The following is a 271661-nucleotide window of genomic DNA, read 5'->3' as shown; positions in this document are numbered from 1 at the left end:
CACAATTCGTCAATATAATTCACTGAAACAGCAACTCCGATTTACTATAAAGCACAAGTGTTCCTACTGAAAAAGGCATATTAAGTGATTTACAATTCGACGACAAGCGGCTAGAAGAATTTAAAAGAAAACTTCTAAAAAAAAACGTAACTACAAAAAGCTTTTGTGAAAGTGGTATATATGTAAGTGATTTTTAAGTTTTGAACATTTCAAATATGTACATATGTGTATATATTGTATACATATGTATGTGCATATGTGTTATAATTTATAGGGCCTTATAGCGTGTAAGTTGATCTGATTGTGAAGAAAAGTCGTATAAATCATATAAAACATTAATAGGAATGTTACAGACGGCAATGCTAGCTTATCTATTTAAACTTAAAACAAAGTTTGAACCGTTTGTGCAAATAACCAATTTGATGCCAGCATTAGCTATTTTTATACAAAAATTTGCACACACAAGATGTGCCCTAAAAATCACTAAACTTTATTTAAGTCATAAAACATGCAGCGTTATCTGTTGAAAAGTTGCAGCATTAAAAAAATGCATTCATTCTCTTTCAAACGCAGCTAACTTCATCCTCGAATGACAGACAGATGTTTAAGTTACAGCGTTTTCAATAAAAGATTGTTTCCTTTTTACAAAGAGCAAAAATACAATTTTATGTTAAACTTGAACAAAAATTCGTTGAGTCGTGAGGATTTTATTGACGACAAAAAAATTATAATATCTATGGTGGCATTGGTTAAATCATTGGTATCGATACAAATTTTACTATGAGAATGTTGGCAATTTTAACTGTAGATTTGTGTGAACGATTTTTGATGAAGAAATTATTCTCTCATCAGCCATCAGTATAGGACTGATCAATTACCATGTGACTATTATCTATTTCGAAAACTGAAAATGAACGTGAAAAGAGCATTTTATGATGATAACTCAGTCATTCAAGCCATAGAATTAGTGCATTCCCTAATTTTACTGTGAAGTATTAAAAAACCGATGTATAATTTTAAAAATTGCGTCGTTTCCACGACAATGGGGTCTACGGAACCGGAACAGACACGATTTTTTTCCATTAAATACTGTCGACTCGGCAGTATTTCTCCAAATTGCTTCAGGGTTGTTTTATGCCACTACAACAATAATAACAATAATATGAGCTGTGGTTTTTGTGCAATTACAACTTTGAATCCTTTAATTCTTTAGAAAGTGGTCATTTGATTTGTAATTGAGGCAAACTTAAAAATAGTTTTTAATAAATAACACATACAAATGCAATAATGCAAATGGAAAATTGAAAACGAGTCAACATTTTAAAATGATAGTGAAAGTTAGACATACATTTGCATAAAGCAGTATGATATATAATACAAAATAATATATATGTATACGTAAGTAAAGAAATTTGTTACACATATATATATATATATTTTTCTTTCTAAATATAAAAAAATCTATAAAGAGGAAATTATAAAAACATACATACGCAAGTATTAAAACAATACAAATAACTAATTTTAAGGCAGTATGAATACAAATATAAATATATAACTCGTCATGTAGTCAACGTAAAAATGTGTAAACGTGAAGCAGCCAATTTGGAACTAAATGTGACAAGCACAGAAACAAAAATTTAAAAAAATATCGTAAAATAGATACATGGAAAAATTTTAATCATTAACAATTAAGTGTATGTCATGACACACATAGTATGTATATACATATTATATACAAGTAAAGTTAGAAGTGGGATAAAAAGTAATGAAATGCATGTACGTTTGTAATAATTAAATCAATTTTATGTAAAATATCATAAATTTTGGATAATGGCATGGAAGGAAAGTAAAAATCAATCAACGGAATACTCATAAATGTGGCACAGTAGGTGGAACCACAACACATAGCATGTGCATAGAAATTTATATATGTATACCATATAAAATATATATAAATATATATAGTATATATGAATATGCATTTGCTAACCGAATGCCAACACATCTGCATCGAAAAACACATGAACATCAAAAAGAAGGGAGAACGATGAAATTATTCTAAAATAAAATTGCATTTACTAAGATAACAAAGCTACACATTAAACTTGAATTAAAACTGCTTACGCGCATATGTATTTATAAAATTTTAGTTGAGTGTATGTACATACATATGTATGTATGTGGGTAGTTGGGTAAATTGCTTTTCGAAACCTGTGTTAAAAATTATGCCATTCTAATATTTTCAAATGTGTAAGATAAGTAAATGAGGATTGCACCATGACCTAAGGTCTATTGTGCCCCAAATGTATGCATGGATATAATATATAACTCTATTCATATGTATATATGTATGTATGTATGTGAAAGCATTTACTTATTGATATGAAAGCTTCAAAAAGCGGTACAAAAAATCTTAAGCAGTACCTTAAAGTAAATAAACACTTTAGCTACAACGGCCGTACATACATACAAGGAAATAGTTAACTGAAACTTAAAGTTGAAATGCAATAATCCATAGAAAAAATGAAAGTCTACAAATCCTGCTCAAAAAAGGACATACTTAACAATATACTTCTGTAGAACAAATATAAAAAATTCACCTGTGTATATACATATGTACATACATGCTGTTGGTGCTTGCCAACAAGATCTACATACATATGTAGTTATAGTAACGGTTTACATATTATGCATTATAACCATGCATACAGGTCCGTTGAGAAGGAAGCAGGCCCCGGCAATGATTGTAGTGACTCGTTGGTGAAATAAATCTGCAAAAAATTGTTGCACAGCACCGGGCCCACTGAAAACTGTAGGCCCATAATGAATTTTCACCGAACGCTCCCACTCTCTCTTGTTCACTGCATATATACTTACAATAAATTAATGCATGAATATGTATTTTTGTATTAGAAAACAAGTACATATTAATATATATGCACATGCTCACATATGTACATACATACATACATACATTCGTAAATGGGCGTAAAATTTATGTATGAATATGTATTTTGTAACTTCAGCAGAATTCCAACCCAAACTCACTTGTAGTTTACATACTTACATACATATTTACGTATAAAAACGAAAAAACAATTAACCAACGGACTATGTGTACAAGAGGAAAACACTGTAACAATAAAAAGCATAGTTCTTCTCACGTCTTTCCTAAATAAAGTATGCCTTAAGTATATTTTTTAAATCACAAAGAACTACATATATGTATATAAAAAAAAAAAAACAAAACAAAACATATTTAAGCTTATCAAACTGAGCGCATACAAAATAATGAATAATGAACTTTGAAGACAATGTAGTATATGGTTAAAGGTATGTTGATAATGGAAAATAGTCATAATACATAACACAAGTACATACATAAATACATACAGTTATAATTTTCATAAATGATAGCAAGACACCTAAAAACAGTTACATATATGTATGTACGTACGTATATATCCCACCATTCCCAAAAAAATCTGACTAATTTAAAAAAAGCAACTAACACTAAAATGGATAAACAAAAAATCAAATTTCGTAAAATTATCCGCCCGAGTTTTTAAAGTGAAATTGTATGCATTTGCATAATAAATTCTTTGAGGAAAATGATTTTAACGAAGTTCTAAGCAAATTAAGAATTGAAATGGAAACAAAGTAATAAAAAAAAAAAAAAACAAAAAATTAACTTAAAGAATAAACCCTATAAATCCCTTCCTTGTCTTTTTCCACTTCCTTACCCCATCCGAGAGTTGCTAGCTGGAAATGCTCAGCAATCATTCCGATATCCTTCCCAAAATCCCCAAATATATAAACAAAGAGATTAAAAGTTTGGCCTAATAAAATAGGTGCACACAAAGCAGATATGAGATGAAGAGCAGAAAGAGAGATAAAACGCATTTTTTAATGCGATCGCGTACTATGAAGGACCCTTGGCCGTTTCTGCTGATTATCATTAAAGGATATGGAGTAATATTGAGCAGGTAAACATTTAATTTTTTAGCGAATATTTAGGATTGGAAATATTTTACATATTTAGTTATACACAAGATCAAAATTGAGCGCACAAGCTGAATCAGTAAAAATATTTTTTCTAGATTAGAAATTAGTAGAATCCTTTGGTGATGTTCGTGTATAGTTATAGTAGTAACAGCTACCACAACAGGGCACTGGCCATTTGGGGAACATGCGTCCAAAATGGGTATGCCCTACAACGACATCTGCCGAGGCTGCGGAGTAACAGTGAACAAGGAAACAATTCTCCACTTTCTCTGCGAATGTCCAGCTCTAGCACAGATCCGACACAAAACACTTGGAATCCATCAAGCACCAAATCTTGAATGCATTTCTACTAAAAGCATATCAGACACGTAGTAAGTAAGTAAGTAACGGGTGATTTTTTTGAGGTTAGGATTTTCATGCATTAGTATTTGACAGATCACGTGGGATTTCAGACATGGTGTCAAAGAGAAAGATGCTCAGTATGCTTTGACATTTCATCATGAATAGACTTACTAACGAGCAACGCTTGCAAATCATTGAATTTTATTACATACCAAAATCAGTGTTCGGTTCGAAATGTGTTTCGCGACAAATTTTGTTCAGCGATGAGGCTCATTTCTGGTTGAACGGCTACGTAAATAAGCAAAATTGCCGCATTTGGGGTGAAGAGCAACCAGAAGCCGTTCAAGAACTGCCCATGCATCCCGAAAAATGCACTGTTTGGTGTGGTTTGTACGCTGGTGGAATCATTGGACCGTATTTTTTCAAAGATGCTGTTGGACGCAACGTTACGGTGAATGGCGATCGCTATCGTTCGATGCTAACAAACTTTTTGTTGCCAAAAATGGAAGAACTGAACTTGGTTGACATGTGGTTTCAACAAGATGGCGCTACATGCCACACAGCTCGCGATTCTATGGCCATTTTGAGGGAAAACTTCGGACAACAATTCATCTCAAGAAATGGACCCGTAAGTTGGCCACCAAGATCATGCGATTTAACGCCTTTAGACTATTTTTTGTGGGGCTACGTCAAGTCTAAAGTCTACAGAAATAAGCCAGCAACTATTCCAGCTTTGGAAGACAACATTTCCGAAGAAATTCGGGCTATTCCGGCCGAAATGCTCGAAAAAGTTGCCCAAAATTGGACTTTCCGAATGGACCACCTAAGACGCAGCCGCGGTCAACATTTAAATGAAATTATCTTCAAAAAGTAAATGTCATGAACCAATCTAACGTTTCAAATAAAGAACCGATGAGATTTTGCAAATTTTATGCGTTTTTTTTTTAAAAAAAGTTATCAAGCTCTTAAAAAATCACCCTTTAGTTTCATCGACACCTCAAAATGGTTTGAAAGAGAAGGTGAAACGTAATAGCAAATACAGAAGGTTCTACGAATAGTGTATCAAAATGGCACATCAAGTGCTAATTGAGCCCGATAGACAGCAGGGCTGCAGTCCTACCTACATAACTACCTACCTTGATCTCTATATGTTGAACAAGGACTTGGCTTGGAATTTTGTGTTTCCTATAGCACTATGGCTACGGAATCGTGGAAAATGTTAGAGAAGTGTTGTGCAGAGTCTATTTTATCACGAACAAAAGCAATTAATTGGCACAAAGCATTCAGTGAAGTTCGAAAGCCATCGAAAACTTGCCTAAATCGAGTCGTTCATTCATCTCATTGAATGACGATAAAATTTGGTCAAAGTAACAGTGCTTTAACATCATCGTGGTGGTAACAGAGAAATAGCAGTGGATCTCAACATCTCACTCGCAAAAATTTTTTGTTAATATTTTGCTTATGGAGCGTGTCAATGTAAGACTCTTACCACTTCAATGCACCGTCACATTCTAACACGATTGTGACTGCCTTTTTGGCCAAACACGAAGCGAGAGTCATCGCTTGGGCAACACTTTTTTATGACAACGCCTCATGAAGTTTCAGGTTTTGCGCTAAAAAAGGAATAAGCTCTTTAGTTGCAATTTAAACCGTTTTTAAATTATTTTATCTTTCCTATACAAATGTATATATATTTATGAGATTTTTTTTAATAAACCTTTTATCTGCAAAACAAATGAAAATACCAAAAAAATTTAATTGAAATTAATAAATTCTAATACAAAATTTTCCGCTCTACAAAACAGGTAATGATCTTTTCATAAAAACAATCCTTTAAAAGTTAAACGCAGTTAAAGTTATACATCAAATATACCGAGTATTCGTGGGTTGCCATGTCGTATGAGTAACTTAGAATGTATGTAAGATATGCTATATAAAATATAAAAAAATAAGTTGAAATTTGATTAGAATTACGAAAAGACTTTTTCGACTACCCAATACATATGTACATACATATCTGCTTACATATTATTTTACGTTGATGTTAGCTATTGTGCTTTCTTTTTTGTTGGGTCTTATAATATCAATTCGGTTTTCTTTTTGTTATACTTTCCGTTTCGGTACTTATATGGACGTATTTGCACATCTGTATACATACATACATACGTACATACATTTATGCATATGAGTCTTGTATATGTTGACTTGTTTACGCTTTGTTTGCCTTAATGGGCCACAATAGACGACATTTTGAACCAAACCATACAAACTATTTGCACTTCATCCATGTGGTGACGAGGCATACGAATTATTGCCGTATGTTAATCCCATGAATAAACAATCTAGATACATACTAATGTCTGTATGTACATATGTGTATGAAAATGGTTGGCAATTTGATTGTTCCCAAAAATGTGTTCTTCTAAAAGGTGCTCGTGCGTTTCGTCTTTCAACTAGAGTCAGTTTTCTTTATTCCGTTTAAATTTATATTATTCAAAAAAGGCATGTCGAACGAGTGTTTTAGCTCGTTGGCCGGTATGGCCACCAGTACGCCGGTGCAAGGCTTTCGACTGGCCTTTACGTCTGCATAACACTTTGCGGAAAGGAAGAAGTCGGACGGTGCCATATCAGGTGAATACGGGGAGTGGTCAATGCTTAAAATGTGATTTTTGGTCAAATAATCGCGTTCGAATGTTGGTTTCTGAGCAATTTTTGGTCGTCAGTCGATTTGTGCGGAAAAAACCGTGCACACACCTTTCGTAAGTCCAAATGTTTGGTCAAAATGTGATAAATCGATGTTTTGGAGATGTGTAATTCCATTTCCATGAATTTCTATGACGATTTCGGCTGATTTTTGATGAATTCACGCATAGTTCCGATGGAATTTCCGGTGCAATTTAAAGGTTTTTTTTAGTAAAAAATTCGCTTTTTCGGTCATCTAACTGTATATAAAATTTTAAAGAGGCCTGGAATCAATTTTGTACAAATCCTATGGAAAGGTTTCAGATATGCACACATATGTATGTAAGTATGTATGTAAATGTAATCGACAATCTGATATGTGACCAACACCGTATGTATTATTGTATGTGTACCCTGCAAACCATCAGCGGGTAAAAAACTAGATAATTAGGGGGTAACATGGTGGTAAACGTGGTGGTAAACATATGGAGTGTATCTTAGACCGGGCGGATATTTTACCCACTCACGTACGTATACATGTGATCATACAACAAAAAATACCCCGAAAATGTGCGTTGGTGTTAGTGCATAGAGAAAAAATGTTAGTTGTATTGAAATATTTGTCACAAGCGGGTAGCCGTGGTTGGCTGGGTACATACATATGTACATATGTTTATGGATACATATGTATGTACACGTAGACTGTTTCCACCATCACACAAATAGCGATAAGTATGTATGTATATACATATGTATGTAGATACGTTGCATATATTCTTCATATACATATACGTATGTTCATATGTATGTATCTCTTAGTACTTAAACGGATAGTATTCACATAATGTTGTTAAGTCGAACGATTTACATGTAAGCATATGCATATGTATATGTATGTATACAAACATAAAAGGAATACATATAGACAGTTCAGTGTTATTCACTCCTTACCTCGTTGTTCATCGACCGTTTCTATTTACGCTTTCATGCAAAAGGTGCTGTGCTGTTAAATTTATGTGCATACTTATGTACATATGTATACTTAAATGTATGTATGTATTGTTAAAAAGAATTAAAATAGAGAAAACTGCAGACAAAACTAGATACTTATGTATGTATGTATATACTTAATTTTATGCATGAGTGGCAGCTGTCAATGCACGCACAACGTCGAACCGAATAGGCATTTTGTATGGGAAAGCCATTGTATGGAAGTCTCGTTGTTGCCAATATTGATTTTTTCGTAATAACGTATACATATGTACATAGTATGTACTTATACATAAATATGTGCATACTGTGTTCAAATACATACATATACATACATTGTATATATGTATGTATGTGAATATGTACTATATGCGAAATCATCAAAATTTCTGTGGTTGCTGATAATATTATTTTGAGCGTGGTGGTTTCACGGCTAATCTACATACATACGTATGTATATACCTAAGTAAATTTATTCGTGTATCTGATACTGTTACTACTGTGTTGTACATATGTACATAGATACATACTTATGTATGTACATATTTTTAGACATGAATGTTATGTTTAGGTTGGATGGTTTTGAGGCTTGTTTATGACTATCAAAAAATTGTCTTCAAGCTTACTATGTATGTATGTATGTCAATTGAAAAGTCTCTCTCTACCGTAGTAAAACACATTTTTTTTTGCAAAATTCATAAAATTCGTATTTTCTTATTCAACATACTACTTTCTTTCAAGAGTGATTCACTGCTTATAGCGATTTGTCATTTGCTTCAATATAAACCTCAGTTTCGGCGTTCACATCTTCATTCGACGAAAATTTCTTCTCAGCGAGCATTCTTTTGAGATTTGAGAACAGGAAATCTGAAGAATACGCTGGATGCGGACGCAATCCGAAGCCCAATTTACGGACTTTCACCATCGTTTTCACAGACTTGTGATACGGTGCATGGTAGTGGTGAAGCAACACTTTCTATTTCTTCAAATGCAGCCCTTTTTCAGCGAGTTCGTCTTTCAAACAGTCCAATAATATTATATAATGGTCGCCGTTGATGGTCCTTCCTTTTTTGTGGCAGTCAATAAAAAATATTACATATAACCTTCTCAGCCGACTGTTGCGTTTTGCCAAGTTTTGGAACGGGTACATAAGTATGTATGTATGTATGTACATATGTACATATGTATATGATATATGTATACAATATGCTAAACATTGTAATTTTCGAAATTCACGTGCGGATGTAACCCCTTGAGTTCTTGTACTTAGAACATTTCGTCGATTTATCGAAAAAATATTGGTGTTTAAGATCGAAGGCTCGAAAATACATACATACATATGTACATATAAAAATGACAAAACACGAATAGAAATTTTAAATAGTACATACATACACACGTATGTATGTACGTCCAGAAACTTTTGAACATACATACATACATATCGCTCATTTGCTGCAAGACCGGCATAAGTCAAAAAAATCGATTTTCCAGAAAACGCATTTAAAGTTTTCAGCCGACTACAACCTTACACGGTGACTCCAACCTTACACCTCTTCTCAAGCGGAGCATATAAGAGGTATTCATATGAATTTTTCACTCAACATGAAGTATGATATAACGAACAATTCTGCAGCATTAGCTCAAAAATCACGTTTTTTGATTTATGCCGGTCTTGCAGCAAATGAGCGATATGTACATTTGTGGGTATGTATCTATGTAGGTATGTACGTATGAAGATACTTACATACTGCTTACTTACATACATTACGTACTTAAACCGAAAAAAAGTGAAAATTGTCTGAAGATATCATATCAGTAGAATAAATTCGTACAGCGCTGTGACACTGCCAAATCTTCTGCAAACATACTTACATATGTACATACATACATATGCATATGTATATTAGTAACTATGGCTGTATACGAGTATAATATGTAAGTATGTGCAAATCTGTCGAACAACTTGCCAATTTGCTTTTGAGGTTACTACCTCAAACATTACAAATATATATAAATACATATGTACATATATTTACATTCATATATACATATATTATTTGTATAGTATACAAACATACATGCATATAGCCATACAAAACTTAGCGATGTAGAAGAGTGGATGGCACCACGTGGTTTCGTCTTTTTACCCTTATACAGTGCTGTGCATACGCTAAGCAACTCATCCCAACTTTCAAAAAATTGTCAAATTACTCTCAAATAAACAGTCATCAGGTAAACGTTATAATATTTATTGATAGCTTAGGTGAAAACAAAAAGAATACGTAACAACAAAACTTGTACTTTATTCTTTTACTGTTAAATAAAAAACAAAAACAAAATCAATCCAATAATAAGCTGTGCATAATCTAAGCAACTTTTTAGTATTTTGTATAAGAACCGTTATTTTTTATAACGGCAGCACATCTTTTGGGCATTGAGGCAATTAAATTTCTCAATGTAGTTTTTTCGATGCTTTTCCATTCTTTTTTAAATCCTTTAAACAAGTTGTCCTTGCTTGTAAATCGACTTGATCCCAAGCGCCGTTTGACAATTGCAAACAAATTCTCGATAGGATTCAAGTCGGGTGATTGTGCCGGCCAATCAAGGACTTGAATCCTTTTCGTCCTAAACCAATCTTTGACCAACTTCGAAGTGTGTTTCGGATCGTTATCCTGCTGAAACACCCAACGAAGTGGCATATGCCATTCTGCATAAGGGAGCATCCTTGTTTCTAAAATGTCCTTATACATAAAACGGTCCATTTTGTCCACTATTTTGTGTACAGGGCCAAGCCGATTTCCCGAGAAGCATGTCCACACCATGACATTTCCTCCACCATGCTTGACAGTCTGTTTACAGTAACGTCGATGTAGTCGATCACCTTTCTGGCGCCTTACTGTACACATGCTGTCTGAATTGAAAAGGTTGACTTTGACCTCATCGCTAAAAAGAACACTATTCCACTTTTCAACCGTCCAATCAATGTACTTCTTTGCGAATTCAAGACTAAAAAATACAAAAAGAATATTGCTGTTGTTGAAGATGTTACTTAAAAATAACATACCGTTTCTTCATGTGATTTTTCGTCAGCATTGGCTTTTTAATGGCCTGATAACTTTTTAAACCAAGCTTAATTGCATGTCTTCGTATGGTACTTGAATCGACATTCAAATTAAGAGTTTCTCTTATTTCTTTCGATGATATGAATGGGTTTTTCTTTATTAACCTCTTAATATTAATGTCATCACGATAAGAAATTTTTCGTGGTGACGCGCCTGTGTTTAGTGTTGTAACACTACCTGTTGTTTTAAATTTATTAATCCATCTTGAAACCATGGATTTATTAATATTTAATGACTTCGCTATAAGAGCTTGACCTTTTCCAGCCTGGTACAATGAAATAACGGAAGATTTGAATCTGTTATCGTACTGAACGCGCTGCATATTTAAACTTAATAATTTTAACTCAATTTAACCCTCGAGACGGCTAAACTGCACTGATCTTCTTAATGTGCGAAGCAAACAGCTTAAAAGCATTGGAAAATAACCGTTATCTAGTGTTAAAAGGGAATATTCAAATTCATTATAGTATAGTTGCTTAGATTATGCACAGCTTATTATTGGATTGATTTTGTTTTTGTTTTTTATTTAACAGTAAAAGAATAAAGTACAAGTTTTGTTGTTACGTATTCTTTTTGTTTTCACCTAAGCTATCAATAAATATTATAACGTTTACCTGATGACTGTTTATTTGAGAGTAATTTGACAATTTTTTGAAAGTTGGGATGAGTTGCTTAGCGTATGCACAGCACTGTATGTATGTATTTTGTATATATATTAGTATGTAAATACATGTGTGTATGTAAGTACATACATAAGTATAGCTGAGTCGTTGCCAAGAGAGATATGGTGCTGTTTATGAATGAAATACCCTGTTGGACATTATTGTTTACTAAATAGTCGTTTTATAAGTACGTTGTATACATACATATACATATATGTACATTGTATATAAAGCCTTTAGAGAATTTCAGAATATCCAAATAAGCACTGGATTGATTGGCGTCTGCCTCATGCTTCCATTCGGTATATGATAAAAAAACATATACATATGTACATACATATGTACATACATATGTACATACATACATATATGCATATAATATATAGTATGTATGTATATACAGTAGGTAGAACAAGTAAGTTAAGTACACTGAAATATAAAATAGCGAGGTGAATACAAGTTTAAGATTTATATTTTTTAACAACAATTTAAAGTATTTTTAAAGGGGGGATTACGGGTTTCAAAAATTTGCTTTTTTTCTTATTAAATTCTACAACACCTCTAGAATATTGTCCTAAATTTTCAAGTTGATGCGAGTAATAGAGTCGGAGATACAGCCTTGAGAACTTGTCCCCTTGCGTCCGACTCTTATTGTCACTCAAATTTTTAAACGCGTTTTTCTCGAAACTTTGATTTTTAAGTCGGTTGGCAAGATCTCTCGAGAATTACTTAACCGATCTTCATGAAATTTTACACAGGGCTTTGAGATACAATTCGTAAAGACGTGGATAGAGGATTTTTCCTATTTGAAAACAAAATGTCGCGCAAATTTCACTGATATTTTAATTTTTTGTCGGCAAATAATCCAATTTTCACCTTTTTTCCTTTGCTCTAGTGCTAAGTTATGGTTTAAACTAAAACATGCATTTTTTCACTTCAGATGATCCTGTAAGGAGTTGTCCTGCAAACGCGGGCACATATTTTTTCCGAGGGGTCACCGGAAACGGTGACGCAATGGCCGAGTTTAAAATATTTTTTTCCAAAAATTTCAGAATTTCTTTATTAATACGAGGGCTGCTCTATATATCCCTGGCCTAATAATGAAAATAGGAATATTTATCAACGAAAATGGTTTTATTATTTTTCAAAATATTCTCCATCAAGATTTATACACTTTTGTATGCGCTTAAACCAATTTTCAAAGCACTTTTCCACTCCGATTGAGACACCTCCAAAACATGGTTTTTGAATGCTTCAACAGCATCTTCTGGCGACGAAAATCGTTGACCACGCATTATTTTCTTGATGTGTGGGAATAAAAAGAAGTCATTGGGTGCCAAGTCAGGGCTGTACGGCGGATGACCCATCAATTCGACGTTTTGGCCGGTCAAAAAGGCGCTGGTTTGAGCCGATGGGTGAGAGCTCGCATTGTCATGGTGCACAATGATTCGTCTTTACTTGTTCGTTTTTCTCCGAAGACTTCAGGCAAACAAATGGTGGTGTACCACTCAGAATTGACCGTCCTACGTTGCTCAAGCGGAACAGTCGCTACATGACCAGTTTTGCCGAAGAAACAGGCGAACATTTACTTCGAAGTGCTTCTTCCACGAACACCTTTCGTTGGATTTGGCTCGTCTTGGAAGACCCACACGGTCGATTGCTGTTCTGTTTCGGGCTCATACGCATAGATCCATGATTCGTCACCTGTAACGATCTTATAAACGTCTTTTGAAGCACCGCGATCGTATTTTTTCAGCATTTCTTTACACCAATCCACACGAGCCTTTTTTTGAGCGATTGTCAAATTGTGCGGGATTCAACGAGAACAAACCTTTTTTACGGCCAGGTGTTCATGCAATATCGAATGTATGCTGGTGGGAGAAATGCATAGGCATGCCTCTATCTGAAGGTATGTTACATGACGGTCTTGCATTATCAGTTCACGTGCGGCATCGATGTTTTCTGGCACAACGGCTGTTTTTGGACGACCTTCACGGAATTCGTCTTTGAGCGAGCGTAGGCCACGATTGGATTCGTTGTACCAGTTTTTCACAGTGTTATAGGATGGTGCTTCATAGCCATACAAAGATTTTAGTTCATCGATGCACTCTTGTCGTGATAATCCACGTCAAATGTTGTGAAAAATGATCGCACGAAAATGTTCACGAGTTAATCCAAGTTTTGGCCGAGATGAATTTTTTAATTCCCTGTAAATAAAACCATTCACGATTAAATGACAAAACGTTCTGAGTGATGTTATGCTAAAAAATGTCAAACTTTCCAATGGAAATGTCAGATTGCACCTGGCAACACTTAAGGCCTAACTATAATATGCATAAGCTGCCGTATGTTACTGTCAAAAAATGAACGAAAAGCCTGTCAAATGCATAACGAATGGAGAGTAGACTTTTGAATGACTATAATGTGCTTAAATGCATAAGAAGAAAGTGTCAAAAACAACTTGTGTTTTGGTTTTGTTTAGTTTGCATTTTGCAAAAATGAACAGAATATTAAAATATTTAAAAAATATTAAAATGCTTACTTCTGTTTTAGAAGGAATACGCATATTGACAGAAATTAGTGAAATTAAAAAATAGAGTTCGGTCATGTTCAGTGAGGGAAATAAACAGGAAGAGAAAGTAGGATAGTTTTTTTGTACGATCCCTAGAAATGAAGAGGACTGATCATATAGATTTTTTATATACACCCGATTGAAAGAAAAGGCATATTGTTTGTCGTAAAAACATTTCCTTTTTCAATATTTTCCATTAAATTTTGTATAAAACATTCGTCGTTCTCCATCTTCAAATTCAAAACGATGTATCTGTTGACAAAAAGAGAAAACAGCTGATTCCGTACGGAACATGCGATCAGTTTCGCATTTTGCTTAAGCAAATGTCGTTTGACAAAACTTAACGAAACTTGATGTTAAGCACATTATAGTTGCAACATACAATTTGAGTGTATTCGGACAGTTGCTTACGCTGGCTTAAGCTAGCTTATTCACATTATAGTTAGGCCTTCAGTGTTGCCTAGGCCAGAAAATTATATAGCAGCCTACGTAGTGTATGTTTGGGACAATAAAAAATTCTAGTAAAAAATTTCATTTATGTAGCCACGTTTTGGAATATCTCTCTCTTTAGGATTGCTCAATCACTCTCAATTCGTGACAAGTCAGCGCTTTGACTCACATTTTAATTTTTTTGATATTCTGTAATGACGTTTGGAGTAAAAATGAGCGCGATGTCATTGACGGAAATCAGGTCCAATCAGTCGCAGACTCTCGGGGATGGCGTACTATTTTAAACTATTTAAATAAATTTCAGCAGTAATTTTGCCTTCTAATGTTTTAATCTTTGTTTTAAGTTCTCTGGTCTAATCGTCGACTCGTCAGTCCAAAGCACTTTATGTCAAACATTTGGAGCTTTTAATATAATACAGACTACATACTTACATATGTATGTATGTACTTATGTGCTATTCATGAAATGCTTGAACGGATTTGAAATTTACAAACACGTTGCTTAAAAACGAAAAATTGGCTATTCCACAATATTTTTCAAAAAATCGTTCGCATGGGTCTTTTGATAACACGGTCGTACATACATAAGTATGTAAGTATGTACATATGTAGTTATGCATTTGTTTATGGATCCGGGTTTCGAACTAAGTCAGTACTCTACAAAGTAGGCAATTGCTTGCTGCTAAGACTGCGATTTTTTGTATACAATATACATAAGTATGTATGTACTTAAGTATACGTACATATTTTCAAGTGTGTACCATAAATATGTATATACTTATGTACATATAAATATGTATGTATTTACGCACTATACTATACATATGTACATATATGCATTTTTATCTATAGTACTTTTGTATCTACCACACTTGTACTCGTTTTTATGAAGACGATCGTCAAATACTAAACACTTCATTCACTACTTTTACTCCAGACATGAAATGAATAAATGTACAATTGTATGTACATACATACATACTTAGGTACTTATAAATAGCAAATTCATGGATACATATGTATGTATGTGTTTATACTATGTATACTATAGACATACATACATATGTATGTATTTACTCAAATCAGATAATTTCTACTCATAAATAAACAAATGTTTCTTAGATAAGAAAGTATTTATTCTGTTCCTTTTATACTACTTGTTTACTATTGCGCAGTTAACAGTTGAGATAAGTATACTGTACTCTTAAACACTCATATACCTGCACACAAAAATTTCTATATACATATGTACATACTTATATGTATGTATGTATGTACTTCTGTACAGTTTCATATCAAATACGTATTTATTTACAGAAATATGAGTTGTATGTGTTCCAATTAACACTACGATACCCTAGAGTTGATATGTACGTATGTACATATACCCCAACCCTGTTAGGAATTGGAAATCTGGCAAATAGAGGGTGTTTTCAATAGGAACGCTACAAAAGTAGACCGATAGGGACAACAAACGACGCCAAATTTATTCCCGCTCTTTTGACATTTATATTCAGTAAGGTTTGCCATTTCATCATGGAAAGATGAACCATCCAACAACTAGTCGAAATGATTAAAATTTACTACCGAAGTTAGGAGTCAGTGGCATCAACTTTAAGAGCGGGATTTTAAAAACAAAAACGGTTTGGGATATCAATAAAATTCTTTATTCCTGTGAAAGGACACAGTACTTCATGAGTTGCCATTGAATCCCAAAAAATTACGGTTTGGTGCTGTTTATGAGCCAGCGGCGTCATTGATCCGTACTTTTTCGTCTTGATCAAGAACGGCACGTTACTGTTAATGGGAATCGCAACCACTCAATGATAACCCAATATTTTTGGCCTATATTGAATGATAAGGACTTGGACAATCTGTGGTTCCAACAGGACGGCGCCACAAGCCGTACAGTGAATGTCACAATGGATTTATTGAAAACCACGTTTGATGAATATGCTATCTCTCGAAATGGCCCAATCAATTGGCCGCCTCGATCGTGCGATTCGACGCCGTTAGACTATTTCCTGTGGACCTACATCAAGTCTATGGTCTATCAAGTCTATGGTCTATGCCAACAACCCCCGACGGGTACTGCGTCGAATACTTTCAGAGCTGGAGTGTTTTCATCCATTCGGACGACATGACTTAGCCAGTGTAGCCGCGGTCTCTTAATTCGCTGAAGCATGTCGTATATCTTGTACAACTCATCGTTCCATCGACTGCGGCATTCGTCGTTGCCAATACGCTAAGGACCATAAACCTTCTGCAGAAGCTTTCTCTGGAAAACTCATAACGCAAACTCATCAGATCATCTTGTCATCGTCCATGCCGCTGCACCATATAACTGGGTGGGGATAATGAGTGACTTATAAAGTTTGGTCTTTGTTCGTGGAGAGAGGACTTTACTTCTCAATTGCCTACTTAGTCCGAAGTAGCAACTGTTGGCCAGAGTTAGTCTGCCTTGGATTTCGAGGCCGTCGTTGTTGTTGGTGTTAATGCTGGCTCCAAGATAGTCGAGTATACATACATACATAAAGTATGTATTACCATAATGTCGATTTTTGGAGTCTAGAATCTTCCAGTCAGCTGTTTTGTCGATTATTTCAAAGAACTGAAAGTGACGCCTCACTTGCTGCAAAAGGCGATGTGCCGACATACTTACATACATACATATGTATGTACGTCTATGGCCACAAGTGGGCTCTCAAAGTACATACATACGTACATTTGTTCAAATAAACACAAATATACTTACATACATACATATGTCTAAAATAAGATACATGTTTACATACATATGTATGTATGATTCTTCATTCTTCATACGTAATACATTTTTTATGTGCATAACATAACTTATGTATGTATATATGTAGTATGTTTGTGCGTACGTTCGAAATTTTATTTACACGCGCAAGTAAAACCCACTGTGCCAACATGGAAACCAATATTATTGTATACTGAATAAAGAAAAAAATTGAAATCGCAAACAAAACGAGCACTGCGAAACAAAATAAAGGAACAAATATAAAAATAAAAAAAGATGTCAAAAAACGTGCCGTAGAAATTGCGCAGTGGGAAAATTTTGGTATGTTTACGTTTATTCTTGAATGGTAATAGACCCTGCAGGAAATTTTGAAACTTTGTGCAAGTACATACTGATAAATAATGAAATATGAAAATAGCTAAGAGTAAATATGGGAATTTATTAAGATTTATAGCATTGAAATTTGTTGTTGTAGCGGTAAAAACGTCCCTGTGGTAATTTGGAGGGTTATTCGACATTCCTTGGTCCAGATAAAAATCCGGCCCGTCCTGGTTGCGTAGACCTGACTGTGGTGTGAACGGTGTATTTGTTCCCTCCCCTATATTCGAGAAGAGAGAATTATATTTTACAGCTAAGTATTATTATATGTGCTTTATTTATTATGTATGTGCTTTTATATGAATGTCTTTTTAATGTTTTTGTTATATTATAGGTGATATATTGATATATTTTTGTAAACTTAAATAACCAATAATTGCAATTAATTTCGGTTCGCGATTCTCTCCGCTCGGTATACATTAAGTACCTATACCTTACATACATCCATACATACATATGTATGTTCATAAGTATAAGCAATATACATTTTTACATTACGTTATAAATTATTAAATATATACAATGTATGTATAAATATGTATGTATATGTACCTACACACACACATGTGTGTATGTGTTAAACTAATTTTGAAAAGAAAGACGGAAAAAGTTGTTTTGATTGCATGGAATCGTCTTTCAGCCCCTACGCAACGAATTGCCGACCAGTCTGCGGCGATAGCGATAAAATTATAATTTTTATAAACTTACTTACATACAAATGTATGTACATACATACATATGTATACAGACATTTGTGTCATTGGTAGTGGCAAACGAATGCTCTTAGTAAACGAAAATTTGTTATATGCTCAAAATATGAAAGCTTTAAATTTTGTTTACGTTTATTTTAATATAATTCTATGCCCTGTACAGTTCTAGTAGTGATTTCGGTTCCACAGTCTTTTATGATCTCCTTCCTGATGTTTTCAGCGGTTTTGAATCAATTAAGGCTAATGCATTCTTCTTGCTGATTCTATCTAGAATATGCTTTCCTTGCAACTCCTGAGTTTGGTTTTCTACTCGAAGACCTACTGTTTTGAATTTTTTTTTTAAATCCCCGACAGCAAACTTCCTGAATCCAACTATTTCACTGATCTTTCGTATGCTAAGATTTCCTTTTCGCAAAGTTAAAATCTTGCTTTTATCCACAGTAGTCATTTTTTTAGGTTTGCCATATTTTATATTTTTTTACTTTCTGAGCTGTATGTACTAAAAAACCGATCAATAATTATCAAAACAGCACATATTTCTTTAATTTATAAAAAAAAAATACATTGTCGCCATAACTGCTACCTGGCTACTTGTTCGGATTTCAATTTCTGCCACTGTAATTAAAAAAAAATGTACATACATATGTACATATGGACATACTTATGTATGTACATAGCTGTTATGTATGAATTATGTTTAGAAAACCAAAAATGTGTTTAGTACAGACTCTTCGTGTTTTTATATTCCGGGTTCCCAGCAAAATTTACTACGGTGATCAAATTGAAAGGTGAATTTTGTCCATTTCATCTCCTTCAAAGTAATCTCCTCCCGCTACAATATAGCTTTTATATCCTCAATTGAGTCAAAACGGTGTCCTCGGAGTGGTCATGCGAATTTGCTAAATAGCCAGAAGTTACTCGAATGTAAAGGCGAAGGCGAATGCGGTGGTTGCGGCACGATTTTAGTTAAAAATGTGGCGAAATGATCATGAATAACCAATGTGAGTATGAGATGGTGCATTATCGCACTTTTTTCTTCAATAAATTCAGACATACATACATATGTATGTACATAGTAGTAAAAAATTGGATAATTCACTTTTGGAGCCTCACAAAACGACGCGTATCTCAAATACTAATGAATATTTTGACGTGAAATTTAGCATAGATGTCACTAACAGTACTACCAACTTACAGAAAAAAAATTTACCGATTCGAAAAACACGCGAAGTATAAATTAAAAATTCACCTTTCAATCATAGTAGTACTACAGCAAAGTACACTTTATTTGGAATAATGCTCAGCTCATAATTAGTCTATTTAGTTAAGTCCTTCTGTCTGTCTGATTATACGCAAACTAGTCCCCTCCCTTTTGAGATATCAATCTGAAATTTTGCAAACATTCTTTTCTACCCTAGAAGCCGCTTATTTGTCGAAACCTCCGATTTCGGACCACTTTAACTTGTAGCTGCTATATAAACAGAACTTTGAATCGTGTTCTTGTAAGGGGAACTTTTTTTGGCATGGATTATTGTTGAAGGCAATGGTGCAGCCTTCGTTAAGATTGTTCAGATCTGTCCACTTTAACTTATAGCTGCCATGCAAACTGATCGATTAAAATTAATATACGGATAGTTTTATATTCTTTTTTGCTTTCTGAAATGTACCAGTGAAGGGTATTATAGTTTATATGTATGCAGTCAAAGTTAACAGATTTTCTCACTTTTTTATGTATGTATGCATTTCAACAAAAAATCATAATCTCACATACTTACATACATATGTATGTATGTATGTATGTACATAAGAATTTCACATAAATCGGCGGAAAATGCTAGAGCAAAAAAATTGCTCGAAGAATCAAGAAAGGATGTCAAATTGGTTGGCACAAAATATATGTACATACATATAAATACATACATATGTATGTATGTACTTATGTTCAGCGGTTTCAGACAAAGTAGGAAATAAACATGCATTATGTGTTATTCTCATTCAGATGGTGTCTTGGTACCAATAAGAAACTATCAATTGCTCCTAAAAATTCCATCAGCTATTTATAACAGGTTGATTAAACCTTATCCATAATTATCTAGTATTTCTTAGGAAAACAAATAACAACTGATGATTCATAAAGTTGCATATCTAGCAAGTCAGCGTATAACAATCACTTTTTTATATACATACATACATACCTGTATTTGTATGTATGTACATCATAAATGTACAATATTAGCGTAAGCATGAGTGGGGCATTCGTGTGCAATATTTATGTGTTTACGTACATATGTATGGACATACATACCCATGTATTTATATAAAAAATTGCGTGTTATTCGCCGATTACAGGGTGAAGCGACGTTTCCAATTTAAAGCCGTTAGAAGTAAAGCCTCAAAACAGACGAGAGTACAATCAGCACGACTAACACCGATTTTTAAAAGTGCGGGGAGAACATATGTATGTATGTATATCTCTAAAGTCCTTAGATTGAACAAAGGGTCTCATGGGGAATCATTATTAGTTAGCACCTTAAGTGGAAAAATGGGGTTGGTGATGCGAAACAATAGTCTATTCTTCCCAAACGTTAACCTCATTCCGCAGCTTATCCTGTTTACTAACAACTAGGCTCTGATAATTGAGCAATGACAGTATAACCAAGTCATTAGCGAAAAAGATGGACCCCCCTACCAGAGTAGAGGCAAAGCTGACAGCTACGGAAGCTGACTCGGATGCAGAGGGCCAATCACCTACTCAACTTTAACCCTTTTATTACGGAAAATAGAATAAACAGAGGTAGTCTGTCGCGAGCTTCAGTCCATATGTTTTACATATTTCAATGAATTTGCTTGTTTTGCAGCTTGGTTGTTTGCTGATCGTTGAATAGTAGAACGATCGCCGCCTCACCCTGTTTAAAATACAATTTTAAGTGTACACACAAGGTGTTTTTCACAACATTGCCGGACCGTAAAGTTAGCCAAACAAGTTTTCGTCACTCATGACGCGCTCAATGAACCAAATCAAAAGAGACAGACTGTTGCGTCCGTACTTACATACTTATAATATAAACAAACACACTTAAATGAAGGTGAAAAAATATTTATTGCGAGTGGCGACTAACTAGCCCAAACCTTTAAAATATTGTTCAGTAACGCTCAAATGGATCTAAACAAAAATAATTCGCTATTAATTCTTAAGGGGTCACATGGGTTTACGGGTTTCAAAAAATCGTTTTTTTATTGTGTTATTAAATTCTAAAGAACTTCTAGAGTATTGTCCTAAATTTTCTAGTAGATCCGAGTAATAGTTTCGGAGATACAGCTTTGAGAACTTGTGCGCTCGAGGCTAGCTGGGCTAAGTGCGCCGCCTTTAAACGCGTTTTTCTCCAAATTATATTTTTGAATACGTTTGGCAAGATTTCTCAAGAACTCACTCAACTGATCTTCATGAAATTTTACACAGATCTTTGAGATACAATTCTTAAAGACTTGGACGGATTGGATTTTTTTCGTTAACAACTATATGAAAAAAGTCAGTTTTTTACCCCTTAAAGGCGGAAGTATCCACAGAGACCAAAAGTGAACGGACTTTTGGTGAATCCCGTAAGTCGTGTTGCCTCTGAAATCGAAATTTCCTTAGATCACTGCCGATCGTTTAAGACAATAGATTTTTTGAAGCGTCTTCGGGTATTTCGATCTAATAGCTTGTTCTGTTGCACCGAAAATCTTTCAAGTGACATTTGTAAATATGGTCTCCTTATGTTGAGTGATTTTTTATGGTGGTTACTTGCAGCTGAATTTCTTCTCTAATTTCACTACTTCTTCCTGTTTATTATGTACATAAGTATGTACTTATATAAACAAAAAACTGCAACCAAAGTGCTCACAAATGTACTTACATACATACATAGTATGTCCATACATTCATGTATGTACATATGTACATATGTAAGTATGTCGTTGTGTGCAGGAAAACTTAGTATTTTTACTACCAAATTATTAATATCGCTTGCATTTACCTACATACATAAATACTTGTATGTACTTACATATACATACTTATGTATACTTAACCATTTTGTGCTGTCTCATTGTATATTGAGCGGTTCCGTGATGTGTTTTCCATTCGAATAATAATGTACATATGTATGTAAGTATATGCAAGTTGTTGCGAATCCGTTAAGCTGAAAAGCGCAGCATCTCGAATATGCTTGAATATACCATTTTGAGCTCTTTAAATTTGCTTTTATGAAATCTGAAATCCGGTTTTGCTACTTTGAAGCTACTTCATATACATATGTAAATATATTTAAAGTATACATATACAGGGCGCAGTTTGATTGCAACTTTTAACTATAAAATTTAAGCCGGACTGACCAAAAATACACTAATTTCCACATATTTTTATAAAAATCTGCATTATCGCCTTCAAAACGAACTCCCGAGTCTATGGACATAATCATGTCAACGCTTAACGCCAATTTCCATACACTTATTACAAGCCTCGACTGCGTATAGTCTTCGGTGCTTTCAGCACATTTTAGTTTTCTCAGTTTCGGCACCATTCAACAGTTTATACGTGATATTCATAAAACCACGTCTCGTCCCCATTAATGTTACGTTTGATGAATGTAGGGTTCTCAGCTACATTGTCAAGCATCTCTTTTGCGACCTCTAATCCACGTTGTTTTTGAGTCGATCTTTAAGGAGATGTTGAGATCCTCTGCTATCTCTTTGATCCGTCTGATGCCACACCATGACTTTTAAGCACTGTTTCTTTAACTTTTTTGATATACTGTACGTAAAGAGCCAAGCAGCAATCAATGCAGTAACCTCGTATCGCATGTCGTCTAGAAGGGTCTTGGGAAGCAGGGCAGCAGTGGAATGTATTGTCAGAAGTAAACTATTTCACTTCTACGCACCCGTCCTGAATTTTGAAGACTACGCTATAAACATCTGGGGTCCCCACAGTACGATACACTGGAGGAGGTATTGACAGTCAGACCGTTCTGTTAAAATTCGAGTCAAACGCCGGCTACTTCTTTTAGTCTTAGCAAGTGAACTCCATCCGGTATCGCAAAGGAAAGGTATCGTGGCTTATTGACCCATCAGATTAATATAACCTAACCGACATTTATTACCGCTTACTTTTAAAATATCATATTTTTTATAAAATGCGTAATTTGCTTTCACTAATATAATATGGTTGTATGGACATACATACATACATAAGTACATATGCATGTTCCTAAGTATGTGTCTGGAAGGTCAGGTAATTAGTCGAAAGAGCATGCGCAAAAGACAAGGTTAGAGCGCAATCAGACACTGCATACACTCAGCGCCAATTAGTAGGTGACTAACTGAGTTTACTGATTGGCGACCTGAATGTATTAAATCGCGATATTTCGTTAGCTGTTCATCAAAGGTATGTATCTAAGTACTAAATGATTGTGACACTATTATGCGGATTAACTTAAAAATCAAAATAAATTTCTCATGCTGTTCAGTCAGGTCGGTTCACCTTGTGTACTACGTTGAAGAGTGGTATTAAAATACACCAAAGCGTTTGACGACCCAACAGTTGAACGTGTCTGTCTGTCTGTTAACATTTTCAGTTACCAAGCGCAACTTTGGGCTTAAAGCGTTCAGTTTTGAATTTGTGTATGTATGTATGTATGAATGTATGAAAATTTCAGTTCGTATCTAATGTCCAATTATTCATAAGTTTTTTGTTTCGCTTTGAGTCAATGTCATGCAACGTCTACAACTACATAACAACAAAAGAACACGATTTTTTTTTAAATGTACAATAAAGATCAAAATTGTTTAAAGTTGAATTTGAGTCGGAAGCCTAAGGGTTTGTGGATTTAAAAAAAATATTTTTAATTTCATATACAAGGTGCGTTCCAAAGTAAACAGGACTTTTTGAATCTAGCGCCCCCTGGTGGCGTCATCTATAAATATGACGATGCGATGCGATGGTGCGTTAGAATCTGCTATCTTTATCGATTGTCCAGTGAGAATTTCATAACATTTCATAGATTGAAAGTGAAGTTATTGCGTTTTAAGTGTCAGTATGCTTGCGTTATCGGTGCGAAAATGAGCTTCGAACAAAGAGCCAACATTAAATTTAGTTTTAAAAATGGTAAAACTTTTACCGAAATGTTTCAATTGATGAAAAAAGTTTATGGCGATGATTTCCTATTCTGTAGCAGAGTGCACGAGTGGTTTCAATGTTTTCAAAGTGGTCGTGAGGACATAAATGACGATCAACATGTGGGTCAATCAAAATCTGTGATCACCGGAAATTCTATCGGAACTGTGCGTGAATTCATCAAAAATCAGCCGAAATCGTCATAGAAATTCATGGGAATGGAATTGCACATCTCCAAAACATCGATTTATCACATTTTGACCAAACATTTGGACTTACGAAAGGTGTGTGCACGGTTTGACTGACGGCCAAAAATTGGTCAGAATCCAACATTCGAAGGACGATTATTTGACCAAAAATCACATTTTAACCAATAACCACTCCCCGTATTCACCTGATTTGGCACCGTTCGATTTCTTCCCTTTCGAAAAATACATTTGTCCATGAAAGGAAAGCGTTATGTACACGTAGAGATCATTCAAAGGCTTGCACCGGCATACTGGCGGCCATATCGGCCAACGAGCTAAAATACTCGTTCGACATGCTTTTGGACCGTGCAAAAAGCTATATTGAAGCAGAAGGAGACTATTTTGAATAAAAAATTGATTTTGCCGAAAAACCCATTTTTCTGGTTTTTTTTTGTTTAAAGTCCTGTTTACTTTGGAACGCACCTTGTACTTGAAAACGGTCAAGCCGATTAGTCTCAAATTTTAACACGAGCGTTTTAAATATATTTTTTTATTAATTAATCGAAGATCTTTTTCTCACCGATAAAACAAAATTAATTTTTTTCCAGGACAAAAAATTCGATTTTATTTTAAAACCGCTATTTTGTCAAAGAAAAATATTTTGCCTATTCCTCGATTTGATTTACTAGATTTAGCATTACTTTAACGAAATCTTTTCCTTAAATAGAGAAAATCCAGTTCAGAGATATTGTACTCGTATTAACCGGAAAACGTCTTTTTTGAGAGGAGCTCCCGGAGATTAGCTGTAGTACCTTTCCAAATGAATAGTTTTACTAATACTGAGTCTTAAACTACAGTTGAAAGATACCATAATATGAGTATACATTTTTGGATCAATAAATTTAAAAGTTTTTTATGAAAAAAATCGGGTTTTCGGCCTTCTAACTGTATACTCGTATACATAATGCCTTAAAGTAAAATAGATTATGTTATTTTTCATAATGCATAATGCCTTAAAGTAAAATAGATTATGTTATTTTTCAATATTTATATGTACATATTTATTAAATAAAATGAATTTTCAAAAACAAAGCGCGCGGTCTTTCTGACTTTAAAATGGATATACTTATGTATGTACATACATACATACATATGTATGTATATAAAAAACATTAAATAGGCACAAGTGTATAAAAAGGCCTTTATTTTCAAAGTTTATGGCCGGTATCCGTTTGCATATACTTATGTATGTATGTATGTACATATTTACATATGTAAGTATGTATGTATGTAAATATTTAGATCATAGATCGAACCTAGATTGACGTTCTTATCATCACGTAAGCCATCAAGATGTTGGGGAGCGTCAAGAGCGTCAATGTGTCAAACATTATTTGCTGATTAATTATGCCTATATAGTACATATGTACATATATACTTACGAGTATGTATACAAATATAGAAGCGATATACATACATATGATCATAAAACACAACCAATACAATTTTGCCAGTTTGTGAAATCGCTGTTTATTTAGTCGTCTTTTCGTTGACTTGCGAAATAACCGCTTCTTATGCATCAGTTTCGTGCCAATTAATCAAAAGTTTCTACATTCATACACACATATGAGCATACATATGTACATACATACATTTGTACATAGGCTCGTATTTCTACGTTTATTGCGAATGTGAATGTTGAAAGACCCAATCTAGCCCAGTTCGAAGTTTTCTCTATAATTATGGACAGCATAGTGGTGAAACCGGTTTGAGCACGCGCAATTCACGCATAAAGACTATTCACCTTTTTGGTTGTGTATATGACGAGCGTAAATTGCGACCATTGCAGCTATCTAACAACTACAACTTGCCATAAAGCAAAGCCAATCCAAAGCACACACCCAAATCTAAAACTAATATATACAAACATACATACAATATATTCATGTAATCATATATATATACATACATATATACATAAGTGTGTATATTTATCTACCACTACATATAGCCATACTATATTGATCGACCGTTTAATCATATCCACGAACCGCACCCGAGCACCTTCATCTTCATTTTTACCCGTTAACTAGACTAACAACAATTTACCGAAACGGAAAAATCATCGAATCACCGCCTGACTTAACTGTCAATCATGAAAAACATGAAAATTTAGTTAATTAAAAATTGAATTCATGTTAATTGCTATAGTTTAAAAAGTTGCTTGTGAAACCTGCCACTTAATCTTAATTGAAAGAAAAAACAAGAGAAAACTTTAACATCGGCCGCACTGAAATTATAATACCCTACACAAATAAAAAATATTTCTTATAAGAACTTGGTTCCGATCGTTCAGTTTGTAAGGTAGTTTACTGCAGCTGCTTAAGGGGTCAATATGGTAATCTGGCCTGTTTTTTTTAACTTTTTTCCATAGAAGTTTTTATTCCACAATAGTATTAGTATTTTTGGGCCTTTTTCAAAACCTTCCAATGGTAAAGTGGGTTTCTATATTAATTCTAAGGAAACAGAAAATGCAGAAACAAAAAATTGAAAAAAGAATACCCTACTGACCCCTTAAGTCGGTACACCTCAGTATTGCGTTGCGATTTTTCCAATGGATAAAAATATCGAACAAAGAATTTGTCTCAAATTTTGTTTTTCTAACCAAATTTCGTGTGCGGAATCGTTGAGAGTCTTGGGAAAAGGCCAACTGTGATTAAATTTTATCAAAAATAGAAGCCTATGAGTGCTACAAAGACTTCAAAGACGGTCGAGAGATTGTTGCAGACATGCCTCGTTCTGTTCGACTTTCGACCTCTTCAACTGATGAAATTATTAAAAAAGTGAAGAATGTAGTACTTGAAAATCGCTAGTCAAGTATTAGAGAAATGGCAAGAGAGCTCGACATCTCTCGTGAGTCCGTTTGATTGATTTTGGTGGATACTTTGGGTACGAAACGTGTTCTTGCTCGACTCGTTCCGATAAAGCTGATCTTTTATCAACAAGAGTACCGTAAACGGGTCTCTTTGGACAAGTTTCATTGTACGAATTCCGATCGCACATTCATGGAGAGCATTATAACTGCCGATAAGACAAGGGTTTATGAGTTTAACATGCAAACAAGTCAACAATTATCGGAATGGAGCAAAAAACACACCAAAGCCGCTCAAAAATTCAGATGATGTTCATTGTTTTCTTTCGACAGACATTCGTGGTTTGGTGCGTTATGGATTTCTTCCAGAGGACAGACAATAAGGAATTCTTTTTGGCGTTTGCGTGAGAAAATCCCTCGAAAATGGCCAGACTTGTAGAAGAACAAGCCAGGGATTTCACATGATGATTATGCATCGAGCCATGATTGTGACCGAAACGCAATGACTACCATCGATAAACCACCGTATTCACCAAATTCGGCTCCGTGTTATATTTTCTTGTTCCTCAAACTGAAATTTCCGCTCCGTGGGACCCGTTTTCAGTCGATCGAAAAGAAAAAACGAAATTCGCTGGAGAAGCTGAAGGCCACCCCAAAAAGTGCTTATGAAAAGATTTTCGAGGACTAGAAAATTTTTGGTATAAATGTATTACATCTGGTGGGGATTACTTTCAAGGCGACAATATAAATATTGATGAATAAAGGCGGTTAGAATTATTTCAATTTTTCAATCGAGTGGAGGAATCGTCCAGAAATTTGGAAGAAACCTGAAAAAGTGTTAAAAATATAAAAAAGTTATAATATTTGTTATTTATTTTGACTGCATTCAACTGCTAGTCAAAGATCAAATCAGAGAACAGCGTCATATGTATGTATGTGTATCCAAATGTGGAATATACATACATACATATGTATGTATGTATAAAGTTTCTGCATTTTCCTGATATAAAAATAAACTCGTTCGTGACAAAGAATCGAAAGAAATAAAACTCTGTTTGTATTTTATAGTAAATCGTTACTGCGATATGAAAATCAGCTTGTGAGCACGCAAGCAATTGGAGCTTGTTTTGTTGCTGGTGACTTTTTAATATCACCCATTTGTTAGTAAACATTGTAGCAACTCAGATATCTGGTTTTGCATTGCAAATGTGTTAAAAATATAGGTATGTATGTGAGTGCATACACATACATACATAACATAACCATGCAGTGCAATACAAAACCAGTCTGGAAATGTACCAGATTACAACTAGAAACTTTTTTATAAATGGAATAAATACCAAATGCACTTGGGTATGTAAGTATGTAAGTATGTACCACTACTCATGGAAGCTATTTCGAATTAATTTTTTTTTCTTAACGAACTGCTATTTATTTATTGTTATTTAAGTATTCATGAATGGATGTATATTTGTAAGTATGTATGTATGTGTTAAAAGAAATACGTAACGTAGTAAAGGTTGATCCATTCCCTACTTTTTTTTTAAAGAAAACACTTTTTTAAAGAAAAAACACCGAAACTGCAAATTGGGGAATGTTTATTGTCATTCGATAGAACATTCTTTGGCGTTTATTTTTTGAAAATTTTCTCTTTCAAATGTTGGCCGCGGCTACGTCTCAGATGGTCCATCCATTAAGTCAAATTTTCGATGACTCGTTCGAGCATTTCGGCTGGTACTGGCGAATGACATGCTTCCTGTTTTGGTCCAAAGCTTGAATCGAAGCGCGATTGTCCGCGTAGACTATCGCGTTTTCCCCACAGGAAAAAGTCTAACGATGTGGAATCGCTCACCGAAGTGCTCTCTCAATAAATCGATTGATTGATGCGAATGTGGTGTCGTCTTCTTGAAACCGAATGTCGCCGAGATCACGAGCTTCAATTTCAGGCATCAAATAGTCGGATATCATGGCGCGATAACGGTAGTCATTGACGGTTACGTTTTTGCTGACTAAATTTTTAAAGAAATATGGACCGATGATTGTATCGGCCTATAAACCACACCAAACCGTTTCTTTTTCTAGATGAAATGGCAACTCTTGAATCTCTTCCTAGTTGCTCTTCGTCCCAAATGCGATAATTTTGCTTGTTGGCATATCCATTGAACCAAAAATTGATCTCATCGCTGAAGAAAATTTTTCTTCTAAACTTCGGATCTTTTTGGAACTTTTCCAGAGCCTATAGAGCAAAGCGAGGTCACTTTGGAAGGTCGAACGGTTTCAGTTCTTGCTCGAGCTGTATTTTGTACGCTTTCAATTTATGACCTCCCCGTAAAATATGCCAAGTCGTGCCATACGTCAGTCCGAGTTGCTGCGAACGGCGCCGAATCTACTCTCTAAGATCTTCGTGTACACTCTCAGGTATAGCAGCCGTACCTTCTTCTTCACTGCGTGCTGGTCTATGCGTTTGAATATTATCTAATAATGAATGCTGGGTTCCAAGATGAGTGATGGTGTTGCGAATAATATGCTCAGTAGGCCGATTAGGTGCGCGAAACACATTCTTTACAGAACGTGAATTTTCGTAATAAAATTGATGAAATACCGAACAATCCTGAACAAAAATAACATGACAGCTTGACACAACTCACGCGTGATCTGAAAAAAAGTTAATTGAAAAAAGTACCTAAACTTGGATCACCCGTTATACACAAACGTTAAAAGTTGTTTACTTAAGTGCATATTTAGCGCTGAGCTTATCAGCACTTCTTACAAACAAAGGAAAAACGTCAATGCTTGCACTTTGTTTTTAAGTACATACTTATGTTAAATACCCAATAAACATTTATTTATATTATTATAGTTAAAATTAACTTGATGTTGAAGTGGAGAAGTACGTATGTACATATGTATATTAATAATACTTTTAATTTGTTTTTGTTGCAGTTGTTTTTGTGCGTAACTTAAACTTAGGCTGCTTTTACGTAATATTTTGAACTCTTTCGTCTTCATTAGACCAAAGCTGGCATACGCTCAAGATCAAAATTGACTCAGATGGGTCCATTTAAGCTGTTTTGTACCGTAAACATGTTGATTTGCTTGCTTTTTTAATTATGAAGAATTGTTTCTCAATATTTTGTGAAGTATGCTTTAAAAGTGATGAGTTCTTAGAGTATCAGCAGTTTTGACACAATATATGTAAGTAACTATCTGATCAATCTTGAGCCGAACTTAGGAAAAAAACTACATTTGCACATATTTTAATAAAAATATTTATTATCGCCCTTAAAGAGGCAGCTGAGTCAATACAATCATGACAATGCTCAATCTAATTTTCCATACACTTGTGTAACCCTCGGCTGGGATAGGATGAATTTAGTATTTTTTGGTTTCGGCCTCATTTGCTAGATGGTTTGATTGTTTCGACTTCACATTCATAAATTCACGTCTCATCACCCTTAATGATACGGTTGATGAATGTAGTGTCCTTAGCTACATTGTGAAACATCTCTTTGCGACCTCTACTCGATTTCGTGTTTGCAAAAGACTCAGATCTTATGGTACGAGTCCAGCATTGCCACTTGTTAATTTTTACATAAAGTAAAAACGAGTCAGAAGATATATTTTCGAGCTGCATCGCGATGTGCCCTCTATATTAATTCTGTTAAGGCTAACTTGTTGTCGAGTTGTGCTCTCTTCAGACTTACTTGTAGTCGAGATATGCCTTCTTCATTTATACTCTTAAGACTAACTTGTTAATGGACCTTACTGCTATTTATACTAACTAGTGTGTTTACTAATTACTCATTGATAGTTTTTTTACATACATATGTATGTACTATATATGTGATATATTTGCTTAGATACATTTTCTTTTTTCTAAGATAATATATTTTTTGTTAACTCAAACTCAATATTGTTTTGTTGTTTGTTTGTTTAGAAAACTTTGATAAGATAATATTATGAGGAATACGTTCCTTAACTCACGCTGGATGCATGAAACATTAACGAAACAACATATTTTGAGTTGATCCATAAGATAAGTATATAAGATATGTTGAGATCTTCAGCTATGTCTCTGATGGTAGCACGACGAATTTCAAGCACTGCTTCTTAAACTTTTTTGATGTTATCGTCATTAACAAAGCTGGTAGTGGACGACTCGCATGAGACAAGTTATCGGTGACTTCGTGACCTTCATTAAATGCTTTGTACTAATTAAAGAATTGCCTTCGTGGTAAGGTAGACTCTCCAATTATACTTCTACAATAAATTCAATGAATCCGCAGCTGGGTATATTATTGGAAACGCAAGTTTGAAGCCAAGTTAAGGTTATTATTATATTTTTTTTGATACGAATTGTCAGACAAACCTCTCATAACCAAATGGCTGTAAAATACACACCCCTTGACATATGGACCTCAAAATTCACAGTAACATAAAAAAAGGTTGTAGCAATCTAAATTTTTATCGATTCGGTTTGTGAGCGCAGTTTAAGGGGTTACATGGGTTTCCTCGGGGAAAAACAACCTTTTTCAATAATTTTTTGCTCATATAAAAAATAAAATATTTCATTAGAATTTCTTATTGTTACAAACATACACTATTAACAACAAAAATTTGGAATTTTTGGAAAAAAAAAAATATTTTAAGTTCGGCCATTGCGACACCATTTTCGGTGGCTTCTCGGTAAAAAGATGCGTCCGCGTTGGTGGAATAACTATAGGGTGATTTTTTAAGAGCTTGATAACTTTTTAAAAAAAAAAAACGCATAAAATTTGCAAAATCTCATCGGTTCTTTATTTGAAACGTTAGATTGGTTCATGACATTTACTTTTTGAAGATAATTTCATTTAAATGTTGACCGCGGCTGCGTCTTAGGTGGTCCATTCGGAAAGTCCAATTTTGGGCAACTTTTTCGAGCATTTCGGCCGGAATAGCCCGAATTTCTTCGGAAATGTTGTCTTCCAAAGCTGGAATAGTTGCTGGCTTATTTCTGTAGACTTTAGACTTGACGTAGCCCCACAAAAAATAGTCTAAAGGCGTTAAATCGCATGATCTTGGTGGCCAACTTACGGGTCCATTTCTTGAGATGAATTGTTGTCCGAAGTTTTCCCTCAAAATGACCATAGAATCGCGAGCTGTGTGGCATGTAGCGCCATCTTGTTGAAACCACATGTCAACCAAGTTCAGTTCTTCCATTTTTGGCAACAAAAAGTTTGTTAGCATCGAACGATAGCGATCGCCATTCACCGTAACGTTGCGTCCAACAGCATCTTTGAAAAAATACGGTCCAATGATTCCACCAGCGTACAAACCACACCAAACAGTGCATTTTTCGGAATGCATGGGCAGTTCTTGAACGGCTTCTGGTTGCTCTTCACCCCAAATGCGGCAATTTTGCTTATTTACGTAGCCATTCAACCAGAAATGAGCCTCATCGCTGAACAAAATAAAGCGCGAAACACATTTCGAACCGAACACTGATTTTGGTAATAAAATTCAATGATTTGCAAGCGTTGCTCGTTAGTAAGTCTATTCATGATGAAATGTCAAAGCATACTGAGCATCTTTCTCTTTGACACCATGTCTGAAATCCCACGTGATCTGTCAAATACTAATGCATGAAAATCCTAACCTCAAAAAAATCACCCGTTATTTACAGGATCATATAAAATGAAAAAGTATGTGTTTTAGTTAAAACCTTGGCTTACGTGGAAAAAAACCTGAAAATTGTAGTTTTGGCAGACATTAAAAAAAATTTTAATTTCAGTAAAAACCCTATACCCTTGACAACCATTAGAAAGTCATTCTCGCTTGTTATACACTTATGAAAACTGCATTTCTGTAACCATATGTACTTACATACATATGTACATACATATTTACATACCCTTCTTTCCCAGTGTTTTCATTAGTACTTATATTTATGCGTGTGTATTTCTGAAAATATAGTAAATACTGATAAAGTTCAGTGGAAAATTGCATAAAACTCTATTGCTCGCATCCGTGCACCGCCAAGTTGTGAATTGTAAAATGTATCCCCATATGTACAAACATGATTTATTAATTCAGTTTTCTAAGTATTTACTTGATGCCTTCCTGCCTTCTGCATACATTTCAGCTGGGCTTGTGACCTTATTCTCTTTGATTGCTTTTTTAGTTAGTTGATCGTTGATCTTGTTATTGTTTTGTGGTTTTTTGTTCTTGTACGGCAAGTGATATTCGTATTACATACATACATACTTACATATGTACATACATATGCATGTACATCTGTAGATACTGTGGAGGATGTATGGTGTCGACACAGCACCCAAGCGTATCCAGCGAAGAGTGACACCATTGCAATGGGCAGATAATCGCATGGCTGACTGAACGACAAGCCACCTTGTTGTATCAGTTCATGCTGTGGCTTTTCGGTTTAACATACAAATACATAAGTATGTACATATGTATGTGCTTTGTATCGCACCATCTTGCGCTCCAAATTCCAGTTGTACAGATTTCTCCTTTAAATACGTACATACAAGTGTACATACATATGTATGTATATACATAGATGTGTATATACATATTATATAGCATACATATGTATGTACATACTTACATATACATTTGCACATAATTTTTTTTCGTAGCAATATTTTTGAGGGAAACCTTAAGCAATCACAAGCAAACGAAGTTAAAAAATGTTTTTTTTTTAGGTTTATGTCCCTCGAGATCACCATGGTGGGCAATTTGTAGTTTCTGAAGGCTGGCAGATGGTTTTGGTATCTGATTTCCATCGAGCTGTATCGTCTGCTGACGATTTATTCAATCAAGTGTTTAATCATGTATTATAATATAAGTATGTGTACGCATGTACGTAGGTTGCCTTCTATATTTCGGGATTCGGCAACTCTAGTGTTGCAATCTGTCAACTCACAACGAGAAGTTTGACATTTTTGATTTTATATATGTACTTATATCCCGAAAGTTTTGACATATGATAGCTATATGTGCTGTTTACAGTAACTTAAAATGTTCATATCGGTAAAAAAAAAGGAATTGAATATCGAACAGTTTCGCGCGATTATTTTTTACAAATTTCTACATGTATTAAATTCTCAACAGTGCATTGATGAACTTAATTCAGTTTTTGACGATAAAGCTCCATTAAGAACCAGTTTTTATCGATGGTATGATTAATGCAATCTAATATCGGTATTCTGCTTGAGACGATTGTCTCATGTCTCTAATTGTCACAATCTTCATTTAGTGACTAAGTACGGTACGATATAAGTCGTACATCACTCTAAAAAGTATTTCGCGAAGATTGTCCAAAATCAGTTGTTGTTTCGGAAACTATAGATTCTACGAGTATATACTGATTTATCGTCATGTGAGCTATCGTGATATTGTGACAACTCTAGGCATTAGTGGAACCAGCATACATTAAATATTGGATGAACATTTGACTTAAAAAAAATAACTGTATTTTGGTGCACTAGACAACATAGATTTGATAAGTCATTCCCCAAATGGTGGTTGATGCGTCGTTTTGAAGATACTTTAAGCAGAGTGGCAAAAGTGCTTCGACAATTAGTTCAAACGCATCCTAAAGTGCATAGATATTAAGGGGTTACATGGGTTTACGGGTTTAAGAAATCGAATTTTTTATTGCAATATTAAATTTTGAAACACCTCTAGAAAATTGTATTAAATTATCAAGTTGATCCGAGTAATAGTCTCGGAGATGCAGCCTTGAGAATTTGTGCGCTCGAGGCTAGCTAGGCTAAGTGCGTCGTCTTTAGATGCGTTTTTCTCGAAAATGAATTTTTTTCGATTTCAACTATTAGTCCATGTTCTATGTTAAGGTTTTAACTACATACATATTTTTCACTTTAGATGATCCTGTAAGGAGTTACCCTGCCAACGTGGGCGCATGCTTTTTTCCGAGAGGTCACAATGGTCTATTTTAAAATGTTTTTTTTTCCAAAAATTTCAGAATTTCTTTGTTAATAGTGTATGTTTGTAACAATAAAAAACTCTAATAAAGAGTAAGGCTGAACCCACATCGGATTAGTCAAAAACGTCTTTGACTAATAAGACATAAACCTGAGCATAGGCAGTTGTCGTATGAGACAAGAAAAACTGTTTTGACTAACCCGGTGTGGGTTCAGCCTAAGAGGAAAAAATTGTTGGAAAAGGGCTGAATTTTACCCTTGGAAACCCATGTAACCCTTTAAAGGACAATATAAGAAAAAATTAAGCGAATTTTGATTTTTAATATTTGCTTTTGGTATCTAATCCCGAAATAGAAAAGTCTAGTACGTTATTTCTGAAAAATTAAAGTAAGTGTAAAATATTGACTAAAGTCCTTAAATATCTTAAACAACATGCCAGATTGCATACATACACACCTACATACATATTTAAGTGTGTAGTATATAACCATACAAATTAAATTTACGTGCATGTAATACATACTTACATACATACAAAAGTACTTACATATATGAAATGCACATACTACATGTAAACTGATTCTCCAGACGATCGATATAAATATACCATACATACTATATATACATAGATAGAAGCAGACGATATCACAACGTATTAAATTCGATGAAATTATACACAATGCATATCTTATGGGTAGGGTGTCGGTCGGAACCGGTCGAGGGTCGTACAAAAATACGTTACGAAACGGTCGCTGTAGATAATACATGTGTAGATACATACATACTCACGTACCATATACTTTTTTTTGCACCCTTAACCATATCTATAGCAACGAACCCGACAAAAGGAAGGGCAATATTACAAAGGGGAATATACTGGATGTATATACACATGTACATACATTCGTGTGTATGTATGTACACATTGAGTAAAAAATAATGAGGATCAACTTTAAAGCGAATCAATGGAAACCGTTGCGACAGATGTTTCCGTTCAAGGTAATCACTACAGGGTAGAGATGTTGGTATATAGACGAATGTACATACATATGTACATCCATACAATATATAAAAATGTACATGCATTCATACATAGTATATGTATGTAGGTATATACATAATTACATTGTATTGGAACTATGGAACCTGTGGAGAAAGAACATCCAAGGTTAATAAAAATAGAAAAAAAAAATTGACGGCAGTTAAGGGGTTACATGGCTTTCCTCTGGTGAAACACAGCTTTTTTCAACAATTATTTTCTCATATAAAAAATGAAATATTTTATTAGAACTTTTTATTGTTACAAACATACACTATTAACAAAGAAATTCTGAAATTTTTGGAAAAAAAATATTTTAAACTCGGCCATTGCGACGCCATTTCCGATGACCCCTCGAAAAAAACTCCAGTATAACTCCTTGCAGGATCATCTAAAGTGAAATAAGGACTAGGGGAAAAAACTGAAAATTAGATTTTTGGTAGATATTTTTACAGAAAAATTAAAATTTCAGTGAAAATTTCACGACATTCTTTTCTAAAATAATTTTAAACGAAAAAAACTACTTTGTCCAAGTGTTTAAGAAATGTAGCCCAAAGACTTGTTTAACATTTCATGAAGATCGGTGGAATAGTTCTCGAAAAATCTTGCCAACCGACTTCAAAAACATAGTTTGGAGAAAACGCGTCTAAAGACGGCGAACTTAGCCTAGCTAGCCTCGAGCGCGAAATTATCTCAAGGCTGTATCGCTGAAACTATTACTCGGATCAACTTGAAAATTTAGGAGGTCTTGAGGTGTTTTGGAATTTAATAAAGCCATAAAAAAATTATGTTTTTTTTTTTTGAAGCCGTAAATCTATGTAAACCCTTAAGTGGTTTATTTACGTAACTTTTATTATTGAGGACTGGAGTACATACTTACATACATATGTATGTATGTACATACAATATTTACAAAATAGATATTTTGAAATGAAGTAAACTCCATCTTAATCAACTGTCAGTGAGCTTAAGGTTTCCATAGCAGCAGCCTCTGCAAAATCTAGCTACCGAAACAGAACGGGAAATACGGAAGTCGCTAAAAACTATGCAATTTCCAAACGGACTGACAGACGGATCAGGGCGAGGTGTAATGCCTTAGAGACATGCAGGATCGCCAAGATCATGTCCAGGAGCACCGAAGTAAAGCTTTTTACTCAAACAGCTTTGAAAGAACTGCAGGACGATTGTTGGTCTAATGATCTATTGGCATCACATTCGAGACAGATGGACAAAAGTGACGACGATACATGCAGAAAGTGCAGGGAAGTATACATAAGAGAGATGTTGTAACAAGTCGTATGATTCTGCGCAGTATTATATAGAACTCGGCTTAGATATTCAGAAACTTTAAACACTAACAAGAAATGGTTCATATGGTATATTTATTTGGAATTTTTCCACCACTTAGTTGAAATTTGTAGGGACTCGCAATAGACTTTGTAGACCCCGCAATGTTGACAAAAATGTTTAATATAATACTACTATAATCAATTATTATAACAGTAAAGCTACTCTGCCCTAGTTTTCTACTGCTCGAACAAGTACAAAACAAATCCTCAAGTAGAAAGTGCGGCACATCGAATATTTCCATACACCTATTCAAAGCAGGGGATTATTTCCTGTGCCGCCTGTGTCGTTGCCTACAGTGGCTGCCAGCTGAAACTGTTGGAAATATGAATTTACATACATACATATGTACATATGTATTTAGGTACATATGTACTACATATATACTTACATATAAAATTAAGTATGCATTCCTGTTTGAGTATCGCAGTGTGTGGGTTTTGTGCATTTAAAACGAGAAAAAATGTTAAATTGGCTGCGCCGAAGCTATAATACCCTTCACAGGTGCATTTCCTATAACAACTGTGTGTACATATGTACATACATACATATATCTCAATGTGAATACACGTCGATCAAGATTTGCATCCACGGAAAATGTTTTTTTAAATCTCTCTAGCCCCGTTATTTGATATAAACAACCTTCGAGTATTATTATGGTCACTTAGTAAGGACAAAATTATATTCTATGAAGATCTTGGTCCGATCTGGACAATATTGTTTTGTGTAGAGATTTTAGCGTTCTCTTCAATAACAAAAATATGAAAATTTTCGTGAGGACATCTTGTCAAACAACAAAGTTTTCCATACAAGAGCTTGATTTTGATCGCTCAGTTTGTATGACAGCTTTATGATATAGTTTAGATTGGACAAACAAGTTGTTCGAAAACTGTGCGGTTGTCTTTAAGAAGAACTCTTACGAAATTTCCTGTAGATATTTCGTCAAATACAATTTTTTTCCATACAGGAACTCGAATTTGATAGTTCAGCTTGTATGACAGCTATACGCTATAGTGATCCGATAACAGCGGTCACGACAAATGAGCAGTTTATCTGAGAGAAAAGGATATATGCAAAATTTCAGACGGATATCTTAAAAAACTGAAGGAACAGTTCGCATTTAAAGACACCGACAGACGGCTTTGCCAAATCAACTCAGCTCTTCATGCTGATCATTTGTATAATTATATACACACATATGTATGTATGTATGCACATATGTTTCACACGATCTCCGACGTTTCGTTTTAGCTTTAAAAACTTTGTGACAAACTTAATAAACCCTGTTCAGGGTATAAACATCGTCACGGTGTGGCAGACAATTTTAGAAATCCAGAAATGCTCGCCTTGCGGCTGTGGGCCGAGGCGGAGAAGTGAAATGGAAGCGCTTGTGATTGTTGTGTAGTAAATGTTGGAAGCTGACATTCCCTTTTTCAATTTTGTATGAAGTGCCTATAATACATACATACATACATACTTATGTATGCACTAAAGTTTTTATTCACTGCATCTCGCTGACGAGCGTGTGGGAGGTGCTCGGCATGGATTAATAAATAACAATATTTTATTTCGAAGGCACTTACATATGTACAGTATGTATGTATATGGGCATATACATACTTACATTTGTGTATAGATGTAATACACGCATAAATATAAAAAAAAAAATAATAAAAACAATGTTTTTGCCAATTTGGTTGTAATTTTATTTACGCAGTTATATTTGTATATACTATGTATGTATGTATATACCTATAGACATACATGCATACATATGTAAGTACATTTGTATTATTATTTGGAGACAAATTTGTTGCACCAAACGTAATTAACTTTATTTCATTTAAGAACAGCTGCTCGTTTTGCATCCGTCACATGTATGTATGTAATCGCATTCAGACCGGCCCCCTTAAGCCTCCACTTCGACCAGTCTCGTTTTGACATACAGTTCCCAAGCTTTTTCAGCGTCAGTCACCTGTTTTTCTACCTTCGCCTGCAAGTCTGCAATGTGATACTTGTCCAAAGCCAGCTTCATCACCATATAATCGAGGGTGCGTTCAGAAGCAGTAATGGGCGGCTCCTTTAATTTGTCCGCCAATTTGATGAACTTTCGCAACTGGTCATACTTGTAATGCGAGTTGGTTAGGTTCGCATTGTTTGCGGCAGCTGCTCGTGCATCTAAAATATTCAGATAACGCGTAACTAGTTTCACCTTCGAAGATATGTAGTCACTTCGTCCAACAACTGGTGAAATTTCCCGATTGAGTTGAGTTAAGGCATCTACGATTTCGGTCGCATCGGTGACATTTTGTTCTTGCATCCAGAAGTCGGACATAGATCGCAGTGGACCAGCGGTTGTGCCGGATGGTTCCGTTTTATCGGATTCTGCACTTAATTCCTCTTCGATCGACTCATCCGGTTGGAGATTATTTTTAATGGTGACGTGATTGTTTTCAAAAATCAAAGTTTTGTTGATGGCACCGTCGGTTTCGTTGGATTCGCCCGATTTCACATGAAAATCCAGCGCAAAACGAAAGAGTACATTGGCGTTCGCGTGCTACAAACATATGTACATACATACATATACACATTTAAACTTGTTATGCTTATGTAACTTATATGACTTCATATAAACATATTGTGACTTACCTTTGATTCCCTGGTGATTACAGCGATAACCGCCAACAAAAGCAACTGTATCCGTGGCTGCATTCTGATCTTATATTGACTTGATTCGATTCTAAACTGCTACCGAATTCTAGTTACTTGCTGAGACCCAGTGGCCTCAGTTTCTGTTCGTCAGCAAATATTTACTTCATTAACTATGTAGTAAAAGTTCCGTTATCTCCCATTCGGTATTCACAATATGAATTATGAAAAGGTTAAAGCGGGGTTCAAACGAGATTAAGAAAATTTCAACACATACGCATATACATATGTAAATAGCTATAAATATGTACATATGAATATATACAATTCATATACATATACATACCTATGTATGTACATAAGTATTTAAAGGGTAATCCATTTAGAGGTTCTTTACTATTTTAGAGAAAAAACGCAGAAACTTGAAATTTAATGGGGAATGTTTATCATCATTCGAAAGAACATTCTTTGGCGTTTGTTTTTTTGAAGATTATCTCTTTCAAATGTTGGCCGCGGCTACATCTCAGTTGGTTCATCCGTCGAGTCCAATTTTCGATGACTCGTTTGAGCATTTCGGCTAGTAACTGACGAATGACACGCGTGATGTTTTTCTTCAAGGTCTCAATCGAAGCGGGATTGTCCGCATAGACTTAAGACTTTACATATCCCTATAGGAAGAAGGCTAACCGTGTGATATCACACAATCTTGGTGGCCAGTCGACCGTCTCAAAACGTGAAATTAACTGCTCACCGTAGTGCTTTCTCTATAAATCCAATGGTTATAGCGATGTTTGGGAAGTAACGCCATCTTGTTGAAACTAAATGTCGCCGAGATCATTGACGGCTACGTTCTCACTGATATCATTTTTGAAGAAATATAGACCGATGATGCCACCTGCCCACAAACCACATCAACGCGTTGTTTTTCTCTGAATGAAATGGTAGATCTTGAATCTTTTTAGGTTGCTCTTCGCCCCAAACGCGACAATTTTACTTATTTTCACACACATTGATCCAGAAATGGGTCTTATCGCTGAACAATGTTTGGTTCGAAAACGTCGGAGCTTCTTGGAACTTTTCAACAGCACATAGAGCGACGCTATGTCGCTTGGGAAGATGGAACGGTTTCAGTTTTTGCACAAGCTGCATTTTTTACGCTTTCAATTTTAGAACTCGACGTAAACTGCGCCAAGTCGTTCCATACGTCAGTCAGAGTTGCTGTGAACGCCGCCGAATCAACTCTCCACTGTCATCGTGTACATTTTTAGCAACAGCTGATATATTTTCTTTACTGCGTGCAGGACGTGGATAGACCACGGTCGGTCGAGTATTATCCAATTATAGATGCTGGGTCTCAAGATGGGTGGTAATCTTGCGAATACTACGCTCAGTACAATTATGTTAACCATAAGTTGGTCGAATTTTAGTAGTTTTAATACCTTCACTTGGATCAGCCGTTACATGCATAATTGTATCAGGGTGGTCAGGAAAAATACCAACTGGGCTTAAGGTTCTCAACAATTTGCTTCGACTATAAGGTATTTCTACACTTAAAAGTATTGAAGGTAACGTACATATGTAACGGGTGATTTTTTTGAGGTTAGGATTTTCATGCATTAGTATTTGACAGATCACGTGGGATTTCAGACATGGTGTCAAAGAGAAAGATGCTCAGTATGCTTTGACATTTCATCATGAATAGACTTACTAACGAGCAACGCTTGCAAATCATTGAATTTTATTACCAAAATCAGTGTTCGGTTCGAAATGTGTTTATCGACAAATTTTGTTCAGCGATGAGGCTCATTTCTGGTTGAATGGCTACGTAAATAAGCAAAATTGCCGCATTTGGGGTGAAGAGCAACCAGAAGCCGTTCAAGAACTGCCCATGCATCCCGAAAAATGCACTGTTTGGTGTGGTTTGTACGCTGGTGGAATCATTGGACCGTATTTTTTCAAAGATGCCGTTGGACGCAACGTTACGGTGAATGGCGATCGCTATCGTTCGATGCTAACAAACTTTTTGTTGCCAAAAATGGAAGAACTGAACTTGGTTGACATGTGGTTTCAACAAGATGGCGCTACATGCCACACAGCTCGCGATTCTATGGCCATTTTGAGGGAAAACTTCGGACAACAATTCATCTCAAGGAATGGACCCGTAAGTTGGCCACCAAGATCATGCGATTTAACGCCTTTAGACTATTTTTTGTGGGGCTACGTCAAGTCTAAAGTCTACAGAAATAAGCCAGCAACTATTCCAGCTTTGGAAGACAACATTTCCGAAGAAATTCGGGCTATTCCGGCCGAAATGCTCGAAAAAGTTGCCCAAAATTGGACTTTCCGAATGGACCACCTAAGACGCAGCCGCGGTCAACATTTAAATGAAATTATCTTCAAAAAGTAAATGTCATGAACCAATCTAACGTTTCAAATAAAGAACCGATGAGATTTTGCAAATTTTATGCGTTTTTTTTTTAAAAAAAAGTTATCAAGCTCTTAAAAAATCACCCTTTACTTATGCACACATACATATGTATATAAATAGATGTATCTATATATCTCGGGATCAGCGTGCGAGAAACCTTAAAAACTCGTGATTGCAATCTGTACCCATGTATGTAATATATAGTATATGTACATATGTATATGTAGGTAAGTATATAGAAACTAGCTTCTAAAAAGACACCCCGAAAGCAAGTTGTGCAACTATATGTTTGTACATATGTATGTATAACTTCCTAAACATTTCACAACCCCTTTTCGTTCACCACAGAGTCATTCGTTAGTCGACTGTCTGGTCATTGCACTGTTGCACAAATGAAGGCTTCATATTCGTGCCTACGACGGTAGTAAATAATTGCAATTTGTATGCAGATGGTAGTTGGTAGAGGAGAATGAGACTATGTTCACAACAAGGCACACTTTTTGTCGCCCAAATCGCTTTTCGTAGAGGAGGGAACCAAGAGGAAAGACAAAGAAATCATGCCGCTCGTGTTCCAATAAAAACTTTTTTATTCTTGTTCATAAAAGTACGCTGCAATTTGCATGCCTTTTCATTTTGAAATGCCTTTCCTTAGCAATAGCGCTAGAAAAGGGTAAATATGGATAGAAATTAGCTAAACAAAAATATTTTTGCGCCGAAGAATTTGAGAATGTGATATGAAAGAAAATGCGGAAAATTGTTCGCCTCAAGTTGGCGTACTCTTGTCGCTTATGTGAACGCAATGAGGGACATCAAAAGAAAATTTGCCGATAATGTGTGTTTTTCTCTCGTTCCGATCTAAATTCAGTCTAAGAGACTGGAGGATTTTTATAAATTTGTTTTGGGTTGCTTTTATAGTAACGTATAGATAGAAGGAGTTCTATAAAAAAAAGAGAATTATGGCTACTTTTAAGTCATCAAGTTTCGGAAGCTACTTACGTGTTAAAACGATTCCGTTTATTTTTTAATAACTTAAGCAAACAAAGGCACGTGGGCATGCAAATGGAAACACAGAGAAAACCGGATGACAGAATTGATTGTAGTGAATTATTGGTGAAAAAATCTGTAAAAAATTGTTGCAGAGCACCGGGCCCCACTGAGAACTCCGGAACTAGCAGGGTGTTACCTCCGAGCTTCTCCACCTCTCCCTTTCATTGTGCTGTGCACACATATACAAACATGAATATATACATATATAGAGGCAATTATTCGAAAGGCAACACTTTCGGTACACTCTGCAAAGAATGCAGTGTCGTTTATATTATACTGTATATATACACACATATACATATGTCTGTATACATACACATGTGCATGCATTCCAAGGTTACGTCCTTGAAAAAGCTAACTATGTAGCAATCGTCCTGGTCTATAATATACTAAAATACAATATAGAAAAATATTTGCTGCACAAATATATTGGTATGTATACACGTATGTATATGGTTAGCTATGTATATCTGTTACGTTGTGGATATGCTCGTAGATATATGCCAAAACATATAACAATATTCAAGTAAGTTTGTGTGTGTGTCACCAATTCCCTGCCAACATTTGGAAGTGTCTTTTATCGCCAACGCCAAATACGTCACGCTTTAGTCACTTCCGTACGTTAAAATAAAGATAGTTGTCGCGTTCACGTGTCAAACGCCAAATGCGTCACTTTTAAGTCACTTCCAGACGTTAAATTAAAGATTGTTGTCCCGTTATGCAAAAGATAAACAATGAACGCGATCACGGACGTTGAAGTCGCAGCGACTGCAAAATGAAATTAGATGAAAACAACAGAATAGAAAAGGAAGTTGTTGACATCTGGTTCATTGGTTTTGTGTCTTCTGCAGTCTGTGGTCAGTGCTAAAGTGCGATATTGTTTTTGGAACAAGTAAAATTATTTGTTTCGTGGTGTTTTAATTTGAAATATTATTGAAAATATAATTAAAATGAGCGAATTGTCAGCAAAAGCTATTAAATTGAAAAATAAAAGAGAAGCATCTAAATTAATATGCAATATTAATGAGAGCACATATAGCGGCAGTAATAAAGTGAAAAAAAAACAACAAAAAAAGAACAAATGAAAAAACCAGTATCCAACGATTTACAACATTTGCACTAATAAAAAGTAATATTTCACATAAAACTATAACTATAAAGAAATCAATTAATTCTGTTTTCCTATAGATGCCTGTCATTCCAAATATTCGAACTCGACCGATATGGATATAAATAAAGTGTGTCAACAGCACATACTTCACGCCCGAGACAGAGTACAAAAAAAAAAAAAATTAATGAACTGAAAATTTAAAAAAATCTTATTTCTAATATTCACATGAATTAATTATTTAATTTTTTTGTAATACATTTTTGAATTGAAATAAATATAAAAAATTTAAAAACGGAAATTTTAACTTCCACAAGTCACTAATACGTAACTTCCATAAGGCACTAATACGTTACTTCTGAAAGTAACGTTCGCGGGGAACAACTTCTCAATAAGGAAGTGACTTCTACGATGAAAAAAATGTATCGCAGACGTTGAATTGTAACTTCTTGAAGTCACTTATAAGTGACTTTTGCGATAGAAAATGTTGGCAGGGATTTGTTGCATGGCATGCGATTTGTATATATGTATGTATCTATGTACTATGTATATGTTAATGAGTATATTCTTTAAGGGAGGTCTTACTGCTCGTTCCAGGCGGTATTTATTTAAGAGTACACATATCGAAATGCATAGCTACATATACAGACACATGTGCGTATATTTATATACAGGTATGTATGTAAATACTAGAGATTATAACACGTTGTTTTGACAATTACTCTTACGAGCCTATCAATAATTAATTCATTATGTCTAATATGTAAATACATAAGTATGTACATATGTATATTTCATTCATGCATTTGGATATATGCATCTGTATACATAATATTTATTATAACTAAAAAAAATAAGACTGTTGCATGATACCACTCATCAAAATAGATATTAACTTACAATAAAAAAATGGCCAGTCCGGGTCAAATTTGATCATATGGTATGTAGATGAAAAGAAAATAGTGAAGAATTATCTTGCCACATTAAGTGACATCACAGGCATCTACTTTAGCGTTTGTGTATATATACACTGTGACAACAACAAAACAAAAAAAAATGTCAGTCCGGGTCAATTTTGATCATAAGTAATGTAGATGAAAAAACATTGTAAAAAGTTAACTTGCCGCACTAAGTGCTATCTAGACGCCTGTGATGCCTTAAATGTTTTTGTAAGTAAATATATGTACATACATATGTAAATACTTTGTGACAAAAAAGTGCCTGGAAATCGTAAATAAAACGCAAAATATTTAATTACACATCAATATTTATTTTGTCGCCTTCAAAGTAATTCGCAACAGATGTAATACACTTTGCCAACGATTTCACCAGTCTTCGAATATGTACAGTACACTTTACAGTCGATCTGGCTGATTGGGTTACAAATAGTTCAAAATCGAAGTAAATACGTACATACATACACACATATATACTTATGTATTTGTAGATGAATACAGATATTCTTCCTCTTTACTGGCGTAGACACCGCTTTCGCGGTTATAGCAGAGTTATATATGTAAATAAGTATGTATATAACAACACACCCTTTTATCTTGCAGTTTATGACAAACCATGTTTCATACATACATACATACATACATATGTATGTACTTATGTGCAATTTCAGGTATGTATACAAGCCGCATAACGGACATGCGCTGTGGAAATTGCGTTGTAGCAAATAGTGGGAACAAACCGAAATATCCGCAGGATATAGAATTTTCCCAGTGTTTCTCTTTACTGCGTAACTGCGCTGAGAGACACGCCGCCTACATTTTCTTAGTACCTACAGTTATGGACGATAATAAGAGAATATGAGAAGACGGTAATGTTGACACTTGCGAAGCCGCGCGCCCACTAGAATTTATGTATACAAACCGCTATGCCGGAATTGGCGCTCATTTCCCGGGTAAAGTAGTATTCTGCGTTGTTTTTGTGGCTGTCAACGATAAAAGGCAGCACAAAGTGTCCAGGAGTCTTGCTGACGGCGGCTATTTTGGTAATTGCGTCGCAAAAATCACTTAGATATTTATACACATAAACCTATGCCTACATATACACACATACATACATACCCGTACTTATCTATTATAAAAATGTTGCGATAAAAACTCCGCCTTTGTCATTTTTCTTTATGAGTTTTATTTTTATTTAATAAAGGCCATTTCATATTATAAATTGTTAGGTAAAAGCTTCAAATGCTTTAAAAAAAATTGGTATGCTAACAAGTAATGAATTGCATGTACATTTCAAAAATTTCAGAGAAATAATTACAATACAGTTTATTGGAAGTTAGTAACTAGCATTTTATTACCATATTTTGATAAAGAAACTTAAAGTTTTACTGGAGAAACAGTTAGCATGTGAATTCAGCTCCTGGCGTTAATGACTTTTGATGTGATTCTATGATGAAGTTACAAAATTATTGAAATGCGAGTACATTGCGCTTACATGGGTCTTCCCATGCCGCGACCCATGCCTCCAGCCATAGGCATCTGCTGATTGCCAGCGTTGGGGCTTTTAATGGTTTCATCGACAGAGAGTATCATGCAGGCAGCCTCGGCAGCGGCAGTTAAAGCATTGATTTTGATAATCGAAGGCTCCCATACGCACTGGTCGAAATTGTCGGCAATATGCTCCTTGGTGATATCGACGCCAAACCATTGACCGCCTATTAGATGAATCAGAGAAATAAAATTCATGTTAATAGATATAGAAGGAATGTTTGTAGAAATGAGAAAATGGCGTAGGCATAAATCATCTTAGGATTATTCTGAATAACTTTATAAGTACATTAGAGCGGGTTGTTCTATGGGGAGCCAAAAAAAAAAGCGAAAAAAAGTCCCCAATCGTTCTAAACAACTTTACCTAAGAGAATTTGGGTCTAAAACCGATCTAGTGATTTTCAAAGCGTAGATTTGTTCGTCATTTTTTGAGATATCCGAACGAAATTTAATACGTAGGTGCATACTGATATTCTATTGATCATTTACCGCATTCGTCCAGATCGGACAACTATAGCATTTCCCATACAACCGATTATTCATATTTTTAAAACTTCGCCTTAAAAATCACTGGCTCAAAACCGGTTTTAGACCCATAGTCTGTTAGAAAAAAAATTTTAAAATGATCCTTAAAACACTTTCCTCATACATGATTTTATATAAAAAAACCGACCCGCTCTAATACCTCGAGTTACTTTAACTAAGCTTAAGGTGTTATATCCAATAATCTTTAAATAATCGATGTTTTGCATATACAATATTAATAACGGATATATAGGGTTTGTCCGGAAAATAATAGGACTGAGGTGATTCAAAAAAATTTATTAAACCAACCGTTACAATTCTTTAAAAACTATCAAAATAAACTCCTACTGCGTCGATGCAGCGCTGCCAGCGCAATTTCTAAGAATTGGAAGCGTCACGGAAGACATTTTCCGGAATAGCCTTGAGAGACGAGGTGCATGCTGTTTGGATCGCCTCTGTCGTCTCAAAAAGCTTGCCTTTCAACGGCCTTTTCAGGCAAGGAAACAAAAAAAAGTCCGGGGGTCACATATGGGCTCTGTAAGGCGGCTGCGGAAGCATTGGGATGACGGCCTTGGTTAGGTAGTTGTTCACAAAAAGGCGGTGTGAGCCGCGGCGTTCTCGTGCAACTTCCAATCGGTTGCAAAGTCTTGCCGGACTCGATTGACTCTTCGTTTGAGTCTCTCGAGGACTTCCACGTAAAACATGGCGTTCATGATGGACAAGACAATGAGCATCATTTTCGCTTTGGATTTGCTCATTCATCAGCGACCTTTTCCCGGCCCACCCACCGAAACACACCACTTCTTGCTAAACCAACATTTGGGTAAGCATGTTTGATCATACCAAACGTCTCTGTCGCAGATTTACCGAGTTCCACACATAATTTAATCGGCTCTTGCGAAAGCTGCATTTTCGGCTTGCAGCACTCACGGAAACAGGGCCCTATAACGAATCCAGTCGGTGCGCGAACATTCCGAAGTACTTACATTCGCGGCAGCAGAAAATCATTCCTATTACTTTCCGGACAAACCCTGTACTGTAAACTTCGCAGCTTTATTTGTCAGTAATAACAGAAGGGATAATATTTAACATAAACATATCGATTTATACCACCCTAAAGTGCAAATTTATTTTTAGCATAAAACTACTTTATCAGTGAAATCAAAATTTCCCAAAATCTTTGTAATAATGGAAAGTATGAATATAAAAAAAATATGAAAATAAGGCGGATTTTGCTCGAAGAAACCCATGAAACCACCTTAAGAAGTTGAATTTGAATAATTTGAGATGTAGGGTTTTGCTGTAAACAATAGTTTGGGAGAGGGGATTTGAAATTACTATAAAGCATGGGGCATAGCCTAATTGGACATTTGGAGCTTTACTTTTATTTAACTATGTCCAAATTTATTTATAAAAATAAAATTTTCAATTTTTGCAGACAATCTTATCTAATTTAATCTTATCTTTTCTCATTTAAAATTCGTTTTCTGTTTTGTACCTTCAAATTCGTTTTATTGCAATCTTACGGTAAAATATAAAAAATAAAAGCTTGCAACTTGCATACTTGTCCATAATTATATGTATACACATAGAAAAATTTAAAAATATTCAAAAAAAAAAAAATGAAAATAATAAGACAACAAACGCGAAACTACGGTATGATATAAACAAATTTATGCACTCGTACAAATATATGTATTAATTGTACATATACATACGTATATACTTCTTGTAGTCGATATGTTTGTGTAATCACTTATATGTATGTATGTATGTATATACATATTTACGCTCATTCGTTTTTGGCTCGAGGCTGCGTAATCAGCCGTTTCATTTCGTTTCGGTGGCTACGTGACTTTTTTGTTATAAAAAAACGTAAAATCGAGCAACAGTTGTGTTTTTTTTTACTTAGTATTTATTTTGTTTATCTCTCGATTTCCTATGGTTTTGTGTTTAGCAATAATCTTGTAAATACGTAATGGGTAGCACTCTCACGCTTATATGTATACACATAGTATGTACATACTTAATTAAACGACTACAAATGACAAAGAGACTAGCTGGAAGTGCTAACAAAGCCAAAAGTGAATCAGGTACGTATTCATGTACATAAATATATGACGTAAATCTACATACATACATAGTTATATGCATATATATTTAAAATATTTGGCTTCATACATTTTAAGCGGAAATTGTGGCATCTAGCAAGGGTTCTTTAACACATCCTTTAAATTATGTAATATAAACGTACCTTGAGCATGTTTTTGCCGCAGCTTGTTCAGAATGTTAGTGGCGTCAAAACCAGCATTGTCGCACAGTTGACGTGGAATAATCTCCAGAGCTTTGGCAATGGCGGCGATCAACAGTTGCTCCTTTCCAGCGATGGTTCGTGAATATTCCCGGAGGATTTTAGACAGCTCCATTTCGATGGCGCCACCACCTAAAAATAAGTAAATAAGGAAATATATACATAAGTATGTAAATAAATAAGAAAGTTTTAAATTTCCAAAATACCAATATATTTTTATATATAAGAATGTGCTTAAATAATACTTCGAAAAGGGTATATTAAGTTTGTTACTATGTTTGTAACACACAGAAGCACATCGCAGACCCTATGAAATGTATTTATAATTGATAAACGTCCGTGACGGTCTGTCTCTATATATGTATACGTACTGCTCCCTCTATTTTTGAGATCTCGATATCGGACCAATATAAGGGCGATCCATACAAAGTGAACGATCGGAATCAAATGCTTGTATGAGAAACATTCTCATTCGAAGAGATATCTACATACATACATATGTATGTCTGTATCTTCACGAAATTTGGCATGAGTTATTGTCTAAAGCCATAATGCAATCTCCGAAGAAATTGTTTAGATTTCCTAGATAACTGTAAATCACCAAGGTATGCAGAAATTTTACAACATAGCGAACAAGCTATCAGACACTAGGAGCAAATATGAATATCAAGTTATAGTACACTAACTCCTCTATCCTTTGGTTGAATTTTCGGATAATTTTGTATATTTTAATGTGGTACAGAGAGAATAGTTTCACTAGGAACTACATAAGATTATATTAGATAAGTAAATGAGGATTGCAACGCGACCTAAGGTCTATTGTGCCCTCTCCTACGTCACAACGACTCACTAAGCCCCAGCAAATTGATAAATTCCAATATACTGCTAGGTGCTGTTGAGGTGATGTTATCCCTATTTGGAAATATGGATCCAAGGGCCTTTATCTTGGGCCTACAAACTGCTATGCAGTCAAAAATCAGGTGTTCTGGAGCTTGAGACTAAATGTCGCAGAACCGGCGGTTCAAACAAGAAGTTAGGGTTACGTTATATAAATGTTTCTTGAGCTTACAATGGCTAGTGTGGAAGGCTACAATTAGTCTGAGTTTTCCCTTGGAATGTTGATTACATATTTAAACCACCAATACAAGCTTGGCAGGGCGCATGCCTGGGAGTTGTTGCCAATGCTTCTCCCTACCCACTGCTTCAGCCTTGTGGAGTAGCTGTTTTATGGTATGGGGGTCAACCGCTGAGGGTAACCTTAAACTTCCTAGAGAAGTTAACACTTTTGGTAATGCTGTCCCTTGAGAGAAAAGCCAGCAGTATTTTGCACTTAGGTGCTTCATGCGTTGAGAAGAGATTACCTTAGCTTTGCAAACCCTTCTGCTGACATTTGGAGCAGTGTGTGTTTGGCAACTTGACCGATTACTAGATGACGCGGTGTGAGATCCAGCAAGACTTCAAGTGTCGTCAACGGACAAGTGCGCATGGCACCCGACACACAGGTGAGTCATTGCAGCTTCGATAGTGGAAGTCCTACCGAAGTAGGAGAAGTGATGGAAGTAAGGTATTATACAAGTATTAAAGTTATTGGGTGTGTCATATGATGGCAGAGTACTTGCCCTTAAAAAGAGATTGATGATTGGAAAATTATGCAATAAATGCTCATACAAGGAATTTTATTGAAATTTAACATATGTTTTCGGAGATTTTTCTCTCCGTCTTCTCCTTTAAAAAAAAAGATGATATTATAAATAAATAAATTATTTTTGCCATGTTTGCATGTAAAATCGGTTTAAAGATTTGAAAATAAACGAGCGTGGATCTTACAAAAACATTGATAGTTTCATGTGAGTCCAAATATATTGAAAATATATCTTACATCAAAGGCAGCACAACCATTCTAGACCAGCTTACTATTTTTATTACTGATCATATCTCCTATGTACTATGTATTTACATATGGATACAATACAATCCATTTGCAAATATGTAGCATATGAACCTTCATGCATATCTATAACCGTAAGTCTTCAAGGTGTTTCATTCAACTGTTGCTTGTAGTTCTAAACAACTTTTTTTTTTAAGATTACACATTACCAGACTGTCTACATATTAGAGATGTTTACGTACATTTATACGTGCAACACAAAAGCTTGGTGTTATTGAAATCGATCGTTTCAAAGACGCTGGGCCAATGCACTCAGCAAAGCTCAAATGCAATAACAAAACGAACAGTACTAAATAAAATAAATTCTTTATGCACTATAGCGTTAATACACGCCTTTACAGTTGCGAACAATAAAAGAGAATTAACCATAGTAATAATTTTCCGTTCCAAAAAAAGTATGTATTTGATTTAAATTCTATTAAAAATTCAATTTTTTTATAAAAAGTGTTATTGCTAGCAGTAAAAAAATTGAAAAAATAAACATTTCATAAATATTGCAAAAACGAAGTTAAAATACAAATTTTAAGAATTCTGAGGACAAAAAAAATTGAATTAAAATATCTTACATTAATAATAATAACTTTTTTAATCGAACTATTAGAAACAATTTAGCACTTTGTAGCGTACCCTTTATCGTCTAATACAGATGCAAATTTTCTAGGCATAGACTGACTTACGTTACGGCAAGTGCTATGTGGAACAAAATACCCGACCTTATGACCCTTCTCCCAGAGTTCGGCCTTATTTTTCGGTTTAACACGTTCGCGGACGTGAATGCTATAGCATTCAAACTTTAAAGCCAATTTTTATTCATTTAATTTTATACAATCTTAAGTTTTTGTAATTAATACACATTTCGAAATAATGACCAATTGGTTCATTAGATACTTTCATATTATTTTATCTTTTCTCAGTGTATTTACAAATTCATTCACGTCATTCTTGTTGAAAAATATTATCTATATCGTCGTGGATGCTATAGCATTCATTGTATATAACGGTTAAAATACGATGTTCTGACTACTCTTATAATATATGTCTAATTAGATTTCGGATATTACAACTAGTTTCAAAAATAATTGCCTGTATATTTTTGCAGCTCCCTAAAATTTTTTGCGTCCGCGAACGTGTTAACCAGTTCACCTCAGTGGTGCGTTGCGATTTTTACAATGGGTAAGAATATCAAACAGAGAATTTGTGTAAAATTTTGTATTTAAAACCAAATTTCTTGTGCGGAATCATTGCGAATATCGAAAAAGGCTTGCGGTGATTCAGTTTTATCAAAAACACAAGCCTACGCGTGGTACAAAGCCTTCAAAGACGATCGTTAAACTCATGCCTCGTGCTGTACGACTTTCGATCTCTTCAACTGATGAAAATATTAAAAAAGTGAAGGATGTGGTGCTTTAAAATCGTGTTAAAGGTGTTAGAGAGATGACAAGAGAGCTCGATATCTCTCGTGAGTACGTTCGAATGATTTTGGTGGATATTTTGTGTATGAAACGCGTTCTTGCTCAACCCGTTCCGATAAAACTGATTTATTTTCAAAAAATGCCGTAGAGAAGTCTCTTTGGTTCAAAAACGTAATGAATTGCATTAATCAACCACCGCATTCACCAGATTAGGTTTCGTGTGATTTTTTCTTGTTCCCCCAAACTGAAATTGCCGCTCCGTGGTACCCGTTTTCAGTTGATCGAGGACATAAAACAAAATTCGCTGAAGCAGCTGAAGGCCAAAAAGTATTAATAAAAAGTGCATAAGTGTATTACATTTGGTAGGCATTACTTTGAAGGCGACAAAATAAATATTGATGAATAATTAAGTATTTTATGTTTTATTTACATTTTTCGTGTACTTTTTTGTTCAAAAAAAATTATACTGTTGTTTCAAAAAAAAAACCTTTGAGGCTATTTTAGTGTCCGTAACTGTACATATGTACAAACATATACATATATACATACATAGGTATATACCACATGTACTTGCTGCAGTTATGGAAAATAATCGCCAGCTACACTGTTGAGTCCATTTAATTGCGTTTCTGTCATGTCAACACAAAAGCTGCTTTAATTTTTGTTTGGAGAACTCGTTAACAACACGCATAAATAAAAAATAAACACTGCAATGCGTTAAAATTGTATGTATTATACACATAAGAAAGCTAGATCATAAACAGAGCAATTATTAATTATCTCACGAAAATGCGTTTTTTAAATCATTTTGCGTTAAATGTAGACAATGCAAACACGTTTACTTCACTATAACTTTGTGTATCCAGATAGTATTTGCTATTGAGAAATGAGTTTGCGTAATTTGCGCAGAACCAATTTCCTACGCTGTTCAGAAGCTCATACTTTCCTGCCTCATATTTTTGAAAATTCAAAAACATAGATAATCTTGCTTTTGACATATGCTACCAACAGCTGGACAAGCTACTGCGTCAACAACAAGGCCAACAAGATACGCAACGACTAAGCGACAAGTCAACAACTTGCAATGCAAGTCACACTGCATTGCCGCAACGAATACATATGTATGTATACACACGCACAGTTTTCCACAAAAACAAACAGGTACCATGGGGTCATTGAACTAGCCATGGGTACTGAAACTGCATTTTGCACAACTTGCGGCCACTATGCACGTAGTACATACTAAGGCAACAGCTACCAGCACTTACCGCACTACGAAGGCGGTGCCAGTGTAACTGGTTGGAGTTGGGCGGGTAAGAAAAATGTAATTTCTGAGTTTAAGCGTAAAACTTATAAACAAACAACGTTATATTTATGATAACGTATATAAAAAAATCCTTTCATAAAATATGCATATAATACTTTTTGCACAAGAAACAGAAAACAGTTAACTTCGACTGCATTGAAGGCACAATAGAAAACATTGGTGCATTTTTCATAGCACAAAAGGGTATCAAAAGGTCTTGACAAAATCAAAGTAAAGTTCGACCGGCTTGTATGTCAGCCGTATGATATTGTTAAGCGCTTAGGACAATAATCGGTGCCAAATTTCGTGATATATGTATGTATGTATGTATCTCGTCAAATAAAAAAGTTTACCAGTAAAACTTGATTTTCATCGTGCAGTTCGTATGACAGCTATATGTTATAGACGCCCAATTTCTATAATAGTTTCGAAAATTGTAGCTTTGGCTTGGAAAATAATTTATGCCGAATTTGGTGAAGATATCTTGTTAAATAAATAAGTTTTTCATATCAGACATTGATTTGGATCGGTCAGTTTGTATGACAGCTATATGTTATAGTGCTCTGAACTGAACGATTGGCTCGAAGATTTTAGCGTCACCTTGGACAAAAATTTAAGTCAAATTTTGTGAATATATCTGGTGAAATAAACAAGATTTCCATACAAAAACATGATTTGGATCGATCGGTTTGCATGGCAGCTATATGCTATAGTGGTCAAATATCGAGGATATCTACAAATGAGCAGCTTTTTGGGTAGAAAAGTACGTGTGGGAAATTTCAGACGGATATCTCAAAAACTGAAGGACTAGTTCGCTTATAGCTCTTAAAGTTGAGCCCACTGACTACGATTTTCGGTAGTAAAATTTAATAATTTCGACTCGTTGTTGGATCCTATATCTTTCCATGATGAAATGGCAAACCTTACTAAAGAAAAATGTCAATGTGGGGGGAAAATATGGAAATATGGCGTTGTTTGCTATCCCTATCGGTCTTCCTTTGTAGTGCCCTATAGAAAAACCCTATATGCAGACAGACAGACAGAGGGGCATGGTTAAATCGACTTTGATCGTTACGCTGATTATTTAAATACTCGCAGTTATAGTATATTCGAAGTTATATTCTTTATTCTGGGTGTTACAAATTTTATATACCCTGTTCATTGGAAATAACCTTAGTTGGCATATCTTGACTTTGAAAAAGTTACGCCAAGTATTATAAGTAAGATTTGTTATATTATCCGAGCTTCTGGTAACGCGATTATTGTAAGCTTCATATGTAGCTACTCAAAAGTCACCACAAATTGGCAAAAAAAACCTGCATTTGACAGACGCCTTCATAATAGAACACAACAGTGCAATTCGTAGAAGGGAAACAATTGTGGTTTCCCATGAATATCAAGAAGTTCAATTGCATGGAATACTTGTATTTTGACATACAGTCAAGTCACGTTGCTTCCCTGTGTCTGTTCTTGTATGCTTACCTGTTGGCAACCTTTTCTAAACGTCACACAACCACGTGATCAAAGGATGTGAAACGACGCTTCTCTCAACTGTTGCAGAGAGTGTATGGTAAAGGTTTCCAGTCACGTGGCATGAGCATACTCGTAAGAAAATTGATTTTGGCGTAATGTCTGCATTCGGTCATGCAAACATCGAGAGATAAAAAGTGAAATCGAACAACTATGAATACTAAGCGCCATAAAATATGTTTGTGGTTAGAAAAAGATGATAACTTTAAGAATACTCCATAAAATAAATATTTGATTTGTTTTTCGTAGTGGGCTCACTGTGGGCAAAAAATAGTAACACTTTTTAATGAGAAAACAATTTCGTCGAAATATACAAATCTATCAAATTTCTGGTGCCGAAACGATCAGAATGTTGAAAACGCCTTTAGTGATAATTGTTTGTCGCGAGCAAGTGTTTTTGATTGGTACAAATTATTCAATGAGGGTTGAGAAAGCGTTAAAGATAAACCATGCCCAGGACGACCATTAACTTATGATCGATACGCCAACAAAATAAAGAAATTGCTGCTTGAGAATTCACGATTAACAGTCAGATATCTTACTGGCATCGATGGAATATTGGAAGAATTAGTGAAAACCATTTTCAAAGATCATTTGGGCCTAAAAAAATTGAAAGCACGATTGGTTCCAAAATAATTAAATTTTTCGAAAAAAGCATCGCGTTAACTTCTGTGAAACAATGCTTTCCGATTACCAGGATGTCATGAAACGTTTTATTACTTGCGATGAACCGTGGATCTATGCTTACGACCCAGACACAGACGATCAATCGGCTGAATATCGTGACAAAGATGAACCAAAGCCAAAAATCCACATCAAAGCAGATCAAAAATCAAGGCTATGTTCACAGTTTTCTTCGATTATCGAGTTGTGGTGCACTCCGAATTCCTACCGAACGGCCAAACTGTCAACAACGAATACTATTTGAGTGTTATGCGTCGTTTACGCGAAGTTATTCGTAAAAAGCGGCCGGAATTAAGGGCCGAAAGCTCTTGGTTTTTACACCACGATAATGCACCGTCGCATACTGCTATGATTCTTCGTGAGTTTTTCGCCAAATTTTCCACCAATATCGTGCCACAATCATCGTATTCACCTGAGATATGTACATACATCAAATTTTACTTAAGTTGCTATTGCTCGGATGGACTGACAGTACTCCGAAGTCTTTAACTTATGTACATACATATGTATGTTATTGAATATATACTTGTATGTGAAAATAATACTCGTGGTCACAGGTCAAACAAATTTTATTTTGCTATTTTCAACGAAGTGATACAAATTCCATCACCATCCCCATTTATGCAACACAATTCTTCCACAACAGTCACAGTGAAAAAAACCAGTTTTTGCAGAAAAAAGTTTCATACTCCATTTAATATTGTCGGTATAATATTTTTTCGTTACCCGCGGTTGATGTTAATTGTAATTCTCAACTGATTTGTAGAAACGCATGTATAAGCATTGAATTGCTTGCACAAACTGTCTTCCTTGTCATGGGGAGCATAATATCCAATGAGCGTTTAGTGAGGGTATTTATGCTGACAACCATACAAACATATACCCCGTGCGGCGAATTCTACACACTGTGTGGCTTCGCTCGTTCGGAATTTTTGGAAAGCCCTCTTACTTTATAGGGGGTTTAATAAATTAATTAATTGCTTTGTTTACAAATAAAACTATGTTCGCGTGTGTGTGTATGTGTCTGAGTGTGAGATGACGCTCGCGTGATAAGCGCATACCCATACTAACACTGAATAGAAATTAATTTAGCAAAAGTGATTGTACTGCGGTGACTAGGCCAATTTAAAAATGCTTAGTATCAGTTGTATTTCTTCTAATCCGCCATCAATGACGTGGACAAAATGGACATGCAGATTTTGCAAAAATTGTGCTTTTCATTTGAATTTCAAATTTCGTTCTATTTTATTTACTTTTGAATGGGTTTCATAAGCATTTATTTAGCGAACTCGAGGACGTACATATGTTTTATATGCAAAAATGCTGAGCAAAATAATAGAAGCATACCCCAAAAGACGAAAAGTGTATGGTGTTAGGGCAAAAGAAAAAATTTCAATGCAGCGTTCAGACGTGGACTCTTTTTGTTGCTCATTAAAGCCGGTTTAGGCCATCAAAACAGTCCCCGTGTGAATATAGTCCAAGAGAGTTTTGTATGGGGAAATCTTAAGGTTCATGCCAGAGTGTAAGCGAGAGGAGATACGGAGACTGAAGCGAAAATAGTTCAAGCGACGGTCGATGCTATAAGATGTCAGTTGCATTAAAATAAAGCGCGCAGAATTGTTAAAATCACCTTCGGGTTTGGCAGAAACAGGCTTCCAAAGAAGTATAGTTCGACTAAAAATGTCCTGGTATATTTACAAAGTTATTTTATAATGGAATAAGTGGCATCCGTGCAACTTTTCTTCCACTGCAAAGTTGCATTTTATGTTTTAGAAAATTTCCAAATATGACATGGAGACAAACACCTATTATTTTGTACAGATGTGTACATATGCATACATATAGGAATTTTGATTGTGTATTTGCAACGTGCAACGTGACTTCAATTGAAACCAATTGGCATTGCACAACAAGTCGCTGTACAATATGGTGGGAGTAGAAACAGTAATAAACAAAACAAAAGGAAAATTTGTCAAAAAATTATTATATATTATTTCAAAGAGTTTGAGAGTTCGCATTTATTTTATAAAAGGCGATAACAAATTTTATTATATCGAATAATTTTTCTAATTTTTTTTAAATTTTAAGGACGCTATCTCCCCATATGATTGTACTGTTCAAAACTACTAAAAGAATTACGCCAGAGGCATTAAATTTTACCTCCGAGATGGTATGAGAGGGCTTCTGAAAATTGGACGACGGGCGTGGCACCGCCCACTTTTTGGTGAAATCCTATATCTCGGGACCTCACTAACCGATTTCGACAAAATTTGGCACGCAGCATTATTTCTGCATTGGTTTTCTAGTACAGAATTGTTAGGTTTCTAGTACAGAAATCAAGAAGCAATTAATATAACGGGATAAAACTTTGAACGAATAATGTCTTTAGTGTGTGCCATCTTATGACCAAACATTTTTACAATCCAATAGAAACTATTCAAGCCCTTAGGTACCGAATATATAGGTACCGAATACCGGTACCGGTACCTATAGCTGACTTTTGATCGAAAATGTCGGTCAATGTGAGATATTTATAACTAAAATTAAGGAATAATCCTTATCTTATGATGGCATGCCCGTGTGTTAAAAATGGGTTGAATCGGATCAAATACTTCCCTCAGCCCCCATATACTTAATATAAAGATTTTCGAACTTCGGCCAGACTTTGTACCGCATATATCGGCCAATATGTGAGTTATCCCAATGAAATTAAGAGAACGTGCTTTATTCATAACTGTGTATCTTTGTTCATAAAAGAAATAAATTTGAGCGAAATCTTGGCTTAGCTACCTACTACATATATACATAACTAATATCAGGATTTTCTAACTTCCGGCTGACTTCACTCTATATAAATGGTTTTACACCTAAAGATCTTTCCTTGGCTTTTATTCTTGCAAGTTCCAAGAATATAGAATGTTCGGTTGCACCCAAACTTAGCCCTTCCTTAGTTTTTGTTAATGTATTTTTTTTGTTCTCACAATTTACTTCGACGTCGTCAACTTATCTCGTATTGTTCTTTGTGCATTTTATTGACAAAGAGAAGCGATAAACGTGCCACATACGCGAATATTCGCAAAATAAATATTTATGGAAATAAGAAAAAAGCAAGAACGCTCGTTATTTAATTTAGCGACGGAGAACGACTGCACATGAACAGGGATGTCAGAACCGTAAAAATTGGAATATGTTGTATATATTTTTATGTCGTCATTCAAATCTGTTTTGTTATGAATGTAAGCATGAATGCAAATGATTTTGTACAAGTCACGTTGCATTAGGCAACAAAAACAACAGATGGAATGCATACATAATTTAGTAGTAAAGTCAGTAATATTTCTTGTAACGCGACTGTTACTAATGACATTAAATAAATATTTAGAAATCATAAAATATTGCTAAAAGGTTGATAGTTTGCGACAGACAGTTACATAATACAATATTATTTACAAAATTTATTGCAATTATTAATATAGATGTGGCCAGTGTCATGTGGATACTTATTACACGCAGGACATACAAGGTGTGTTCCAAAGTAAACAGGACAGAAAAAAAACAGAACAAATAGTGGTCTCCTTCTGCTTCAATACAGATTTTTGCACGGTTCAAAAGCATGTCGAATGAGTGTCTTAGCTCTATGTCCGGTATGGCCACCAGTATGCCGGTGCAAGCCTTTTGAATGGTCTCTGCGTCTGCATAACGCTTTCCTTTCAAGGGCAAATGCATTTTTCCGAAAAGGTAGAAATCGCACGGTGCCATATCAGGCGAATACGGGGAGTGGTCAATGGTTAAAATGTGATTTTTGGTCAAATAATCGTCTTTCGAATGTTGGATTCTGAGCAATTTTTAGTCGTCAATCAATTTGTGCAGAAGAAACCTTGCACACACCTTTCGTAAGCTTAAATGTTTGGTCAAAATGCGATAACTCGATGTTTTGGAGATGTTCTATTTCATTTTCATGAATTTCAAAGAAAGTCTTGTTTACTTTGGAACACAACTTGTATATTGGATATTGGGTCTATTCTGGATAATTAGAAGTTTAACCTGATACAGGGTTCAGAACGAAGTTGCGCAAGGGTCACTCTCGTTTTTCGCGGCCACTCGAGCTTTTCGTCTGCAATGGGTGGTAGATTGACACCAAGTACGCCATTCACTGAAAGGGAGGTCGGTGAATGGCTCTGCTGTGAATGGCGGCCAGTGCTTTTCGGAAGTTAGTGATGTCCGAAGTCTGGTCGACGTGTTGTCTGATGTCGTCGACGTAATTGAGGAATGACCTCTTGATGTTCCTAGGAGGCGGTTCCGCTCCAAGCAGGTAACTGTAAGAATAATTTCTGCGAAAGCACCCCAGCAGCAGCTGCTAGGAGAGAAGTTCATTATGCTCTATAACTGGGAGCATACGAGCTTCACTATGCAAGTGTTTATTAGAAGATATCTGTCGTAGTCCGGAGTGCAGTATTTTGACAAGTCTGCAGCTCCTCGTCTGCGTTTCACTGTATCCAGGCGTCCATATGGTGCGGCGTAGTTAAGGACCGGCCGGCCGATTCCCTTGTCTTTTTTTACAGGATTTTTATCCTGTCACATGCTGTTAACACGGCAGCATTCCTTAATCTTATAGAATGCGCATTTGCAACAACATCATTCCGATATTGAGGAAAGAAGTCAAAATTTAATGGGGTATGGCTTCTGGCGCTACAATAACAACCATTCAGGAAGAGAATTCTTTCTGTTTCGTTCCGAAGACAATCGGGTTTACTTAACTCGGAACGGACCCTAATTTTTATTCGGCCAACAACTGGTAACTTGGCACCAGGCTTGGAAAATACTTCAAAAATGTTTTTTGCCGTTACAACAATAACAACAGCTTTACGACTTTCCCTAAATGTTGCCATGAAAAACGGAATATATCGATAATTGAGTTGAAATTGATGGCGGTGGCCAAGCATGGTTACAATAATACAAACTATTGATGAAAATAATGGAAACTAGAAATGAAACGAAAACAAGGAACCACAGCAACCATGCAGAAGAAAAAAGCAGCGGATTTGTGTGGTTGAAATTTGGCAAACGCAATACGGATACAACGGTTGATTACGAGACGGCAAATGAAACGAAACGATTCACAAAGTGGGCAGACGTCGACCGCATTTCTTCTGGAAGAAACGTGAGTATTAGCGGTGTATGCAAAAGAAAATGAGACGAAAAAGAGCGGAATAATATTCAATTTACAGATAGGAAAAATTTACAACAAATATCAATATATAAATATGTATGTATGTCAAAATGTCAAGTACTTCATTTACTTTTGGAAAAGGTAGCGAGTTTATGTGATGAAAAATATTTTAATTTTGCTAATTTATTATAAAACTAGCATTTTTTATGCAGATTATTAGATTAGTAATACTGCAAATGCACACAAGCTAAAATTAAATTGAAGCAAGCCGGACCGGTTTATTCTGCGCCATCACAGTGGGACTTACACAAGAAAATGGGTGCTGAAGAATTCGTTGAAATTGATAGGTGAGAAACGTTCGCAATTATGTATTGAAAACATAGCATGTTTAACGATACTATGCTGCTTCAGAGGAAATTATAAATTGCCTGTTCGCCACTAAACATTCGAAATCGATAAAAAAAAATCAACTGTGAACAGATTAAGTATTGTCTAAGCAACTGGCAGCGAACGATGTAAATACGAGCAGCAGCTCAGCAAGAAGAATCACTAATGCAAATGCTCAGTAACCGCTGCGAGCACAAAATTAATAATAATGGCGTAAATACACGATCGATGCAGGCGGATGCAGCTGTTAAAGCAAACGGCAGTATATCAGTCGAAATCTTTGGTTTCGTAGAATGGGCGAGGGGTGGTACGCAAATTCTGCATTTGTGTAAATTGAACGCTATTTCAAACTGACAGCCTACCATGCACCAAGATTGCCCACTGCTCCATTAGGGGAGAGAAATTCAAATTTAGAAAGTTGCAAATAACTGATACCAGCACCAGCGCCACCGCTAGCAACCAAAAACAAAAGCAGTTAACAAAATTGGCAACAAAGTTTGTCCAGACAATAAAGTGAAAGGCAAAAATATAACAAACAAGTAAGGAAGAGCTAAGTTCGGGTATATTATTACCAGAAAAAGATGGGCATTAAGTTTTATTAAGATATATGTGGAATGAAGTGAATCGGATATTCGAAAATCCTTAAAATCGCTATTAATGGAAGAGTGTATAGGAAGACAGAACCGCATATCAGTTGCGTCCACTTGATTTGGGTGCCGACAATGAGCTGACCGACGAACTAAGCTGCTCAGAACCATGCACTGCGGTGGGGTCTCACACCATAAAGAACTTGCCCCACACGGAGGAGGAAAGGCAACAGGAAAGCGCGAAGCCAAGCTACCATTGGGAAGTTACAGCCTCCCTCCGAGAAAAATTCCGTCTCCTAGTCGCGCTCTATACTAGTCACTGCAGGTTAAAGAAACACATGTCAACATGGACACAACCTCTTGGTCAAACTGCCGCTTTTGCGACGTGGTATCGGAAACTCCAGAACACCTAATTCTAGATTGGCTCAAGGCCCTTGGATCTGTCCACGTGGACCAGGATCACATCACATCCACAGAGTGTTGAACCTTTGGGACCATGTGTGATATAGGGGAGGGCACAAAAGACGATATGTCACAGTGCAAAACCTCAATTAATTTCTATCTAGGGGAGCTAGGGGAAATATTGACCTGATTTATGCAATTCTGGTATAAGGACACACTTTTATTAAATTTAGATACTATTTTCTTTTTCTACGGTAAAAAGTCAAACTGAAGTTCGAAAATCCTTATATTAGATATATCTGGCCTAAGAAAAATATTGAACCGATTTTACCCTTGTTTCGCACATATTATCGGTAAAAATCAGTTTTTTATGGGCAATAATAGATAATGTTATGCGACAATTGTAGGTGGTAGTGGTTATTCCTTCAGGATTTCCTCAATGCAGAAATAAATTACTTAAAGCTAAATGAATATTATTATAACTTACCAGCAACGACGGAATCATGCTTAATTGTACGTCGCACAATCATAATAGCGTCATGTAGTGAGCGTTCGGTTTCCTCAAGGAATTGTTCGGCGCCTCCACGCAAAATCAATGTGCATGTTTTGGCATTAGGACAACCTTTTGAATGTAAAACAAAACATTGTTAAAATAAATTAAAAATATATAATAAATTTGTTTCACCTTGGAAGAAGTTGAAACGTTCTCCACCAATTTGACGTTCTTCAAAATATTCACAATGACCCAATACAGAAGCGTTTATATCGTTGGCAGTGGTCATAACAGCGCCGCCGCATGCCTTCATTGTACGCTTCAAATCTTCTTCAGGTACACGACCTGCACAGAACATATCACGATCTGCGAAATACTGTGTAGCAACATCACCAATTGGTAATTTGGACAATACAACATTAGCACCAGATGCGTGAATTTTGTCAAGTTTTTTGTATAAAATTTGCCACTCGGCATCAACGACTTTCTGGTACTCTTTAACATTATCCACCCTCACTTCGGCATTATCGCGTTCGGCTTTTAGTTCCAATTCTATGTTTAATAGAGCTATGTTGCAATTTTTATATGATTTCGGTGCCATTTCGAAACCAGCATAAGAGAATGTCTTTTTAAAAGCAACACCAGCTACAAGTTCTGATTCCTCTAATGATCCACCAGATACCTTTTTGATACCAATCATATTCAAGGGTAACAACTCATCCAAGGAGAGTACGGTGTCTACCACCATTTTTGAGAAGAAATCCTTCTGCTGGTGAATTAGTTTTGAAGACATAGCTGTGGCAGCGCACTTTTCCAATAACGCACGTTGCTGTTCCTTTGATTGAGCCTCAACATGTACAGCCATTTCATTGATCTTGGTCATGCACAATTGAAGCGCCTTACGAATAGCTTTAATGATGATACGAGCATGCACACCTTCCTCAACGAACGGTTTGACTTGCTTCAAAATTTCACCTGCCAAAAGCACAACTGATGTGGTACCATCACCAACCTATAATTATAAATACGCTTAATCCCAAGTTATTTAAAAAATGATAATATTCCTACCTCAGCATCTTGTGATTTCGCTATGTCGACAAGTGTTTTAGCCGCGGGATGCACAATGTCCAAAAGCTTCATTATTGTAGCACCATCGTTTGAAATTGTCGCCTTACCCGAAGCATCAACAATAAGCTTGTCCATGCCGCGCGGTCCCAATGTGGTGCGCACAGCGTCCACGATGGATTGACAGGCATTGATGTTGGATATGAGTTGCGGCTTGCCCTGAGAGGTGTCAGTACCTTCTTTTAAAAGTACAATTTGCGGTTGCTGTAAAATATTTGAAAAAAAATAAAGTTAGCCGCATGAATCAATTATTTTTCAGGGTGTTGTCATCGAGCACGCCGCAATACACCAATACTAGAGCACACACAGCTGTCTCTAAATAGTGCATGCGAGAAGATTCTTTGAAGGTTATGTTAAGCAGAAGTTAATTTACATGTTTAATTTACTGTAAGTAATGTGAGCATTTAAAAATATTAAAATATTCTTTACTATACAACGAAATGTTAAAAAATTCTTTTAAGCAAATGCGTCATGTGCTTGAATGTCTGATCTTCTATGTGTTCAAAATTACATACTTTAGATGTACTGTTAAGATATATTGACAACTACGCCCATTACCGTCGCGAATTTTCACATTATAATAATTTATGCATTTACTTACCATATTTAATTAATTGTATGGTAATACAGTGAATGATTTAAAATATATTTATTAAATTAGCAACAGCGGTTTTCTCACGCGGCGAATATAATTTCAACGATGGCGATGAGTAACAAAACTTTTGACAGTTGAAAATGTGTGTGTTGAGGGAAAGGGATAGCTATACATGCCTGTCAGCAACCAGAGCTACCAACCCATTGGTTTCAAAAAAATATGCATGGTTGCATTTAAAATAAAAATTTGATTATTTTTATTAATAATTTTAATAAATTAAAAATTAATTTTTCCAATAGTTCAAATTATTATATTATAACTTTTGATGATCACCTCTAATTGGCAGATATGATTCATTTCGGATCACCAGGCTTCAATGTACAAAAGTATACGAGCGGGTGGATCGGATACAAAATATAAAATAAACTTTTTTTAAAATGGCGAATTATTTCTCAACATAATCTCCTTTTAATTCGATACACTTGACCTAGAGATGCCTTCTAACCTCTTAAACCTGTCTGGAAGTCCGTTTCCTGTAGTTTCGCAAAGTAAAGTTCTTTGGCGGCTTAATTCTCTTATTCGTTTTAAATTTCTGTCCTATCATTGACTTTTTCACATTTCGAAACCAAAAGGAGTCATACAGAGCTAAATGAAAAGACCACGGTAGAAGAGACAGCAGTCGTAGTCCAGGTTCAGATTACTATTTGCATGTTAATCGTTAATCGTGGCGACGACGAAGTTGTGAACCGATGCATTGTAATTGCAGAGCCCCATGCCTCCACGTCATCGAAATATCTGACCTTATAAAATTCAAAAGAGAACGATGGCCATTGCCAATTCGGCCTATAAGATAGTTTTCGACATCCTCAGAGCAGGTTTGCTGGTGCAGTTTACTTTTTCGACGTATAACAGTGGCTATTATCGTTGTCATGATGGAAGAAAACTTGTTGCTCACCAAATGAAAGCGTTTCCTTCACAACACGGTGGCAAACTGGACTAATAATTGGGCATAGCACAGCTCTATGATGGGTTTGACCTTCTCCAGGTAGTACTAAATAACATCTTATGGATTCTGGAAAACGGTGACCAATACCAGCCTGTTTTAAAGCAGCTCCCATTTTCCGACGTCTGAAAATGGTGATGATTGTTGCCATGGTGTAAGAGCACCTTTTGTTCTCCAAATTAAGCGATATTTTCCTTTTTTTTCCTTTTCCAGTTACTGGAAGTAAATTCCACCTCATGGACTCTAAAAAACGGACAATCTTCACCTTAAGAACACAGATTAACACTTACCGATCCAAACGGAGTTAGCGCCGAAAAAACAGCCATTGGTCGATGAAATCCGAGTCAATTCCGGTGCGTAGAACCGGCTGTCGTGGAAATTGCAATCTTCACCTTCTTGGCTGTCGGTTCGTCGCTAAAGTCCACTATTACGACGTTTTACAATCATTATGATCGCTCAAACAACTTTGCGCACGTTTTCCTCGAGACGATGTTCAGTCCAATCCACAAAAAGGGGCATCCTACATCCTGCATCAATTACTATGGGATAAACCTTCTTAATATCGCATGGAGTACACCATCAATAAACTGAGTGGACCTTATGAGTGTGGTTTTAGACCACGAAATTTTAATATCGACCAGATTTTTGTTATGAAAGGAAGATCGACACAAATAACCTCTTCGTCGATTTAAACAGCACGAAAAGGAACTGCTTCTATGTCACTATGTTTGAACTTGTTATCCTCACAAAGCTAATGCGGCAGTGTAAGTTGAATTACACCAAAAACTCCATGTGGAAGCGAAGCGGACAGGTCTGGTTCTGAACGAGGAGAAGACGAAATATCTCCTGTGATCAAACAAACAGTCATCGCATTCACTACTTAGCTCACACGTCACTTTTGACGGTCATAACTTTGAAGTCGTAGATAATTTCGTCTATTTTGGAACTAGTATCCAACAACTAACAACAAAATCAGCCTTTAAATCCCACGCAGAATAACTCTGCTAAAAGGTGTTATTTCGAACTGAGTAGGCAATTGAGATGTTAAGTCCTTTCTCGACGAACAAAGACCAAATTCTACAGGGCACTCCTCATCCCTGACCTGCTATACGGTGCAGAGGCATGAACAATGATATCATCTGATGAGTGGGCGTTACGAGATTTCGAGAGAAATGTTCTGCGGTGGATTTATGGTTCTTTGCGCATTGGCAATGGCGAATACCGCAGTTAATGAAACGATGAGCTCTATAAGATATACCACTTCATTGACATAGTTCATGGAATTAAGAGACAGAGATTACGTTGGCTATGTCATGTTGTCGGAATGGAAGAGAACCCTTCTGCTTTAAAGGTTTTCGATTCAGTACCCGTCGGTGCAAGCAGAGGAAGAACAAGATCTCCACTCCGTTGGAGAGATTATGTGAAGAAGGACCTGGCTTCGGTTGGAATCTAAAAATAGCCGCCAAATAGTGAAAGGCAGAAACGACTGGCGCACTGTGGTAAACTTGGCTATAACTGCGTAAGCGGTTTCTACGTCAATAAAGAAGAAATTTGACACGTCCTGCTTAGATATGTGTAATAGTAGGAAATGATCGAAGTAATAAGAATTTTGATAAAAAATTTGAGTTTTTAAACTGATCGAAAGTGTAAATTTTTTACAAAAACTAATATTTTTGGGTCAAAAATCAAAATTTTGACTAGCCCTAGGCGAGATTTAAGACAATTTTAAGCTGAAAAATCTTTCTTACCATTTGCCACCGTTTTTCGGAGGCTTTCCTGGAGATCAACTATGAGATGAAGAGAACTTAAAGTTTTTCAAAATTAATCATCGATTATTAAAGTACATTGAATTATGTAAATCATTGTTATTTTTAATTATATATAAAACAAAATGTTTCATAAAAAAATAACAAAAAAATGACTTTCTGCCTTACAAGTGATTATTTATTGAATAAGAATGTTTAATGTATGAGAAATATTATTTACATTAAGAATATTTTATTGCAGTACTTAAATAAAAAAAAATAAGTATTCGTATTTGTTTTTCTTTCTCGTGGAACTGAAGTGGCCGATGAGTACAAGAGCCAGAAGCAGCGGCCTTAATGGGCTGCTGTATTTCTTTGCCTGCCAGTGCGTATGTGTTTATGGTTCACAGCAAGACCCAGCGTACGCTGCTTGCGCTCGAATGCGTTCAACATGTCGTATGCGTAACACTATTTTTAGCTGCAACAATTTCTTCTACGAGCAAATAAACGAGACGGAAGAGCAAACGCATACGCAAGGAGCACATATTCAAACGCACCTTTGATAGCTCGAAAGAAATTTGTATAAATAATTACGTATGTATGTATGTACGTGTGTGTGCGCGCATTTATATTTTCATTTCGAACGCGTTGCATTTTTTTGTGGAGCGCAGTTTGGGGAAGCAGAATAACATACACGGCGTTGAATTGAAGAGCGGCGGACGAGGAGATGACACAGTGGACATGGACATCTTCAATTTGATTTCAGTTTGCCCACACAACTTGAACGAGGCAGTTGTCATTGGGAATGAGTAGAAACGAAACGAGAAACGCGAAAAGTGCACGGAGGGGAAAAAGCAAAAAGTTGCAAGTGTAAAAAAAAAAAATAAAACAAAAACTGCAGCATTTCAGATAACTAAAATTCTAAATCTAATTCCGTAATATTGAATTGGAAATTTAGATGCAACCAAAAGAAAGAAAACAAAGGACTTGAGCTATGCAAATCATCCTTAAAATAGTTTTAAAGATATATTTGCAACAAATCAGGCAGACTGAATGAAATCGTGCTAAAATTGGCTGCAACACACACAACCCATACGTCCTAAGGGTTTAGTGATAAGTGCCAAATGAAGCTTTGAATTGGCTGAGTTTTTGAACAAGTTGTCTCAGTGCTTCGAATGTGCTTTAGCGGTAAGGTCGGGAACATTAAAGCCTTTGGGGCATACAATTTTTTTTACAATGAAAATGCGTGAATGAAACGGTGTGTTTGAAAAGTAAGCAGCAGTGCAATTTGTGTTCGAAATAAACATATTCCATGCTGGTGCAAGTAGTTTATATAACGGTACAAATATTGAAAATTATCGCATGATAAGCGAGTAAAAACGTGAGTGCCTGTAAAACAGTGTGAGAGAGAAAAAAGACTGCCAACCAGCAACAAGTGAACGAGATAAGCAGGAATTCTGCATCAAAAGTAGCGACGACAGAAAGCGTTTATGTAAGTAAGTATGCTAATGTTAGCTTACAGCCAGAATTAGATTTAAGCTAAATTCCTGTTGCAATTGAAGATATATTATTCCTAACATTATATATACAAAAATTTTGTCAGAATAACGCCGTACTACTGGCAGTTTGTGAAAAAATAAAAGACTAGTTCTAGCATAAAGTTTTGAGTTTTGAAGACACTTGCCAGACATCGCCTGTTAGTCCGTCTTTTGGCACAAATATACATACATACATATGTATGCATTCTCACACTAATACTTGTTTTTGCATATTTTCATAGCGTCTGTCCGCCATAGGAGTTCCGTTCCTGTTCTCGCTCGAGTATATTTCTTTTGCTTTTCTTTTTGAATTCTGTGTTTGCACCGGCATTTAACCCAGTTCCGTGTTTTCTCAATTACCAACAACACCGCAGCGTTGGTGCAACAGCCTTAGATTTTTAGATGATTTTAAAGCTTTTGTGCGTAAATTGTTTGTTTGTTCCGAATTGTTGTTGCGTTTTATGTGCGCAAAATGTTGGCAGCTATTGGATCGTTCACTAAGTAATTTCGTTTATTTTTAGTGCAATTTAAACACGATTTTTTTATTGTGTAAAATATTTTACCAAATTATTATATGTATATTCTCCATTTTGATCCTACAACTTTTGCCATCTTTTGGGCAAACGATTGATTCTTCGGTCATAAAATGTTTGGGCCTTTCAGGCAAAAAACTGGTTCAAGAGATTTTCAACGTCCTGATACGATGCGAAGCTACTCGCTTGCAAACAATTTTGTAGAGGCCGTAACAAGTTCGAAGGTGCGTCAAATCGTAAGAATATATTGAACCAATCAAGCTGCAAAAGTATTTGGTAAGTCGTCAAACTTGTATGAGTTCTCGCATCATCCTAGTGAAATACTATACCTTTTCTATTGATCAATTTCGGTTTCTAGTGTTTGACGCCTCGCTCAATTTGTCCAGCTGATCAAAGTGCATTGCAGAATTAATCGTAATATTGCTGGACAAAATCTCAAAATAAACGAACTCCTTTGATCTCCCATCAAACAGACAACATAACCTTCTTTAGTGACTATCAGCCTTCGAAGTGGCTTCAGCTAATTCATCCTTTTTAGAATATAATATCTTGCGCTTTGTTTTCTTGCAAATAACTTACTTTTCGTCGCCAGTAACAATGCCCCTCAAAAATAGATCACTTCTTTGTCGTTTGATAAGCAAATCTATGTTGGTAAAGCGCTGCAACAAACTTCGTACTGTAAGAAAATGAGAAGAACTCATGACACATGGTTTATCAAGCTTCGAAACTAATCCTGGACGTTTAATGTCCTTGTGAACTTCCGCGAACAATTTATACAATTTTAATATTTCAGGAATCTCTCGATTTCTCATTCGACGATTGCCCACATCGACTTCAAGAGTACTTCCAGAACGTGGTGCATCCTCAAGGTCGAAATTGCCCAACCCAAAATTTATAAACCAATTTTGGAATTGGCTTTCGGTCAACACCTCTTCTCCGTATACCTTACTCATTCATCCTCCTGCTTAAATTGCATTTTTACACTTTTGTTAGTAAAACAGTAGAATGTGCCGAAAATGCTGTTTTCGATCTTCTATCTTCGATACGGCACTAAAAAAATTATGTAAGAACATTTTTTACAAACAAGCTTTCTACATCAGCAATTCTAATGTGTAACGGCAAAGTGGTTAAGTGTGAAAGTGGCTGCAAAAATTCAATAAGATCAGCTGTGGTCATCAAACGAAATTAATTTCTCGGAAACAGTTAAATTCAAAATTGGTGACTTCAAGGATGATTTCTCTGAAAGCATTTGTTAACTCCGTTATATATTAAATAAAATCAAATAATCACATATTTCTAAGGTGTCCACTTTTTTTTGTCCGCTACTGTAGGTGTCTTTCAGGCGACGTCCAGAGACATCCCGTAATTTTCCGTGTGATGACCTGATATATTGTATGTTTAGTTTCTGAAGTTTCGTTCTTCTGGATGCAGCAGACCATATTGATGCGGCGTAGTTTATGAACACAATTGATTTTATGTTTTCTCGACAATCCGTCCGTTAGTCGCCCCATATTTTCAAAGAATTTCTATCCCCTCTCGGCCAGCATATTGAGTTTACCCAAACGTAAACGTTCAAAACTCGTTTAATATCAAAGAGTTTGCTTATAAAAGTCATTTAAATCTTTGGAAGCGGTTTAAGGGATTACATGGATTTTTATTCAAACCTTTTATTATTCTAAAGATACATACTTTACAAGATTTTGTAAACTTTTCAAAGGAAAATATTCAAAGCTCGGTCATTACGATGTCATTTCCGACAGTGCTTGGAAAAAAGGTGCATCCGCAGAATTTATTACAAGATCATCTGAAGTAAAAAAATACGTATTTTCATTAAGATCAGAAACTAGGTATTTGACGAAGAAAGAAAGTGAAAATTGTTGATTTTGACAGATGTTTTTACAAAAATCCCAATTTTTGGTGAACATTTCTCAATGTTTTTTTAATCTTTTTTAATTAGTTATATTTGAAAAAAAAAACTCCTTCGTTCAAGACCAGGGAAAGTATATCTCGAAAACATGTGTAAAAAAAAGAGAGAACTGACTATCAACTTTGAAATCACTCTTGTTTTTTAACTGACTACAAAGCAGACTTCGTGCGCCCAACTTTTCGGCTGTATCCCAAAAACTTTTAGGAGGATCAACATGAGCAGTTAGGAACATATTATAGAGGATGTTATAAAATGATATGTCACAATAAAAAATCGATCTTTTGAAGCTGTGAGTCCGACGTAACCCCTTAAAACTTCGAGAACATTGCTATAGCAGCTCTCCGAATAAAAGAGATGTATGAAATGCAAACCATAAATAATGCTACAAGAGCCTGAATATTGTAAATGGTTGTTAACACACCTCAAATTAGAATAAACAAAACAAAAACACGAAGGAAGTCAAAACCACGAAAGTAAACAAACAAAAACGAAATTAATTTCACTGTAAAGCTCGGCCAATGCACGAACGACAACTTCGTTTGTCGTGGTCAATATGGAAATGCGAGGAAAATAGCAATAAAACAATTCATTTGCGATGAAAAAACATACATACATATATACTTACATATATACATTATTATTGTATATTTACTGTATACTTGAATACATGGTTCAAATACTGCAATTGAAGCAAACGCCGGGCTCGTGATTATCGGGAATATACCAACTGCTCGACGCCGTGAGCAAATTTCAGAACATTTGCCTAGAAAAGCGTAAGAATTTCGGCGGTATGCCAGAAAGCTTTGATTTTGTATAGTAAGAACGTACATATGCACACAGATATCTGTCTATCTACACATACATACACAACCATCCACCAAGCATAGTGAGTACTTCAACTATTTGAGCTTTGCGTTCAATGGTTCGCTTATCGCTTCATACGCTTCGCGCTCGTCGGCTGCGTGTGCGGCTGGCAATTAGCAAAGTAAAATGAAAGCAACAACCATTCGTTGACTGTCGACTGTAGAGCCGCGGGGCAACGCTGCGAGGACAAGGTGGCAAGCAAAAGCGTTTGCGATGACGCTGAAAAGTTGCGGACACCAAGCAGCTAGCGTGCAAAGCTCGACCGGCTGCGTTAGTCAATCGGTGTCCGACCGAAACGAAAGATCTCACATTGGCCAAGGAAAATTCTACGAAAAAAATCGTTAGCATTTCCGCCATTAGCTTTATTTTAAGTAAAGGAAAATCGACAAAAATTTACGACTAGGCTACGGAGAATCTCACGCGCAAGAACAGACGACGAATCTAAAGCAAAAATCTAAAATTAATCCCTAGTTAAACAGTTGAAATTGTTAATAAATTGCAACGAATTGAAGAGCAGTTCAATAAGCTAAACGAACACAGTAACATTAAGTCTTTTCCTTTAAACGAATTAATATATTTGCGCCTAACGGTTTTTGTAGTAAAAGTCAATATACGAGTAAATCACAAAATTCTCACGAACACCGCTACAAAGAAAAGTGTAAATACGGTCCTAAAAATATAAGTATGTATGTATGAGTGCTCGAATAAAAATTATAATAAACAGTTATCAAGTGTAGTAAACGAATAACTGTAATATAAAGGACACACAAACAAAATAAAGTATATATTGAAAAAATTAAACTTTAGTTAATTAGTGAAAGCCACACAACATATACATATATATATATATCCACATAAATGCTTATGAAATTCGAATCCTGTTAGTATATATATTGAGAACATTGCGACTAATTGAGTAAATTTATATAGTGACGTCACTTCCGTTATTAACACGAATTAAAAAGTTGGAAGAATCGCCTGCGCGCGTATCATTCTTCGTACACTGTAAAAAATACTGCACCAATTGCTTCCAAAATAAATAATTGCGAACTTAGCGACATAAGCGATACAAAGCGATACGGCAAAGAAGGAGTTATTTCACAAAAATTTTCTCGTTAACTTGAAGTGATTAAAGGTGCACTACAAGAAGAGGTCGAGAACTAGAAAAAGAGTGAAGCTTGATACAGTGCCTTAACCATATATTGAGTGAGTGAATTGCAAAAGCTCGAGCAATGTAGAGCTGCATTGAAAACGATAATTAGCCCAAGGATTCAAAAAGTTTTGGTAGGTATGCTAGTCATATGGACACCTTTTTTTACTTTTTTATAAATTTGATTAGAAATACGAAAAGACTTATTCGACTACCAAGATATATCGAGACTACTAATTTTTTTCAGTGCATTCAATTGAATTAATCTCCCTATCATGTCATTGCACATTCTGCACATTGCGCATAGTGTCACATATAGTATTTTACATTTATTATTAAAAAAAAATGCGAAAATGCAGCTCAACATACAGTAGGAGCAATCATTTGCGGCATAAGGGGCATATTTAATGCAATCTCATGCATGTGCAGTCACAAGAACTAGAATACGCTGCACTTGTTACACGCCGAAAATCACTAACCCGCCCGCAGCTTATGGCGCACGAAGTGTGCCGAAGGTTATGATCGCTTAAGAGAGCCAGTTTATGATCTTAATAAAACTGAAATTACTCATACGCCCACGCCATCGCACAATTGGTTGAAGATATTTTGTGCTCTTCCTCATTTATTTTACTTTTATTTTTATTTAAATAGCCATGCATATAGGCAAATATATGCCTGATTGCGCGCATAACTGTGAATTGTAAATTTATTGAAAGCTCGTCGCCTTTGACGCTTGGCGATGACTGTAATCACTGGACGGCCATTATCTTTTTTGTATACCATATACAACGCATTATTCATACACTTGCGTACTAAGATGTTTTTCCGCGAATTGCTGACATTTCCTCATTTATTTTTTTTTTAATATATTAGCATATATTTACCGGCTTTCATAACTAATCGTTGGAATTTGGCGACCCAAAGACATGATATAAGAGTATGAAGGCTCATTATGGAAAGTAAAGCCTTTCTAGGCTTGCAGCTACTAGTCACACAGAAATGGAAAAATCAAGAAAATTCTGTCCTAAACATATTTCCATCTAATAACTAAGATCTGATTATGTTAAACCACTCTGCAGCCATCTTAACAATAAACAATTTACTGGAGCATTTTAGTTTATTCGTAAAGCTTTTTAACTCATTTGTAAATATTTTACTATCATGAAACTTTTCAAATACAGTCTTCGCATCAGTGATTTCCCAAAAAAATTTGGTTATAATAAGACAAGAACTTTTATATACAGACTACATATACAATTTATGAACATTTTTTGATGCCTCATGAGTTTCACTTGTTATTCTGATTGACAAAAAATGATAGGTACTTCTAAGGGCAAAAATAGTAAGACTTTTTAATTTAAATTTCCCATGAAAATCCTTTCGTCGAAATATTTTTTCCAACCTAGGAATGACTGTCAGTGATATCTGTATCAAATGTCACATCAAAATAATCATTATTGTTTAGTATAGGCTTGTCATTCTGAAGTACCAAAAGTGCATTTGGCGATTTTTACGATGAGTAAAAGTATTCTTCAGAAAAGTTCCATTAAATTTTGTGTGCGGAATCAAATTTCTGGTGTCGAAACGTTTAGAATGTTGGAAAAGGCCTTTAGTGATAATTGTTTGTCGATAGAAAATGTTTTCGATTGGTACAAATTATTAGATCGAGAACGCATTGAAGACTGAACCACGGCCACGATGGACATCAAAATCAACTGTTATCAATACATCATGACGATTAACAGTCGGAGATCTTACTGGCATCGTTGGAATATCGGAAGGAATAGTGAAAACCATTTTGAAAGATCACTTTGGCCTAAGGAAAGTGAAAGCACAATTGGTCCCAAAGTCACAAATTTTTTTCGAAAATTAGCGTCGCGTTAACGTCTGTGAAACAAAGCCTTCCGACTATCAGGATGTCATTGAAAAGTATTACTAGCGATTAGTCTCGTATCTATGCTTACGACACGGAAACAGACTATCAATCGACCGAATATCCTGGTAAAGATGAGCCGAAGCCGAAAAAACCACGTCGAAGCATGAATAAAAGGTTATGTTGACAGTTTTCTTCGATTATCAAGGTGTGGTGCACCCAAATTCCTACCGACCGGCCAAATTATCAGCGAGGCATACTATTTAAGTATTATACGTCGTCTGCGCGAAGCTATTCGTAAAAAAAGGTCGGAATTATGGGTCGACAACTCTTGGGGACGACATAGATGTTGAAGACTAAGTTATGAACAAAGTCTTACCATTTTTTGTTCATATATGTGTATTAATTTTTGTATAAAATCGACTATCCGGAAAATGTTCTACGGATCATTCTGAAATACTTTGCTTAAGAGCCTATAAGTCTAAAATCGGTTTCGAGCCAGAGATGTATAGTGAAAAGAAATCCTTTATTTTAAAAGTGTGGCCGCAGGACGACAGCTCACAGTATATAAATGATCCCCTATTCATCACATCACACACATAGCAAAAACTTCTTAAACGTCAATCCTGACTTATCCATCACCTGAGCCGGTTCATCGCGATTCAACCAGGACGGTTTTCAATTAACGTTGTCATATGTTATTCACCTTTCTTCACCGGGAACTAACTGCTTCAGAAACCAGGATCGATTGTTGCGATTCAGCAGTTATTCGCAGATGGAAATACTATTCATGGGTTGTTTGGCGTTAATTCATGTGACAGCGTCTTTATGGAGTCAGCTTAATTTTAACGGTTTCCAACAAATGGAAAAAATGGCATATTGTCTTTACTGGTGTCCATCTTTGATGCATCCTCTAACAACGCTAAGTCAAGCAACCAAAAAGCTCACGTTCACTAAACTTGGTTTTCAATGAATCGATTGTGACATTCGATGTGTGGCTTGTGGCGCCGTACTGTTGGAACAACATATTGCCCAAGTCCATATCATCCAATTCGGGCCAAAATATTCAGTTGTTATTGAGCGGTAGCGATTCCCATTCACAGTAACGTGCCAGTCTTGAACATCACGGAAAAAGTACTTCCCAATGACGCCGCCGGTCCATAAACCGCAGCAAATCGTAATTTTTTCATCGTTTACTTTTTTTAATTTTGTTGACTTATGGAGTATGTACGAATGTACTTTCATAGGAATATAAAATTCCATTGATATCTCAAACTGTTTTTATTTCGAAAAACTTTTGTCGCGCTCTTATAGAAAAATCCGCTTTTAAAGTTGAGGCCACTTACTCCGAATTTCGGTAGTAAATTTGGTAATTTCGACTCGTTGTTGGATCGTATATCTTTCCATGATGAAATGGCAAACCTTACTGAAGAGAATTGCCAAATGAGCGGGAAAAATATGGCGTTGTTTGCTGTCCCTATCGGTCTACTTTTGTAGCGTATTTTTGAAAAATCCGTTATGTACAATTTATGGTGCACTGTGTCAACAAATTTTTCAGCAGTCGAACCAATGTGCCACTAAAACTTTCAAACCATCGTTTGTATATTTGTTCAAAGTATTTTCTAACACTTTGGGCTTCGGCACAATGCTAAGTGTCTTGCATCCGCATGTGCAACATCTGCAGCATTGTAGCAAGATTACAAGTAGGCAACGATGAGAGCGGCGTGTGAAATGACAAAAGACAAACACTGTGGATGCAGCGACGTGCATTGGAGGCGCTAATGGCTGCTGGCACTTGGAGACGATACAGCAGACAAATGGTGTGATAATTCTTCTGGCGAAACGATTAGATAAAGTGCCGATTTCACTATATGCAAATATTCAACAGTTTTCTTGAAAAATATATTAATTATACACGTACATATGTATATAAAGGGTGATTTTTTAAGAGCTTGATAACTTTTTTTTAAAAAAAAAACGCATAAAATTTGCAAAATCTCATCGGTTCTTTATTTGAAACGTTAGATTGGTTCATGACATTTACTTTTTGAAGATAATTTCATTTAAATGTTGACCGCGGCTGCGTCTTAGGTGGTCCATTCGGAAAGTCCAATTTTGGGCAACTTTTTCGAGCATTTCGGCCGGAATAGCCCGAATTTCTTCGGAAATGTTGTCTTCCAAAGCTGGAATAGTTGCTGGCTTATTTCTGTAGACTTTAGACTTGACGTAGCCCCACAAAAAATAGTCTAAAGGCGTTAAATCGCATGATCTTGGTGGCCAACTTACGGGTCCATTTCTTGAGATGAATTGTTGTCCGAAGTTTTCCCTCAAAATGGCCATAGAATCGCGAGCTGTGTGGCATGTAGCGCCATCTTGTTGAAACCACATGTCAACCAAGTTCAGTTCTTCCATTTTTGGCAACAAAAAGTTTGTTAGCATCGAACGATAGCGATCGCCATTCACCGTAACGTTGCGTCCAACAGCATCTTTGAAAAAATACGGTCCAATGATTCCACCAGCGTACAAACCACACCAAACAGTGCATTTTTCGGGATGCATGGGCAGTTCTTGAACGGCTTCTGGTTGCTCTTCACCCCAAATGCGGCAATTTTGCTTATTTACGTAGCCATTCAACCAGAAATGAGCCTCATCGCTGAACAAAATTTGTCGATAAAAAAGCGCGAAACACATTTCGAACCGAACACTGATTTTGGTAATAAAATTCAATGATTTGCAAGCGTTGCTCGTTAGTAAGTCTATTCATGATGAAATGTCAAAGCATACTGAGCATCTTTCTCTTTGACACCATGTCTGAAATCCCACGTGATCTGTCAAATACTAATGCATGAAAATCCTAACCTCAAAAAAATCACCCGTTACTATAGATCTATGTATGTTCATATGCTTTTAATTATATTTTTAATTGCATATAAGTACAAATATTTGTATTTATATTTAATAATTTAGCTGATGGTGTGAACCGAACAAATTTAGTGAATTCGCCAGTTCGGTTGACATTACAACGCTGGCGCTTCGAATAAGGTCAATTAGTTTCAATTTTCATTTACTCAAATTTCTGCCTTTGCCATACAAAATATGTTCATTTGACAAACGTCGCGAGTTCAGAAGTTTGCGTTCATGTTTTTCGCCAGACTCAGCATTAGTTTTCGACATATTGAACATTTACTCAGTCGCTGAAGCTTCTATGTCTGTGGTACATATGTATATATGTATATACAAACGCTTTGTCAGCATTTGAGCTTCCCCAAATTACCAAACCATATTGAATGCTGTTGCGAAGCGTAGGAAAAATTAATTGAATATGCAAAATGCTTCATTAACGAAAGATCGAACGCCTTATTTGGGCACAACAAGCAAGTATGACGACACAAAACAATTGAGACTCCGAAAATGTGTAGGTAAATACGAAAAGCATAATTCATATATAATATAATACTAAGTTTTAGCAATATCTCACAGTGATTGTCATGCTGATAACTCAGAGTGATGTAGGCTTGAAAGCATATTTTAATTTTTTGGAGCGGAGCTTGTGCCCGCACATTTTCTTCACAAAGCAGGCGCCGTCACTATTCACAGCTTAAGTTGACTTGTTTTGCCTTCATATACATATCGGTAATGAGGTTGTTGTTGTCTGTGACGCTATGCAACACCTACACATTCCAGTCGAACTGAGTTCAATATGAACCATTTTAAGAGTTTATGGCTGGCTGATCAAAAGTTTGACTGAAAAATATTTCGAAATATCGTTTCTTTCTTTATATACCCTGAATAGGGTATTCTAAGTTTGCCACGAAGTTTGTAACACCGATTAGCATCAGCACTGCAATGTGTATAACACCAACGTTGGCAGTAATACCTTGATAACGTGGACCACTGTGCCGCTGACAGTGAGCTCAAAGCTAGTCAAGAACTGCATTACCTCACTAGCTGTAGCATCATACTACTTTCAAATTAAACTTGTCTGGGTGTCCGACCACAACGGAATCGTCGGAAACTGTAAAGCCGATGAGCTCGCTAGAAAGACCACCCTTACCCAAATCCCATTAGGATGGGCACGAGCAGGCGTTTACCTGTCTTCGTGCACTCGGGCGCTGGATGTGTGGAACTCGCGCGAGCTCAGTAAGCGTTGATCAACAACCAGCAGTTGCTGGGTTGCGAAAGCTTCTGGCCGAGAGTGGAACGTCAAAGTTTTGTGTTGCTGCTAACTCTTAGTAAAGTTCACATGTCCGTAATGATAGGACTTCTAACTGGACTCTGTTCCATTGGCGCTCACGCGGTGAGACTAAAGATTTTGGAGTACGAAACTGGTCAAAGTTGCTGAGATTAGAGGAGATGGAAACGTCTACACACCTACACACTTTCTTCTTCACTGTTCAGATTTCTTCAGACTAAGGTTGAAACATCTTGGTTGTCAAACTTTCTAAGGATGTTCGTCTGTGATGGGGAATACCCGAACAAGTCTCTCAAATTTTGAGATATCCATCTGAAATTTTCCACACGTCCTTTTCTCTCTAAGAAACTGCTTATTGGGCGGAATCGCTGATATCGAATTACTATAGCATATAGCTGCCATACAAACTGAACGATCGGCATCAAGCGCTTGTATGGAAAACTTTTGCAGTTGACGAGATATCTTCACGAAATTTGGCACAGGTTATTTTCCAATGCAAGAGTACACTTTTCGAAGAAATAGTTCAGATCGGCGACTATAGCATATAGTTGCCATACAAAGTGATCGACCAAAATTATGTTATTTTATGGAATCTTTAAATGTGTGAAGGGTATTATAGCTTCGATGCAAGTTAACGTTTTTTGGTTTCAAACTAGCCGTAGATACATATATACATACATAAAAACGTACATACATATCATTATAATTATAATTTCCATTAACGGGTTGAAGGAGAGCTTCTGGCGAATGTGCTCCAAAAATCTTGCAGTATACAACACGCGTACACACATACCGTACATATGGATTAGCAATTTTCAATAGGCACATAACAGTAAAATGTTTATGAACACATATTTAAATAATATATAAATGTGTGTCAGCGAATAAATTCATGATTCATACATAGAAGACGCCGCTGTCTCTACACAGCCTCTTGAAGATCCGATCATGTCGCCTCGTCACTGCGAAAGTGAATTTATTTGGCTGTGAGCAGCTGACAACATCTGAAGACAGAAAATTTAACAAAATAAAAGAATCATACAGCATTCAAAGATGATTAGAATAGATATTCGCTCATTTGTACAAACATACATACATATGTATAATTGTGAATTCATTTGAACATCTCTCTAAGGCTACTGCAACCACATACAAAATCACTTACATGTGTTTGTAGCTGAAGTCACTGGCATAGCGCTATAAATTTTTATGGAGGCGCGAAAATTTGGGTCAACGATGCTTAAGTGTTTGCTAGTGGTTTTCTAACAATCTCCGAGATTCGAAGATTCGATTCTTAAAAGTCATTTGCTTTCCCTTCTGCACAGCGCATTGTCTATTTTTAAAACAAATATTTACGTGTTGAATTTGGTGTTGCGAGGCGTTAAATACTTGAGTTATGACTGTCAGTGTCAAGCAGCAAGTTCTGCATACGTACCATATGTACATATATACAGACATATGTACATATGTATATTTGTATATAGAAATATAGCCGCACTCACACTCCCCAAGGAAGTCGTTCTGTCAAAAACGTAAGCGTCAAGCGGGAGTCTCTGTTTGAAAATTGTATTTTCGAAATATCCAAAAATGTAGCAGCGCTTGTTCTACTTCCCCCCAAAGATTTTGATTTTATAAGCATCTGTTTATAGTTTTACTTTCGGCTACATGCATTAGCCGTCAACAGCCATAATGGTGATGGTAAATAATCGAAAATATGTTTGCCTTTCTCGCTTAAAACTCATCCATGTTCTCCACCAAACCAATTAAATGCCAATTGTTTATGGCTTGTCGTAATTTTTGTAATTTTTCCAAAACACAAAAATTTTGCCCTTTGGCAACAACTCGGCAATTGTCTGCTTAGGCTGTTGAAAAACGTTAATTAATGAGTTTTCAGTAAGAGATTTCGAAACAAGCCTTTTTGAAACACAACATTTCCCCGCAATGTACCACATTCTTGCACCTACAGCTACAAATCCCTTGTTATGTAAGTGAATTTACATTTTGTTTATTTATTTTTCCACGCAGTTTGAATTGCTTTCCCCTCTGTATAAAAGTCTTTTATGTTTAGATCTTCCGCTTATATTTACTATTAATTTTGAAACGTTAAGTCTCTTGAGAACCTTGAAAAACTACAAATACTGGCGTTAAAAGATATATATCTGTGTATAAAGACTACACCACGGAAATTTATATACTTACATATGCAATAATATTTTTTTATCGGATTAATGAAGTTCTGTTTGTAAAAAATATGTACATAGAAAGGCTATACCTATAAATTTTTATAATAAACAAAAATCTCATATTGTGAAACTTTCGACCTCAACTCGGCTGATTAGGTTGGCGTAATAGGTAATCTGGCTGAAAAAAATATCAATTCATCACTAAAATAAACACAATTTTCATTTGTAATCGTGCTTAAAGTAGACGAAATGTTGACTTATTTGCATCAAAATATTTCTACCATATCCAAAAAAAATAAATATTTAAATAATTGGTATAAGTCAAGGCTTCTTTCAAGTACAAAAGTTTCCAGAAATTGTAAATAAAACGCAAAATATTTATTTACTCATTAATATTTATTTTGTTGCCTTCAAAGTTATCCCCAGCAGATGGAAAACACTTATGCCAACGATTTTCCAGTCCTCGAAACACGTTTCATAAGCACTTTTTAGCACCTTTAGCTTTTGTTTTATCTCCTTGATTTTTTTAGCGAATTTTGTTTTTTCTCTTGGATCGACTGAAACCGAGTTCCATGGAGTGGCAATTTCAGTTTGGAGAGTAAGAAAAAATCACACGGAGCCAAATCTGGTAATACGGTGGTTGATTGATGGTAGTCATTGCGGTTTTGGCTTTTAATTCGGTAACAATCGTGGCTCGATGCGATCGTGCATTATCATAGTGTAAAATTCATGAATTGTTTTTCCACAATTTCGGCCGTTTTCGATGGATATTCTCACGCAAACATCTCAATACGGCCATATATTGACCATCTGTTCCTCTGGAATAAATTCATGATGCACCAAACCACGAATATCGAAAAACCAATAGGTATCGCTTTGATTTTTGAGCGGCTTTGGCGTGGTTTGGGCTTATTTTTTTCCTTCATTTCGATGATTGTTGACATATTTGTAGGTCAAACTCATAAACCCATGTCTCATGGGCAATTATAATGCCAAAAGAGACCAGTGTACGGTACTCTTATTGAAAAAAAATTAGTTTTTGGCGGACGAGTCGAGTAGGAATGCGTTTCATACCCAAAATTTCCTCCAAAATCATTCGAACGGACTCGCGAGAGATGTTGAGCTGCTCTCTTGCCATCTCTCTAACACTTGTCTGCCGATTTTCAAGCACCCTATCCTTCACTTTTTGAATATTTTCATCACTTGAAGAGGTCGAAGGTCCACCTGAACGAGGCATATCTTCAACGATATCTCGACCGTCTTTGAAGACTTTGTACCACTCGTAAGCTTGGGTTTTTGATAAAACTGTTTGAGACAAATTCTTTGTTTGATATTTTTATCCTTTGTAAAAATCGCCACGTTCACTGAGGTGTACCGACTTAAGCAGCAGCAGAATTTCGGCTGGAAATTTGAACTTGTAGTCTTTGAACTTACTGGTTGATTGCCGCAACCATGTTTGATTTAACATACACCCAGTTAAAAGAATGTAGGGGAATTAAATCGCATGATCTAGACATAATGTGTCCATGTTCAGACGTCAAACATGAGGCGTTGTACCGTATCCTTGAAAATATAGATCGTGCACGTTGATTTCATCGAATTCCGATCGGTCAAGATCGTGTTATAACCCTCGTTATTGATGCAACGTCATTTTCTGTCTCATTTTCAAATAAATAAGGCCCCACCACAATCTTCACCAAACGATCGATTTTTGGTGTTGTCATTGCATTTTCGGAACCACAAGAGAATTTGACTCCCACCAATAACGAAGGGGCTTATCTGAAAAGATAATTTTTCGATGAAAATCTTCGTTGGCTTCCAATCAACAAAGCAACAGCGCTTCAATTGGTCTATCGGCTTCAGTTCTTATCTTATCTTTAATCTTATATGTAGAGCCAGATCCAACCAGAAAATTCGTAGCGTTGTAGTAGAAGAGAGACCCAAATGCACAGAACGACGTTGAACTGACTGATTCGGATTAGCCTCAACACTGGCCTGAACGACCAGCGGTATTTCCTTCACTACGGGGTTTCTTTGACGGGAAGGTGGCACACTATCGAGAAGATTATAATCAATTTCGAATTTTTCTATTATGTGGTGAATAGCGTGCTCAGACGGAGTATTGTGGGGCCGCGTTTTGCGAAATAAATTTAACACAAATCTGAAAACAAACAGAGCCGCCACGAGTTATCAGTATCACGTCATCCATATTGGTAAACACTGTAGATTAACAGATTACTTTAGCGATTAAATTGTTTATAATGACTACTGGACGGATGTTCTACAAGAAAGGATACATCGATTACTGAAATTTTCCTGATAGTTTCCCAATACCATTGTCGATTGGTTCAAAAAATGCAGTTTCGGGGAAAAGTCGTTTAAAGTTTTACACACAGAAGCTGATTAGCTCAAACGTCTCGATCAACAACGGATTGGACAGGGAAAATCACATTTTTACAGTTCTGCTTATGAATAATATTTTTGTGATCCTAAAAACATACATTTTATATTATATTAATTACACTCGTACCTGTATTCGAGACTGCGAATAAATCTGTGCAATTTCTTACTTCCATAGAAATTCGTTAAAAATTTTGTTGACTATGTTTTATTAAATTCGCTTAGATGTTCAATGAGCTTTTAGAGAAGATGCGGAATTTTAATGAAATCTTTTATATACTTAAGTAAGATTATGTGCGATTTATTTTTATTTATTAAAATATTGATAGCAAAAGTTCGAGAGTTAAATAAATGCGAATATATAAAGCGATAAGCTAATCAATAAGCAGTAAATGTACATACAAGTATATAATATAATAATGGATGAGCAAAAAATGCGTCTGGAACAACTGAAGATAATCAAACTGATCTGGTTTATATTACTTTACCGACAGCTGAAACATGCAAGTAGTTCGCTAAACATTCAATTGGATGATTTATTTAGTTGTGACTATCGGTGATTTATGACTGATTCACATAGAACTTTTGCTTCGCTTCGACTTTGACAGAAAAGTCCGTTGCATGCTTTTGTATGGATTAGTTCACATCCAAGTGAATCTTGTTGGGCAACTCTCTGCTTTGTCAAGTAGCTGTCGCCATTTTTATAGGAGAGAACTAAAGCGTTCATTCTGACATACACTATGATTTTTTCTATGAACTGTCACGCAAAGCCGAAGAAATATTGGATGTGAATCAGGCGTTACTTTTGAGTATTTTTTTTTCTCTCTCTGCTCAGATGATGATGATTGCTCAGAAGAGCAAGTATATTACCTGGTTTTTTTTTTAAATGCTAATATATTTTTCATAATATTATTTGTAAATTTGTAAATGATCTGTGTGACTGCTGCAGCGGAAGCTACATTTGAAGGGAGGCGCATGGCATACATACATTCATATGTGTTCATGTAAAGGGTGATTTTTTAAGAGCTTGATAAAAATTTGCAAAATCTCATCGGTTCTTTATTTGAAACGTTAGATTGGTTCATGACATTTACTTTTTGAAGATAATTTCATTTAAATGTTGACCGCGGCTGCGTCTTAGGTGGTCCATTCGGAAAGTCCAATTTTGGGCAACTTTTTCGAGCATTTCGGCCGGAATAGCCCGAATTTCTTCGGAAATGTTGTCTTCCAAAGCTGGAATAGTTGCTGGCTTATTTCTGTAGACTTTAGACTTGACGTAGCCCCACAAAAAATAGTCTAAAGGCGTTAAATCGCATGATCTTGGTGGCCAACTTACGGGTCCATTTCTTGAGATGAATTGTTGTCCGAAGTTTTCCCTCAAAATGGCCATAGAATCGCGAGCTGTGTGGCATGTAGCGCCATCTTGTTGAAACCACATGTCAACCAAGTTCAGTTCTTCCATTTTTGGCAACAAAAAGTTTGTTAGCATCGAACGATAGCGATCGCCATTCACCGTAACGTTGCGTCCAACAGCATCTTTGAAAAAATACGGTCCAATGATTCCACCAGCGTACAAACCACACCAAACAGTGCATTTTTCGGGATGCATGGGCAGTTCTTGAACGGCTTCTGGTTGCTCTTCACCCCAAATGCGGCAATTTTGCTTATTTACGTAGCCATTCAACCAGAAATGAGCCTCATCGCTGAACAAAACACGCGCGCGAAACACATTTCGAACCGAACACTGATTTTGGTAATAAAATTCAATGATTTGCAAGCGTTGCTCGTTAGTAAGTCTATTCATGATGAAATGTCAAAGCATACTGAGCATCTTTCTCTTTGACACCATGTCTGAAATCCCACGTGATCTGTCAAATACTAATGCATGAAAATCCTAACCTCAAAAAAATCACCCGTTACTTTAGTCGCTGAACCTAAGAGGCAATTTCAAGCTTGTCAGCATGAAGTAGAAAAGAAGTTCGTGTATTTTTATACCCTGCACAGTATATACATATTAAGTTGTCACGAAGTTTGTAACACCCACTGTTTGTTCGTATATGTATATTTGCGGCTAGTCGCTCGGTTATTGAGATATCGTTATGAAATTTTTCACACGTGATTTTCGCCTGCCAATATCGGACTTCACTTTACTCGGTAGAGTTTAGTGTCCAAGACGACGCTACAATCTCCAAACAAATTGTTAAGAACCGACCACTATAGCGTATAGCTCCCATATGATCAAAAACTAATTTTGGTATGGATACATTTTTTTTATTATATTTGTCAAGGGTCTTTTACATACTACAAAGCCGTGTTTTAATGTTTCTTTGTACCTATGGTCAGAGAACGGCGTTGCTTAATGTAGCCGCCGGCTTTTGAAGCTCTGCCTTCGGCACCTTGCAATCATGTGGCAGGATGCAAGGGGTAAAAACTCATTCTTGGCACTCTTCATTGTCAGATCATCTATGGAAAGACTCAAATCAATATGGAAAAATAGGCTTTTCTTCACCAATATCGCTAATCTGACCTTGTTAATTACCCTCGGGGTGTATATTGTGTATTTTTGTGACGTCAGGCTAGAGAAGCCACGTCGTAGCCTTCTTCTTCTTTACTCGTCGTAGCCGCCCTTCTCTAAATTGAGAAAAAGCTCGGCAGAGGCGATCTTACTTTTGTGGAGGTTCACTTGGAGTACCCTCAGCTCTTGCTTCTGGACCATCAGACCGCCAGTGAAGTAGTCATGATCACTTCTATGTCGGGATCATTTTCTACTTCACCCGTCTCCAACATGTTTTTGTTGCCGTCCAAGGGATGGTGCTTCTTGAGGCGGAGGGACAGACTTCCTACGCCCCTCTGCTGCCTTATTGATCTGGATGATGTAGTTCTTTCCTCTATCTTCGTTGATAGATTTCGCCACGATTAAGACTCTCTAGTCGCTAGTTGGCACGTTCGGATTCTGTCGCTGCAATAGCCGCAGACTGTGTTTCGGGTTCACCATGCGAGGAATGTTTACCTTCGCTTCCGGAACCGATGAGATGCTACTGTTGTCTACCATCTCCAGTTTCGTTGCTACCCACAGATTTGGGAGCGTTCGTTTTTTATTTTGGTTTCAACAAGACGGCGTAACTTCCTACATATTGCATCAATCAATGGATTTATTGAGAGAACACTTCAGTGGGCCGGACGATTGGCCACCAAGACCGTGTGATATCACACCGTTTGACTTTTTCCTGCGGGGATATGTAAAGTCTAAAGTCTATGCGGACATTCGCCAGTTACCAGTCGAAATGCTCGAACGAGAAATCGAAAAATGGGATTCAACGGATGGAACATTTGGCATGTAGTCTCGCCTACATTTCTAAGAGGGAATCTACAAAAAATAAGTGCCAAAGTATGCTCTTTCGAATGATAATAAACATTTCGCATTAGATTTGAAATGTATGTGTTTTTTCCTTAAATCTGGACGTGCTTTGTTAGTCGATTTGACTAAAGATCATTGTGTCTTACAAACAGCAGCAACATAACAATGCCCGTCCTGGGTTTAAAAAGTAAGACACCTCGAAATGGATCACCCATTGTGTTGAAGTTTTTTTGGTTTCTTCATTAAAAAAGTAGGGAATCTCCGAATGGATCACCCCTTATATATACTATATCTCTATTTATCTACTGTTTTAAAACCCAAATTGTGTGCAATTTAGCTTTGAAATTTTGTGTCACTGCCCAGTCATTTTTGTAGCCGGGCACGATTTATGAGCAGTAAATGCCGGTTAATGTGTTTCCATACATATACAACAAAGAGTATCGCATGTGATAATTTTAGTATATATGCTGTATAGTTTTATTCTGTGGGAGAGCCGAGAGAGGGGTTCAAGGACGAAAATGAAAGAATTGGGTGAGGTCAGCCAGCGCAATTCCGAAAAAGGGTGCGCACCTAAGTGGACTACAAAAAGGGAAAAAGATAAATGCATAAGTAATTGCGAAAAAGCACACACCTAGGCTTAAATATCTACACACAAATGTATATATGTATAATACATAGAAAAATGTGCAGTTGGGTGCTCGGACATCAAGTTGTAGAAATTAAATGCAAAACGTTTCACTTTGGCTAATTTACTAATTTACTCCATACATATCTACATATACATAAGTACGTATGTATATAGCCATGTACATATATGCATATGCATATGTAAATATGTATTAAATTCTTGCTCACACTTGAATTATTATTAATTTAATTTAATTGAAAGGTCGAAATTATTTCGCAGCTTGAACATAAGCGCTCTCTTGTTGGCATTTCTATTTTCTCTGATACGTGGCTGCCTACAGATACAAGTATGCTGTGTATGTATGTTTATAACTATGTGAATATGTGTTTATATTTTTTTTTTATTTTATATATTTTCGAATTAAGAGCTAGATTTATGCATAAATAAATATTTACAGAAAAGTCTAAGTGCCGAACTGTTTACCTACACATGCAAATTCAAATACATGCATACGTATGTATGTAGTTACATACAATGTATAACTGCAAGTATTTGGAAAATGCGCAAACACTTTTTTTGCCGACATTCAAGTGTCTCTGTCTGTTTTCTTTGTGTTTTTGCGTGTATCGCACTGAGTTCATTGCGGGTGGTTCGCCATCTGCACTCTCAATTAAGAAAGCTCGGTCAAATATTGCCAAAATTTTTACAGAAACATACTCGATGTATGCATAAATAATGTATATACATATATTTACTACGTATTTGCTGTTTTTGTACGAAGATTTGTTGTTGCCTTTAGCGAAAAGCCGACAGATGAAATCATTTTAATTTGACGTTGGCCTTGGTACTTGCTGTTGATCTTGCAGAATATTTCATAGCTCCCAAATATGCATGTATGTAGATGCATAAAGCGATGTGTAATGAAATAGAGCCTATGCGCAATCTAAAAAACTCACGTAGCTCTGTGAGTTAAGAAATGTATTTATTGATTTGATATACATATGTATATAAGTATATTAGCGAAGCAAATGGGTCTGGTAGTTAATAAGGGCAAGACGACTGTTGACAGTTATAACTTCGAAGTCGTAGATAATTTCGTCTATCTTGGAACCATTATTAACTGCAACAACAATGTCAGCCTCGAAATCCAATCCAATGCAGAGTAACTATTGCCAACAGGTGCGCAGGACTGGGTAGGTAATAGAGAAGTAAAGTCCTGTCTCGACGAACAAAAACCAAACTTATAATGACTCATTTTTCCAGTCCTGCTAGATTATGGAAGATTTATGATCCTTTGCGCATTAGCAACGTCGAAGATCGCATTCGTGGAACGATAATAATATATAACGTAGTATTACGGCCGAACCGAATCAGTCGGTTCAACGTCGTTCTGTGCAGTTGGGTTCATCTCTGATGACAAAATGGATTTTACGGTTGGATTTGGCTCTTTATTTCTGTGTTGGCACAAGAACTGAAGCCGACAGACTATTTGTAGCGCCGTAGTTTTGCCGATTGGACCCTGGAAATGATGAAAGCCAGCTATGATTTTTCGTTAAATTCTCGTGTGGTTCAGGAAACGCAATTGTAGACCCAAAATTGACTGTTTGGTCCGGATTGTGGTTTGTGGCATTCTTTCGAAATTAGTTAAAATGTCGTTACAACCAATAGAGGTGAGATGCCTTATGTTTCACGTCTCAATATTAAAAAATTTTGTGCCAAGTTCCACTCGATAATTTTGAGAAATGAGCTTTTTTTCTTAGAGAGTAAGTTAAATAAAAGCACTACGCATTATCGCTTTATAGACGAAATTTCAGCGTATTTGCTGTATTGAGTCCCCAAAATGGGCGCAAATGGGTGCTGGAACTATATGCGAACGGAGCCGTGATGGTTATTTGGCCGAAACTATATTAAATTCAAAAATGGCAATACAAAATGTATTCATAACAAAAAACAGAAACCATTTTGACCAAATTCGAGTCATTTATTTCATTTTACCATTAGGTTGTTCTTGTTGGTAGATCCTTTAAATCTCAACTAAAGATAAGTTCCTATGCACTAGGTTCTGCCATTGGATGCGTGGAGTCTCTTACTTTCATTGCCCACCTAATGGTCTCGAATCGAAGGAGCTTTTCCCTTGAGTATCGTCCAGCATGCGAACGACATGGTCTAACAATTTCATTCGTGGGATTTTTATTTTCGTGGTTCGTGGTTTTATCTTCTTTGGAACACAGCGCTCACCCGGACAGCTCCAAAGACCTTATGGAGAACAGCTCTCTCGAATGCTCCTAGCGTTTTATCAGTTCGGTTCATCATCGTGCATTTTTTCTATGCCGTACTTATAGAGCGTAATTTTTGTTAGTAGAGAGAGATATCTGTCGATATCCGGAGTTAAGAGTTATTCTGCACTTGGTTATTCTGCACATTGTCCCCAAGACGCGAGGAATCTTTGTGTGTTACTTCTTTATAATTTTGAGCAAAGTAAGGACACCTAATTTTCAAAGCATCTCTGAATAGTCTCTCGAACATAAATCTTATTACTCAGATATTTACCCCTAGTTGAGAGCAACTACAATTTTCATTTGGATTTTGGATTTTAACGCACATCACTGTATGTATGGACAAATGACGGGTTTTGCAAAAGAGAAATTACAAGAGCGTAAAGGTGCCAAATTTTTGTGTGACACGAAAATAGTTTAACTTTCCTGACATTAATTCACTGCTTTTACCTAATGTTTTTTGTGAAAAATGTATTGTGCCTTTTCCAAGTTAAACAAAAATGAATAATGACGCATAAACAAAACAAAAATGGAAAAAGTTGAAATACTTGATGACTTTGCTCAGCTAAAACGCACCTGCACACATTTAATTAGCTGTAGAGAGCAATCGTTCTACGCAGCTACCGCCTTCGCTGAGTATGAACTGCAGTATTTGCGTGGATCCACAGCTAAGCGTTACTCTTTTATAGGCGGGATGAAATTTTCTGCGAAAAAATTTTACCTGTGACTAGTGAATAATAATAACGACATTTGTGTGGCAACTTCTTAACTCTTTTTTATTTAAAAGTGCACTTAATGGAGCTTAAAAATTGCTGAGGGCAAGTGCATATGAATAACATATCGTCACCTAAAATGCAACAACGTATCTTAAAAAAAAAATCGAAATTGAGTTTTACTGCATCTATCACATACTATATGTATGTAGCATAAAATTTTCAGCTTCCGCTGTGAGATATAACCAATACATAACCAGTATATAACCAATGGATAACCAATAAATAACCATTTTATAACCAAAACTCAATTTTTTTTCAATATGAGTGGTCTCTTTTCTTTCGCCTGTAAACTTATGAAAAGTGATTTTACGTTATTTTGCATTTTAGATTTTAGGTGACGATATATTTATTTATTTATTGTGTCATGTGGTTGCATTGCATTTATTTCTGCTTCGTATGAGTGAGTGTGGCTTTCTGTGCAGAATTTTATGAAGTAAATTTGTGAAAGCACAAAAAACGCGACAATAATCAATACCGAAGGCTTTCCTTCATGCCACTGTTGCATTGCGTGTCAAAGGGCGTGTAATGGCTTTGCTAATGCCATAGAGGTACATAAGACATACTGTTATATACAAGTACTTACGGCCACGAAAGTGCAGATTCGTGAAAGCTTGTTTCGCGCGGTCTCATGCCAGGTGAATGGGCTGAAAACGATAACATGTTTTACGTATTCTTTGTGCGTTCTTCACGTACATGTTATAGTTTTGTAACAACGCTCTTAATAGATTTAGTTTAAATAATTAAGCAAACGACAATTAGAAATAATTATGCACATGTTTATAGTGTCGATTTGCTTGAGAAAGTTCGTTGAACCGTAAGGGGATTTTCGAAATCTTGCAAAATCTCCTAAAAACACATAGACTATTGAAATTATAGCTTTCGTACTGCATTTACTGATTACTTTTTCTAATTACATTCCACAAATTATGCAATTAATGCTAGTGACTCCACTAAAGTGTATACCCTTAAAAGCAATTGCTAATTCTATGCGCGGTTTTGCACTAATTAAACGTTTTTGTCTTTATAAAGGGTGATTTTTTAAGAGCTTGATAACTTTTTTTAAAAAAAAAACGCATAAAATTTGCAAAATCTCATCGGTTCTTTATTTGAAACGTTAGATTGGTTCATGACATTTACTTTTTGAAGATAATTTCATTTAAATGTTGACCGCGGCTGCGTCTTAGGTGGTCCATTCGGAAAGTCCAATTTTGGGCAACTTTTTCGAGCATTTCGGCCGGAATAGCCCGAATTTCTTCGGAAATGTTGTCTTCCAAAGCTGGAATAGTTGCTGGCTTATTTCTGTAGACTTTAGACTTGACGTAGCCCCACAAAAAATAGTCTAAAGGCGTTAAATCGCATGATCTTGGTGGCCAACTTACGGGTCCATTTCTTGAGATGAATTGTTGTCCGAAGTTTTCCCTCAAAATGGCCATAGAATCGCGAGCTGTGTGGCATGTAGCGCCATCTTGTTGAAACCACATGTCAACCAAGTTCAGTTCTTCCATTTTTGGCAACAAAAAGTTTGTTAGCATCGAACGATAGCGATCGCCATTCACCGTAACGTTGCGTCCAACAGCATCTTTGAAAAAATACGGTCCAATGATTCCACCAGCGTACAAACCACACCAAACAGTGCATTTTTCGGGATGCATGGGCAGTTCTTGAACGGCTTCTGGTTGCTCTTCACCCCAAATGCGGCAATTTTGCTTATTTACGTAGCCATTCAACCAGAAATGAGCCTCATCGCTGAACAAAATTTGTCGATAAAACACATTTCGAACCGAACACTGATTTTGGTAATAAAATTCAATGATTTGCAAGCGTTGCTCGTTAGTAAGTCTATTCATGATGAAATGTCAAAGCATACTGAGCATCTTTCTCTTTGACACCATGTCTGAAATCCCACGTGATCTGTCAAATACTAATGCATGAAAATCCTAACCTCAAAAAAATCACCCGTTACTATACCTATACTCGAGTTACTCCCCTATTAGCTACTAATTACTGCTCTATAAATTACTATAAAACCATTTGAATGTAATTGAATATCTGCTTGCCATCTCTTGCATTAATGTGCTCTCATATGACTGTCATAAATAATTTATTAATGAAGTCATTTATAGACGCCAAACGGTCTGTCACCGCTTCGGAGCAGTCATTTAATAACAGTTCCATATTGTTGAACCCCGAGGGTAATAAAATTTACAACAACATTGTTTTAGCTACAATTACTACAATTCTATTTATATACACTTATACTCCAATACTAGATGTATGTATGTATTTGTACAGCACCAAAGCGAAAATCAATAATGAAATTTTGCCCTTTGCCGCATTGTCGCAAAGGCAGACGTTGACTTGTTGATATGCAACCGAGGCGCCATCTAAACGGCGCTCAGAATAGAAAACTATGTGATCCGAAGTGTGCTGTGGCATGTTCAATGACATAATATACCATACATACATATACATATGCGCGTGTTTGGGTGCTGTTAAACAATTGAAGTGTGAAATGGTCTCGTACAAAGCCAAAGTACATACATAACCGCGAAGGGATTGTTAAGCAATAGTTGCAGTTGTCACAAGGGTTAAAGTGAATACCCACAAGGGCAGGTGTGGACTTTTTGCTTCGCTGCCCTAAACGGTGGCAAGTTATGGATGTGGTAATGTTTTTACTTATAGCGATCGTAAGTGTAAGAATTCAAAAATTATCTTGTGCCAAATATCACATCAAAATTCGCGTCAAGCACAGACATCCTAAAGGATGACTACTCTTCATGGCTCTAGCAACTGAGTTCCATCTGGTATCGCAAAGGACCAGATGCGAGGCTTATTGGCTTACGGGATTAACCTAACGTTACCTATTATACGCTTGTCTTTCTGAAGTATGTATATAAATTGCATGGAGCGATTTTTACGTTGAGTGAAATTATTCAACAAAGAAGTTCCATTAAATTTTGTGTGGAATACCAACTTTCTTGTGCCAAAACATTCTGAATCTTTAAAAGGGCCTTCGTCAATAAAATAAATGAATTGGTGCTTGAGAATCGACGATTAACAGTCAGAGATCTTACTGGCTTAGTTGGAATATCGGAAGGATCAGTGAGAACCATTTTGAAATATCATTTTTGCCCAAGAAAAGTGAAAAACACAATTGGTTCCAAATTTACTAAATTTTTTAGAAACACATTACGTTATCGTCTGTGAAACATTACTTTCCACTATCAGGTTGTCATGAAACTTATTATTACTGTGGATGAATCTTGGATCTATGCCTACGCCTCGGAAATTAATGATAAATCGTCCGAATATCGTGGCAAAGGTGAGCCGTTGTCGAAAAACCACGTCAAAGTAGGTCAAAAATCAACGTTAAGTTGACAGTGTTTTTCGATTATACTGGTGTGGTCCGAATTTCTTCCATTGACCAAACTGCCAACAAGGAATACTATTTAAATGTTGTCCGTTGACCGATTTTGACATGCGGTATATTTGCATGGTGGCCAATTATGGAAAAGAAATACGCAGTACAGCGTATGGAAGTCATACAAAGAGCATCTAGTATATGCATCAGTGGAGCTCTTAGGACAACGCCTAGTCAGGAACTAAGCGTTATTTTTCACTTACTGCGAACAGATTTGTTCTGTAAGCAACTGGCATCGAAAGCAGCTATAAGGTTGAGGGAATTCGCATAGTTAGTCGCCTGCAATAAGAGTCATTCTATGATACTTAGTAAGTTGACGTTTCTACCCACTACCACGGATTTTTAAAATCCTAAAGAATTGAAACTAAAATCGGACCACAATATTGCTCTCCCTTGCAGAGAAGAGTGGGGAAAAAGGCGAGGTAGACAGGGGCGCAGGGATTAAGGTCTATGCGAATGCATACAAACTCGATTATCTAGTAGCAGGTGGGGTCTTTTCAGCAAAATTAGATATCGAAATCACCTTTCGTTTAACAAACCTCTTCAGTGTCGCCCAAGCGGATATCACAGCAATGAAAGAAAGTCTTGCTGTTTTAACAAGGAGCGTATTTACAAAAAGGAATATACTTATATAGCATATACGGATAGCTAAGCAGCGTTGTAATCACTGAAGTCTTCTAAAGTTTCTTCAAAGTTCGGGAAATGATGCCTTGATTTGTTATTGGTTCTAATATCCTATTTTATGATAAAACTGTAATGTTTAAGAGGGCAAAGCGATATCGTTGGCAAATTTGAGGCAGATGAACTAGCTAGAACAGCCACTACCCTACAATTAGATCAATCAACGAAAATGTTATAAATTTAGCTGATTCTCGATGGAGTCAATGCTTGACTTGTACAACAAGTAGGCAAACGTATCAAAAAATGAGGTATAACGATTTTCCAATACTCTATGTACACTCTTGCAGGCTCCATGCAGTGAAGAAACAGAAATTATTTTTTCAAATGTCAAAAATTTATTTATTTAAATTTAACTTTTGAAATTTTTCCATTTTCACAAAGTAAAGTGTGTCCTCTAAACACCAGAATCCACAACTATGGTATATATGTATACAAAAAATACAACAGATCGCAAAGCAAAATAGTAATGATTACTTGATATCGTTGCATATTTTTAGGCGACTTTAGCATGAGCATGAGGCAAATGTAATGCTTACCAATAAACCCGAAAACGTGAAAGCAACACACAAAATAATATTTTAAATAATTATGTAAACATACAAACAGTTAACTTTATTGATTTAAACAACAAATACACAAATATTCACTGGTCTTAATACAATACTTTTTTTTTGCAGATAAAACGAGTTTAAGGAATCCTAAGAAGTGCCATTTAGAATTGCATACAGATATTTGAAATATATCGTAGAACTGAGACCAAAGAGAACATACTCGTATAGCGTTTACACAAACAAATAGACAAAGAGGAAACGGAGAGAGCTGTTAAGCTGAAAATTCTTTTTTATATTAAAGAGGAAAAAACAGACTGTAACTCTAAGCACCCAATGTAAAGCATTTGATTAATATTTATATACTTATTGTTGAAATAACTAACTCGATTGGTAGTTAGAAACGCCTACACTCGCACTCACCTATTGCAGAGTGAAACATATGGTATATAAGCACTTGACGTTTGATCGCTTGAACAGAAGCAGCAGTGATTTGAAATAAAAAATCAAAAAAAGAATCATTGAGAACCTTTCGAATGGTCGGACTTACCACAATCTTAGAATTTAATAGATTTAATTGTATACAAAAGTAGTTACGAAATTATGGCAGATAAATATAGCAAAACGACCTCTAGCAGCGTGTTAGTTGAAAAGAACGACAAAAAAAAGGCTACAAATGCGCAAGCGACACGCCAGTTGCCCGGCGACGATGCTTGCAGTAGCGCGCATCCTAAAAATGTGCAAATCCTAACGAAGTTGGCCAGCACACTGAGCGAAAGCTACCAGCTGGTCAAGCAACGACAAGAGAAATACAAAGAACTGAGCTCCAAAATGGGCGGTGCGGACGCACCACAGCTCATAAGCTACACACAAGATGGCGACGATGGCAGCGCCGGCGAGTGGCAGGAAGTGAAGAATAAATTGAAGCGTAAGAAGAAGTTATCCACTTCATTGACGTCGGTCAGCGACTCGGTAAATCAAGAGAAGCGCACACGCATCGAGGGAATTCAGCTGAATTGCCGCGGCAAGCTGCACATCACCGAACTGCCGACGCCAGTGCCACAATCAGCCACACGCACTTACGTTAGCGCTGGTGTGGCACAACGCGCCGAACGCTGGGGCGGTGCGAAGCCATCGCCGTCCCCCACAAACACGAACAGTGCGACACATAAACAGATGAATACGAACAGCGGCACGACGGTACCGGCGACGAGTACGAACACAGCTACAGGAGCCGCAGGCACAACAGTGCCACCACCGCGTCTCAAGCGGAAGCTGCAGGAAAATGTACAGACGATACAAAAGCTGAATGCGCTTACCGAGCAGCTGAGACTGGAGATCAACGAGCTGAAGTCGAGCTTGACAACTGAGCGCGGTGCTGTTCGTGTGTTGCGGTAAGTATCATGCATTTTGTTGGTGGATTGCGTTTTTTGTTAACTATTTGCTTAATATTTCGTTAATTGCAGTGCACAAAATGAAGCAGAGACAAGAAAATGGCGAAATGAAGTGAAGAGACTACAAAATTCGCTCGAAAATTTGAAAAAGAACACCACTTTGCCGCTGATCGGCGCTAAAAAGGCGACAGATGCAGCCAATGAAAACTTAACAAATGCTTCCGTAGCTGGCACCACAACCAACTATGAAGTACAAAGACTGACAAATGAAGTTAACGCGCTGAAAGAAGCGAATAGAGCCTTAGAAGAGAAGAAAATGGTGAGTAAAATGCCAAGCTTGCATGGTTTCGTCAATTAACTGCATGAAATGTGGAACGTTCTTATATTTGTTTATGTCTTTTCTGTCTAATTCGTAAAAATGCTTCGAAGTCTTTGCATATTCGTGCTGCCAAGCATTCTTTTAATATAAATTTCTAAGAATCCGCTTAAAGTTTGGTTGTTCCAACATTTCCCACACAAATGCAATTGATGCTATTGTGAGCCCAAGCCATAATATACCGAAAGCTGCCTGAAAATGTCCCAATTTAAGCACAACTGGATCGTCATCATTCCGCACATCGCGTATACTTTTCTTTCCCGACTCTATAAAGGCCGCATTCATGAGGCTTTCCCAATGGACAGCGTAACCGAACTCGTGCGAGCTGCGTATTAGCTTGTTGATGAAACCCAAATAAGGCGAACCATATGGCACGATGTAGACGGCGTGAAACGGTACCAAGCAAGCGGACATCACGTGGAATAAGGGTCTGCCGCGAGAATAGTGAATGCGCGCGTTCGCATAGAATGCAGCAAAGTGATACTTCTGAACATAGGCGCACGAGAGGTTATTCCTTTTTATGCCAATCAAAAGTTCCTTGTCCGGCACAACAACCACTTTACGCTTGATAATTGCTTCGTTTGGCTCACTGTCATTCAGAAAATTATCCAAATGTTTCGTATATCTGCTGTATGCCAACAATTTATATGGTGACTCAGCCAAATCCTTCAAGGTATTCACATCATCGAGATATGTGCGAAAAACAAGGCTGCTTGTGAGATTGCCCTGAAGGTATTGCAAATTAGCATACTGTAGAATAGCCAGAAGAAGAGGAAAATGCGTAGCGAAGTGCGTGTGGGTATACGTGTTAATGGCATTGTCAAGGTGATGGCATATAGTTGCAGTAGATCGAATTCGGATTGGTTCAGGCGGAGGTGTACCAAGTTACAAAAGATATAGGCGAGTGGTATCGACAGCAAAATCGTCAGCCAAACGGGAATAGTGAACGAACGAAATAGATTCCAAAATGTCGTCGCTATTTTCGCCTTCGGCACCAAAGCGCATAAACTATCCCGACTGTGAACGATCGTATATTCGGCTTGTTGTGAGAAACTTGGCGCTGCCAGAAAACGCACATTAAACGCCACATCATCTAACTCCTTTGCGATTTCTTGGAAACAAATATCTGCTTTTAGTGTGAAGTTACCGAACCTACTAACTCGGCGTATGACACGCGTAGCGTTTAACCGTTGCGCAACGAACTGCGACATCAGAGCATCACTCCCAATAACGTTTTGGTCATCGCGTTCATTTTCGAAAATCGCACGCACCTCATCGTGATACAGGCACACGCGTAAAGGCCTGCCGCCCATATCTGGCAATTTCGTAGGAAAGAGTTCATCCTTGCTCGGCAATTTCTCGTTATACAGTTGTATATGTATGAGAAATTCATCGGAAAACGGATTGTATCTGTAGATTTGTAGTACGCTGTCTCTTCTGAACATGATCACAATGTTGAGAAACCAAATTTTCCAAAAGGTCGCGAAGGTGTGACGCAACCAACTCTCTGTTACTGTATCCGAATTCATAATGAGCATGATGACATGAGAGAGGTGCTTGGCTGCGGATTTTTTGCGTAAAATGCCAAGGTCGACGCGTTGTGAGGCGTCGTGAAAGATCATTACCAGATACAGTAGTATGCCATCGTTTTTGATAAGCTCCAGCGGTGCGGTTTTAACACGATTTCTAATAAAAAAAGAATTCAAAAAGAATTAAATAAATAAATAAAGCATTAAATTTGGCCACAGAGATCAGCATAAAAACATATAATGTTTTCATTTTAGTCCACACCTTAATGTAATGTATGAAGTACCGCAATCACTTAAATACCGTAATATATCACCCGAATAACCGGAAGAGGTACCGTTTTCGAAATAGACATAGACCACTTTCGTATGAAAACTACATAAAATCTTGCTCGTACTCTCAATCAGCGCAATATTGGTGGTGCTATTCGCTGGTACAAAGCTGCCCAACAACGTCGCCGCGCCAAGCCTCCAAAGGGCAGCGATGCCGAAGATATAGTACAAAGGCGAAAGTGTCATCGCACCTGGACGAGCGCGAATATGCGAAACAACTGTTGGCGCTCAGTTGGTGGTCAATTCTTTTTATAGATGGATGGAAGACAGCTGGCCAATAGTAGATTATGGAATGGAATATTTTTCACAAATACAAAAGTATAAAAATATATGCGAGCGCCGTATGCATTTGGCTTATTGGAATTGACCAAAGCTAATGCCATGATTAATTTCATTAATGTAATCCATTTATTGTGCATTTGACAGTTGACGGTGCTATTATTTATTTTAGTGCCGGTGTTGCAACAATGGCAGGCGTTTAGAACAAATATTCGTAAAGGGGTCGTCGCATGGCAAATAGTGTGGCATGCAACAGTGTGTTACTTAACATTAATTAGGGGGTGGCATAAAGTAGATCGTCCAATCCGATTTATAACATCCACAGCAATATATTTGTGTATATAATTACCCTGTAGGTGTTTGTGTGTTTGGCTGCGTATAGTAATTATAAAAATTTTTCGAAATTCTATTTTTACTCTGCAATTTATGCCCGCTATAAATTATAATTAACCTGCATGAATTATAATTAAACGCTGCTCCGTTTTTTTTTTAACCATTCCGTTCGTGTGATCTAGTGTCTGCATTTAGTGCTTCTGTGCCAACTAACATTTGTTCGTCACCTCGCGGTGTTGTTGTTTTTGCGCTTGAATGTCCATATTTGACATGTCACAAGGCAATTTTTGACACTTTGCACATCGCTGTTAATTACAGATCAATGGCGATGCTGATAGACGTAAAGCAGCTGATATGCGCACATTGAAAGATACCTACGAAATCCGATTGACTCAATTAACAAAATCTGCCAAAACTGAAATATCACGTCTGGTAAGTCAAAATAAAGAGGCACGTTTAAGGAATTCAATTCGAGACCCCCTATGTATGTATGTGTCTCGTAAATTTAAGCACACAATGGTAAAAGTTCCCAGCCACTGCTTTCAAGTTAGAAGAATATTACCTAGTGATTAGTCGCAAATTTCGGTTATAGCCGAGTTCAAAACAGCGCGCCAGTCATTTCTAAGTGCAACTAGGTCCATCTCCATCTGATCTATTCAACGGAGTGTAGGTTTTCCTTTTCCTCTGCTACCAAGGGCGGGTCCTGCGTCGAATACTTTCAGAGCCGGAGCGTTTTCATCCATTCGGACGACATGACCTGGCTAGCGTAGACGCTGTCTCGCTGAACTATGTCAATGTCGTCTTATAACTCGTATAGCTTATCCGTCCATCGAATACTATATTCGCCGTTGCCGATGCGCAAAGGACTATAAATCTTTCGCAGAACCTTTCTCTCGAAAACTCGTAACGTCGACTCATCAGAAGTTGTTGTCGTCTATGCCTATGGAGAACGGTAATTATGAGTGACTTATAAAGTTTGGGTTTTGTTCGTCGAGAGAGGAATTTACTTCCCAATAGCCTACTCAGTCCGAAGTGGCACCCGTTGGCATGACTTATTCTGCGATAAATATCGAGGATGGCGTTGTTGTTGGTGCTAATATTGGTTCCAAGATAGATCTAGAGAAAGCAAAACTAACGGCGCGGTTATTGAGGCCAATGATATCAATATCATCGGCGTACGCCACCAGCTGTACACTCTTCTGGAAGATTGTGCCTTCTCTACTAAGCTCTGCAGCTCGAATCATTTTCTCCAGCAGAAGATTGAAGAAGTCGCACGATAGGGAGAACGGCTCGGAGAGGTCCACCCGATGCTGACGGAGCTTTTAGTATTTTTCAGCCGTATTAATTTTGCGCAAATACCAAAATCAGACATCGCGGTATAAAAGCAGCTTCTTTTCGTGCTGTCAAAAGCAGCTTTGAAATCGACGAAGAGGGGTTTTTTCCAAGACATGATTTTCCAGGCCTAAAACCACAGTGATAAGGTCCAATTAGTTTGTTGACGGTCTTTCACACAATACGCTTGATAGAACCTTATATGCGATGTTTTTTCGCCGCCGTATTTGTATGAGCTCGGTCATTAATCCATCGATCCGCGCCGCTTTGTTGTTCTTCAGACGGGTAATTGGGTATTCGAACTACACCCGGTTTTTAGTGCTCATAATATAGCAAGCACTTATAATCTCACCAAGTACAAAACATTACCTTGGTGTCAGAGATACTCGGCTTTGCGGTTGATTTGACCGATTGGTCAGATTGGTTGTGTTTTGGGTTGTCATATGAATCCATTTTTTATCACCAGCGAACCCGATGCAAAAACGTTTGCTTTTTGTAGCGTTCAAGCAGCATTTCTGACATTCAATCCTTTTTGAACTCATATTAATTTCCTTGGCTTCTTTTAAAAGTTTTGAAATAGCTGCTTAAGTGATTCCAAAAGCTTCTGCAAGCTTTACTTGTGTTGTGTCTTTGTCGAATAATGCTTCCAGTTCCTCATCTTTAATTTTTTCCGCATAGGACGTTCTTCGTTTTCCATACCAAAATCACCAATATTTAAGCGTTCATACCACTTTTAGCACATATACTTGGCTAGAAAATGATCACCATTAACTTCCATCAAAATTTGATGGCTTTCGACTGAGGTTCATATTCACTAAACACAGTTGTAGAACAAATAATTACCAACTAATTAAAATAATTGTTCAATTCTTTAATTAGACATATGCAAGTATGTATAAAAAGTCAGCCTCATACTGCCTTATTTTTGACTACTTTGGGTGGCACCAAAAAATAAAAATAATTGATTTCAAATAATTTAAGAAGTTTTTACTTTTAAAATTTTCTGCTTATCAACATAAAACACGAATAATCTTCCTACGACAATATCATTCACGACTTTACCAATATATAGCAATATACCAAGTGAGTAAACTGTCTAACCACCAGTGAGTCATATAATTAATGAGCACGTGACGCGTGCTGAAGAGAATTGTGAAAGAACCCAAAACAATACAAGAAAGAACGTTCGGCTGCACCGAAGCTACATAATATCACACATAGACGCATTTTTTATAGCATAAGGTTATAAAAATTTGTTTGGCCATGTTACGCCAGATCTGAACAATTTATTCGAATATTGTATCATTGCCTGGGAGAATAAACTATTGTCGATAATTTGTCAAATAAAAGAGTTCTCCATTCAAGAATTTGATCGTTCAGTTGGCATGACAGCTATATGTTAAAGTGATCCGATATCAGTGGTTCCGTCAAATGATCAGCTTCTTGCGTAGAAAAAGACGTGTGCAAAATTTCAGATTGATATTTTAAAAACTCATGTATATAAAGACGTATAGATCAACAGACAGGCGAAATGGGTAAATCGGCTCAGCTCGTCACGTTGATCATTTATACATGCACTTTTTTCGGTTTCCGCCATTCCTTTTTGCATGTTGCACACTTCTTCGCAAGACTTAATATACTCTGTTCAGGATATAGAAAGTAATGAAGTAAATAAAGTTGCATGCAACAAACAAATGCCTCTGCGTCACTTCTCTTCTGCTTAATTCTTAAACTTGTTGGCACAAATATTTATCAATGTTGTTGTGAGGAATACATGCGAGTTGCTGCAGGCGTTTTTTGTGAATTGAAGTGTTGAATAGCGAGTTGTTGCAATTTACTGCCGGAAATGAGAGTAGATAGTTCTAGAACATTGACTCAGTTTTACTAAAGACTTAAGATTTTTGATTACATTACTCAGCAAAAGTGAAGGAAAAATTTGCGACTGATATGCTGGGAGGTCTGTGCAGTATTTGAGTTGTCATGATTACGAATTTGAGTTCAAAATTTTCCATCACTTACGTATTGCCTTTCAAAAATAAAAATTTAATTACAGTTCGATATTAAATTTTTTCCATTTTGGGGAAATCACCGAAATAGACTCACAAAAACGACTGTCAACAGATAATTGCGCAAGATAAATTTCTGAAATATTGGCGAGTAGCTATTATAATATGCACAATTTGAAGTAGAAACTTTTTTTTCAGATGTGCCGCTAGCTTCACGTTGAGGTCGGTTATTTATCGGACAGCCCTCGTACAGTTAATTTTGTCATTTTAGTAAATGGTGGTGGTTTGACCCCAATACTCCTTGACAACGAAAAAATCCTACGTGATAGGAAATTTTTATTATCATTATCGATTTTAGGAACCCAAAATTAAAAAATAATAATAATAATAAATCGCAGTCGCAAAATTACTGTTAACTAGTGTTATTTATAAAAAAATCATAATTCATTGAAAAATACAAGTGTCAACTTTGAAAGTGAGTTTAACTTATTTCAATCACTGTCCGTCTTTTAATACCTGCGAGCAAATCCATACTCATTTTCAATCTCAAGTGATCCCATATAATTCCTTTGTAAGCTGGTATGTGCATTATGCGCATTCATTCTGACTACTGCCAATTTGATTTATGGCAACGTCTAAAACAAGTGTTAGCCACAAGCGAAATTTAAATAACACGAAACGTAAGCGCGAACGATTCATCTTCGAAAGATTGTGTTCACACGAGGATTCTTTTGCCGTTCATTATATGCAAATTCTATTTTGTGTCGCTCGTGTGAACGCGATGAGTTTGAAAACTTGAGGCGAACCATCTTTTTCATATATCACATACTCAAATTATTGTATGCGGTGCAAAAAAACTATTGTTATCAGCCAATTTACCTTTATTTCCTCTTTTCTAAAGCATAAAATCCAAATTTCCGAACATAATAAATATTCATTTGAAACAGAGGATTGCAACCATAGAAAGCATGCCATCCAAGCACGAGCGACGTGGTTTTTTCGTCATCCCCTCGTCTACAAAAAAACAGGTTTTGCTGATAAAAAAGTGTTCGTGTGAACATAGTCGAATAACGCGGCTAACCTTGGGCGTTGACAGCGCGTCTTACATGCTTCGATAACTGCCATCCTGCCTTCATTTTATGCGTGGAATGATAGTCCTTTCATAGTTTGCCCGATTTTGCGCATATTATATACAATAGTTTTAAAAAAGGAGGATATTTACTCTGCTACCAAGAATTTTTCCCACGACTTCTGTTTCAGCATTTTATAAGCCATAAGTGCTTGTAATTGCCATTTGCTGCGGTCACTCCGTTGCTAGTTTCGAGAAAATAGAAAACATACATATAAACAAAAATATTTCATTCAATAAATTTGCTTGATTTGTTATAGTTTTCTAAGATATTTTAATTTTTTTTTGTGTTTAAACACTTTCAGCTGGAGGAAATAAAAACCAAAGAACGTAATATTGGGCAACTTAAAAAAGAAATTCAAACGCTTCAGACGCGGCCGCAGAGCCAGTCTGAAGTGAAAAGCAGAAATGCAACGACCAATTCACAAACGACAAATAAAACGACGAAACCAAAGAAAAATAACAATAACAATAAAATAAAAAATAAATCAACAAAAAATAGCGTAAACGAAACCAATGCTTCCGCTTCCGCTTTGTCGAAAAAATCGGAGGACAGCAAGGATATAGCCACAGGAGAGGCTCAACATCCAAATGAGGTGAGTACTAAATAGATTTTCTACTTTTTAGTATTTGAATTTGATTCTCCATAAGCGTGTCATGGACATTTATACGAACATGGCATTATATGCGGTGATATAACTTTGATTAATTAAAAATTAAATTATAATTTCAAAATATATATTGACCACTCATATGTAGATTCTGTTTACTATAGCAATTGTGAAACGGTGAAAGCTATAGTATATTGTTCAGTAAACAAAGAAAGAGGTGGAGAGTTTAATAAATGACAAATCTCATGCTAATCAAATTGAATGAACCTTTTTTTTTTTTTTTTTAAACCACATTGTATTTAGAATTTTTATGTGTCAACTGGTGAAACCGAAGCAAATCGAATCATAATCGCTTTAATTTACATAATTATTCGCATTTCTGCGATAATCCGCTGTTGCCAATATTCCGTTACGCATGTGCCATTATAAAGCTCATAACTATTGACAAAGATGTTATTTGCATTTCACGCCTTGCTTGGTTACGAATTTTATGTTAGGGCCTTCCGTACTTTTATAAAAACGCTGGCGACTGCTGTTGCTGTAACGACCTAATCCCCGTGGTCGGACTAGAGGGAGAAGGGTTTCCTAAGAGTGGGGCTAGCAGGGCATGCAAAGAGGTGGCTAGTGTCATGCGGAGACTCATTGCACGTTGACATATGTTTGATATGTTTGGGTAAATTCCGGATAAGAAGGAATTTAGCCTGCCACAGTATCCAAAATGAAGCTGTGCAAGGGCCACTCTCGTTTCTCGTTTCTCGCTGCAACTTGAGCTCTTCGTCTGTAATGGGTTGTGGATTGACTCCAAGTACGCCATTCAATGAGAGGGAGTCGGAGGTTGTTTGTCGGAAGTTAGTTCCGTCCGAAGCGTAGTCGGCGTACTGTTTTATGTCGTCGACGTAATTGAGGAATGACCTGTTGCTGCTCCTAATAGGCGGTTCTGCTCCAAGCAGGTGACTGCAACGATAACTTCTGCGAAAACACCCCAGCAGGAACTGCTTAGAGCTGAGTTCATTATGCTCCTTAACTGGGAGCATACGGGCCTCACATTGCAGATGTTTGATGGAAGTAGTGTGGAGTGCAGTGTTCTCACAAGTTTGCAGCTTCCACGTGTGCGTTTCACTGCATCCAGGTAACCATATTGGTGCGGTGACTCTACGTAGCTTCTTTGTTAATAATGGTCTTTTTGCATCATCTTCTATATTTTGTTGAATTTCTTCCTGTTTTGTGTGACAACACAAAATTTCAAATCTAATTGGTTACTGGAAGTCCATTGCGATTCATGTGGTTAGCTGGAAGCGTTATGATAATAGATAGAACAAATTGTTTGTAATATTGCCCAGTGTATTTTATGTTGGAACATCCGGAGCCGTGAAAACTATTCCCTCTCAATCGGCTGAAGGCTGAGCGTGCGGAAAGACACTGTTCCCGCGTCTCATCATCGTTTTCGCAAAGCTCTGCATTCCATCAAAACCGTGTTATCAATTTTCCGAAGGTGGCATTCCCGAACCTTGTGTTGATCCCTTTTCTGCCTTTTTGTGCTATCTATTTTTATTTTCAAGGCAGCCAGATGATTTTCACTATAATATAATTCTGACTACGCTACAAAAAGTCACTTCTGTTGATCCCATTTTGGCTCTTTTTATCCAATAACAGCGAGTTTATCGGCGCAGATTATAGACATGAAATGATAGTTTGACATAGATGATTGATATTGATTTGGAACCATCAGAAAAGTACCGAAAAGGCTCACTATTGAGTTTCGGCAAACGCGCTGAAATCGATGGAAATCGTCGAGCAAAGAAGAAATCGTACTACAAAAATGATATCGAAAAGTTGAAAGGTCGCTATGATCAGTGTATCGCCCCTGAAAGGAACTATGTATGTTGAAAAAAAACGAATTTTGTCAAAAAAATATGTCTAACTATAGTATACACTGAAATGATATACCTTGTTCAGGGTAGAATAATGAAAATGTGTATGTAAAGCTGAGTGTATTATGAATCCAGAAAATAAATTAGGCTGACTCTAAAGTACCAACAAAAACATCTCAACAAATGTTTGTTGACACGCAAATATTTAAGAACAATCATAATCACACACATGCACATTGTTGTACAGTTTTTTGTTCACACATTGTACGAAATCAGAAACAAGAACACAACCGGGGAACACTGACCTAACAAAAGGTGACGAAGCAGATAATTTCAAGCCCAACATAAAACATAATTGAACAAACGATAAGTGGCGAATGGCGAACCAACGGCCAAATTAAGCATGTGACCGCCTGCGTACGTGGTGACAAGCCGAAAAGTTCTAAAACTATAACGAGATTTGTATTGATACAATTTACTGAATGAACACACGACCAACGACAAATGACAAACGATGTATGCGATGTTACGCACAATGAAGCGGAAGCCTAAGGCAACAACAAAACCCAGGTGATCACGTTGCTGGCAGCGCTAAGTTTTGTCAACCAATTGAAGAATGAAGACAATAATCTTTGCATCTCTTGTAAATGTAAACCCGACCATGGTGTAAATGGCAAGCTTGCGGGCCTGTCAAAAGCCAAAAACTCCAATTACATCGTTATAACTATTAGTGAAATCAGAGAACGCATGGAACTTGTGGCATCGAACATGTTTTATGTGCGAGCTGATAAAAAAGCCGGTTTCTCACATTGCACATATTGCACTTTTGACGACTTTTCCTCGTTTATTTAACTTGGCGGGACCTGCCGAAGGCTGTGAGACTCAAAAAAGCAAGTGTAAACTCAATACTCAATATGGGCAACGGTTAGTGCTGCAGGTAGCGGTAGACTGCGGAAGACTTAAGCAGAGGAAACAGTGAAAGAAAAGAGAGAAACACGTTTGAGCCACCTTATACCTGCTGCGGTTACACCTCTGTTCGTTAGGCTGCAACGGCCACTGGCAGCGCTCTCAGCGGTTGGCGGCTAGCTCAGGTTGCGTTGTGGTGGCGCGTCAGTTGTGTACGAGAGATGTTCAGGTGCGCATGCTTGAACGGATACGTGTATTCTAATAATATTAACTGTATTTAAGCGGCATTAATAAATAATTTTACTGTGTGATATAAAAGAAAAAAAACGAAGTTAAAAGTGATTACAAAGTACTAAGGTGATAATAACAAGTACTTAATTAAAAAGTGAAATGAGCTATAAATAAATACTAAAAATTATTGTGAATCATAACTTTATAAAAAAAAATCTAATATACAAAATTCTCGTATCTAATATAATAAAAGATTTGCTGACAAGTTGCAGAAATTGATTAATCAGTAAAACACTCTAGTGAAATTAATAGTAAAAAGTGTTTTCAGCTACATATATGTATGTGTGTATATTTATTATTAAAAAAAGATTTAAAAGATTTGCTGACAAGTTGCAGAAATTGATTAATCAGTAACACACTCCCGTGAAATTAATAATAAAAAGTGTTTTCAGCTACATAGTATATGTGTGTGTATGTATATTTATTATTAAAAAAATATTTAAAAAGTGTGTGTGTCTGTGCTTTTGTAATTCAATCTGCTCGCCTAATGTAAGCCTCACTTGGCCAGGTTATCAATGAAGCCCGCAAAACGGTGGAACTAATGAAGTTTGCAAACAACAAAATAGCAGTGAAAATAAAAGAAGTCATTCGGTAATTGAATAATGCAAAAACAAGAGAAAAGACAGAGAAATGAAAAAAAGGAAGAAAACAATGCAACCCATTTCTTTAAATAACTGCATTTACCTCGACAATGTCGACTGAAATCTCGAATATGTGTGTATAATTATGTGTAGGTGCATTAGAGCGGGTTGATTTACAGACAGCCAAAAAAACGGGAAATCGAGTACGCGAGATATGTGCTACGAATCATTCTGAACAATTTTGCCTAGGAGGTTATGGGTCTAAAATGGCTTAAAGTTAGCGATTTTTAAGGTTTTTTGGGGATCAGAAAAAATTCTTCGTCAGTTTTTGAGATATCCGCATGAAATCTAATACGCGCGTGCATTTTTATATTCTATTGATCATTTGTCGGAAACGATCAAATCGGATAACTATATCACATATCTCTCATATAACCGATCTTTCAGATTTTTGAAACTTTGTCTTAAGTGGTTATATACATACAGTTAGAATTTTCAAAAAATTTTTTTTTTTAATGTACATATAATTTCCTCGCTTGAATTCGGTTTTAGACCCATAGTCTGCTAAACAAATTTTCACAGCATCGTCCATAGCACATTTCGTGCTTACGCAATTCTATAAACAAAAAGTCGACCCGTCCTAACGCGCATATAAATGTGTACCATTCTATTTAGTGCTGCAAATATACGCAATTGTTGTTCTTGTTATATTTGTTGTTCATGCTTCGCACCTGTAATACGACACCCCCAAAGCCATTTCGTTCCGCCGCCACATCCCGGTGCACAACGCGCGGCAAGTGCGTTAAAATCGGTCAAACACCGTTTGTCAGGCTTCACAAGAAGAAAGTGGTTAATGAAGACAACATTCGTTTTCCTTATTTTGATTTAACAGCGTTGTCTACTTAATGGAAAACATGCGAAACGCAGCTTTGGCATTTTATATTATCTATTGACAAAATACGAAACAACTTTTTCGACTAGCCAATATATCAGTGAAAACGAAACACGAATCCAAATTAAAATAAAATTGTAAAGTGCTAAGATCGTTGATGTGCGCTCTTCTCATCGTTTCCTTTCACACGCCTGCGTCTTGTCATTCCCTTTTTTGTTTGTAAATGAAGACTCTTGTGTAAGATTTATGTTTTCCTGTGTTTGTGGCACCTGACCCTTTGTGGAGTCAATATGCATGGCACTTATGTACATATATTCTGTTATTTGCATGTGTGTGTGCGCTCTCCTTGACTATAAATCGCATTGAAATTCAAGGCATACGTTTCCTCCTTTACCTTTCGCTCATAGCGCTTACACTGCGCAGGATTTGCTGGAGTATTTTTTTTTATGCCGTTATTGGTTTTGGATCAGTTTTCATGAGTAGAGAAGTCGAATTACATTACATTACAACAAATGAAAACTTGAAAACAGAAAAATTATTAAGCTCATGCTTAGCAATTTTTTTTTAATTTTTTAGTGCATCAAACGCTGTCTCATAGGGCTCGCGCTCATTTGTCAGGTTTATAAATATGAGATGCTCTCACTTTAGTCAGAGTCCAATGCCTCAAGCTTTTCACTCTCAGCATCGCTAAATTAGATGCGCCAAATGCGTCATGACTATTTTCCAGACAATTACCAATATTAATTAGCATTTAGCGCACTGCGAGAAAATTAGTCACTGCGCACGTCTATTACAGGTGTGTGTTGTGCACAGAATGATTCTATTTGAAATCTCAATTTGAAAATTCGCATGGCCACAATTAAGTGCGAGCACTTGTGTAAAAAGCGCTGCCCATTTCGTCGCATGGACGCGCTTTGTGAACGCGCTGACACCAGCAGATGTGCAAGTTTTGCGAAAAATAGAACTCCAGTGAAGGAATTAGGCTTAAATTATTAGACATTTACAAATACAATGCTAGATGAGCACACATTCGCACAACTTTTATTAGCTCTCACGCAGAACTCGGCTCAGAATTGACGGTGATTCACGCTGAGCTGCGAATCTTTGCTATTAAATCGCACTTCTAACCACATTATATGCGAGTGTGCAATTGAGTGCTGCGGGTGATGAACGCTTGCCTAATATATGCATTCCTGAAGAGCGTCGTTGTTCATGAAGTTTGTTTCAATCAACAATTGTTAAACCTGTTGGATTTAGATGCGATTGTAGACGTCATAAATTGATTTTCAATTTGTATGTTTTTGTTTTTGTATATAAGAATATTAGGCTGGGTCAAAAAAAAACTTTTAATTTTTTTCCTTCGGTTGCAAGAAAGTATTGTTCGAAATAGCGGAAATAAAATTTCGAATACCGAAGTTCGAAATCTTAATATCGGAGGCGCTTTGTGATTTCCGAATGCTCAGAAATTTTACTGCTCTACTAAAACGGTCTCTTATTTTATTTTACTTTTTGTGTTTTTAATTATTTTTGTATTGATTTTTGACAATGAATATTACGTAAACGTTTAACTTAGTCGAAAAATTTCGAAAAACCATTTATAGAGCATATGATTTCCTATTAAATTCAAGAAACGAGATATTTTTTCAACTAGGAAGCGATGTATGAATTTTTTCAACTCATGATAAGAAAAAATTCTAACTGTAAGGCGGAGGATTTTACTGTTACAATTAATAGCTCATACTAAGCGCGATTTGCGTAAAGGTGTCTAAGAACATAGTTATTCAAAGTATCAAGCGAACAAAAATTTTTTTTTGCCCACCCTAATGTGCATATATGCATGATGAATTCTTTAATCTACATTGCGAAAAGCTGTCTAAGAACCTACTCCTTCAATGTGTATATATGGTGCATGATGAATTTTATAATCTATATTGCATAAAGCTGTCTAAGAACCTATGTATTTATTGAAAGTATCAAACGAAAAAAAAAAAATTTACCCACCCTAATGCGCATATATTGTGCATGATGAATTCTCTAATCTATATAGCTGTTTAGGAACCTACTCCTTCAAAGTATCAAGCGAAAAAATATTAATTTATTTTTGACCCACCCTAATGCGCATATATGGTGCATGATGAATTCTATAATCTATATTGCGTAAAGCTGTCTAAGAACCTATTTATTCAAAGTATCAAGCGAAAAAAATATTTTTCCCCCACCCTAATGCGCATATATGGTGCATGATGAATTCTATAATCTATATAGCTGTTTAGGAACCTACTCCTTCAAAGTATCAAGCGAAAAAAATATTAATTTATTTTGACCCACCCTAGTGTGCATATAAGGTGCATGATGAATTCTATATATGCAAATACCAAGTTAAGGTTAGGTTTAATAATTTACATTTATATTCTGTTTAATCTAATTTACGATTACGTAATTGAGTTTTCATTTCAAAACTCACCTTCAACACCCCGCAGTGTGTTGCGGAGCTGCAGATTGCTTCTATTGTTGTGTGAATTTCCAAAGCATCAAACACAAATATTGACAACAAAACATTCTGTGACATGCAAATGGGATGAGTAAGAGCGGCAGCGTTGCGTGAAGTGACTGCTGACAATCGCACAACAAAAAGAACAAAGCAACTATTGTATGTGTTTTATTTGTTAGTCTCAAAAATGAAAAATGATCTCAAAATTATTTTCTACTTCATAAATATGCAACTCAAATAATATTTATTATGTTTGCGGTGATTGCTATGCAAAATAGTTGGTCGAAAATAAAATAAATACACGCTTCGAGACTGATGCGTGATGAATGACGCTTTTGCTTTCAATTGGCCATTGTTTGTTTTTGTTTTTTTTTTTTTTTTTGTTCAGCAGCATTCTCGTTATTTTAGATTTCTGAATTTGCCTGAGATGATTTGTTTTCCATAAATACTATGATTACACTTGGTTGAGTATTGGAACGGCTTGAGCGGCAGTTGAGTGAAGTGAGTGGCCGGAATAAACGCACGCAAGCAAACACACTTTCCGAAGTAACTATAAGTAATTGCGTATTAACTGCATATTTACTGCAAAATGGCAATGCTGTTTTTTAATTATATACTTATAATTTTTTTCAAAAAGTTTCAAATGAAACACTTGTGTGTTCTACGCAGTTCACATGACGACGAGTGTGTGAGAAACTAGTGTAGCCGCTTCGATTTTGGTTTGGTTTGGCTCATAAGCGTACTGGTACCACAGTGTTTGAGATGTCGGTCTGAAACTTAAAAATCTTGTTCTTTTTTTGCGCAAAAAGTTGCTTATTTTTCCTAAACGCCAGTATCGCACCACCATAAGCTATAGCTACCATATGAACTGATAGTTCAAAATCAAGTCTTTGTATGGAAAACTTTTTTATTTGACAAGTTGTTTACATGAAATTTTGCATGGGTTATTATCACAGACAAAACTATAATCTCTGAATATTTTGCTCAGATCGCAGCACTATAGCATACAACTCTCATATAAACTTAACGTTCAAAATCAAGTCTTTGTATGGAGAACTTTTTTATTTGAGAATTTATCTTATAGAAATTTTGCACAGATTAATGTCTAAGAGAGCTTTATAATCTCCCAAGAAATTCTTCAGATCAGCCGTCTATAGCATATAGCTGTCATATAAACTGAACGTTGAAAATTAGGACAATTCTCTATACGTAATAATATAAATAACCGTTCTTTGGCAACTTCCTAATTCTGACTGTTCCATCTACTATATTAAGTGTTGATAGCATTCCATGTATACACAATAGTCTGCGGAGGTATGCGATATGCTCTCGTAAAGTCCATTTTGGTATTCTGTTGTCGCGCATTGTAATAGAGTTGCTCGTTTCGGTTATTTTTTTGCTTTAAATTTAATCTTTTAAATTGCATATTCTGGAAAATTTATACTTATGTATCTATAATCTCCAATACAAGGTATGGTACCACATATAATATACACACACAACATATAAGTGAGGCACAAAATATGAAATAACATAACCCAACCTAAGTGAGGCCTTACATACGAGCATATGTGATTAATTGTGAAAAATAAAATTTATAAAAAATAATTAATAAAAAAAATCGAAATTTCTCCACTGCAGCATTAGTCCATCGGTGTCTCGAAACATGTAAAAAACAAAAAAAAAAAAAAAAACAAACAGTGTAAAGTAAAAATAGCTAAAGTTCCAAATCGTTATTTAGACAGCAACCTCAACTAAACCAATAATCGCAACAACTAAGTAAGTAAAAAGCAGCACTGCAATATCAAACTTGCACCCAAGTTTCAAAAATTTCAAAAAAAAAAATTGAAAAAAAATCTTTGATTAAAAAAATTTAAAAATTTTGCAAGCAAAACGCAGCGGCTGAAAAATACGCAGCCATTGAGGTCAGAGAAAAGCATTTAAGTTATTAATGATATTTGAAAAGACGGTGGCAAGTGTTATAATTAGGTGTGTAGTAGTAATGTGTACGTGTATCTGCGTGTGTCTGCCGGTGTATGATTATTATTAGGGGTATATTTTAGCCGCTGCCACGCAGTTATAGAAAGCCTAAGCGCTGCCGCGACTAAAATATTGCACGCTTCTAAAGTTGTTTGTTTTTAGGCTAAAATTAGGCGATGTTACTCAAAGAACGCGGGAAAATGCGCCACCGCATGCAAACATACATACATACGCACTTATAAAAATTATGCGCGCAGCTTTGCATGTGGCTGTGCCCGCTACGAATCGCACTTGCAATCTCTCTCTGCACTTAACACTAAATTTATAACAGCACTTACAGCTAACTGCACAAAAAAAGCAATAATAAAAACAACAAAAAATTTACAAAAAAATTATCATAAGCGAAATAGCATGCACGCTGTCACCAATAGTCTCACTGTCATTAACACTAACAGCAGCAACAACAGCAACAGCAGCAACAACTCAAAACATATTGGGCGCATCTGCAACGCCAAGAGCGCTCCAGTCGCCACTTGGCATAAGTGCTGAAAAAGCGCAAAAAAAATTCGCATGCAAATTGTTGTCAACAAAGTCATCATTTTCAACACGCTTGTCATCAATAACTTAACACAGCGACGCCGCTAACCCACTTGAAGCACAACACCAACAACAACAGCGCAGCAGCGCATGTAAATGTGTCGCACAACGCAGGTGCAACAACTGCAACGCTGGTCACAAAAAGTGTCTAGTGCCCGGTTGTATTTATTAGCTGAGAATTCAGTCGGTTTATCTTCGCCGTTTTCTGCCTTTGAAATGAGCGACCATATTTTGTTGCGCTGGATCTGGAGCATATCGTAGTCACATCGATTTCACTTGTGCGGCGCCGGTGTCACGGTGTCTCTCTTTTTTTACGTCCGTAGAAATGTTGTACTTACACATGGACTTGGCTGACCATCGGTCGGATATCAAGGTGAGTGGAAGTGCTATTATACACTGTGCTGCCTTTGGTGTTGGAAATACATATGTATGTATGTGTGCGTGGGTACAAATACTAATCGCTTTCGGAAGCACGAGACAATTTTCTGTAAATTTGACTTCCTTTTTGGCCTCGAAATATCCAAATTTAAATTAAGTGTTATCGAAAATATCGGGAATTAAGAAAAAAATCGAACATTGTGTGTATATATTTTCATCCGTGAGTTTGTCAATTTTCTGCACATTAGGTCATCCAAACTAGTTATATGTATATGCCACTGTTGCATGCTTCATTACCAAATCGTAATTTAGTTCTGCTAATTTCCGTTGATTTCGGGTAAACTTTTGGATATTTTTTCTGGTTTCGGGTAAACTTTTGGTTACTTTTGTTAGTTTCGGGTAAACTTTTGTATATTTTTGTTTGTTCCTTGTAAAATTTTGGTTACTTTAGTTGGTTTTGGGTAAACTTTTGGTTATCTTTGTTCGTTTCGTGTAAAATTTTTGCTCTCTTGCTTCGTGTAAACTTTTGTATAAATATTTGCATATTCACAAGTTTGCATGAACATCATTAATTGCTGCTGCTTTTATGGCGTTACATTAACAAATCGCTTCGGTAGGCAAAAACAATAAGTTTGCTAGTGAAATGTGGCCAACACCTTAAAGGCATAAAACTTTCATTTTCTTCATTGCTCAGCAGTGTGGTCATTAAAAACAACAAACTAATCAGCCAAAATCGCAACGATAAAAAAAAAAATAAATAATAAAGGTGGCAAAAAATGAACACCTGTAAATATGTATATACTTATAAGTATGTAAATGCGCATAATGTCAAAAGGCCAAGCGCAAGTGTACATATGTACATGTATTGAAAAAGTTTTGCGTGAAGACACCTACGTATAGTAAAAAATTAATTTGTTTTGGCTACAGATATGTCTGCAGGTGTGTGTGGGGCATATCAATCAGCGAAGGCACACAAAAGAAAAAGTACAAAAAATATATATTATAGACATATGTACATACATATGTATAATTCGAAGTTTATGCAAATCAGCAAAACTCTCCACAAATGGAAACAACAACACAAAAAAACGGTGTTCAAAGGGTTACATACGAGGCCAGCTTTGCATGTCTGGTATGTCTCACTAACAAATACGAGGTGTGTTCAGAAAATAATGCCAATTTTAAAGTTTGAAATTTTCGCGCATTTGGAGTGTCCAACTGTCAAAAAAAATGTATGCTATACATTAGAGCGGTCCGTTTTGTTTTCTATAAAATCACGTATGCGGCAAATATTCTACGGAGCATTCTGAACAACTTTTGCTAAGAGATTATTGGTCTCAAACCGGTTTCGAGTTAATGATTTTTAGGGCGACGTTTATCTTTCTCGGAATTGGATAGATGAGACAACTACATCACATATTTTCCAAGCGAGATGTTCCTGAAGTACGATAAAATTTTCAGTAGTAGTCTTTGCTTACTTTGTCTATAGCGACCGCTAAGGTTAGACGTGCTTTTGTGAACTTGGCGATTTTCGTTTATAAAAATCTCACACTTCCTTGCTTGTTCATGAAATTTTCTACCCGATTCCGCTGCCCCCATATAGGCCAGACCAAGTCTCTATGGAACTTTTTTCTATTCACAAAAATAGCGAAAACTTGAAAAGGCCATAGTTTTAGAAGATATTTAAAAGATCGCTGAAAGTGTCAAATCGAGTTCGAGAAGTGTTTCGACGATCAAAGAAAATGCATGCGCTGGGAATAATTCAAAAATAAGAAAATTGAGTTTCATATGATTTGAAACCAAGGGACGTTGAGCGTCGCCTTTTCACCTGTGAAAAATTGCTCCTACGGTCAAAACGAAAGGTAGTGGATTCATCCCAGCAATCATAGGGACTGCACGGTCCTTCTTCAACGTCGTCGCCTCAGTCAAATATTCACGCCATGAAAGTTGGGCTGTGTATTTGGTGGCACCAGGCCGGCGTTATTTATTATTTTCCCTTGAAACTAAGTGAAACCATGAATGGAGAATCAGTATCGACTTCAATTGATGGGATTGAGCCAAGCATAGCGCGAAAAGCGTCCTCAATACAAAGTGAGGCACGAGAACGGAATTCTGCTGCATGACAACGCTCGTTGTCAAACCCGTTAAGACTTACCTGAGAAATCTTGAATGGGAAATCCTACCAATCACCCATATTCCCCAGATATTGCCCGTCCGATTATTGTTTGTTCCGTTCGATGGCACATGGTCTGGCTTAGAAGCAGTTCATCTCCTAAGGCGACAGCGACAGCATATTCATTAAAAAAATAGCGATAACTTAGTTGTGTAGTTCAAAAATAACAAATGTATAGTACATTTACATATATACATACATACATATGTACGTACATACGTATATTTTTGGTCGTTCTGTGTTTTCGTTAGACGGTAGCATTTGTTGTCAGTAAATAGTGTTGACCCGCTTTTCTTGAACCAATCACGTTAATAATGCTGATCAAGCGAGAAATCGCCAATTTCAATGTTGACTGTACTACAAATAGCGGAAATTATGGTTACGAATGGGTTCACTATAAAGCAAATTTCCAATTAATTGTATTTACATTCATTTAAATTAGAAAAATAGTTTTCCGCATTTAGTTCTCATCTCGTAACATAGCAGATATTTCGATACACCTTATATAAGGTGATTTTTTGGAGCTATGGAACTTATTTTAAGAAAACCCCCTCAAGTTTTAAAACTTATCTATCCATTAGTAGTTCGCAAATGCTATTATATTTCATGCGTTAGTAGAATTTTCTACCTATGGCCACCGCGACTTCGTCTTACGAAGGTCATGTTGTCGGTCAAACTTTGCACAACTTTTTCAACTTGTTCGACCATATCTCCTAAATAACGTCGGAATGCTGTGCCCTAACTGGTCAATGGTAGTGATTTTAATGAAAATGACGATTGACTTGACAAAGGAAAATGTCAAAAACGCATGTACATATGTATGTCTACTTTGACAGCTAAGTAGTTTGACAGAAATCCCGCCAAATAAGTCTCTAACCCTAAAAAACACCCTTTATGTGTATGTATGTATATGTGCAATAAAGCTTGCAAAATCGTTTATTTGTCCGCAGTTTTCGTTTGTTTTTCAGCTTCGTTCTCCTAGCAACATTGTACCCGCTTGTAAATTGGCCCAAATGCAGCTTAACCCACAATGGGCTAACAAGATATGTAGCTGTAAAGTGTCTATGCGTAAAGTTAAACAAACAAAACCAACAAATTCAATAGTTATTCATACGTCAATGCGCACAACGGTCAACGCGCATGCGCAACACTGAATTCATATTCGTTTTTATTGTGTTTTGGTTCACTTTACTGAGATATATACATACATACTCGTACATGTGTGAAAATATTTTGATTCACCACTGTATACATTCCACAAGCACATTTGTGCTCTAATAGCTAACGGTATGCTAACCTAAAAAGTTCCCAAAATGAAATAGACAATTGCTTATTCACTCTATTGAATAATGTCAAGTAATCAGTTATTAAATGATAACTGTAACTTTGAAGAAGAGATTTATGTGAAGTAATTATTAATATTTTTACTATAATTTTTTTGAATAACTACTACTAAGGCTGGCCAGACAAGTTTGTATGATACATACATATGTAAGGTACCAATTATATAACAAAATCTCCAGTAGATTTAAAGCAATGAAAATATTTTTCTACAATCTGCGAAGAAGTTACTCAATTCGGCTCATTATAGCATATATGTCAAAATGACGATAACGATCTTTTAATACCCTTTTGTGCAATAATAAATTAATAAATGATGTTGTGAAGGGTATTATAGTCTTATTGGTCGAAGTAAACATTTTTTTCTTGTTTCCTGTTCTGATATTGTCTGTTGATTCCTATAGAAGTACTACAATTATATTAGTAAGATTAGATTGTGTCCGTCAAAAAATATGTTTTGTCAAAATTACTATACAAATACATACGTACATATGTATAGTGTATATCGTCACCTAAAATGCAAAATAACGCATCATCAAAAAAAATCGAAAATCAATGTCAAATATGATAACCAATATATAACCATTTTATAACCAACAATATAACCACTTTATAACCAAAACTCAAATCTTGTTTCAATATGAGTGTACAAGTATGATAACCAATATATAACCACTTTATAATCAAAACTCAAATTTTGTTTTAATATGAGTGTACAAGTATGATAACCAATATATAACCACTTTATAATCAAAACTCAAATTTTGTTTCAATATGAGTGTACAAGTGTGATAACCAATATATAACCACTTTATAACGAAAACTAAAATTTTGTTTTAATATGTATGAGTGTACAGGTATGATAATATATAATATATAATCAAAACTCAAATTTTGTTTCAATATGAGTGGTTTCTATTATAACGTTTTTCCTTCATCTTTAAAGTTCTGAAAAGGTAACATCCCTTTATTATTTTTTTTTTGGCATTTTTGGTGACGATATGTACTATTTCTCGCATATTCCATAAAATTTTCTAATATCATATTGTTTTTCTTAGCACTTTCGGCAGGCAATTCAAACTTTCTTTCAAGTCGGTACTTGGCGGCTGCCTAACTCTAGTAACATCGGTGTCGAGATAAGTGCGCAGCCATTCATATGGCACAAGTACTCTCCAGTCACAGACTCAAGTGCACTTTCATTGTTGTGTAGATGCATACATACATACATACAAATATGCCTACATTTGGTGCGCATGCGCAGTGCTAAATCCCGAACGACTTTCATTTTTCATTGTGCTGCCGTGGCGAGCATAATGCATTCTTCGTAATAGATTTTTTAGCGCTTTTGTTGTTGCGCTTTTCATACATATGTCACAAATGGAAAAACTTATGCGCACGCATACACTTAAGGCAGCAACACACATGCATGCATACCTACAATAACAATTATATATTTATTTATTGTACATACATACATATGTTTGTGTTGCAATTAAGTGTGACGCGTTGGCTTGTAGCGTTTGGTGGCATCTTCGCTGCCCTGCCAGTGCTTTTCATGCCGCAACACTTGCCACACATGTGGACGACTGGATGCAGGCGTACAAAATTTCGCTTTCATTATTTACAAGTTTCAACAAAATATAACTGTAAAAAAATTACAAAAATTGTGTAAAAAAATCGAAATTATTAACACGTATTTAACGTATAACAACAATAGCCCATAAGAAATACTAATAAATAATTATAACATCAACTTGTGCAGCTTGTGGCAAGTGCGGCTTGAGTCATGTGTGTGAGCCGCACGTAAACGCTCGTTTAATTGAATTGAATGCAAGCGTTGCACACGCGTTACAACTGTTGCAAGTTCAACATTGCTCTCACCTGGATTTTAGTTTTTGTCAGCGCTTTTGTCGCGGCTTAAACGCTTTGATCCGTGCCATCACACTCTCCGCTCATACCTTTTGACGGCTGTGTGTAGCATTTGCTGGCGCCGCAGGTATGTGTGAATTTCATGCACAAACAAACAAAGCACACACACGCATATATTACAAATTTTGTGTATGTGTGTGTGTGTGTTTATGAATGCAGCTATGAATGTTGACTTTGTAAACGCTTTCGATTTCGAGGGGATTAAAAGACAATCGCCTGGGATTATTTGTGGAAATGCCACAGACTTCACGCGCACAAAAAAAGTGAAAATATGAAATGTAAATATATATGTATGTATGTTTGTATGTATGTATACATATCGCTTGACAGCGCGACTCAAATGTGATTGAATCTAAGCGATTTCATGAAAAGCGTATGAAAACAATTATATTTCTCAGCTTCACTATGCGTTTCCCTAAGAAATTTCACTTTTGCTTTCTCTGCTGCATTTGTGGCCTGCGCTAATGTAAAATTAGCCTTAGAATGTCGCTGTCATTAGTATTGATGCGCTTATATCTCGATTTTGAGCTCACAACAATGCCGCTTAGCTCTGGCGCTCAAGGCTAGCCTGCTCATTTTTGTTTATTGCTTGCGATTTTTATAATTTTTCAACTAATTTCGCACTAAAATTTATTTTTACATTTCGCAATTTCACCGTTTGTCATTGGCTGAGGTCCGTTTCTGTGCTTTGTCGTTTTTAATTTTCAGTTATCGCACACTAAACATAAAAGAGTCGAAACTCAAATATTAAAAAAAAAAAAAAACAAAAAAAAAAAAATAATAATAATACACTTATCTAACTACGCAACAAATTTCATTGTCTTCACTCTCTTAGTAAAGGTGTTACATGGTTTTACTTGGGTTAACAACAGCCTTTTTTCAAAAATTTTTTTCTCATATAAAAAAATAAATATTTTATTAGAATTTTTTATTGTTACAGCCATACACTATTAACAAAAAAATTATCAAATTTTTGGAAAAAAAAATATTTTAAACTCGACCATTGCGACGCCCTTTTCCGCTACTCCCTCGAAAAAGATGCGCCCGCGCTGGCAGGGTAGTTCCTCATAAGATCATCTAAAGTAAAAAATACGTGTTTTAGTTAAAACCTTAACTTAGAACTCCAACAAAGGAAAAAAACTGAAAATTAGATTTTTGGGAGACATTTTATACAAAAAAAAAAAATTCAAGTAAAATTTCGCGAATTTTTTTTAAATATTTGTAATCGAAAAAAAGTTCTTCAACCAAGACTTAAGTATTGTATCTCAAAGATTTGTGTAAAATTTCATGGAGATCGATTGATCTTGCCAACCGACTTCAAAAGTACAGTTTCGGGAAAAGACGAAACTTAGCCTAGCTATCCTCGAGCGCATAAGTTCTCAAGGCGGTATCTGCAAAACGATTACTCGGAACAACTTTAACCCATTAAAATTTAGGACAATATTCTTGAGGTGTTGTAAAATTTAATAGATAGTAAAAATCGATTTTTTGAAACCTGTAAACCCATGTAACCCCTTCTAAGGTTCTCTTAGGTCTACTTTTGAGTTAAATGTTAGCTCTACCTCCTGAACATTTGCCATTTTTCGAGTTGCGACTTTTTTGTGTTTATGTTGAGTATGTGTTGTGCCTCTCTTACAAGTATAATTATTGTGAGTATCTTTTGTTGTTAATGTACGTAATGTGCTGAAATATTTTCTCATATTTTATATTTGAGCCACAGAAATGTGTTCCGAATTTTAATTGGTTTTGCAAAAACTTTGCTTCCTTTAAGGCACAATGTGTTTTTAAGTATGCAATTGTTTTCGGTTTGCGGCGGTTTCCCAAATATGTGCCGGTCGGGGCTTTGACACTGGCGTAATTCACTTTTGGTCGATGATTCAAGCGCATATGAAGTGAGGGATGTGTAAATGTATGGTACCTAGCTACAATTATTTATTACCTTCACAATATGTGTGGCTTTTTAAAGAATGTGCGCAATTTTAAATTCCTTGGGTTGCTACACACTCTCGATTTTTTTTATTTGCTAGCCATATTGGAACTTTGTGCAGTATTAAGTATGGTAAACTTAATTTGCCATTTGTTTAAGACTTTTAAGGAAAATACTTACGGAAATTATTATGAAGTATGAGCAAATTTTTATAAAAATGCAAACACGATTCATAATTCAAATGACAAATCTGGAAAATCATATCTAATATTTTGTCTAGCAGATCACCCCATTTGCTATCCCACTTGGGTGCAGAGAAGCGCATGTAGACGATGAGATGTGAATACCGAATTTTTATATGATTACTTCAATGAATTTTCGCACAAGGTTTAAGACATTTTTAGTTTACTTTTTATAAAATGAGTTAGTAAATTGAAAGTTAATTCGATGCTGCTGGCCTATAAACCGCACCAAACAGTAACTTTTTCGGGACTTTTTCCCTGATGAAATGGCAAATCTTACTGAGGGAAAATGTCAAAAGAGCGGGAAAAAATATTGTTGTCCTTATCGGTCTACTTTTATATCGTCCCTATTGGAAAACCCGTTATATTTCTGTTACTCTCTCACCCTTATGCCAGCTAAATAGTTCAATTTTCATTGAACTTCGGCTAGCAAAGTGCATATTCGCTCATATTTCTACTAAGTGAGTTCGTAAGTAACAACATTTTAAATTTTATATGATTTTATCAGCTGGAGTCGCAAGTCATTAGAGTTCATTGCTCTTGTTGACTAATCCACAGCGCATAGTAAAAGTCATGAGCGCAGCTTTTTCACCAAAAATAGTTGCACTTGACCTGCAAAAGTGGCTTGCTGGCCCCTGCCCGGAGTGGCATGTGACGAAATCCGTAAGTTTGACACACAAACAGCTGCGTGTAGCGGCTGGAGTTGTGTGGAATCGAGTTATACTGGGCGCATTGTTTCAAACAGAACTTGCTTGTACTCTTTCCTTTTTTACTTGTTGGTTCGCATTTTGAGTTCGCGCTGTAAAATACAATTGAATAGCACGAACACATGATAGAAATATGAATTCCCGCATGAAATGCAAAGTATAATCATAAAAACTTACTTAGCACCTTTTTGCGGTGCACACTTTCCCGTTTTAGCTTTAATTTTTTACGGCTGTTGTCAACAAACGGACAGCGAAAGCCGTTTTTATAGAGAACATAGGCTAAACCGCTGTCACTTGTAAGTTGTCATTAATCAACTTCTTAGATGTATTGCTGAGAGAAGGGACGCATGACAATTGATTTCAACTTAAAGTTTCAATGCGTAGAGTGATGCAAAAATATTTGACGGTTTGTTATTTTCGTTTCATTGGGTGAGACAATTCCTTTGACGTTTACTACATAAATGTCAAAAATCGAGTTGTCAAATTCTGCGTATTTATTTACGTCAATTTACTCGTACACTTCCCTTTTCGCCTGTTTAGATTTACTCGTACATGTGTGAAGTTTAATATAATATGTGCCTCGACTGTTTTGGGACTTGTCTTTTAACCACGAATTGGTGCATAGTGGGGAGCTATTTGCGATCCAGCTATGGGGGTGAGTGTTGGCAATGCTGATTTAATGAATTCGCTGTAAACAGCCGGCTGTTGCTGTACTTTATGCGGTTTGTTGTTGCTGGCTTTCCACGCATGTCTATGCAAATTTATGTGACAAGTTGCCGGGCGCCGTGGCAGGCAACCGCCAATGGCCCCCCGATTAGAGGTTCAATACTCGATTTGGTCTGGTCAGCGCTGCGCTGGAGTGGCACGGTTCGAACGCTGTTTTGTACGTCATTTTGTCGTTGATCTAAATCGAGTGAACAGCGTGTGAAACAGTTAGCCGATATGCAGTTTAAGCGAAGTATATGTGTGCGTGTGTGTCGCTTTGGCGCAGTGGTTACACGAGTGGCCACCGCTTGCCGGTTTGCCGCCGTTTCGTAATTCGCGGCACGCATATGCGTCAAATCTGAAATCCGTAACTCGTAATGCGGCTATGACTTGTCCATGCAATCGTACGAGACGCATATAAACCGCAAGAGCACGCAGCCATCGATAAAAGCCTTCATATGCACATATCGGTGCAGTGAGCGCATGCGCGCGTGTGTGTATGTGTGTGCTACTTAGACGCGTTCCAGCCCGTTGCCCGCACGCATACAATTTATTCAAATTAGTTGCCTGTCATTAGCGGCACAAATGCATTACGTTTAAATTTAGGCGGCGAGTAGGCAATAAAAACAACATTAACTGTAACAATATCAACGCTAGCGCTCGCGCCATAGGCCAAGTTGTGCAGTCAAAGCGTTGACAAGCGATGCCGTGGGAGTCTGAACCGTTAGCAGCGTTGTATTGCTGCTTTGTGTGGTGTGGTGTAGGCATATACTATATACATATATACATATACATGTTTACACTGCATATGTGTATACAATTGTATATGTGCATATGCATTCCGATAGTTGTGTCATGGGTGTCCATATGGTAAATAAGTTGTTGTGTCACAAAAGTGATCTTGATTTTCTTGTTGTTGTTATTAGGCTATTGCATTGTTGCGCTGTTGTTGTTGTTCTAGCACGTTTGCTGTGAAAATTGTGACTTAATTTATGCAAAATAGATAGCCCACAATTTCAGCGTCTGATGCGATAACCTAGTTGTTTGATTGTGGGGGGCATTCAGGCGGCGGCGATTATGTCAGTTGTCAAGTTGTTAGTTTAGTGAAGTTTGGTAACACGAACAAATGCAACTGCACTTAATCGTGTATACTAGATAACAGGTCAATTGAAAAGTAACCGACCTGACACATAGATGGCGCTACTAGAATTAAATCCATATGCTTTTTAGCTAGCCCTAACCTTCAAAAAGGCGTATATGAATTTGACAGCTGTCGGATCATTAGATTTGAATTATATCACTTTTAGTGAAGAAATTTTTGTTATTATTGAATACAATTAAAAAAAATAATAATAATAATGTAAGGAATTTAGAGTGTTGATAAAATATTGCTTTTTGTAGAGGCAAAAATACAGTTGAAGTAAAAACTTGGTTTGAAGACGTGTTTCCGGATACTGCCTTAGGAAGATCAACCATCGATGATTGGTATGCAAAGTTTAGACGTGGTCAAATGAGCACCAAAGACGGTGAATACAGTGGAGGCCCAAGAGAAGTTGCTACCGACGAAAACATCAAGAAAGTCCACAAACCGTTTTGGATGACCGTAAAGTGAAGTTTCTCGAGATAGCAGACACACTAAAGATATCAACTGAATGTAAACATCATATTATTCACGTATATTTGGGTATGAGAAAGCTTAGTGCAAAGTGGATGCCGCGCGAGCTTACTTTTGACCAAAAACAACGACGAGTTGATGATTCGGAACTGTTTTTGGAGATGTTCAAGCGTAATAAACCCGAGCTCTTGCGTCGATATGTGACAAATGAATGAAACATGGCTCCATTATTTCAGTCCGAACTCCAATCGACAGTCATCCAAAGGATGGAAAAACGCAAAAGTCAAGGTTATTGAATCGGTATTTTGGATTGGGCATGGCATAATTTATACGAGTATTAAGTACCTTGAAAAAATTAGAACCATCATCAATGACTATTACAAGTTGATAATTTGAAGGCCGAAATCTCCGAAAAACATCGACATTTGAAAAAAAAGAAAGTACTGTTTCATACAGACAATGCACCGTGTCACAAGTCAGTGGAAACGATGGAAAAAAGTCATGGCTTTGCATAACTTCAGCATTCTTCGTATTCTTCAGATCTGCCCCTGGCGACTATTTTCTGTTCTCAAATCTCAAAAGAACGCCCGCTGGGAAGAAATTTGCCTCCAAGGCAGAGGTGATCCCCGAAACCCAGGTCTATTTTAAAGGAACCAATTGTACTCGTATTACAAATATTGCATCCAAAAGCTGGACGTTGGAGTATACCTCTTGATGGGAATGAAAAAAATGGGACTTTTCAAATGACCTCTTATAGAAAAATATATGCATATTGTGCGTCTATCCACAGCGAGTCTCTTGCAGTTAATCAACGAATGCCTAGACGAATATTTAAGTTTTATTGGTGACAGAAAGGCTGTCAGCTAAAAAATATTTCATTTCTTCGGTAGGTTGTACTTATTTTTCGAATAAACACATTTTATGTCTAGCTCATTCACTCTCGTTTCCGCCCCGCTTTTTCACACAGTCAAAAGAAAAGACAACAAAGGCTTTCGTTTGTGCCACAACTCAAGGGACCAGATCTACTCCTAACTAATTCGCGAAAGTATGCCCGCATATAGCACGCAAGTATGTATGTATATACCGTACCTATGGATGTGTGTGTGTGTATATATATATTTTTGTGTATATATATATATTTTTTTTTTTGTGTATTTATGTACATAAATAACTATTTTTAACAGTGATTACACGTTTTGCGAGCGTGTTGCACGTTGCTCCCCATGCTTGTCGGTGGCTTGCGTGCGCGGCACCTGCAGAAATGTACTTACTCGCACATATGTATGTATGTATATATGTACATACATATACTCGTACTATGTTAGTAGATATTTAAGCTTACGTGAAGGCTAGTGTACGTGCGCGTAAGTGTTTGAAAGATTGCAATTTTATGCAAATAACATTTTGAATTTTATGGCGAACTTAAAATCAGTAATTGTCTGGCTCTTGGAAAACAAAGTGCGTACAAATAAACAAATGCAAATAACTCAAGCCGCATGTACATATATATGCACCATATGTAGTAAAGTGCGCGAATATACAGTGCCAACTTGATTTGTCGAACTTTTTCGGTACACAAATTCGGTAAAGCATTTTTTGACTATTAAAATGCAATGAACACTAACGGCACTGCAACTGTTAGCAGCTGAGCGAGAGAGCGTTAGAATGAAATCTCCGGAAAGTTTATTTTTGTACACTGAAGTTTGGACTACTCCATCAGACTATGAATTATCGACTGAAAATTTTTTTAATAAAATTTTTAAATAAATAATAATTTAATAAAATTTTTTTTAATAATTTCCAATAAAATATAATACATCAAATCGCTATCAAAACAAATAATTATAATATCTTTTAGTCATTGCTTGCTGCGCGTTCGTATGTCCTCGTTCAACAAGTTTTGACTTTACCTTTGCTGCAGCATATTTATTTAAATTTAAAATATGGCATTTATTTTTACTTTATGACGTCGCGAAAGTGATTGTTTCCTTTCAGTTTCAATTTCAATTTCAGTTGAGTCTTACGTTTTTGCTCATTCGCCATAATCTTCGTAATTTCCTTTCAAATTGGCTGTGAAGAAATGTCTTTCGTAATATGTTGGAAATGCATGGGAAATGTACAGAGATTACAAAGTAAAAAGTAGGCGCTGACGTTAAATTGTTTTTTTAATGCAAATCTAGTCATAAGGATATATAATATATACACGCACATATTCGGTTATTTTAAGGAAGTGGAGAGTAATGGTGTCTAAGCAAATCTAAGCCAAAAAAATCCGATTTTTGTGAATTGTGAATGAAAAATGCTAGTTTAACAATTGATTTAAATTTAAATTTATGGATATATATTTAAACATGTTTATATATAAATTATATATATTTCGATATACGCGCAATCTTCGTTGGTGCTCAAAAAGATGCTCGACTGTTGCATTGGTACTGGTGTTTTTCGTAGATGGCATCTAAAAAAATAATTTTTGCTACAGTATTGGTTCGTCGAAAAAGTCTTTTCGTGTTTCTAATCAAAGTTCAACGTATTTTTTTATTTGTAATAGTAAATAAATATGTACATTTTTTAAAAGTTTTAACTTTTTTTCAACTTCACCGATTTTTTTTTTTGGTTAATTGAAACTTAAAATGTTACCTTTCTAACACGACTGTCCAATATTTTGTATACCATCAGACAGTATGGTCTTCTAAAAACATAAAGCTATCTGACCTTTAAAAAAATTGATGCTTTGACTTGATATTTATTTTAATTGAAAAGTAGGATTTCAACATACAATATATTTGGGACATAAGAAGTTAAGTTTCCATCAAATTACGCCAAAGAAAAGTTCATTTGTGCAAAATAAAAATAAAAGACTCAAAAACTGGGTTATTTGAATTTTTGACATAATTTTTGTGGTTATGTGTAAAAAGTCTGTTTAGAATAGTTATAGATATTTTCATTATCTACAACATGTTCATATATTTTTTTTCCACAGAACTCGTAGTTTGACCGCAAAACGAGAAAAACAATTCCTAACCCCAAAAATTCAGCCACATCCGTTACCTTTCTTTTCCCGGCTGTAAATTATTTTTCCTATAATTTTTGTTATTTTGTTCTTCGGATGGGTTTCAATCTACTATGAATTCCTTTTGTCAAAAATTATTTATGCTGGTCTATAAAACTAGCCTCATGGGTTGCATTGAACTGTGCGCTTACAGTTTAGAAGGCTATAACTTAAAAATTCTTTCTCATATTGGTTTTTAGTTTTAGTGTGTCATTTCTAAAGGTTTTTATAACCTATAGATGAGGAAAAAAATATTGCTGTTTTTTGTTTTTTTTTTTAATTTCACACTAGTTTTGTCCCATAAGGGGTCCAAGCACTCTGAAATGCCTTTTCAAATTTGGGTGTAACTTCGAAAATTTTTTACAGAACGATACGAAATTTTCTGTGTGTATTCTTAAACATATTTACATTAAGAAAATATAAAAAAATATTTTTTTGAAAATCTTGACTGTATATAACCCCTTAGTTGGCTTTGTAATCTCATTTTGCACAAATTTAAATTTTTATGTTGTTTCCATTGAAAAATGCAGAACCTACAACAAAAGCCCGGTATATAAAAGAGTAATTGAATTTTCTTTCTGTCTGGTTTTAGAAGAAATTGTGAATTTTCTAAAGAGAGGCCTTCACCCGATTAATACCATAAATAATTAAGCTGTCCAAAGAAAAAGTTGAAACGAATAATTTTAATTGAAAATATTGAAATCCATTATTCTGTTTTCAATATATTAAAACAACAAAAAATTTATACGTAATGTGCACATTCATATATTGTAAAAAGACATTATTATGCAATTTTTACTAAGCAAAAGCGTTTTGCGCTCGCCGCACAACTGCCAAGTCTCTTGTTAGCAGCGCCCCTCTGCAACTCAACAATTTTACAAGCGCTTCAGTTGAATCCCGCATCGGCCGCTGAACGAGTGTGAGACTCAAAGTCGCCATTTATGCTACATTCGCGCCAATAGTCGAATATTCGCAGCCGCAAAAAATTGCTGGCCGCGGTACAAGTTCAACAGTGAAGCGTGCGAACAACGATGACGGCACCGCGTTGGCTGTGCACTTGATTGCTGTGCGGCTGCGCACTTTACTTTATTACCGCTGCCGCACGAGTTACAATGTTGCACAGATTTATTGACATTGTACGGCCAAATTGCATCAGCATTGATTATTTTCGGCGCAACTTAGCGTATACCGAGCTGTCCTCCAGCAAAGCAAGTGTCGTTATTGTTGTAGTTGTTTTTTACAATATTTTTTCTCTTCGAGTTTTCATCAACATTTCTTTTGATTGTATTTCACAACAACATACATATTAAAATGAACGAAAAGTAAAAGTTGCAACGCTTGGTTGCAAGCTGCAAATGCGAGCTATTGCTGGCCGCTTCGATTTGTAGACGTCGTCGTAAGCTTGTAATTATGCTTAATTGCAGTCGCAGCCACGATGCAGCAGTTCAAAAGTTACTTAGAAGAGACGGCAATAAAAACGAAATGGAAAAAGTAAATCTATCATTGTTGTTGTTGTGATGAAGCTAAAAAGCAGCGCCGCTAAGTCAAAGGCTAGAATTAATGCAATACTTTCGCTGTAAAAGCAATTTTTGCTGCTAACGGAAAGTGAAAATAATTATGAGATTTATTTGATGTCCAACTCTCTCTCTCACTCGCTCTTCCTCCCCGGCAGAGGTGCTGAACTGTGACATTAAGTGGCGTTCAAACTCCATTGAACTGTATTGTCTGGCATTGTATTTTATGTATATGTAGCATCAGTACTCGGAGCAGATCGATTTGTAGTGAATATTAAAATTCGGCTACTGAGTGTGCTACTATTTTGTAAAGTATAAGGAAGCTTTTTAAGGTTATATTAATTTGACCACGAACTTTGTAATAACCAGTAGGAAACGTCGGAGATCCTATAAAGTATATATCTTCTTTACTGGCGTAGACAACAGTTACGCGATTATGCCCAATTTAACGACAGCGCGCCAGTCGTTTCTTCTTGTCCTAACGTCTCGCCAAGGTCCTTCTCCACTTGATCTCTCCAACGGAGTAAAGGTCTTCGTCTTCCTCTACTTTTGCCGGCAGGTACTGCGTCAAATACTCTCAGAGCTCGAGTGTTCTCATCCATTCGGACGACATGAGCTAGCCAGCTTAGCCGTTGTCTTTTATTTCGCTGAATTGTGTCAATGCCATCGTAAATCTCATGCAGTTCAACGTTCCATCGAATGCGATATTCGCCGTGGCCAATGCGCAAAACCTTTCTCTCAAAAACTCGTAACGTCGATTCATCAGATATTGTCATCTCCATGCCTCTGCACCATATAGCAGGACGAGGATGTTGAGTGACTTACAGAGTTTGGTCGTTGTTCGTCGAAAAAGGATTTCTCAATTGCCTACTCAATCCGGAGTAGCACCTGTTAGCAAGAGATATCCTGCGTTGGATTTCAAGGCGGACATTGTTGTTGGTGTTGATGCTGGTTCTAAGATAGACGAAATTATCTACGATTTCGAAGTTATGACTGTCAACAGTGACGTGGAAGGAAGAGAGGAGGACGACGCGTGTTTGTTTGATGCGCCTTACCCTCGTTCACAAACCCATTTGTTTCGCTTCCTTATTTATTCTGGAGAAAGCGGTACTAAGTCGCGGTTGTTGAGGCCAATGATTTCAATATCATCGACGTCCGCCAGCAGCTGTGCACTCTTATAGGAGATACCGCAGCTCGAATTATTTTCTACAAGAGTTCATTGAAGAAGTCGCACGAAAGAGAGCCTCCTTGTCTGAAAACTTGTTTGGTATCGAACGAGTCGGAGACATACTTGATATAGTCCCCTAATTTTTGAGTTATCTGCCCAAGAAGATGCTTTTTTGTCGGAACTGCCGATAACAGAGCACTGTAGCATATAACTGTCTTATAAACTTAACCGTCGGAATCAAGTGCTTGTAACGAAAACTTTTTTATTTGACAATGTATCTTCACAAAAGTTGGCACAGGTTATTTTCTGAAGCAACAATATAATCTCCGAAGAAATTGTTCAGATCGGATTACTATAGTATGTAGCTGCCATACAAACTGAATGATCGGAATAAAATGCTTGCATGGGAAACTTCCTCATTTGACGATATATCATCACGAAATTTGGCATGAGTTATTGTTCATAGAAATAATGTAATATCGGAAGAAATTGTTCAGATCGGCTCACTATAGCATATAGCTGCCATACAAACCGAACGATCGGAATCAAGGGCTTGTATGGAAAACTTTCGCATTTGACGTGGTATCTTCACGAAATTTGACATGTATTATATGCCAAGATAGCGGCACAAATGCTGAAAATATTGTTCCGACCGGACCACTGTAGCATATAGCTACCACATAAACTAAGCGTTTTAAAAAAATTCTTGTGTGAAAAACTTTTATATTTGACAAGATATCATCACACAATTTGGCATCGCGGGTGTTATGGCTTCAGTGCTACCGAAGTTAATTTTTTTCTTGTTTAATAACTATTCCTCTAATCTAATAACAGTATTTCAATTGCATAACATCAATACTTTACTGCCTTTCAAATCAACTGCACACCTACATACACGCCGATACAACTGTTTAAGTGTGTATGGCAGATCTAGCCATATCACGTTTGCACTTTAATTTTATTACTATCAATTTTGGAGCCATTCGCAAAATATAAAATTCGCAACGCGTCAGCGCGGCTACGATGACGAGGCCGTCGAGTTCTGTTTACACCTTTGTGTGTGACTTTGCCGCCGACAACTTTTCAAATTCACTTCACTCAGTACTACGGACTGACGCCGCATTCATATTTCAGCGCGTTCGAGCGACAGTTGTGTTTTGGCTGGCTAATTTGAATATGTGCGCACTCTCGTCTCTTCAGTGAAAACGTGTTTTGCGACGCGTCACGCAAGCAACGGGCAACTGAGCAGAGTTTTGTACGGAAAATTTGCTTAAAAATTCCCTACTAGGCTCTCCTATTGTTGCGTTATGACTAATTGCTTGCACACACACCTGTATCTATCAGTCAATACCAATTATTTTCCACATTTTACAATCATAATTATTTCTGGTGGCTCTTTTCAACAGTTTGCTGTATTTTCGATTATCGCGTCGTGGAATTAACATGTATGCACTTTGCCTTTGATTCGCATGCGTTCGCCTATGTTGAGGACTCGTTGTTTGTGTTTTGCTTCTTCACACCAAACGCGAATTGCTAGACGGGTGGCGCGCGGCAGCGGTGTCTATTGAATTGTTTGCTGGTTATGCGCGTGTTTTGCGTGCGTGACCGTACATTTTTATTTTCAAATGTCAAACCAACGACCAACCACAATCATACATACCCACGCATGCGCATAACGCTACACATCCAATTGGAGTTGGTAAAACACATGTAATAATTTCACATTTCATTTATAATACAAATGTATGCATATGATTTGCCTGGTCATTTGTTTATAAGTTATCGCTTTTGTAAGCATTTGTATTGCGCTGCTTCACAACTAAATTGGGCGCGGTTTCGACAAAGCGCTGGATGATTAGTTGTAAATGCGCGTGCAACCCCTTTTCCACGAGCAAGCGCGTATCGCGTCCGCTGGCTCTGCGCGCTCAGGTGCTGCGTTGCGTTTGTGTGCGTGGGCATTACGCAAGACAGCATGTGGCCAGCGCGGCGCGTTGTCTGCCCTTTGGCCAATAATTGCTGTGAATTGCCGTCGAGTGGCTTTCTGCATGTGCGCCATGTTATGTACGCATGTACATGCAGGTGTGTTTGTGTTTACTTTGTAGCTTAATTGTAAATTTCGCATTTGCCGCAGGCGAAATTTTTGAAAATTGTAAAAAAAAAGTTATCATTAATTTATGCCAAAGTTTGCGTTGGGTCAGCGATTGCTCTTAATTGTTGCCAACTTGTCAAAGCGTCAAGGCGTCAAGTGTGCGTATCTTGTCAGATAACGGCGCAAGATTATGAAAACTTATTGAACAAGTAAGTAGTTGCGTCAGTGCATGGAGTACAGTAAGTCGCGGATATAGAAACTATACATTTTTACTCTCACGCTACTTTAACTACATATTTAACCTTATTTTATGCAACAAAATAATTTTTATTTTGTACATTGATTTGATAATTTCTGAGCCAATAAGTATATATAAATCAGTTGAAACCAAATGAACCTGATTTTTGTCTTTCGGCTTATATCTACATTGGTTTAATATAAATTTATGGCAGCACTCAAAGTGTATTGGCTCAAAACTAATTGCAGTTTTAAGACTTCAAACTCGTTTGGCGTCATAGTCACTTATTTATTGCACGATTTATGTTTCTACAAATATTTATATCACGATTTTTTTTTAATTAACATTAACAAATTTTCCTTATAATACGCTATACGGTCATCATTTGCCTGCGCGTTTCAAAGAAAACTGTCAACATAATCTTGATTTTTGTCCTGCTTTGACGTGGCTTTTTCGACTTTGGCTGATATTTGCTACGATATTCGGCCGGTTGATCGTCTATTTCCGGTTTGTAAGCATAGATCCAAGACTTGTCGGCAGAAAAAATACGTTTCGTGACATCCTGGTAGTCGGAAAGCATTGCTTTACCGATGTTAAGGCGTAAAAATTTAGTGATTTCACGTTTCTTATGCCCAAATAATCTTTCAAATTGGTTTTAACTGATCCTTCCGATATTTCAACGATGCTAGTGAGATCCCTGACTATTAATCGTCGATTCTCAAGCACCATTTCCTTTATTTTATTGACATGTTGATCATCAGTGATGATTAGTTGGATATGACATTTAGCACAGATGATACTAACATTAAAAAGTTTTACTGTTTTTGCCCACAGTAGTACATTACAATTAGAGAACTTTACAAAAAATTCAATGCTCAATGTAATTACTCGTATAAAGATTTTCCAATTACTATAGATTGCATCCCCTTAGTTTTGTGCTTTATTACGCCTATGAAAGTGGAGATGTGGAGTTTCTTAAGTGTTTTGTTGGCAGGTGTTGATGGTTTCACATTAGGACTTTTTTGTCGCCCAAATCGAGCGTAGTAGGTGAGACAACGACGAGAAAAGTCAAAAGGACAGTGCTCAGGCGGTACAATTTGCAGTCTAGTACGCTGCTATGTAATTACGAATTTCTTTTCATTTTGAAATTATTGCCATAGTTGTCAGACCAGGGTAGATCATTTTTGAAAAAAAAAAATCATAGTAGATTAAAATCCATTTTAAACGAAAACTTAAATAGCTGAAACAAAAGAAAAAATACTTTAGGGTTGATTTATAGAAGAGAAATAGGGGCGTGCTGGAATTTTTATGGCTTATGTGAGTTCTTTAGAAAAAAATTATGTGTCAAAATTCTAGATAATGAAAAGGTGTACAACATTTGTGTTCACAACTTTCTCACATAACCGCAAAATTATGTGAAAAATTCAAATATGCAAGATTTTAGGTAGAACATGCTTTTCTTTCTTTAAAAAAATTGGGTCTAAACTTACCCAATTATGTCCCAAATATACCGCATCTTTAATGTAAGATATATAAAAGCGTACATGATCCTGAGAATGTGATCTGAAAAGGAATGCTGAAAATGGTACCACACAAATTGCCGGACAAGTGTAAACGCAATTAGCGACAACAAAAGAGAATTTGCGAAATATGAGCAACAAAAGTGACCCTGTGTAAACCCGGCCTAAGTTTGTGGCGCTAAAAAAAGTCCATGCAAAATCATGCATATTTACATTGCTGGGGCTAATAATATTTTATGTTTGTATGTTGTCAGCCTTAAAAATTAGCTGAAGTTTTTTCTTAAATATTTGTCTGTATTTAGCGACTTCATGTAGTAAATATATTGAAGTAACCAATATAATACACTAAGCACAACAAAGTTGCAACATTTCATGCATTACATAAACTGCCTCTCGCCTTTACCCAATAACACACTTTTCTTAATTGTTGAGCTCTTTTGCTAAAATAACTCCGCAATTAAATGCAATGAATAAATTGTTTAGTTTATAGCAAATAAATTGCGAAATTTTTCATAACCAGGTTAAACAAGAAAATCACTTTAGCGACAAATGACAACGTTTATCGACTAAGAACCAACACACATACATGAAAGCATACTACATGCAATTACATATGTACATATATATGTACATATATACAATGACAGAATGTATTGATTTGTTTGACTGATTAGAGCGCGACAATTGCGTCTGCGGCATGTTGCAACTGCCACATATAAATATTTATTAGCCGACACACATACATACATACATAGGCATGCGTGTTAGTTTCAGAACGCGCAATGTGAAAAGTGATATGTTGAAATGAGTTACTAAATGCGTGAACAGGAAGAGCATGACTTGCTCTGTGTGTGCCGCAGCTCGTTCGTGTAAAAAAAGAAAGTCCCCAAACACACACACATACAAGCAAGCAAATAGATATAATGCTTTACAAACTAATAATTTTATTCATTGTGCTCAATTGATACACTAAGCTTTGCAACATTTAATTGCAGCTGCAACATGATACCGGCGCTCAGTCGCAACGTGCTTACATGGCGCAGATTGGCACCACTTTACTTGCCACTTACCACTTACCACTTTTGTTGCACACTTGTCACTTTTAACGATGTTAGTAGATCAGAAGCTGCACTTAACCCTTGTGTTGCCACCCAAAAAAAATCACACTGTCTGCCGCCCAGGGTACCCGGGTACCCGTACGCAAATTCGTGCGTATAAGTGCATTATACGTAAAAATAATTGAGTGCATTCTATCAGGATCTATTTATTGACATCTGAGAAAGGTATTTCTACTTGAATGTACCATATAAATTATGTACAGACACCTTCATAGTCCTAAATCAAGAATAAAACGCGCGCTGCTCTAACGTAAATTTCTCGTTTTTGCGAAGGCCAGTTGCGAGGAATTCGAGTGGTGGGGAAACAGGTCGCTCTCTGAATTGCTTTGTACCTCAGAAACGTTCCAGAATTCCGTGAAACGAATATAAGCGGTATAGTTAAGTTTCCGTCGTTGACTCACTGGAGTCACTCCAGTCAGTGTGGATAGTTCGTTCGCGTGTGTGCATTACATATCGATATTCGTAGTTATTTATTTATTGCAATACTATTGAAAAAAAGTTTGTGAAGTGATATGTAAAGATAATTGGATTTTATTTATATACCTCAGATAAATAAAACGATGGAGGAGTTACCGAAAGCACAGTTTTTGAAGTAATGTAAATAAAATAAATACACGATTTATTTACCACGATGGGTTTTTAATTTTATCGAAAATTTAATGCGAAAAATATGAATAAAATAAACATAAAATATGAATAAAATAAAATAAAAAGAAAAACAAAGCTGTAATACTTATTAGTACGATGCACTATGATTATGAAATTTCTTATGCAGCTCACAAAAAACCAGAAAAGATTTTATTTTATAATCAAACAAAAGCTGGCGTTGACACCATGGATCAAATATGTACGAAGTACTCCACCCAACAGCGAACGTGTAGATGGCCGCTGGCTTTTTTTTTCAACATCCTCGACATTGCAGGTGTACCTGCTTATGTCATCTACTATGAGAATAACGGCATGCTTTGCAAGAAAACAAACAGACGAAGACTTTTCTTTCGACAATTCTGGGAAGAATGAGCAATTCCGATGATCGAAGAGCGTGTCCCGAATCAGCAAATAATGCGAAACCACTCTACCAAAATCCCAGCCGAAAGTTTCTTTGAAGGGCCAATAGTAGAGGTGGTACCCAGAAATGACAAATGTCGAGGCGCCACTGGGAGTGAAGCTGTTGTTGGATCTTGTTACATTTGTACAGCACCCTATTCGCAAACGCCGAAAGACACTGAAATCCTGCGTTGAGTATGCGATCAGCTTTCGGTGAACATTTCTAAATGTTTACATTGCAATGAGTAATTTTAAATTTTTCTTAAATTTTTAATTAATTTTTAAAATTTAGTTATTCAAATTTCCTTGTTTAAATTATTACTTATATTTTACTGTGCAGAAAGCAAAAGATTCATTAATTTTTTTGTAACTTTATGTCGCAAAATAAAATTATTATTATTATTATATACAGCATTTTTTTATCAATAAATAATTAAAAATGAACATAATTTGTTGTAGTTATCTTATAGATACTTATTTACTCCTTTTAGATATAAAAGAAAATTAAAATCATAATGTATTATACGAACAGCGCCGAACTTCTGTCGGGGTACCCGGGTACCCGGGTGGCTGAGACGTGTTTTTATTTTCAAAGGTAATATTTCTGAATTTAGGAAAAAATTTAAACTATGTATAATGCACAATTCGCTAGATAATCGATTAAATCATGGGGATCCAAGAGGATTTTAGCCTATCTTTTTTAGAAAAAATTTTATTCAACAAAATACACTCCGGTGGGTACCCGGGTACCCGGGTGGCAACACAAGGGTTAAAGGCTTCCAAACGTCAACATACACACCCAGACAAGCAGAAACAGAAATAAAAAACATAAACAGAAACAGAAATATATTTAAGACTGTTGTGTAGCACCGTTTAAATGAGTGCTCATTGACAGGTTTCCTTCATATTAATTATGGTTTAAACAGGGTTTGTAACATCTAGAAGGAAACTTCGAAGACATTATGGTATTGGGTAGTCGAAAAAGTCTTTTCGTATTTCTAATAAAATTTTAACTTATTTTTTATATTTATACTAATAAATAAATAAACAAATATAAACCATTTTGGCAACCACTTTTTGACATTTTTCCGCTAGAGACATTATCACTTATGGTCACATTGATTGGCAAAATACGAAAAGACTTTTTCGACTACCAATATATGTATGTATATAAATGATCATCGTTTCGAGCTGAGTCTCTTTAGCATTGTCTGTCTGTCTGTATATGTCTGAACCAGTTGCTAAGCTTTTGAGATATTCATCTGACATTTCTCATTTGTCAGAAACACTGATATCGGAGCACTGCAGCATATGAAAGCTGACATACAAATTCGTTCAAAATCAAATGCTTGTATGCGAGATATCTTCACGAAATTCGGCACGAACTATTGTATATAATAGCGTCAGAATATCCAAACAAATTGGTGAGATCGGACCACTATAGCATATAGCTGCCATACAAACTGACTGATCAGACTCATAATAAAGATCTTGTGATACCCAATTATGTTATAAGAAATGCAATAGTGAAGGGTATTATAGCTTTTGTGAACCGAAGTTATCATTGTTTTTATCACTGTTATTAACTGCAGAAGCCACCTCCTTCCCGATAGGTGGTGAGTATTGCTGATTCGAGTAGAAAAATTAATAACTATGTTGGAGCTGTCGCAATAAACACATTTTCATTCATTCATCACTTCCAAGTGTATTTACAAATTTTAGCTTTTTTTCATCTTTTCATCATAGCTGATGCACGCTGGCATGTATTACATAGTATAAGCATGCGTGTCGCTGCTGCGCGCTCTGCTGGTGCGTCGGCTGTTTTACGCAATAAACGGCGTTAATTGCCTTTGGATAATTTTTTCCTGGTTTCTTGTGATAAATCGGCTGCTGGCCGCAAGTGACTTGAGTGACGGTATATGTCAGCGACTGTTGCTGCAACTGCAGCTGCTTAAGCACACAAGCTTGTTGTGGCAACAGGTCTGCAAAAGTGGGTCTCTAGTGCCGAACCAAGCCTGCCTGCTAATAAGCGGTAATAAGCATGCGGCTGGGCAGCTGTGCGCCAGTTAGTATTACAAGTGCCAGTTAAATAAATTATTTGAAAGAATTCGAAACTTTTTAAGGCATTTTTATATGCCAATACATTACAAGACATTTTATGATGTTTATATATAATTTTTTAAATATATATGTATGTTATATGCTGAGGCTATGTTAAGTTTGTACAATTACGTCACGCGTCTCCCACAAATAATTTTTTGCATTTTTGGCTGCTCACTGTGCTTTTCTTGATAGAGAGTACTATCACATCCCTTCATTCATATTCCCTTCAAAAAAGTCGTTCATAAAAGTCGATTATGGTTGGCAGTGAAAATACTTACGTCCATTATGGCGAGATATTGAAGAAAATAAATTGCATTAATCGCGCCATAATTTCATTTCTAGTCACTAGCAACAGCGGAAAGTAGCTGCCGATGTGAAAAAAATCGGAGGAGTGAGTCAGTCAGTGGTTTTTACAAACTTCCAGTTGGCGAAATCACAACTTACATAGCTACACTGGCAGTAATTTCTTTTGCATGAAAGCTCCACGTTGCTTTCCTATATAAAGCCCTTAATAAACTCTTAATATCCGCTTACTTAATGCCATGATTTAGCTAAGCACCCACATTATTGGCGTATATTTTAACAAATGGTGCCAGCAATTGAGAGGTGGTGCGACTGCTACGCATTTAAGCACCCTGTGGCTGGTTAAATGTTGTTTGCGGCACTACTTGTTGCAAGTGCACTCAAGAGCAAAAACCTGTTGCCAAAAAGAAAACCCACAAAATCTGACTGCCACAGTCAGGTAAGCAGCAAGCACGGTGCGCAGGAGAAAGTTCTTGTATCTTTCAAGTTGTATCAGCGGCAGGCAACATAGCGACGACTGAAAGATGCCGCTAATAAAAAGGCGAAAAAAATTTGTTAAATGAATGAACACGCAGCAGCGTGCATACTTACAGCTATACTAAAGCAAAATTAAGATAAATGCAAAGCCAGAACGCGCTTGGCGCTATTTGATTTTTCGGCACTTGCGGCTGCTGCTGTTGTTGCTGCTGCTGCTGGCTGCGTTTACTTTCGCTTTTCGCTTTTACAATAATGCCAATTAGCTGGTTTTGGTCCAGCTAAAATGTGTATGTACATACATATGTGCTTACATATGTGCTATAAGAAGCTGAACCTACGGAGGAAAGTTTATATTGAAATTAAAAATTTGGTGCAGCTGCTTGTGGATAGATAAACTTTGTGGTAAATGCCTCGCTGGTACAGTATACTCTCGAAAAGTAAATCGATTGGTATTTTGGGTAATTTACTTTTTCGAATAATTTACTTTTCCAAATATATACATAAATTATCTGTTTTTATAATATTGAATGCATTTTTAAACTTAAAAAATTCATTCATTTATTTTCTTCAATAAAACATATGGATTTACATGAAAAACATATGTATTTATTATGAAGAGAAAAAATTTTGAATATTCTTTTGTTTTTTTTTTCTTTTGCAATATATTTTCTGACCATTTACATATGTACATATCTCAAAGTTTATTTACTAAACAGACGCGATAAACAAGAGAGTAAGTGGTTTTGCAACATCGTAAAAAACGCTGCTTGCTTCGTTTCGAATTTTTTATCACACTCTCTGAAAAGTAAATTAAAAAATTTACTTTTTCGAGGTGCATGTGTAATCTTAAAGGTGATTTACTTTTCCGCGATTATTTACTTTCTGAGAATTTACTTTTCGAGAGTATACTGTATATGGAAAATTGAATCTCAGTGGCCCATCCCAATTATTTTTAATAACTACTTGGGCTTGTGTGTGGAAATATATAATTACTTTGGCAAACGGGCATAATTGCAGTCGCTGCCTTTTAAGTTACATACATACATGTGTATGCATGTATGTACGATATGTGCTCTGGTAGATATGTCTTTTTGTATGGTTTATGTAGTTTGTTCAGCTGATATTTGTATAATCTTACTGACTTTATGTGTTAATTGAGAATTCATAAATCACAAGTGACGGGAGCATAAGGAGTTATAAGTATACAGTTAGAAGGACGAAAAAACAAAATTTACAGAATTTTTGCTGAGAAAACTTTTACATTTTTTGATTGAAAAAATTTTTACACATATTATGGTATCTTTTAACTGTATTTTAAGATGTATTAGTAATATAATTATTTATTTGGGAAGATTCTACAGCTGATCTCCGTGAGCTCCTCTCAGAACAGACGTTTTGCGGTGACCACTATAACTCTGAACTGGATGCTCTGAAAATTAAAAACCAAACAGATTTCGTTAAAGTAATGTTGAGTCCAGTTATTAATTGAAGGAATAGAAAAATTAAAAATTTTTGATTTTTTTTTCTAAAAAAAACAGATTTTTGACCAAAATTTCGGCCTTAATTTGATTATAAAAAATGTATTTATTGGTGAGATAAAATAATCGTTCAATTAATGAAAAACATATTTGCGGCTTATCTTTGAGATTTTCGACAAATGAGCAGCTTTTTGGTTTGATATCTTTCATTTATACATTCACTTTATAGAATCTCCGTAGTTTCTTTCTGGCTGTTACAAACTTCATGGCAAACTTAATATATCCTGTTTCTGGTATAATAAAATATGTGGTTTGTAATAAAGTAACTTTTAATGACAAATATGCAAAATCCGTACAGTACACTGTCAGCTCTCTCACTCACGTAACTCACGGCTTCAAAGTGGCTAAGCAAGTGAAGATGGCAGCTCAAAATTGTGCAGCAGCGGCATGCAACAAATCACGCAAATGAGCCGGTCATCGTTTGCATATATTTTTATAGTATACTTATGAATATTAATATGCAACTTTAATGATGCATCTACGAATATGAAATGTGTATATAAATTTTTTATAAAATAAATTTTCTCAACTCTCTGGTTCTCTACTCATATACCACATTAAAAAAAATATAGCATATAAAGCTTCTGTTTCTCTTCTTATTCTTTTTGTATTTGCTTATTTCATTATTGGTAATTCTCCCTAATATATAAGCGTTGCTGGTCATTGCACAAACCAGCAGCCAATAAAGTTTTGATTTTGCCCGAAAGGGTTGTCACGCAGAAGCTGTTGTGTGCAGCTCCGGTTTCAGGCGCTTACAAGCGCTGATTGAGAAATTGCAACCGCAGCAAGTGTAGAGGTTTGGATGAAACCTGCAGTGTTGTATGGTGTAATACATAACGGATGTTGCTGTGTGGATTTGCGGTACATTTTGTGAAATCGATTCTTTTGTGACGCTCACGACGTGGCACTTGATGCTCGTAAATTTAACTGATAGTGAAAAAAGTTTGAATTTAATGCAAACGTTTTTGAAAATTTTGGCAAAAAAAACTCTCATCGCTTTTATGGCATTTAATAAGCTACAATACTAACTTTCCAGTTTTACTTTAATAATGAACAATTCAGTCGTCGAACAAGCAGTCGTCGCATTCGCCCCGTCACTGTTGACAGTCATAACTTCGAAGTCGCAGATAATTTAGTCTATCTTGGCACCAGTAATACCAAAAACGATGTTAGCCTTGAAATCCAGCGCAAAATAACTCTTGCTAACAGGTGCTACTTTAGGCTGAGTAAGCAATTGAGAAGTAAAGTCTTTTTTCGACAAACAAAGACCAAACTCTACAAGTTACTCATCACACTCATCAAACCCATCCTACTATATGGTGCAAAGGCATGCACGATGACAACAGCTGATGAGTTGGCGTTACGAGTTTTCGAGAGAAAGGTTCTGCGGCGGATTTATGGACCTTCGCACATTGGCCCCGGCAAATATCGCATTCGATGACATTGACATTGACACAGTTCAACAAAGGAAGTTTGACAAGTGCAGTTCGAAAATTTAATAAAAAAATATGCACTGAATAGTGTTTGAACTTCGTCAATTGTGAAGAATAATTAAAATCGAAAATGCAATTGGAGACACCCTGTATCAATAGTTATTTTAATTAAGTTTACGCCCTAATTGACCAATTGCTTTTAATGGTGTGAGTCCACGCAAACTTTGAGACGCTAATATCTTGCGATTAATCAATATAAAGGTTAATTTGTGTCTATAGATAACATCTGACTCTACGTGCAGCCGCACTGTCATAGCCATTAAAATAATTATTCCTTACAGCCACTTAGAACTACTGTTTACACCACTTTTCATTACTTTCTGAGTCGAAAATAGCTTCGACACTTGTTTTCGCAGAGGTTGTTGTCCTTCCGTTCACTGATCTTACGATTGACTACATTGTGACCTCACTACCTCACTGAATCAGTAGTCATAAATTAACGAATTAAAATGTGCAGAAAAAAAGTTAAATAAGAAAATACCTTGCCATTACTCTTTCTGCGTAATTTGTAGTTATGAGAATCCAACGCGCCCCTAACAAAGTATTTTCAAATATTTTCACGTATTACCGACAGCCACAAAAAGAAAACAGTAAAAGTTCAACAACTGAACTATAATTTGTAGACACAAAAATGTGTATATAGCAAAGACATACAAGCCCAGTAGGAAATTCTGAGCATACTGTACAGTATGCAGCCAGAAGTCAAACTCATGAATCAATGCAGTATATAAGACGAGAGTTATCGGCCCGTAATTCCGCTCTCTTTTTACGAATAGCTTCGCTTAAATGACGCAAAATACTCAAGTAATATTCCTTGTTGAGAGTTTGACCGGTCGGAAGATATTCAGAGTGCACCACAACTCGATAATCGAAAATAATTGTCAATATGACCTTGATTTTTGATCAGCTTTGACGTGTTTTATTTGTCTTCGGCTCACCTTTTCCACGATATTTGACTTGAATCGGTAGTACTTGGATCCAAAAAATGTGTGTATAAGTTTTGTATACACCGAAGCTATCAGGCTTGCTTTGTGTGGCTAAAAACTCCAAATATTTCCAATAGCAGGAAGTTGTTTACCAGCAATGTCCGATATCCAAGGCTTCTTGAGTCATAATAGGTGTCAACGCATAGTAGTTAGAGGTTGAGATTGAAGTAGAGGAGGTTTTAAGGTGGCACTTCATGCATCTAGAGTTAATATATTTAGATATCTATGTATATCGTATTGCTTCTGTTAATATATTGCATAGCTGATCTCTTTGGTCTTTGTTCCTACGGGGTATGATTGCGAATGTTCTTCCATGTTAAGACAGACCTAAGCAAGCAATATTAACGCTTTGCAAGAGTCACTGTTAATAAAAAGTAATAAATGTTAATGTGTTATTGTTGTAATAACTCTGAGCTTGTGTGCTTAGAATTTTAAATGGCAAAGCAAGTATAATAGAAATAAATCATGATTAAAAAAAGTGCGCTAAAGAGCGGACATTTGCAGTGGTAATAATCATTTATACATACTCACATATACCTACAATACAAATAGCAGATAAATAGTGATTACTTTGTACCTATATGTCTGAAATTTTATAGGTACGATTAGTGTGTTTGCTTGCTTTCTTCTACATTTTTATGCCTAACAGCGCCAAATTATCACTTCAAATTGATCTACCGGCTGGCAAACGTGTTGCGCATGCGCAAAATGCTGACAATTACCCACACACATAACTTAAGAACACTTTTAGTCTTATAAACATATGTATATGTGTGTATTAAAGTAAATATATTTATACAAACAGTATCAAGAGTCTATTAAATTATATGCCCTTAAGCTTGCTTTTTGTGCAAGAAAATTTTTTATTTATTTTTTTTTTTGTTATTTTTAGTTTTTATGTTTTTTGGTGTCAGTACGTGTGCGCGGTGAGAGCTAACGTACTTTCCCGTTTATAATGCTTGATGCCTGTGCTTGATAAGCGTGTTGCGTGTTCTTTGTTACTCAATTTTTTGAATTCTTTGCACTACATTGCTCTTTCTTTCCTTTGCCTATTCAACACAAATATCAATAAAATGGAAATATTTGCCACCAGTTACAGTTAACTTTTGCATATATTCATTTGGTGTGCTGATTGCGTAACGATCGCTTTTTTAAAGATTTATGGTTTTGCTTTAATGGTCGATACTTCACTTGACAAGTGTACGCGCCTAGCATGCGACAGTGACGAACCAGAGCTGCCAACGACCCGCACAATTATTTTATTGAATTCTGATATGTTGGTGGTTGACAAAAAAGTATACCCGGTAATTGTAAATAAAGGGGAAATATTTAATTATTCATCAATATTTGTTATGCCAACGATTTTTCCAGTCCTCGAAACGCTTTTCATAAGCACTTTTTGGGATGGTCTTCAGCTCCGTCAGTGATTTTTGTTTTATCTCTTCGGTCGACTGAAAACAAGTTCCACATAGCAGCAATTTCAGTTTGGAGAACAAGAAAAAATCACACGTCGGCAAATCTGGGTGTTCGAAGGTATCCAGTTGAGCTTTCGGCTTTAAATTCGGTCACAATCGTACTCTTTTTGAAAAAAATTCAGTTTTATCGGGACAAGTCGAGCAAGAACGATTTTCATACCTAAAATATCCATCAAAATCATTCGAACGGACTCGCGAGATATGACGAGCTCTTTGTTATCTCTCTAACACTTGCCTGAATTTAATTGAATTTCAAGTTCCGGGAGATTTTTTGTTCCAATATATATATAATATAATCTTAAAAAGTGGATATTGAGGGGATTTTATATTTATAATTCTATTTTGAAATCTTTAACATTTTTATATTTTTTCAAAAAAGCTTATGTTTCACTGCTTCATTGCCGAAAAGTAAATATGCACAAAAGCCGGAAATACTGTCCACACAGCGCAGTGTAGGAAGTGCAGCGTGTAGGTGTCACCCAAGAGTTGCCTTGCATTATCTCTTTAAATGTTATTTAACTCTTAGGATATATAAAAATGATCATAAGCGCATTTCCACCTATAAACCCACATTCACACAGCTACACACATATTTGTATGCCCGCTAGTCTGTCTATGTGAATGTTGTAAGTCAGTAGATGCATGAAATTTAATCGCTCGGACGCTGTGCGCTCTTGGCCTGGTCATTACAATGTTTGCCTCAGATTATGGCTAATAAAATAGTTAATTAAATTTGTATTGCTACCTCATTGCTCTTCACACCTTCCAATGGCTGTGTCCTACAAATACTTGTATATATACACACATACACTCGCGCATCCATAACAATGCATAGATGTGCATGTGTGTGTGTTAGTTTTTGCATAAGACGCTAGACAGTTGGCGAGGTGTCATATGGCCACTGTCTACCACCGTCCGCAGGTTGTTGTTGCTGCGTTGCGCTTGCATTGTAAGAGATATCTACTATCCAAAATACGACGCGCGGCTGCTGTGAAGCTTTCATTACAAACACTCGTACAACTGCATATATGTACATATGGGTAAATATGTTATAACAAAATATTGCATTAACATCCGGTGTGCATAATATTAGCAAATTTTGCTTGAATGCTGGCCATACGTGAGGAAAAAAGTAGAGTGGAGCGCGAAACATAGCAGCAAGCATTTAAATGTAGGTTTGCACTTTTGTGCCATACTACACTGTATGTTGCATGTAAATAAGCCAAATGAAAAGTATTATATTTGTTATATAAATACTTTGTTATTAGAGACAGCAGCTGCCTTCCCCATTATCTTTTGCCACTGCCACACTGCGCAGACTGTCGCCGAGTTATTATTAAACAAGCGTTGTTTTTTTTTTGTTGTTGATGTATCTGATCTGCGGTTGTTGCTGCAGTGGCTGGGGCGCGTGCCAATTTCCGCTGAGGGCGTGTCAGTTGCGGTTGCGGCGCGTCAAATTTGAAGTGCATCAATGTATAAATATTAGGGTGGGTAAAAAAAAAACAAAAATTGAATTTTCTATGACTCGTTCGAGCATTTCGACGGGTAGCTGCCGAATGACACGCGTGATGTTTTGCAAAAGGCCTGAATTGTAGCGGGATTGTCCGCATAGACTTTAGACTTTATATATCCCCACAGGTAAATGTCCAACGGTGGGAAATCACACGATCTTGATGGCCAATCGACCGGCACAAAATTTGAAATTATCTGCTCATCGAAGTGTTCTCTCTATAAATTCGTTGATTGATGAGAAGCGTTGGAAGTGGCGCCATCTTGTTTAAACCAAACAGGAACACAGAACACGAGCTCCAATTTTTAGCATGAAATAGTCAGTTATGATGGTGCGATAACGATTGACGTTTACGTTTTCATCGGAAGAAGAAATACGGACCGATAATTCCACCGACCCACAAACCACACCAAACTGCAGTTTTTTCTGGATGAAATGGCAGGCCTTGCAACTCTTCAGCTTGCTCTACGTACCAAATACGGAAATTTTGCTTGTTTACATACCCATTGAGCCAGAAATGAGACCCATCGCTGAACAAATTTTGAAATGAAAACGTCGGATCTTCTTGACCATAGAGCGAAGCGATGTCGTTAGGGAAGGTCGAGCAGCATGCGTTCTTCGACGTAAAATGCTCCACGTCGTTCCATACATCAGTCCGAGTTGCTGCGAACGAGTCTCCAAGGTCATCGTGTACACTCTCAGCTACGTCTGCTATATTTAGAAACTTTATTTTTTTTTTACCCACCCTAAAATACATATACATATGTGAGATGCTGTCGCCTGCACACATAGTCAGTCCACCTTTCTGCACTGAACTATGTAGCTTTAAGAAATTTTTGTATTAATGCTGAACAAATTGCTTGCGAAAAACAAAAGCACCCCTGCCACATTTTCATTTTTAAATATCCGAATTTGTATATTTTTGTATGTATGTGTGTATATATAAGCTTATATGTCATTAAAACTGTATAATAAAGCGCTGGTGGCCTTAGTAACCCTTCTCGATTAGCGGTAAATACGAAAATTCTCTGTCGCTTCGTCGCAGTCGAGTAAGCTCCCTTTTCTCAGCTCATGCTAGTTGTCAGTCTAAATATATTCTCGAAGAAAACAAATGTGGTTGCCATTGCGTGCATTTTTAATTAACTGCTGCCGCACGTGGCACACCTCAGCCATATGAAACCCTCACTAATTCTGAAAAATAATTCATTTATGGAAACAGCAGTTTTTAAGCAATTATAATTGTAAGAGGCTTAAGTTTAAGCAAGCGTTAAAACGGTCTTTCTGCTACAGTTGCGCATTTGAAATCCAGCCAATTTTTTTTTAGTATCATCTGTCATATATTCCTAGTATGAACCCCTGGAAAATATTGAACAACTTTAAAGCGCATCTAATTCAATAAAGTTGTGAAGAAGAAGTGTTGTCAACAAGTGTAACAAGTGCAGTCTCATAACCACTTGAGGTCCTTCGGAGTTGGCGCTTGCGGTAGAGCATAGCACTTCCGTCTGCTCACAATGATAATGTCTATAAAAATCTTATAAAGCAGAGTCCCCGTGTTAGCCTTTTTAAGTGCTTGGCACTCTCACTTCTTAGCGTTCGCGCGCAGTGCACCATATCGGTTGCCAGTAACCTACATAGTCACTGCATAAATTTGCAGTTGCTTTGCAATTGCAATTTGCTTTTGCTTGCGATGACACCATTTCGGCAGCTTCGAAAGCAAACAGCGGATCTAAGCTGCCCGTCTGTGTCGCCCAGCCCAAAATCAGGCATGCAAGAAGTAAAAACAACCGGCTCTTGTAAATATTATATTAGTAAACACAACAACAACAACAACGTGTCTACGAAGAAACACTATGTAGTAGAGGCCTCCAAAGAAGAAAGACAGCAATTTCCTTTTCGGTGCAACTGACTATTTAAGGTGGAAGCAAATTGTTGTCGTTGGCAATTTTCTTCAACTGCCTTGGCGGAACAGTGGAACAAATGCAGCCAAGCGAGAAATTTGCGCAGAACACTGACACTCCCAAACGGCGGATGGGCGGATGCTAATTTGGATAATGCGACAACTTTTAACTGAGAGATGTGAACATATGTATATATATATATATATATATGTACAAATTGTTTATGTATGTTTATATAGACACTTTATTTCAAAGAAAAAAATATTTTTTTTATGAAATCGAAATGTATTTTAAATATTTGAACGCCGACTTCTATGAGGCTTGGTCTGCATTGCATGCAGTGATGCATAGACAAGTATCGTAAAATGGGTACTTAGCTATACATAAGCTTAGGTTGACTTTTATATTTCGGGATTTTGCAACACTAGTTATGCAATTTCGGAATTCAATACTTTATTGTAAAGTTTGGCATTATTGAGGGTATACATATGGTCGCTACTTGTGTTGTTTACAGTAACTAAAAATATTCATATCGATAAAAAAAGGAAATAAATTCTTTTCTACAATTTTCGATATGGATTAACTCAGCAATAATGCTTCGATGAACTTAATGCAATTTTCGGCGATAAAGCTTCATGAAGGGCCAGTGCTTATTGACAAATCGAGGTCTTAGATTATATAAAGACAACTTTCGTGAAAGTCATCCAAAATCAGTTGATGTGCCGGAAACTTTTGTTGCTGTACGCAAACAGATATTGCAAGATCGCCATGTGACTTATTGTGAGATCAACAACAACAGGTATTGGTGAGACCAGCATAGATTCAATATTGCGTGAGCATGTGACAGTAAACAACTATTTTGTTCACTTTGGAACCCACACAATTTGCCAATCGCTCAAAAAGTTTGGGCCTCTATGCGTCTATGCGTATGAGCCCGAAAGTAATGCGCTGTGGACTGTAGGGGTATTAAGATGAGCTTGTTAACCTAGACAATGTGAGCTTTCACACATCGCTCTCTGAGTGAAACAACTGCATTTTGAGCACGGACTTGGCAACGATTGACTTCTTTTTATACCCTATATAAGAAATAAAAGAAGAGGTCAAAGTTTTTCGACACCTGAAGAGGCCGTTGATGCGTTTAGTACGCATGTTTTGGCGACATCTCAAAGAGAGTGGCAAAAATGCTTCGACAATTGGTTCAAAATCATACGAAACTGTATTTTCTATGGTTAAATTTGTTTTTGTTCTCTAAATAGAAAAGAATATCCTTCGAGATAAGGTTCACATAAATAATTTTTAATATAAATTTTTTATTTCTGTGAAAATTCTCCCTCGATAACTTAATACTCTACGTACATTTCCCACAGGGTCTTACCAACACTTCGGTGATAGCTTCTGAGATAAGCCATTGAGCAGTAAAGTGAATCTGCTAATTTTTATATATAGCATTTTTAATCAGTATAAATAGTGTCAGCACTAACTTAGCCATCAGCTAAAGGTGCAGCTTGCTGCGCAGCATCTCAGCCTTTCGGTTCACGATGCGATTGACTGTGTGATTTCCTGAATGACTGCATTTGGACTGATGTACGCTGACGTGCGGCGTGTTGAAGACACAAATTTCTATTTCAGGCAAAACAAGAATTTTCGTTGAAAAAATCGATATTGTTTCTAACTAAAGGAAAAGCGAATGCATTTACATTTACGGTTTATGGCCAGCGGGCGATTGAGCGTAAAATCTCATGCTTGAGCTTGTGAAGAAGTGCGAGTGTCATTCGTGCACAGCTTTCGGGGAAGTAGCTGTTTAACTGTGAATTGTTGATAACTGGCGACCCGCACCGGGTGCTGCGCAACGGAATTGACTACTAAATGCTGGTTGTTGTGTCTGTCGTGATTATGGCACTTGTTGTTTTGTTTGTTGTTATTGCAGTTGGAGAAAATTCTATTGAGCTTTCATTGATTCTTCAATGCGCTTGCCGCAAATGGTTATTGCTGCCACTGGCAATAGGCTGACAATGCAGTGACTAGTTAAGCGGTGAAACTTCTTGCAGAAGCCAAGCCAACTGCCGCTATTGACTTCCTTGCGTTGTGCGTTGCATCGATTTTGGTCATTGACAATGACAGAGCGTCTGTTAGTTGAATAAAGGAAAGGCGAAATTTACTTAAAATGAAATGAGTTTCTTATTTTCTTATTTTCCTTTGTGATTTGCCAAAATAATTTATGAATGAGAGAGTAACAATTGAAAGTAAGTGGTTAGATCGAACTCAAATACACATGCAATGCTGTCTTCAATGACCCAGTTGTGTGTTCTTTTGTTGTTGGCCACACCTGCAGTTTTTACTTTGTGAATATAATGTATATTCTTTTGGTTTTTGAGTTATAAAAATATATTTGAGCCATTTTTTTGTTTATTATTTTATTTAGAAATATTCGTATAGCTGTATATAGTATATACATATATCATATTAAAAACATTATTCTTAACTAAATAATTTTTCTTTCTTTTCTAATTGCAGGTGAGTTGATAATGCGATGTACCACCATATTTGTTAGTGTAAGTGCAACTTTATATTTTTTTTAATATTATATAAGAAATGTGTATTTTCTACTGTCACAAAATGTTGTTACAGAGTTTAATAGTCTGATGGTTGTTTGTAATACCTAAAATTAATTGATATTGATAAAGACTTGCATACATACTTATACATATATCAAAGTGATCAGGATCAACTGAATACCAGATGCCTGTGGTTCCCTTCCTTCGTCTATAGGTTCATGCAAGCGTTGACTTCATCTAAAATTAAGATATAGATTTAATGCACATACAGATCTCACTAACCACTGAAGGTACATGGACCAGATCGGTAGAATACCATACCCACTAACGGTTTCAAATAAATATTTATACTCGGCAATATCAAAATCGAATTATAAAATTTAAAGCCCATTAACGATTATGTGGACCGCATGGCCTATGACAGGTTCTATGTCGAAAATATCGGTCAATATGTGCAGCATCTCAACGAAACGCCAAGTGCATAATTTTTTAGTAAGAATGCGTTTAGTATGAAGCCTTGTGTATAAGCTCACGCAAGTGTGGAAAGTTCTCTGAGTGCCATTCACTTGTGAGTGGCCAGAAACGATTCTTTTACATTTGGCTCAAGCAGCTCACGACTTCCTGTTTTAGACCAAATATTCTCTGGGTAGCCAAATAACATCCGTTTGAAAGCAAACTAAAGTGAGAGCGCGAAACATTCCCTGTCCATGATTGTGCGCTGGGTTTGGGAGCCGGTAAAACACCGTACCAAATGAAAAGATCGGCTATAATGGCTCTATGCCAATAAAGAAGAAGAGGAAGCTTACATTTTAAAGATATGTGAAATGCTTTATAACTAATATACTACTACGATTGAGTTTATATTTATTTAATTATTTACATATCGCTCAATTACTAAGACATTTTAATGAAACTCAGTGAGCATATGTTTTTCATAATATTATACTTTGCTAACGTGTCAAAAAATTGTTGAAAATGGGTCAGTACTTCCCTTAGCCCCTTATACCTAAAATGCATTTATTCGAACTTTCGGTTCACTTTCAATCAAACATTTCGCTCAATTTATGAGGTATCTTTGAGAACGCAGGGAGCATATTTTAGTGGTTGTGGTTGTCTTAATATCAAAACAAATAAGATCAGGACAATAACATCTCTTGGTACCATATACAGAAGTATGTATATATGAATTTCAAGTTTCGGGTTTTTGTAAGGTATACATATGTCGGTTAATAACTATATACGGTATTTTAACGGAGTTATATGAAAGTATAAGATTGGTTATATGTAACTACTACAGTCTAACGTAGAATTAATCAGCGATCCTTATACTAAATACTTAGCGAATTTCGTTATTCCAGCAGACTTTGTATCGCATACATACCTTTAATATACGAATTTCAGGTTTCGGGGTTTTTAAGATATATGTCGGTTCATATACTATATGGTATTTTAGCAGAATTATGTTAAAGGGATCATTAGGGTAATATTTTTTCAATTTTTTTTATTTTTTTTTTTCAATTTTCTGTTCACTTATACCCTTAGAATTAATGTAAAAATCCACTTTACCATTTTAAGGTTTCGAAAAATACCCAAAAATAATAATTAGGGGTATGTCAATTTTTCAACGTTTATGTCTATCTTTGTATGCTTTTTCAGTACCTCAAACTTTAAACGCGTTTGTCACAAACACACACTTTTTTACACTGGCGGACATGATTCGGGTCGAACTACTCAACCGATTTGCTTAATTTTTTTTAAATGTTCACAAAACGGCTATCGTCTCTATATTTTTTATAATTTATTGACAATGTTATGACAAAATTTATGTAAAAAAACATGGGGAAAAATTAAAAAAAAAAAAAACGTTAATTACTTTTTTATTTATCAACATTTTTTCATGATTCTAGTCGAGTTTTTGGTGTTTCAGTTGATCCAAACATGAGAAATCGAGTTCGCCCGTGAAAAAAAGTATCTCATTCACCCAGCCATTTCTCCGACAGATGTTATCAAAAAATTCCGAAAAAATATGTACACTCCACGATATACCTCATGATATGTGAAAAAAGTTCAATTGTAGAATAAAAATTTCTATGAAAAAAAAAAAATTCAAAAAACAGGCCAGATGACCCTACTGACTGCTTAATTTAAAATTGATCCACGAATTACTTCAGTTGCTTTATACTACATATTTCGATATTTTCATTAATCGTGGAGACTTTGTATCGAGTATATCAACCAATAAGGGATTTATCATGCTAAAATTGTGTGCAAACATTTTCCTGATGTACGCAATATATTAAATTTAAAAATTTTTGACTGAGCTTATATCATATATTTTATAACTTACTTGAGTTAATTAAATTGATTATAATATAAATATCACGGACACGAAGCAAAATGAAACTCGTAGACTCAGCCGCTTGTCATCCCAATACAATTAAAGATAACATCTATATATTTGGCACTTGTTTAAAGTCTTTCCAATTTTTCTGGCGATTGCAATTCACTCTGCGACGCGCAGCTTTTACGTAACGCATCGTTGCTGCATTGCTTGAATGCGTGCTGAGCATCGGTTGCAGCGCGTGTTAATATGGCAACGAAAAGTTATGTCGCATTGGCCAAATAACAGCGCAGCTAAAAACTAAAGAGCCGGGAATGGAAAGGCATGGCTCAATGCGTGCCACATCCCGCGCTGCATGAATGATTGACGCAATGATTGAATAGTCGTTGCAGGGTCGTTGAACTAATTTCGAATGCCTATAAATCAGCGAACGTACACTGTTCCTGCAACACCAATTCGAGCGCGTGTGTGGCTGTCCTAAAGTCGAAAAATCCACAAACGGCGTTGTCTAATGAGGCAAATGTGCAAATTGAAATGGCAAATATTGCTAATTTTTGCACGCGCCACTCGTTGACTTATCGTATGCGACACGCGGCACTTCCTTTTTAGCTTTCAACAGGCGCGCAAAGTTATGAAATATTTCTTCTTGTTGTTGTGCCTTTTTGGCTATGTTGCACGCATATTCCCAATACTGTCGACGCGGTTTTAAGTCGCTGAGTGGTTCGCGCTTCACACTTTCACTTTCTTGATTTTTTGGTATGATGGTGTGACGCAAGTAAATAATCAGTGTTTAATTGATGACGAACCAACAAACACCGGTGTGCCGCCATTCATGGATTGCTAATGTAAATAATTAATACTCGTAAGGTATAACTGTCATTTGTTGACATCACAAATTGACAAAGTTGCATGATTTCTTTTGCAGAAGAAGCGCAGCGGCGCTACAGAAGATTTTATTAGTGTCCATTTCTCTTGAATTATGCAAAACAGTTAGCAGATTCACCCGCCACTTAAGTGTGATAAACGAAATTTAGCTTGCTGTAGCAAAAAACCGTTTTAGAAAATGGAAAAAAATCTAAGATAAACACTACAAAGTGTTTGCTTTCGCAATTATCATGTTTACAACGCGTTTACAGCGAATTTCGATGTTTGCACAAATTTTGTAAGCATTTTCCACCGGCGCTTCTCGGCATCAGCACAGCCGCCCGTAGAAGTGCTGCAATTGCAACCGCGCAGCATTCAACCGTTGCTGCACTAAATACATACATACATATATTCATTGCCGTAATTCGACTTGCCAGCGTGTTAAGTGGCATGGATTGGTTTATTGTGGCACTGCTGTAACTTTCTCACGCAGTCGACAGGGCAATGTGTTAGTATTTATTGGCAATTTCCATTGCTACTATTTTTCCATTTTTTTACCAGAATTTCTTTTTGCTTATTTTAACATTATTGCTTAGCCCATTTCTTCATTTCTCCACACTTGAATTCTGCTTTTGCTCGGCATCAAATCATGCCGCTCGCACATTAATGCCTCGGGCTATTGGAGTTGTAAGCAGCATCCAGCGTGAAAGCACCAAGCTTTACCTTACTTACTCTGCCCACTGCGGCAAACGGTGAACGCTTCGTGCTTCACCTTTTTGTGTGCGTTTGAAAGCTCGGCAATTTCACACGCTGCTACTGGATGTTGGGCGTATACCTGAAATAGTTGGGAACTCGTTTGATTGACTGCTTAAAGGAAGATTAGACATAAACATAAATCTACTGTTCTAATATGTGGATTGCAGCGTTAATATGTGGATTGCAGCGTTGTATTTGAAGGGTCAATGCTTTCTCGGAAAGACCGTTTAGTAATGGGCGACTACAAGTGATTTTCTGCTCTTTTAAATTCGTTTAATTTTTGCTAAGTATTCGCAGAAGAAGAGTAAAATGTGCGAATAATGCTAGTAATAACGAATATTAAATTTAATAGTATTCTACAATATTAACTAAATTATTTCCAATTTGTGCGAAGAAAATGATCGAAAATGATGAAGTGAAGTCATAGTGATTTTTCCGCTTATCGCAGAAATAATAAGCAAAGTACATAAAGTAACTCAATATTTTTTTATTAAAAAATATAATTTTGAAAATTTTACTTAAATAAATATTTCGGAACTCATCTTGAATATGCTAAGTGCATATCTATTACTTGGGTTGTCATCTATTTAATTCTAAAAAAAAGTTATTTGCAGCAGCAAACGACTTCCGAGAGATTTATTAAAAAATCGAAAATTCTTCGGCTTCCTTGGGTATAACTGACGTTGAACGCTTAAATTTAGGGACGCTAGGTATAAAGTACAAATTATCACAAAATCATTACAAGCTTTGTTTTACAAATAAATGTGAATTGCATTTCAAAATCCTTCGGAGAAAAGTGCGCCGACTGCAGCCAACCAATAATAAATGATTGCAAGCGCTCAGGAGCTACTTTTGCCTTCAAGCAACCGGTATGTTTGTTTTTATTTGTGTCTCGTACATTTAGCAGACGAAATTGCAAGTGCCGCCGTAATCGTAGCAGCCGCCGCTGGGTGAAAGTAAATAAATTGCAAAATACTCTTGCCAATATTTACTTAGGGGGCGCTAAAGCACGACGCGGGCGCTGAACTAAATCAAGCAAATGGTGGCAAGCGAGCAGGAAAAATATATGCGAGTACAGAAATGCCTGCTATAACGGCAAAAGAAGCATAAACATTTACCTGTTTCAGTGCATTGACAGAAACAAACAAGTGAGCCGCTGAAATACATAGAAGTGAGAGGCGCAAGCACAGTATAAATGAAATTCAATTTAAACTCAGCTAATTTTGGCTGCTGTAACTGTCAGTACAAAGTATGCAAATTGTCTGGGAATTGAAATTTCCAAAACACCGTTTAATTCTTGTGCTTTGAAAGGCGTTAAAATATACTTATTTATAAGCGTCTCTCACAATCACGCCAAAGCAAGAAATACCACAAATACGCATTTTGTGTATTAAAATTGATTTTTATGCAAATAGGCGCACATTTCGGGCTTTGGTAACGGTTCGGCATGCATATTTGCGTTTATTTTTAACTTTAATGCACCAACTAAAATGCGTTACATACATACATATGTGCATATGTGTCTTGCATCTGCCGACAATTTGTTTGTGAATGCACTTGGCTGTCGCCGCAGTTAGCATCGCAAAAAAAGAGGGGGGCTCAAAATCGTTTGAATGCAAATTGGCCGCCGCGTTGAAATCGATCCCGAATTTGTAGTAAAAACGAAGATTGAAATAAGAAAAGAAAAATAATAAAAAAAAAAAAATTACAAAAAATTTTCAAATCCAAAAATTAGTTTCAAAATAAAAAAATTTACATTTTTGCCCTAATTAAACAAAAAAATATAAAATATTTTCAAATCCAAAAATCGGTTTCGAAGTTATAAATGAAAAATTTTTTGGAAAATTACAAAAATTCGAAAATCTACAAAATTTTTTTAAAAGTCCAAAAATCGGTTTCGAATTAAAAATTAAAATTTTTTTGAAAATTAAAAAATAAATGTGTAATCCCAAAAATCGTTTTCGAAATCAAAAATGAATATTTTAATCCTAAATACCGGTTCATAAAATTGCAAAAAAATTTTCAAAAACAAAATAATTGATTGAAATAAGAAGTTGAAATTTTTTCCCTGAATAAACATTTATTGAGTTTATTTACGAAAAAAATTTTATTTATAAATTAAAAATAATTTTAAATTTGAAAAGTCGGGTTTGAAAATAAAATGAAAATTTTAATCCTAAATAGCGATTCGAAAAATTACAAAAATTTTTCAAATACAAAAATCGGTTTCAAAATAAACAAGTAAGGAAGGGCTAAGTTCGGGTGTCACCGAACATTTTATACTCTCGCACAATAAAGTGATAATCGAGATTTCATTATCCATCATTTACATATTTTTTTATTTTGCTGTAAAATTAATTAGAATTAAATTCTGAGAGATTTACCGATATTTTCGGTGAAAAATTAGGTTAGGTTAGGTTGGGCACTGAGTTCTTCGTGTTCGATATCAGGGACCTTGAAAAGTTATAGTCCGATCAGTTCCTGAGTTATGGTTTTTGGTCCATAAGTGGGCGACGCCACGCCCATTTTTAATTTTCAAAAAACAGCCTGGGTGCAGCTTCCTTCTGCCATTTTTTCCGTAAAATTTTGTGTTTCTGACGTTTTTTGTTAGTCGGTTAACGCACTTTTAGTGATTTTCAACATAACCTTTGTATGGGAGGTGGGCGTGGTTATTATCCGATTTCTTCCATTTTTGTACTGTATATGGAATTGCCTGAAGGAAACGGCTCTATAGAGTTTGGTTGACATAGCTATAGTAGTTTCCGAGATATGTACAAAAAACTTCGTAGGGGGCGGGGCCACGCCCACTTTTCCAAAAAAATTACTTCCAAATATGCTCCTCCCTAATGCGATCCTTTATGCCAAATTTCACTTTAATATCTTCATTTATGGCTTAGTTATGACACTTTACAGGTTTTCGGTTTCCGCCATTTTTTGGGCGTGGCAGTGGACCGATTTTGCCCATCTTCGAACTTGACCTTCTTATGGAGCCAAGAAATACGTGTACCAAGTTTCATTATGATATCTCAATTTTTACTCAAGTTACAGCTTGCACAGACGGACGGACAGACGGACGGACGGACAGACAGACATCCGGATTTCACCTCTAGTCGTCACCCTGATCACTTTGGTATATATAACCCTATATCTGACTCTTTTAGTTTTAGGACTTACAAACAACCGTTATGTGAACAAAACTATAATACTCTCTTTAGCAACTTTGTTGCGAGAGTATAAAAATGTGAAGTTTTGCCCTTAATACATTCATAATACATACATATGTGTATAAGGTATATACACAAAATATTGTTCTCAAAACTGCAGGGTTTCCTTTTGGCATAAAACTCAATTGTTGCAGCAAATTTTTTTAGTCAAGTTTGAATCAATTTTAAGCAAAATTCAAACCCAAGTTGGACCTGAGAGACACTTGTTGCTGTTATGAACGAAACACCGCAGCTTTCCATGTACTCTTACAAAAATATAAATACATATATTTCCAAACGTATGCACTTGTATATACAATTCGAGCATATCGACCGGGTATTGAAAAGGCGGCTACACGGCAGCCCACCGTGCACGTGCAGCAACAGCAATGGCGAGCCAAGCTGCAACAATTACTGCATGCAGCAGACCAAATGTCGAACACAGCCGGGCAATAAGATAACGGTTTGGAAAAAAGTTGTAAATCTCAAATTGATTATGTGCCGCTCACCAACCGTTCGGTAACAGCCGTCTTTGTTCGTAATGACTGTGGCATTAAGCATTGTTGTTATTGCCGGCGATTTGGTAAATATTTTCACTTTTCAGAGTAAAAGTAAAACTGTTACTTGCCACCGCCACTACCGGGTAACAGCAAGCGGCTTTGCTTACTTCACACCACACGTACACTCTTTACACAGCTACGCCGCTCTGCCTCTCAGCCTGCACACAGCGATTCATGTGCAATACCCGCCGGTTTGCATATACATATAACTATACGCGAGTGTAAATATATATAACCGAGTGTAAATATGTACAAATATGTATATGCTTCATATGTTATGTGTGCAAATACAAAAGTGTGTTTGTTGGTTTTTGCAATATTTCTGAAGTTGCTTTAACGCCGCTGCCCACAGCTCGCTGTGCGGTGCGGTAATCCACGTAAGGTGGAAGGTTGATTTATGTGATTTTCATGCCAGTCACTGTCGCTAAAATAAAAAAGGAAAATAATTAAACACTTCAAACCAGATATTGCGTTCCCGAGATTTTAATGCTGCCACTTGCCACTTGCCTGCTGTAATGCGCCAGATTCATCACCGAAATTGGCTCAATTCAATTTTAATAAAAACGTAATTTGCTCATTCCAGCCACATAAAAAGCATCCGTGTGGATTCCAAAGGGTTATGTAATATTCAAAGTAGTGAAAGTCTATTCAATTAGGAGCTTAATGCCAGGTTGTTTATACACTTAATACCGCATCTGATTGATTTGTTAAGCAATGAGAATTTGATTAAATTTAAATAGCATCGGAAGACGCTTCGTGATGAGGAAAACTCAAATTATGAGAGCCCTGCATTCACCAAAACAATAGTCCGATGGTGCAAGGTTAGAGCTATATGTTGGACGCATCAAAACTTCAAAATCAAACTCTTCCAGTTTTTGCCGAGTCATCAAAGATGTGTGTGATCTAGCGTTGTGCTGATTGATGATTCTGTCGATCAGTTCTGGCCGTTTTTTCGATTGCTTGCTTCATTGTCATCAGTTGTTGACAGTAAAATGTAGAATCAATCGTTTGACTAGAATGAAACAGCTCATAGTGGTAGTAGTCCTTTCCAATCCCACCAAACACTCAGCATAACCTTTAGAGATGTCAACCCTGGCTTTGCGACCATGATCTTTTTCGCACATTATTGTCGTATTTGATCCACTTTTCATCTCCAGTTACCATTCGCTTCAAAAATCGTTCGATTTCATTTCGTTTCAGCAAAAAATCGCAGATGTTAATTCGGTTCATTACATTTTTCACAGACAATTCATGTGGTATCCAAACATCGTGCTTCTTTTTGTAGCCAGCCCTTTTTAAATGGTTCAAAACCGTTTGATGACGAAAGTTAAGTTCCTTAGCGATGTCATGGCTGCTTATGACGCTTCAGGTTAATATTTTCCATAATTTCATCGACTTTTTCAACGATAGATCGACCAGAGTGAGTGGCATCTTTCACAGCGAAATCGGAGACATACGACTGCAACGACATCTACTGACAAAATACGAAAATACTTTTTCGACTACCCAATATATTCTTTGTAGAGTCCCCGACATTTGCTTCCAGTTACTACAAACTTCGTGGCAAACTTAACCCACCCTGTTCTGCATATAAAAACTAGGTTTCGACCTAGAAAGACTTTGCACTTTCCATTTAAACCTCACACCATATAATTTGCTATACGAGAAGAGCTGGCTTACCTAATTATAAATCTTAGTAGTGAGTTGAGACCCCATAGATATATAAACTACACGCTCAATTCTAGATAAAGGCACTTGTTAAGCAGTTGTTTGCTCACTCCAGCGATTTAAGTTTGAATTCGGTGCAGTTAACGCCTGTAAATGGCCGCAGCTAGCGACTGTGGCGGTTAGTGTAACTGCCGCAAAAAACGTGGACATGACTAACATGACTTTTTTGCCCGTTACCCGATTGTCAACAAACCAGCCAAACAACACACCAAACAATGGTAATAACAACGTCGAAGAGCAGACCACGCCGCAAAACACCGAAATGCACTTGAACTCGTTAATGAACTTTGCTGCCGCAGGCGATGCAACATTTTACGTTGCGATGGTGCGACAGCGCTCAGCCATGGGTCAAATGCAGCTACAACTTGGGCTCGAACGGCCCGAAATCCAGCTCAAGTGTATCACTGTTTCGGCGGCTTGGTGGCAGCTGCAGGGCACGCACGCCGCAGTTTAGACATTCGTTGCGGTCTCTTTTATTGCTGCCATTACAACAGTTACGCGGCCATTTCTGTTGTTGTTGTTGTTGATGCAGTTAACTGCTTGCTGCGCTGGCTGCTTGTCGTCGCGAGTTTTAAAAGAAAATTTTATGTGACCACAGGCCAAAGTGAAATGGTAAGCAAGCGAAGTAGGCGGCGATAAACAAGGCAGCAGCAGCAACAACAAGAAGGAAAATAAATGTGACGACGCCTTGCACCACGGCTTTACGACTTTAAAGTAGTGCAGCAGTGCACGTGTAGACTGCAATGAGCGCAAATTATGTGTTTCTGGCACTTGGGGGCCTTTGAATATTTCGTGGCTAATTGTTAATTCGTAGGAAATGCGCCCAAGCAATTGCAATTGCAGTGCAGGGCCAATATAAGGTGACTGGGCTGCGCAATTTGAGTGTGAGAAATGTAATTTAATTTTCACAACAATTTTGTACATGTCAAAGCACACACATACATGCACAAACAGTCATGTAAACATAAAATAATACAAACAAATTAAAACGCGTTAATATAAAGAACACACTAGGCTAGAAAGCCTCTCGGCGCCGAGTCATTGCCTTGTACTTGAAATTCAATTCGCGCTTAGGATCGTCGCCCCGCCAATGAGCGCACGAGTTCAGTGGCTTTCCGTTGAAAAGCGACACCAGAGTAGTTACAACAATTGCTTTATGTTCTCTGGCGACACTATGCCACAGATGCAGCGCCGAGCGCCGCTCTGTAAGATATGCAACATTATGCGAATATGTTTGGTATTAGGAAGTAAGTGCTGTTGTACAGTGCTTTCGAATAAAAATGATATGATTTCTTTTCAAAGAGAGAAAAAAGCACACACTAATTGTTAAGGAAAAGGGAGAATGCTGCGATGATATTGTTGACATGAAGCTTTCAAGCTAAAAAACCGCTGCCAAGTGCGCAAAAAAGTTGTTAGTATAAATAGACATATTAAGAAGCAAGCCACGTGCAGTTTTTTGAAACTGAGCTATGAAGTTTGTTCTTATTTTTATTATTTTATTTATTTATGAAATTTTTTCAATATTTAAGGGTTATCTCAGGCCAAAAACGCCCAATTTTTAATATTTTTTTATACAAATATTTTATTGAAACTTTTTATTATTCCAATGATTGATTTTCCAAAGGTTTGCTGAAAATCTCAAAGGAAAATATTCAATAGTCGGCCATTACGACGTCATTTCAAGTAATTCTTTGGCAAAATGGTCTTCTGCGTGGACCGCAGCACATCTTACAGTATCATCTGAAAAAAAGTTTTGGTAAACATCTCTCGAAAATTTGTTTAGGTTTTTTTTAGGTATCGGACGAAGGAGAAAAAGTGAAAATTTTAAATTTTGACAGACGTTTTTTTTGGTGAACATTTTTCGTTCTCGAGAAATCTAAACAACCGACTTTGAGAGCACAGTTTCGTGAAAAAGGCGTTTAAGTGACTAAATGGCTGACCTGGTCGCCGCAACTACTCAAGACTGATGAAACCCGTGTGAATCCTTAAGGAAATGCCTGGAAAAATGACATAGAGGATTTGATTTATAAATGAGATTTGTTATATCTTGTAATTTGAAAAATTAATACTTTGAAGTAAATACTCGAAGCATAATTCAAGGGCTTAAGATACATAGAACGTCTACACTCATAAAACCGTTTTAATTTACTACACTTTCCAAACTCTCTTATAGCTATTTTAATAAACCTCGTGAAGAATCTTTGGCGACGTTAGTACTGTTAGTCAAAACCATATGATCTAACTCATGAATCAAAAGCCTTCAAGCAAATGGTTTATTGGCTTATGCTCGCTATGCAAGCCTTCCATCCCCTCTCTATTCATTACACCATAAAAGCGACTGCAAACCACAGCCTGAACCATAAACCAGAGCCTGAACGATGTTCAAGCATTTTATGGCATTATTCTATACTTCAGACTGTCCGTCTGTCTGTCGGTCTCTCCACTCATATGCACATCAACAATAGTTTTGCATTCGTATGGCTATTTGTGGCTTTTGTTGTTGCCACCTGGTAGGTTCAACCGCAAATATTTACCTCTGCCATACTCTGCATACCCACACACATATATATGTGTGTATAGTATATATATAGTAGTTATGTTCAATGCATTATACAATTCTAAAAACAAAAACAACAAAGTTATCGGTATTGCTTCCCAGTTAAAGATATTATATTCTAACAGCGCGCGCTGAACTATCGTGAAGTCACTCATAGACGCTTGCAGAGCAAACACTTATGGATATGGCACGCAAAATAGGAAAGAATACGACTTTTGCTGTATCTTCTTAGTTAAAAGGTAACTACACTCGCTTATTATGACTTAGAATTGCATACCGTGCAACATATCGAACGGACAGCGGCGCAGACAGCCAGCCAAAGCGTAAATGTATCGCTAACTTCCCGCACTGCTACACACTTTTGCCTCTACGCATGCGTATATTTACTGCCACTATTGCCATATGTTGTTACATACCTACATGCAATAGCTTTAACGTTGGAAAGTGTTGCATATGTGTGTGTGCTAGTGTAAGCGCAAAGAAATGATGGGCATGTGGTGCAAATACTTAGAACTACAGATACAAATTTACGGTTATGACTTGATTTACTTAGGCCAATCTTGGGCAGCGCGTTGGAAAAACCTCCAGCGTACCTTTGCTGCTACTGTTGTTGTTGGCTTGATTGTTGGGCTATTTTTCTTGCGCATGCGTAGCAGTTCACTGACTTCTAACGGCCAGCCTGAGCGATTGCAGTTTTGACATGTAGCACTTCCGGGTTCATGAGAATTATGCCTCATCTTGGGAAACTGCTGAAATGCGCCGAATTTATGAAGCATATAAACCACATAAATAAATAATTTTAAATAAAATAATAAAATGCCATAGACTATATTTTTCTATTTTTAATATGGATTTGATGGAAACTGAAACTGCTCGGGGCAATTGTCAGAAAAAATAATGATTTGACCTTATGGCAGTCAACTTTTCAAATTCGAAAATCAACCCATGGTTATTTATTCAAACCTAACTGACTTGCAATCTATAAAATTAGTAACTCTAGTGCCAATTTAGAAGCAATTTTCATTGAACCCACCAACGAAAATCAAGCCAACATCGCTCGGTTGCAACTAAACCCAAACTAATTGAAATTCTTTAATTAAGTTAGCCATATTGTTGTTGTTGTTAAAAAGTAGAAGCTTATTTGTTGTTATGTTGACTATTTGCTTTCGAAACACCAGCAGCATTACAAATGTTGCAGTCTTGTATTGCTGCCAATTGCTTTCTTCTATCTTGCATTCTGTCTGGCTTTTGTGTGCCTTGTTGCATGCTTCTACTACGCTTCTACTGATGTTATTGATACTTTCCTCATATACGCTTACAAAGCCAACTTGCGTTGTTTGCTTGGATTTGCGTACTTCAGTTTGTTGACAGTTGCAACTTCTATTTTGCGCCGAGTTTCGATAGAGAATTGAATTAACGACAAAACTTACTAAATGCAAAGCACAGAAACAAGTGGAATTCAAGGTTTTTGAACTATCTGGCGGATTTTCCTATATAGTAGACTGTTTAACCTGTCATGCTAAATAATTACTGTTACAATTAACAGTACGTTTAATTCTTTTACAGTTATTTTCGAGTTTTTATATTTATACAAAACGTGTGCGAACGTGTTGTGGACTTGAGTTTCGTTCGCCAGTGTAATGTGAAATTGGTTAGGTGGCGCTAGCGCATGCAAAAAGTGGAGAAAAGGCTGGCAGTTCAAATAGAGAGACCGTAAGATCTTCTAGTGTGGATATGTATGTATGTATATAAATAGAGATTTTATATATTTTTTGTGAATTGTGATGAACGAATACATAATTAATACATTTATTTCTTAATTTTTGTAAATTATTTTTTTTTTGTAAATATTTTTTTTTTTATTGTAAATTATTATTTTTTTTGTAAATTATTTTTTATTGTAAGTTATTTTTTATTTGCAAAGTATTTTGTTTGTAAATTATTTATTTTGCAAATAATGTTTTTTTGCAAATTGTTTTTTTTTTTGTTGGAAATTATTATTTTTTGTAATTTTTTTTAATATTTTTTTTTGTAAATACATATTTTTTTATTTTTTTGGAAATTATTTTTTTTGTATTTTTTTGTGTAAATTATTTTTTTTATATTTTTTTTTTTTGTAAATTACTTTTTTTTTGTAAATAATTTTTTTTTATTGTAAATTATTATTTTTTTTTGTAAATTATTTTTTATTGTAAATTATTTTTTGTTTGCAAAGTATTTTTTTTTTGTAAATTATTTTTTTTTTGCAAATAATGTTTTGTTTTTTTGTTGGAAATTATTATTTTTTGTAATATTTTTTTTTTTGTAAATACATATTTTTTTTTTATTTTTTTTTGGAAATTATTTTTTTTGTATTTTTTTGTGTAAATTATTTTTTTGTATATTTTTCTTTTGTAACTTATTTTTTTGTAAATAATTTTTTTTATTGTAAATTATTTTTTATTGTAAATTATTTTTTGTTTGCAAATTATTTTTTTTTTGTAAATACATAACTGTTTTTTGCAAATAATGTTTTTTTTGCAATTTGGTTAATTTTGTTTGTAATATGGTTTTTGTAAATAGTATCTTTTTATATTTTTTTTTGGAAATTATTTTTTTTGTATTTTTTTGTGTAAATTTTTTTTTTTTCTAATTTTTTTTATGTGAAAATTATTATTTTTTGTATTTTTTTTGTAATTTGTTTGTAAATTATTTTTTTGATCCATGTAAACCATGCATTTTTTAACTTTTATTAAAAAGCAAGCAAATATACAACTTTCTTTGGTTCAAAAGCGCTATTATTTTGTTGTTGTTTTTATTGTTGTTGTAATTTGCGTTCAATTGTTGGCGGAAAAACTCACAATTAATTGAATGTTACTGTTTTCAAGCAAACACAAAATTAGTCTGCACAAACTCTTAAGTGATTCCATTGAATAATACAATGCAGAATTCAAAAGATTTAAGCGACAAACTTTCTTTCAAATAATGCTTATTGTTAGAAACTTCTACAAAATTCTACTTCTTGGCGGGGTAAAAGGTGAAAGTTTGTTATTTGCTAATACACTTGAATGAAATTCAGCGCTACAATCTCCGATTATATTATTTAGATCGAACTGCTATAACATATAGCTGCCATACAAACTCACCTACCAAAATCAAGCCTAAGATCTATTTATAACCTTTCTTGCTATAAAACCTGCATCTATGTAGGGTATTATAGCTTCGATCTTGCCAAAGTTAACTTTTTCTCTTCTTTAAACGAAATATGCCTTATTTCTAATGTAGCATATACGTATGTAACGGGTGATTTTTTTGAGGTTAGGATTTTCATGCATTAGTATTTGACAGATCACGTGGGATTTCAGACATGGTGTCAAAGAGAAAGATGCTCAGTATGCTTTGACATTTCATCATGAATAGACTTACTAACGAGCAACGCTTGCAAATCATTGAATTTTATTACCAAAATCAGTGTTCGGTTTTTTTTTTTTTTTCGGACAAATTTTGTTCAGCGATGAGGCTCATTTCTGGTTGAATGGCTACGTAAATAAGCAAAATTGCCGCATTTGGGGTGAAGAGCAACCAGAAGCCGTTCAAGAACTGCCCATGCATCCCGAAAAATGCACTGTTTGGTGTGGTTTGTACGCTGGTGGAATCATTGGACCGTATTTTTTCAAAGATGCTGTTGGACGCAACGTTACGGTGAATGGCGATCGCTATCGTTCGATGCTAACAAACTTTTTGTTGCCAAAAATGGAAGAACTGAACTTGGTTGACATGTGGTTTCAACAAGATGGCGCTACATGCCACACAGCTCGCGATTCTATGGCCATTTTGAGGGAAAACTTCGGACAACAATTCATCTCAAGAAATGGACCCGTAAGTTGGCCACCAAGATCATGCGATTTAACGCCTTTAGACTATTTTTTGTGGGGCTACGTCAAGTCTAAAGTCTACAGAAATAAGCCAGCAACTATTCCGGCTTTGGAAGACAACATTTCCGAAGAAATTCGGGCTATTCCGGCCGAAATGCTCGAAAAAGTTGCCCAAAATTGGACTTTCCGAATGGACCACCTAAGACGCAGCCGCGGTCAACATTTAAATGAAATTATCTTCAAAAAGTAAATGTCATGAACCAATCTAACGTTTCAAATAAAGAACCGATGAGATTTAGCAAATTTTATGCGTTTTTTTTTTTTAAAAAGTTATCAAGCTCTTAAAAAATCACCCTTTACATATAATAAAAATAATTATTTAAATTAAACTCAACACATTTGAAAGTTGGCTTGCTTAATAACCACCAACAATCAGTTAATGAATGTGTGCTAAGAATAGTGTCATTTAGTAAGCGCGCGGTAACTCATCTGCTTGTGCGTTCTAATTGAGCTGAAGCAACCTTGCGCCAACTCATTTGTGTGGAGCCTTAAAAGGCTGTACAAACAACGCGCTTGCGACTGCGCGCTACCAACAAGCAATGCGTTGCAAAAATATAAAATATATAGTATAAAGCAGTAGTTATGGTGAATGATGAATTTTTATTGCCTAATACATAATTCAGCGCTGACACTGGTTTATAGTGTCTACACCCACTACCATAAGTACGACTCCTACTACCGTAGCTAGTTAGGTTGACCATTTTTGGGCGGTGAGGTTTTCACTTTCTGAACAGTGGCTAATGAGTCGGCTACAAAATATAGTAAAGGAGAGTATGAGGCATTTTTTTTTTTAATTTTTCATGCTGATTTGCTATTATGTTTTGCCAAATCTGTTTATGTTTAGTAAGAATTGACCGTAATATTTTTAAGGCGTCCACTTGCAAGTGAAAAAACGCGTTTTTTATGATTTTTTTTTTGTTTTGAAGAAGCATTTTATTTAATGAGTAAATAAAAATGGAATTTACAGAATTTCATATACTTTGTTTGTCTATTTGTTTAAAAAAAATATTGGAATCTCTTAACCTTATAACCGAAAGCCGCTTTTCTGTGAAAAAATTCAGACTTCAGTAGGGCTAAATATTTTGAAATGATTGTATGAATCATATACATTCGATCCTAACCTGCCAGCTATGTATATCTAAGAAGCCCGTGTGAAAATTAGAAGTCGATCAGTACGTTCGTTTCGGAGAACTTTTCCTCCTCAAAAATTCTTACAAATACGCTCATATCTCCGAAATATTGTCGGATCACTTTAAAATTTTCCGAGAATATTCGAAAATATATGTACACCCGATTCGGAGTGCACCACACCTCGATAATCGAAGAGAACTGTCAATATAACCTATGCTAGTGGGAAAGCATTGTTTCACAGACGTTTAATTTAAATTAAAAAGTCTTACTACTTTTAGCTCACATCTATTCACTTGCTACATACTTTGAGTATTGTTTCAATGCTTCATAATTTTCGAAAATTCAATTAACAGTGTTGCTGCTGATATCGTGGAGAAAGTCAGAGAGTCATAAATGAAGTTATTTGTAAATATGTATTTACATTTTTCTTTTCATAAAAGAATTCTTAATAATTTCGGCAAATAAAAGGAATATTCTTACACTTCAAACAGATTGTGCTAAATATTCGCCTCAAAGGCTATTGTGTAAATATACTCGTAAGCACATACCTCTGTGTAACTAAGTCAACAAAAGCCTCTGTATGTGCGGCTATCTGAGTTTTCGCATTTTACGCCGGCTAATTGCTGTGCGTTCCATGCTTTTATTATGTTTTGTTTGGTTTTTACAACTTTACATTTATATTCGCCAACACAGTTGTCAATTGTGGCAGGTACGCGCTTATACAAACATATGTATGTATGAGTGCGTATTTGGCTAATAGCAGCACATGCACCCATTGACACTTCATTTACTCTTTGGACCAATGTACTGAGTGTGGACTGGTGAACTGAGTCTGCGAGTAATTTAGTGATAATGTTACTTGACCTTAATATCTGTAGTGTAATAAAACGGTAAAAAAACAACAACAAATAATACAACTATATATATTTGTATGTTTGTGTGCGTGTGTGTGTAAGAAATAAAATAACTTAATTTGCGCAATTAAAGTTCAAAATGTTGTACTCTCATGTGAGAGGTGATTGTTTTTTTTAGTGTTTGTATGTCAACGCGTATGCAACGTGATTATGTGGCACACTTAGTGATATAAATAAATAGAGTACACACATATGTGCGGGTATATGATACTATACAGCATATTTAAAGAAAAAAATTTCCGAGAAGAGGTCTGTGGGCCATTTGAGGTGTTTTGTTTATGATTCTTTTTATTTATTTTTAATTTTAGTAAATTATGGGTATTTTGACCCCTACACCCCTTGACCAAAAACAAAAAAAATCTACGTGTTTGGATATTTGTATATCATTTTCAGTTTTAGCAGCCCAAAATTAACAAGAAATAGCCTCTAACATCGCAATCGAAAAATTACTGTGAATTAGTGTTATTATACTGTCTGAACTACTCCTTCAGTTTTTGAGATATCAATATGAAATTTTGCACATATTCTTACCTCCCCAAGAAGCTGATTACTTGTCGGAATCATTGCTATCGGACAACTATATCATATAGCTGCCATACAAACTGAACGAACAAAATCAAGTGCTTCTATGGAAAACTTTTTTATATGACGAGATATCTTCATGAAATTTGGCATGGATTATTATCTAAGACATCTAAACAATCTCTGAAGAAATTGTTCACTTTGGACAACAATAGCATACAGCTGACATACAAACAGACTGATCAAAATCGCGATATAAATTTTTTTATACCCTTTTATGCTTTGAGAAATGCATCTATGAAGGTTATTAAAGCTACGCTGCTATCAAAGTGCCTTTTTAACGATTTCAGCAAAAGGAATGGGCAAATCGTGTCAAAATGTATAATAAAGCACAGAAATATAATAATTTGTATATATAGATATATGAACGTATTTATTCTTACCCCCCATAAGTATGTATACAATATCTATACGTTCGTGCTAAAAAAGTGACTCTGGTACGCGCATGCGCCACAACAATTTTCCAGCATTACCATATATTACTCACCATAGACTTTGCTCGCATGCGCACAATATTAAATATACATATTTGTCATTATATGCTCATATTATGTGGGATCAAGCGTGGGCGGTTAATCTATTTAAGTAGCTTCGAAGCAGTTGGCACTAAGACAAGTTCACACATAAAATTACTCCAGATAAAGCTGTAAATCGAACAGTCGTTGAGTAGAAAGCGCATTTTTCTTGGTGACGTTGTAAAAAGGAAGAGCCAAATGCATAAATTCATTGAAAGTATGCGCATGCGCAGACAATGGTGCAGAAATGAGGAAAACGCATTTGCAATTAGCACAAGCGCCGCATGCCCTACGAGCGAGTATGTGTGTGTGTGTGTGGGAAAGAGTCAAATGAACGCATGCATGGAAATAATCGCATGAATGAGGAGACCAAACAATGCTTGTGCTGCCATAAATATATGAATATTCTACATACGCATATACATATCTACACAAGCACATTATTATTAATATATGTACATATATGTATATGGTATATGATTGTTCAAATATTTTTGCTTTTATATGCCAATAATTATTGGCCGCTGAATCAAACGACCGACAAGCAAATACATATTTTTAAATTTTTTTGTTTTTGGTATTTGCTTAAGAAAATCGTTTAACAACGCAGATCCACTCAAGTTCATCTGCTCGACGTGATTGCTGCTCTGCGAGTAAATCATCAGCGATAATTTATTGTTAAACCGCCAACTTGTTGTGATCATAAATGCTAAAATTTACATATGTACACGCTCGTTATGTATACTGTGTATGAATGTTTTATGCGATTTTTTTGTGGCGTGCCAATATTACGCTTGTTAGAGGTGGCTATGCAAAGTACCTTGACATTTTTTCATTTTTATTAATTTTGTTTACTGCTTTTCCACACATCAATCTCTCAAGCTTTCTGCAGTGCAGCTTACACATAAATTGTTAATACCAAGTCAAGTGCATAATTATGTACGTATGTGTATATATTTTTCACATAATGTAAGCAAATTAAATGTTTGTGTTAAACTCACCACATTTCAGTCACGAAAACGCAAAGTAGGCTTATTATAATTTTTTTTTGATTTGCTAGCAACAATTATGTTCTTATGAAGCGTTTATTTTATTTACAAGTGATTTGTAATTGAATAAATGCTTGTAGCATGAAATGTTCAGTATTGAAGAATTATGCCAATATAATGGGCACTCGCACTGTCAAGCTCAAAAATTGCGTGCTTTGGGATTAAAAATTAAACAAAACTACTTTAACAATCGCTTAAAAATTGTAAAAGCATATTTCTACATACAACATTTTAAGCATACACGGGGAAATATTTGAAAAAAAATTTATATTTAACAACTTTAACGAGATTTCCAACGGCTCCTAAACAGAACGTTCCTCTCCTGCTGCAGTGATTCGACATACTCTGTGAATGAAACATTTTCTGTTCGAAGATATTGTTCGTACAATGACCTACGATCAAGAAAACAAATTTATAAAATAAAAAAAAGTTAAAATAAACGATTAATTTTTACCAAAAACTGGGGTGGGAACTCTCACCAAAGGAAGTGCTTTAGCTCTACGAATTCGTAGTCAAGCCAATTGTGTTCTACGGTGTAATAGTCTGGTGAAGTGACGCTCGAAAAGGCTACACTCGCTATAAAGCTGGAGCGTGGCCGAAGAGCGGCTCTCATCGGCATCTTCGGTGCACTACCGACTACAACAATAATAATACTTAATGTCTTTTTTAAAATAGCAATCGTGGACGTTTCCGATAGTTTTATTATTGCGAAGTGTAGTCTCAAGGCTTTGGGAAGGTGACTATATGAAGATATTCGTACAAGGGCACCACAAAAATCTCTCCTCTTTCAATTGCATTACTGAAAACTTGGATCACTGCCTCGCAGCGGCCACTCGGGACGGCTTTTTCTCTGCTCACACGCCAACGAAGGAGATGTGAATGGGAAGAAGTCGTTGCGGAAGAGGCACAGTGAGCTTCACAGAGGGTTCGAGGTTAAGAGAGAAGATTGGAAGTGGAGTTTTATGTAGGAAACTCTCCGTTAGTTTTAACTTAAGACTACTGGAACACTGAAGGGTTTTTCAGGCAGAAATGGCTATTATCAAGGTGGCTGCAAATGTACCACCACGAAGTGCAGCCTCTTTCAGGCAGGTGGGCTTTTATTCCAACAGCAGCGCGGTAATACTTGCGTTGATATCGGTAACTGTGTGTTCTACGCTATTCAAAGAGTGTCGGTCCTCATTAGAAATAACATCAAGCTACTTCATCATCAGACTTGTTTGCGTGTTTGGTCACAGTGGAATCGCTGACAACTGCAAAGTTGATGAATTAGCCAAAGGGGCACCCTTACTCCGCTCACATCGAAACGGGATCGAGTTGGATTTCCAATGGCATCTTGCGTTCTAGCGCTGGACCAATTGATCTCGCGTGCGCTTAGCAGGCACTGCTCGACAGCCACTTCCTGTATAACTGGGAGGATCATCTGACCCAGAGAAGAACACAAGAGAACTTTACTTGAGTAAAGTTTATCTAGCCACAATTGTAGGAGTCCAAATTGTGTTCATACAGAAGGCTTAAAATCTTGTCGGACTAGTGTTTAATGGATGGTCAGGTGGGTACATCCAGGTACTTTATTTTACATTGTCCTGCCATTGCAAAACTGAGGCCGAAATATGTCGGTAATCTTATCTTCGGCGAACCAGAAAACATAGCGGAAACTGCTATTTGTCTTTTCAACCAAGTTTTGACAAGCCCAAAGCGCTTTGTCGATCTAGAAAGATCTTATGATCAAGTAAATAGGAGTTTATAGGTACCACAATTGACCTGCGTTCTAAGTTGTCCAAATGAGATCTTTCGTAGGATCGATTTAGTAAAACCTTATAAATATACATATACATATATGTTTGTTAGGGTAAGCAAAAAAAAAAAATTTTGCAACAAAAACAACACCAACAAATGCATTACTAAAATTTGCGGCTATTTTGCATATTTTCGCATGTGATTGCTGCAGTAAAATAAACAACAACGTTGTTGTTGCTGCATTAATTTACAAGCGATAAACTGCTCAAATAGATTTATTGTTTCAAATTTATGTGCCGTTGTTGCATGTATGCCATGTGCAACATGCCATTGTCCGTCGCTCGGCGCTGTCTACTGTCAATCACAGACAAAAGCCCAAACACACTTAATGCAGACAGTTGAATAAGAATGGCAATAGCTGACAGTCCAAGTACTCGCATTGTAAGCAACAACAACAAGAACAGCAACACACACGCATGCTCGCGAGCCAAAGGTATACAAGAGGTGTTTATTTCAAATTCACCGGGAAATTGTGTGGGTGTTCGTTGGAACATAACCAACTTACAGCAATGAAAATAAAAACAACAACAACAATAGTAGTAATAATAACGTTTGTAAGTATGTAAGGTTTGGGCTAATAACGGAAAATAGTTTGAGGAAAGAAAAAGCCAGTTCGCATGCGCCAAATGCGGATATGTGGCAACTGGCAAATTTCAATCATAAACCCTCCACAAGACGCACACACACATGGATACGTGGAGTAGCGGTGTGTGCTTGTGCGCATTTGTTGAAGGAAATCACTTTGACTGGCAATGGCGAAAATGCGAGTCAAATGTTTGCATTTACAATTCAATCATCGTTTCAACAATCAACGTTCGGCGGCAGGCGGTCGGTGTTTGGCGGTCGACGGGCGAGCCGCGGCAGTCAGCAGCCAGGCGTTGAGGTTTGCGATTGATGGAATTGTGGCAGACGCCGTTAGAGTAGGCGTCCGCCGCATTGGTTTCCTAGGTTTTTCCGCTTCGGCCGCAGCTGCCGCATGCAATGCAAACGAGTCGGCTGCAGTTTTCATGCACACTGTAGCTCATTTTCGTTGCAAGTAGCTGCTGCATCACGCTGCATTGGGCAATTTTCCGTCCATTGATCGGCTTGACTGCCATCTTGGCTTACACTCTGCATAGCTGCCTTAATGGAGAGTACCACGTGCACATGCGTGTATGTGTGTGTGTGTGAATTTCGTAATATACTATTATTATTAGGTATTCATTTAATGACTTCACAATTACGCGAATTGTTATTTTCCATTATTTTTGTTGATTTTTCTGCACCTTCAAAAATGTTGGTGTCATATTAATGCTTTGAGATTTTTAATTGCAATTGGATTTTGTATGACACATCTCTTCGTGGCACATAATCGTTTTACGTATATGTATGTATGTGGTTTTGTTAAGCCTGTGATGTCATATGTTAAAAATAATTCGATGTGAGCTTGCATTGCATAAATGCTTGTTGCAGCTACTGCTAGCGTTTTTAATGCTACACCGATCCTTGGAAGGCGTACTCTGATAGGTAGATATACAAAGTTTCTTGCAGGCTTTTAGCGTATGTTCTTTTAAGAACCTTCAAGGAGACCAAAATAAATTGAAATCATGAATGTTGTGGCAATATATCAGAGACGGATCCAGAAATAGTTTTTTGGGGGAAATAAACATTTACTTGAGATGTAATGATTATTATATTAATTATAGTAGTCTTTATACAGTTTAAAAATATTTTATTGCAATATATAATACTGTAGTTAGTTCGTGTATTGAATATACAAATTTCACGAAACAAAACCATATGGGCCTAGTTTTGAGAATTTTTCGAGAGCTTCCTCTGGACTGACTTCTATGTCATGATGCGTGTGCAGCAACGCCAGACCGATCAATCTATCTTGAATCATGTTCCTCCTCAGCCACACTTTCATACGGCGAAGTGCCAAAAAAGACTGGTCAGAGCTCGCATTTGTCATACAAAGTGTGCAGAATATGCAAAGAAAACTATAAATTATGGAGTATAGGTCTACCAGTTCTTCAACGTTTCCAATGCAATAGTAGGTAACTTGATGTTTTTTGACTTTTGCTTCTGCCCCAAACGACACTGCCAGTGATCAAGTTCATCGTCGCGTGACGTTGTTGTTATCCAAAAGTCATTTGAATCTATCTGTCAAGCAGTCAATAAGATTTTCCATTTCTTCAGTTTTCAAAGCACATATGCACTTTTTCTGAAAGCAACAAACTCAGCTGGAATTCATCCAATACTTCTCTAGAAAAGCGCAACTTCAAATCTTCGCCGATTGTATTCAACAGAGGAATGTACACTGAGGTTCTGTAGTATTCTTCGCAAGTTCTCATGCAGAAATTTTCGCATTTTGTTTCAGCTTCATTCATTTTTGTTGTCAGCCGCAAATTATTGGTTTTTCTTCGTCAACTTTCAGTTCTGCTGCCATTTTATTCGTATATGAGTAAAGGGATCGAAAATGGTTTTCAGTTTTTTTCTTCGATTTCGGAAAGTTACAAGCAGCATGGCTGATGGCTTTGTCAGATCGATCGATTTTTTCTCAAGAATCACGCTGAGTGAATGAATTATAAATATAATATCACATTGGTAAAAAATCCTATAAGAGATTCAAATTAGCACATTACTGGCATAAGTGTCGTTGCTTTTGATCTTACTTCATATTTTTTCAGAGGAGTGAAATTATTAGTAAGCCATTTAGTCCTTTGGTGGGGAAATATCCGTCTCTGAATCCGCCACCGAATATATACAACACCAATCTATAGAACCCTTATGTAGGTGGATTCAAATTATTAAATATACAAATTTATTAGAAAAATTACATAAGTAAAGGGGAGGCAAAATGAAGGCAGAAGTGGGATTGCTTGCATTCAGAAAAGATTCTTTATTGCTAATACTGTCATTTAGTATATTTATTAGAACCATTACATACATATGTATATATAGTATGTTTAGACAATTTTTTCAGAATGCCTAGCAAAGAAAATAATTTTACAACAATTTGTATAACAACAATGCTATAGTATACCGATCCAATAATTTTATTCGGATATAGTAACAATTCAAATGAAATTTCGTGAAGATATCTTGTCAAGTAAAAAAGTTTTCCATACAAAGCCTTCATTATGATCGATTAATTTGAGTGGCAGCTATATGCTATATTAGTTCGATCTAAACGCTACGTACGGATTTTGTACCATTATCTAAGCCAATAATCTATGCCACATCTCGTTGTGATATATCGTCAAACAAAAAAGCTTTCCATACAAGGACTTGACTTTGATAGGGCATCTTGCATGGAAGCTACACGCTATAGTGAACGGATATCGACGGTTTTGCGGAAATGGAAAGCTTCTTGTGGTGCAAAGGATGTGTGCAAAGTTTCCGATCAATATCGTGAAAAGTGAGGGAATATTTCTGGTGTCAACAGGCAGGCGGATCGATCAGATGAAAAATAATATTAAGTACATATGCCATTATTCATATTTTCAGACAGGCTTTATGTGTATATATTCAACTAAAACTTTTAGTTTTTGAGTTGTGATATTCTGCTTGTAAGCAAAACGTTGGTATATTGACAAAAATATTATTATTTATGCTATTTATTTTTAAAAACTATATATGTACACAATTTTACTGTTTTTATTGTTATTTCTGTAATACAAGCCCTTGCTAATCTATTATTCCTCACTTAATTGCCTTTGCAGGTGAAAAATCTCAAGGATATTGAGCTGATCAACAATTCAAACATTTTTATACAAAGTAATATTAACGCGACCGCGCCAACGACAGGCGCAACAAAGGATAACGTAGAAACAACAACAAATGCAAACAAAATACTCACTCATTCACAAAGCAATCTCAAATTGCAACCACTGCAAAATGTTAGTTTTAATTTAAATGTAAATGTCGACGATGAACAAATTCACAACAACAACAACTTAACGTCAATCACTAACTCATCATCATCAACAACAACACCAACAACAGCAACTACCACACATAATGCGATTTGTAACAATTTACTAAAAACAACAACAACACACAATGCGAATGGCAACAACTTACTAAAAACAACAACAGCAACAATACCAAGATGTGCACCTTTGGAAGTGCATAGTGCGAGCGCGCAATTGATGAAGCCGCTTGAAGAAGTGCAGCCAATTGAAAAATTAGCAGTAACTACAACAAATTCGGCAACTGTAGACAACATGTGTACAACAACAACAGTCACTTCAACAACAACACAAACGGCGAACGCAGATGAGCGACACCACAATGACAGAATGCACGACGACAGAATGAAGGTGAAGTATAAAGCGACATACACACACACATATACACATACATACATACTATGCATAAATTCAGACACTTAAGCATTGAATAAGCACCTCAATATTTGCAATTTCGTTGACCATTCTCCACTTGCAGGATAACAACTCCGACTCGGACTCGGCGCTCTCCTCTGCACCGCCATCGATAAGCCCACAGCCGCCACCGGCGGGCCTGGACACAGCCGATATCTGGCAAATGGTGAGTACGCAGTCAAACGCTAAATGATTCAAACAAAAACAAAAAGGTAGAAAGCAAATGCAAAACACCGTTGAAAAACGTGTATTTTAGCTTCGTTTCGTAAACAAGTTTTGGGCTGTGAGGCTTTTGTTTAGCTTTAAAAATACCAATGTGCATATAAATAAACATGTGTACTTACATATGATTAGCGTTGCTCATAGCAGAAATACAAAAGCAAAAGTGCATATTTGTTGTTAGCGTATCTTTGCTTAAGCAATTTGAGTACGAGTGTCTTCTGTGACGCCACCGCCGCCGCAGCGCCCAATTTAGTCCGATGACAATGCACTTCAACCGCCTTGCATTGACACACTTTATCCCGTAGTTCCGCTTAGTCTAACCGACCGTAGTTTTTATCACGATTAGGCGCTTTCTGCGCGTCTCTAGGCCTTTTCAACGCATCAACAACAACAGCAACAGCAACACGCATTCATATTTCATTAATTCAATATACTAAACTCAATGAGGTATAAAAAACATTATGATTTGCCATTCTCTTTCCCATCGCTTTGGCTGTTGCACTGTGTTTTTGTGTGAAGATGAGCTTGCAATTGCTTTTGACAGCATTTAAGCGCATAATATTGCTTTGCTTCTTGTACAAAACGGGTAAGCTTGTAAGACTGCTGCCTTTATCGCCTGTAGTTGCGTAATGCTTTCGATTAAGAATTAATTTTTAGCTAGATTTCGTTTGTATTAATGAGCAAAACTCAACCTTATATCTAGAGATAGATATTTATAATGTTTTGTATATGAGATTAAATCTCTGATCTCAACACTGCTCTTCAGCACCGAGTTTTACAATTAGTTGACAACGCTAGAGACATTATTCCATCAGTGTAAAACTTTTCCGATTTCTCGGCGAAAAACTGCGACAAGTAAGTTTCACTGGTTTCTCTTGAAGCCAACTTTACTTCATTAAGGGAGGTTTATATTGACCGAAATAAATGTTAGTCCGATGGTGCAAGGTCAGAGCTATATGGTGAATGCATCAAAACTTCCCAGCGAAGCTCTCCTGGTTTTTGCTGAGTTATCGAAGTACTGAGTAGTGTTGGCCTGATGGAAAACGAAGCTATTTCTTGCTTCAATCTCATCAGTTGTTGACAGCAAAATGTAGAATCAATTGTTCGACCAGGCTGGAGTAGCTCATAGTGGATGATTCCTTTCCACATCCCACCAAACACTCAGCATAACCTTTCGAGGCGTCAATGCTGGCTTTGCGACCATTTGTTGAGCTTCACTACCATAATATTTTGCGCACATTGTTGTCGTATTTGATCCACTTTTTGTCTCCTGTTACGAGTACCATTCGCTTCAGAAATGATTCGATTTCATTTCGTTTCAGAAAAGAATCGGAGGTGTTAATTCGGTTCATTAAATTTTTCTCAGACAATTCATGTGGTATCCAAACATCGAGCTTATTTTTGTAGCCAGTCATTTTTAAAATGGTTCGATGATGAATGTTAAGTTTCTTAGCGATGTCATTGTTGCCTTTGTGACGGTCCCGGTCAATCTTTTCCATAGTTTCATCTACTTTTTAAACTGTAGGTGGACCAGAGCGAGGTGCATCTTTCACATTGAAATTTCCAGAATGGAAGCGAGCGACTCATTGTTGTGCTACACGAACTGAGACTGCATCGTCTACGTAAACTTCACAAATTGAATTGACGGGTTGCTACAATACACTTTGAACAAAAAAACTCAAGTTTTTGTATATAAAATTTCTTCGTATCACATCAAATATATTCCAAGCGAAGCCAGGTCCTTCTCCACTTGGTCCTTCCAACGGAGTGGAGATCTTCCTCTTCCTCTGCTTCCTCAAATATAGTTACGTATATAAATTATATGTTTCATCCATATCCTGATTCTTTTATGTGAACATTATGCTAGAACTACAACATGGTAAGGACATTTTTGCTTTGGCTTTTATGGTCGATAGATTTAGCATAATCAGTGAGGCAATAATTCAGGATTTTGTGCTTTTGCTTTGCTAGAAGTTTTGTATACTATTTGTTGCTTTTATTTTATTGGTGATTGCGCACGCATAGTACTGGCGTCTGAGCAGTTGGAATGACGACAGACGCCAATAAATGCGCTTAAAGCAGCCTACAAACCAGCGCCTCACACACACACAGCCTTGCAATGAGCCCAGCATTAGTATTTCAGTTTAGTCCAACCCGTTGGGCTAACGAGTAAATGACCACACCAAGTTAATGGCGATTTTTATGATTTCGGCTTAATGAACTCGCGACGCTATGTTGGAGTTGAATGTGCACAAAATATAGAGAGTGAGTATGTACGTGTAACGTAATACGCTCATTGGAGGATAAAAAGAATTTTAAGCGCTCGTAAAAAGTCCATTTGGTGCGCTGCACACATAGTGGCCACACCCATTTCATTGCACTTGAACTTTCCGAAATCTCACATTTTATGTCATTCTTTATGCATTGGCTAGTTGACTTATATAACACTTATTTCATCGCTTTGCAGATCCGCACCTACAGCACCGACTTGCAGAAGCTGCAGAAGGATAATGAAATATTGATGAAGGAAAACGAACACTTGCATGCGGAACTGAATTTGGCTAAGGACCACATACTCGATGCGGAGAAATCAACTTTGGAGGTAAGTTGTGTGGATGGCTCTGCTTAACTTTTGTGTATTAAACGTTTCGTTTACTTGCAGTTGAATAATAATGCGGCATTACAACAGCTTATGTTGCGTATAAAACAACTTGAGGAGCAGGAGCATCAGCTGAGCACGGAGGCGGACGAGCTGCGTGAGCAGAATGAATTGTTGGAATTCCGCATACTCGAGCTGGAGGAGAACAATGACAAGGTGAGTGCAGCCTAAAAGTATGCTACGCTTGAGATAGCCAATGAGATATTGAGCGGAAATGAACGCCTGTTTGTAGGCTATGGTAAAATGTAAATGCAAAGAAAGTGAAAAATGTTTATTAGCATTAACATGCTTTAACCGGTTTAACAGCAGAAAGTAAACTGTTAACAAGTTGCATGTTTACATAGCGAAAAACTTTTCGAGATACACGTGATTAAAATGATGAAATCATGCTGTTTTTTTTTAATTAAATCTTAACAAAAATTTTCAAATAATTTTTTTAAATTATTGTTTTTAATTAAATTATTTTTTTAATTAAATTTTTTTTAATAATTTTTTTTTTAATTAAAAAAAATTAACTAACAAATTTTTGGTCCGCCAAAATATGACTTTTGATCCGCTCAAATACTGTTACAAGTTCATTGTTAGTTATGGTATGAAAAGGAGAAGATTTGTTAGTGATCGTAGTCTTTGTCTCCTAGTTATCACTCAAGCAAATTTGAAATATACAGTTTTGAGAAAAGCAGTCAGGTGTAGTTAGAGACTTGAAAAAAATTATAATTTCAATTAATTTTTTTTACAGTAAATTAATTTATTTTATAAAAGTAAGAACATTGATTCATATAATAAGATTTCGTCTTGATTTGACAGAATTTTGAAAAAAGAAAATTCAAATTTTTAAAAGTAATGGCTGTTTGTATAGATCTTCTTCCAACAAAAGCTTCATCCGGTGACCATCATTAGTCCTTGCGGATTCATTTAAAATTAATCGAGCAAAAAGAAAATGTTTTATTAGTACAAAATCAAATGCCTGATCCAAGTTTTTTTTTTTTTTGAATTATAATAACAACCGGCCGGTTGAGGAAAATTTTTTCCAGATTTTCTAAAAACAAACCAATTATTTATTATTTGTTTATAAAAAACCGAAACTTCAAAACCATTATTTTTGAGAAAAATCGTATTTGAAGATATAACCGCTGCTAGCTACCAACGGTCGAACGTTCCAGAGCGACCGAGAACCCTTTGCTAATTATTGAATAACAGGAAAAGTATTAATCGGTTCAGGATATAGTTTAAAGGTTGGTTTTCTCGGCTAAAAAACAGCATTTTTCAATAATTTTTTTTCATATAAAAATTGAAATATTTTATGAGAAATTTTTATTATTGCAAACATACGCTATTAACAAAAAAAATTTATAATTTTTGGAAAAAGTATTTTAAACTCGGCCCACGTAACACCATTTTTGATGAAAAAAGATGCGTCCGCTTTAGCACGATGATTCCTTACAGGATTATCTAAAGTGTAAAAATATCTGTTTTAGTTAAAACATTCATTAAAACTTGGACGAAGGAAAAAAAGCTGAAAATTGGATTTTTGGCAAAAAAATTTTTTACAAAACAATGATAATAATAATTAATAATAATAATTATAACAATAACAAAATATGCTTTTAAGTTTCGAAGGCAAAAGTTGGTTTATTCGACATAACATTATTGTCATTTTAGGCTTGATATTTGTCTAAAGGCACAACGCGCATGCTCTCAATACATTTTCTCACAGTTCCACACGTGCTTAAATGACTAATAACGCATTTGTTATTTGCCAGCTAGTTTCTGTACTGTGACCCAACATTTATGTGGCCATTCATTAATTTCTCTCACATACAGACAATTGGTCCATTGAATGTTTTACCATGGCACGACGAGAATCGAACCGAATACCGTGTGAAGGCGCTTGTTGCATATGGTTGCCTTTAATTTCTGTCATTTTACTTAAGTACTTGAAACATTTGCGAGTTTAGCCGCCGCCAGCTATGCGCCACCGGCTATTTGTTCACCATCAAATCGGCAGCACAAGTTTTGCGCTTTCAGGGCGGTAGCAGCGTCAATATAGAGTTGCTTGCTGGCCAGCGAAAGGCGTGTGCAGTGTCGGCGTGGTGTCGATGAATGAACTTGGTGACGTATGCGCGGCCTGTGCGCCTCCGAATTGAGTCATTCAATACACAGCTGCTTCGCACAGCAATTGGCAGCGCTCCATTTGGCAGTGAGAGTGGCCGGCAGTAAAATTTGCTGCAGTGCGCATGCGTGCTAAATTACTTAAGAAGTGCCAAAATCTATTGGAAATTTATCTGCAATTGTCACTTGTTTGACTGATTGGCGAACAGTTGTCCGCCTGTTGGCTTGGCGTTGTGTGTGTGTTGTTGCCATCATATGATAAATCACAAAACTATTCAATATGCGCCCGCTTGCTTCGTCGGTGAGATTGGAAACAAAAAAAAAAGAAACAACAACAAAAACTGTTTGGCATGTTACACAGAGAGGTTGTTTTTGGTTTTCGCTTTGAATTTTTTATCTTTGCTTGGCTACAGTTGGCTGATAGGTAGCGTGGCACACCCTCTTTTTTAATGTCAGTCGAGGAGTTTGCGTCATTGAATTTTTACTACAATAAATGATAAAATTCATTAATTTACGAAAATGAATGTTAGCTTGTGTAATCGGCGATTCATATATAAAAATTTTGGATTCCCCTGTTCTCTAGCCGTTCACCAGAAGGACCACTGAAAAGAGGTGTCTGGTGATACGGACGATTTATTTGCTTAAAATTAGCTCGAATCCAAAAGTTAAAAAAAATTGTTATTACTCGTATTACAGATGAATACAGTAATGATCGGTCCAGTAAAAATTTTGATTTTCGAAAAAATTTTGAAAGTTTTCTAACAAAAAGTAGTTTTTTGTAAAAGAATATATACTATAGAATGTCTAAAAAAAATCGGAATTTTTGTTAAAATCGAATTCCTTTAACCATTGCCCGACAAATATACTCGCATAGCAGATCGTGTAAAATTTTTAATCCCATCGATGCAGCCTTTTCGGAGTAATTTTTTAACTGACTCTGAAAGCAGCATTTCATGAAAAAAGCGTTTAGAGTTTTGACAACTGATTACACTAAGTTAAAAAATTCTTACACACATAGCTCCGAAATTATTTGCCCGATCAACAACAAAATTTTCGAGAATACTTTCATATGCATGAAATTCCTCATAACCGGACACTCACCGTCTTTGTGTCCGGTTAAGAGAGCTATTTAATTATTGTATAGTGGCTAAACGAGTGTTTAAAATAAACTCATGGAGTGAGAAGCTGCAACTCAGCATTGTATTTCTTTTTAAGTAGGAAATGCAAGCCAACATCAATTAGGACAATTATTCCATTAGTTTCCGTTGAGCCGCTGCCGACCAGATGGCACCAGCACAAGACAACTTGTTTGTTGTGATTACTTTTCGTATTGTTCTTAAAAACAACTCTCGTAAAACACCAAAAATTAATAAGAATTTCAAAAAGCGGGAATTATAAAATGTAAAAAAAAAAGTTTAACAATATTTCTGAAATCTTGTCCGTTTATTAGAGATAATTTGAATCAAATATTACCAAAATAGTGTCCGTGTCCGATAATTGGAGCGTTTTCATGTTCAATTATAGGAAATAATAATAATGAATGAATAATAATAATGAATGAATAATAATAATGAAAACGTTGTTTTCATGATATTTGACCGGTTATGGGAGCTATGAGAACTGTCCCCAATGGGGATTTTCACTGTATGTTGACATACATGTAAAAAAAGCGAAAATATGTACCTGTACCGCATTGCAAAAAACCGTTAGCTGTTACGTTTCGTAACAACAGATATACCAGATTGATTAATCCATAATAGATAAGCCACTGGCGAAGTATCAACTTTGGCACTCTTGAGCAATGAAAGCTTGGCTGCTTTTGCAAAACGTGACTGGTTTGACCAATACCCAAAGAGGGTTCGACTTTAGGCTCAACGGTATTGAGTTTCTAATTAAATACATTCTTAATATATACATTTAATTTACAAAGAAAAGACAAAATTAGCAAGCACAGACACCGTTAACTCTTTAGTAAAATAAATTATAAACATAAAGAACTGACTTGCACTTCGTTTTGTATTTGCATTACAGATGAAGCGTTCACTTCTTCCTTTTGACTAGATTCAAGTATTTCAGCAAACAAAAAACCAAAGAGTTTGGCGGCAAACTTGTAAACAATGCAGAGTTGCTCCACAACATTTTTTTTTTGCTCCAACATTTGAGTGCCTAAATTAAAAAAAAAAAAAATTTCCATTTTTAGTTGCTCGCCAGCCCACGAGCAACACTCGTTCTGTCTAAAAATACCGATTCTCGGATGCGGCACTTGTGAATCTGCGTCTTGATGACACACTCGCTTTGTGTTTGCGCACAGCAACAACATGCTATACATACATGCATCGTTGAACTACAGACTCGCAGGCGGCTTGAGTGCCTTAAGTCAGCAGTCGGCCCACACACACTTGCCTCACTTGAGTGATTTATTGATGCGCTTTAAATGGTCGCACTTAAGCGTATTGTGCGCATGCGCGAATACTCGCAGCAATGCCGCGACATAAGCGTCTGTCTAAACAATAGCATATCGTAATAAATCGCAAATGACGCAAAATAGTTTATGTCTTTTAAAGCGAGTAAACTCAAATGGCATAATAATACTTATAAATAGACAGAATATCAGAGTCGCCCGCACAAGAAGCCTGGAGGGAGGGATTTTGCATATTTGAAAGCAAAAAATGTACATATTTCCTTGCTCTAGCTTAGAACTGCGACTAGTTCACATCAAACGAGGCATTGCTACATCATCCAACGTTGTCGTGCCGGACTAAAGCAGAGACGGTTTTCAAACATCTCTTTCAAGCATCTCCTTCCTCTTTCTACATGTGTGCCCAGACGGCTCGCTTGTGATATGATAACTACTAATCTGTGACTAAGTCAACAAACGTCCTGCAAGCACGATCCTACATGTGCCTAAAGCATTCCAAGTTACCTTGATTGGTCTGTCAGCCCATTCGGAAATCTCAATGTGTATCGTTTTTTTCGAGGCAAAGAAAATGCTTCCAACGACTCATGATATCTTCCCGAGCCTTGCGTACAGAATATCATCTGCCACTTTATTGACCTGGAGAATGCAGCTTTGGCCTCCATCTTCATTGATAGATTTTCCCTTTAGTCACTAGTTGGCACGTCCGGACTCTATCGTTGCAGTAGCCGCAGAGCATATTTCGGGTCCACCAGGCGAGGAATGGTTACTTTCGCCTTGGGAACCGATGGGATACTACTGCGGTCTACCACTTCCAGGTTCGCTCGTTGTCCCACATTTGGAAACTTTAGCGTTTGGTCGACGTTAAATTTTAAGATTTTGACACCGTTAAGCCATCTTGTCCTATCAAATGATGGTGCTCGATTCGGTGTCCATTCTCGAGAAGAGTGCTTCCAGCAGCTTTATTTCTACTATTTTCCACCGCTCCTGTGACATTTGCCTCAGTGGGTTACTGCGGTCTATGAGCGCGACGGCAAATGCTGTTTTACAATCTCATTGGCTGTCGCTATCGGTTTGTCCGTGAGCTTGACGTCTAGCTTCCCGGCTACGTCTTCCTTCGAACGCTGCCTCTTTGCAGCTATATGCTTCTCAAAACGATTAGCATACGCTGGATCCGAGGCATTGCACCTGTTTCGAGTGTGCCCGGCCGCTCTTTACCTGATCTCTAAACCAAGCCAGACGTTTCACCTCCTCTTCCATCAGACTGGACTTGCCCTCAAGGTGGTTCCAAATGCCGACCGCCGCCATGTATCTCGCTTTGGCCCTCCTGCTTGCCTTCTTCCGGGGACCCCTCTTGTTGTCAGAGTTGGAACTATCGGTCGCCGGTGGCCGTTGACGACACAGATCCTTAGATCTCTGTGCTTACTGATGGTAGCAGCCTCGTCTCCCATCGACGTTTCGACTAGGTATACCCATTCACCTACTTCTGAGGAAAGTACGTCAGCCTTCGTTAGGTGTTGCCTGCCTGCAATGTAATGACTCTGCCAGGAACCAGCTTGATATCATGATATTGTAAGCAGCGACACCCATTGCCCAATTGACACCCGCGCGGAGGATACAGCTAAGAGGATTGTTCCGCTCCCATATATGTGGTCTTTTTTATCCACCGACCCTTTGCCTATCGAGCAATTACCGAAGGTTCTTGTGGAACATTCATCTAAGCCATCAATATGGTATTTGAGCCGTGCTTTTCACTACAGTATCAATTGGTAGCAGGATGAGTAACCCTTCAGGCCAACAACCGTTAATTGAATTTTCTCTCGATATGGGACAATATTTCGTTCATTCAAAGCGTGTGTGGAAAATCTCGAGATATTAGTATTCACAAAAACTTTAATATTATTGAGACTCATTAACTAATTTTGTCCTAAGGGCGCAAAAAAACGATGAAAATGTCGAGCTTTTCTTTCATTGTTACCGCTCGTTCATAAATATATTTATATACTTATATATATGGGATATGCTGAGTTGTGGTGTATGGAGCCTAAGAAATCTGTCATTGCGAAAATATTTATGGCTCCTGCTTGCGAACAAAGACAATACAACGTATATATGTATGTATGCACGTATAAGACACAAATAAGAATAACAATAAAAATAGGCGAACATGTACCTACAACTTGCATTTGTACGAGTCGCGGCGCCATAAAAGTACGTCTTTCGAAAACTGTGTTAGGAGTGTGTTGTCACCGCAAAGGGGGCAACAGAAGCTTGCTGCCATGTCGTGGCCAAACAAAAGCGCCACGAAATGAGGGACTAGATGCGGTTAGAGCCGCGCGCATGTGAATGGCAGCGCATACAAGCATATACCGAAATTAACATTACATCGGAGTATTTCAACGACAAGCGGGCATTTGAATGGGTTGTCGACCGAATAGCGCCAAAAACGCGCGGCGCACTGGGCGACGTGGAGAGCGAAACTGCCTTGCGCTTGCTACTCAATTGGCAATTGGCGAACAATGCAGTGTATTGTTGTGGCTGGTCTCGAATTTCGACGCTGTTCAAGCACAAAGAGATAAGAAAAATCACCAAAAGCGGCCAAGTAAACAAGGTAAGCGCGCGAAATTCGTGTGGTGGTGAGCAACGTGGAGAGCTTAAACCAGTTAGCTAGCATTTATTGCATTTGTCGTAGCAGAAAACGTGCACTATACGCCGCGCTTGGGGAAAACACTCAAAACAAACGCAAAGCCGCTCAAATGCCATGAGTTTTGCGTTGATAACATCTGCACCTACTTTGAGTGACAATAAACGTGCGCTCATTCAGCGCCTACAAACAACAACGAGTGGCGCGCTAAGCAACTAATTGCCAAACTCTCATTTGGCGCTGCTTCAGTTCACCGTCGAACGCGTAGAACTGCGCATGCTTACAAGTTTCGCGTATGAATTTTGATTTTGTGGAACTTTGACGCCTAGATTCACTGTTCTGATTGCGCACCCATACATATACATAAATAAGTAGTTATGTATAGGCGCTTAGCAGCCATGGGGCTGTTGATGTTTTTTGTGCGCCAAAAAAGAGACGAATTTTCGCTAAAGACGACAAAAGAAAGCAATAGTGTTTTTTTAGACAATTTGCAAGTGTTAAATTTGTTAAAAAAAGTGTTATTGATTAGAGAAGTTTAAAAAAATATACATAATAAAAAAATAAAATATATTTAAAATAAAATAAAGTAAAATAAAATAAAAAAAAATAATTAAAAAAAAAAATAATAATAATAATAATAAAATAAAAAAAAAATATAATTTAAGCTGTCTGCGAACAGATACTCGCGCGAATAATGACGAGATCCAATGCAAGTGGAATGAGCTCCAAGATATCGAGAATCTATAAAAATACATGCTAAAGTGTATTCCGGGCAAGCAGTCAAACCACTTACTTGTGTGGCAGTAAGGCACTGAGTCGTCTGCATGCTAAAACAACATATATTTGCGGCTGCTAACAATTGACGCTCACCAGCTGGCAAACAGCAACCCGAAACTTTAATGGGGATAAACAAATGAAATTGTTAGCAGAATATTGACACACTTTAGCAAAAAATAAAAGCCTAGAACTTTTGCTAACTCGGCATATTTAGGCAAAACTGACTACGTTTAAGCAAACAAAAAAAAAATTAATAAAAAATAAATAAAAAAATTTAAAAAAATAAAAAAAAAAAATAAAAAAAAATATTTAAAAAAATATTTTAAAAAAATAAAAAAAATAAAAGATAAAAAGTAAACGCTCAAAGCAGTGCACCCTTTGTTGCGCATCCTTCAAGCAAATTTTTTTCATTATTGAAAAAATTGTATTGAAAGGTTAGGCAAGAAGCTGCAGCGTATTGAAAATTAATACTTGGAACCAACAGCTTCATCCGCGCATTACGTCAGCTAAATGAATTTCAGTACTGCGCTGAAATTACAAAGTAGCAAGAGCGTAATAAATAACCAATAATAAATTACTTAGACCGCACAGCGATTAATATTGCGTTAAGAACAGCTAAAGCCACCGTCAAGACCACATCGGATTCCATGCAGCATTCTCGAATTCGGATAAATAACAATTTATTAACCTCGAAATTTACAAAAACAAATGCCTTGTCTAAGCATACACCTATAAATACGCAAATCAATCAGTTGATCGATATCCATAAGTGGTGGCACAACAAAGCGTTTGCTTCGTTTGCACTTGACGTGTGTAGTAGCAACTTAATTTCAACTCAAACCGACAAGTATTAATATTCATATGTGAATTAGAATAAAAGTATCTACTTATATATTTGCATATATGTATACATATATATATGCATATGGTAGAACCACCAACGCTACCACCATATTTAAACAACATCACATTGGCATATAATTGGTGATTGAAGACGGCACGTAAACAAATTGAGATGCTTTGCGACGATGATTTTATTTGCTTAGTAAGTCGACAATTCTTTCATAAATACACATGCACATATGTATATACATACATGCATATATAAGATTGATTATATATATAACACTGATGCTGATGCAACTGTCAAGTTTTACACTGAAAATAGTAAGACTTTGTTCATAAATTTAAAATTCTTAATTTTTTCATCAAAATCTATGTCGTTCGCCTCCAAGTAGTCCTCTTAGTCTCAATACACTTGCATCAAGGTTTTTTCCGATCCACGAAACAGTTGTTAAAGTCAATTTTCGGAATAACCTTCAATGTAATTCAGTTTAAAGTCTTCAATTGCCTGAAAACGGTTTCCTTGGAGAGGTCTTATGAGTTTGCTGAATAGAAAGAAGGTACATGAAACTAAATCAGACCCGATATTGGTTGAAAATTTGGCGAAAACTCACGAAGAACCACATAAAATTTAAATTAAAAAAGTCTTATTAGTTTTTGCCCACAGTAGCATGTCGTCTGTGATCGGTCTTTAGTTGCCTTCATAGCGTTGCAAGTTCAGTTCTTACCAAGAAAACCCACTTCTGTCGAAGTCAAGTGCTGCGAACAAAGGTAATTTTTTTAATAACAATTAATTGATATTTCATAGGCATACATACCAATAAATAACTAAAACCAGTGCTCAGTTAAGTTTACTTACTTTAACAAATGCATGGCAGTAAAACAGAGCTTTCTAATAAGTACCGGATTCTGCTAAGGAAACGTTTTTTTTTTGATGAAGTCGGGTTCAGCGAGCAAAATTATACTTTTTTTACATCAATTAGTTGACAGTCTGCAAGCATGCTTACAAATATAAATTAAGCTCAACATTCGCCCAGCTTTACATTCTTTGGAAAACCCAACGCAGCAAAAACAGCGCTTTCTATTAAGATTAAACTTTACTTCTACTGTCATTCGCAATTTGACAGGTGCTCTCATTAACAACAAATTCTTTTTGGGCAGCTTTTGTTATAACAAAAGCCGTGTAAAGTCAATCAAAACATTATTTGTTGTGTTATGTATGCATGTGTGTGGGTGTTTTTGTGTGGCGCCAAGCTTTCGTGACCATAACAATAACAAGTGGACAAGACCTTATTGACTTTGGTATGGTTATTAAGCCATTTCACGGAAATATGTGCGCACCCACACATCAATATCGATCGCCAACTTTCGCGCGAACGACACAAAAAAATTCTACAGATAAATAACAACCACAAATATTGGTCCATACACGAAAAGCACATAAGTATTTATAGATCAATTGAAAAGTAACCGACCTACCTTAGAAATAAACATTTTTTGGTAAAATTGATTTTTTTCTTATTCAACATTGTTCGCTTCAGGGCTGATACATTGATTTTAGCGATCAGTTTCGGTGATCGTCTCTTCACTCGACGAAAATTTCTTCGAGGTGAACATTTTTTTGAACAGCTGTCAAATTTGAAGGATAGGGCTAACCTAAAATCATAAGGACCTAATTGTAGTAGCGCCATGTGTCAGAAGCCTCCCGCATGACGCTTTTCAATTTTACACCGAGTTAGTAAAGGTAGGATTGGTTAAGTGTGGTGAAAGTCTTCATCTACAAAACTAAAATAATCAGCCACTGATTTATATAAGTCGGAGAAATTAATCTAAGTAGGATGTGGAACTTTTGACTTTAGTGTTGAGCTGTTTAGTCGCAGAAACTAAAACCCATACCGTCGTCTTCCTCAGACTAACGTGACGGGACGTGAGGGGATCGAAACAGATAGCTTCTAAAGCATCCATGTCTCATGCACTCATTATTTGGGTTAAGTGGATGTCCGGGATTAGTCTGTGGGTCCACCATCCTTTGACTGAGGTTTGCCATCGTTGCTGCTACATTGTGATGTTTTTGGTTCTCTGCTGGCTGGTCCAATCGCGCGATGTCAATGGGCGGTATACCAGCGCGAAGGGTAGATGTCATATAAAGGTCTCGTTTTGTAAAATCTTTAGCCTAGTCCCGTCCCACCGTTTATACAAACACATAACAGCGTGTCGTCAAATACTTTTGAAATTTATTCTATAAAAATCGCATATTTTTGACACGGTGTTGGATATTTTGAAAATAATTCTTCTTTGGCTTTTGCAACTGAAGCCGGTATATTTTTATTATTTAGTTAGACTTAGCGGGATTCGTTTGTATTATACACATATACTATCTACATATACGAGTGTGTGAATGTACACATATTATTTTACACTTAAATGCTTCATTTACTCAGCCGCGTTGTTTATGGTTTCGCCTTCGCGCAAGCCTTTTGTTTGGCCGATTGAATTGTGACTAACAATAGTGAGCGCTGCCATCGCCTATTAGCCTTTGTCGGTAGCAAGACAGCTGGTAGCCGCTAGTCGCCACTAGTGCCAAAACACTAAAGGCATTAGTGCACATAATTATGAAAATGAAGTCATGGAGTTCTTTTAAGAGCTCAGCTAATTTGCCTAGTAATTTATATATTTTTAACGGTATTTAAAATGTATTCATATTTTTTTGAAAACAATTTTCTTTCATCTTTGCGAAGCTGTCCATGAAACTGATATTCTACAATTGAATTATATAAGTGTTAATTGATAAATTATCTGTGCAACAGTCAATAACTCGTAGCAACTTTTTTTCTCTATACAGTTTTAAAGTGTCCAATAAGCGATGTGGGCCGATTGATTTGTCGATTGACTTGGACTGGCTGGCGGTGTGTTGCAAATTGCACTGACAGTTTTGACCGCTTGTTCTGTGCGCTTGTTGGGCATTGGAATACATTATCGGTGCTCATTATCAAGTCAACTGGATCACTAACTTGAAAATCAAAACAATAATGACTCACATCAAGCATATGCCATATCTACATTTGTTTATAGTGAATAAGGCATTCTGGGCTGCATGAAATCGACTTCGAGATTGCGCCCTTCTCATAAAGTTTTCGAACTAGTTATAGTATAGTGTTTAGTTGCTACGAGAACACAAATTTGAACTGCAATTAGATGAAACTTCATTGAACTCACATTCAATAAGAGTCTTCTGTATATATAGTACTTGCCTTTTTTGCTTTTGTTATATTAGAAATTTAGCAAAGCTTGATTTCCAGCGTAATTATAGGAACAAGTTTAGTCGCTACTTCAATACATTAATGTCCGCTGAATGAAATTAATTTCTGCTTTTAATCACCATTTGCAGGTTTCATTGTAGAAATTAGCAAGATTTGCTGGCGAAACTTTTTCGGACATAAATATTTACCTTTAACATTAAGTCTCTTTATTTGTTGATGTATAGAAAGTGAGTTACTCGTATTCGTATACGTACTCTTTAAATTAGTAAGAGCTTGGCAGAAGGCTTGACCAGAAGGTATTAATATTTGTGCCTTGGAGTGTTATTATTTTTGTTGTATGGACATTTGGGAGGCAACATTATAGTAGACACTTAAGAGGTCGTTTACATTTGTATGCACATTTTTTGAAATTAACAGGTCAAGAGGTGAGAAGTCCCAGATCGACCGTAGTAAAACATATATTTTTTTTAGCAAAACTCGTTTTTTTATTCAATATAGTTTTCTCAAGGTTGATACGCTTATTAAAGCGACACTCCAACTCTTTGCTACCATTTTTGTGGTACGAGTTGTTTGTTGCTTCAAACTAGAGCTCAGTTTCGGTAAACACCTCTTCATTCGACAAAAAAACAATGTTCTCAGCAAGCTTTCTTTTGCGATCTGAGAACAGGAAATAGTCGCTGAGTGTCAGATTTGTAGAATATAGTGGATGTGGAAGCAGTTCGAAGTCCAGTTCTGGTATTTTTTCCATCGTTTTTTTTTTTTTTGACTTGTGATAAGGTGCATTGTCTTGGTGAAAGAGCACTTTCCTTTTCTTCAAATGCAACCGGTTTTCGACGATTTCGTCCTTCAAATGGTCCAACAACGCTATTTAATAGTGGCTCTTTATAGTACTTCCGTTTTCAAGGTAGTCAATGAAAAATATTCCGTGCGCAGCCGTCTGTTGCTATTTGGACAACGCTTTGGAGCAGGTTCATCGTATGCCGACCACTGTTATGACTGCCGCTTGGACTTCGGAGTGAAATGATGGAGCCATGTTTCATTCATTGTCACATATCGCCTCAAAAAATCGAATTTATTACGCTTGAACATCTCCAAACACTGTTCCGAACCATGAACTCGTAGTTAGGTTAGATGGCTGATCGATGATCGCACTTGGACTGGACACGTATATAGTCCTTTATAAAGCCATAGAAAATATGAACAAAATATGGCAAAACGCAGTAGCCAGAACAAATTTGCATAGGCGCTTAATTTCAACTCGCGCCAGTTTGGTGGGGTGTCTAAAGGTATGCGCTCCCAAATATCTAAGTCTTCACCTCAAACGCGGGACAGTCCAAAAGGAAGTGTTTAGTTTCCACCTCATCTTCTTCCATACAGCTTCTGCAGAATGCATCTGGTAGGTTTCCCAGCCTTACAGCCTGGACGCCAATAGAGCAATGGTCTGTTAAAAGTCCCACAACTAGGCAGAGGCTACAGTCTTACTGAGGGCTCACACATCACTAGAGCTGCTGCGATCAATCTTGAGAGCTCGCGCGGCATCCACTTTCCACAAAGTTTTCTCATACCCCAATACGTTATTTGTGAATGATACGATGCACACGGTCAGTTGATATCTTCAAGTGTTCCTACGATTTTAATGCATTATCATTTATCTTCAAGTTACTAAACAAAATTATTACTTTCTGCAGTATTTTGCTAACGTCACATTCACTAAACTTTTTAGTTTTTCTAATGGCAGCGATTCAAAGAGGTTTTGCAATTTTTATTTGTGCACTTTGTTCTCAACCTATTTACTTGACCTATTTTACACGCTGCGTCCCAAACGGAAAACGCAACGCAAATCACAATGTGACAGCATTTTGCTGCTTAATTATCATTCTACTTTTTTATTTTATATCTTCCTACCAATTAATGAAGTGTGAATCGGCATTAAGTTCCTAATGAGTTAGGTAGTCTCATTAATTATGCAAAACGAACATTGGCACGCACTTCTGCCAGTTGGAGAATGTATAAGTGTGTAAATGTGTGTGAAATACTCACTACACCACATAGTTGAGTATTGTGAAAGAGTTTGAATGAACGTCTATGAGAACAGTGGCTAATAGCTAAACTTATTTACATATTACTAAAAAAATGAAAAGAATGCTCCACGAGAACACACAAATATTTTAAGCCATTTACCTTTAATTATCATGCTTAGCACGTGAGTGAGCGAAAATTTGTAACTGTTACGAGTATTGGAAAGCGATTGAACTATCATTCTTGGCCTGCCTTAGCCGTATTTGCAAGTAATGCGAAAGATAGTGCAATTTATATACCCAGCTCAGAGTATACATCTTAAGTTTGCCGCGAAGTTAGAACGTTTTAATATAAGAGAGGTATTTGTGTTGTTTACAGTAACTTAAAATATTCATTTTGGCTTAAAAATGGAATTAAATCGTTAGTAAATCTTGACGAACAGATATGAAATCTTTTTTCCCTACCGAAAGCTCATTCATAAACTTTCTACAGCGCTCATGTCCATTGGCAGTAATCTCAAAATCCATCCACATCCATTTGGGCCGCAAATGTTGCGAAATTTCTATGAAGCGCGCTGCCCCTATTTTCCCAAAGCGCTGGGTCTTTTGCGAAAAACCATTAACCGCAATTTTCAGATTTTACACAGCAAACAACAATAAACATACCGTAAGCGATTATATTTGCAAACCTTAAAAATCATTCGAGTTGAAAATCAATTAAACTACCCACCGACAACCGACCGACCGACCAACCAACAAACCTTGCCAAGCGTATGACTGCGCAGAAGTTCAATCGAATGCAACTTTTATGAATAGACAAAATGCGACTAAACAAAATTAAAACCCAAACAAATGAGCGTGTGTTTGTTGTAGATGCAGCTGAGCGCATTTTAATTGTGCAAATCAACACCAACAGCAGTGAAACGGCGAAGAGTGCTCAGCGAATGGTGAAGTGCAGACACGCAGCTGGCTTTGTGCGGCCGCTTGTTGGCGGTGTTGATGGCAACACGCAAACGATGCAAAGAAATTTTGGCACTTCGTAATGCAACGATTATTTGATTGCCAAATAAGCGGAGCTATGATTTTATGTGTGGCGTTTGCTAGCTGCTTGCCACTGAATTGCACTTGCAAGTCTCTGTAGCAAAACAAAAACAGACAGATTTCATAGATGCTTTGGTGCGTCTTCGATGTTCGTTTAATAAAGGGTGATTTTTTAAGAGCTTGATAACTTTTTTTAAAAAAAAAACGCATAAAATTTGCAAAATCTCATCGGTTCTTTATTTGAAACGTTAGATTGGTTCATGACATTTACTTTTTGAAGATAATTTCATTTAAATGTTGACCGCGGCTGCGTCTTAGGTGGTCCATTCGGAAAGTCCAATTTTGGGCAACTTTTTCGAGCATTTCGGCCGGAATAGCCCGAATTTCTTCGGAAATGTTGTCTTCCAAAGCTGGAATAGTTGCTGGCTTATTTCTGTAGACTTTAGACTTGACGTAGCCCCACAAAAAATAGTCTAAAGGCGTTAAATCGCATGATCTTGGTGGCCAACTTACGGGTCCATTTCTTGAGATGAATTGTTGTCCGAAGTTTTCCCTCAAAATGGCCATAGAATCGCGAGCTGTGTGGCATGTAGCGCCATCTTGTTGAAACCACATGTCAACCAAGTTCAGTTCTTCCATTTTTGGCAACAAAAAGTTTGTTAGCATCGAACGATAGCGATCGCCATTCACCGTAACGTTGCGTCCAACAGCATCTTTGAAAAAATACGGTCCAATGATTCCACCAGCGTACAAACCACACCAAACAGTGCATTTTTCGGGATGCATGGGCAGTTCTTGAACGGCTTCTGGTTGCTCTTCACCCCAAATGCGGCAATTTTGCTTATTTACGTAGCCATTCAACCAGAAATGAGCCTCATCGCTGAACAAAATTTGTCGATAAACCGAATTCGAACCGAACACTGATTTTGGTAACAAAATTCAATGATTTGCAAGCGTTGCTCGTTAGTAAGTCTATTCATGATGAAATGTCAAAGCATACTGAGCATCTTTCTCTTTGACACCATGTCTGAAATCCCACGTGATCTGTCAAATACTAATGCATGAAAATCCTAACCTCAAAAAAATCACCCGTTATTTCTGAGCCACTGTTATTTTCGTGCCTTCTGCTAAGCTAAACGTTTTGCTCTTGGATTCGATGAAGATGACACCCGGTTCACTATATTCGTGAGTCGTCGACAGGAGTTATGCACGACAGTAGATTTATTTTTTAAAGACCGTTTTCAAAAATTTTTAAGGGGAAATTGGGATAGGCCCAAAATTCCCAGCTCATTATTTTCTATAGCTTTGCAAAAAAACCATTTTAATCAAACGTGCTGTCTGCTAAACTAAACAGTTTTTTACTCAGTCGAAGAAGATGACTCTCCTGTCTGTTTACATACTTCCTTGAGCTTTCAATGGTAGTTCCGGCGTTAAATTAGTTCAATGCTTTGCAAGTGGGAATTTGGGAAGCCGAATAATTCACAAAGCTTCGCGGAGTTCTATCTATAATCGAATACTTTAGTCATGATGGAAGTTGCCGTTTCGCGAACTGTTTTTCACTGTTTTTCACAGAGGACTGACAAATAAATGCAGTCAAATTTTACACCGTTAAACTGCACTCCTAGGGCAGTTACTAACGTTTCTCTTATGTTTAGAAACCGAGGACAAGGGGAAAAACAGAGTATTTTTTTCCGTACACATCGAACAATATAGACTGATAGTCATTTTGAAATTTGTATAGGTAGCCACTGATGTAACCATGCCCGCTTAATATTTGGATCAGAACCAGGTCCCATGTTGTCTAGTTATCCACGTATGGATGTCAGATATAAGTCTGTGGGTCAACCGTTCTTTTGTTGAGGTTTGCCAACGTTGCTGCCATATAGTTATGCCCTTATTTCCCATCTTTCTTTTTTAAATTCTGTAATTGGCGCTGATAGCTCATATAATCTCGTGAATTCGTCTCTCTGGACGTCTATGGGCGGCATACTAGCTAGTACTTCAGCTGCTTCGCTGGATATAGTTCGGAAAACACTCTTATCGATGCAAGTGTTTGCTCCGCATTTATTGTTCTGGCATACGTTTTTGTGTCTAGTGTGAGTATCAATATGATATATGATAAGGCTTTGTAAATTTTATTTGCTTTATTTAATGTGTAGGGCAAGTGCTCCTTGGATTTCAGTTTGGAGTCCAATATTACCTCCAAATACTTCAACTGTGGCTGTAAAGTAATCGCAAACTCTACCATAGTGAGAGTTAGTTTTCCTCAATTTTCCTGATGCTTATGAGCAATGCTTCTGTTTTGTGTTCAGCCAGTTCAAAACCCATAGAAGAAAACCATTGGCACAGACCATTTATATATTCATTACATTGTTTTTTGACATCATCAAGGTGTTTATCTGCTACCATTATAAGGTCGTCCGCTTATACGATTATCTTACTGATTTTTGGAGATTACAGGAGTTTACATAAAAGAGGGCCTTATACTGATCCTTAGGGTACTCCACTTGAAATAGGGCAGCTAACGAAGCTGTTTTCAATGGTGTTAGTCTATTTTCAAAATAACTCATAATGGTAGTTTTGTTATATTGCCATAGAGATTCTATACAATCCATCTTCTTGGATCCTATGATTGTTTCCTAGGTGCTCGATGCGTTTAGCTATTTTCTTAAATTTTTATTTTTATAGTCTTATATAACATAACTAGCCTGATTAATAATAAAAAATATTTACATATTTCCCTCCAGTGGTCTCTGCAGAGCCATGCAACCAGCCCCACTACCACAACAGACAAGTCACAAACAGTCACAGCAAACACTGCAAAGGATATTTGGACGAGTCGGGAAGATCCGATGCAGATGATCTTCGGCAAATGTGGCAACGGAGAGGCAAACATGAGCTCGACCAACGCAGCTTCACATAGTCAGCAACATGACGAAGATGAAGTCAATGTAATTATTTAAATCTTGTATTATCAAAGTAAGCATTTTAACTACTCTCCTTCTATATTTCAGTTAACGGATCCGGCCAATGAAGAGCTACGCAAACGCATCACACAAATGCTAAAGAAGTCGGCGTTAGATAGCGACGATAGGCACTGCCTACAACAGCTGATACAATTGGTGCAGCATTTGGACTTGATGGCGCAGCGCAGCGAACCAAACTCGTTAAATACGACGACGTCGTGTTCGAGTGACGAAGCCAGCAGTTTGGAAATGGTAAGCATAAGAGTCTAGGCGATTGTAGTTCTACTCAGTTGCTATAGAATGTGTTGGGTGTATATTTATTTGAGTTGTACGAACATGCATTTGAAAATTTTATCAATAGTCATCGCACATCAATATATTTCAAGCATTCTTTATTTAGTAAAATAAAATAAAAATATCATTTCTCTTAAATTTAAATTACGTGTATTTATAACATAAATAAAACGAGTTTTATTACTCTATTTCCCCCTTAATAAACAACTGCAAATTAAAGGTAAAATCGCGTATATCGGATTACGGCTCAGCATCCTCCGCGTCAAGTGCTCGATCCACGCATGAAGTCAGCAGCAGCACCTGCAGCAACAGTTCAAATACACAATCGCCTACAAAATCTGCTGTAACTGCCACATCGCCGCCCAACGGCGCACGCATAGTTGCCACAGTTTCGCCCTACAACAGTTCGCCCCAGCATCAGGCAGCATACAGCAATAATAACTGTAATAGCAGTCAGCTAGTGCCCACCAATACACCAACAGATTCACCGCGCAAGTCTCGCCAAGCTTGGCAGAGCAATAGCCTCAGTGAGAGTGGCGTATTTGTGGAGTCTGATTTCTTGAGCGACGTCAGTGAGAATAACGCCTGTACGCAGACCGATTTTGAGGACGAGAGTGCCGTCAGCCACGCTGCACGGGATCTCTGCAACGAACTTCAAAAGCTCCAGTGCACTGATTCGACGCGCAAAAGCGGAGTCCACAATTTACCTGCCCGTTCGCCGAACTCATCTCAATACTCACCAAATTTAAGCGAGCAAAAACAATTGCAGTATTACAAAGAACGGCTGGCGCTACTTGAAAGCAAAGTACTTATATACGAGAGTTCTGGCGATTTACAGAACAAGCGGTTAGCTGATCGCCTGCAACGTGAGATTTTATTGGAGAAGGAATTGAAGGAACTTAGAGACCGAGTCGAATTTTTGGAAAGTGAGAATCTAACACTTGAAGAGGAAAAGTGTGAATTCGAAGAGGCTGAAAACGATACACGTTTACGTCTACAACGGCTGGAGGTGGAGCTGGAAATACTCAGTCAGCGCAACGTTGAGCTTGAGATGTCCAGGGAGGCACTGAGTGCCAAGTATAAAGACTGTCGTTCTGAGTGTTTGATTTTACGCGAAGATCTGGGCGTTAGTGAGACGCAGATTCGTCATATCGAAGAAGATAAGCAGAAAGCCAAAGAAAACCTTGAGATATTACACAATTTGATACCCGCAATTATAGCGTACTACACCACGGTGGCGTACACGCATTGGACAAACAATCAGACCAACGGCAAGCCATATCAACCGGATACACTGAACCAAACATACCAGATAGAATTGTGTGCGAACACTGAAAATAAAATGGGTAATGTAATGCCAATGGTTACCGAACGCGTGAATGATGTACTACCCGCATTTTCGGGCAATCACTTTGAACACGCATCGCCAATAGCAAATTTTAACTGCGAAAATCAATTCTATAGAAATGAAACCCCTGAAGTGCCGAATTGTGTGTGCCAGTACCTGAAAGAGGAAGTTAAGTGTTTGCGCAATCAGATTAAAGATTTAAACTCACGTCACTACGAAGCCATGGAATCGGCTGACACGCATTGGGTGGAATTGGAGCGTCAATATAAGGATCGTGAAGAAGCGTACCGTGCTAAGGAGTGCTGCCTTAAGGCGAAAATACAAAAACTTCAGGACTGTCTGCGCGATGATGCACGCGCGGCTAATGAAAAGATTTGTCAATTAGAAGAGGCTGAGAGCGAACTGAAGAACTGTCTTGTACGCGTCTCCAAGGAGCACCGCGATTTGCTAGATGACAATGAATTTATGCGTTGCGAATATGAGCGACTGAAGGAGCAGTTAGACACGTTGAAGGCACAGCAGAAGCCAACTCTAGACCAGCTTGAGCAAGAGAAGAAGCGCAATAAGACGTTGAATGATGAATTGAGCTTTATGCGAAAATTGCAGGCAGAGACCGAGTGTAGGAATTTAGCTGAAATGGAATCTCTGCAAGGACAACTGTTTGAATTAAAGAAGGAATTCCTGCACATTGAGGTGACGAACAGTGAGCTCAAAGAAGAAGTGGCCACACTGGAACAGCAAATTATTAAACTGCAACATAATGAGAAGGATTTAGAAGACAAAACCCGTGTGCTCCAAGACGAGGTCAAGAGCAAGGAGGAGATGGTGCAGAAGCTAGAAAAACGTCTAGAACGTTCAGAAGGCTATAGTTTGGCACAGGAGCTCAGCGGTAGCCCTTCGAAACGTTTCAAACGTGAAGATGTTAAGGATTTGAAAACCGCTAGCACGGGTTTAGGGAATGCATTGCGTAATTTCAAGGTAATTTTATATTTTCTCATTACATATATGTGAACTTAACTTAAATTTCATTTGCATACCTCCACTTATATAGGAATGTGAGACAAGTTTACCTTCACACCAACAGTTCTCGAGTGTTGCACGCGATGTCAAACGTTTGGCAGATAGTCTTTTGCATGGCGACACGGCCGACGATGAGGTAAGCATTACAATAGAAAATACTAAATTAGAACCACAAAAGTCCGAAAGCCCTGAGGTAGAGCTAGCGGCGGATGATGTAAACGTTGAGGAGAGTCTTGTTATTCCCGAAATAGATATTAAGCCAGAAGCTGATGAAAATGAGCCTGTAGAGCCTGCACTTGGGCAAGATTTGACGATTGCAATGGCTTTGATGCCACAATTCGTTATTGACGAATGTCTCATGCCCATTTTCCTGCCACCCAAAGAAAAACCCACATGTGTAAAGCAAATTAGCGAGGTGCCTTCCGAGCTACGCATGCTTTCAGCTGAGGCACGTGAGCCCACTAAGATTTCTGAAACCTTTAAACGACTTTCCTTAGTAACTTCTCAAAGAAACCGTAAACGGCGTATTAAGCGTCGCGTACTTCAAACTCGTGTACGTCGTATTGTTTCGTGTTTCAACGCGCGTCGACCCACTCGTTTCCACGACGTCATCGATATTGACATAAGTCAATCGGAGGTACTACAACGTTTCGATAGTTTCCATTCCCTGCGTGAAGATCCCACGGAACCGCATAACAAAATAGACGCATTCACAGAAACTATTTTCGACAAAATCGATAAAGAAACGGAAACTGAAGGCATCTATATAGAGAGTAAGGAGAGCAGTGTGCAGGTGAATGATGATATGAATCCCGAAAGAATGCTCGATTGTGTGCCTTCACAGACGCGCATGTTCATCAATCTACTGAAGACATCGGTCATAAAAGATACTCTACAGGTAACCCAGTTTAATAAGAATCTACTAAAACGTTGGGAAGCAGATAAAGAGTTTCGTGATGGTCTGGAGATACTGCAAACATATTCAGTTTTCGACACCAACAATAACGAACAAGTATCGGCCGAGAATTATGAACACTTTGTGAACGCAATGTCGTGCTTGCATGTCCTCGAGGAGCTCTTCAAGCCGACTAAAGTGCCGGTGCGTATAACCATTGCGTACTCACATATATACATACGTCGTATAAACACTAAAACATACATACACTGGTACACAGTTACTTGAGTTGCATTGATTAATGATCGATTATTTGCGATTCTTTAGATCATGCAACAAATCGAGGATCAAATCAATGAACAACTTATGAGCTTCCATACCAAGCGCATGGAGTCGGAGTTCTATTGCACCGTTTACTATCCGGTGAAAAGAGAAATTAACTCGGAAAATACCAATGATTATGAACTGCTCTTGTCAAATCCAATGTGAATACCGACGGTCACTGCAGACACCGCGGATTTGAATGTGGCACCTTTAATAAAAAAAAAAATTCTGAAAAATATAAATCTGTAAATAACGAATGTATTTGAAAGTATGTTTGCATGTGTATAATGACTATGTACATACTATGTAAGAGATGAGATCTGTTCTTTAAATACTAAAAATTTTAACGAAACTCCTATAACCAAAAACAGTAAGTTGTGGTGAAAACTTGTAATAAAAGAATGTCTTAAATAATGGAAATCTGGAAACCCTGCCTCTTATTTTCTTTATCTAATAGATTCCAGCTTGTTTGAACCGTCCCCGTAACGGTCCCTTTGTTCAAACGAGTAGTCGAGTTTGACGTCAGTCAAAATCTGACAGTTATCTGACATTTGTGTTTCAAACTTATTCGGGTAGAACTTTCAAAAAAAAGCAAATTCAAATGAATTTATTTTTAACTTTCGTGAAATGTTAATCGAATTTCTTCTATTCGTCAAAATTTGCTGTAACAAGAAAGAAAAACTCGCAAAAATTTTAAAAATATTTGGCAATTCATCGCATAATGGACACAGATAGAAAGCATTGCAATCGGCCAACATGTGGCAATAAGACGAAATGTGCACAATCGAATAAAGATGCTAAACGATCTCCGATGACTTTGTGTAGACCCGGAGCTGAGCCGGCCAAGGCTGCTACGCCCAACGTTGGCAATTCGACGCAGATATTATTTGTTGATTCGAACTTTACGGAAACTCCTAGTGAGTATGACACCTTCTATGATTGCTATAGCGATGTTGAAATAAGTCAGACAAAAGCTGTGGTGTCTTCAATGTGTGGCCTAAGTGTGCCACCGCCTCCTGTAAAAGATTCTCGCATGTTTCGCGATGCACTCAAACAAGTTATTCTCACTGCTCAGACGCTCTTGGTCGATTTCGACAGAGGCGGTCGCAAGGAGCGTAGAGGTTGCGGTTCGCGTTGTCGATGTGATGTGCGCAATATTAAACCTCATACACAAACCGTACAATTGGAGGTAACGGCAAAAGTCGCTACAAATAAATCGTCCACACCGCAAAATATTCGCATCGATCCAATCACATTTACAATACCACTGAAACTACACGTACAGGGACAACACCAACACAACATACCATACTCGGTGTCACAGCAATCAAATGAATTTAGGAAGCCACCGCCGCCGGCTATGCTCGACCGGGATCCAATGCCAAATATGTTTACCTCGATGGAGCCAATACGCACAGCTATAATTACAGCCCCACGACAGGAAATAAACAGTAAGACGGCATAAAAAAGATCATGCCTTAACTAATCATAATTTTTGTTAGGTATACCCATGGAAGGAAGTGGACCAGCATTTAATTTTCAATCAGCTCTATTACAACAAATGGTTGGTATACCACCAGGTTTTCTGCAATTACCGTTACCTGGTGCTGAAGCTTTTACAGCACCGCCTCCGTCCAAGGGAGTTTCGTCAAAAGTACAAATTCAAGTTCCGCCACCACCACCACTAATGACATTAGGCAGGCCAGATGAAACAACGACGATAAAAGCGAAAAAGACTTGTAAAGGAACTTGCTCTGTGAAACGTCAGCAAGTGGCTTCGACTGAAGCATTTTTATCACCGTCCTTAGCACCTGTTACTAAAGGGCCATTTCTGACAACAATAACAACGTCGTCGATACCGTCTGTGGGAACAGGTAAATCACCTCAAGTATCGGAAACAAGAAGTCAAGGCGTATGTGTACTGTGCGGACGTGGAGGTGAACAGCCAAATAAGCAAATCGATGTTTCTCAAAGAGCTCCTTGTGGAGTGTGCTCGAAAGGAAAGTTTGTTATGCCACAGCCGCAACCGGGAGAATTCCCCCGTCCCATACAGAAAACGGGTACATTTGGTGAATATTCACGCTGTGATAAAACTACGGAATCGTTAGTGGTACTTGTTCCTCCAGTAATGCCCAAGTCTGCGGTTAGGGCGGGTGCTGAGGTATCCTCAAATACATGTCCCTTTGGTAGTCTTCAGAAGCAAATGGAAATGCAGCGTCCATATGGTGCTGCGTGTCCAATAGGACCATCACTGTTGAAACCACAGCAACAAGATAATCAAATAAACATTGAGAAACAACAACATGATGTCAAACGTCCCTTGAAAGGCCCTTGTGGAATGTGTTCGACTGAGGTTCCGGCACCACCACCATTTGATGAGCCTTTATTTAAATCAAAAGGACCATGTGGGGTATGTTCAAAACCTAAGCCAGCAATTCAAAAGAGTCAAGAAGAAAAAGTTCGTCCATTAACAACTCCTTCTGAACATACTAAGCCTAAAGGAATATGTTCAAATCGGCAGGAAAACCCTTGTGAAATTTGTCCAAAAAAATCAGCGGCTGCAAACGAGTTTGGTAAACCGCCATGTGGAGTTTGTTCCAAAGCTGTTGAGGTAGCGGTTAAAACTGAAAAAACTCCATGTGAAATTTGCTCGAAGAAGACAATGACTCCAATAGAGGTTATTAATGCGCCATGTTCAAAAATACTGGACGAGCCAGTAACATTGGGAAAAACTCCATGTGTAATTTGCTCGAAAAAGTCAGCGGTTCTAAAAGAGACTATTAAACCGCCGTGTGGGATTTGTTCAAAGAAGTCAACGGCAACAATGGAGGATATGAATGCGCCTTGTGGAGTTTGTTTACAAATGGAAAAACCTCCATGTGGAATTTGTTCGAAGAAGTCCACACCTCCAATGGAGGATATAACGCCATGTGGAGTTTGTACAGAATTGGAAAAACCTCCTTGTGGAATTTGCACCAAGAGGTCGGAAGCTCCAATGGAGATGAAAACTTCTAAAGTACCTTGTGGAATTTGTTCAAAAAGGTCAGCGACTCCCATTGAGGTTATCAAAGGGCCTTGTGGAGTTTGCTCTAAATCAGTAGACGCACCTGAGGTTGTCAAAGGGCCTTGTGGAGTTTGTTCAAAATCAGTAGACGCACCTGAGGTTGTCAAAGGGCCTTGTGGAGTTTGCTCTAAATCAGTAGACGCACCTGCGAAAACAGGAAAAGCTCCTTGTGGTATTTGTTCTAAAACGTCAGCGACTCCAATGGAGGTTGTGAAAGGCCCTTGTGGAGTTTGTTCAAAGTCAGTAAAAGCACCCACGAAAACAGAAACAGCTCCTTGTGGTATTTGCTCTAAAAGGTCAGCTGGACCAGTCGCAGTTGTGAAGGGACCTTGTGGCGTATGTTCAAAAGCAGTGGAAGAATCTATCAAACCTACAAAACCCTGTGGTATTTGCTCAAAGGGCGTAACAGCGCCTTTGGAAGTCGAAACAGGACCATGTGGTATATGTTCTCGGGGAGTTACTCCATTTGTTACTGAAGAAATAGGACCATGCGGAATTTGTTCAAGAGGAGTCGAGTCTGCTGTTACACATGATAACTTATCTGCTCCAATGCAAGAAATAATGGGACCATGCGGGATATGTTCACAATTGGTAAGTGGTTCCCCTACGGTGGAACCCGAAGAAACAGAAGGGCCTTGTAATATATGCAAAAAGGCACCAACGAAACCCGATTCTCGAGATATTTGTGGAATTTGTAAAAAAATGCGTGCTCCTGAAAGTCAAGCAATGCCAGCCGGAGCTCCCTGTAAAATATGTGGTCAAGGACCAACAACGACTTCAGCTGGAAGAACTTGTGGAACATGTAATTTTACACCCACTTCACCGTCAAGTGGATATAAATCATGTGGATCTTGCTTGGTAGCACCACCCAAATCCTCGAACATTCGAACATGCGGTACCTGTATGTTACAACCTCCAACCAGAAGTGGACGAACTTGTGGTACATGTATGGTGATACCTACACCAGAGGCTATGGCCGAAATACCACCAAAAGTAGAGTCTGTCGTGGAACATCGCGTATACAAGGCATTACCTCAACACAAAGACATTCACATTTGTTCGCCATGTCGTTATGATCCGAGTCCATTAATAGACGAAGAGGGCAACGTATTTTGTCCACATAATTGTGGTTGTTGCTTATGCCCTTGGCGAAAACGTGCCACGGACAGCCAAATCGATCAAATAAAACATGAAAAAATCAAAGTTTGCAAATGTCGTATGAAGGGTTCTATATTTGCGGATTACACATCACGTGCCAAATGTAGCAATACGTCCTACTTTGATTGTTGCCCATGCCGCGAAAGAGCGGAGGCAAAATATTTGGAAATGACTGGTGAAGAGATGTGGAGTCCCGATGACAAACTGAGAGAGCGAGTACGCGGTGAACCCGTCAATTTGGAAGATGTTGTAGAATACAAACGTACGAGCACCCAATAGTTTCCGGTTTTCTAAGGATTGCTCAGAAACATTTAGAATTTGCCTTGAATTACAAATAGAAAAAAAAACAGATATTAACACATAAATATGTAAATACACGAACTCAAATCGAAAATATGGCTTTGTTGAGACAATGTTGAATAAATTGTTCAGTTTTAGATCTTGAAATTGAATAGAGTCTAATTTCTACAAGTTCTTGTAAAAGGTTTCAGAGTATGAAGTGGGTTTCATCGCGTATCCGCTCAGACGGTTTACCTTCAGTGGAGAGTTGTAGAATTTACAATTCGTAGAAATACGTAATCGAAATTATTTACACCCCTCTAAACCATTTTCGATTATTACAACTACCTTTTGTTTTTTTTTTTTCTTTGACAAGCTCGGACGAAATTTTGAAATTAAAATTATTGAAACAATTCGTAGATTTTGTCGAAATATTTTCTGTTATCTAATTTGCGTCTTTTGGCGACTTGTCTTTTGTATTTCTTTTCCGTTTTTAGGCACTGCAGAGAAGTGCTCCCAAACTGATACTCACCGAGATAACGCACATTTAAGCGGCACCCAAACCATCCAACTACGTATAGAACCCCATGCACAGAACGCAGCGATGTCCTGCATCAACTATCCGTCCAATTATCGGGTAATTATGGAAACACCCTTATCCACTATCAGTAATCAGCCAACAACAGCGGAGCAGCCGTTAACTCCGGTACAATGTTCCTGTCAGCGTACGTTCCAACAGCAAAACCAACATCATCAATTCCCATATCCACCGCCGCAGACTCCGCAATCAACACAACAGCCACCACTTGCAACGCCGCAGCAGCAAATACAACAATTGCACCAACAGCAGAAGCCATCACTTCAACAACAACAGCAAAAGCAGCAGCAACAACAGCAGCAGCAAATGCAGTTGTATCAGCAACAACAACAGCAACAATTGCAACAGTTTGTGAACTGCTTAAATCAACAGCCTGTTGAGCAAGCTTCGGCCAGCAAATCCAGTCAGCAAGATTCGCAAAATTCACAAGCTTCTACTGTAACAACAGCCGGTCTTTTCAGCAAAGCATATTGCATTCGCTCGACATCAGAATCAGGTGGCCAGCTGAGCTGTCGCTGTCCATTTGAAATTTCGATATCCTCGGCACATCCACCGGCAAGGCCGTCCTATGAAATACGTTTACCAAGTGGCATGGCATCGTCAAATTATAGCAATAGAAATAACATGAGTGAGGAGGAGTTCTATTCGCTTAGTTCGGCGTCTTCAGATCGGGATGATTGCATGCCATCGGCAGCGGTCAAAGGAAAAGTTAAAAACGGTAGTAAAACAAAGAATCGCTTTGCAGACTGCGAATGCCCGCCATCAGTACAAGAGAACAAGACCAAGGCGAGTGCGAACGCGAACGCGAACCCTCCACGAAATGTAGCTATACTGCAATTGCTCCGCGAAGTCGTACAGTTAATCAATCAGGGTGACGAGAACGGTACTGGCTGTGGTTGTGGCGTTGCAACAACAAAAATGCGCAATATCGGCGCACTTGGTTCAGAAGAATCGATGGCCGATAATGGTCCATTCAATTCCGGTTTTAAAATAACATTCACACCAAGCCGTAAAGGTACCAGTCCAAATCAATCGATTGCTCATTCGGAAATGTCTGAGCCACAACCTGTAGGTCAGCCCGTTAATATACCACTACAGTTGCCATGTAATCTGATAATCACACCAAATTTGCTAACTTGTGCACCGTGCTCACCATGTGTACCTTTGTCTAATGTGGCGATCCCACCGCCGCAGAAGATGCAAATCACTGCTGGATCCGAAGCGCCGACAAAATTTTTGAAGAAGGTAAAGGTAGGCGAAAAGAATGCAGAAGGCTATTGCGGCACTAAGGGCATGCCCTGTAGTTGCATAGGAGATCTGGAGCTAATCGAAGAGATAGCGACACTTGCGCTCGCTGCAGACCCCAAAAATCGCACTGAACCGTCTAGTCAGCCTTGCGAGGAAGATAGTCGATATGGTGCTGGCGCAACTTTTGATATTAGTCCGATTGTATGTGGCAAGGGTTGCCCTGAAGAATGCACCTGTAAGCAGCCATGCCTTTGTCCGGTACACGGCTTCTACCAGCCGACTGCCATGCCAGATGACGAAGAATGCGAATGCATAGACGCCGATGATGCTGGAATAGTCACAGAACCGAGTCAATCGCAAACTCATGTCTCGGCCGCACCATCCGCCACTGCCAGTCAGCGTACGAACCAAACGAACAAAACAAAGAGTGATTGTACCGAATGCAGCTGCTGCCATTGCCAGGCGATGCGTGACAAACAAAACTGTTCCACCATTGCCACTCAGAATCAGGCGAAGGACCAATGCAGTTGTAGTGAGCTGGTACGTACGATATGCCTAAATACACAATTTAAACTGTTTTAAAGGTCATTATGTTATATAATACGAGTATTTGTATATTTTATTTCACAGCGATTCTTTATCGATTCCATAATAATGGATCTGGATGCCATGGAGCAAGCGCGACGCAAGAAAAATGCCGAACAGGTAATTTCTTACAAACATAGCAATTGAAGATGTTTAAACAATCACATTTCCATTAAAACGAGTACATGTGTATGAATCGGTCATCTGTTAAGGGGTTACATGGGTTTCCTCGGGTAAAAACAGCATTTCTTCAACAATTTTTTTCTGATATAAAAAATTAAATATTTTATTATAATTTTTTATTGTTACAAACATACACTACTAACAAAGAAATTCGGAAATTTTTGGAAAAAAATATTTTAAACTCCGCCATTGTGACATCCTTTTCGGTGACCTCGGTAAAAAATTCGCCCGCGTTGACAGGATAACTCCTTACAGGATCATCTAAAGTGAAAAAATACGTGTCTTAAGTAAAACCTTAACGTAGAACTTGATCGGTTGAGTAGTTCTCGAGAAATCTTGTCAACCGACTTTAGAAACACAGTTAACGCTTTTCAAGACGGCGGACTTAGCCTAGTTAGCCTCGAGCGCACAAGTTCTCAAGGCTGTATCTCCGAAACTGTTACTCGTATCAACTCGAAAATATAGAACAATTTTCTAGTGGTGTTGTAGAATTTAATAAGGCAAATCGATTTTTTGAAACCCGTAAACCCATATAACCCCTTCAATTCTTATTTATTAAACTCTATTAACAAAAAATTTTTTTTTGGAACAAAGTATTGTATACCATATTTATTTTTAATTTAGAATACGACACCGACACGTGGTAGGATCTGCCCGCGTCAAAGCTTCCCCGTTACAATCACAGAAGTCTCCGACCTAGGCATTTCTTCGCTGTACGTCAAATGGGTGATCCACGACTGCTGTGGCATTGGCGGCTACGAGGTAAAGTAACATTTAGTAGAACCAAGTAAATCATACTCATGCAATCCAAACTCATAACTACTCTCTCTGTGCGCAGATCTACGTCGACGGTTATTTAACAAATCGTTATTTCCACTGCAATCACGAAGCGGCTGTAATTTGCGACATCGATGTCACGAAGGCGCACAAGATAGTGCTAGTTGCACAGCCGAAGCAGAGCGACTGCAGCTGTGGTGACAACATGGAGAACAAGTGCAAGGAGTTGATGCGTAAGGGTGATGCCGACAAAATGGACAAATCAAACGTGCCACCTTCGGCACTCTGGGTGCCCAGCATTTATTTATACGATCCTTGTGACAAAAGGGAGGGAACGCCGATCAATCGTCCCAACCTTTGAAGCGCTTTTTGTGATGTGCGCGTGGCTTTGTGCGATGTTTGCTGGCAACTAAAAATGTTGTAATGAACCAAAATATTAATAACGGTGCTTACGAAGTTGGAGAGGATGAAGGGCGCGCATATTTTGGAAAGTAGCATAAGCTGCATGGAATAAATATCTAAAATGAAAAAAAAAAACACAAAAACAACACAAACGCGTAAAATAGGGGGATATTTAAAATTGAAGGTTCCCGTTAAAATTTACAAATAGAATGACGTGAAATGCTAGTCAGTGAAAATTAAAAGTTAAAACTAAAAAAATCACAAATTCGCAATTGAGCGCAAAGAAATCATATATCAATGTATATACATATATATGTATGGAAATTGCCGTTAGTAATAAGGAGACGTCTAAGCAGACAGCGGCTCGATTCATTGAAAGGGGCAATGCACTATGGAATTCGCCTGCCAGTTATTAAAAAATTTCAAGGAAGAAAATGAATGAAAAAACTTCAAAAAATGTCGAAAATATAAAAAAGAAGTGTGTATAATTACTATTCGCACCAATTGTGTAGACTTCGGTTTGTGCAAATTCACTACTGATCCATTCGATCCATTACATGTAATTGGCCTGTTTCAGCAGTGAATTTGTATCAAGCGAAGTCGGTAGTAGGGCCTTCACAAAGCGAACGTTGGCCCTGCGTTCAATCGTTATGTAAAGCAATATTATTCTCGTGTTGTTGCTATTTGGCACGATCTGAGCCGAACCCTTGCAAATAACTGATATGAGTGTAATCAGGCATCTAAACCTACGGCGTCTCAGATGCGTGGTCAAAGTAGTGTAATGTATGTAACTATATGTGTACGTCTTGATAAATAAAATTTTAATGTTAGTCGAAGTTAAAAGAAAAGTGCCTTAAAATTAATTTTAATGATGTAAAGCGGAGAAATCTCACAAAACTGCAATGAGTTCATACACAATTAGTTTTATTTTATTTTTATTTATTGTTTAATGCGCGTATTGTACAAATAGACGCAGAAACCAAACACAAACTGAATATCACAAATGTTTCGTAGCTAAGATTAATGCGAAATAAAGCCAATTTTTTCGTTTATTTATACATTTTAAGTTAGTAATATTTTTTCATTAAATAAAAATCATTGAAGATGCTAATAATTTCCACTAAAATATTTTCAACGCGCTGGCAACACTTTTCGCATTGAAATGGCAACGTTAAAAACTCGAATTTTATTAATTTACTATTGATTTACTGTTCTTCATTAAAACCAAACTTGCTTTAAAATAAAAGTTGCATCCTTAATTAAAAACTAATTTTCGTACTCTCGTTGCTGCCATTTTCCCACACTTTTTTCATTCGCCTACAATCAAGCACCAGCTTCACGAATTTGTAAATACACCCACACCAACGCATGCTCATTGCAGCAAAAATTAAGTCCTTGTCAGTGGCTTAAACAAAAACGTTATGTTGCGTCGCTGTTTGCGCTTCACGCAAAGCGCTTTTGCCTTAACATTTACATTTATTTTAAACGCTAATCAATTTGGTGTTAACCACTCAATACGAGTATACCTGAACGATGCAATTTATATATATGTATATTGTAGATGCATCTTATTGCCTTGTTAAGTGTAAGGCACGTAAGTGAATTGAATTTATAAAGCAAAAACAAAAACAAAAAAATATTAATATTACATTGTAGTTAATTGTAAAAACATTCAACACACATGTAGAAACACCCATATTTTTAAAATAAAATTGTTTAGCGTATGTTTTTGCATGTTACAAAATACATACATACACATGGAAATATTTACCATATACATACATACGTATTTGTGTAGCGAAAAGCAAATATATAATTTTTAAATTGTTTTGATTTTTTAAAAAGGATTAATTTCCAAAAAAAAAGTTAATGAAAAAATATTTTAATAAATTTATATCTTCCTTGATATACTCATATACAAACGACACTGTGTTTCAATTGGGTTTAAATGAATTTTGTATTGACAGATTTTCAGCAGGTTGGAAATAACACTGTTCAACAATATTTTGGAACATGGGTTATACATGTCTCATTTTTGTTGCTTTTGTACTATTTCGAGAATACTGCTATGAGCAAAAAATTGTAAGACTTTATTCATAATTTATTCTTCAAAATCTACGTCGTCCCCCGCCAAGTAATCCCTCTTGGCCTCAATACACTTTTTTTCAATCCTCGAAACATTTGTTAAAGTCAATTTTCATAATTGAATGTCTTTAATTGGCTGATTCAAAATGGCTTCACTGGAGCAGTCGGTTGACATTGCTGAAAAGCCAGAAGTTAAACCGAGCTAAATCCAGCGAATACGGTGGTTGAGGCATGATATTGGTTGAAAATTTGGCAACGTTGCATTAACGTGGTGCAAAAACGACACATAACACTCAAATAGTATTAATATTATTTTGATATTAATATTAACAGCTTTGCGGTTTCTTTATTTTATTAACGTCTTGATCATCAACTTCTCGAAGACATTTTATACTGGTTGCTGCAGGAATTAAAATTATGGAGCTCATTATTCCTCTTCTCTATTTTTGACGGCAATAGCCGCGAAACTGACATTATGTGGGCACGAAAATCGAAAAATCGACAAATTGCTATAACTTCTTAAAAAGCGAATATTTTCGATTTGTAATCGTCCTTTCCCTTATATATTTGCCTAAATAAACAGGATTTATTGAGTAAAACCCTAAGCAAAGCTTTCTGCTTGTTACTGCCATAAGTTTTGTTATAAGTTCATGAAACTTTGTATAACCAAACCAAATTCGGTGCTGGAATCAACGTTTTTTTAGACAAATTCCAAATTTCTGTGGCGTATTCGACAGACCTTGTTTTCGGTCACTGAATACTCGGCTATAATCGCGTAAGCGGTGTCTACGCCAGTAAAGAAGAAGAATAATACAAACTTAAGTTCAATAAATTAAATTCTTGACTTCCAGACTGCCAATCATCGACTGCCACGAAACCAGGAGTACTGATTTTCAGCCACTGCTAGGTGGTAGAGAAGAATCATGCTGGAAAATCTAATGTTCTCCTTCGAAAAAAGTATTGCTAAGCTGTTTTCTAGAAGTGAAGAGGTAAAACACCTTTACAGGAGACACCGCACCAAACCATTACAGCAGTTGGAATCATGTTGAACCTTTAAGCAGCAGTGTCAGACCGTTTGAAAGCTGTGGGAAAGATCGCAAAGTATGGAAAACGAGTGTCACATGGAAAGCCGAAAAAACTTTTGTGAAATTTTGCTTCAAAGGCACGAAAGAAAATCACCATTACATCGATTTATCACTGGCGATGACAAATGAATGAACGATGAATCCAAAACGGAAAAAATCATAGGTTAATCCGGAACAATCACCGACATCGACTGCAAAAATAGATCGATTCGGTAAGGAGGCAATACTCTATGTTTGCTGAGATCAGAAGGGTTTGAGATAACAAAGCTCCTAAAACTTTTGAAACTCTTAATTATAATCGCTACAGGCAACAAATGATCAATTTTGTTGCACGACAATGCACTTGCACACAAAGCAAAGTCGTTTCAGGTTACAATTTAAGAACTTGGCTGAGAGCTCCTACCATACCCACCATATTCATCAGACTTGGACCCTTCCGGTTACCATTTGTTTTCATCGATGGGTCACGCATTGGTTGGACAGCACTTCGATTCTAACGCGGAAGCCGAGAAATTGATTTGCTTCGAAATACGAACTCAAACAAGCAAGAAAGTGCTAAGTTCGAGTGTATTTGAACATTTCATGTCATTGCGACTTGCCTAGATCAAAGCGATGGAAATAACTTCAGGTGTTGGCAAAGCTATTTAGGAAGCTAATTAGGAAAATTATATTTCCACCCTTTTATACCAGTATTTCCCCTGGAATTTCAGCTAATTTCCGTAAAATTTTTATTTGACATACCCCTGGAAAAAATCATCTAGAGGCTTTAAATTGTATGATCTTGGTGGCCATTTCAATTTGACATTTCTCGAAATTTCCAAGTAGCCAATATTTTGAAATAAAACGATGGCAAACTTTCCTGATTCGAGATGTAGCAATTCATGTTGTGGACACCACTAACAGTGTTACAGAAAATGTGATCACCGAAGCTTTCAGTACCATGACACTCCGTTCCGAAGTGAAGTTGTTGCAGAAAATGCGCTGAAATATTATTGTAATTGGGGAAAGGAAAAAAGGCTTTTTCGCTTTTTTATTTTACGTTTTATTCAATAACATTCGTACGAATATATGAGGGGTTGATATATATTACAAACTTAACTTAACATTTACTGTAATAAAACTATGTTTAGATTACTTATAAACCTAGAAGTGAAGCACAAATAAGAATGAATTGGAAGAGAAAATTTGTGAGGATTTTTATATTATTGATGCAAGCCATTGTTTTTTGAATTCTTCTAGGGAAAATCGGTTGCGATTATTTTGGATGATTGAATGAAATAGCAAGTGACCACTAATCAATATTAAATAATCGTTCACTTATGTATGTATACTTATACGAGTACATGGATATCAGTGAAAAGGAGACGAAAAATGCAGGCACGAGCAGTAGCAATATGCATCCTACTTAACTAATTTATATAACAAGTATTGTTCATGATATAGTAGCAGCCATTTACAATTATAACGGTTATAAAAATTATATACATATACAATATACATACTTAGTTTAAAATATATGTACTCGCATGTGTATGTGTGTAGTATAGCTAATGGCTCACGCTTGGCTTCGCTCCCTATCTTAATTTAATTACAAATTAGGAGCTCTATATATGCTGCAAATGCATCTCTGTATTCGTAAAACTACAATGAAGAGCAAGGCAATGAAACTAAAGAAGAGAATTGTCATTTATTTATTGTGCTAAACTTTGAATTCGTGTAAATACTAAATGCCCGTTGGATCTAAGATCTCAGCGGTTGCACCCATCTACCTCCGTATACAGGGTTCGCAAGTACCGGGCACTACAAAAGACGGATGACACTCGGGACATTTAGGATTCTCGCCGAACCAATGTCTGTGATCTTCCGGCTCATCGTCGCCATGTTCAGGTATCTTTAGTAGAAATGAGTTGTACGCGTCCGTCGACAAATAGCCTGTACGGCCCAACGGTTCTAAAGGAAATAGATATTCGGGCACTGAGTAGTCTTTGCGCAACTGTGTGATATCCGAAGCTGGGACGGTTATTGTGTCAGAGCGATCTGTTGCGACCACCAATGTGTTTGGTGCCTTCGGCTTCTCGGCATTTACACGGTGTACGCTATTTGGCTGTCCCGTCTCCTTGATGGAACGCGAAATAGGCGTACGTGCGGTTGGATTATTTTCACCCGGCGCTTTTGTTGGTGCCAAACCATTGATATTCGTGATTTGCTTAGGCTCGACCACGTTTGTATTATCGTTGGCGCCACTGATGGCATTATAATCGAATGTCGCTTCGGGATATTCGCGTCCATCCACACCAATTGGCGGATCCAATTTGGGTGGTTCGAGTCCATTTGACGGCATTTTCCACTCATAATAGATAGGTGGCCCCTGTGTGGTAGCAATGTCGTGTTGCACAAACTCTTGATGTGGTGGCAGAAGTTGTTTAGCTGGCGGTTTGATGGCTTGGGTTCCGGTCGGGTCCGACGTATTGATGAAAGGTGTGGGCAAATGTAGACGATTTGTTGTAGGAATATTATAGTCAAAAGGGGAGTTCTCCAAGCTTTTTGGTACACCTGTTGTTGTAGTTACAGGTGGACGAGGTGTAGGCGGCTTAAAGCCTTGCGCTGGCGTAGGAGTGCGTATATCTTTGGAACTTTGACCGAAACTAGTTTGAATTAAATTATTTTGGCTACGTCCACCGATACTGGGTGCTTTTGTGGTAACACCACCGTTTGATACGGTGAAAGGTTTGCCCGCTAGCGTTGTTGGCCGGTTTGGCGCTGGTATGGGTGTGGTGGATGTAAACTTGTTGAAAGCTGGGGAGGTTGTAAAAGGTGTGGCAGGCGAAGTGCGTAGTGATGTCCTTGTGCTCACAGTGTCGTTTTCATTATAAATTGGATAAAGGAATGGCGGCTCGTACACCTTAGATGGTACTTTATAAGGTAAATTTGTCGTAACAACAGTACTAGTGGTAGTACTGGTTGCGGCTCTTGTTGTGGTAGTAGATGGAGTTGTTGTAACTGAAGGTGTTGTCAAAGTAATCGCACTTTTAACATTGTCCTTATTAAGGAAACTTGCCGTTTTTCTGTTCGGTTGCTCAGCAGAGTTCAAATCAGCTGATGTATTATAACGAGTACTGTGACTCGTACCTAAGTCCTCATGCTCGCCCGATTGACCGCGCTGATGTAGCGCTGCGCTGTTGAAGCGATTGTTTGACAGGCCACGACCTGATGTCTTTGTTATGGTTGGAGGTGCTGGTTGCGTTTTTGGCACAAATTGTACGTTGCCACTATTTGCTTGCGAAGTGCTGTCGTCTGAGATCTGTGCTTCGTAGGCTGGTGGCAGTATAGTGCGGCTCGGTGATGGTATTTTCCAGTGTTGCTGGCCCGGAGTCGACTGCGTGACAGCACTGAATTTGTCCTGAATTTTTGGTGTATCACCGATTTGTATTTGATTTTGGATCGCCGGAAGTTGCTACAGAAATTATAAGAAGCAGGTGAGAAGGACATTGTTAAGGGTACCACATTTGTCTTTTGAATTTAAAAAGAGACAAAAGCGACACAAAACCGTGAGAATTTAGAGTTATTTCTACAAACCTTGTACTGATCTCTGAATGATTCTCCAGAGTAATCTGGCGCATAAGGTCGATCCAAGAGGTCAGGGCGGGGTGTACGCAAACTGTTTTCCTCATCGTTCACAAACGGCTTATCCCGTTGTCCTGCATTGAAGACGAAAAATATGTTAAGTTCTGTTTATTTGGAAGTCAAATTTATTGCCATGTTTTGTTAATAGCGAACCGATATTATTGTCTTAGCTCGTCGATAACTTACATTTGCTTTTACTAATTCATACTTACCAATTAGTAAATTCGCTGCATAGTCGCTTTCAGCCCGGGAACAATTCACCATATACCAGTGATCGCAGATTAGCATGCGCTGCTGGAAAAGCGTCGTATTGGGGCACGAATAGCTGAATTGACGTCCCAACCCGTCGCACATATGATACACCTGCCAAAGTAAATTTGGATTAGTACATGTAGAATTGCCAATTATAGGTCATCTTGGTAAGAGTAGTAGGCAAGAAACGCTCATAATATATATACCTGACAGCCAGTTTCAACGTCTGCGTAGTAACCCGATGGTCGTCCAGAACAGGAGAATGATGTTTTATCAAACACGCGATGAGCACCAATGGCATTTTCACTCTGAAAAAGCAATAAATCAGTAAATTTGGTTAATGTTCCATTGAGTAAAAATAAAGATATAGTAATGAAATTTCGTGCTCGGTTCTCTGGCAAAAAAGAGAGGACAAGTTTTAAAATGGGCGTAGAACTGTAAATTTGAACAGGGGATCGCAATAGAAAGGGACACTTGGGGGCTGAAAATATTTAAAAAGTGAGCTTGGCCCGGCCCTAATCTGTTTAATGTAAATATCTCTTAAACCACTAAAGCTACATCAACCAAATTCGACAAGAGCAAATAATATAAAAACCCCTACCGACTGTGTGAAAATTGTGTTTGTTAAATCGGGTAGACCCCATACTTATCTAATATAAAGTTTTATGAACTTTCGGGTGACTTTATATTGGCAAACATGTGAAGATTTCGAACATTCGGTTAACTTTACTCCTTATGAAGAGTGATTGTATGTGAAGTATCTTGACGAAAGCCTGGGAGCATTATATTAGCATGTGGAATATTAGGTTAGGTTAATCGGTCGCCCAATAAGCCACCCATAGGCCACTTGGTTCTTTGCAATACGGGATGGAGATCCGTTGTTAAGTCCAAAAGGAGTAGTAATCGTTTGGGATGACTGTGCTTAACGCGATTTTAACAGACTATCCGGCCTCACTATCGATACCTCCTGCATTGTGTCATACTGTGGGGACCCCAGATGCTTACAGCGTTCCAAGCAGTATTCTTATGGTCTAATTTCGGGATTTGCGGAACCTTACACGCACATCACTAGCAACTACATGCATACATGTACATACTATAGGTCATATAATATTGACTTAGAAAATCCAAAGACTGGAGACATACTATACATCACAAGCAAAATTACGACGCTGCGGACCAACGAAAACAACTGCGTCCACAACAACAATACTCCACTCTTACTCAACAGCATCGCCGAGTTCAAAAAAAAGCTAAACTCTGGGCAAATGGAAAAAACGTCAGGCGGTAAAAGTGTCAGTCAGTAGTTGCTAGCTGCCCGACGAAGAGAATGACGGGGAAACTATTTGATGCGCTGTGGCAAGCAAAAGTGGCGCAATAGAACGAGTAGCTGACAAAGTTGTTCGTTGCAGGTTACAGCGTGTCAAAGCGACATTCATGACAAGCGGCAATAAACTTCAGCTTTTTATAAATTTTCCGCTTTGTTTTTGTATAGTTATTTGACTTGTGTCTGCTTTTTGTTGCAAATGAGTATGCTGGTATCGTGTGGCAAAGTGGGTTTTGGTGATTACGCGCTGATGCTGCAGATGAGGCAACTGCATATTTGTTGCTGGCGTATCGATAGCGGGCGGGTTTACAGATTGCAAATCACAAGCGGTTCCACAATCCACAAAAAAACTTCGTCTGTTTTATCAAATATTCGGATCCGGCTTACAACTTGTGTAACCCTACACAGTTATCTAGCAGTTATGATGTGTTAATTGTAAAAGATAAATAGCTAAATGAAACTTTGGTGTAATAGCATAGCAACTAAGGCATGATACCTGTAGGTTTTGAAGTTCATTGCAAAATGTCACGTTGAGTTGAAGCGAGATTTTTCGAAATTCGCTGAGTCAATTTATTTAATTTAACATTGAGATGCCCTCCATTAGGGCGTTATTACAAGTAATTATTAATATTTACTTTTTCTACACATTTAGCACGTTTTTGTTAAACCTTTGGAGAAGTTCACGATTTTAAGATTCTCCATTTATCAGATTGTAATTTGTTTTGAATATCCGCTTACGAAGTCATTAAAAGTGGTACGAGGGTTGCATTTTATATTCCGGAATTTCAGAACAAAAATAAATATCAATCATCGAAATTCGTTTTTTTTTTCATTTTTCAAACACTCTCCATTAAAACCTACACACTTTTGGATGCATTTGAACGAATTTCCGCGACACTTTTACCACTCTGATGGAGGTGTTGTACATGTGTTCGGAAGGCATTAAGAGTTAAAATTTTTTTATTGCCTTATTAAATTCTACAACACCTCTAGAATATTGTCATAAATTTTCAAGTTTATCCGAGTAATAGTTTTTGAGATACAGCCTTGAGAACTTGAGGCTAGCTAGGCTAAGTGTGTCGTTTTTAAACGCGTTTTTCTCGAAACTGTGTTGTTGAAGCCGGTTAACTAGATTTCTCAAGAACTACTCAACCGATCTTTATTTTAGACAGGTTTTTGAGATACGATTCTTAAAGTCTTGGACGAAGGTTTTTTCTCAATTTCAAAAATGTCGCGAAATTTTCACTGAAATTTTAATTTTTTTTTTTCTAAAAATATCTGTCAAAATCCAATTTAATTTTTTTTCCTTCGTGCAAATTCTAAATTAAGGTTTAACTAAAATGCGTATTTATTCACATTAGATAAGGAGTTATTCTGTCGACGCGGGCGCATCTGGTTTCCGAGAGGTCACCGGAAATGGCGTCGCAATGGCCGAGTTTAAAATATTTTTTTTCCAAAAATTTCAGAAATTCTTTGTTGAAAGGGTATGTTTGTAACAATGAAAAATTCCAATAAAATATTTTAATTTTTATGTGAGAAAAAATGGTTAAAAAAAGGCTGTTTTTTACTTTAGGAGACCCATTAAACCCCTTAAGTTCATCGATACACTGTTACGGAGTTAATCCACATCGAAAGTTGTAAAAAATAATCGAATAAAAATTGTTCGATGTAATTAAATTTTTTCGCCGAGATGAATATTTCAAGTTACTGTAAACAACACAAGCAACAGCCGTATGCCAAAACGTGCTGAGTATATACTTGTTTACCATCAATAAAGTTAAACTTTTCATTAAAGTTGTAAGATTGACAGATTGATTGACACCAAAGTTACCAAAATCCGAAATATAAAAGGCAGCCCACGTACTTCGACAACTATGCAGCTCTTTCTCCAACTAAATGATGTATATAATAAATTACTATTCGATAAGCAAGCCTCTTGTGAAAAAAGGGCTTAGCACAAAAACACAAAAAATTGAAGCGTGCAAATATAATCGCCATTACTACCACGCCTCTACATGATCGGCACAACTTAGCAATTAACAAAATGTTTGCCTATCGCCGAGTTAATTTGGGTTTTTATGAAACTGCAAAGGGCTTTGGAAAGCTTTTGTGTCGAAATAATTGTGGTTTTGCACTTTTCCTTTTCAGTAACCTCTTACTTTCACAGAAATTTTCGCGAGATTTTAAATTTAGTATTAAATAATTGGAATATTTTGCCACTGACGTCATTTATGCTATCTCACAATTGCATTTGCCGTAAAAGAAGAATGTTAGGCGAGCGATCAACTATATTAAATGCGTTGTGCAGCCAAGCCTCTGGAAATTCTTCTTTCGTCTATTATACTTTGAGTACATAAGTTGATAAATGACTGACTACGTACTCGTATATACAAATGTATACTTATATTTATATATAATATTATATAAACAAATACTTAGATGCAAAGTAGGCAGCGCATAGCTGAGATGTGTCCTTGAACTTACTATGATATTGCTTCTACAAGTATTATAAATGCCATACATAGGTATGTATGTTCATTTGTTGCTATTAACGCTTTTGGCGTTATTTGTTCTTGTTCGATACTCGCACATTCAGCTATTAGCCTGCATACATAAATGATTCTATGTATGTACATGCTGACTCAAAGTCACTAATATATTTATTGAACTAAAATGTTCAAATATTTTTCAAGTAAAAAACGTAGTCTGATCAGGTTGAAAACACTTTCAACTGTTTGAATTTTGTATTTTCCCATGATCCAATCGTCTTCGTTGGACTCCCATACTAATTATTTTAAAATCAGAGCTTCGAAAGTCTAATTAAATTAACAAAGCAAGAAAGCCATAAGGAGGCAAATCAGAGGTTCGCGGAAGGGCGTACTGTCAGGAGCTCTCTATCAACTTCATTTACAGACTTCCTGGCTGTCTTCCAGGCCGAGGTTGCAGCCATTAAGGTTAGGTAGCAGTAGATTCACAGCTCCGGAGTGCAGCCTTCTTCAGAGAAGTGACCATTCACTCAGATAGCATAGAGACGATACTAGCCTTGAAGTCACTAACAGTGCGTTCAGGACTAATCAAAGAGTGCTTAACCTCGCTATCAATAGCATGGAGTTTCTTTGTGATAAGACTGGTATGGGTGCCAAGCCACAGCGGAATCGCAGGATACTGTAAAGCTGATGAGCTAGCAAGCTAATGAGCCATTGGTAGAATGAAAGCAGGTCAGTGCTCCCATATCCCCTTGTGTTCTACTATCAGATAACTGGGCTTCGCGGAAGCTTGGCCAGCGCTGGACCACCATCGGTATATACACTGTCGCAAAATCCTTTTGGGCCAAGATCTATCGCAAGAGATCTAGTAACCTCTTTGCCGTCAGTGAGGCTAGCCTCTTCTAGTTTTGGCGCCAAACAGGCCATTGTCCTATTGGCGTCCATGCAGTAAAACTGGAATCCTACCAGACGCTATCAGCAGAAGCTGTATGCAAGAAGATGAGGTGGAAACACCTCAACACTTCCTTCTTGACTGTCCCATCTTTTGGAGGTCAATACTTAGGCACTTGGTAGCGCATACTTTCAGACATCCCACCGAGCTAGTGGGAATGGAAATTAAATATCTGTGCAAATTTACGGCGTGCAAATACGGCGACAATTGCTGCAAAAAGTTGACGAAACTTCTCACGGCTCCTGTTGGCGTAAAGTTAATTAGACTCAGAAGTGGACATAACCCCTTGACACACAGATTTTTTACATTTTCGCAAAATGCGGAGATATATGTACATATGATATAGAGTGACTGTTTTAAATGAAAATATATAAAATAAACAATCAAAAGCTTAATAAGGCCGCCAACAGGAATCCACTAAAGCGCGCTCACCTTACAGCGTTCATTTATATAAATGGATGCTAATTGATCGTTAGTATAACAATATTTTTACTGCATCGTTGAATTAGTATGTCAACGACTTGGTCCAAGGCAGCGCTATATACACAAGCATAAATATGTATATTCGTATGTACATATGTTCTCTTGGAAGAATGTGTGTGCAAATCCACATGCAAATAACCGGTGACGCGCAATGCTTTTTTGCCTTATAGCATATAGACTTTGTCGTGTTAATTTGTCAATTAGTTATGCATTTGAAGAGGCTACCCACTTGCACTCACACACGTACACACATGTAAGCGCATGCTGATAAATGATCATTGATTCCACAGACAATATAAACAACTGTACAAAACACTGTCCCATGCAAGAAAGATCCTTCGCATTCGCATTCCGCTGATCCACACATACACGCATCTGCACAAACACATGTATTCTTGACAGCTTTTATGTGTAGAGTTCAGCGTTGGCTGACGCGGCTATGCAATTGCATTTTCATTACATTCGCACACAAATACCATACATAAGTGCTTTCCGATTTTGTCTTATCGTATTGTTCCGCCTATGTGGCTCAGCTGTTCACCTGCTGGGCTGTTGGCTTTACGAGTACCTCTTAACGTCCACTGCATAATTAAAATTTCGAATATGCAAAAACCTTTGGCTAAACAGCAGCTTTAATGACATTCTCAAATCGTTTAAGTGTACGCTGCAGCCGAAGCTTAACGACTCTTTAGGTTTCATGAAGTACGAGTCTCATTGTTTTTGATTAGTTAATGGGCCATTTGACACTAAAAGGTTGTTAATGGTTCCCCTTACTGGCATACATGGAAAATGTATGGAAATTTAAAAAATCATATTTTTATGGTTACGTAAGTTTTCAGATTTGCATGTATGGAAACCAAAGAGAACACAATGTTTGTTATTTGAGCCGCATGATGAGTTTATTGACCAAAGATATAAGCACGTACTGGATGAACGTTTGAGTTGAAAAAGCACTGTAGGATCATTTATTGTTGTGGGACATATATGTAAATTCCAATAGGTACCGACTTGGTTTGAGAAACGAAAATTAGTTGGTGAAATTTTAGTTTGAATGAAAAAACGATAACATCTGGGTATACTCCATATGCTTGGTAATGTTATGTAAAGTACGTTAAAAAATCTTAGGGAACATTTTTATTACGTATCTTGTTTTAAACACCGTGAAGCATATGCTGATGAGTCATTGTTCGCCGGTCCCACAATACTATCTTAGAACTAAAGTATAATATTAACACTGATGAAAGAAGAGACTTTGACTCATCAAAGCTTTAAAGATTATAATAATTTAATCCAACTCGATAGTGCAGAGGCGGCGTTAGAATCAAAAGTTGTTCGTATGAAACCAGTTGGTCTTTTAAAATATGATTTCACGGTTATTAATTCCACGGTCATTTTTCAGCCTGAGTTAATATATAATATTTAATAAATTTACTTTTTACCAGTTATATGAAGTTATATGAATATGAGTTGTTGATTGAAAAATCAGTTGACACAGGATTGGCATTCTTATGCAGATTTAGTGCGAGGAATGCTGTAAATCTTAAGCGACCAAAAGTGATTTGCTAATCGTTAGGAATGTTAATTTGCAAAAAATGAATTTGCGCACCAACAACAACTTAGCGTGCATGCATAAAGTGTGTGAGTATAGCCTAAGTCTACAAAACGGCAACCAGTTGCCACAACAGCTAACCAAAAATTAAAAAAGCAACAAAAAAATTAATTAAAAAATAAAATAAAAATAAACATAAATATTCTCATTTGACTTTTACTATACTTTATAGCTTTCAAGTATTTGCCTTAATTCCAAGTACTCGGCGCCAGCAGCGGTCTTGTTGTATTCGTGGTATTTTGTGAAAGTGAAGGGAATTGCAAAGTGCTTGCCATTTGACATTTTGCGACATCTACATAAATACCACGAATATTATTATGCATAAAAAACAGTTTAAATGATATGATTTAATAGTTTCTTTTTTCGGAATACAGAAAATAATTGTTTACATATTTTATATATATTTACATATATACTGCGAAATGAGTACCCTTAATAATTACATAATACGTATGAATATGTCCATGAGCAAAGCAATCAGTTAATACATTTTTATAGAATATAAAATCCCAGTCTCAGCCTCGGTCTATATACTACTGAAGCTCTCCTACATATTTGTTAGGACTTTTTCTCACACAGGTTATGTTAGGCTAATCTGGTAGGCCAATAAGCCAGGCATAGACCATTTGGTCCTTTGCAATACCAGATAGAGTTCCGTTGCTAACTCCAAAAGGAGTAGTAATCGTTTAGAACGCTTGCGCTTGAAGCTAATTTTAACAGAATCTGCAGCTTACTATCGATACCTCCTCCAGTGTGTCATTATATGGGGACCCCAGATGCTTACAGCGTAGTCTTGACAATGCGGGACAAGTGCACAAGAAATGCCCATTGTTTCTCTGGTGCCCTGCTCTAGACATTTTCTACAGTCTTCTCGTTCTGTGAGCCCCATCCTGCGAGGGATGTATTCCCATCATATTCCTACAGTCTCTTCTATCGAAGACAAAGAGGAGTGTTGTATGCTTCCGATCTACCGTTTTGCACAAGAATTTTGCAGTTTTGCACCCAGGATTGTTTTTCTTTACTATGCTTCTGTCGAGATCGTCGTATAGACAATGTATACGTTTTCCAATGTTCATCACGTTTTCGGATGTTAGCCTTACACTTGGCAATCTTGTTCACTATTTCATTGCCTCCGATGACTTTGTGGCCTGGCACCCAGTAGAAGTGAAGTTGGTTGCTTCTGACAACACTTTTCACTGACACCTGCTTCCCAAGACACTTCTGCCAGATATGCGATACGAAGTTACTAAAGATTGCTGCTTGGCTCTCTACGTAGATGTTGACTCTGAAATTTCCTGGTGGTCCATTAGCGGCCGGCTCCGCGGCTTTCGCAATAGCAAAGACCTTTGCTTGAAATATATTGCATCGGTCTGGCTACTTAAAAGGTTACCTTATGCCAAAATCTGGACAGTATATTCCCGCACCAACTCCATCGTTCATTTACGAGCCATTCTTATAGATGTTTAGGCATATTTTCCTATGTTTACTTTGAAACTTCTTTCTCAGTTGAAAAGTGGAGTCATGTAGTAGATGTTTGCCCAGCCGCCATTACTCACAGAGTTTGGCCCGAAGGTTCTTTATATGAATTCTCCTGCAGCACGTAGTCCTCTCTCTGAATTTCCTGCGCAGTTTTAAGCGAAGAGGTGCCAGGTTTAGTACGAGTTCAAGAGCCGCCGTTGGAGTTGTTGTTAAAGCTTCCGTTATGCACAGCGCAGCGAGCCGGTTCCGGCTGACGGTAGATGGATTTTCGTACGCTTGTTCCCCATACTCCTGCGCCCTGGAACAGAATTGGTCTTACAATAGCTGTGTAGCACCAGTGTATGAGAGTGGGAGAGAACTCCAGGTTGGACAGAGCGCCAAGAGAAACATATTTATCTCCCTCTCTATCTCTCTTTCTCTCTCTCTCTCTCTCTATTCCTCTTTTTCTCTCTCTCTCTACTCTCTCCACAAGTAATGAATTACAAATGATTGTTTGATGGTTTTTATAGAACTCTTTTCATATCAATTATACACTCAGAGGTTTAACTTCGAGACGACCGCTTCTAAAAATCAGTAAAAAAGCTGTTTAACTTTACATTATAACTCCGTGCGAATTCAACCCATTTTACTAAGAAAGCGAGATGTGCCTAAGTAGCACATTAAAAATATATTTAAATATTTTTAACATCAAAGCAAGTTCAATGACTTATTAGTCTTTATTTCATATTCTTTGTAAACAAAACCCAACAAATCATGATTAATTGCTTAAAATGGAACAAATTAATAATTAATCTGGGATTGATGTAAGACTTTTTAACAAGCAACATTATTAGCATTAATAAATAATTAATTTAAAAGCATAATGTCTCCAAGTGAAATAATTTTCAAAATATTTACGCGTGTCTCCGCAGCTTTTAGTCACTTAATTGACGGATGATTGCTGACAGTAACGCGAAGAATGAAAAAACAGATTGTTTACAATTTCAAGAGAGGTCATAGCCTTATTTTTTGGTATGCTTGCAAATATACTCATATGTATGTCTGTACTACTGTGTAACGGGTGATTTTTTTGAGGTTAGGATTTTCATGCATTAGTATTTGACAGATCACGTGGGATTTCAGACATGGTGTCAAAGAGAAAGATGCTCAGTATGCTTTGACATTTCATCATGAATAGACTTACTAACGAGCAACGCTTGCAAATCATTGAATTTTATTACCAAAATCAGTGTTCGGTTCGAAATGTGTTTCGTTTCGTTTTTATCGACAAATTTTGTTCAGCGATGAGGCTCATTTCTGGTTGAATGGCTACGTAAATAAGCAAAATTGCCGCATTTGGGGTGAAGAGCAACCAGAAGCCGTTCAAGAACTGCCCATGCATCCCGAAAAATGCACTGTTTGGTGTGGTTTGTACGCTGGTGGAATCATTGGACCGTATTTTTTCAAAGATGCTGTTGGACGCAACGTTACGGTGAATGGCGATCGCTATCGTTCGATGCTAACAAACTTTTTGTTGCCAAAAATGGAAGAACTGAACTTGGTTGACATGTGGTTTCAACAAGATGGCGCTACATGCCACACAGCTCGCGATTCTATGGCCATTTTGAGGGAAAACTTCGGACAACAATTCATCTCAAGAAATGGACCCGTAAGTTGGCCACCAAGATCATGCGATTTAACGCCTTTAGACTATTTTTTGTGGGGCTACGTCAAGTCTAAAGTCTACAGAAATAAGCCAGCAACTATTCCAGCTTTGGAAGACAACATTTCCGAAGAAATTCGGGCTATTCCGGCCGAAATGCTCGAAAAAGTTGCCCAAAATTGGACTTTCCGAATGGACCACCTAAGACGCAGCCGCGGTCAACATTTAAATGAAATTATCTTCAAAAAGTAAATGTCATGAACCAATCTAACGTTTCAAATAAAGAACCGATGAGATTTTGCAAATTTTATGCATTTTTTTTTTTTAAAAAGTTATCAAGCTCTTAAAAAATCACCCTTTATATATACACAAGTTCTTTAGCCTTCCTTTACATACTCGTATTGGTCACAATCACTGAAACAAGCGAGCTACTATAACTAACCGTCTACAGAAAAACTTACTTTCTGCCTGAGTACCACTCAAGAAACTGTGAAGAGCCTCTGTTTAAGGAATCGAATGTTTTATATTCTAAGAAAGTCATATGCATTTATGCAAATATTCTTCAGCTTCGAAAAAATTCGAGTTTTAAATATTAACTCAACTGATAAATTTAGATTTAAGATTAGCGATATCAGCGAATGATATCATTATTAGGGTGGGGTATTATTATTAGGGTGGGTATAGAAAAACAAAAATTTTTTCCGTTTGAGACGCTGAAAAAAAGTTTCTAAGATACCTTTAAGAAATGCTCTCCAAGTATGGGCTCATAATTGTTTGCTGAAAGGTTCTTCGCCTTTTAGTTCTTTTAATTGTTTTTCTTATCAAATAGAAAAAATCAAGTCTCGCTTCTAACTACTTGAAAAAATGTATCGCTTAAGATATTTTTTAGAAAATTGCATGCTCTACAAAAAAGTTCTAATACTATTTTTTCGTAAACCTAACCCTTTAAAAGATATTAACGCTTCAGGTTTGATTATTTTAAGGCACAATTCTTCTAATGCATTTGATAGCTTAATAAAAAAATTATTGAAAGGCAAGCTCATAGTTTTAGAGAATTTGCTGCTCTTCAAAAACAACACTGATCGTATCCAAATTCCCCAACGTTGCTCCACCTACTATCATACTCGTATTTAACGCGTCTTTCATAACAACAAATACTCATTATTCACAAAAAATATGCAAATGTAAATATGAGATATTTTATTCAGCTTGCAAATTAGTTACTTTACTGATTATTTTAGATCTTATAACATCGCCTTGATTTAGGTAAATTTTTTGGAAATTATGTGGATTTTCTTTTAGCTACGAATGCATCCGTTCCATCTCTTTTTAAACGCTATTGACTCGCTGCTGTCCATCATCACACCGCATGGAATAAATTAAAGCAAGCAAAGCGTAAAAATATTTATCTTACGAAATTTAATTTTCCGGTCTTTAGCAATCAAATGCGAGCAACTTCGGACGCAGTGGCCGTTATGCTACACATAGCGGCTGCAGCAGCCATACACTACATACAAATGTACCCGTACAAGGGCGGCGGCTTCAACATTTCTGTGGCTTTGCTGCGTGCGATAGTGAGATTGAGGGTTTATGTAATTTTAGAAATTTGTAAGGTATCTTCTATAACAACCTGGTTTTGGAGAATATATTAGATACTGTCCCAGAAAAATCAACCATCAAGGATTGATATGCTAAGCTTAGCTTAGATGAGCACCAAAGCCGGTTAACCGACGAAAACATCAAAATAGTCCACAAAATAATTTTGGATAATCGCAAAGTGAAATTGTTCGAGAGAGAAGGCACTCTAAGCATATCAGCTGAGCGTGTACATCATATCATTCATGAATATTTGGCTAAGAAAAAGATCTGTGCAAGGTGAGTACCGCGCGAGCTCACTTTTGACCAAAACAAAGACTAGTTGATGATTTGAAGCAGTTTTTGGAGATATTCAAGCGTAATAAGCCCGAACTTTTGCACCAATATGTGATAATGGCCGAAACATGGCACCATCATTTCACCCCGAAGTCCAATTGACAGACAGCCGAATGAACTGCACACGATGAACCCACTCCAAAACGTGGCAACACACAAGAATCGGCTAGCAAAGGCATGGCGTCTGTATTTTTGGAATATTTTTTTTTTTTTTGAGTGCCCTGAAAAAAAATTATCATCAACAGCGACTATTTCATAGCGTTACTAGACCTTTTGAAGGACGAAAAACGGTCGCATTTGAAGAAAACGAAAGTATTGTTTCAGACAAAGCACCGAGTCACAAGTCAATGAAAACAATGGCATAAATCCATTAAATAGTCTTTGATTTACTTCCACATCCATCGTATTCTGGAGATCTGACCCCTTTCGCTTCACAGATCTCAAAAGAATGCTTACTGGGAAGAATTTTTCGTCGAATTAAGAGGTGATCGCCGAAACTGAGGCCTATTTTGAAGCAAAGCACAAATTGTACTACCAAAATGGTATCGAAAAATTGGAGGGTCACTATAATCAGTGTATTACCCTCGAAGGGAACAATGTTGAATACAAAAAAAAAAGAATTTTGCCAAAAGTATGTGTTATACCATGATAGGCCGGAGACCTGTTATGTGGTAAGTAGCTCCAACCCAAGTTAATTGAGTAACATAAATATTTTACTAGCCACTGAAAGACTATTAAAAACTATTGTCACTGTGTAACCTTTGGCAGCAACGACAAAAACAAATTCTTGATGTTTACAAGTGCTTAATGGCAACAAGTCATTTGTCATTATTTACAAGTACAGGTGTCAAAATTCTAAGCATTTTGCGGACCTTTACCTTAACTCCTCTATGAAAGTATGAGTTTACCATATCATCATTCTGCATATTAGCATATTGTCTTTGGCATAATAATTAGCGAGGCACAAATAAATATTGTTGAGAACGACATGCTTCTGCGACATACCTACACTCAAATCTTGGTAGTACGAAGTTTTTATCATTTATTATAAATTGTCGAAGTAAATTTAATAGCTTTTCTTAACCTAAAACTTGTAAATATGTACATGTGTGTATGTCTGATGTATAAGGTGCATCACTGCGTAGCTCCGGCTGTCTGATTCGAAGTTAAGTTGAGTCAAGTTAAATGCCCCCTGGCCGCAAAATTTACAAATTATTGTAGTTCAAATGTTTTCGTAGCAACTATCATACGTCTTGGTATTATTTCAACTCAAACATCTATGGTTGTAGCATTGTTGCTTTTGGGCTCAGCGTTACCGCGCCACTCCAAGCATAAGTATGTGCTTGTACATGGTGGCAAGAACACTTGTATATCATTTAAGTGAGTTCATGTAAAACTATTGTAGGTCATAATCAGGTGAAGGCCAATAAAATATAGTATTACACCGAAACAAAAACAAAAAGAAAGAAAACAGAGAAACCGCAAAATAAAAAGTGTGGCAAGTGTCAGTCTTCGTATAAAAATTACGGCATCAGTAAAATTAATTGCAGGTCAAAATTTAGATTAAAAAGTGCTGCCAAAAATCACATATCTACACGGACAAGACAATTGTATGTTTCGTTTCGAATGTTTTAATGAAAATAGTAATTTTCGGAAGTTTTATAATTCTGGTCGTATACCGTAAAGTGAAAAAGTAACTCTCGTCATTACAAGTTCTATAATACATATATATACTATATGTAGGTTTGCCTCGAAAGTCTGTAAAATTCAGCAGAAAATGTCTGTCGCTTTGTAAGCTAGTACTGCCTCAATTTGCGAGAGATTAATCGTACACTAATCTCCAAAAAGCTTTAGCCAATATCAGATCACTATAGCAAATAGCTGTCATACAAAATGATCGGTCGAAATCAAACCCTTGTATAGAAAACCTTTTTATTTGGCAAGAAATCTTCACGAAAATTAACCTCGTTCAGTTCAAACTAATATAAAGACTGATCTATTTCGAGGTTTCTTACTTTTTAAAATAAAAAACTCAGAAACTTCAAATTTAATGGATAATGTTTACAATAATTCTAAAGAACATTCTTTGACATATATTTTTTAAAGATCATCTCTTTCAAATGTTGGCCGCGTTTACGTTTCAGAGTCCAATTTTCGATTTCTCGTTCGAGCATTTCGATTGGTAACTGGCGACTGACACGCATGATGTTTTGCTAAAACGCTTGAATCGAAGCGAAATTGTCCGCATAGACTTTGAACTTCACAGGAAAAATTGCAACGGTGTACGATTTGTTGAAACCAAGTGTGACCAAGATCACGAGCTTCAATTTCAAAATATCAAATAGTGGGTTATCATGGATCGATGATTCCACCGACCCACAAACTACATCAAATCGTTGTTTTTTTTTTGTGGATGAAATGGGAACTCATGAATATCTTCAGGTTGCTCTTCATCTGAAATGTGTCAGTTTTGCTTGTTTTCATGCCCATTGAGCTAGAAATGGGCCTTATCACTGCACAAAATTTGGCTCAAAAACGTCGGATCTTCTTGGAACTTTTCACGGGTCCATGGAGCGAATGTCGCTTGGAAAGGTCGAACGGTTTCAGTTCTTGCACAAAATGTATTTTTTACGCTTTAAATTTAAGATCTCGACGTAAAATGCGACAAAGTCGTTCTATAAGGCAGTCCGTATTGCTGCGAACTGCGCTGAGTCAACTTTTCACGGTCTTCGTGTATACTTTCAGCTACGTCTGCCAGATTTTTTTTCTTGCGTGTTGGACGTGGTCTATTCGGTTGAATATTATCCGAAATGAATAAACGGTCTCAAGATGGGGATACTGTTGCGAATAGTACGCTCAGTGGGGCGTTAATTTCACCATAAGTTGAGCCAAGTGCGTGCAACACATTCTTTTTTGAACGCTTTGTAAATTGTGTTCAGTCGTAAGTCTTTCCATGATAAAATGCCAAACAATACTGAACAAAAATAACATGACAGGTTGCTACGACTCACGCATGATCTGTTAAAAACAGGCTATTGGAATAGCATACAACTGCTATACGGACTGATTGGTGAAAATCAAAACCTTGTATGAAATACTTCTTTATTTGACAATAGCTGTCAACTGACCGATCAAATTCGGTATAAAGATCTTCATAAAAGGTCTGTTTTCCTGATAAGGAAACTTTAGTTCGACTTGAAGAATGTTTATATGAAACAACGTGGCCGGGAAAATGCTTTCCTTTGGATCTTTATGGGGTCGATGCAGATACTAATGGATACTGAATATTTCAAATTTTTTCTAGCAACAAACAATTTATTTAATATGTGGATAATCAAGCTTCATTCGGACCTTTAAATCAACCACTTCAACATGACATTTTTTCTTAAGTCACTTTTCACATATGTAGACCGTACTAATAATTATGTTATCCAAATTAATAGCCTAATTTATTAGAACACATGTCTTTTAGGGTATTTCAATTAAAATATACATATTTCCGACATAATACTACAAACGCTTATTGATGAAAAATGATGAATGTTATACATTCATATAATCCACTTATAAAATTTGAATAAGCACATAAAAAGCGCATTTCATTGGCGTTTGAATTAATTGCTCACGCTGCTCATGAATGCTGGCTATGAAGATAAGGTGCGCTGTTAAGCCTGTTCAAAAGCAGTTTCTTCTGGCATTTCACAACAAACACTTCCGTCCCTTGAGTCCAGCGTCAACGCCGCGTTAATGCTCAGCGGTCAACAGCAATAGCATTAAGTACTCGGTCAATAAAGCATAAACTGACAGCCAAATCATAGCTACGCACATACAACAACATTTATGTGATTTGAGTTGAAGAAGGCATAAATCTCGTTAACGAGCATTTGATTAAACTGATTAAAAATGTGAAATAATTCGCTGTATGTCCCTGAGAGGTTTAGCACCTACACGTCCATTTAGCGCCGATGATTTTTTAATTTGTGTATAATTTTCAACTTAATCACTGGTTGCTTAGAACTCAATTTTATTATGCTCGGTAATGGAAAATGGGCTTTGCTATACAAACGTGCAAGCCTAAGACTATTGTCTACCCCCATGTAAGCCTTTAATTTTCCGCTTTGCTTTAATTTAGACAATAAAGACTTTACGAAAAACGCATATTTTATGCCACCCGCGTCTACTTCCCCACGGAAAACATGTGTTTCCGCAAACGTTGTAGCCTGTTCACCACTTAACGTAAAGCCACTAAGTCTCTACGCAGTTGCCGTAGTTTAGAGTTCTTTGTCAAAGTCTCCGCCAGCGCCAGCAAGTTTGACAATGCGATCAAGGTTCCTATTTGTAGATAACTACAAATTATACTTATACAACATTCTCAGCACTACAGTTGGCAATTGACTGTAATTACGTTTTAACTTGTCTTATTGTCGGCATTTACATGCGGCAATAATGTTCTAGGCGCATTCAGGCCGACTCACCGCAAAATGCTTTGGCAGCTCGGAATTAAGAATTAAATTTTTCTCATTCTCATTGGCCGTCAGCATTCATTCCGGCGAATATCTAATATCTTTATTTCAGTAAACGTTCTAACAGATACCTGCCAGTGCCTGCGACACAGTCCAATCATTGTCGTGTATCTTCACTGGCTGTAGAACCAGTAGTCATTAGCGTATACTCGAATTGTGAGCGTTCTTTACAGTAATGCTATGGCGGCTAAAGTTCTATTCTAACGGCTAAATTAAATAACTAGTTAATGGTTAGTACTATGGCAGCTGCTAATAACAGCAAAATGAGCAATTGATGACTTGTGGGCGGTTTGCCTTTGAGATTGATTGAGGTGTTAGCTGATAGGCCACTGCCACGCGCGCAACCAGATTTTGGAAAGGAAAATGAAATTACTTTAATACAAATGTTTTTTATATTATCTTTCAAATTTAATTATTGGCAACGTGTTAACAAAGACCAGCTGTCTTCGATTCGCCATTTCTCTGCTCGCTTCTGCACTCCTATCAAAAAATTACATGTGAAAGCAACAATTTTGAAAGCTTCCTCTGCATGTACGAGAGATTATTTACTAATTTTATGCATTTTAGAGAACGCTTCTTCCGTAAACTTTTTCAATTTCAAAGCTAGTAAGTATTAGCTTTGACATATTTCAATGAGCGTTGCTGGCGTTCTCGATTTCCTTGCCTTTTTACGCAAATAAACTTTATCTTTTGAGGAAATTTCTCAACTACCGCTACAAAGTGTGATCGAGTGAACCCTCATCACGTCACGTTTTCAATTTGCTATAACCTTTGCCTACAAAAACAAATTATAATATTATAATTGGTTATAAAAACATCTTGCGGTCAATTACAAGGAAATTGTGCGGCGATGGCAGGCCAATTTTTCGATTATTTAAATGAGTTGCATTAATTATGTAAACGTGATGGGGAAAAGATTTACATGCTTCCCGCAATCACATTTATTTTTTTAGTTTTTCATTTGCCTGACGCTTACATGGAGTTCTGGTGGAAAATAGGAAGTTTAACAGATGAATTGTTTGAATAACGTTATGTAGTATTCATTTGATTACAATTATTATAAATCGTTTTGATTGAAGTAAAATACATATTTCTAAATTTAAGAGGTGTGAAGCAGTCCATCAGTTTCAAATATTTAACCATTATTTGAGGCTTTTCCACATATTAGTTACTATAAACGCACGAGTATAAACCATGCTTGCCGAACTGCTACCAAATCTATATATCTCCAAATAAAAGTGATCGATTTCGAGGTTCCCTACTTTGTAAAAGGAAAAACAAAGAAAGCTCAAATCTATTGGGGAATTTTTATTAGCATTCGAAAGCACCTTCTTTGGATTTTATTTTTTGAAGATTATTTCTTTCAAATGTTGGTCGAGGCTGCGTCTTAGATGGTCCATCCGTTCTGTCCAATTCCAATGACTCTTTCAAGCATTCCGACTGGTAACTGGCGAATGACAGGCGTATGACAAGCGTGATGCAGGCACGTAGCCAGGGGGGGGGCTAGAGGGCTGAAGCCCCCCCCCCGAAATAAGGAAATTTTTTAAATAAATCGCAAATAAAAAAGATTTATCACTGACTGAATCTTTTGAAACTCTTATACACAACTCAGCTCAAACCTATAACAGTCGTACGCAACTACACTAGACGGTGACTGAAAACTTATCAAAAGTCATACTTAAGCGTTGTACAGATCTCCATCTTGATATGGCGAAGTTGGTTGGCCAGGGATATGACGGAGCAGCAAACATATCAGGGCATTTAAGTGAAGTGCAAACCAGGATAAGACAACTGTATCCAAAAGCACGATATGTTCATTGCGCTAGTCACCGATTGAACCTTGCGCTTTCTAATACTATGTCACTACCTTCAATACGGAACTGCCTTGGTATTGTCAGTGAAATAGCAAATTTATTTAGAAACCATTCAAATGCAAACACAACTTTCCAGGACGTTATACAGAAGCACGCACCAGAAAGCAAAAAAAGACGACTTGTTCGCCTTTGTGAAACAAGGTTTATAGAAAGGCATGAAAGCATTATAAGCTTTGTGGAGCTTTTCAAATTCATTGTACTAAGTTTGGAAATAATTTCGAGTAAGACATGGTCCATTTCGTCTAAAGCATCAGCCTTCTTAGCAGCGGTAGAGAAAAGCGATTTTTTGCTTAGTCTATTCGTCTGTGAGCAATTGTTCAGCTTAACGCTGCCACTGTCTGTGTAACTCCAAGAAAAATCTATGGATTTTGTATCAGCAATGAACCGAGCCAAAGAATTAATAAGAACTCTGCACCAGATAAGAGAAACAGCGGATGGTTTTTTCAACGATATTTTCCAAACAGCATCACAAATGTCTAAAGATCTTTATGACATAGATCTTGTAGTGCCTAGAGTGACTTCGCGTCAAACTACTAGTGCTAATCCACCTTGCACAACCCCTGAAAGCCACTTCAGAGTTACAATATTTATTCCATGCGTTGATGCTCTGATTCAAAACATGACAGAACGTTTATTAGTGAATGAGGATATACTCTCGTCATTTCAAATTCTACTCCCAGGTTTTGCTGCAATTGATAATGCCGAAGAATTAAAAAATTTAACTATTTACTTCGAGGAGCAAATATCAATGACAGCATTAAAATCAGAGTATCGATTGTGGTGTGTCAGCTTATCAACAATAGATCCAACCATAGAAGTGTTGAAATTACTGCAACATTGCGATGCAACGTATTTTAAAAATATTCACTACCTGTTTACAATTTTACCAACTCTTCCAGTGAGGACCGCTTCCTTCGAAAGAACTTCTTCAACCTTAAAAAGAATAAAAACTTTACCACGCAGTGTGATGGGCAATGAGCGGCTGAGTGCACTTGCTGTTATTGCAGTGCACTGGGATATTAAAATAGATCCAGATGAAGTAATTAATGATATGGCAAACAAGAAGAAAAGAAAAATATTACTTATTTAAGTTACAACTACCAAATAATTTAAGTAATACGTATATGAATTTATATTGTTTTTTTTAATAAACAGAAAATTCAAAGTTTATATATGTTTTTACTTCAGCCCCCTCCGAAATGAAAAGCTGGCTACGGGCCTGGCGTGATGTTTTGCTTCAAGGTCTGAATCGAGGCGAGCTTTAGATTTTACATATCCTCACAGGAAAAACTCTACCGCTGTGAGACTAGACGATCTTGGTGGCCAATCAACAGGCCCAGAACGTGAAATTAACTGTTCACCGAGGTGTACTCTCAATAAATCCGTTTGATCGATGCGATGTGTGGGAAGTTGAGCCGTCTTGTTGCAACCAAATGTCGCTGGGATCACGAGCTTCAATTTCAAACATCAAATAGTCGGTTATCATGGCGCGATAATGGTCGTCATTGACGGGTACGTTCTCATCGGCATCATTTTGGAAAAAACGGACCGGTAATACCAACGGCTCACAAACCACGCCAAACCGTATTTTTTTCTGGATGACATGGCAGTTCTTGAAACTCTTCAGGTTGCTCTTCATCCTAAATGCGGCAATGTCGCTTGTTTACATACCCATTGAGTCAGAAATGGACCACATCGCTGAACAAAATTTGGCTCTACAATGTCGGATCTTTTTGGAGCTTTTCAAGAGCCCACAGAGTGAAATGATATCGATTGAAAAAGTCGAGCATCTTCAGTTCTTGCACAAGCTATTTGTATTTACAAGTATTTTGTACGTTTTCAATTTAAGATTTCGACGTAAAATACGCCAAGTCTTTCCATATGTCAGTCCAAGTTGCTATGAACGGTGCCGAATCGAATCCCCACGGTCTACGTGTACACCTTCAGCTATGGCTGCTGTATTTTCTACACTGCGTGCTGGAGGTGGTCTATTCGGTCGAAGATTAAGCAATAATGAATGCTGGGCCTCAGGATGGGAGATGGTGTTGCGAATAGTACGTTTTCTAGGCCGATAGTGTTGACCATAAGTTGAGCGGAGCGCGCGAAATTCATTCTTTACAGAACGTGCATTTTCATAATAACGTTGACCGATTTGTAAACGTTGTTCAGGCGTAAGTGTTTTGACGATGAAATGTCAAAACTACATGACAGCTTTACACGACTCACTCGTGATTTGTCAAAAAAATGCTATTGATTAAAGTACCTCCACTTGGATCACCCGTTAGTATAAGCTTTCGCAGACATCCGCTACATATGTATTGCTGTTGGATAAATCTCTGCCAATCACGCGCTTATCAAAACCAATGCCAATAAATATATAACCTTTATAATCATAATTAAATTGCACAAAGTAGGCAGCAAGCATGAGCCACGAGTCAACTGATAATTAAATAAATTAAACCAGCGGCGAATACTAGTTATTTAAAATTAAAATTATGCTATGCCTGCATGCAAATTAAGAATTCGCTAATGATAACGTTTAGAGTGAACAATCAATTCCAGTGTTTTATTGGCTTCTTTAATTATTGAGACATAGAATGGACGATAATATGCAAGTAATTAAATTAAATTTCAATTAATCATTCTAAATGTAGTCATGCAAGTAAGTAATGCGCTATTTTTTACGAATGGTAATAATTCTGTAAAATAACAAGAACAAGTTTTCAGAAATAGGAAGTAGGAAAGCATTACTAATTTAAATTGAAAACAAAATAATAATTATAACTAAATTCACACTCAATTCTAGATCGTTCGATTAAGAAATAGAAAAAAACTTGCGGAGATTCTTCAAATTAGTACCGTGAACTTACCTGACCATCTGTGAAGGCCAACAAATAGCAGCAGCTCAGCAGCCAAATTAGAACTGGCCACTTTAGCCAATTGTGTGTGAACATCTCGAAGCCGTTGCTTGCCTTCTGACAATTTTTTACCAGAAAGGCGTTGATTTACAAAAAGTTCTCAATTTAGCGGCGCAAATGTGGAATTTAGAATCTTTGTTGCCCCCTTACAATTGCTCGTAAATAATATTTGTGGTCAACTGCAAGAAAATATTATAAAAACATTGCATTACAAGTGGAAAAAATATATTTTTTAATGTATAGAAAAATTTAAAATTCTAAAAAAAATTTAGGCCGCCCGAGCAGGGACTTGAACCCTGGACCCTTGGATTAAAAGTCCAATGCTCTACCGACTGAGCTACCCGGGCACATATTTTCACTTTGCTCAATGCATTACATCACAGTAGAACAACGACGCTGTGACATCAGAACAACGCTTGCCTTCGTTTTGCTTCGTCATTCGTTTGTTATTTTAAGCGACTTTGGCGCGCCAGAACAGCAGACAGAACATAGTAGCGCGCAGGCAAGCAAACAAATACCCCTCACTGCTCAAACAGTTTTTGTGTGATTACACGAGAACACATGGAGAATCGATTTTATGTACATGCGAACTGGCGCTACAACAACCACTGACTGTGTAAAAATAATCAATAACAGCCTTGCAATTCTAATATAGATACGTAGATACATATCGTCACTTAAAATGCAAAATTGCTTAACATCACTTTTCATAAGTTTACAGCCGAAGGAAAAGCGATATAATAAAAACCATTCATATTGAAAAAAAAATTAGTTTTGGTTATGAAATGGTTATATATCGGTTATATATTGGTTATATCTGACCGCGAAAACTGAAAATTATATGCTACATATAAGTAATATGACATAATGAAACGTAAGCAATAAAAAACTCAATTTCGATTTTCTAATGTTACGTTGTTCTTCATTTCAGGTGCTAGAAGCCCTATTACTTAGTCAAAAAACGAAAGTTTGTATGCCAAGAATATATCGAGCATGGTATTTTCTATTGAATAACAGGAGAAACTGAAGAAAGACAAAAGTTATATTGCCAGTAACTGGAATTGCAAACTGTACTAGTTATTTTTTGATATATATTGAACTAGTATTAGGTTGGTATTTGAAATATTGTATGCTTGCATGGAGAAGAGAGTGTTGGTAGATGAGCTGAAACCCAGATTCATAATAGTTGTGAAGTAATCTATAACTGGTTGATTTCACTGCAGGGATATTTCAGCAATATAACGAATAAATTTTTGGTGGAAAGTCTTCACAGCATAAAAATCGTTTTCTCTGCTGGCAATTTCGCTTATTTTTCATCATACATACAATATAGAAACCACTCACATAAAAATATAATAAAACGTTGAGTTTTGGTTATAAAATGGTTATATATTGGTTATTATAGTTAACAGCGACTTTTCGATTTTTTTTTTTGATGATACGCTGCTTTATAAATATTTGAATAAGAGAGCATATAACCGCGACAACCACAAATCCGTGGTCTTACGCCAAGACTGGTTCATATTCGTGTGTAAGTTGTTCATATTTATTCTAAATTCATTTCTTTGTGTTCTGTTAATTCGCCAATTAATATAATTTGACACATGAGATAGTGGTTAATTACTTGATAATTCAATCTACATTTTATGGAACAAGTGCTTAGATTTGTGCTATTAAACCAGCTAAAAGACTTGTCTCAATTTTATTTCTGTTTTTGTTTTTTTTTTCACAGCGGAAGGCTGTCGGACTATTTCGGGATTCACTTTTGTATGCAATAAACTTTTTCGTGCATTTTTATAACGAATTAATTGTGCATAATCACGGCGATTAAAAAGTTATTGAGTTTGGAATCAAAAGAGCGGTACATAAAATATAAAATAAAGTTTGTCTTTGGCACAGCAAACCGCTTGCAATGCAAAAAAAATTATTCAATTATCATTTAAAAAATTGTTAAATTAAACTTGTATCGTTAGCTTTTGTGATTGAGGGAAGATTACGGTTGCACGATAAGGTTTTAAGTACTTACTATTAATGGTATAGTGGGGAAAATAAAAGAAGAGAAATAATATAGATAGGTTTGTATTGAGTATAAGTTATTTTGCATCAGAAATCAAAGAACTGATTGAGGAATACTGTGGGAAGAATATTTATTAAGTTTAACATTGCAATGAGATACTAAATCACATTACAGAAGACAGCTAAATGCCATTTAAACTTGTTAGATGGGTTTTTCAAATAGTCTCAATTCAATTTCACAGAAGCTAGAGTAGTCTTCACAAATAAAAAAAAGTTATCCACACAAGAACTTAATTTTAATCTGTCGGGAGCTCCCAATCAACTCTTGTTTCAGACTGCCAGACCATTGTAGTGCCTTTCAAGTTAAAGTGCCACCATTAGGGTAGCAGCAGAGGTATGTAATTCTAGATAGTGTGTTTCTTTAAGGTAGGTTTGCTTTCACTCCGTAGACAGAGCTGCTATTTAGGCTAACAGTGAGCTCAAAGCTGGTCAATTACTACCATATTAAACTTCTTCATATTAAACTTATGAGGTGTTCCCTTGTCTTCGTGCACGTGGCCCACTGAATCTATGGACATTAGTCAGTAACCAGCCCTTTTGAGTTTGCAAAAACTTTCTAATCCAGAATGGAACGTGTAAGATCCATGGAACTACCAGCTTTTAGCAAGGTTCACATGTCAAGATTTTGGAAGATAATTTGCATTAGGAAGATAAGGTGGAAACACCTAGACACTTTCTCCTCTATTATCCGGCGTTCGCCAAACTTAGGTTGAAGCAACTTGGTCATCATACTTTCTACGAACCCGGCGAATTGGCTGGAGTAGATATTAGCCGGCTCTATAAATTTGGAGCTTTCTCTGGGCGCTTTGTAGAAATGCAACGTTATTGTTCCATACCTAGAAGTTCTGAGACAAATGTTTCTAGCTTTCCAAGTGGAATTATCGGTGGCCTCATGAAAAATTAGCTGACTTATCTTAACTAACCTGACCTATGACAGCTATTTATTGTAGTGATCCGATATTGACGATTTCGACAAATGAACAGCTTCTGGAGGAAAAATGGACGAGTGCAAATTTTCATATCGATATTTTAGAACTGAGGGCTAATTCGGAGCTGGACAGACAAGGCTAAATCAACTCAGCTCGTCTAGCTGATCACTTATTAGACTTCATAGGATCTCTGATGTTTCCTTTTGCGTGTTAAAAACCCCGTGCCAACTTAATATACTAATAACTATATAACTGTTATTGAAAGAATTAAATTTGCAGGTTTTTGTTGACAGAAGAATGAAGCCATTTCATACGGCGACATTGACGAATTAAGAGGAAGACCTTTACAACGTTGGAGAGATCAGGTGGGGAAGGACCGGGCTGCACTTGGTATCTCGAACTGGCGCGATGTTGTACATAAACTCGGCTATAACCGTATAAGCGGTGTCTACGAAAATAAAAAAGAAATAAGATTTTTGTTGACATAAACGTACTAGCAAATTTTCAAAGAAATAGCTACCTGTGGAAAATGAGAAATGCCAAAAAGTAGTGGAACTAAGCTAAGCGGATACACAGAAGACAGATTTTGTATGAGTATTCCGTAATATACTCCACTCTTTACAAAGTTGTCCGATGCGGAGCTCCTAACATGTCATCGAAAGATTTTGAAGAAATATAGCTAAAAATTAATTTCGAATTTAGACATTTGAACCCTCAAAACCCTATTAAATTTGGTGGCATCTTAATATGTGGAAATCCCAGGCAGATAAGCACATGCCACTAATTGTCTGTCCAGCAGCGCATGTACGCCATACGTGGATTGCGTTTCGTCAAGATTGACGAATCGTCCATTGTGCTGGCGTTAAGCAGCGGACCTGTTGACATACAAAATGTGCATATTTGGCAAGCTTTACTCAAAAATCTCGTCGCAATGCGGCGCTGACTCGTGCGTATGCGCAAATGCGGCAAAGCAGACAAATTATTGATCAAAATTAGTAAGCATTAATATCCAATGCATTAAAACCAAAATAACAAAAACAACAAAATAAAAATAAATGTAAAAAAATAAAAATAATTATGATTGAGATGACGCGATTAAAATGAAGTGGCCACGCTTGTCTGCCGACGCGCCCTCGAGCTTACAGACTAGCTCGTCTTGGATGCGCAAGCCAGCGAGGAAGTTTCGGCAACGCTTTGTAGCCGGCGGCGTAACGGATTGGTCAAGAGGCCATGACGGAAGATGTGGTTCGCTTGCAAACAACATAGGCGAGAACCAAGTCACTGTTGTAATAACTGGAATTTTCGGTTAAGCTGACATAGCGGCAAGGCAAAGGTATTAGCAGCTTTGAATATTTTAATATTAGCGGTGGGTGGAATTTTTAATAAACAGTGCAGTTATGAGTCGATTTATATATTTTTTATGCGTTTAGTGGTAATTAAGAAATATTTGTTGTTGGGTATAAATTCTAATTTTTACTGCCGTGATTTCCTTCAGTTGTCTGCATATTTTGTATAAATATTTTTTGGCTTGCAATTCTCGTGCCATAAATAATTGTTTAGCTCGAGGCCATCAAGGAAGACTGCAGCCAATTCTTGTGGGTTTTACCACATTTAAACACTTTGCTAAAATACGCTAAATTTAATTGCTTCCGAATGTGGGAAAATGTTGTCATCTTCAGGCAAGCATCACACATGAGCGTAGCCAATGCTTGATAATTTTATCTAGCAACACACATACATACATATATTTGCAATTAAAAACTAATTTTTAATAAAGTTTTGTCACATACAATACATCTTCAGTTCTTTTATGTATGTATGTGTGTGCAAATGCTAACTTGCGGTTGTCTGCAAAAAGAAAAACCAAAAACATCTTTTATTGCTTGCTTTCTTTGCTATTTTGTGTTTGTTGTTTTTGTATCAAACACAAAAATATTTAATATGGGAATATTCGCGTGTTTATTTGGAAACTAAACCCTACACAAACTTATAATTATTATTATTTAGCAGAGCTTTGGACACTTTTGCATAATGAAGTCTTTGTTTACGCAATTTGTTGTTGCCTTATGAATTTATAGCCGAAAATAAAATGTTACCTTAGAAATTATGACTTGTGCTTGTGAAGGCAAAACACAACTTGTTTCTGGTATTTATGGACATTATAAATAAGTAAAGTTTGTAGGAAGTTTTTGCAAGTCACAAGTCTTAACGAAGATAAGATACTCGTATTATGCCGCTACATATTGTTGTAGAAAGCATACGTTTCGCCGGAAATGCTAATCACAAGTTTATCAGTACACCTTGCTGCCAATCAGCAGAGAAAAAGTGGAATTGTTTTAATCCCCTCCAAACTGTTTACGCACTTGTTGGTTTAAGTAAGCCAAGCAAGCGAAAAAAAAGAAAAAGTAATTTAAATTATCTACACACAAACACGAAAACATTTGAAGTCGTTTTCAGCGCATTTAATTTGCAAATTAAAATTATTTAAATTATCGAAACCCGTTCTTGGCACATAAACTAGATTTTTAATTTAAATCTTTACTTCTCAATGCTTTCCACTGCCAAGCAGGCAATGCAAGAGCCACAGCCGTGATTCTTGTTTACACTTCCATTTGTAGCGTCGTGTTTTATGCGCAAATATCGAAATTAAATTGCATTAAAATGTTTGAAATAGCACATAATCCATGGCTAAGTGTAAATCAACTTGTAATAAGAGCGTTGCGCTGCAGTGCTGAGTAATTTATGTAAAAAATAATATTCAATTAAAAATAGATGTGTGAAAAGACGTGTAAATTATGGTCAATTAAGTGTTTGTAATATTATTTTGAAAGCAAATTAGAGCCACTGCTTGCGCTGTAAAACGTTTTAAGTATCGCCACGTAATTTTAGTTAGCAATTAAATCGATTTTTAATAGCTTAAGTCTATGTACAAAGACCCAAACGACGCGGTAAACGATTTCACATGATTTTTCGCGCTACAAATTTATATTTACTAAGAAGAAATGCAAATGAATTAAGCGTGTTATTGTGGGAAGGTCTGCAGAAACATTTCTCACCAGCTACTCTTGCATTTTTTGTAATAATTGTGCTCTCCTTTGAAGTGGTTACTGCACTGATACTTCACTGAGTTCTCAATAAACCAGGTTAAATAACTTTTCAAAGCTAGAGAAAATAACAAAAATTAATGGAAAAATAATTTACATGCAATTTGAGGTCAGGAAGAGAAATGAAATAGGGGGTCTGAATTTTTAAGATTTAAAATTGTTTTAACTCAATTTACGACAAAGCTACGAGTCCTGCCCACAAAAATTTATAGAATAAACTTATAGGCAATAAAAAGATCTAAATTTTCTTTTCAGGTAACCGCAAAATTTATATCAAAATTTATGTAAATATACAAGTTTTTTTTCTAATTTGGTATTTTACAACAAATTCAAAAAAAAAAATCTGTAACAGAATATAAAGCCAACCAACCTTTTTAATGCCACACAACGTAATTTTTGGACTTATATTATAAAATATTTATTTTTTCAACTTAATTTAACTCAATATCGGAAAACAAGCATACTTTTCAATCAAAAATTCTCATATCAATATATCAGATTTAAAAAAAAAATTGCTAAGATATTTCATCCGTTGAAATTTCCACGTTCTGCTGGTATAAAGCCATACAACGCTATGGTAACTTTTCTCAGGAAATACAAAAACCGAAACATTAACCGATTCAAAGCTGTCCGCCTGACTGTCGGTACATACGCGCACTAGCCCTTTAGTTTTTGAGACATTGATACGAAATTTTGATCTTTTTCGGCCCAAAAAGTTGCTCAATCGTCAAAGCTGTTTATATTGCAAAGCAAAGCAAAATTCGTAAATTTTTTTTCACAATTCCGGCTTTTTTCGACTGATGTTCTCAAGCAAACGCCACAATACGGCCAAATAGAACTCCATGTTGACCGTCTGTCTTTCCGGAACAAATTCATGATTCACCAAACCAAACGAATATCGAAAAAAACAATGAGCATCACCTTGATTTTTGAGCAGCTTTACCATGGGTTTTTTGGTTTTGGCTCGTTTTTATCCCTCCATTCCGATGATTGTTGACTTGTTGGCATGTCAAACTCATAAACCCATATCTCACCGGCGGTTATAATGCTCGCCATGGATATGGGATCGGAATTCGCGCGATCAATCATGTTCAAAGGGACCTGTTTACGGTACTCTTTTAGAAAAATATTCAGCTTCATCGGCACGAGTCGAGCAAGAACGCGTTTCATACCCAAAATATCCACAAAAGGCATTCAAACAGAATCGCGAGAAATGTCGAACTCTCTTGACATCTCTCTGAAACTTACCCGATGATTTTCAAGCACAATATCCTTCACTTTCTTAATATTTTGATTTGTTGATGACGTCGACGGTCCTCCAGAACAAGGCATGTCTTCAACGATCTCTTGACCGTCCTTGAAAGCTTTGCAGCTCCCGCAGGCTTGTGTTTTGAATAAAACTGAATCATTTCGCATACAAAAGTTAGTTAGAAAAACAAAATTTGAGACAACTTCTATGTTCGATATCATCCATTGTAAAAATCGCAAAGTACTTCTGAGGTGAACCGACTTAAGTATCTACTTTTAATATGCAGGTTGATAGATCGCGCCCTTTGTCACCTATGGTCCGACAACTTTTAAAAAATAAGGTTTTTTACAATATCATTAATCCGAAGAATTTAATTACAATTTCCGGGTGCTCTTTTGTCGCAATGTATTTCGTTTTTAAATAAATATTGTTTTGACAGTCAATTTGCCAGCAAACATAATAACCAAACTAATTGGTAGTGATTATCGGAAAGCTCGCAATTTCGCGCTTCGAATTTTTCACTAAGCGCGAATTTCTATAAAACTCCCACAACAAGAGTCAAGTCGAACAAAAAAGTGGAAATAAGTGGTCCCATAATGCTCGTCCATGCACAACTCAAGTCATCAATCAATGAAGTGAAATATATTACATAATATAACGGTACCATGACCAACTTTTACTACGTTGATGAGCTTCCGTTTATTAGCAGTACACACCCACACTAATAGGTGCTAATAAGTTTGTATGTGTGTGTAATTACATGAATATGTAACAATGTAAACAAAAAGCGTCCATTACTTGGCATAAATATTACAAAATATATGTATACACGTGTGCATGCCGTTTAATTATTGAATATTATTATATTACTAACATATTTTACACAGCAGCAACTAACTGTACTAAGTACATGCATGTAAGTTAATAAGATCGCACATGTTTACGCTTACACGAGCTTTGAGCGCTGAATGGGGTCTTAAGTTTATGCAATGTTATACAAATATATATATGTTAGTTGTACATAAGTATATGAATAAATTTAAAGCATTCAATTAGCTTTGAAAGCGTGACTTAGCATTGCATTGAATTGTAAACCAATTACAACACAGTTTCAAGAATATTTACGCTGTACTGTTATAATATTCAAACAATAATATTGAAATTAATTTTATAGGAAAAATTAATTGATTTTCATTAAGTAAAGTTTTAACCTTTTTATCCATTTAAAACTTGCCCATTGCATTGATATGGCGTCGACGACGGATGAGGGCTAGAAAGCGTGTACAAGCCTGGGAATTTTAAAACGATGAACAAACTGGTTCATCCGGTTAATTAACTAAAATCAAATCACCATTCTTCTTCTTTTTCTTTACTGCGGTAGAGACCGCTTACGGCGTTAAAGCCGAGTCAACAACAATGCGGCAGTCTTTTCTTCTTTTCGTAAAGTGGCGTCAATTCGAGATACCAACTGCAGCCAAGTTCTTCTCCATCTGGTATTTCCAATGGAGTGGCGCTCTTGCTCTTCCTCTGCTCTTCCCGGCGGGTACTGCGTCGAATACTTTCTGAGCTGGACCGTTTTCACGTTGAACTACGTCAATGTCGTCGTAAATCTTACAGCTCATCGTTCCATCGAATGCGATATTAGCCGTTGCCAAAGGATCATAAATCTTCAGCAGAACCTTTCTCTCGAAGACTCGTAGCGCCGACTCGTCAGAGGTTGTCAGCCTCCATGACTGTGCACCATATAGCTTGACGGGGATGAGGAGTAACTTGTAGAGTTTGGTCTTTGTTTATCGAGAGAGGACTTTACTTCTCAATTGTCTACTCAGTTCGAACTAGCACCTGTTGGCAAGAGTTATTCCGCGTTGGATTTCGAGGTTTACATTGTTGTTGGTGTTATTACTGGTTCCAAGATAGACGAAATTATCTACGAGTTCGAAGTTGTGCCTGTTAACAGTGACATGGGAGCCAAGTCACGAGTGCTGCGACTGTTTGCTTGATGACAAGAGATATTTCGTCTTGCGCTCGCACACAACCAGATCCATTTGCTCCGCTTCCGTATCCAGTCTGGAGAAAGCAGAACTAGCAGCGCGGTTGTTGTGGCCAATGATATAAATGTCATCGACGAACGCTTGCGTTGTACACTGTTGTAAAAATTTGTACCTTCTCTATTCGGATCTGCAGCTCGATTTATTTTCCCAGAAGCAGATTGAAGAAGTCACACGAAAGGAAGTCGCCATGACTGAGAACTCGTTTTGTATCGAATGGCTCAAAGAGGTCCTTCCGGATCCTGGTGGAGCTTTAGGTTAGTTGTTGATTTTCCAGGCTTAAAGTCACACTGATAAGCTCCATTCAGTTTGCTGACGGTGGGCTTTATGCCTCATATGCGATATTTAGAAGACTTATCCCACGGTAGTTGGCGCAGATTGTGGGATTTCCCTTTTTGTTTTTGGAAACCTACCTACCCCTTAATCACCATGGCAAAATGATGTATGTATGACTTACATCTAACTACACTAATAGCTAAATGGTAAATTAAGTATGTATGAAATAAGCGATTTTTAATTACAACTCGGTTAAAGTGGCTGCCATTTTATCGCCACATCTGGATCAGTGGTAATAACATTAACCTCTGCTGCGGTGCTTAGCCAGCGACTACTTAATATATGCAAATCTGACAAGGTCGTTCGCGGTGAAGCATTATCACTTAGGCCAACAAGGGTGAACTCTTAATATCGGCTCACTTCTGGACATCTGCCATACTAATACGTTTTTATATGTGAATACGCTTTTAATTATTCACGCTTGTTTGTAACTTTTGTATCTCGCGGTTCGTTTGCATAGTCAGCTCGGACGCTATGAGCAAATATCGTTTGCTTCTCAACAAATGTGAGCATAATTAATCATTTCAAACATAAACGCGAACAAAAAAAACAACAGAATCGAACATTATCTATCAGCAAGCCGTAGAAGCACACGAAATGGCAATCGGGCAATCTCTCCAGCGGCATGCGGCACTGTCGCGCACACTAATTGTTGCTGTTGTCGCTTACAATATTGGCTAACACTGAGCTGATAGCTTCTTGCAATGGCTTCCAGTGCGTGGCGCAGCAGCTGACGACGTCACCTCGTGTGACCCTCACACACGTCAAACGTCTGTCGGCAGCGCCAATCGCCGGGTACATGGGCAATCGCAGGCCACCAGTGGCCACCGAACCAGCGACAGCTATTGGCTACGTGGCCTTGCCCAAAAGTGACTGCAAACGACGCAACTTTCGCGACTTCTCGCTGACTGCATCTGTCATCGCATTTGCAGTGTCGGGCGCATCAAATCGCTGCTGCGTAGCTTTGTGCGTATTTAAATCAAATTAAGGCGTAGGCAACGGCTACACCAACGCAACAGCGGGGGGTGCAAAGAACAGCAGCGCCGTATTTAACGTCCAAAAGGATGACAAGGCCAACGAGATGATCAAGCGATTCGACAATGATGGCAATGCAACGTAAAAATGCTCGTTTAGGCTTTAATTGCTTTTGATGTTCTCAAAGCCTCTTAAAAGTTGTGAGTTATGATTTAACAGAGACTGGACGCCTTTGGTGCATTTCATTTACACATATGTATATGTATGTGTGCTTAATTTCGAATAAATGTTCTGCTTTGCATTGGTCAATTGGATTGCGTAAATGCAATAAAGATCTTGCTGTTTTTGTTTTCAAATTTGCGTATAATTTTATTGGAAATTAGTAACAAATTTTTTAAGTTTCAATTTTTTTGCGACAGGTCAGTGAAACATATAAGGTTATGTACGAATGCTTTTCAGTCGTCTGCTAAATTCATATGTATATATATTTACAAGTGATTTTTTCTCAAAAAAGCTGCTTAGAACCGCCGATATCGGACTACAATTGGAAACAAATTGACCTCTCAAAATTTAGGCTTTATATAGAAAACTTTTTTATTTAAGAAGATATCGTCACGAAATTCGGCACAGATTTTTACTCAAAGCAAAGCTCTAGTTTACGCATATAGGTTTTTGGAAAGAACAACTATGGCACATAGCTACCACGCAAACTAACCGATCAAAATCAAATCTTTGTATGGAAAACTTTTTAATTTGACAAATTGTTTTCACGAAATTTGTTGTGGACTATTATCTAAAGTAGCCCTATGGTTTTTGAAGAAATTTTTTTGAACGGACTATCATAACATATAGCTGCCATACAAACTGAACGTTCAAAATCAAGTTTTCTATGGAAAACTTTTTTATTTGAAGAGATATCTTCACGAAAGTTGGTACAGATTATTATCTAAATAAGCGATGCAACTTCCAAACATATTATTCAGATCGGACAACTATAGCGTATAGCTGTCATACAAAGTGATCCATCAAAATCGAGTTTTTGCATAAAAAACTTTTTTATTCGATAAAATATCTGCAGGAAATTTGTAACAGATTGTTGTTCAAGGCGACGTTACAATTTCCAAAGAATTTATACTGATCCGACCACTTTATCATGTAGCTCCCATACAAGTGGACCGAGCAAAATCAAGAAAACAATCTCCATAAAATATATTTTTTCATTATCAAGTTACTTTAATCCGTCATACGCTGCTTTGAAGTTTTAAATTTCAGTAATGGCAATATATGTATATAGATATATGTATAACTTACAGCTAACTACACTAATAAGTTAACTCACGAACGGAAACGGAAGTAATCCCATTAGTGCAACCAATTGAATACACTAACCGCTTGTTACATATTCACGTATACATACTTGTGTATATGTGTGAGTAAACAAGGGTTAGACATCAACTTACTATATATATGTATGTATGCATTAGCACATAGTCACATTAGCACAAGTGTACACAGTTATACTCATCTTAAATGCCAAGCGCACGCATGTGTTAGCGCAACAGCGCTGGGGGACTGTTTAAATTATCATTGACACATCGCTGTGTATGTATGTGTCTCGCAAGTTAAAAAATGCTAAAAGAAGATTGTAGATTTTCCAATTTTGAAAACGTTATTGTATGCAATTTTAACACCTTGAAGTCCGCCAGAACTGGTTGCTTTGGCTAATAAATAATTTACACGTTAAGATAAAATTGCAAAATTTGAAATCTGAGCACAAGTTATTATCACTCCATCTGACAGCACAATTTGGTGCTCAAATATACATATATGTATTTACTCAGCTGTAGATATTTAAAAATACCAAAATTCCTAACTAAATGTGACATGTGAGAAGTAAATTATTGGCATTGCATTTACGGTAAAATATGAAAAAAAAATTTATTTATATTGGGTAGTCGAAAAAATCTTTTCGTATTTTGTCAATAGTTGTCGTTGCAGTCGTATACGAGTATCTCAAATGCTACTAACAGCATTGTGTCATTGCATATAGTGTTTGAAAGGTGAGACTTGAAGCTTCATTTAACTTCATTTTAGGGGAAGTTAAAAAAAAGTTACAACTGTCCAAGAATGAGTGAAAATATTGAAGAAATTCGCTATTAACTATTGAATTTAAAAGTTCGTATTGGTACGACGCACTTATTGGACCTATCCTTCAATGATATAGCTTCGCCAACAAGTCGAATAAAAACCGATCTTCCACTCCATTCGTATTGTCATCCACTGAAGGCTATTAATTCCGCTCAATTACCGTTCAATCGACAGCCAAAGTCAACTATTTAGCCAACAATCGACACAAAACTCTACAAGTGGTTAAAGTGCATTGGAAATTGATGCCTCACTGGAAGAATAGCTTTATAGAGGAACACAACCGCATTGACGGTTGTAAGGTTTGTGGCGCAAAGGCTGCAAAATGCAGCTATCAAAGCGCAGCAGAGTACGTTTCAATGAAGCTACACTTAAACACTAAATTGGCGCGGAAAATCACCACCAACAACAAATGACAGCGATTTAGGCCTCTTAGAGCCAAACACTTATATTAACACCACACAAAGCAGGCTGAAGGTTTCAATTGGTTCACTCGCTTTTCGCTTTGCTTTCGGCTGTGGCAATTGCTGGCACTTGGGGTCAAATGCCAGACTTTTGCGGTCTGAAGATGTTAGCGGATGCAAGCGCTGTTAAACGTGCAACAATTGGTCTGAAAATGCAAGCAGCACTTGGAGCGGCTGCTTGGCGCATTTGTCAGACACGCTCAATCTGTTTACCCGAAATAATTGGCTAAAAGGGAAATGGTTTTGCTTTTGGATTTGGATTGAATGCCGCAATCAGACGAGTCAATAAATTAAAGCGTTCACTTTGAATTAAAGGCGAACAGGCGATGACAATGACAAAGCCGCGCTGACTATTGCACTCACTCGCCAGGCAGCGTTCATAAAACTGCACCGAAACGTATATAAGAAATAAAGTGGTAAGCTTTGCTAGTTAACTGTACTTGTGCAGTGGCAGCAGCGGTTGGTTGGTGAAAATCTGATTACATCACCGCCGCCACTAGCGGTATGCTCATTAATTGCTTAGTGAAATTACGGTAAATCTCTACCATAGATTGTTTGTTGGCCCACAGTGGGGCGCAAGCAACAAAAATGTGGGCGCTATTAATTAGCGGGATTAACTAATTCGCAGAAGACACTTATATTTCTGCACCTCTAAGCTGACCAGCTGATGTTGCGCTTACTAGTAGTTCCGTTAGGTGCTGGCTCTGCATTACGCGTCCAATTGTGTGCTGACAATCATCTTGGCGGTTTGTGAAATTCGGCCGCACCCTGCATTTGTGGGATGTCAATGCGCTGGCCATTGCTAGCAAAGTCTGCATTTTCATAACTGTCAAGTGCTGTAAGTCTTTGCATGAGTTTATTCGGTCATTTGCATATTAATGCGGTGATATTTCAAACAAGTTTGCTGCTTAAGTCTTCTGTTCTCAAGCTCTCAAGCAGCAATGTGTGTAATATGTTCCGGTATGGTTTGTTGCTATTACATTGAAATATAACTAAAAGAGCTGCAAAACATGAGAAACTGTTTAAAAATAATACGTGCAATTATTCCGTTTTGATTATCATTTTGATATTGCAAAATGAGCAGTTTGGCTATAAGCGTCAAACTAGCTTTATATTGGAAAGTCGAAAAAGTCTTTTCGTATTTTGTCAATAGATGTCGTTGCAATCGTATATCTCCAGTGCTACTAATTACATTGTGTTTTACCCTATATGAATGGAAAGGTGAGATTTTAAGCTTCATTTATCCAAAAAAAAATTCGGCAAAGTAGAAAAAAAGTTATAGTTATTCAAACATGAGTGAAAATAATGAAAAATTCGCTATATATTGAAATTTTTGTATAAAAAAGGGAAGAATGACACGCAAGCCAACAATGAAATTTGTAAAGTTTACGGAGGCGATGCAGTATCGGTTCGTGTAGCACAGCAGTGGTTTGCTCGCTTCCGTTCTGGAAAAATCGAAATTTCGAAAGTTGGTTGGAAAAAAACTCTGAAAAATTATTCACCACAATGCATAAACATTTGTCTATATTATTATATTAGAATACAGAGGACTGTGAGTATTTTTCTGGACAGCAAAGCTCGTTATAATATCATCCTTAATTTTTTGTGTTTGCATTTGTGTTTAGTGTTTATTTCATTCACAAAAAATTATTCTTCTGATAAAAAATTTTTAGTTTGATTTTTTGCGAGGCGCTGTAATTTAAACTCCAATCGATTTTTTGCGGTTTTCTTAGTAAAATACCGTAAAATGATATGAGTCAAAATGCCATAGCATTGGCTGCCAATTTGTCCATTTTTTGTGCTTTGTATGATCATTTAGAAGGGTCTCATTAAAGAATAAGTGAAGGTTAAGAAGATTGTGGAATTGCATTTGCTTGGAAAAAATCTAAAAAAAATAATAATAATAAAATTTTCAAACAGAAAAAATCTTAAAAGCAGTCGAATAATCAATATAACAAGAAAAACCTTTAACATTGTCTGCACCGCAGTTGTAATATACTTCACAAGTGCATTCTTTATAGCATAAAAGGATGAAAAAATATTTTCATCTTAACTTCATGCGGTCAGTTTGTATGACAGCTATAGTGATCTGATGTGAGCAATTTCTTTGGAGATTGTAGCGTTGCATTGGATAATATAGATTACGTTATGATTATGTCGAATCTCAAAATAATTTCTTGACAAATAAATAAGTTTTCCATACCAGGACTTGATTTTGATATGACAGTTTGTATGGAAGCTCTATGCTATAGTTATCCGATCTGAACAATTTATTTGGAGATTACAGCTTTGTCATGGATAATATTTCATGAAGAATTTCATGAAGATATCTTATCAAATAAAAAAGTTTTCCATACAAGGACTTGTTTTTGATATGTCAGTTTGTATGACGGCTATATGCTATAGTGTTCCGAACTGAACAATTTCTTCGAAGATTGTAGCGTTGCTTTGAATAATAATACATGCCAAATATCATGAAGATATCTCTTCAACTAAAAAAGTTTTGGATTCAAAGACTTGCTTTTGATTGGTCAGTTTGTATGGCAGCTATACACTATAGTAATCTGATATCAGCGTTTCCAACAAATTGCAATTCCTTTGAGAAGAAAAGCACGTGTACAAAATTTCAGATTGATATCTTCAAAACAAAAGGATTGGTTTCAATATATAAAAGCGGCTGGACGAGCAGATAGACATTTCCAAATCGACTCAGCTCGTGGCGCTTATCATTCATGTATACACTTTATAAGGTCTTCGAGGTTTTCTGCTGTCTGCTACAAACTACTTACATGGCAAATTTAATACATACTGTTCGTGGTGTAAAAACAACACTTATTAAACAAAATTTATAAATTAGCAAACAATATAATCCACATTCTGTAATCAATCTGCCTGTATGTTCCGTTTGCTTTAGACCACGTATTATATGAACATTTCATTATGACTCAACGCTTATATTTGATTTTATGGAAACTAGGTTAATAGTTTAACAGTTCAATTCCCGCGTTTAAAAAGCAACAAAATTTGCATGAGTAATGATACATATAATAACTTTACTATAACAAATCTTAAATATACTCACACACCCAACTCACACGTCTGTCCCGCTTAAACTTAAATTAATGCTTTAATGAAAAGCAGCGCAAAAACAACGAAAAAAATACTGAAGAAGCAGCACGAAGCCACAATTGCGACTATTTGCAAACCAATGACTTTCGCTTTTTTACTCACATAAATCACATGAGTACATACATATGTATGTAGCTCGCTTTTGTATACGCTATTCTGCTCGTGTTCGTTTTGTGCTGATTTTTTCGAAGATTTTTCGATTTTTCCCGCACCTTGTTTTGGTTTATTGACCTTTCACACTCGTGCGCAGGGCTTTGAAGAGCTGAGAACAATAGATATGTAACACCAGCGGCAGTTATGAAACACACAGAAGACAAAATGAATTACCCTTTTGTATAAATACTTTATTGATCTTTAATAATTTATTTTTTTTTTGCAAATACACAGTCTAACTCGAGGTGTAGGGATTATGTCGTAATGCTGCAAATGAGCTTTCGTTTTTACAAAATTTAATTGACCAAAAATTTACAACGCCTTTTTCACTACTGTACACAAATATTAATGTTCGCTTGCAACAAATGAAGTGGGGCGAGTCGTCTTGACGCCCCACTCGCCACTTGCATTGATCGCCGCTCAGGTGAAAAGCTGCTGGATGCCCCATTCATCACGTCTCTGCGAACTCATTACACTTACATAATTAATCTGTTTTGAATGTTTCTATGATTATTTAGTAATTAATTTCCAACTGCTTACATGTGCGTCCCGGAAGCGATTAAATATCAATTATGCTGCCAGCAGCGGGCTCATATGCATGTATATACACATATTTGTATATTTTTCAAAAGCAGCGAGTAGTGATTGTGGGAGTAAATGGTAATCGTGAGTGTAGCATTGCATGAATGTTATGTAATTCTTCTTAAAATTGGATAGTCGAAAAAGTATTTTCGTATTTCTAATCAAATTATTATTATTTTTTTATACTCGTATTTATAGTAATAAATAAATAAACGACGATTTTGGTCGACCATTTTTTACCGTTTTTCCGCTAAAGACATTATTCCATCAGTGTTCAGCTTTCATCAATGTAAATCGAAATTTCGAAATTTTCAGAACGGAGCGAACTATTGTTGTGCTACACGAACTAGTACAGTATCGTCTCCGTAATCTTCACAAATTTCATTGGTGGCTTGCGTGGCATTCTTCCTTTTTGTATACAAAAATTTCAAAATATAGCGAATTTCTTCATTATTTTTACACATTTTTGAACAGCTGTTACCTTTTTTCAACTTTACCGAATTAAATTTTTAAGTTTAAAAAAATTATTTTTGGTTAAATGAAGCTTAAAATCTCAGATTTCCAACTCTATATGGTACTATGACACAATGTGATTGGTAGCATTGGGGGTATACGACTGCAACGACATGGTATTGACAAAATACGAAAATACTTTTTCGACTACTCAATACTTTGCAGTTTTGTCGAGTGAAATTAATACATGATTGGGTATAGTGATTTAATTTCCAGAGATTTTCTCTTTAATAGTTTTTAATACATATAATTTTAATATTCTGCATTCAACACAGGCTTAAAGACTGACGAATCATTATTATTATTATTATTATTATTATTATTATTATCAAAATACTTTCCAAAAAGCATTTGTGAAACCAACCGCCATCCATAAATCGAATTAATTGTACAATTATGCAAAATCTCACAAACAAATAATGTTTTCATTTACTTCAACACTTTCAAAAGCTTAATTTTTGCGAGCATTGTTACGATCCCAAATAAATGTCGCTCGTAAAAATGTCACTCACTTCTGTGCTGGGAAAGTATTAAAATATTAAACTCAAGTTACTCAAACTCTGTTTGTCAAAGAATTGAAAATGTTGTTATAAAAATCTGAAGGAAGTGCCAAACAAAGTAATTTAGCGTGTAATGACAAATTTGTTGCTCGAATATTATAAAATTGATTATATGTATGTATGTATGCACGTATGGTGTATTTCTTTAAATGTTTGCATTTGTTATTAAGTTTAAACTAATAAAGGGAAGCGCTCGCAGTGAAGTTTTTATTATTATGAAATAAGTTTAGTGATACTTATATTTTGTGTGATGTGAGGTAACTATGGGAAAGTGGAAAACAATATTTTTAAGACCGTTACTGAATGTGTGGAATAATGAATGTGTACAGATGTATACAAATCAGAGACAGAAAATAATAGCTATACATAATTTTTTAATAAAAAAAAATCATTATGAAGGAACTGTTGGATAAACATTTATAATTTTGTAGTAGGTTTTTTTTTTTGATGATTACACACTAAAATTTTTTATTTGTCTCCTTACAAAAATATCGTTATATATTGATTTTAATTTTTTTATATAATATAATATAAATAAAATACATATGTATATATTGAAAAATAATTATTAAAATTGATTTTTTGCCCATTTCCTCTTAACTGTTATGGACCCGTATTCAAATACTTTCCCGAAATAATCACTTTTATGCCGAAACTTGTTTTATTGTTAAGTCTTTTAAGTTTTCTGAAACTTTTAAGCTTACATTTGTTTGTGGGAACGAACTTTGAAAAATAAATTCACAAGAAGCGTAGTGTAATTCAACATATATCCATGATTTTCCAGATAGGCTACAGAATTCGCATCGCTTCCATGCCATACAGGCCATATCAGCATTGAATATTTAAACGATGGGAATATCGAAAAAAAATGTTTTAACGAGCCTAGACTTCAAAAACCTCTGATCAAAATTGACCCGGACTGGTTCATTTTAACAGAAACAAATCGAATCGATAACAAAAATTCCTTTTTATGTTCGTCTACAACTCTTTAAGTTCGTATGAAAGTTATTAATATGTCAATGCGTCAATGTTCATGTTGCGAAGAATTTGTCAGGCGATTCTTACAGTGGAAGAAATTTAACAACAAATTTGCAGGCAATTTTCTGTGTTTCAATAAAATCACGACTATGAATTCTATAAATATTCTGCACTGAATGTTTGACCAAAATTACGTCGAGTAGAGGTTGCAAAAAAAACGGAGCTGTCGTCTGTATTAGGGTTGGTAAAAAACGAATATATTTTCTTAATACTCTGAAAATTTGATTTATAAATTTTTTGGTTTTCTACTTTTCTATAAAGAATAATTCCCATGAACAATGTCCCAATGGTCGCTTTTTTCATAAGCCTAAGCGTTTAAAAGATATTAACGGCTGATTATTTCATTATGTCGTTCATATTTTTTAGGTTAAGTTAAGCATTACCGAGATATTCATCGTCAAACATTAAAACTTATCTTACTACTGTTGGCACAAAATAGAAAGACTTTTTAATTTAAATTTCACGCAATAACCCATTCGTCGAAATATTGTTTCCTTGATTAGTATGACTGTCAATAACATTTGCGCCGACAGTCACAGCAAAATAATCATTGTTGTTTAGTATGCGCTTGTATTCTGAAGTGGATTCGGCGATTTTAACGATAAGTAAAAATATTCAATAAAGTTCCATTAAATTTTGTGTGCGGAATCAGATTTCTTGTGCCGAAATGCTTATAATATTGGCAAGGTCTTTGGTGCTAATAGTTTGTCGCGAGCAAGTGTTCTTGATATGTACAAGTTATTCGGAGAGGGTCGAGAACCCTTTGACGACGAACTTTGCCCAGGACGGCCAACAAATTCAACTGGCGATCAACATCTCATTAAAATAAAGGAATTGGTTCTTGAGAATCAACGATTAACAGTCAAAGATCTTACTGGCATCTCTATAATATACGAAGGATCAGTGAGAACCAGTTTGAAAGATATTTTGGGTTTAAGAAAAGTTAAAGCACGATTGGTTCTAAAATCACTAAATTTTTTCGAAAAAAAAGCATCGCATGAACGTTTGTGAAACCATACTTTCCGACCACCAGGACGTCGTGAAACGTATTATTACTGACGATAAGCTTTGGATCTATGCTTACAACCTTGAAATAGACGATCAATCGACAGAATATCGTGGTAAAGGTAGGTCGAAGCGAAAAAAACTTAGTCAAAGCGGGTCAAAAATAAAGATTGTGTTGACATTTTTCCTCGATTAACGAGATGTGGTGAACATCGAATTCGTTTCGAACGACCAAATTGTCAAATAGGAGTACTGTTTGAGTATTATGCCTCGTATGGGCGAAGCTATTCGTAAAAAGAAGACCAGAATTATGGGCCAACAACTCTTGTCTTTTTCACCACGTCAATGTAATATGAGTTTTTCGCTAAATTTTCAACTGACATCGTACCGCAACCACTGTAGCACTTAGTACCGTGTGACTTCTGGCTATTCAGCAAACCCAAACGACCGCTCCGGGGAAACTGTTGTGAGTCAACTGAGGACATTAAACGTAAATCCCATAGAACACTATTCTGGAAATTGACTGTAACAACTTTTTCAAAAATTGTAAAAAACGTTGGCAGAAGTCTATCGAGGCCAAGGTATATAACTTTGTGAGGGACGACATAGATTTTGAAGTATAAATTCAGAGCTTCAATGAGTTTAATGAATAAAGTCTGAGCATTTTTTTCTCATGGCAGTTTTTTTAAGTCATAAATCATATATAATAATATGCTTGGTGAGATTTTCTTAAAAGTATAAGAATTTATTTTTCAGTATAAGAAGAGAAAAAAGATTATTTTTTGTTGACCCACTCTATTCTATATTCATCAAACGGATCACTACTGATAACCAAGCAGGGATTATGAATATGACGTCAAAATTGTCCAACAATTTAGCGAGGTGCGCTCCATTGACCGAAACCTAGAAAAACAAAGTTCACAACCCAATTTCCAGAATTGGATTAACGTTGGCATTCTAGCCTATTATTAAGGCAATAATAAAAATTTGTATTTAAAATTGTTAAAGTTAAGTATTTTTGTCAAAATTTGTTGGAATTGGTCTTCAAATTGTGATCAGTGATTTTTACCAATATTTAGAGAATTAATTGCTAATATTGAAGCCTATCTCGAATGTCTGCTATAGTCAGTGCATTGCCCTCATGGCCAATAATTGTGCATAAAGAAATTTAAGTTTTATAAAACATGCGTTTTCTACAAAATGATGTGAACTCTTAGCTCTTAGATTTCAGATTAAAATTAAGAGATTTTATAACACTACTATAGAAAATAAAATTCAAAATTAAAAAAAAAAAAACTAAAAATAATGCATTAAAATATATATAAATACTTAAAAGAATCACTTGAGATCAAGAAAAAATTCTGCAAAAATAAATAAAAAAATTATTTATAATTAATTTCGAACTTACCGCGAACGTCTAGAAATATTCCACAATTTATATTAAAATATTTCTGCTTGCAAATGATAACTCCACTCAGTAACTATTGTAAGATGTACAGAAAAAATATTTATATTTAAATTTTTATCAATTAAGTATTTTTTTTTCACAACAACACTTGAGAATTTTGCGCGCGCGAAAGAACACCGCGTCACTTTGTTTTTGATTGGACCATTGTTCGTGGAAGCTCGTGTGTTAGAGACTCTTTCTGGTAGATATTTCGCAAAGGGGAGTGCAAAGAATCATGTGACTCACTACACACCAACTCACAAACAAATATGCATTGTTTTAGGACACAATGACTATGATAAAGGCACTAGTGGCTGTGGGTAAAAATTTAAGATGAAAGAAGTTATAAAAACTGGCAACGAAAATTACAGCAAGGAGGACTTGAAAGCAGATAAATTTAAAAGTTTTTCGCAAATAGAAGAGCTTACTTTGAAAATTTGTTTTTTTTTACTTATGTGTCAGCCACTTCTTGTCTAAAATATTTTGGGGCGTTCACTCGATTACTAAAGCGCAGCGCCACAACTTTTGCAAATTTGTCTATTACAACTTATGAAGAGAAAACTGAAGTTATTAGCAAAGCGAAAAAATAAATAAATTCTCAGAGACAAATATGGTCTTGTGACTAGCAGCGCTTGGCTTGGTTGCTTCTTCGCCGCTCTTGTTGTTGCGCCGCGTGAAGCGTTTAAAGTGCAAAAGATCACAGCCAGCGAGTGCCGAGTTGGCCGCATACACTCAGCCAGTTTTATTTGCCGCGAATGCAACGCGAAAAGTGCACTACAAATACAACAACGACAATAAAGTTAACAACAAGCCGACGACGCCGGGAGCAACTCGAGCGCCAAGCTTTGAAGATGCGATCACTCGTACGAATGAGGAGCGTTCTTGTCTGCCAATTTACTTGCCCGCCAGACAGACGAAATCTGTTGCAGCACTATTGCTGTGCGTTATTGTTGTTGTTGTCGCAATGCTGTTTTAATTTCGTTTTGCGTTGTGTTGTGGGCGCCGCGAACATTATTGCCAAGGAAAACTTGTTAGCATTTGCACAAAAATGCGATTTTTCATTTTAACCATTTCCATTTTGGGGCAACGCCATCACACTTGCACACACACACATACACCCCAGCGTCCAATGGCTCAGCACAATTCTGCGGCACGTCAGGTTGCGTGACACAGTGTGACTGGCGCGGCGGTAGGGCGATGAAAGCCCTCGTGACTAGGTCACTAGGGTATCTACACGAAATACTAAAATGCCACAAAAGGCAGTTACTTCTCAGCGCTAAGATAAGTTAAATTTAAAATTGCCAATAATTCTTTATTAAAGTATAATCGCATTCTTAGTAACACAAACACTTTTTAGCACAGGCTAAATGGCTGAAGGAAAAGGCTGAAGAATTAATAGTTTTTAGTTTATACAAAAAAATATCTGGCCCGTTTATATTTCGGCATAAAAATTTGTGTTATTTACTTTGTGAGTAGACGCGAGCCGCAGTTATTGGAAGCGCACAACCGTTCGTTTCGAGCTTTTGACAAGAACTGAAATTTCATTCATGCACATTTGGGCATAAAAATCCACAAGACGCCGCCGCATCACAAGCACTCAGCACACAAACACACACACGTAAGCCAGTTGCCAGCAGTAGGTCAGCAGGCAGAGCAAGATGTTCAAGCAGATGCCGCTGGTATGAGTCTTGGCATGTGCGCAACAAAGTGGAAAGCAGTTAAGCACAGGCGCTCCGAGCGGCAGAGATGAACAAGAGTTGCGCAGCAGCGGCAGAGTAACAAAGCAGATCGCAAGCCAGCAACATTACAGCTTCAGCAAGCAAGTAGCCACAGTAGCAATTGTTGCAGCCAACAAGCAACAAAGTCAGTATTGCTGCTGTGCATAGCTCTGCCATTGCGCGAATGCGAAAAACAAGCGCTTGCGCAGTTGATAGTGTGCGTGTGTGCGCGATGAGCTGAGAAAGTCCCTCAAAAGTTGAATTGTTGCTAGAGAGCTATCGGTGTGTGTGTGTGTGGGCGCGAGAGTTATGAGTTTGCAAATGTTCTTTTTTTCTGGAGACTTAAGCCGGTTGAAGAGCGCTTTGCTTTATTAGCTTGCTGTGATACGACAGTAAGGCGAGGTTTGTTGCTTAAGTCTTTCGTTTGCTGGGCGCACATTAATTCTTGTCAGAGATATGGAATTATGTGAGTATTAAAAAAAGTTCTAAAAAAGTTATAGCACAACAAAAACAAAGTTAGAGAGAATTTTTTTCAAATTTGTTTAGAACTCTCTCAATTTTTGATTTTAAACAAAGTTGCAGCTTCCATTTGTTGCTTTACCATTACTTACTTAAGTAGCAATTGTTTAGCCATCAGTGTGGATTTGTATAAGCATGTATATATATACTCACTAATATGCATAATATGCGAAATCTATCAAATAAGTGCCTATCTCATCGCCTATAAACATTCAGCTCGCCAGCAACATGTTGCCACAATAAATTAATGTTTATATACAACTAAGCAGCTGTTGCGACTTCAGCAGCCTAAATAGGCTGGTGACATTACCTTTCCCAACAACTGTCTTTTTATGCGAGTCATTTGTAAAACAACAACAACAATAACAAGAAGAGTGAAGTGTGCTCTTCACCTTCGCTGGCGATTAGACGCTCTCGATTTCATGTTGATGGTACATTTGGTGCGAACAGGCGCAAAGCGATGCGAAAAAATTAAATAAAATACAAGAAATAATGCGAAAATTACTAGTAGCAATACGGTGGAGGTGTGCGCAGATACTTGCGTGTGTATGTGTGTATATTAATTGCGTTGCGTTGCTTAGCTTACAAATCAGCCATAATTTTTATGTATTTATTTTTTTGCGCTTGCCACAGGGCAACAATTACAAACAAAAGGTGTTTCATTACTTGAGTATGTTATTTTTGCGGTTGACGTTTGCCGATTTGCAGGCATTTACACATACGTAGTTTCGATTTGGACGTGCGTTTAAGCAGCTGTAATTTTAGCTGCTCTTGATTGCTGCAATTAACTGCTTGATGGTTCATTTTCTATTATGTTATTGTTTGGTGATTGCACGAGCTGCTGTTGCTTTTGTTTGATTGGAGTCAATTGGCAGCCAAAAGTCGCTACACCACACACATGCAACAATAAATGAAAGTAAATACACCGAATTTACGGTGCGGGTGGCAACATTGGCTGTGCGTAAGTGAACGGTTTGGCATATTTTGTTGTGAATGATATTTTGCAGCGAATTTATGCTACTTTCCGCAGCGCAAAGAGCTCCTTCTTGGCTGATTACTTCGATTTCAGGGCCATTGTGCACTTGCCTTGCGTACTGAAGATGATTATGGCCGCTTGAAACGCAGATTTTCGTTGCGAAAAAAAACGCTGATTTGACATTTTTTCGAGTGGGTTGATTAATTGGAGTGCCATTCACTTATTTACATGTATATTTGTATTTTTAATTGAATGACAGCGAAAGATTTTGATGGGCAGCACATTATTTTTGGTTTATTTTTTATTTTTTGGTTGCGTTTATTTGAGTGAAGAAAATATGCACAAATATGTATATGTATACATACATACATATATATATATTAGGGTGATTCAAAAAATTTTTTTTATTTTTTTTTCAATTGGTACTCGCAAAAATAGGTTCCTAGACACCTCTAAGAAAGCCTCTCCAAATATGAGATTTTAATTGTAACGGGAAGGTCCTCCGCCTAACGGTTTTCTATTTTTTCTTATTATCAGATAGAAAAATTTATATCTCGCTTCCAACTACTTGAAAAAATATCTTGTTAATTAGGTTTTGTAGGAAATTGAATGCTCTAAAATATGGTCTCTTATGATTTTTTCGTAAACCCAACCGTTTAAAAGATATTAACAGTTAAAATTTGATGATTTTTGGGAAAATTTTTTATTTCTTAATAATTTTATAACTCAATGAAAAAAAATTATTACGAATAGGTTTTTGGAGAGGCTAACTTAGAGGTGCTTAGGACCCTATTTTTCAGAGTACCAAACGAAAAAAAAAATTTATTTTTTTTGATCCACCCTAATATGCACTGATTTTTGACGATGAATATCTCGTAAACGCTTAACTTTATTGAAAAATTACTTTAGACCATTTTTATAGAGCAGTAAATTTCCTACAAAACTATGAGTTTCATCATTCATAATAATTTTTTTTCATTGAGTTATAAAATTAATAAGAAATAAAGAATTTTTACAAAAATAGTCAAATTTCAACCGTTAATATCTTTTAAACGGTTGGGTTTACGAAAAAATCATAAGAGACCATATTTTAGAGCATTCAATTTCCTACAAAACCTAATTAACAAGATATTTTTTCAAGTAGTTGGAAGCGAGATATAAATTTTTCTATCTGATAATAAGAAAAAATACAAAACCGTTAGGCGGAGGACCTTCCCGTTACAATTAAAATCTCATATTTGGAGAGGCTTTCTTAGAGGTGTCTAGGAACCTATTTTTGCGAGTACCAATTGAAAAAAAAAAAAAAAATTTTTTTTGAATCACCCTAATATATATATATATATTTGTTTTTAAGTAGGAGGAAGCATCAAAAGCCGGGGTGCGGAACTTCAATCCGCTCAACTTAACCTACTCTCAACTGCAGACTCTCCCACGGTATCACCTGATTAAGTAATATTACTTCGCAGGAGTGATAACGGACGACTACTTTGCTTTATATGTCTCAGTTTTCTCATGATTGAGGCTGCCACTTCGCTGACAGCTTACAGCTTCCAGTTCTCAGTGGAGTGACACAATTTTTGCACTGTAAAACTACCATCGAGTGTAGTTATAACAGAGCAGTAAAAGAATACATGCTCAAAGTCTTCAAAGCAGTCTAAACACGTTGGAAAATTTGGACTAATGTCGTGCTGAAATCTGCTTTGCGTGCTGGAATTTATACTGTTAGCTTTTATAAACCCATGTTAGTATTTGGGTTAGGTGAAAATTCAGGTGCTCATGTCGTCTGTCGATCCACGAATTGATGTTCGGTTTCAGTCTGCGGGTCCACCGTCCTTTAAGTGAGTTTTGCCACCGCTGCTGTCATATTTTTAAGCTTTTGACTCTCTCTTCTCTTTTGGCTCCTATAGGCGCCTCTAATAACTTGTACATCCGCTCGTATTCGTTACCCAGGATGTCAATGGGTATCATACTGGCTACTACATCAGCAGTTGATGTTGTTCGGAAAGCACTGATGCCGACAGCCAGCTTATTTTTCTGGTATATATTTTAATATCTAGCTTCTGGATGCATATTAAAGCCGCATATAATACAACCGATCTCATTACTTTTACGAGTAATAATCGCCGGCTGAAAAGCACGTAGTCTTTTCGGTTGCTATCTCCCTAGCACCCCAGCATACATTAGGTGCTATAGAAAGGTAACCTACAACCGAGCTCGGCGGTACTCCACTCGAAATAGAGTAGCTCTTGGTGCCTACATCAATATCAAATAATACTATTATGAGGTATTGAGGAGCGCGTATTTCAGACAGAGCTTTAATCATATCTTTTTTTTGTTTAAAGGCTCCATAAATTTTTCTAATCCGCCTTAATCTTGCTGCATATTCGTCAATAACAAATATTTTATTTTATTAGTTTTGTTCTTATTTTTGTAAATATGTTAAAAGATCCATAGCACCATCAAAATACCGATACTATGCTATGAAAAATATTGCAGTTGTTGTTGCCGTGATCTCAATCACTGTTGCTGTAATCGTTATCAGCATGCTGACTCACAAACTTGCCACTTTATTAGCTAAGCACAGTGCCGCTTTGAGCAGCTTGAACGTAAAGCAAAAACTACAAAAAACACAAGAAACTATATATGACACAGACAACTTGAAATCCGATTTACATTTACACATGTTTGCGTAGTTATGGCAATTTAATATTTTATGCATGTCGTCTGCATTGGCAACGAAAACCTACATACATCTGTGGGAGCAGGCCGCTACGATTTTGTGTTGTCGCAAAACCAGCTGCTAAACTATCAAGAATCTTCTATAATTAAAAAAAACTAAAAATTCACACAAATAACGGCAAACAACTTTTGCACATGACGGAGTTTCATACCAAATTACTTGTTGTTCTTTTTATGCAAAAAAAAAATAATGTTACTTGAATTTGGCGCATATTTCAGTGGCTTTAATGTGAGAACCAGCACAGCTCTTCCCAGCGGCTACAGAAACTATGCTGTAGCAGAAATTTGTCTGAATATGCGCATAGTAGATCTCAGCTAGCGCCGTGTCATCGGCAGTGGTAAACCTGCTAATAACAAGTTCGGGCGAAGAGCATTCTATCGATTATATCTACATGTGATATTATTATTATATTATTATGACACTTTTTTAATTTTGCAGGAATATTTTTTCACCGTCAATCCAGTTTCATAGTTTGTTATTTATGTACGTGCTGTTAGATTTATGTTGGATGCTCGGCGCATGGCGTTAAAAGTAGCAAAAGGCAAGAAGACGAATCAAAAAAAGTCAAACAAATTTTGCATTGAGAATATATTTGATATATCTAGCATATAGAGTTCTCAATGTCATGTTTTGTATTGGAGACTACAATTAAAAAGAGGCGCACATTCAAACTTTTTAAATAAAATTCTGCGCACCATAGTGGAGGCTCCTTTCTACTTATATGAGAAGCGATGTACTGCACCGGCATCTAAAGTTGTTGATTGTAAAGGAAACAATCGAAGCGAGACGCAGACAAATAAGAGAGAGTCCGAAATGCGTGAGTACGAAAAGCTTGACATGCTAGACAAATAAACAACAGGAGGTTTCAAAGACCGGAGCTTACTCTTGTAGAACCTCTACAGTTGATCTAGTGACTGATGCCCAGAGCATACTAAAACTATAGAGGGAACACTTCTCCAGTCTGCTAAATCGAAATCAAGACATAACATTAGGAGATGGCGAACCCGATTCCCCAATCGATGACGATGGAGGTCCAATACCCGACCATGAAAAAGTTTGAATAGCAATTACCCATCTGAAGAACATCAAAGCGGCTGGGAACGATGGATTCCCGGCCGAGCTACGGCGGCGAAGCACTGATAAGGAGCAATCCACAAAAAGGGAGGCCAGACAATCTGCCACGGCATAAGCCTCCTCAACCTCGCATATAAGGTTCTATCAAGCGTACTTTAGGAAAGGTTAAAACCCACCGTCCAACAAACTAATTAGACCTTATCGGTGTGGCTTTAGGCCTGGAAAATCAACAACTGACCGGATATTCATGTTGTGCCAAATCTTGGAAAAGATTCGTCAAAAGAGGATCGACAGCACGTAAAGGAGATGCATTTATGTCGCGATGACTGAATTAGGTATCCCCACAAAACTAATACGGCTGTGGAAACTGACGCTGAGCAACGCCAAAAGCTTCATCAGGATCGGAAAGGACGTCTTCGAGCCGTTTGATACCAAAACAGGTTTCAGACAAGGCGACTTCCTTTCGTGCGACTTCTTCAATCGACTCTCAGAGAAATTAATTCGAGTTGCAGATCTGAATAGAGAAGGCAAGATCTTTTATAAAGGTGTATAGCTGCTAGCGTACGTCAATGATATTGACATCATTGGCTTCAACAACCGCGTCGTTAGTTCTGCAAACAAATCATGGTCGCACTCTCGACTAGGCACTCACGTCACTGTTCACAGTCCTTACGTCGAAGTTGTAGATAATTTCGTCTATCTTGGAACAATTATAAACAGCAGCATCGAAATCCAACAAAGACTAACTCTTGACAACAGGTACTACTTCGGACTGAATAGACAATTGAGAAGTAAAGTCTCCTCTCAACAAACAAAGGCCAAATTCTACAAGTCACTCATCATTCTCGTTCTGCTATATGCATGAACATTGACAACATCTGAACGTTGCGCTGGGCTACGCCGGTAGGTCATATCGTTTCAATGGATGAAAACACTCCCGCTCTGAAAGTATTCGACGAAGTTCCCGCCGGAGGAAGCAGAGGAAGAAGAAGACCAGGTGGAGAAGAATCTTGCTACAGTTGGAATCTCCAATTATATATAACCTTAACTTCGTATGCACCGAAGCTGTAAAATCCTTCACATGTGCAAATACTTATTATAGCATAAAATGTGATAAGAAGATCTTCATCTTGATTTTGACCGGTCATTTGGTTGTCCGAACCGAAAATATATCCGAGGATTATAATCTTGCTTGAGCAATAATCTGTCCCAAATATCGTGAAGGTAACTTCTGAGATAAAACAATATTACACACAAGGACTTGATTTTGAATGGTCCGTGTACTTGGCAGCTGTATGTTACAGTCGATTCAACCAATATAAACGGAGACTGTAGTTTTGCCTGACCTATGCGAAATTTCGTGAAGAATCTTGTCAAATAAAAAAGTTTTTCGTACAAAAATTGAGTTGTTTCGACCACTACATACACTACATCTTACAGTGGTCGGTTGTCGGCAGTTCCAACAAATGAGCAGCTCTTGTGGAAAAAGGACGGATGCAAAATTTAAGAGAGGCCAGTTCGTATTTATAGAGACAGACGGACAGCCAAGCGGGTCAGTTCGTCATGTAAATCATTTATATAATACATACAGTGAAACCTGCAAAAACCGGGCACTGACGAAAATAAAAAGTAGT

The 271661-nt window shown here is 36.7% G+C and overlaps 7 protein-coding genes and 2 non-coding genes across 13 annotated transcripts; 4 read left to right on the top strand and 5 right to left on the bottom strand.

Annotated features, from left to right (window-relative positions):
- Nucleotides 1–39991: 39991 nt before the first annotated feature.
- Nucleotides 39992–41039, bottom strand: LOC105231648 (uncharacterized). The gene is made up of 2 exons (XM_011213067.4): nt 40879–41039; nt 39992–40786 (listed from the first exon to the last, which is right to left on the bottom strand). Exons 1-2 carry the CDS (start codon nt 40939–40941, stop codon nt 40139–40141), a joined length of 711 nt encoding a protein of 236 aa, XP_011211369.2. The 5' UTR covers nt 40942–41039; the 3' UTR covers nt 39992–40138.
- A 6540-nt stretch (nt 41040–47579) lies between these two features.
- Nucleotides 47580–66605, bottom strand: LOC105231650 (T-complex protein 1 subunit eta). Its single transcript, XM_049449554.1, has 6 exons — nt 66447–66605; nt 65789–66049; nt 64913–65732; nt 64715–64849; nt 50745–50933; nt 47580–48132 (listed from the first exon to the last, which is right to left on the bottom strand). Exons 1-6 carry the CDS (start codon nt 66447–66449, stop codon nt 47909–47911), a joined length of 1632 nt encoding a protein of 543 aa, XP_049305511.1. The 5' UTR covers nt 66450–66605; the 3' UTR covers nt 47580–47908.
- LOC125776940 (U4atac minor spliceosomal RNA) lies at nt 58485–58621 on the top strand. The gene has a single exon (XR_007422054.1). It is a non-coding gene; the product is annotated as a U4atac minor spliceosomal RNA (small nuclear RNA).
- A 3354-nt stretch (nt 66606–69959) lies between the features above and the next one.
- LOC105231652 (putative leucine-rich repeat-containing protein DDB_G0290503) lies at nt 69960–204847 on the top strand. 3 transcript variants are annotated; one of them, XM_049449532.1, is made up of 14 exons: nt 69960–70680; nt 97666–98930; nt 99003–99249; nt 102096–102209; nt 106550–106840; nt 179181–179780; nt 179908–180009; nt 182533–182667; nt 182728–182880; nt 200583–200786; nt 200850–201053; nt 201316–203421; nt 203495–204562; nt 204686–204847. In XM_049449532.1, the coding sequence occupies exons 2-14, from the start codon at nt 98140–98142 to the stop codon at nt 204845–204847; spliced, it is 6177 nt and encodes a 2058-aa protein (XP_049305489.1). In that variant the 5' UTR covers nt 69960–70680; nt 97666–98139. The 3 variants fall into 3 exon arrangements, with proteins under 3 accessions (XP_049305489.1, XP_049305488.1, XP_049305490.1); XM_049449531.1 differs by lacking the exon at nt 69960–70680 and adding an exon at nt 74301–75334; XM_049449533.1 differs by lacking the exon at nt 69960–70680 and adding an exon at nt 74301–75338.
- LOC115066524 (uncharacterized) lies at nt 99269–101794 on the bottom strand. Its single transcript, XM_029552535.2, is given in 3 exon segments — nt 99269–100034; nt 100037–100992; nt 101098–101794. Coding segments are annotated over 3 exon segments (1854 nt in total). The 5' UTR covers nt 101352–101794; the 3' UTR covers nt 99269–99390.
- On the top strand, nt 203495–214899 carry LOC105231651 (AP2-associated protein kinase 1). Its single transcript, XM_049449551.1, has 5 exons — nt 203495–203599; nt 209681–211569; nt 211660–211734; nt 212422–212559; nt 212636–214899. Exons 2-5 carry the CDS (start codon nt 209788–209790, stop codon nt 212933–212935), a joined length of 2295 nt encoding a protein of 764 aa, XP_049305508.1. The 5' UTR covers nt 203495–203599; nt 209681–209787; the 3' UTR covers nt 212936–214899.
- Nucleotides 205244–209667, top strand: LOC125776578 (uncharacterized). 2 transcript variants are annotated; one of them, XM_049449537.1, is made up of 3 exons: nt 205244–206133; nt 206185–207794; nt 207846–209667. In XM_049449537.1, the coding sequence occupies exons 1-3, from the start codon at nt 205404–205406 to the stop codon at nt 209181–209183; spliced, it is 3678 nt and encodes a 1225-aa protein (XP_049305494.1). In that variant the 5' UTR covers nt 205244–205403; the 3' UTR covers nt 209184–209667. The 2 variants fall into 2 exon arrangements, with proteins under 2 accessions (XP_049305494.1, XP_049305493.1); XM_049449536.1 differs by having other exon boundaries at nt 206185–209666.
- Nucleotides 214900–217164: 2265 nt separating the features above from the next.
- On the bottom strand, nt 217165–264592 carry LOC105231653 (mucin-5AC). 2 transcript variants are annotated; one of them, XM_049448581.1, is made up of 7 exons: nt 264466–264592; nt 262962–263314; nt 241200–241426; nt 220229–220330; nt 219983–220133; nt 219723–219844; nt 217165–219600 (listed from the first exon to the last, which is right to left on the bottom strand). In XM_049448581.1, exons 3-7 carry the CDS (start codon nt 241281–241283, stop codon nt 217912–217914), a joined length of 2148 nt encoding a protein of 715 aa, XP_049304538.1. In that variant the 5' UTR covers nt 241284–241426; nt 262962–263314; nt 264466–264592; the 3' UTR covers nt 217165–217911. The 2 variants fall into 2 exon arrangements, with proteins under 2 accessions (XP_049304538.1, XP_011211374.2); XM_011213072.3 differs by having other exon boundaries at nt 262962–263034; nt 264466–264560.
- On the bottom strand, nt 241522–241594 carry Trnak-uuu (transfer RNA lysine (anticodon UUU)). The gene has a single exon. It is a non-coding gene; the product is annotated as a tRNA-Lys (tRNA).
- Nucleotides 264593–271661: the final 7069 nt, after the last annotated feature.

The sequence above is a fragment of the Bactrocera dorsalis genome, chromosome 2 (genome assembly GCF_023373825.1).
Source record: "Bactrocera dorsalis isolate Fly_Bdor chromosome 2, ASM2337382v1, whole genome shotgun sequence".
In the NCBI taxonomy this organism is placed as follows: Eukaryota; Metazoa; Arthropoda; class Insecta; order Diptera; family Tephritidae; genus Bactrocera; species Bactrocera dorsalis.
This window is presented reverse-complemented; position numbering and strand designations above follow the sequence as displayed.

Excerpts from the sequence above, each read along its gene's own strand:
- LOC105231648 (XM_011213067.4), bottom strand. The coding sequence starts at position 40,941 with ATGCAGCCACGGATACAGTTGCTTTTGTTGGCGGTTATCGCTGTAATC. Across the intron at positions 40,787-40,878 it reads TAATCACCAGGGAATCAAAG|CACGCGAACGCCAATGTACT; the intron begins GTAAGTCACAAT and ends ATATGTTTGTAG.
- LOC105231650 (XM_049449554.1), bottom strand. Across the intron at positions 50,934-64,714 it reads GCATGATTCCGTCGTTGCTG|GTGGTGGCGCCATCGAAATG; the intron begins GTAAGTTATAAT and ends ACTTATTTTTAG. Across the intron at positions 48,133-50,744 it reads GCGGCAAAAACATGCTCAAG|GCGGTCAATGGTTTGGCGTC; the intron begins GTACGTTTATAT and ends TTCATCTAATAG.
- LOC105231652 (XM_049449532.1), top strand. The coding sequence starts at position 98,140 with ATGGCAGATAAATATAGCAAAACGACCTCTAGCAGCGTGTTAGTTGAA. Across the intron at positions 106,841-179,180 it reads AGGCTCAACATCCAAATGAG|GTGAAAAATCTCAAGGATAT; the intron begins GTGAGTACTAAA and ends TTGCCTTTGCAG. Across the intron at positions 182,668-182,727 it reads CGGAGAAATCAACTTTGGAG|TTGAATAATAATGCGGCATT; the intron begins GTAAGTTGTGTG and ends GTTTACTTGCAG.
- LOC125776578 (XM_049449536.1), top strand. The coding sequence starts at position 205,404 with ATGGACACAGATAGAAAGCATTGCAATCGGCCAACATGTGGCAATAAG. Across the intron at positions 206,134-206,184 it reads CCCACGACAGGAAATAAACA|GTATACCCATGGAAGGAAGT; the intron begins GTAAGACGGCAT and ends AATTTTTGTTAG.
- LOC105231651 (XM_049449551.1), top strand. The coding sequence starts at position 209,788 with ATGTCCTGCATCAACTATCCGTCCAATTATCGGGTAATTATGGAAACA. Across the intron at positions 211,570-211,659 it reads AATGCAGTTGTAGTGAGCTG|CGATTCTTTATCGATTCCAT; the intron begins GTACGTACGATA and ends TTTATTTCACAG. Across the intron at positions 212,560-212,635 it reads GTGGCATTGGCGGCTACGAG|ATCTACGTCGACGGTTATTT; the intron begins GTAAAGTAACAT and ends CTCTGTGCGCAG.
- LOC105231653 (XM_049448581.1), bottom strand. The coding sequence starts at position 241,283 with ATGTTCACACACAATTGGCTAAAGTGGCCAGTTCTAATTTGGCTGCTG. Across the intron at positions 220,331-241,199 it reads TGGCCTTCACAGATGGTCAG|AGTGAAAATGCCATTGGTGC; the intron begins GTAAGTTCACGG and ends TTGCTTTTTCAG. Across the intron at positions 219,601-219,722 it reads CATTCAGAGATCAGTACAAG|CAACTTCCGGCGATCCAAAA; the intron begins GTTTGTAGAAAT and ends TAATTTCTGTAG.